The sequence below is a fragment of the Nuphar pumila genome, chromosome 1 (genome assembly GCF_984573655.1).
Source record: "Nuphar pumila chromosome 1, dmNupPumi1.hap1.1, whole genome shotgun sequence".
In the NCBI taxonomy this organism is placed as follows: Eukaryota; Viridiplantae; Streptophyta; class Magnoliopsida; order Nymphaeales; family Nymphaeaceae; genus Nuphar; species Nuphar pumila.
This window is the reverse complement of record NC_143249.1, coordinates 4,104,806-4,337,481: the sequence shown is the minus strand read 5'-3', so window position 1 is coordinate 4,337,481 and position 232,676 is coordinate 4,104,806. Positions and strand designations below refer to the sequence as shown.

At 38.0% G+C, this 232,676-nt stretch overlaps 8 protein-coding genes, 2 non-coding genes and 1 pseudogene across 12 annotated transcripts; 8 read left to right on the top strand and 3 right to left on the bottom strand.

Moving 5' to 3' along the window:
* Positions 1–27,443: 27,443 nt before the first annotated feature.
* On the bottom strand, positions 27,444–66,916 carry LOC149847736 (putative cadmium/zinc-transporting ATPase HMA1, chloroplastic). Of its 2 annotated transcripts, none has more exons than XM_089998337.1 (13): positions 66,316–66,916; positions 65,354–65,504; positions 65,072–65,256; positions 61,610–61,756; positions 60,302–60,497; positions 58,922–59,034; positions 55,303–55,544; positions 54,230–54,335; positions 52,543–52,707; positions 35,062–35,278; positions 33,660–33,847; positions 33,492–33,578; positions 27,444–27,817 (listed from the first exon to the last, which is right to left on the bottom strand). In XM_089998337.1, the coding sequence occupies exons 1-13, from the start codon at positions 66,793–66,795 to the stop codon at positions 27,638–27,640; spliced, it is 2,457 nt and encodes an 818-aa protein (XP_089854463.1). In that variant the 5' UTR covers positions 66,796–66,916; the 3' UTR covers positions 27,444–27,637. The 2 variants fall into 2 exon arrangements, with proteins under 2 accessions (XP_089854463.1, XP_089854391.1); XM_089998265.1 differs by having other exon boundaries at positions 35,062–35,302; positions 66,316–66,883.
* Positions 66,917–71,556: 4,640 nt separating this feature from the next.
* LOC149847735 (uncharacterized) lies at positions 71,557–90,479 on the top strand. Its single transcript, XM_090002084.1, has 5 exons — positions 71,557–71,643; positions 72,083–72,154; positions 89,937–89,997; positions 90,186–90,308; positions 90,406–90,479. Exons 1-5 carry the CDS (start codon positions 71,557–71,559, stop codon positions 90,477–90,479), a joined length of 417 nt encoding a protein of 138 aa, XP_089858210.1.
* Positions 90,480–94,067: 3,588 nt separating this feature from the next.
* On the top strand, positions 94,068–109,340 carry LOC149847734 (phosphatidylinositol 3,4,5-trisphosphate 3-phosphatase and protein-tyrosine-phosphatase PTEN2A-like). 2 transcript variants are annotated; one of them, XM_089997913.1, is made up of 13 exons: positions 94,068–94,177; positions 94,804–95,316; positions 95,657–95,758; positions 95,851–95,907; positions 97,645–97,710; positions 99,499–99,675; positions 99,867–99,953; positions 100,050–100,114; positions 100,235–100,311; positions 106,538–106,584; positions 107,856–107,986; positions 108,166–108,235; positions 108,668–109,340. In XM_089997913.1, the coding sequence occupies exons 2-13, from the start codon at positions 94,897–94,899 to the stop codon at positions 109,202–109,204; spliced, it is 1,836 nt and encodes a 611-aa protein (XP_089854039.1). In that variant the 5' UTR covers positions 94,068–94,177; positions 94,804–94,896; the 3' UTR covers positions 109,205–109,340. The 2 variants fall into 2 exon arrangements, with proteins under 2 accessions (XP_089854039.1, XP_089854109.1); XM_089997983.1 differs by having other exon boundaries at positions 94,080–94,177; positions 94,857–95,316.
* A 1,649-nt stretch (positions 109,341–110,989) lies between these two features.
* Positions 110,990–112,720, top strand: LOC149847733 (uncharacterized). Its single transcript, XM_090009367.1, has 7 exons — positions 110,990–111,130; positions 111,235–111,339; positions 111,472–111,598; positions 111,694–111,765; positions 111,848–111,893; positions 111,992–112,334; positions 112,478–112,720. The coding sequence occupies exons 1-7, from the start codon at positions 111,088–111,090 to the stop codon at positions 112,507–112,509; spliced, it is 768 nt and encodes a 255-aa protein (XP_089865493.1). The 5' UTR covers positions 110,990–111,087; the 3' UTR covers positions 112,510–112,720.
* Positions 112,721–112,809: 89 nt separating this feature from the next.
* On the bottom strand, positions 112,810–119,201 carry LOC149847732 (small RNA degrading nuclease 1-like). Its single transcript, XM_090002074.1, has 12 exons — positions 119,063–119,201; positions 118,794–118,976; positions 118,218–118,307; positions 116,894–116,962; positions 116,087–116,227; positions 115,764–115,880; positions 115,336–115,405; positions 115,084–115,184; positions 114,779–114,913; positions 114,576–114,683; positions 114,295–114,399; positions 112,810–113,164 (listed from the first exon to the last, which is right to left on the bottom strand). Exons 1-12 carry the CDS (start codon positions 119,093–119,095, stop codon positions 112,826–112,828), a joined length of 1,491 nt encoding a protein of 496 aa, XP_089858200.1. The 5' UTR covers positions 119,096–119,201; the 3' UTR covers positions 112,810–112,825.
* Positions 119,202–136,382: 17,181 nt separating this feature from the next.
* LOC149847731 (protein RER1A-like) lies at positions 136,383–166,058 on the top strand. The gene is made up of 3 exons (XM_089997811.1): positions 136,383–136,797; positions 165,372–165,552; positions 165,641–166,058. The coding sequence occupies exons 1-3, from the start codon at positions 136,406–136,408 to the stop codon at positions 165,695–165,697; spliced, it is 630 nt and encodes a 209-aa protein (XP_089853937.1). The 5' UTR covers positions 136,383–136,405; the 3' UTR covers positions 165,698–166,058.
* A 2,632-nt stretch (positions 166,059–168,690) lies between these two features.
* Positions 168,691–169,872, bottom strand: LOC149847730 (protein IRREGULAR XYLEM 15 pseudogene; annotated as a pseudogene).
* Positions 169,873–190,255: 20,383 nt separating this feature from the next.
* On the top strand, positions 190,256–191,540 carry LOC149847729 (uncharacterized). Its single transcript, XM_090002063.1, has 3 exons — positions 190,256–190,720; positions 191,259–191,327; positions 191,429–191,540. Exons 1-3 carry the CDS (start codon positions 190,256–190,258, stop codon positions 191,477–191,479), a joined length of 585 nt encoding a protein of 194 aa, XP_089858189.1. The 3' UTR covers positions 191,480–191,540.
* Positions 191,541–206,531: 14,991 nt separating this feature from the next.
* LOC149847728 (small nucleolar RNA R38) lies at positions 206,532–206,617 on the top strand. The gene has a single exon (XR_016426587.1). It is a non-coding gene; the product is annotated as a small nucleolar RNA R38 (small nucleolar RNA).
* Positions 206,618–207,320: 703 nt separating this feature from the next.
* Positions 207,321–207,405, top strand: LOC149847727 (small nucleolar RNA snoR20a). The gene has a single exon (XR_016426479.1). It is a non-coding gene; the product is annotated as a small nucleolar RNA snoR20a (small nucleolar RNA).
* Positions 207,406–213,839: 6,434 nt separating this feature from the next.
* Positions 213,840–214,448, top strand: LOC149847726 (uncharacterized). Its single transcript, XM_090002052.1, has one exon. It carries the CDS (start codon positions 213,840–213,842, stop codon positions 214,446–214,448), a length of 609 nt encoding a protein of 202 aa, XP_089858178.1.
* The last annotated feature ends 18,228 nt before the right edge of the window (positions 214,449–232,676 follow it).

The following is a 232,676-nucleotide window of genomic DNA, read 5'->3' as shown; positions in this document are numbered from 1 at the left end:
TCCACAAAATATTTTTAATATTACTTTAATAATTATAACATGTGTCAATTTACGATTGATACATAATAAATTATTAATTTTGAGCCGATACCAAAGGATTCAGTTAAGTATCGGTATCGGCCGATATAGCTGAATCGGTAGCCCAACAATTCAGGGCCGATACCGATACTGACAACATCCAACCGTTGGCTTTGGTGGGTTTCCACCACGTCATCCGCACTTGCCAGCCTGCCCCCAACTTTCCTCCGCTTGAGGACAAAAGAGCATCTCTCTCCTGGACTTCCGTAGCGCAGCTGGCAGCATATGCTTTCCCAACACCTCCCCCCCCTTTGAATTTACCGTTCCACCCCTCTCGTTGGACTCTCAGCTCTAAAATGACCTTATTTGTCTACCATTTGGTAAACGAGTTGAACGAGACTAGCTTCAAGGTGTTCAAAGCTCACCTCATTCTTTGAAATGGTTTTTTTATACCAATTTTTTTTTATTATTTTAAAGTTAAAAGAAATAAGATTACAAAAAAATACATGTAAAATATGTCAAAAATATATTTCTTACTAAATACTGTCCTTCATCCTCGGTCCAAACGGGGTGAGGTGAGGTGGGGCGGGGCTCCGTTTACCCTCGTCCACTGCCGTCCCTAAAGAAGGATTAGAGACGGAGCGGAGCGGGGCAAGGCGGGGATCGAAACAGGGCGGAAGAAAACGTAAGCTCATCCATGCCTTCATCCTTGCACGGGTTTTGATTTTAACCTCCATCCCTATTTCATGTCCTTCATCCCCGGTCCAAACCGAACAAGGCGGGCTGGGGCCCCGTTCCCTCCAATCCACTGTCATCCCTATGTGGAAGCTACAAAACTCTCAATTAACTGTCATTTGACCTTTACTTGATCAACGTATACCTGGAGTTGTTTATTATGTAATCAAGTCTTTGTTTGGTGTTGATTACATTGATCTATGGAGACAATGACTTGTTTTCCAGAGGAAAATGATCCGGATGACCTCTCCTCCAGTAGGGCCTTCCTAGGATGTGATCCAATGCAATATCCCAACTTGTCCTTCTTTGTTTGTCTATTAGAGAATTTTTTAGAGACTGAGGATCATGATTCAAACAATATTTAATTAGAGATGCATTTACCAAGGATGATGAATTTCGATCTCCTTCCATTAATGAAAATGGGGCTGAAGAAAGCTTGATCCCAACCCTTAAGAATGATAGATATAAGCATAGTTATGCATTTGTGTATTGATAAGACTTTCACTATTTCTCGAAACTCGATCTCACGCCCTATATTCATTTTGTTTGAAGAGAAGAAGAAGGCTCCCAAAAAATCAATCATTTTTGTTTTAGTTGTCCACCTCCTTAAGATGGAATCATTTGAATACAATTTGATTTGGTGTCAAACCCACTCAAACAAAAGATCTCATGTGTCCTTGAACATGAAGTCTCAAAAACAACCAAAATCATGAATTTCTTTGATCTCGGAGGGCAGGTCGGTTGTGAATATATGATCCATGTTTTACACTTTCTCACTCTACCTGCCATCATCTAAACACAAGATTGGAGATCTCTTAATGGACCTCAAATCCAATGTTATCAGTATCGGTGTGTATCGGCCGATACTCATAGAAAAACCAGAAAATCGATACAACAATTCGCCGATGAGACTATGAATGATAATATAAAAAAATGGAAAGCCGCGTCCATGACCCCACAACTAAGGCTAGTACCAAACAAGAAAAACCAACCTGGGTCTTTGCTGAAAAAGCAATGCTGATACTGCCCTTCCAAACCCACTCTCATTTATGTCATTTTCTCAATATAAAATTTAATTCTCACTCATTTATGTCATTTTCTCAATATAAAATTTAATTCCATAAACCTCTTTCCGTTTTCATCTTTCTTTTCATTAAAATAATACTAATATTTAATCCGTGGACGCAATGAATTGCATAATCATCTTTGCGCTCTCAGCCCCGCAGCGACCGGCATCTCTCTCTCTCTCTCTCTCTCTCTCTATATATATATATATATATATATATATATATATATATATATATATATAATTTAGCACGAACCTATTATATATATTTGCTATTATCGATTGTACTTACAATCAAGTTTGAATCTTACCATTCAAGTTGTTTTGAAGCATGCTCGGTTTAGTAGGAATCAACTTCTTAAAATCATGTCTTTTGACAAAAAAGTATGTTTTTATTTGTTGTAAAAAATGGATGCATTCGTAGGCATTGATTTTAGGAACGCCAAAAAAAACTGTATAAAGTTGGGATTCTAGTGATCCAAAATCCCGTTCCAGATGAATAAAACAGGTATATCACATCTATGGTGTCAGATGTGAGAATAAAAAATAAAGAACTTCTTCTGCGGTCTGCCCATTTTCTTGTTTTGAATGTTATTTTAATATCATGGCCGGAATTGTAAGGTTATGAGAGAAAAATGTGAAGCAGTTTTTCAAAGTGGACCATAGTAACTTTTGACTCGACTTCTAGAAGACCAAGTTTTTTTTTTTAATTTATAACAAAAAGAAACTACACACAACACAAAGACCTGGTTGTGCTGGCTCAGCCTGTCATACCTACAATCGTCGCGCCGGCAGCGTAAAATTCCGAGGTTAAGACCCCTACCTCAGATGCCTATGCTAAGCATTGTCTTAGCAGCCAAGGCCCCACCCCACTAAGCCAACCCCCCCTTGGTAACCAGGGAGTTGTAAACCTAAACCCTATATGATGTCTTTTAATAGCAATTTCATTGCAAATTATAATTACATTGATACTCGTACGGGGTATAGCATATCAAGAGTAACTAATTCAAATACTGATACCATAAATATAAGCATCAAATGTTTGATAAACTTACTCAATTATGTAAAAAACTCATTTCTTATTACATTTTAAATTAGTACCAAGCCCCTTTGTATCAATACCTACACAAATTGATAATAAAGGAACTATTTCCATTAAGACTTGGTAATTCAAAAAACTTGTATAAATTCTTTTAAAACCATATCGATCTTTATTAAAAACTCACATTTTATATATATATATATATATATATATATATATATATATATATATATATATATATATATATACTTGAAACTATTTGAACTCTCACATATCAATACTGCCACTTTGACATAATTACCATTGACATTCCATTGAGGGTTACTGCTTGGTGCAACGATGAGGTATTCGGGCTGCCAATGAAGAGACACGAGTTCGAATCCTAAGGGCAGCCACTTGTTGCGTATAAAGTAGAAGGTCCGGACCAACCCAGCCCCATCCCAACTTCAACCCACTAAAATCTGGACTGTACTACCGATGGCCCTCTTTCGACCAGTTTGTGTCATTCATGTTGAGCATGTCTTCTTTTGTAGCTCCTTTTGAGACGTCACAGTGACACGGCGTGTTTTAGAGTGCAGGTCATGAAAGGCACTAGCTAGACACACTGGCATGATTCGGACACGTACAGACTTTAACTGAATATATTTTTAAATAAGTTTTGTTTTTTAATAATATTTCAATAAAATTGTAATTTTATACATTAAAATATAAAAAACAAATTTTTATTAACTAAATTTTAAAAAATATGTTCTTGCATCCTATTTCTCGAAAAATTTTTGAAACTATGTGTCGTGTCTGGTCATATTTGCATCTCTGTGACATAGGAAGGGGCTTTAAAAAAAAGCAAGATTGAGACTTGGCTATGACACAATTTGAGGTGTCAACAGGTCGGGTTTGGTTCGGACCCAGGTAAAACCAGACTTGGACCAGATTTTCGGGTATCGTATCGGGTCTAGACTTGGGTCTAATCAGGTTTACTATAAGAAAAACCATACCCGGAACCAATAAGAATTACACGAACCAAACCCGGTAAAACCATATTTTTTAGCATTATTTCATTGAAAATTTGTAGGTCTTGATTGAAACTCAGATCAGGTCCAAGTCTGGTATAAAACTTCACAAACTATACCCGGGTCTAGGTATTAATTGGACCTTTGGGTCCAGACTCCCGTCTTAATTGGGTCTTCTTATTTATCACCATACCGAGACCCTATAGTGTAATACTTGATAATTTTTTTAGCATTTTGCTCAAACATAAATATCAAATGAAATGGATATTTTTTATGACCTATTTTGTAATTTTAGATTGTAGGGTTGAGACCTTATCAAAATTTTGAAAAGAACACAAGTGATTTCATAAAAAATGAAACTTGTACGCTGGCAACACATGTTTGATAACTCCAAGGGAAAAATCAAAATTTTTAAGATCTATTTTATAAGTTTCGAACACATTGTTGAATCCGTATTGAAATTCTAAAAAATACAATATTGAATTCATCGAAATCAGAGCTTGATGATCTCGAAACTCACCTGGCAAGTTTGAGGGTAAAATAGTTATTTTATAAATATCGCAAACATATTCATGACTAAAAGGTCATGTCCATCCATCTGCCTATTGACTAAGCCTAGTCAACCATTTTAAATTTACATATTACACACACACATATATATATATATATATATATTTGAGCTTAGTTACATTAACTAAGTAGACTTAGTTAATGTAACTAAGTGGCAACAAATCCAGTTTAGCCAACTGAACTGACTAGGCTTTGAATCTAAGTTGGATCACAGTAGGTTCAACCCAAAACCCATCTATTTACTATCATGAGGCGTACAACGTTTTTATGCCTACTGAATGGAGTCCACCTTCTAAAGTGTTAGGTATTACCCAACACTTGTGAAGATTAACCCCTTACGTGACCTTTTGGGTTTACCATTTGGCAACACCCAAGGGTCCTTCATCCTTTATAAATACCCATGAACGGGCATCCCTTCCTCACTCAAGAATTTCATTGTCATTCTTCTTCTTTGCATGAAAACCTTCTTAATACCTTCTACCACCGAGTGCTTTTGCTCTTGGGTGGTGTTTTAAACCACCACCACCATTTTTTGTAGTGTTGTTAACCCCAACTCACTTGCAATCACCTTTTTACTACTCACCACATACCAAGCTCAGTTCTTCAATGCTTCTTGACCACAATCCATGCCCAGCTGACTCTCTTCCACGTTGCAGCACCAAGCTCACTTGGTTCAGTCACCAACCTTGCACCAGCCAGGCCCGCACCCAGCTACACCTTCTTCTGGTTCAGCACTTTAGCCGCACAACACCTCTGACCCAATTACCTCCATACAAGCCCCCGCTCGCACCAACCTCCCTACTGAGTGAGCCCAAACCGAGTCACCATGTGCTCGATCTCTTGGCTAGACTGCACCCAAGACTGCCAAGCTCGCCTAGTTTATGCACCTAGCCTACCCGAGTTGACTTTTGTCCTAACCAAACCCATTTTGTTCATATTTTGTTGAAACACCCTACACCCAATCCCAACCAAGTTCATCGAGCTCAACTCAGTCCCATCCCCACCCATGCAAATTTGTGACGGATTAGCGATGAAAAAAATCCATCTCACACTCACGACGCAAATTGGCAATGGCGTTTGCAATGAAATTTTGTCATCGCTAATCTGTCGCTAAATTTCTCGTAAAACCCTAATGTGAGCCTTCTTTCTTTTCCCTTTCTGTTTCATTCATCGGACACCCCCGCCCTTTCTCTCACCCCGTTGCTCGCCCTCCCTTCTCCCCATTTCGGCGACCGCCTCCCTCTCCGGCAGCTTCGCCGGCACCACCTCGTTGATCATCCGACCTTTCTCTAGCCCCCTCTTGCTCGTCTCCTCTCTCCTTTCCTCTTACTCGTCTGCCGACGCCGGCGACCTCCTCCCCCAAGTACGTCTCCTCCCTTCCCTTCCCTTCCCTTCCCTTCTTCTTTTCTCTCATCTCTCTCTCTCTCTGCCCTCTGTCACCCAGCGGGCCTAACACCCCCCACCCCCTTTTTTTCTTCTTGTTATTTTTGGCAGGGGTCGATGGCCCTTGCCCCTCTTTTATTTTTGGCAGGGGTCGATGGCCCTTGCCCCTCTTTTATTTTTGGCAGCGATCGATGCCCCTGCCCCTCTTTTATTTCTAGCAGGGGCCGATGCCCCTGCCCCTCTTTTATTTTCAGCAGGAGCCATATGCCCCTGCCCCTCTCTCGCCCCCGCTCTTTCTCACTTTGCTCGCTCGATGTAACCCCAGCCTCTGTCTCGCTCTGCAGCCGACCCGCGATCGGATCCCCTTCGCTGGTGAGTCTGCAGGTATACCGCCACTCTCTCTTTGCCAGGCGGTGGTAGAGCCCCTGCCGCCTCTTGATGAGTTGCTACCCCTGTCGCATATAAATGTGCTTTGCAGGTGCGTAGCTGAGCTAATTGTGTGATGCTTAATGCTAAGCATCGCATGCAACTAAAAATGCAATGCAAAAAGAAATAAGAAAAAAATGCAAAGGCAATAGCATGCAAATCGGGTAAATACCTGTGGTGAGTAAGTGATGCAAGTGCATCACAGGTTATTTAATTTCTTGGATGCAACAATTTTCTGTTCACACACTCACTTAGTTGTGGGTATCTAGGACAACTTTGATAGAGTTCGGAGATCATGCTGAGCATGATTTTAATGTAAGAAAATAGAAGTGCTCTTATTTTTGGAGTTCGAATTTCATGCTAGTCATGGTAGTAGTTAGAGAGATATTGGAGTGTGTTTGCTGCAGGTAAATGTTTGTTATTGTTTTGATATGAATGATTTGAATATATTGTAATGTTTGATGTGACAGTATCTATGCTTGCATGAAGTTATTTTCAATTTGATTATGCCTTCCATGTGAAATTGTATCATGAAAACATGCTTCAAATGAATGTATCGTGTTATGAATGGATTTGCACATAAAAATGAATGATAAGTTATCAATGCTCCAAACATGCTTCAAATGAATGGTTTTGCACATGAAAATATTAATTTATCAATATATGCATCATAGTTCTTGTGATTGAATGACATCATATATATATATATATGTGTGTGTGTGTGTGTGTGTGTGTGTGTGTGTGATATATATCAAATCATTACATCCACCATGAATGCATGATAAATTAGATATTGTCGTCATCATAGCATTCTTATGATTCTCTTTTAATTGGTTAGGATAATATTTGTAACAACATAAGACAAAATGACTGTAAACCATGAATAGATGTACCGTAGGATAGTTGACATTGAGGTATCGCTTGAATATATGAATGGTGTTGATAGTTTTATTAAATTTACAATGGCAAGTGTCAGTACAGTGGATCCCACAGGTCGGATCAGGTGTCCCTGCACGATGTGTAAGAACAATCGATTTGTAAAACCTTATGACGTTAGACATCACCTATACAAGAAGGGTTTTGTGAGTGATTATCAAAATTGGATGCTTCATGGTGAAAAATTTTGGAACAATTTTGACGCACGGGTAGATGTGGTGCACAATAATTCATATATGGATTTGATATTTGATGTCGCAGGACCGAAACTAGGTTCTGCTATGGGTCCTAGTGATGTACCACCTGGGGTAGAAGAAGAAGCATGAAACGATGCAGCTAGTAGATTTTATGATTTACTTAGAAATGCTGATGAGTCACTTTGGAATGATTGCGAGAGTCACACTATATTGTTTGCAGTTCTTCAACTAATGAATTTGAAGTCTGAGTATAATTTGAGCCAATCATATTTTGACCATTTGTGCTCTATTATGAAGAGTATATTGCCCAAAGATGAGAAATTGCCACAAAATTTCTATCGTGCAAAGGTTATGGTCAATGCTTTAGATATGGGGTATCAAAAAATAGATGCTTGTCCAGATCACTGCATGTTGTATTTCAAATATCAAGAAAAAAAGCTAATCATGTTCGTCATGTAGGCATCCTCGGTTCAAGCCAAATATAAGAGGCAATGGTAGCACAAGGTCAAAAGAAGTGTCATACAAGTCACTCTACTACTTTTCACTCACCTCTAGATTGCAATAATTGTATATGTTTTTTAGGACAGCTAAACATATGAGATGACATGCAAATAAAATTCGACATGATGAAGACAAGATCACGCATCATGTTGACGCAGAAGCTTGAAAGCACTTTGATCGTACTCATCAGACCTTCGCAATGGAAGTGAGAAATGTTAGGCTAGGTTTATATACAGATGAATTTAATTTATTTTGGGGTAGATCAACTCCATACTCACGTTGGTCAATATTTGTCACCCCATACAACCTTCCTTCAAGCTTGTGTAAGAAGCATAAATTTTTTTTTGTCTCTATTAATCCCTGGTCTGACCTCTCTGGGTCAAAATCTTGATGTATATTTAAGGTCATTGATTGATGAACTAAAAATATTGTGGGATGACGGTGTTCTCACGTACGATGCCCAAAAAAAACAAAACTTCAATATGAAGGTTATTGTTCTATGGACAATCAGTGGCTTTCCTGCATATGGTATGTTATCCGGTTGGAGCACACATGGGAGGTTGGCATGTCTGTAATGCATGGAGGATACAAAATCTTTTAGATTAACTCATGGAAGGAAGTCGTGCTGGTTTGATTATCACCATCGATTTCTACCCAGCGATCATCCGTTCTGACAACAAAAGAATGTGTTTCGAGCAGGCACAACTGAAATGGAAGGCCCGCCTACAAGGTTGTCTGGTATAGAGATTTTAAGACGATTGTGATACTTTTCATATGAACTGACAGATGCTCGTAGTCCGACGCCCTTCCTTGGATTTGAAAAGGATCATAATTAGACAAAGAAATCTATATTTTGGGAACTACCATATTGGCCGACCTTATTGATACGACATAATTTGGATGTGATGCATGTGGAGAAAAATATGTTTGATAATGTGTTTAATACGGTAATGAATGTCAAAAAGAAAATAAAGGATAATCCGAAGGCCCGTATGGATTTAAAAGTAATATGTAAAAGACCAAAATTGAAACTCAAAGAGTACAATAGCAAAGTACTGAAACCAAAGGCAAGGTACGTGCTTGGACCAGATCAAGTAAAGTATGTATGTCAATGGTTGAGACAGTTGAGATTTTCAGATGGATACGTCTCTAACATTGCTTGAGCTGTGAAGATAGACGAGGGACACTTATATGGGTTGAAGAGCCATGATTGTCATGTCATTATGAAACAGTTGATTCCCCTAGCATTCCATGATATGTTAGACAAACATATATGGGGGGTATTATCCGAGTTGAGTAGATTTTTAAGAACATTGTGCGCATCGGAAATTATAGTAACTGAGGTAAAGAATATTGAGGATTCTGTCGTCGCTACTATTTGTCAGCTAGAGAAGATATTTCTGCCTGTAGTTTTTGATGTTATGGAACATGTGATTATACATTTGCCATATGAACTTAGAGTTGATGGTCCTATGCAATATCGATGAATGTACCCATTTGAAAGGTATATATATTTTTATATTTTTTTCTTCAATGCTATTGAGAATTTATTGTATTACGAGATGTATATTGTTGACATATGCATGTTTGACCTCAAAAAAAAGGTTCAGAATAAAGCAAGAGTAGAAGGTTCTATTTGTGAGGCGTACACTTTAAAAGAGATTTCAAATTTCTCATCTATGTACTTTGAACCTCACATTCCAACATGTTACACTTGTCCACCTCGTAATGATGATGGTGAATAATTTACTGTAGCTAACAAATGTTGATATTTCAACCACTTGAGCATGCCTTTAGTAGTTGTCGGTCAAGACTCTTGGAAGATCGAGAGCAAGACGTAATACAAATCTATATCTTTTTTATTTACTCAGCGATCGACCCCTACATCGAGTAAGTATACTTAATATGTAACACTAAGTTTTATGCATGCATATATGGTTCGGTAATATAAATATTTATTAAGTACATACGATTTGAACTGGAGTTGTGAAGAAAACTTTCACATCTCACTGATTCAGAAGTACAGAAAGAACGTGAAAATAAGTTTGTGGCATGGTTAAAAGAGTTGGTAAGGATGATGGCATACATTTTTTTCGTGTAAACAACAATAAGTTACTTAATTGGTCGTGATCACAGTTATTGTTTATGCTTGTAGGCCCGCCATGGTGATGATAATGACCAATGAATATGTGATTTAAAAAATGGTCCGACCAAAGCTATGCAATGTTACAATGGGTACATCGTAAATGGTTATCGATTCCATACAAAAGACTACGGTGTAAACAAGTCAACAATGAATAGTGGCATGTGTGTCAAGGGTAGCAGTTACAGTAAAAATGAGCATGACTACTATGGTGTTATAGAAGAAATAATGGAATTGACTAATTTAGGCATAAATAATAGGGTAACTTTATTCAAGTGTCATTTGTTTGATCTTATAGCAACAAGAGTCGACAAAGCCTCAGGCATTGTAGAGGTGAATCATAAATCAAGGTTTAAAACATATGAACCATTCATATTAGCCTCGCAAGCTCAACAAGTTTACTATACTTCATATCTGAATACAAGGAAGTGAGATAAAAATAAATGGTGGGCAGTTTGCAAGGTGAAGTCTAAACTATACCCCGAGTATGATCAGTTAAAGGAAGACAAGATTACTGAAGAGGATGATTACTATCAATCAGATGATATGTATGACTTCTCTTATGGTCACGATGTCGCGCATGGTATGCATGTCATATCTCTATTGTCCGATAGCACACGTATAGAAGAATGTGATCCAAATGATATACCAAGTGGATGGGTGCTCAATAAAGAAGAAGACGAAGATGAGGAGGAGGAAGACGAAGAATATGAAAGTCAAACAAGTAATGAGAAAGCATACTCGAGCTAGTAAAATACATCTAGTAATGCATACCTTATGTTTGAATGTATTGCAATGTTTGATGTGAATGATATGAATGTATTGCAATGATTTGAATGTATTGCAATGTTTGAATGTATTGCATAAAGTTATTTTCGATTTGATTATATATCCATGAAGATATAGAGTTGTGTAACTGATCCAAATAAAAATTTTATTTGTTAGAATATGGTTTGTGGAGGTCACAGTGGTCGAGCACCCAGTGGTAGCCAGTCTCAGCCTTCATCTTCACGGGCTGCTTCGATAGGTATATCATTTAACTAATTGTATACTTGATTAGTTTAAATGTGCATTGTGTGAATTTCTAACTAGTTTTTCTATAGATGATGTTTTGCCTGCACATGACCCACCTACACCAGCTATTCATACACGTCACAAGACAACGTCGGATGCAGGGTCTTCTCAGTCTAACACACGATGACTCATTCTAATAGTATATATCGATAATCGGTCATAAGTATTTCATTTTCACTTATGCAATACTTATCTTATAAATAGTGTATATCGACAGTTAATGTGTACTAATTCATGTGCAATGTGAGGTTCGAGCCACAAGAAGTAATATGAGAAATTAGGCAGCCACTAGTTCAGTATCTTTCAGGACCGATCGCTCAATGAAAAGAGTACCTAAAGGAGGTGTTGGACAGATTGTGGTCCTTATTCATGGTATACAATCGTTTATCATAACTGATGTATTTCATATTTAATTTTTTGTTAATCATGTCTACTAACTTTCTAAAACTATTTGTAGGCTTTGAATTGCTTTGCGACTGCGATGGAGGAGCAAGGCGCGAGGCGAGTGTGGCAGAAGGTGGCTGCTAGTCGATTTGCAGACATGTTGCACAATATGAAGACTGCAGCAATAAAAGCATCTGGTGGGATAGATGATCCACTGTAGTGGAAGGGCCATGGCCCTCCTACAATCAGGTCAGATTTTTGGGATGCAATGTGCGACAAGTAGGCGGGGCATGAATTTTGAAATCGCTCAGCAAAGGCTGCACAAAACCGAGCAAAGATGTTCGATGCCTATCTACACATAGGTGGATCTAGAACTTTTGGGAGCCACTTGAAGAAAATGGTAACTCATCAATATATATACTGTCAAATTTATAAGCATTGTTGCATACTTTTTAAATAATTTTTTTATCATTTAACCTCAAATGAAGCAAAAAAAGGAGGCTTTGTGCCTAAAAGGATGTGTTTGTTGAAACACATAACGTAAGAGCACAGAAGTGTTCGTATTAGAGAAGGCGAGAGCGACAATGGTATGTATTTATTGTATTAATAAATATTGTAATATACAAGTGATCATGAACATTGTAATTCTTAATTATTAATCCATACTGTAATCATTACTTTGTAGGAGTCATACGAGCAGCAGATGGTAGAGCGATATGGCGATGACTCCACTCAACATCCGCCTTTTGATTCTACAGCATGGGTGACTGCAACCGGTGAACCAAAAAAGGGTCGTGTGTTCGAGTTTGGGAGTAATATGAATACCATACCAGTTGTTGCCTCCTCCATCCAGAGCTCTCAGAGTTCTCCCGCCAGCATCAACTCCAAGCGTCTGATTGACCCGGCTAATTCTTGGGATGGTATCCGTCAGCTTGTTAAGGACACAGTGCGTAACTATTTACATGAAGCAATTTCTGATGTTGTCCGTAATGAGTTGTGCAGCTTTTTTCAGGACAAGAGAACTTCGTCTGCAGGTGCCTGTCAGGTATGAAAGTTTCATGTCATTTGTTTCATATCGTTAGATTTTAAGCTACTATATGCATGATTTCATCACTATAAAAATTTTTGACTGCCTTGTAACACATATATGCATGATTGAATCACTATGAAAGTTTTTTTACAACATTAGAACACATATAAGCTTGATTCCATCACTATGAAAGTTTTTGACAACCTTAGAACACATATATGCATGCTTGAATCACTATGGGAGTTTTTTGACAACCTTAGAACACATATATGCTTGATTGAAGCACTATGAGAGTTTTTTGACAACATTAGAACACATATAAGCATGATTTCATCACTATGAAAGTTTTTGACAACCATAGAACACATATATGCATGTTTGAATCACTATGAGAGTTTTTTGACAACTTTAAAACACACATATGCTTGATTGAAGCACTATGAGAGTTTTTTGACAACATTAGAACACATATAAGCATTATTTCATCACTATGAAAGTTTTGACAACCTTAGAACACATATATGCATGCTTGAATCACTATGAGAGTTTTTTGACAACCTTAGAACACATATATGCTTGATTGAAGCACTATGAGAGTTTTTTTATAACAATAGAACACATATAAGCATGATTTCATCACTATAAAAGTTTTTGACTATTTTATAACGCATATATGCATGATTGAATCACTATGAAAGTTTTTTGACAATATAAGAACACATATAAGCATGATTTCATCACTATGAAAGTTTTTTGACTGCCTTATAACACATATATGCATGATTGAATCACTATAAAAGTTTTTTGACAACCTTTGAGCACATATATGCATGATTGAATCACTATGAAAGTTTTTTGACAACCTTAAAACACAAATATGCGTGCTTGAAGCACTATGAGAGTTTTTTGACAACTTCAGAACACATATAAGCATGATTTCATCACTATGAAAGTTTTTTACTGCCTTATAACGCATATATGCATAATTGAATCACTATGAAAGGTTTTTGACTGCCTTATAACACATATATGCATGATTGAATCACTATAAAAGTTTTTTGATAACCTTTGAACACATATATGCATGATTGAATCACTATGAAAGTTTTTTGACAACATTAGAACACATATAAGCATGATTTCATCACTATGAAAGTTTTTGACTGCCTTATAACACATATATGCATGATTGAATCACTATGAAAGTTTTTTGACAACATTAGAACACATATAAGCATGATTCCATCACTATAAAAGTTTTTTTACTACCTTATAACACATATATGCATGATTGAATCACTATGAAAGTTTTTTGACAACCTTAGAACACATATATATGCATGATTGAATCACTATAAAAGTTTTTTGACAACCTTAGAACACATATATAAGCATGATTTCATCACTGTGAAATTGTTTGACTGCCTTAGAACACATATATGCATGCTTGAATCACTATGAAAGTTTTTTGGCAACCTTAGAACACATATATGCATAATTAAATCACTATGAGAGTTTTTTGACAACATTAGGACACATATAAGCATGATTGTGATACAAAAGACTTTTATTTGACAGTCTTATAACACATATATGCATGCTTGAATCACTATGATATTTTTTTGACAACCTTAGAACACATATCTGTACGATTGAATCACTATGAATTTTTTTCTGTCAACCTTAGAACATATATCTGAATTCTGTTAATGTCCTTCACTTTATTTCTAGCTAGTCTATGTGTAATTCATTCATGTTACTTTGATTGCCTTAGATTAGGTGCATTGCATATAATTTATTTCATTATATTTTGTTTATCAATACTAACCTTCATTTTCTCTTGTAGGATGCTGGAGATAATCAGCGTAGAGGAGCTGATGGAGGCATAGATGAAGGTACAAACCGAGACAATGAAGAAGATGATGCTGAGAATCTTGGTGATGATTAGATTCATGTGTTGAATTTGTTGCACCTTCTTGTTGTTTCAAAAGAAACTCTTTGTAAATGTTCACTTGTAAATAATTAAAACTTGGCGAGGATTATAGTGGATTGATAAAAAAAATTCACCTTGTATCTTGTGTTAATTTGTTTCAGCTGCTTTGTATATGTATTTTTTATGTATACTTTATTTTTTATACACATGATATATAAATTGTATAACGAAAAAAAATCTCGATATTTATATTTCAAACAAAATTTTTTTATTTTTTATGATGGATTAGCGATGGATAATATCCGTCGCTAATTAGTACTGGTCACCAATTTAGCGATGAATTAGCGACGAATATTTATCTATCGCAAAACTGAATCGGTCGATATTTTGTGACGGATTGTATCTGTCGCTACAATAGCGACATATGTGTATCTATCACAAAACAAAATCTCTGCGGATTAACGACGACCTTGCTACGAATCATGGCATTCGCTAATTCATCGTAAATTAGCAACGAAAGTAGCGACAGATATTTTTTGTCACTAATTAGCGACTAAGAAATTGCGATGAAAATTATCCGTCGCTAAACTATTCAGCGATGGATTACGACCGTCGCTAATCCACAGATTTCTTGTAGTGAAGGTGTTTTATCTCATCATCACACATCAAAATTTTGTCTGGAGAAAAATTCTCTCAAGATTTTTGGAAATCTTCTGCTTCTTATTGTTGTGCTCTACGAGGTAAGTTTTATCGACAAATGCGTGTAAATTTTGAATAGTTAAATATATCTTTGAAACATGCATGCTCGCTTAAGTTTGAATTATTACAATATATGTGTGTGTGTGTGTGTGTGTGATATTCCAAATAAAGTAATATATATACATATTAGATTTTGAATTTTGGTACGTCTCCTATTTTGGAATAAAATAATTTTATGTCTTTTTTGAATAAAATAACATGTGTATCAGATTTTGAATAAAATAATACTTTGGATAAAATAAATTTATTTTTTTGCATATTTGGCTCTTTGAAGATAAAATATTTGAAGAATGTATAGAACAACATGCATCTCTACTTAGAGCAAAAATAGAGTTATGGATTCAAAGAACCCTACTGATAATAAAATAAGCTGCACAAAAAATAGTTACTGTCCAAAAGAGGCCAAGGTTCTAAGAGGCCTTTCTGGTGTCATAAGTACACGGTAGTGAGAAAGGCATACTTGTATGAGCTCTAAATAACTAAACTCTCAAAGTGTAAACCATGGCACTATCTGATAAATAAAACTTGCCTACACACAAAACTTAAGATATTGACTAACACTTTCTGTAGGATCTAGGGCCTAGCTTAGGACTTTTGTTCCTAACATTTTGTTTTCTCAAGTTTTGAACCTTCTATATATTTTATCAAGAATGATGTAAATAATATAAAAGCTTTATACTACTTCACCCTTGTGGCTTACTCAAATTTTTTAAATCCGAACTCAACATTAAATTGTTTTTGCTGTTAATATTTAGAAAGAAAAAAAACAAATTTTTTTGATACAAAATTTTAGTTTTAAATTTCAGAACATCACATATAGGGTTTGGTCCGAGTTATGTATGGTAAACCATGCTCGTTGACACCCCTAGAGACAATGGCATTTCTTGGTTGGTACTAGCTAGATCCTGGAATTTATCATTCAGATACTTTGTTATGGGACGGTAGATCATGTGCAACCACATTGCATACTTTAGTGTGCCACTACACTGATATGCCCTCTATTTTTGTTGAGCCAGAGATGGAGGCAGTCAGGCGCAACGGCACACTAGAGTGTGCAATATGATTGCACCTGAATCACACTCGGTTTCTGATGGTTGTCTTGGGCTTAGCCCACCATAGAACTGGGGAGAGGGAGACTACTGCCATATGAAAACTGCATTAAAATCATAAAAGGCAAAATGTTCTTGATAACCAAAATGGTATAATTTGTCCATCATCCTACTCCACTACATTTTGGCTGATACCATATGAATCGACCCATTCAGGCAGACTCCAAACGATACTGGAATCAACCTATTTTCTATTCAATGAAGGGTCCAATTCACGGGCCAGGATCCGTACATGGCACACTTTGAGTGTGCCTCTGGCTGCCCTCACTGTCAGCTAAAGATAGAGGGCACAAGGTGCAGCGGCACACTCAAAAGTGTGCCATGTGATGGCACCTGATCCTGGCTCTCAATTCACACCCTCATATTCAGGCAGGATTCAGTTGGCTGAGGGCCTGAGGCTGTATTGCCCTTAATCGGTCTATAATTTTAAATTTTTGAGTTTTTTAATTTGAAAATTTTATAAACACACACTTTGCTTTTGATATAATTACAAAGACACACCTATCTTTTGGATTTTACAAATAACAATCTAGATTAAGAAAATAATTCAGTAATTTTAACCCTTCAACTGTGGTCACACCCCAGTTGAAATAAGGGGGAGGTTGTTTTGACCAAATTTGACCTTATGGATATGTTCAGTGCAGTCAAAATAATAGGAATTGGCCTTGGATCGTAGTTTTTTTTATGCCTTGGATCGTAGTTTTTTTTACGTAAAAATATATTTTTTGAGATATAAAAATTTGATATATCATAAGCAATTGATTTTCCAAACCTAGTAAGTAGAAAAACATGATTCAAAAGTCAAATTCTACTAAACTTAATATGTAATATAAAAAAAGATTTAAGAAAAATAAACATATTATATTTTTCACTAAGGCTGACGGGGTTCTTTATGGGGCAAGATGGTAGCAAACATTAACCCCAAAATAAAATAAAATAAAATAAAAAGGAATTATGGAATGATCAATAATATTTTTAGACCATTTCATATTCACAAATCACTTCTTGGGATATTCTTGGCAAGGAAATATCTTTGGAGATTTTCAAAATATGAGTTTCTTAGAGAAAATCAGGAAAAGCTTGATAAATAAAATATAATTATATAGATGGTAACTAAAATATGTTTACCAACAAAATATGTTTGCTGGTATGAACCAAAATTTTCATAAGTTTTTTTACTTTTATTTGAAAATTTCACCTTTAAGGAAGGATATGATCTAGACACTTGGTTTTATAGAAATAGACTCTTGGATCATCCAATTACTATGTATGGTAAGGGTCTTTTAAGGGTTGAAAATCATTGACTTAGAATTTTCATAAATATTTAAGCATAAAAATTACATTTCTTGATCCGATTACTATGATCTAACAGTCCATTATTAACAAAAGGATAATGCTGAATGCATCTGCAGGCTTAGATTTGCAAAAAAAAATATATAAAAATCTTGATTCATACTACCAAACATATTTATATTTGGTTGGTATTATTATTCCAGTTTCCGTATATGTATAATAAGAGAGAGAGAGAGAGAGTCAGCCAAAAAAAGTTTAATGAACTATTAAAGTAAGGAGTTGAAATAGTCCCATATCGAAGGGAGTGGGAAGAGAAGGCCTCCCACGTCTTATAAAATAGGAGGTGAAGCCCCATTATCTTTTCACTCCGCTAAATGGGTCCTTTGTCAGGCTGCATATTCCCAGCCTGTCATCTGTCGTTATGCATTCATGGCTTACATGCCATGCCAAATGCTCTTATATAACAAGAAAAAGATTACGTCACCATTAATTGGCTGTTTGGTATGAGCTGTTAGTTCACGTCGCCATGTGTTGGCACATTGCAAGTTCCAAACCCAATGGCATGCTAACCGGTGTGGGGTCTGCCTAACCCAACATCATGCTTTTAAAAAACGAAAAATAAAGGAGGAATTACGCCATCGAAATCACGACCAGATTTCTCATATTGTCTTATAATATTTTGTGAAAAAAAATAGCAAGATATTCAGTTTTAGCGAGAAATTGAATATCTCGCAAAAAAAAGTAAATATTTCGTTTGATGTTTATAACGCAAATTTTTCGGGAGATATTCAAAATATCTGTGATATTTGTTAGGACCATTCTCAGAAAACAAAAACAAGAAGCTGAGTTGACCGCCTTAAAGGTCATTTCAAAAAGTCAAAGGCCTGAAGAGTCCCTTACAGACAAAGGAATTTTTAGCGACCCTTTTTTTCTTTTAAAAAAAAAATAGCCGTTGTTGACCGTCCCTGTCGTCGGCCTCGGCGTAACCTTTACAGCTTGATGTTTTTATTTTATTTTATTTATTTTTCTTTTTTTTTCTCGTTCAGAATTCCCCACCACCCCTCGTGTGCAGAAGCAGGAATCCAATGCCGATACTGTTCGACTATGGTCACGTGGCACACCGAATCGGTCTGCCAGAGACTCGGTAGCTGTGGTTTCCATCTTCACTCAACTTCCACAGTGACAAATGTCTGACTAGAAAATTTCATTGATTTTTATTTGTAACATATTTTGAAAACAATAAAATCTCCAAATAATTGACAGACTTCCAAAATATTCTGTTTTTTAACGAATCTTTCCTTTATGGCAATATCGACTTTTTTTTTCTCGTTTCTTTTGATTTTTTGTGATTTCTTTGTGTTTTTTGTATAATTTTTCTATTTTTTTATGTTATATATGCCAACGTTTTCTTTTGATTTTCCTTAAAGAACAAAGTTTTTTATTTATCGTATGATTTTTCTCGGGAGATTTTTCTCTTGCCGAGAAAATGCCAAAAGTGGGTCTGGGTTTAGTACTATAGGCTCTTACAATAAAAGACAAGGACCAGTAGGAGGCAACGGTTTGGATTCGGATGGGATGTGGCCAATACCACATTCAACTAATCGGATACTGGCCAAACTGATTCGAATTTCATGGTGACAAGCTTATATCGGATCAGCATTTTTACATGTAAACGGATTCGGATATCCATCAAATTCGGATACTTCTGGAATTGGGCAACAAAAAATCAAAACCATATCTGCATCTGCTTATAATCCGATATTGTTGTAGAAGTCGCTTCATAATCTGATCAAGTTGCTGAAGGTTATTTGATAATTTAACTAGATCAGAGGTTTCCAAATAAAGATTCAAAATCCTTCTCTAACCATAGAGTATTTCATCAATCAGACTTTACATATTGGATTTTTAATATTCATTTAAAGAGCGACATGTTTTAGTTTATGATTTTTTTATGTTTAGATGTATTTTTAAAGCAGCAAAATCAAGGGTCCACAAAACTTTGTATTATGAAGTTTTTAATGCATTGTGAGCTATTGATTTTTCATGTTGCCTATATGTCGTAAAGTCTTCTTGTAAAGTATATCTCTTACTAAATAAATTATAAAGAACAAATATATGAGGTTCAAATCGATGAATGTTCAAGCATTAAGAAGTGAGTCATCTGATCATCCATGGTTGTAGATTTTGATTTTTTTTTTCATTTTTTCCCTTAAATCTAACTACATAAATGTGATCTATATGCTTGACTTTAGAGGAATTGACTCCTCAATTTTCTGATTCCAACACACGGATAGGTTTTTATAAAGTTCAAAAATCAATGGTTTAAAATTTTCATAAATATTTAAGTCTAAAAATCATTTTTTAATTGAAAAAACACAATTCAAGTGTCGAACCATGGCAAGTATGAATGCAAAATCATATTTGTGACAAATAAACTCCAAAACCCTCATTCACTTGCCGTAAACAACTAATTTTGTTAGCACCTACTTTCAATCTTTATATATATAGGGTTAATATAACATTAAACTAGTGTTTTTTTTACACAGCGACCACCCCCAGGATCAAAGACCTAGCTGCATGTGTGTGTGTGGCAATGATAAGGTGCTCCCATATATAGTACCTACTCTCACTAAATAGAAACTTTAGATTTTTAAATTTCTTAAACTTTTTTGTTGAGCAGACCCTATAGATATGATTTATAAGCATTATTTAATAGAAAACAAGCTTTGAATCATGTGATTATAGCATACATGTATGTTTTTTAAGATATTTAAAAATCAATGGCTCATAATGTATCAAAAATTCATGACTTAAAAAATCCTACTTTTATATCAAAAAACTTTATCCAAAGCATGATTCCTATCAATTAAACTGTGTTGAGTATATCGATAAGGTTTGATTGAGAAGATACAACCTACGACCATGATTTCTAGTACGTGAGAGTAGGTACCCCGAGCACACCTTAGAATTACTCATATATGAAACTATTAAGCTGAAAATCATAGGTTTTAGATATTTTAATAAATTAAATTTTTATAAATGTGATCTACAATGTTTGTTTAGTGAGAAATGAGTTATGAATCATATGATTGTGACGCATAAGCATATTTTTTAAGGGCTTCAAAAATTAACAGTCCACAATGCATTAAAATTTTGAGTCAAAAAATCATATTTTTGGATCCAAATAACACTATTCAAGGTTTGATCCTTAGGAAACAAACCTTCCTGAACACATCTATGCGGTCAGATTGAATTGATAAAGATTGGACCTATGATTTTCAGCTCAATAGTTTCATATGATTTGGTGCCTTCAACGGGAGCTCTGATTGTATAGGAAAAGATAGTGCACATCACCATGTCTTGGGACGATCCAGGTTCAAAACCCAATGATATAGTTGTATAACTGGTAGAGGTCAGCCTAACCCGAGCTTGCTTTTCAAAAAAAAAATACACCAAATATTAACCCTATATATATCATCTCCCAACTACCCAAGACCAATATCTGTACAATGCTGACCATCTCTGATATGGTGGTGCAACTATTAATTGCTTGATATTCAGCAAAATCCCCAAAATTCTCATCCTCCTAGATTGGTTTTACATGAATAAATAGCTTTATCTGGTACTGAAGCAGGTTTCAGTCAATTATTGAGTTTTCTTTTGAGGTAACCCATCCAGGTATCTACTACCTGGTTCCAAGTCTTGCTTAGTGGGCAAGGCTTCTCTTTTTTTACCATGATTTTTATTATAAAAATGACAAAAATGGGTAAGGGGCAGTTGGAACTAGAGTTATTGAAACTGTGGCATAGGTTACTTCTCGGTGTAACTTTAAATCATTTTTGCTTTTTAATTAATTTTATTGGATCTTCCTTCCCTTCATTAAATCTTTGATTTGCACCCGGTCTCATGTGTTGGCTGATCTTGCAGGAAAATGTAAATACAGAGCTTAGACTCAAGCGTCGTAGGATTCAGCTAGCCAGCCGATGCACACTATGCTTCTGCGAGGAAGAATCTCTCACACACTTATTTTGGAATTGTTGCTTCACACTTAGTGAATCCGAATCTGGACTGGGACACCATTGTGATGAATGTTTCTGACAGTAATGTTGAGACCTTGTTTTATATAAAAAAAAGGAAAAAATAAATTGTGGGCTTGGTTTTTTTTAGTTGTTTTGGTAATATATGAGAATTAACGTTCACGAACCCAGGCTCGATCAGAGGCCTTCGTTTTGGTTCGTCACAAACATCTCCTTCCTGAGGGGTGTGCTTGTTGGACTCAGAAGACAATCGTTGGAAATTCTTTTAGCGTGTTTTGATTCTCTCAGCCTGGAGGTTGCTATGGCTGGAGAGAAATCAAGGCATTATCAGGAGACAACGCAGGGATATGGAAGGAATTTTGGACCAGCTGAGATGGGAAGTTACGGAGAAGGCTCGTCGGAAGTGGCCTGACCGACCGGCCGGTTGATTGGATTGAGAAAAAAAGGACCATATTCTAAAGTATCAGTCTGCAATCTCGCTGCTGCTTTATGCTCTCTTTTTCTGATGCATTGTTGACGGTGTGATATCTCATCACACCTTGTTCTCTTTGCTTCTTTTTCTGTTTTTCTGGTTGTTCTTTCCAGATTATGTTTCTGATTTTTTACTGCTAATGGAATTCTCTCTCTCAAAAAGAAAGTGCCTTTGATTAACACAGATATCAAGTGGGGCCCATGAAGATCTTAAAATCTCTCAAAACCAGGGGCTCATGTTGGTTGGATTAGATTGTGACGCGTAGGATTGACTTGACCCAACAAAACTTGAATTGTAATCCTCAGTGGACCATACTTCTGCATCAGTAGCAGGTCAAACAGCAGAAATGGGTTGATGGTCCTATCATTAGGCTCACCAACTTTCATGTTCATGTGCAATGGGGACCGTGTGAGCATCACTCCCCATTTTTTTCTTTTCTTTTTTTACCTTGGATGACAAACAATGATTTCTAGAGCATGTAGTATTGTGAGAACAATGATGAAAAGGCATGTGTGTGTGGATACTAGTCAGGCCTCAGATAGCCACATTGGGTCATGTCTGATTATATGCTCATGCAAGGCTTTAGGCTTGAATGACCTGATCAACCTTGCACTCTGTTAGACCCATGACAAACATTTATGTTTCATTCCCACACTATCCTGTTGATGCCATGAACAGAGTCACATTTGGTTTTTTTTTTTTCATTTTTGCTTGTTTTTTAATGAAACTAACCTACAGATGTGATATACATGTTTTACCTGGTGGGAATCGGCTTTTGAATAATCTGATTATAACACTAGATAGGTTTTCATTAGGCTTCAAAAATTGACTATCTCCAATGTGCGATACTTCTTCGGTCATAAAAATCATTTTGTTATGGTCCAAAAGCCAGTTCCCACTATTTTGAATAGCCGAATCCGTCTATGAGATGAGAGTGGATTAAAACTTGGGACATGGTTCCTTGTTAGTGAGGGCTACTAGGCATCCATAATTAGAACAGGAAGAGATTGTATGCATAATTAGGGATGGCAGTGGAATAGGAAAAAATGAGGATCTTTCGAATTGGGGATGGAGGACACAAAATGGGGAATGGAAAGAGGATGAAGGTGAAAATCAAAACCCATACCAGTTGCCTCTGCCCTGACCGTCCCTGATCCTCATTAATAAAATTATTAATATATCCTTGTATATTATAAAATATTTATATATACAGAGTAACATGTATCTTCAAACACTTAAAAAGTTTTTGAAGATTTATTTCCACGAAGCGTCTGTCTTTCTAAAACTCTGGGAAAAAATGCACATTTAGCGGCGGTTCAAAAACTGCCAGTAAATCTTTTTTTAAAAGATGTTCAGTGTTACACCGCACGTCCGAACGAGTTTGAAGGAAAACCCGCCCGAAGCTACGGGTTTTTCTATATATATACATATATTCCTAGTCCTAAACCCTTCCTCTTCTTATTTCTTGTTTATTACTCTTAAAATAGAAAGTTATTTTGAGACGGGGATGGAAGCGGGGATGAGAATGGGGACAGCTATTTTGAGACGGGGATGGAGGGGAAAATTTTGAGACGGGGCGAGGGTGGAGACCTTGTCCCCCCGCACCTGCCATGTCCACTACCATCCCTATGCATAATAAAGTATTTGAATGTTTATATGATTACTTTGTGTTCCAAGCCATACGAATATGATTTATAAAATTTGTCTAGTAAGAAACATGTTTTGGATGGGAACCATACGATATGTAGGCAGGTTTTTTTTTTTTTATCGTGTCAAAACCCAGTCTGCAGCACACCAAAGCTAAATCGGGTTTTACAGTAAACAGCTTAATAAAAAGTATGTTTTGTGATAAACAAGACTTGTTGAATCGGGTTTTACACTAAGCGCACACACATGTTGAACTGAGTCAAATACTGGTTAACAAAACCCTGTTTAAAGCGCATCTTTCTCAATAAAATTTTAAAAACCCAAAGGACAAATGAAGCTCCATCTATTTCAATATATCTGCGAAAAAAAACTCTTCTTTTGAATAAAAGTGATACTAATAAAAAAATCAAACATAGATCCATGGCTCTGGGTTTCCCATCTCAATGAGCCTTGCATATAACTCCTACAGATTCTGTACTCTTGACTTGATTTTCAACGAAATTTTTCATATATATATATATATATATACACACAAAGTGGTAGCTGCCTAATGTGTTTTATGTCCGACACAAATACACGCGCAATGAACGATGATCCAGCGTGTACCCTGTGTAAAAAGGTGAAATGATCAGGTGCAATATGATTGCACAAATATTTGTGCATTAAGCACCCGATCACCCTCCATCTTAGAGTCAGGCCTGTCAGTTATGGGGCCACAGGCCTGATGGAGGGCAAGCAGGTGCTCAATTCACAAATATTTATGCAATCATATTGCACCCTATTCGGACTCTGTAAGCGCCGGCGCTTCAAAAGCGCCGTTAAAGGTCTCATGGAAAATTTGACATCGCTAAAAGGCCCTTTTACACAAGGCACATGCAATGGATGCTCAGCTCACATGCATTCGCATTAGACACAAAAGGCATTAGGCAGCTACCTCTCTCTCTCTCTCTCTCTCTCTCTCTCTCTCTCTCTATATATATATATATATATATATATATATATATAGTCCTATTTTTTTTACCTCCTTTAACAAAATCTCATGGGTCTTTTTAAATGTGCACCCCCCTTTTTTCTGATTTAGCAAGCTGAAGTTAGGCGGACCCCTATCTTAATGCAAAATTATATACCAGGAGGAGAAGGAAACCATTATTTAACAAAATGTTTTGTAATTTTGTGTATTGCTAGCTATGCGACTTGTCACGCCTCGTTGAGCAGATGAATTTGCACGTATGATTTTCTCCTAGACAGTATGGCACCATTGATCATTGTCCATTTATCTGTTCCACCATGCTCAAGCCAAGAACATAATTTTTTTTGTCTATTATCTTTTGATTAACACCCCCATCGTATGTGATGTACCGTCCTATCGGAAACTATGGTTCCTGGCACTAGATATGATGATTTCATGCTTGCAAACCTCCAGCTGCCATCCATGGACGGTTGATGCTAGTGGATCAGAAAAGGCAGCCGTATAAGGTACCTCACAAAAGAACAGCCTAATTGTTCAGGTACATAACATAATTCCAAAGCATGTGTGATGAAATCAGCTGCCTACCCATCTTGGACAAAACATGATCTGGCACCCTATCTATATTTATCTCCTAGAATCAATGGTTAACATACAAGCAAGATCCACTACTCTTAGATGCTCAGGTTTGGTTGGTCCTAACAGATTCTGTTTCAATCTCCACCATTCATTTGGACTTTTGGAAATTGGTCTGCACACCGTATTCAACAAGGTACGGACTGGACCATGGGTGACCACCTGTGAGGCAGTTTCATCACATGGGGCCAACAAAATTACAAACTTGTCCCGCTTCCTTGTTTCAGACAGGGGGGACCAGATGAGACGTCCCAACCTCAGACTCGGATTCGGTACTCACTTGTGAGAATACCACATCCAAATCCGACTCATGTATGGTTTTGCTTACAGAATCCTACTAAACGGATTCAGATTTGGTCATATATCTGACCCGAACCCGAACCATTTACATCCCTAGCAGAGATGCGTGACTGCCTTGTGCATCCCTTGCTATATTCAATTTGCCCTAAGCTTTCGTTCAATGCAGAGAAAATTTCAGCTCAATAGTATCTGCTTTCATCCAATTTCTGATTGCAAAGGCTTACAATTGTAATATGCATGATAAAAGATTGCAATTCCGCTTTTCTTTTATAAACAAATGAACTTGATACAACCATGAATTGTTATAAAAAAAATGTAACCTAAGACATCAGATATGTTTAACATCTTATAATGTAAGATACACCAAAGATAGTCAAGGATCGAATCCCACTTGCACATGGAAGCTGCTGTTGCTTTAACACGGTTGGAGGACGTAAGGCTGGGTGGTTGTGTCCTCAATTTGGAGTTTTATCTCGCAGGGAGGCGGGCCCATTAAGCGACCTGGTTCTCCTGGAGGGTTCATCCTCACCAAGAAAAAAAAGAAGAGCAAGAGAATTTCAGCTCCTAGCTTTCAATTCTGGGACCCTTTATCTATCACTCGCTGGCTAAAAAAGAACCCTGATTGGGATCCAGCATATGCTTCATGGTTCAAGGCTAGGGGTGTCAACGGGTTGGATCTGGTTCAGAACCAGATCTGACTTTGAGGTGCAGGTACCAGGTTTGGACCCAGGTCCGATTGAGTCCCCCATAAGAAAAACCATACTCTGGTCCTATAAGGATTACATGAAACAAACCCAATCCATACCCCGTAAACTAATATTTTTTTACCATTTTTATACTGAAAAATCATAAGCATGTGTCTTAATCAGAACTTGGGTCAGACCCAGGTCTGGTATGAAATTTCACAAACCATACCTGGATCCATATACTAACTGGACCCTTTGTAATTGTGTCCGACCCGGTTTTTAATCAGACCTCCTCCTTTATCACCAAACAATGACCCTATAGGGTTTGGTCCAGGTCAAACCCGAAGCATTGACACCGCTACTGAAGGCCACGCACCCAACACAAATTCTAAAATAATGGCGCTACTGATGATAAAGTTGGGTTACAAAAACCCAGTTAATTTTTATAAATTCAGATTTATATCCAAAAAAATGGTAAATGCATACCTGTGGCAGCTATTCATCTCCTAACTGTGGTTTAAGAATCAATAAGTTGCAAACAGTACCAAATAAATTTGAAGTAAAAATATGAACTGTTACTTGAGGAACTAACTCCAGGTATTATTTTGGTTAACCATAAAATAAATGAAGTATGAATTTGAAATCTCGATTTCTTCTCAAAAAATCAGAATATGTTTCTGTAAAAAAATCTTTACAGTTGGACATGTACTACAGGAATCTCGAAATGGGCCAAGGATTGCTTGAATTGGACCAGATTCTGACTGGTAGGAACAACATTTAACATGATCCTGCATATGACCAAGGGAAAAAGGTTGGAGAAGCAGTTTGGGCAAAACTGGTTCACAAGAGAGAGAGAGAGAGAGAGAGATGCACGAATCTGCCCTCCAATGAATGAAGTAAAATAGTTTTCAAAGAATGACCAACTGAAGATACAAGCGACTTTTTTTATATCAATCTGCGAAAGAAAAACTGAAAAACCAAAACAGAACGAATTTACAAGAGGCCACTTTTCTTTTGCAAACATAAAAAACAAAACAGGCAGCTTTAAGAACACGATCTGGAAAATTTTAGTCTTAATGAATGGCTCAATTGGAATATTGGAATATCAAGCAATCTTGAAATTATAAACTGAAACAAGATAAAATTGATAAGTTGTAGTTAATAAGCTTACATTCTCCTAGATTTTCAAGAGAAGATAAAAATAACACCTTGGAGCAACAGTTTGCACTAAGAGTGCATCCATACAACAAATTGCCCTATAATTAAAATTTGTGGAAGAAAATTTACAACTGGGCTGCACGGACACTGGCTGATGCAGGTGGTCCCTTCAAGAAACCAGCAACAAATTCTTTGAGGCCATCCAACATCTGTTGCAAATCTTGTCTCCATGACCAAGTGGGGTCATTCAAAGCACGAACAGAATTCAGACAAACAAGAAGCGTACCACCTTCATGCAAAAGAACCTGCAGGGTAAAGAGTCATCAAATGCACCCATTAGGTTGGAATTAAGCACCAAATGTGTTGCATATATTTTGTATGCATTCATTCGTTTTACAGCCAATTTTACAAGGAAATTACAAATTTTGCTATACATTTCGCTTTACCATGTGAAAAATCTCCAACCCTACCAAAACCTGCAAACATTTGCAAAAGTACCCAGGGGACCACTAAGCTGCAAGTCAATCCATCATTGGCACCAGGCAGAAAAACAGAAACTTTTTACTTGATATGCCAGGTTTCTACTACAAATTTTCAAAAGTTCAGCAATGCTAGCTTTCTTCAAGACTATTACTAGCTACTTACCAGTCGCTAGTAACAGCTTGAAGCACGCATGGGTATATATGTGTGTGAATACATGTGCATGTAGTATAGCAAGTGACCACCTAGTAGCTGCATAGCCTTTCACTAAGGTTCCAGTTCTGAAGGATAGGATAAGGCCTGATATATATATATATATATATATATATATAGAGAGAGAGAGAGAGAGAGAGGTGGGGGGTGGGGGGGGCGACCATCCAACCAGAGGAAGGCCCAAAATATACAACCAATAATGATTGGACCAGTGTTGTCAGTATCGTACGATACAGTATGATGTTACTTTGGGACTAATCGATATGATACACACCCGTATCGGGTGTATCGTACGATAACCTCTGTATCATACGATATACCCCGATAGAGGGTGTATCTTACAATACACAATTAGTGCATTTTATGTTGCACTCAATTCATTTTTTTCTTTCTTTGAAATATATAAGAAGACTCCTTAAGGTGGGTTTGTTTTCACTCCTAAAGAACATGAGAGTGATTTAGGGTTTGATTTCTTGCGTGAAGAAGTCTTCATTTTTGTTTGACCTTAAAACAATTTGGTTATGCAAAAGTTTTAAATATTGAGAAACACTTGAAGATTTTGTTTTTGTTTAAGTAAACATGTGGATATTATGACTTGTTAGCTTAGTGTTGTTTATTATTTCACAATTTACATTTTCTTATGGGATATGCATGCCATTTATAGTAACTCATGGAGACATAAATGTTTCATATGTGATTTTATTGTTGTATTTTAAGCAATTCATCATTTTTTCATGTGATATGATTTTTTTAGAATTTTTGTCAATTTTTTCTCAATTTATTGAATTTTTTGGATTTTTTGAAAAAAAAATGAAAATTTTTTATTAAAAATTTACGATAAGATACGGTCTACGTCACATGGGTGCGGGTGTGGGTGTGGGTGCGGGTAAGGGTAAGGGTGTGAGTACAGGTAAGGGTGCGACACGGGTGCAGAGCAATTTCAAAAAATTTGGACACGGGGACACGACTATATATATATATAATAAAATTGTAATTTTAAAGCAAAAATAAAAAAGTAATTATATTGAAGTAACAACACAAACTTACCAAAATAAATGGACAAAAATAGACTCGATCAAAGTTGACCGATTCCAAAATGTGGACAGACTCGCCCCAGTGCGTTGACCAAGTCTGACACTTAATTGACCGTGTCCGAAGCCGCACCTGTGTCTGCACCCGTGTCGGGGCGTGTCGACGCAAGTACGTCGACCTTTTAGCTGAGTCCGTGTGACTTAGGATCAGAGTTACCAGTCGAGCAAGCGGGAGCGGGAAGCGAGGCACTTTCAAAAATTTAGGAAGCGGGGAAGCGTGGGACCACTTAGAAGAAAATTACGAACCGTCTTGGAAGCGAACCGGAAGCGAGGGGGAAGCGAAAAAAATGGAAAAAATGGGGAAGTCAGGGGGAAACGAGGGGAAAGTGTGGGGGAAGCGTGCTTCCCATAAATGGGAAGTGTGTTTCCCATAAAAGGGAAGCGCGCTTCCCATAAAAGGGAAGCGCGCTTCCCATCACGCTTCGGAAGCACGGCCTTTCGCGCTTCCGAAGCGCGCTTCGGGGAAGCGCGCTTCCCCTTTTACTTAGGCGCTTCCGGTAACTTTGCTTAGGATACAGTGTTACTTTGGGCCTGACCGATACAGGTAACAATACGATACTTACAACCTTGGATTGAACGACTCTCCTTCTCCAATGTTAGTGTTTCATCGATTGGTTCTTATATATTTATTCTTTATAATTTATTTTGTAAGAAATATTCTTTACATGAAGATTTTAAGAGATCTAGACATGTTTTTCAAAACGTGAAAAATCAATGGGTCACAATGCATTTAAAATTGTAAACTACAAAGTATTGTTGGCTGCTAATTTTTAGCACTTTAAAAAACATGTCTAAATATTGAAAAAACATAATCTAAAACATGTTGCTTACTAAATAAATGATAAAATTCAAATATGTAGAGACCAGTCAATGAAAAGATCAGTCATTAGAAAAGCAACACCATCTAATCGTAGATTTCAGGCTTTCCTTCGGTTGCACAGACCTCTCTCTCTCTCTCTCTCTCTCTCTCTCTCTCTCTCTCTCTCTCTCTCTCTATATATATATATATATATATATATATATATATATATATATATATATATATATATATATATATATATATATATATATATATATATATATATATGATCCATGCTAAATATGGCACAGTGCTAAATGAAACATTTTATCAGATTTCCTGTGTTTTTTTCAAAATTCTGACTCTACAAATGTAATCTATATGCTTGTTTTATAAGAATTAATTCTTGGAGGATTTGATCATAAAACCACGAGGGATGACGCTTTTATCATTCGAGGCCTATCAGGACACGCCAGCTATTCCTTTATGGAGAACCCAGTATGCAGAAAACACTGCTTATACCCTTCTTGTCCGGCGTACTCCATATATACTTCCCCAGCTCTAGAAGAAACGACTTCGCCAGGAGCCCACAACTACTATGATCTGTGGGTCTTCGATGAGTTCCATGAGCCAAGGGAGGAAAGTCATGTTGTATCCGCAGCAGAGAGAGGGACAACCTATGTCAATACCTTACTAAGAATCCTTGATGGGCAGGTATGCAAACTGGATTCAAAGTATTCTAGAATCACCACGAAGAGGACCAATGTGCCCATCATCATGATAGAGAATGAAATACCATCCAATTCTATCGGCTTTCTCCGATCAAATGCTTTTATTCGATGGAAGAGGAATCAAATCTGTTTTTTGGGAACAAAGGGTTGTAAGGCAATGGCTCAAAGATTTTGATGCCTTCTATGGAGGTCAATGAACCGATATTGGGAGGGAGAAGCTAACCAATCTCATTTCTCGGATAAGTCCATCGGTTTAGGGGTGTTCGCGGGAAGGAAAAAAAATCACTTCACCAACAACTTCCATTAGTGGGTCAGCTTGCAGCAAGGAACTCGACTTCCCTTCTTCTGTCTATGTCTGGCAGACAATCCCCACCACTTGAGGAAAAGAAGAAGGTTCGTTCGAAAGGTTTTTTTTATCCACTTTTGAAGGAAGAGAATCTGAAATCGAGTCGGCAGTCTGTCCGCTACTGCTCGTATTCTTCGCTAGGACAGAGAGATAAAAAATAAATAATAACGTTCGGCATCGAATCCCATGAAAAAGATCTAGGGATAGGAGATCGCATGGAAGGCAGAAACTGGTATGGAAAGGTCGATCATGGAGGTGTAAGAAATATGTGTATTACATGTACCTGTACCTGTGCCTGGTGAGTGGGCAAGTGGTCTACACTTGACTCCACAAGGTCTATAACAAACCGTCAATGACTGATTGAACCCAATATCACAGCGGAACCCTAGAGGCATTGGTTCTCCCATTGTTTAGTCCTCTGACCTGCCCCACTCTTCGGAGTGTTGTCTCGCATTTGAGCTCCTGGGTGAAAGAGGTAATTCAGCATCATCCCGTCTGCATGATGGGAAGATACATGGAAACTCGACCGACTAAAAAAATAAACCACTGTCAGCGCAATCTTTTTGTCCTCATTGGAGGGGCTTTCCCGAGGAGGATTAGAGCAATGGGTATAGTACACAAGCCCAAGACGGAAATCCAAATCCCAGTGTTGTAGGATCAGGCGAGTCCAAGCTAACAAACAGAAATGCCAATAGCACCCCCTAGGCCTTTTCCTTGTCAAGTGACATTCCTGACAAAAAAGAGAGTTCAACTTTTTTCAGAGAGAGCTAGGGCATTTGATCCCACTCGTTTTTCTTCCTCATCTCTGTGGTAATGGGAGGACCCAGTCCCCCACACAGCCTAACACAAGAGTACTGGCTCACCGACTTGTGATCTCAAGGGGCAAATAGTTTACCTGATTCTTCTGGTGGGATTGCTATGGAATGAACACAGTGACGGTCGGTCCCAGCACACCGACTTGTGATCTCAAGGGGCAGATAGTTTCCCTGATTTTCCTGGTGGGATTGCTATGCAATGAAATCCATGAGATCCACAAGCCCATTCCCTATTGGCTATTGCTTATACCATTGGCATGCGCCAGTTGAATCACACATGCATCTAATATCCCATGCCAAGCCCACGTTCAAGTAAGTTTTCAACATTCTTTCTCAATACCCAACCAAAACGGGCATCCGCGTATATTGGAAGGGGGTGTGTTAGATGAAACCACGATTCCTAAGTCATACTCGGGTTTAGTGGAAGATAGTGTCTGCCCACCCCCCAATGAATGGGCGTACCCAACTTTCATGTACGGAAAGTTCTGGGTATAGTATGATATTCATGGTAAAACTAAGACACTAATTGGGCACTAACGTCTGCCCCAGAGTATGTGAATAGACACTTTTATGGATTACAATATGATATTCTGGGTATAGTATGTTTTTATAAGGTTTCAAAAATCAAAGGTCTACAATTTTCATGAATTTCTGAGGCTTCAAATACCATTTTTTTAATCCAAAATGCATGATCCAAGTGTCAATTTCTAGTTAATCAATCAATCGTGCTGAACACATCTGTATGGTTAAAATTTTGAAAAAAATACCAGAAATCCAATAAAATGTTTCATTTAGGACCGTGCCATATTTAGCAGATATATATAGGAAGAGAGAGAGAGAGAGGCACTAATCTGATGTATTTCTTGAAAGGTCACGCAAACATGATGCTACTTTTCCGGTGACATTGATAGGTAAGATGATGATGATAATAACATATGCTACAACGCAACTTTATAAACAAACCATAAGCAAAAGGTACAATTATTGCATGTTCCACTTGCAGCTATAACTTTTCTAAACAATACTATAGACAAACGCTGGAAAATAGTAGAACACTAAAAGGTCCAAAAGTAAACTGTGGTAGCAAGCAAGCAACTTAGCAAAATAAGCAATTCAATCACTTATTTGATTCAAACACTTCAACAAAGCAAAAGCAGCACCTTAAGAGAATTCGCAAGCATTCAACAACATTCCTTCAATTATCATTAAGATTAGAAGTATATCAATTTAAAAAATGAAGCAAGATAAATTTGAATGGCTAATCTGAGTGGACTTAGTCAATCTGAAAATCAGTCTAGGAATTTAGGGAACGGCCAAGTGACAATTATATGCCAGTGAAGTTGCATGGACATACCCAAAAATGCTTGTCCAATTTTAGGTTTTCTGAGTCCAGAATCTATGCATGCATAATATGAAGATGCAGTTCTTGGCATAATTCATTGGAACCATATGGCCAAACACTCAAGAGGCCCATGTGTATCTAATGAGAAAAATTCACACATACCGTCAACCACAATGGCAGAAACCCCAGAACAGAAGGAAGAGAAGCTAAAATAATGCATGATAGTGCAAGTACAACACTTTGCTTCACCTGCAGTATTCATCATTTGTAGACATTAATGGAGATCAACAGAGAAACAAAAGATAACCAAAAAGCAAAGAAAAATGATACCAATAGTGTGGTTTGGCGGGCTTTGGCAATGACAAAAGGCACACCAGATATATTGTCCTGTAATAGGAGCACATCTGCAACAGCTACAGCAGTAGCACTTGCACGCTGTGCAAGCACAATTCCCACTGTCGCAGCAGCCAGGGCAGGTGCATCATTAATGCCATCACCTACCATTATCAGACCTCCATCTGTTTCATGCATTTTAGATTGCTTAGAAATTCTGATTTTTTATGATAAATAAGATGGGTGACAAAGTATAAAAAAATCAAGCATTCATTTGCTATAACATTCAGTTTAGTAATTTTTTTGGTTTAACCATCCATAACAAAAATGCTTATTTACTCATTGGAAAGCTCCTATCCCTACAAAACAACTTCAAACATATATCCTCTGCAGAAACTATATATATATAGTTACTAGAATACGAGAACTACCGTGTGAACTGCAATTTTCATGGATTTTTTGTTCTTTTCTCTTAAATCTAACCATAAGGATGTGATCTACATGCTTGGTTTTATAAAGACCAGCTCTTGAATCATCCGATTATGATGCATAAATGAGAATTTTTTGAGGCTTTAAAATCAACGACTCATAATCTTCATAAATATTCAAGCATTCAAAAATCGCATTTTTTATCGAAAATACAAGATCCAAGAGTTGATTCCTTGCCAATTCACCATGACGAGCACATCTACATGGTTGGATTTGCAAAAAAGGCGTTGGAAATGCCCATATTTCTAGTTCTCATATTCTAGTGACTCTCTCTCTCTCTCTCTCTCTCTCTCTCTCTCTCTCTCTCTCTCTCTCTCTCTATATATATATATATATATATATATATATATATATATAGTGTGTCCTCCATTTTGGTCATGATAATGGATATCATTAGTTTTGATCAATAAGAACCATACCCATTTCCTTGCAACTCTTCTCATGATCAAATTAACCCCAAGCCTGCCAAGTAGCATTCAGTTCATATTCAAATGAAGAGAAAAGGATGAGATTTGATCTATAACTATATTGTCCATGTTAAATTTTTTGAATAATAGGCAGATGTTATGTAAACATGCAGATTAGAATTTTCTCTCACAGTTTTCTACTACCTTAACTATGTGTTTTGGAAGTATGGCATATGAAAATAATCAGATCCCCAAAAGATGGAAAGTTAACAATGCTCAAATAAGAATGCACACACGTAAACAACATGCTGATGTGAATATAATCAGCACACACACTGTGTGTGCACGCATGTGAATATACAGAGAAGATAAAGATGCCAGACTTCCTCATAATTTGGTAGAATCACCATTTTAGGCAATTCTTGCCTTAAGCAGAATAGGAAAATTGTGAGAGAACTGCTGTGAAGAATCATAATAATAGCTCCAAGGGAGAGGTTTCTCACCACTATCCCTTGAGATGGCTTTAACTTGATTGAGCTTATCTTCTGGCTGCAAACTGCTGTAGACCTCATCGATACCTACAGACTTTGCAACTCTCCATGCACTTGAAGCATGGTCACCTGTTAGGATCATCAAGCGAAGCCTTGCTTGATCTCTAAGCGAGGCTATAACTCTTTCTACACCAAGTCGAGGCTTATCCTCAAAATGGAATAGTGTTACCTGCATTGCATTGCACAGGAAAACCTAAAGGATATTAATATTTTCTATCGACCTAGGAATGCTAACAATTTCCAACATGAGAATAGTAACATAACAGAAAAGCTGTATATAAAATGAACACAAACAATCTAAAAAAAGTTGACTTCTAACATGTCAGAATCAGAAGTAACTATAAAGTTGTCATTATATATTATGATTCCTATATAACATCTTTGCTTCAAAATGCCCAGAATACCCATATAGATGCCAATACTTGTGTGCTAGTGTGGAAGAATCCTGATGCTCCCACATTAAACAAATATTACATGCTACATAGTATGTAAGTATAATCGAGTTCTTCTCTTTTGAATCAAATAGATTTATATCTATGTCACATAGGTGCGGGTGTGGCACTTTAAGAAAACTTGGGTGCGGGGGTGAGGGGGTGCAGGAGGGTATATATATTATATTATATATATATATATATAATTTTTAACTAATAACTAATAAAAATATGAGCATTCAACCAAATTTTAAGTAACAAAATCAGTAATAACAATCAAATTACTCAATATCAAGTCATCAACAAATAATACACATTAGTCATTAGCATAAGCAACCACATGTCATAGGGAAAACTAAGTTCGGCTTTGCTGGGCTTGTGAAAACTCAATTCGGCTCATTAATTAGGTTCGGTGAGCTGAGCCAGCCAGCATGTTTAGGTAAGGGCCGTAAGGCCAAGTATGAACTAGGAAAGCTCGGCTCGGCTATATATATTACACATAAATATATTATATTTTAAATGTATATTATGTATAATGTTTATATTACATAGGTTTTACATGTAAAAACTCTTAAAAGATAGTTTTTTGAGAAAACGAGTCAGCTCGTGATCAACTCTTAACAAACTGAACTGAGTTTTCCCTAAAATGGGTAAATATTTTTCCAAAAATGGGCAACCACGGTGTTTAGCCGAGATTGAGAGAGAGAGAGAGAGAGGTACACAGTAACACAGGAGAAAGAGAAAAGAGATTGAGTTGAGAGAGAAAACGCAGTAACAAAGGGAAAAGGGGAAAGAGATTGAGAGAGAAAGAGAGGTAGCCGAGAAGAGAGATTGAGAGAGAGAGAGAGATTGAAGGAGAGAATGAGAGAGAGAGAGAGAGAGAATGCGTACCTGGGTTGCAGACCGAGAGGAGACAACGTCGGACGGTGATAGCTCGTAGTCGTCGCTGCGTCAAGGTCAAGAGATGGGTCGCAACGTCAGGGTTGGGAGGAGTGGGCAAATTTTTTTTGCCATAATCCTCCTCTCAACCCATTTCATCAAGCTTTTTTTTAAGTCCAAAATTTGGAAATTTATGACCCTGGGTGCATTGACCGCACCCAAGGTCAGTTTGACCCAGGGTTACCGGAAGCGCCTAGCTAAAAGGGGAAGCGCGCTTCCCCAAAGCGCGCTTCGGAAGCGCAAAACGTCGCGCTTCCGAAGCGTGGGGGGAAGCGTCCCCCTTTTTGGGGATACGCGCTTCCCTTTAATGGGGGACGAGTTTCCCTTTAATGGGGGACGAGTTTCCCTTTAATGGGGGACGCGCTTCCCTTTAATGGGAAGCGCGCTTCCCATCACGCTTCCCCCACGCTTCTCCTGTTTTTTCAATTTTTTGTATTTTTTATTTTTAATTTTTTATTTTTATTTTTTTTGCTTCCCCCTCGCTTCCGAGACGCTTCCTAGGTCGCTTCTGAGACGCTTCCTAGGTCGCTTCCGAGACACTTCCCGAATCGCTCCTAAGTGGTCCCACGCTTCCCCGCTTCCTAAAATTTTGAAAGTGCCTCGCTTCCCGCTCCCGCTTCCCGTATCGCTTCCCGTTCCCGCTTCCTCAACTGGCAACCATGGTTTGACCGCACTGGGTGCTGCACCGAAACGCGCACCCGCATCGCGTCGATGTGGGTGCGGCACCTGGTTGGCCGAATCCCTGTGGCATATATTTATATCTAAAAGAAGCTGACAATAAGTTGAAAGAGGTTGATATTTGTACAAGTTATATGTTTTGTCACCACTTTATGGAAAACTGTTAGGCTATGTCACAGGGACTCGGCAAAACAGATGCCGCACCCGCGTCGACGCGACGCGGGTGCGCGTGCGGCACCGGGTGCGATCAACACGACCCTGGGTGCGGTCAACGCACTCAGGGTCATTTTTGTCCACGATTTGGGCGTTAAAAAAAAAATCCCCGATGAAAAGGAGGATTAGGGCAAAAAAAATTTTTGCCCTAATCTCTCCTCTCTCTCCCCCTGAGCTCGAGCTCTCTCCCATCGCTGCCCCAGCTCCTCCTCTCGGCTCCTCCTCTCCTTTCGCAGGTATGTACCCTCTCTCACTCTCTTCTTGGGTCGGCAGGGGAGGGGCCGAGCACCCCCCCCCCCTCTCTCGGTCTCTTGTTGGGTCAGCAGGGGAGGGGCTGAGCCCCCCCTGCTCCCTCGTTTTTCAGCACAGGAGGGTTTTTTTTTTGGTTGACAGGGGAGGGGCCGAGCCCCTCCCCCATCTGTTTTTTTTTTTTTTTTTGGGGGGGGGGGGGGGTCGACAGGGGAGGGGTTGAGCCCCTCCCCCATCTGTTTTTTTTTTTTTGGGTCGACAGGGCAGGGGCCGAGCCCCTCCCCCATCTGTTTTTTTTTTTGGGTCGACCGGGGAGGGGCCGAGCCCCTCCCCCATCTATTTTTTTTTGGGTCGACAGGGGAGGGGTCGAGCCCCTCCCCCATCTGTTTTTTTTTTTTTTGGGTCGACAGGGGAGGGGTCGAGCCCCTCCCCCATCTGTTTTTTTTTTGGGGTCGACAGGGGAGGGGTCGAGCCCCTCCCTCATCTGTTTTTTTTTTTTTTTTTTTTTGGGGGGGGGGGGGGTCAACAGGGGAGGGGTCGAGCCCCTCCCCCATCTGTTTTTTTTTTTTGGGGGTCGGCAGGGTAGGGGCTGAGCCCCCCCCCCCCTGCTCCCTCTGTTTTCAGCAGGGGAGGGACCGAGCCCCCCACGCTCTCGCTCTCTTGTTGGGTTGACAGGGGAGGGGCTGAGCCCCCCCTTCTCCCTGTGTTTTCGAATTGATTTGAAAATTGTAATGTATTTTTTTTGTGTTTTCAGGATAAAAATGACGAATAAAGGGAAAGGACTTGTGTCATCCTCATCCCATCATGTGAGTTCTGCTGCTAGTTTTGCTGATAGTTGCAGTGGGATTGATGATGTGGGGCTACTATGGGTACATGTAGATAAACTTGCAAAAACTAGAGAAGGAGGTGGTGGAAACAAGAGATTTCGATGCAAGATCTGCGAAAGAGATTTTGTTGGGTCTTACACAAGAGTGAAGGCTCATTTGTTGAAGATACCAGGACATGGCATTTCAGTTTGCAGAAAAGTTGATGAGGCAATGCGAAGACAATACAAGAAGAATATGAGAAGAGAAAGGCAATGGCCGATTCTTCTGCAGTCAGTGTGCCATTTGCAAGCCACCAAGAAGATGCTGAAAAAAAAAAGTCAATGTAGGAGGTAGAGGAACGATACAAGCAGCATTCAATACATATGGAAGAGAAGAATTGGATAGAAAAGTTGGGAGGTATTTTTATTCTGGTTCACTCCCATTTAATGCGGCTAGAAATCCTTATTAGAAGGATTTAGTAACATCCTTGGCAAATTGTAATTTAAGTGGTTATGTGCCTCCAAGTTCAGAAAAAATAAGAACCACACTTCTTGCAGAAGAGAGGGCAAATGTGGAGAGGTTGCTAGAAATTAAAAAATATTCATGGGAGCAAAATGGAGTTTCCATTGTGTCTGATGGATGAACAGATATTCAAAGGCGTCCATTAATCAATTTCATTACTTATTTGCTTAGTGGCCCAATATTCTTGAAAGCAGTTGATGCATCTGGGGAATATAAAATGCAGAGCATTTAAAGGGATTGTTTATAGAAGTGATAAAAGAAGTGGGTGATCAGAAAGTGGTACAAATCATTACAGACAACGCTCCAATTTGTAAAAGTGCAGCGTTGAGTTTGGAGAGTGAGTACCCTCATATTTTTTGGACTCCCTATGTAGCACAGGGCTTAAATCTAGCCCTAAAGAGCATATGCAACCCCAAAGAAGAAGAAAATTCACAAACATATGTTTTATTTTCATGGATTGAAGATTTAGAAAGAAATGTCAAAAGCATTAGGAATTTTGTTGTTAACCACCATCGTGCTAATGCTATATTTAATAGGCATTCTGATTTGAAATTGTTGAAGGTCGCTGAAACACGTTTTGCGTCCATCATTGTGATGATGAAGAGGATTAAAAGAGTGAAGAATGCTTTGATTAACATGATGACTGATGAAAATTGGACATTCTATCGTGCTGTTAATGATATGAAGGCTCAAGAAATTCATTCTTGATGATGAGTTTGGGGACAGATTGATATACTTCCTTCAATTTACGCAACCTATTTGGGAAATGTTAAGAGAAGTTGATAAGGATGAGCCATGCTTCACAGAGTTTATGAAATGTGGGATAATATGATTGAAAAAATACAAGCTATAGTTTTCATGCATGAAGAAAAAAATCCTGCATTGGATGATTCAGATTTTTTTAATCATATTCATTCAATTTTAGTCATAAGATGGGATAAGAGCAACACTCATTTGCATTGCATGGCACATTCTCTTAATCCAAAATATTATGCAAATAAGTGGCGGGCTGGTGGTATTGGTTGTGTCCCTCCAAATTTAGACCCAGAGCTATCAAGACATAGAAATATGTGTATGACAAGACTTTTTCCAGAAGCATATCATCTACATCAAGTCACACAAGAGTTTGAAAAAAATTCATCTTCGAGATTATATGCACCGGCATTATTCGCGAGAGAAGAAGATAATATAGATCCTATCACATGGTAGTCAACATTTGGATCAGAAACACCTCTTCTGCAACGTCTTGCATTAATATTGCTATCGCAGCCTGCTAGTTCATCTTGTTGTGAAAGAAATTGGAGCACATATTCTCAAATCCACAACATGAAGAGAAACAAACTCACCAGCATGCGTGCAGAGGATTTAGTATATGTTCATTCAAATCTTCGATTACTTTCGCGAAGCAATGATGAATACAGGTACTAATTTGCTCTCTTAGTTATTTGATTATTTCTTAGTTTTCATTTAAATATACTTGTATTGTATTTATCATTTTCAAATTGGGTTTATAATGCAGACAAGGAACATCCAAATTTTGGGATGTAAACCCAAAAAAGTGTGACTTCGAGGGAGAACATGAATTCAACGTAACAAACATGGATTTAGCTGAGCCCAGTATTCTTTCTAATGATGCATTTGATGATGAAGAAGAAAATTATTAGCATTCATTGTTAGAAAGTGACTTGGAATACATTGGGTTCAATAATGAACCCATACTTATGCACGTGGAGTGCAAATATACCCATTAAAGGGAAACAACATAAGCACATAATGTGCTAACACATAAAACCCATAAAAAGGGAAAAATATGACATAAAGTCATAAGTTGCATATCATTGAAGAATAATGGAGAAGAGGTAAAAACCCCATTACAATGGAGCATAAGCTCCCTCAAGAATACAAAATACAAAGGGGAAAACCCCTATTTATAAGCATGAAAAGGGACCACCTTGGGGGCTCCCAAAGGGGACGTTGGAGAGCCCCCAACGGTCACATTTGTGACCGTTGGGGGATCCCAACGTCACTTTTGGGAGGCCCCCAATGTGGTACGAAATCCAAAAATATAAAAAACAAAAATAAAAATAAAACAAAAATTCCAATGCATATTCCAATTGGAATGTGCGTAAAATGCTAATTTACAAGAATACCCTTGAGGGTATTTTAGGAAGATAAAATATATATTTATATATATATATATAAATAGAGATATGTATACATATATATATATATATGTATACGTATCTTTATATATATATATATATATAAATATATATATGTACATTTAAGGATCAACATATTTTAACACCCCCCCTCAATCTTTGCGGGGAAACGAAAAGATTGAACAAAGGGCAAGACTCCAAGAGGCTCCGGCAAGAATGCAATGGAACTTGAAAAGGCCTTCCTCCTATTGTCTTCAAATTTCCCGAACTATCCAGGGTACTTCTCTTTGTCCTATCTCCAAGATCCTGTGAAATAACAACAAAGAAACAAGTAAAACAAATCTTTGTACTTTTATTCAAATGGAACATTTCTGACTAGCACAGGTTAGAAGAGATGCAAATTATGCAAAAATGACACCAAAGTTTCAAAATCATATATCATGTTTAAAACAAAATGAGCGGAAGCAAATTATGCAGAAATAAATTGCAAGAATGCATGATGCATTCATAAGGTCCAACGTTGGACAAATATAACCCCATAATGGGGAATAACAAAATGGTCCACTAAGGGACACCACAATAAGCCTACGAAGATGCATGATATACATAAACATTATTGAATGAGGGCTCAAAAAGGCTATAAAGAGCATATGCATATACTTATCATGAAATGAATTAATACTCAAAGAACTCATTAATGAACATGCTTCAAACATGTAATGAAGTGCCAAACAAGAGAAACAAAGTCTCCAAGCATACTTTAGGCAAAATAAACCCAAGAGTTCACAAGGTTTTAAAATCATTTATGAAAGACATACTTAATACACATTTTGCATATAAGGGTGGCAAAAAACCATAAGCACTTAATATATAGATTAAATGCTACGAAATCAACTTGATATGCATATCAAAAATATGATTTGCTTGAAAAACACAAGTCATGAATGAAATTTTGCAAATTTCAACAATAGTTTATCCATTACAAACATCTTCCTCATTAGTCCTCCAAAACCCATAAATCAAGTGTATAAGCTACTAGATCAAGAATATAAAGCCATTAAAGGCCAAAGACACACACAAAGGTGTGTAAAAGAACCTTTTGTCTACATATAATAATACTTGAAATAAGTGCATCTACGACAAGAACAAGAGAATACATGCCAACATGGACTAAAAAGTATCTTTTGTCTACGTAAAAAAAATACACTTAAAACCAAGTATGTTCAGCTACTAGAACAAGAGTAATAAGCCAACCATGGGCTAAAACATAATACATCTCTTGTCTACATATGATAGCACTTGAAATGAGTGAAATAAGCCAACCATGGGCATACATCTTAAGCGACTAGAACAAGGATACAAACGCCAACATAGGCTAAAAATCACACACCATGGTGTGAATCAACGTGCCTTGTCTACATATAAAAACACTCAAGACAAGTGTGTTCAGCTACTAGACCAAGAGAGCAAAAGCCAACAAAGGGCTAAAAACACACGAAGGTGTAATTCTTGTCTACATATGATGACACTTAGATAATGGGCATAAAAGGAAAAGACTTTTAAGGCAATAAACTTGTAATGAAAATAAACCTCGAATAAAACAATACTCCTTTTAAAATGAATTCTCATAACAATAACATGCATGTAAAAAATATCTTCAACAAGATACTATAATCGATAAAATAAAATTCTTGAGAACAAATGTGTGAACATACACACACCAAGAACACTTAGAATACTTGTGCAAAATCACAACACAAAATCATAAATGTGCAAATGCACTCATAAGATTCATAAACAAGAAAAGGTTGGGCAATAATCCCAAAACCCTTGATTTTTAATATACCTTAAAACATTTAAGGTTTTAAAACACCATATGTCCATCACATTTACATAGAAGCATCCATAATATCAATGGCCACAAGAGAAAAAATGAGTGACACACTCATAATTAGAGATCATACAACAAACCATTTTAGAGTCCCAAGGTGGTCATAACTCACCTCAACAACCATCTATAATATGGAAGGTGGACAAACTAAAATGATATAACACGAGGTGCCCATAACTCACCTCAACAAACATCTCTAATATAACAATAATAAGGCCAAATAAAAGATGCATTAAATGACATGTGATGGACAAATATAAATGCCACAAAAAGGCAATAAACACTTAAGGAATCATTTTTCAAAGAAAAGAGGACCGATTAAAAAATTGAATCAAAAGGTCCAATAATCAATAATGTGCTTTATAACAACAATTTTGCATAAACACAAATTATGCTTAATCTTCAAACAAGTCATTTATACCAAAAAGGACTTATTAAGCAATAAACACAACAACATAAAGAATTCATCAAGACAATCAAGCTTTTAATCAAAGAAATCATAAGAACCGTAATGGTTCACAAAGAAGGCTTTAACACAATACTCAAGGAATGAATATTTAAAACACTTGAAAATTTATAAATTTGGGATTAAATCCCATACAACAATTTTTAAAAAACCTTTGATTGTGATGAGATATGCGGAAACATTCAAAGTGCTAAAAGCACTTACAATGATTTAAAAAGGACTCAATATCTAAATTCATTATATTTTTCACAAAAATAAATGTGCATAAAGGCTCCATAATGCAAAAATGTCTACGAAGAAACAATACACATGTGAGCACAAAAGGCTTTATAAAAGATGTGCACGAAGGCACTCATACAATACTTGAACAAATACACACCAAGGTGTAAACAAACATGCACTAAGGCATGTATTTCATAAAAAAGAGGGAATGCATACAAGCGCAAATATTTGAGAAACAAATGTGCACAAAACACAAAAAATACACAAAAGTGAGCAAGTATGCACTTTATAAAAAGAGCAATGCTTGAAATTCTCAAACTTTAACAATTGCAATTGAGGACAAACCAACAAGTTTCGAAACCAACAAACTTTAACAATTGCAATTGAGGTGTCAATGTAGGCATTTTTAAAAGATATTATTAAGAGGTTTCGAAACCTTATGAAAAATACAAACCAACAAGTTTATAAAGATGAAAAATGAAATCATTTATACCAAAAGGATGCAAAAGATGAACTATGCACTCTATGTAGTGTGAGAAATTCCTTTTAAAAAATCTTTCCTAATGGTTTATCATAAACAATTTTTTCAAAAAAGAAACATTGAAAAACTTTTAGGAGTTCTTATAAGTTATCATTAACAAGAACTACTTTAGGATTTAACAAAGATTTTTAGATGTGAGAGATTTTCATATAAGGATTATATCAAATTTTTCAAAAAATGCACTAAAATTCATAATCAAAAGAGGAACTCAAATCAAATTAGGGTTCATATGAGAGTTAAGAAATTTTAAGCAAAGATCATTACTTTAGCAAGAAATCATATATATAATTTTAAAAATTAACTTATAGGTCAATCATGAGATAGTTATGTAAGAATTATAAATCTCACATAATTGAAGGTAATTTTAAAAAACATAAATTGCTATTATATGCGATGAGTAGTTCGATAAACACAAATTATATATTTGAACAACAAACGAGTTCACCAAATTTGAGGGAGATAATTTTAAAATATACGAGCACACGAAATGTGAAAAGACATAATTCAACTATCATAACCATTAAACGAACAAACTATATGCAAGAAACATATTTTCAAATGCATAATATTTTAAGAAAAGGGATACATACCGAATAACTTCAAAGAAAAAAGGAAGAGCAATGAATACTTCACCATTTCTTGAGCGACACGCTTTCTGTTGCACCAAAGGACAACCCCATCGTGACCTCGCTCTGATACCATGTTAGAAAGTGACTTGGAATACATTGGGTTCAATAATGAACCCATACTTATGCACGTGGAGTGCAAATATACCCATTAAAGGGAAACAACATAAGCACATAATGTGCTAACACATAAAACCCATAAAAAGGGAAAAATATGACATAAAGTCATAAGTTGCATATCATTGAAGAATAATGGAGAAGGGGTAAAAACCCCATTACAATGGAGCATAAGCTCCCTCAAGAATACAAAATACAAAGGGGAAATCCCCTATTTATAAGCATGAAAAGGGACCACCTTGGGGGCTCCCAAAGGGGACGTTGGAGAGCCCCCAACGGTCACATTTGTGACCGTTGGGGGCTCCCAACGTCACTTTTGGGAGGCCCCCAATGTGGTACGAAATCCAAAAATATAAAAAACAAAAATAAAAATAAAACAAAAATTCCAATGCATATTCCAATTGGAATGTGCGTAAAATGCTAATTTACAAGAATACCCTTGAGGGTATTTTAGGAAGATAAAATATATATATTTATATATATATATATATAAATAGAGATATGTATACATATATATATATGTATATTTAAGGATCAACATATTTTAACATTCATTACTTCATCAGGATATACTTTGGTATGTAATTTAGTTCTTTTATGCAATACTTATTTGATTGATATTTAGGTCGATTTATGTAATTGCTTTACTTATTTGATTGATAATTTGATATTTAGGTTGATATACTGCATGCATGATGAATCATATTATGAGTTTATGACAATGTTTACTATTAAATGTTAAACTATTAAAACTTCAAAATTATATATATATATATATATAATTATTTTTTTTTACATTTTTGCCCCTGCCGCACCCCCGCACCCGGGTTTTTTGGAAGTGTCGCACCCGCACCCATGTGACATAGCTGTTAGGTATGAATATGTCAAATGCATGTGACTCGATTGGTGAAATAGTATATCTCTCCAAAAAGAAAAAAAGGTTGGATTTTTAGGGTTATACCAGGGATGCCTCCTCAGTTCGAACCAGCCTCCTTAAACCCTAGAGAGATAGAGAGAGATAAAACCCTAAAATCGTGATCTTTTAAGTTCGTGGTCTGCCCTTGAGAAAGGTAAACACATCAACCCGTAAATTCCAGATCTTTTAAAATCATGATGTGTCTTCCATTTTCCCGCGAAGAAAGGGACTAACGGGCCTGTTTGTTTTGTACCCATTTTCACGTTAAAATGGGGTTCATTTTCCCATCATATGTGAGACAAACACACATAAAGCCCATGTTGTGGCGTTGGCCCCACTTTGGTGCGAAAGAGTAGGGAAAGTGAAATACTTAGAAATGCGCTTCATGAGAAACAGAGGGTTGCCCGAAATAGTTCTATAAACGCAAGCAAGTTATTAAAAAAAGACCTATAACGATGGTCGCAACTGCTCTTAAAGGTCATTTTTCTGTCATGATCATTAGCAGGGTCAAAGACCGCAGCTAAAGGCGCTTTTTAATATAGTTAGTGCATGTTTGCACATCTAACTTGCACCCAATTTTTTGAGAGTCGGACATTACTCTCTCTCTCTCTCTCTCTCTCTCTCTCTCTCTCTCTCTCTCTCTCTCTCTCTCTCTCTCTCGTGTGTGTGTGTGTGTGTATTGTATGTGTGTGAAGCAAATGTGCAAATGTCGACAATATGGATAAAAAATATTATAAATTGACATAAACTTTACTTTTTTACTAATATTATGATAAACAATATCGATTAATAAAATTTTGCAGATCAAACCTTATAGATATGATCTAAATAGTTTTTTTAATAAACGCCATGTTCTATATTATGTGATGTACAACAGGCTTTTAAAGAACTTCAAAAATCAATGACACACAATGCACCAAAACTTTACAACTGAAAAACAAACAATTAGAAAAAACAGTTTTTAATGACAAACAACTCAATTGAAAACATGTTTTCTTAACAAATGAACCATGATAAACACCTATGGGATCAGATTGAGTGGACAAAACTTGCACCTACAAATTTCTGCTAAATAGTATAGTAATGCAATTAAAAGCAGATATTTACCCTTCATATTTCACCTTCACCTTCTCATATTTCAATGCAGTTCTCTTTTTTTGCATGTGATTTAATCTACTATGGCATCAATACAGAATATCATATGTGCATCTGCCTTTTGATCAAACCTTGAAGGCCCTAAACCTATGTCACATGGGTGCGGATGCGGGTGCGGGGATGCGACACTTCCAAAAAACCCGGGTGCGGGGGGTGCATATATATATATATATATATATATATATATATATATATATATATATATATATATATATATATATATATATATATATATATATATATATATATATATATATAAGTCCAAAAGTTGGACATAAATGACCCTGGGTGCATTGACTGCACCCAGGGTCAGGTTGACCGCATCGGGTGCGGGTGCGGCACCTAGTTGGAGAATCCCTGTGACATATAGGGCAAAAAAAAATTTAAGTCTGAAAAATTGGACCAAAATGACCCTGGGTGCATTGACCGCACCCGCGTCACGTCGCGTCGACGCGAGTGCGGCACCCTGCTAGCCGAATCCCTGTGACATAGACCTAAACATAAACTTTTAGGATGTATTGTAAGATTGGATCATGTAGATTTCTAGGGCCCATTTATAGGAACACAGCATATTAGTGCAATTTAGATTATTCATTATTGTATCCTTTAAAATTATCATATGGATCAAACCTACCCGAAGTCAAAGTGCGAACATGCATGCAAGTACACTGACACCTATGTCACATGGGTGTGGGTGCGGGTGCAGGGATGCAGCACTTTAAAAAACCTTGGGTGCAAGGGTGCGGCGGGGCAAAATGTAAAAAATATATATATATATATATATATATATATATATATATATATATATATATATTTTGAAGTTTTAACAGTTAACATTGTCATAATATCATTCATCATGCATGCAATATATCAAATTAACAATTCTACAATTTTATTCTACGTCACAAAAACTAACATCGTAATTAAATCAACCTAAATATCAATCAAATAAGCAAAACAGAAAAGAACTAAATTACATACCAAAAGTATATCATACAATGTCTATGACGATGAAGTAATGGATCTTAATAATTTTCTGCTTCATCATCAAATGCATCATAAGAAGGAAGATTGGGCTCAGATAAATCCATGTTTATCATGTTGAAGTCATGCTCTCCCTCAAAGTCACACTCTTCTGGGTTTACATGCTCCTTGTCTGCGTTACAAACCCAATTTGAAAATGTTAAATACAATACAAATATATTTAAATGAAAAACTAAGAAATAATCAAATAACTAAGAGAGCAAATGAGTACATGTATTCATCATTGGTTCGCGAAAGTAGTCAAAGATTTGAATGAACATATATTAAATCCTCTGCACGCTTGCGGGTGAGTTTGTTCCTCTTCATGTTGTGAATTTGAGAATATGTGCTCCAATTTCTTTCACAACAAAATGAATTATCAGGCTGCGATAGCAATCTTAATGCAAGACATTGGAGAAGAAGTGTTTCTGATCCAAATGTTGACCACCATGTGACAGGATTTATATTATCCTCCTCTCTCGTGAGCAATGCATATCCATATAATCTCGAAGATAAAAAATTTCTAAACTCTTGTGTGACTTGATTTAGAAGATATGCCTCTGAAAAAAGTCTTATCATACACATATTTCTATGTCTTGGAAGCTCTGGGTCTAAATTTGGAGGGACGCGACCAATACCACCTGCCTGCCACTTTTTTGCATAATATTTTGGATTAAGAAAATGTGTCAGGCAATGCAAAGGAGTGTTGCTCTTATCCCATCTTCTGACTAAAATTGAATGAATATGGTTAAAAAAATTTGAATCATTCAATGCAGGATTTTTTTCTTCATGCTTTAAAACTACAACTTGTATTTTTTCAATCATATTATCCCACATTTCATAAACTCTGTGAAACATGGGTTCATCCTTATCAATTTCTCTCAACATTTCCCAAATAGGTTGCGTAAATTGAAGGAAGTATACCACTTTGTCCCAAAACTCATCATCAACAATGAATTTTTTAATTTCTTGAGCCTTGACATCATCATCAGCACAATAGAATGTCAAATTTTCATCAGTCACCATGCTAACCAAAGCATTCTTCACTTTTTTAATCTTCTTCACTATCACAATGATGGACGCAAAACGTGTTTCAGCGACCAACAATTTCAGGTCAGAATGCCTATTAAATATAGCATTAGCACGATGGTGGTTAACAACAAAATTCCTAATGCTTTTGACATTTCTTTTTAAATCTCCAATCCATTAACATAAATCATATGCTTGTGAATTTTCTTCTTCTTTGGGGTTGCAGATGCTCTTTAGGGCCAGATTTAAGTTGTCTGCTACATAGGGAGTCCAAAAAATATGAGGGTACTCACTCTCCAAACTTAACGTTGCACTTTTATAAACTAGAGTGTTGTCTGTAATGATTTGTACTACTTTCTGATCACCCACTTCTTTTATGACTTCTATAAACAACCCCTTTAAATACTCCATATTTTTATATTTTCTAGATGCATCAACTGCTTTCAAGAATATTAGGCCACTAAGCGAAGAAGCAATGAAATTGATTAGTGGACGTCATTGAATATTTGTCCATCCATCAGAAACTCCATTTTGCTCCCATGAATATTTTTTAATCTATAGCAACCTCTCCATATTTGCCCTCTCTTCTGCAAGAAGTGTGATTCATAGTTTTTCTGAGTTTAAAAGCACATAGCCACTCAAATTATAATTTGCCAAAGATGTTACTAAATTCTTCCAATAAGGATTTCTAGCTGCATTAAATGGGAGTGAACTAGAATAAAAATACCTCCCTACTTTTTTATCCATATCCTCCCTTCTATATCTATTGAATGTTGCTTGTATCGCTCATCTACTTCCTACATTGACTTTTCTTTTCTTTTCAGCATCTTCTCGGTGGCTTCCAAATGACGCACTAATTGCACAAGAATCACTCATTCTCTTTCTCTTCTCATATTCTTCTTGTATTGTCTTCGCATTGTATCATCAACTTTTTTACATCCTGAAATGTCATATCCTGGTATCTTCAACAAATGAGCATTCACTCTTGTGTAAGGCCCAACAAAATCTCTTTCACAGAACTTGCATTGAAATCACTTGTTTCAACCACCTCCTTCTCTAGTTTTTGCAAGCTTATCTATATGTACCCATAGTGGCCCGACATTATCATTTCCACCACAACTATCAGCAACACTAGCAGCAGAACTCACATGTGGGGATAAGGATGACGCAAGTCCTTTCCCCTTATCCATCATTTTTGTCCTGAAAACAAAAAAAAATATATTAAAACCAATTATGCACACAATCAAGATTGGCAGGGGAAGGGCCGAGCCCCCTCCCTGCGCCATCTTTGTGCATTGCGCTCCCTATTGGCAGGGGAGGGGCCGAGACCCCTCCTTGCGCCCTCTTTGTGCAAGAGAGGCGCCGAGCCCCCTCTCTGCACTCTCTGTTGGCAGGGGAGGGGTCGAGCCCCCTCCCTGCGCCCTCTTTGTGCAGGGGAGGAGTCGAGCCCCCTCCCTGTGCTCCCTATTGGCAGATGAGGGGTTGAGCCCCTCCCTGCGCTCTCTGTGTGCAGGGGAGGGGGCGAGCCCCCTCCCTACACTCTCTGTTGGCAGGGGAGGGGTCGAGCCCCTTCCCTGTGCCCTCTTTGTGCAGGGGAGGGGTCGAGCCCCATCCCTACGCCCTCTTTGTGCAGGGGAGGGGTCAAAGAGGAAAGGAGAGAGCAGAGGGAGTCGGAGAGGAGAGAGCGTACTTGAGGAGAGGTCCGGCGAAGCGGTCGGCGACGGGGTCGGGGACCGGCGGAGGCTTCAGGAGGAGAGGAACCTCCGCAGTATATTTCATCGGGCGTAAAAGAAAATTTAAAGTCTAAAAATTAGACAAAAATGCAGGGTCGGGTTGACCACACCGGGTGCCGCACCCGCATGCACACCTGCGTCACGTCGCGTTGACGCAGGTGCGGCACTCGGTTTGCCGAGTCCCTGTGACATAGACCACACATGCATGCACACACATAAAACATACAACACATTCACAGGAATGCACACACACATACACACACCCTCATGACCTCTTTTGGAAAACACCAATTTTGCACAACATATATTACACGTATCCACAATATAGTTGATAACTTTGACCCTAACTGTTCAAACCTATGGTACCTGGACACTCCTTTTTGCCCTCCAACATGGCTGTCGACACGCTTCAACACCTGGACATGCCATTTACCCTCCATACATACAAGTTTTAATCAATTTATAATTTATAATTAATAATTATATTTTCAGTTTATAACTTTATATTTTCAGTATATAATATATATTTTAGATATATCATATATATTTAGATTATATTCAGTTTATTTTGAATTATTTTTTATTTATGTGATATGTAATATATATACATATATATATAGTTGTGTCCCCTGTACCCACATTTTTTGGAATTGCTGCCGTACCCTCTGTACCCTACCCACACCCGTAGCCAGGTGACATAGGTTCAAACTAAGTCCGCTTCAGGATCACCTTAGCAGAACATTTTATATAGTAATCATGAGTTTTTTTTTTCAATTATCAAAAATCACAAGTTTGAACTGTTGAACCAGTCTAGTGAGTGCCATATTTTTTAAGCTTATAAATATTGAATATAATTGATCCAATATTTATCAGAGAAAAGGGCACTACATGCTTAAACGTGATAAGAACAGTACAGGTATAAACTCTTGGTGACATGAAAAGATCAAGTTTGTAGTTCCCAGATGGACATACATTATATTATGTAACAGTGATTTCCCGCATCATTCTATGCATGCTGAGAAACCATTTCCAATGTTATTTGACTATACAACAGTAATTTACACACAACCCTGACAACAAACAGAAGGTGCATAAGAGTTTCATCAATATACCCTTGGTACTGTTATATATATATATAGGCTGATAGGGGCATTTTTGTCTTTTTTACATATATTAAATAGTTGTTTATTAGAAACAACTATTTTTGTCTTTTCTTATTTTTTTTCCTTTTTGTACATTGCCCCCCCCCCCCTCCCCCTTCATGGAGTCGTTGGGAGCTCTATATGAAAGGGGGAGCTCCCAATGGCTCCTCTCTCTTTGTGTATATAAATAGGGGTGCAACCCCTACATGTAACTTATTCCTTTTCTCTCACTATTCAATAATACTTAATTTTTGTTAGCCTTTTGGCATTGTACCTTAGTGGATTTGTGTGTGCACTTGAGTGCTTGTCTATTCTCTTTGTAATTGTCTATTATTGGACTTGTAAGTGTTTTACACTTTGTTATTTGTAATTCCGCTTACTTCATTACAGGTACATTACTTTATAAAATAGTCAAGATCAATAGATATTGTATAAAGCAATAGCTTTTGCATTTTATTTTATAGCACTACGCTAACAGTAACATGAGGTTCAAGATATTGGAAACAGACGATCAAGAAATCTGCCTAAGGGTAAAAAGTTTATTAAATGAAGCTGGGCTGGAGGAAAAATACCTTTTTATTTACAGATAATGCTGCATGTACGAAGTCTCCACCATAAACAGAGGTGCTAACAGCATCCTTTATTTTTCTCGACTCAGATTCAGAATTGTATAATGATGCAATATATTCTACAGAACCAAGTGATGCCTTCAGCAGGTTTCTTCCCTTATCATCTGACTAAACACAAAAAATTGAAGGTATAACATTCTATGTAGTCAGAACTGATTTCACCGCAAGAATAATAGTTATATCTGCCTGTTTTTTCTTTTTCAACAAACATAAATGCAAGTTTACTTTTATAACACATAATCGGAAGCAAAACCAAAGTAGAAGCTGAATAATCATTTGACTCATCAAAGTTTTTTCTTGTTATATTGAAACACAAGAAAAAAATAACTAAGAAACAATTTATACAAATGTTTATCAACTATACAGGATTGTGAATACAAAAAGAAATGTTCAATGGTGTATATCACATGCCTTTGGATCTATGTTACTATATTTTGTAAACTAGTGCATACTATGTAATTTACATTTTGTAGACTGACTTTATAATATGTAGAATGCATTCTATAGATGATAGTCCTGCAATTTTCACAGACAATACAAAGTGTAGTTTTAAATTCTTTGCTTCCATTCATGTGAAAATAAATAATCAAAGTTATCAAGCCATGAAGCCAATTACAAGCTCATCAACCAAATCAATTTTAGAAAGGATACATGGAAATAGCATTAATTTATAGAGTTAAGAAATTAAACACATACCCGTTCATCAGTCAAATGGGTTAAGACAATATGGAAACACAAAGCAGCTATAAACAAAACAAGTTCTTGGCAAGTTCCAACTTTAGACCCGATGCACCCAATCAACAGTCTCAACTATCAACTCTCATATTCATTTGTAAAAAGTTTAAATATCCTTGAGTATGTAAAAAGGTGATAAAAGGACATGAGATTATGAATAAACCAGTGCAGAATGATGAAGAAAAGCTAATCAAGGTTTGTCCAATGCTATTTTCATGTGAAGACTCTTTCATCGTGATGTCTTTATATGTTGATGTGTTAATCTTCAATTTCTTATGTGTTAATCTTCAATTTCTTCATTTTTATTCAAATAAAATTCACTGGTATATGTCAAGACAAACTTGTAGGGCTCAGCATCTTTATCCAAACAGATATCAGTTGTTCTTTTACTTTAGTCTCTGCTTGGGAGATGACTATGGAAGAGGAGATGAGTTAATAAATGCTACCTACCCCATTTACCCTCATTGATGTTTGGAAGCCAGGTTTTGGGAAATGGGAAGGGTAATGGGAGTGGAAAAGAGAGTGAAGATGGGTCTTTTTCAACAACATCCTCAAGGATGTAGTTGACAACTCCACTCTCATCACCCATTTTCTTCTCCACTCCCATCACCCCTCTCATCTCCACTTCAACACCGGCTCCCAAACAGAGACTTAAAGTTGCCGAAAGACAAATGGCAGAAAAAGAAACAGGAAAGATATTCAAAGCAACCTTTTTCATAAACTATAATCTCAGATCTCTAAAATAAAATAAGGTATGTTCTTATATTAGCCTTTCACAGGGCACATTTCCAGCGAATGCACGAATGCAACAAGATTCATTAAATCTTCACATAATATAAACTTCAAGTTGGCAGAAGAAGTGCCTAGAGTACAATGATCACAAAAAGTGCACTACCTCGAGACCTGTCAATGTTGCAAAAACGCCTCGGCCAGGAAGAGACTCAAAACTTTCAACCGAAATATGAGGAAGATCTTTCCCTACACTGTGATCAACTACAGCTCTGCATAACTTGCACAAGAAATAAATTAGTATGCCTTCGGGTAAAAAAGAAAAGAAAATGAAAACACATACTAATGACCATATTTATTGATCCACCAAAAAAGCCACAGTAAATCCCACCAGTTAATAATAACAGAAAGAGAGCAATATTGCAACTGTTACCAAGAAAAAAGTATGAAGAAAATAGATGAAATGATGAAACTCTCAGACAACAACAGATCCTATCTGCAAAAAAGACAGGCGACTATTTATATCATCGCCAGGAGTGCAATGCACTTTGAAGCTCTTGGAAATGGAATAAAACATAAATAGATAAAAACTAGCATAAGGAAGAAGTACCAACTCATGCAAGATGGTGAACAAAAGGGATTGTGCGTAAGACCATTTACCATAGTTGCCAAGGTCATCTAGCATCTTTTGACTTTAGAAACACTCAAATAGTAAATGCAAGAGGAAAATGAAAATAATGAACAAAACAAATATAAAGAGTAAATGCACACACTCATGGTTTGTATGTGCGGAGGAATGACTAATATAAGAAAGTTGTTTTAAGGCATCTGTTCAAAATATCAACATTGTGAACCACTATAGTTGTTTAAATGTTGGATGTTTACTTTTCCTCTAAGATTTCTCAGGAGTAAAAGTGTCAAATGCTTTACAAGAACATACATCTGATATATAATTACAAGCACAAGGAAAACATAAACCTTTAAGAGAAAAACCTAAGAAGACAACTTACTGAAAACTGCATTCTTTCAAGAGTAGAAAGAAGCAACCAGAGCCTATAATTAGATGGAGGAAGAAAGCCTACAAGCTGGGAATACATATCAATGGGGAAAAGAAAAGTGTACTCCGTCATCATTGAGAAGCAAATTTTGTAATATATATGAATAAAAAAAAACCACATTACTTATGATGGTTATCTTTATTCATGTTAATATATGATACGCCCATTCTAGTTACAATACCTCCCAATGGGATGCGTTGTTCCTTTTTCCATAACGGCTGCTACAGCTAGAGCTTCCTTTTCACAGTTAGGAACACAACAGGAAGGCCCAGATGCTTTATCCACCCCCAATCTGTGGCCATGGATAGGCTCAATTGCTTTACAAGTAAGCTCCCCTGTCGTCAAAGTCCCAGTTTTATCAAATGCAACAGTGTGACAGGACGCAAGAGCATCCAATACATGTCCACCCTTCAGCAAGATGCCCTTGAAAATTACAAGCAAGATGTGAAAAGCAGTACTGTCTGTTAAACCAAGAATGAGAACAATGCACATGTTTCACTAACCAAAGAAAGAGATTTACAGAAGGATCAAATAATGCTTGATTTACAAGAATGGAAAAAATAAACAGAATTTACAGTTTTACACTTGGCATGGTCAGAATTTGAGGCCAGCAGTGACTAAATCAGCCCAGTCTGACTCAGGAACATTGGTCAAAATAATCACAAGCCCCTGATGTATCCAGAAATCCAGAGACCATGCCAGGCCTAGTGTTGGACATTGGATCAGGTAGCTGATCAGGTATCAGGTACCAGCCCCAGGATGTGGGAGTTTATGCTGACTTTTGGACTTGAAACCATAAATACCATGCTCAAAATCCACATGATAGATAATGAGTCCTGATTCAATACTCCAAAGCCTGACAGGCTGGACATATTCCTAGTTTAACAGAAACACTTCTAAAAACATAGTTGCAGGAGTTTTTTTTGCTTAATCCAAATCTATAGATTTGTTTATCTTTGCTTTTTTACTAAAAAACATGATTTGAATCAGATAAATTTAACAAGAAAAATTCAATACTTCATCAGGTTCCAGTGCAATATAAAACAATGATCCTTTTATCACTCTACAAACACATTTAAACATGAAAAGTGCTTAATCTAACATATGTTCTCATATATGTATGTAAGCTATCCATAACCACATACCCATCTTTGTAAAAAAAATTGTGATGTACCAATGTCATATCCTGCACCTGCGCCTGTACTTATGTGACAGTTTTAAACTAATTTATTTGTTCCCCTTACATAAAAAAAGTCAATAACATAGCTTCACCTCATATCTATAATGCACTGAATGACAACTCAGAGTATAAATCTATTGAAAAAATTGAAAGAAAACGTTCATTTTCAATGTGTCTTTGCCTTAACTCAATGACGGTTCCTTTCCATTGAGGTTCAAGCAGAGCAAGTCCTTCCCACAAAAGGGATAAAGCGCTATAATAGTCACGCACATTCATGTTTCCTTGCTTTATAGATCTTACTTTTTCTTGCAAAAAATATTGTCTAGGAAGATCGTTTTTAGTGAACATGCCCTTTATGAATATCCATGACTCATTAGTTTTCTTGAACTTAGCAAGGTTGGGGTAAATTTTTAACTCCACATTGTTCATAAACCATGCCAAAATCTTGGTATGTTTGTTCTTCCTAATCCTCCATCTTTACTTGATAATCTTGAATGGCATTTTCTCTTTCCTCTCTGATAAGAGCCTTTTCATGATCTCCCTCTTTCTTTGTGAGCTTGAGTTGTGGCTCGGAAACCGTGCCACACATAACTCTAAAGTTTTTTTCCTTTGAGGTGATTCTCCAGCCCACATCAGGCAGTTCGATCCATTTAATTTGAATGAGAGCACAATTTTAGTCTTTTTATCAGCCATGATGAAAAGAAAGAGCAAGAAGAGAGGGAATGGAAGAATGGGAACAAGCACGAGCACCCGATCCCACAAGCACCACGATCAACAAAGCCCAAGGGCAAGGTTGCTACACTAAAAAGCGGAAGAGAGAAATGATACAGGAAGCGGAAGCGAGAAGCGATGTATTTTAAAATGTATAGGAAGCGGAAAGCAAGGATAAAAAAAGAAATATAAGAATTGAATGAGAATCAAAATGAAACACAAATAAAAACTAAAATAAAAGTGACATTAAATTTCATGATTTTTTAGTGTAAGAATTAAATTTTTAACAAAATCTAAAAATGATGAGGGATAATTTAGGGAAAGCACATGGAAGTGAGAAGCGTGAGAGGAAACATATAAAAAACAAAAGTAGAGTGAGCGAACATATAATAAGAATAAATGAAGCGTGTGGAAAGCATAGGAGAAATATGGGAGAATCGAGATTTTCATCAAGTTTCAGAAGCGAGTATCACGCTTCCGAAAAGAGTTTTTGGGAAGCGGGTTTCCCACCTATCTAAGAAGCCTCCGGTAAAGGGTCTAGATTCCAAGGGCTCTGATACCATGAAATGAAATCCCAAATACGAGCACAATCACAACGGTCATAAGAACATACAACATAGAGCACAAACACAAGCCACAAGGGCAATACACAAGCCACTAATGGGCAAAAACAAGGCCTCAAGGGCACACTCCACAAAGGCACATAAGAGAGCACTCAATATAAAAATAATAATTTATTCACTTGGTAAATGCTTAAGAAAAGCATACTATCACTATGGGAGAGATCCCATATATATACATCAAATGAGAACCTAAAGGGCTAGTCAAACTAGCCCAACAGCTAGTTGGGCTAGTCCCAATGGCTATAAAGAGAGAAATAAGAAGGAAAAAACAATAAGTAAAAATACAAAACTGCCCTTAATGGGCAGGACATATTACACTCAGCAAAAAGACAAAAAATGTCCCTAGAGGGCATGACCTATTCCTTACATAGAACAACAAACAAAAAATACATATGTGTTATATATATATATATAAACTGTGCGATATATTATATATATATATATAACATCTATGACCTCAATTATTCCCAACTTGATAAAGAAGATGACATTAAAATTTGACATGATACTTTATATCATCCTTAAAATAGAAACCTATCAAACAGATCTCACAAATTTGAAACTTTTGAGTTCTCAATATCAAGATCCCACAAATTTGAAATTCTTGGTGTGAATTCTTATTTCATGTCCTCTAGAAAAAAATCCTTTGTTGCCATTTTATCTTCATGTTGTTTCAAACTTTTCCGCCATCTCAAACTTCTCCAATTCTTTCAAAATTCTCCACTAGCCCAAGATCCATATGAAAATAAACCAAATGGGTATCTAGACTAAAAACCCAAACGATTTTGCGAGATGAAGCACCAAACAAATGCCACCGAGCATGCACTAAGAATCAACTATACTGCATAATTTTTAGCATGCAAAATATAGAATCTGGGAAGATGGTGACACGTTGAATCACTTTGTGATTCATAAGTCCATTAATTAAAAGAAATGTGAGGTTCATGGTTTATTCTTTCTAATTAAATAGAACATCGTAGGGAAGAAAAGAACAGCATTATTGAAAAGCACATTCACCACCAGAACTGAAATCATCATGGCTTGAAAACTATGGCAGCAGTAAGATGGGCAATATGTCAAGATCAATTCTGTTTATTCAGCCCTCTATAATAGAAAAAGAAGAAAACCAAGGCATCCATCATATATTTCTTAATTATATAAAAATATTAAAAACAGCAATGTGATTGAAAAATATTATTACAGAGCTAAAACTACAAATTTTACTTAAGATCAAAGTCTGAAGTGAAAACATGAGAAAATATACAGTCAGATCAACAAATCACTACCTTACTTGCGCAGGCACTAATTGCAGTCGCATATGCTAATGGTGCTACAGCCAATGCGCATGGAGATGCTGCAACCATGAGGCCCAATGCCCTGTAAACTGATCCTCTGCAAACTATAAGAATAGCCAACATAATGAAAGCATCCTTTTAGAAGAGAATACAACATTATATATGTGCAAACAATGACAAAATACAATTGTAACCTGAAAAGAGGAAACAAAAAGGATTTGAAAGGACCCATAAGACCAGAACTTAGAGGTTAAAACTCTTAAGTAATGATTGTCACAGAATAAAGCAGGTGTAGAGAACATTCAAACACATATATAGAACAATAACTTATGGACAAAGTTAAAGATATCACTCAGAAGTGAAACAAAGACAGAACAACAAAAGAGAAAAAACCAGCAAAGCCTCTTTTAAATGAAAAGATTTCTAAATTATTACTGCAGATGCAACAGTTTGACTCTGTAAATGATGTGTTAGTAGAAAAATAATCAAAAAGCTGATGGTCAACAAACTATTGTTCAAACAGCAAAAGGATTATAAGAGGAAAAAAAACTCATGCATCAAAGACTAGCTAACAGCCCTCCACCCACAGTTACGATGACAGAGAAATGAACGCCAGTCCCTGTTGAACCCTTTGTTAGTATATCAGCATTTGGAGTGTAAACTACAAGTATGTTGCTATGTTTTACTTAAGTTTGAGTTACATAATCCCATAGTATGTTGTTTGCAGATTGCACAATAATCATTAGCTAAAAAAAGGATGCAGGCAAGAAACTAGAACTTTGAAAGAATACCTTGGAGAAACAAGGTGTAAGGTTTGATAAAACAGAACACAAGATATGCGGAATGCAATTGTAATTGCTCAAAATTCAGAAAGAGACATGCAACTGAAAATTCCGAAGTTTTCTGAAAAGGCCAATATGAACGGAAACCACATAGTGCATGCCTCAGATGTGAGGTTCAACCAGTCTAAGTTAAAGCATCAAATGCTAACTCAGCAAAATTTGGAAAGGAGAGAAATAAACTTCACAAGTTTCTTCAGCTCCCTACGCTATCCCATCCCAGTCCCATGTAAGAAGCAAGATTAACAGCAAGATTATTTTCTAAGCTTACTTTCTAGAAGTGAAATAGATTTGAGCCGATTGTAAGCATGCATTTGAGGAAAGAACAAGGATGCAACTATACATGAAGAACAGCAAATGGAAATTAGACAAGATGGTGATGATGAAATGATAGAATGTCTTAAGAACAACATTATTTCTCAAAATGGTACAAGATTGCACCCATTCAAATAAGAGTAAATTTTCAATCAACATAAAAAAAAAAAATCCTCTTGGTGATATAGCTGCATAAATTAAAGCATCTCCAAAGTACCTGATGTACCGAAGAAGGGCCACCTAAAAAGAAATGGTCCTATCAAGGCGATAACAAGTGATAAAGCCACAACAACCTGGCTATATCGTTCTCCAAATTCATCTAACCACCTCTGTAGCTTTGGTTTATTTAGATGTGCCTCTTCAGTCAGCTGTACTATCCTCGCCAGAGTTGAATCTCTCCATGTCTTGGTTGCCTTTGTAAATCATCAAAGGAAAAAGAGTTTAAGCATCGCATCATAATCTATTACAACCTGTTCACAAGCATACCATCTATTTTTTATATGGGACAAGATCAGACATAACACATTATCATACAGCTATATTCCACTACAATGTGTGTGTGTGTGTGTGTGTGTGTATATATATATATATATAGAGAGAGAGAGAGAAAGAGATGAAAATATATATCAGGAATATCAGCCAGGTACATATATATCAGTGTCACCTATATCGGCGATATTTTGAAAATCGCTTTAATATCGGCTATTTCAAGGTAGCCAATAATATTAGGAATATCTCACAATATTTTAAAAATATCATGATATTATTGCGATAATATCATGATATTTTGGGAAAATCTTTTTGATATTTTAAGTTTGCATTTCCTGTTTTTTTGTTTCCTTTATATTTTCAAAACCTTTTAAAACTTGTTTCTTTATATTCTTGGAAGAAAAATAATGCGAAACTTATTAATTTCTTATCTTTTTGGTTATTATTTGTATTTTTTCAATTCTTTAAACTCCTGAGGTCTTCATGAGAAATACAAACTTTCGAAAATCTCTATGAGAAATTACCTTGAACGATATAGGTGACTATGATATATATATATATATATATATGATTCATATCGCAATCCAATCTCCCAGCACAATACCATCGCAAACCATCAGTCAACTAAGCGTTCTTCAGCATGCTGAATTCTTAATCTCCATGGAACCTCATTAAGGACAATCAGCCAGCACATTGGAATTAAAGACAAGCCAAGTGGGAGTAACAGGTGAAGAAAAAAAAAACTCTACCAAACAAGCTAGGTTTGAAGGACTTACTTCCAGGCATTGACAAAATAGCAAAATTAAAAGTAAAGATCAAGGACAGGACCACTAGAGAGATAAACTGACAAGACACTTAAGATAATTCATTGGAGCTTTATCTTCAAGCATCCATAATGAGGTCAAAAATCCTATAAAGCATGTAACATAAATCATTTGACTCTACAATAAGAATATCAAGTGCCTCCTCAATAAACCAACTCTAATGAAAAGACACAAAATATAGTTAAGGTCGTGATCTTGAACATGAAGAATACCTTGACTATCAGCATTCCATCCAAGTTCCTTGCACCACCAGGAATGCTATCTCCCATTTTCTTCTCAAGTGGCTTGGCTTCTCCAGTCAAGTGCTCGACAGTAATTGTTGATCTGCCTTGAAAAACTTCTCCATCTACTGGTACAGTCTGACCACAATACAGAGTTTATGATAGAAGAAACCATGCAAATCATATGATAATGAAATAAAAATATAACCTCACAGACCAAAATTAAGGGAACAAAGTGTGAGGTAAAATGGCAAAAAAAAGAGCCAACATTACATATGACAAGTTTGTTATTATTTGAAAATGTGTTTCTAAAAAGCATGCTTCACACCCACCTGACAGCTTAGTAGAAAAAAAAGCAATAAGAGTGAGAATTGTATCATCATCATCAAGCCTTAACCCAACTACAGGGTCGGCTTTGCGAGTCCTATTTCTCCATTCTTGTTTATCTGTAGCTACCACTTTGGTCACTTTACAATCCTTTATGTCACCTTTAACTGCCTCCTTCCAAGTCTTTAATGGTCGTTCTCTTTTCCTAGTTCCTTCTACTTATACCATGTTCGCCTTTCTCACAAGAGCCATAAGAGGTCTTTGTGCAACATATCCAAAGTCCAAACCATCTTAAACGGCATTCACTTATCTTCCTCCTATTGGTCTTGAGTCTTGACTCTTAGATGCATTCTAATATATTCATTTCTAACTTTATCCTTTCTTGTAACCCCAGAATTGTATCTATCAAATTAAATATTAAAAAAAAAACTTATTATATTTGTGTATTACTATTTATGAATAACCTTAAGAAATGAGGCATATGCAACAATTCTAGCATGTTATTATGTCTGGAATTTTATTTAAGCCTTCATTGGCACAAAAAAAAACAGTTTGCCTTATTGCCAAAGAGCTCATCTGATATAGCTGGAATCACAAGTTCAATTACATATTATGTGTTTGGGGTTCAATAAGGGTGGATAACAGGTCGGGCAGCCCATCCCTGATGAGTTGCATTTGGGCCAATTTAGGCCAGGTTTTTAAGGAGGAAACAAGAACAACGTTAGTTACGGGTAACAGTGTAACCCACTCTACACGCTGCAATAAAACTAATATCTGATCCACCATTTATCTCTTGTGAAAAGGTGAATATGTGATTGAATTCTGCTTCAAATAACCCTGATCCTGTCTCACCCCTAAAAACTTGACTATTTCTCTCACACCAGACATGCCAACATGCTAAAAATTAACCATCACCTCCAGGTTTTCTCCGCCTTTTGCTTTTTTACTTAGTGAAGTGTGTGTACAAAATCTGCCTGAAGGAGTTCACTTCCCATTCATGTAATCTCCATTCAGGCCATGAGATAAAAATTAGTTGGCTAAAGGAACTGCACATCCAAAATAAATTCCATGAACGTTTTTCCCCTGACACCATAGATGAAGCACAAGCTGGCCAGGTGGAAACCTCGATTTTCCAAATTATCCTGGGTTGGAACTCTGCCTAGAGACACCAATCAAACAAAGGCGACCAATCTAGGGTCAGGTGGGCATACCAAAAGGTTTTCTTTGAGAACGCTTTTAATCGGTTCCTGCAGTGAAAAATCACATGATTTTACTGTGAATCTATGTCCTTAGTACAGCTCCAGCTCCAAATTGCAGTGTTGTCAATGGAGTTGGGGTTCCAATCCATCAGCCCTTGGTTTAGCCAAATCCAAGCCTCAATTTCCAAAAAAGAGAGATTTCTCTAAAATTTAATGCCCCCCCCCTCCTTCCCCCTAAATGCTCATAATGGTGCAGTCTGTCATTTGTCAGGTGGAAAGGAAAGGCAAATCTATCCTTTAAAGCAATGATCTTAGACCACGGATCTCCCAAAATCTGTTTTGGTTCCATTATGCAGTCTAATCAAAATTCTCTCCTTAAATTCAAGCAATAATTTACACCATCCCTTCAGATAACCAAGTTGTTACTGGTTAAATTCCACTCCTAGTATGTTAGAAGGTCCTCTGTTTCATATTTATGCCTTAGTAATCATGAAAATTACAGAAAAATAAAGGAACTCCTAAAACATGTATCAAAATTACAACCCTTCTGGCTATCAGCATTCCAAGAAAAAAACATTGCCTAGTGAGAGTGAGATCCAGAGAATCTATCTTATTGAGTTTTGGAAGCAACAAGGAGCATGTACAGGTAAAAATACAAAATGAGTTGCAGTAATCATGTAGAGGCACAAACAGAAACAGCAAACAAAGATGAAGGCTTTTATGGAGAAGTTAAAGAAATGAAAAGTAGACCAGACTAAAACCATGTTAACATGTGCCTCCCTTAATAGGATGATCCCCCTATCAACATGCATCCATCTCCAACTGCCTTATGCATTCTGTAGGTACTTCTTTACAAAAAGGTGCTCCTATATAAATGTGACATCACGAATCGGGCCACCATGATGCTACCAATGCCACGTTTATGTACACAGCCAGCAGGAGGAAGTGACAGAAAGAGATATATATCTGTAAAGATTCCCACAGAGTGATGATTCCAGCTGATATGGTTTTTGATAATGCCATTCAGTCGATATGTTTTTTTATGAGAAGTCCAACAGTCAAAGAGCAAAATGAATAAGACGCATGTCCCCACCTTAAGCCATTCATGTTTTTATTAGACGTACAGAAAGATGGAACAAAAATATGGCCAAGACTGCAAGATACTTTCACTTTCCATGGTTATCATCACACTCTAATTTTAAATTTTGAAAGTTGGTAAAAGAAACTCCATATCCACAACATGAATATATATATATATATATATATATATATATATATTAAAACTCGTTGCGGTTGAACTTTGAATCGGGTTAAGATCCAATACATGGTGTATATATATATATATATATATATATAGAGAGAGAGAGAGATATAAGAAGATGATATTTTAGGGAGATTTTGGGCGGTTGAGGAATCTTTTTTAAAAAGGAGTTGTTTGATATTTTTACTTAGTACTTTTATAAAGCAAAAGGGGGAGGATTTGTGACGTTTGTCCTCACTCTCTCTCTCTCATGTTCAGACCAAGGAGGTGCAGGTACCTCTCTCTCTCTCTCTCTCTCTCTCTCTCTCTCTCTCTCTCTCTCTCTCTCTCTCTCTCTCTCTCTCTGTGGGTGGGGGGAGGTCCAACTAATAAAAAAAACCAAAAAACTGGGCTTTGAATCGGGTTTTGGTTGAACTCGACCCAAACTGACACACAATGTGCCCATGCCGCACCAGGTACCGCACCCAGGCATGTCGACATGGGTATGGTGGGTCATCTGTCGTGTTTGTGTTACATAGTATATATGCATATATCTAAAATAGAATCAGTGCAAACAAGCATGACCATGAGAAACCTCGGAAGAGGGATGTCATGAAGTTAGCTACATTTGGTGCAAATAAAAATACTCAAAATTAGGAAAAAGATGAGGAACGCTCATATCCAGACCTCACCAGCTCTGACCAAGATGTAACAGCCCACTTCCAACTCCTGCACAGGAACTTGTTTGTATGTCAGTGATGAGAAATGAGGTGGATTTTCATCCCTTACATCCAGCACAAGGGCAAAATCTAGATTGCTTTCTTTCAATTCCTTCACATCAACCATAGCTCGGCTGGTAAAATAGTCTTCAGCTGCAAAATTGTACTTGCATGAAATAATGAGTCCAGGTGGGAAGAAAAGAGGGGGGAAATGGTAGCAGACTGAGATTGCTTGCCTCAAGAACTTTACCAATATGTGCAAGATTAAACATCGCAAGAAGCAATCCACCCTCCAAAGTGTTCCCCATGAATACTGATGCAAATGCTGCAAGTGCCATTAGGACATGGATATTCACCTTCCCACCAGCAATATCATTAGCAGCATCAAGTACAGCTGAAACCTGAACACAAAAGAAACCAAATATGAAACTACAAAAGAATATAAGCGGTGCTGCTTTTTCCACTTATTTAACCAAAAGAGAAGCAACCTTCTTCACTATTACAAGCACAGTTGAACCCAAAAACCAGAAACATGCACGAATAGCAAAAGACTTTATGCAGTCAAAAGATATGCATGATCTACATCATTGCATGCATTCACTTACAGAAATGATGCATGCATACCTACATACATAATGTATAGCAAGCACGCACCCACACACACATATACGTTCACATGTTAGGCAACACATACATTTTTAGTTCTGCATTAGACAGTCAATGCAAGGAACTTGCTAATGTAGAATACGAGTAGAAGCAGCCAAACCATTTTAACAAGCCTAAGAATCACTGTCAATTCCACATTTTATTACGTAATTTGGATACACAGAAAGCAATGCTGATTAAAGTATAAAGCAGCATGTTTATATTACAAAGTGATATAAGCAGCATACAAATCCATAAAATATCATCAATTTGTGCAGATTCTTGATCTCTGAAGTGTCAAACGTATCTAGGGATATCCTAACGTAGATTAAAAATGCAATACATTTCCTCTTTTTAGGCAAATAAAGAAACATTTTGAGTGTAAATTGCATAAATTCTACTTGATCATAATACATCTACTCATGCCAATGAACAATCTACTGCAATTCAAATTCATAGAAGCATCACTTTCAATCGAGCTAACGTTGAAGAGAGTTCATCCCAAACCATAGAGACGTAACCAACTGAATCCAAGGCAAAATAAAATTAGGGCATAAATTTGCATACCCCGACGAGAGGGAAGGCTACTGCGAGGAGAACGTTCTGCAACCGCTTCGTCGAGGAATTCGGGAGGACGTGCGGGCAAGCCGCGGAGAGAAGGAGCAGGGCCATGGAAGAACAGCACATCCAGATGTTATCCCGCAGAAAATCCGCCAGCTTCGCCCATCCAGTAGCCCTCGCGATTCGGCCGATCGCTTCCTGAAGAGCGTTGGGCTTCCCGTCCCCGCGATGATGATGATGGTGATCGTGATGGTGATGATGATCGTGATGGTGATGATGATCGTGATGGAGATGGAGATGAGGATTGTGGCCCTTCTCGATCGATCCGGCGATCTTTCGGTAACGGAAGCGAGAGGAGGAAGGGTAGCGGGAGAGCGGGAAGCGAGGGAGGGGGAAGTAATGGATGGGCCTGAGTAAGGGTTTGCTTCGGACGCAACCTATCATCCGGAGGCCGCGGCTGCCGGCGGTGAACGGAATTGCTTCCATCGCCACCGGCTCTCGCTCGTGGCGATGGGGGCAGACGACGCTCTGTACTCAAAGGGATGAGTCGCTCCCGCCGACTGCTGGCGGTGTCCACATTGTGTGCTCATAATGAGCTCCTTCATCCCCGGATGAAATTCTAGCCCCTCTCTTTGTCCAAAACTACGTGTGTATCCCGGATTAATCATTTATGAACCCAACGGTCAAGCTGCAGTTATCCATTGCCACAGTTGGGGATATTTTTGCATTTAAAAAGAATGATGGGGATATATCGTGGTAGAGATGTCCAACTTTTGAAACTTGGCGCTAAATGACCAGGGGCTTGTGTTTCAAAGCGGTTTAGACATGGTTTTATGTTGCTAACATTTTCGGCTTTCCTCTCCCAAAAATCTTGGGGGAGTTATTGATGATTTCTCCCGATAGGAAATGGAATACTGTTGTTTTAAAACGTGCTGGGCCAATCATGCTGATCCGGTGCATGGTGTTGGGTTCAATGTTGCCAGTATCGGTATCGGCCCTGCATCGTTTGGCCAACTATTCAGGTGAATAGGCCGATACCGAATCAGAACGTGACACGTGTTAAAACTATTAAAATAAAATTAAAATTTAATTTCAAGCATTTTTTTATATTTATTATAAAATAACCGATTCAGATTAGTTTCGTATCAATTTTCTGCAGATACGGTACGTATCGACCCATACTGACAACATTGGTTGGGCTTTGAGAGAGAGGAGAGGAAACGAAACCTTATACATTCTCCATGCAGCAAACCGTAACTTCCTCTTCGGTCTTCACCTACCCACTTCCACTGTTTGGGAACAGGCAGTCAGAAGAGTTTATGCATTTTGGAAAAGTAGTAGTTAATTCTTGGGTTTCGTAGCTGCCAAATCCACTCTTTAAGTAATGAGTGCATTAGGTAAGCGGGCGCTTTGCCTCAAGGGGGTTGGCGTAGCGGGTGGGGGCCTTGACTGCTAAACGGGCAGTCATGGTTCTATTCTCATAGGCGTCACCCTTCTGTGTAAGCCAATGGGTAGCATAGGTCACAGTGGGCGGGGTCCTACCCTCAGAATTTTATACTGCCGATACGACCATCGTAGGTATGGCAGGCTGAGTAGGGGTGTCAACGAGTCAGTTTGGTTCAGACGCAGGTAGAACCAGACTTGGACCAGATTTTAGGGTATGGTTTCAGGCCTGGACCTGAGTCTAATCAGGTCCACTATAAGAAAACCATACCCGGACCCGATAAGAACTACGTGGACGGAACCCGGAACATACATGGTAAAACCATATTTTTTATTACTTTTACATTGAAAAATCGTGGGTCTTGATTGGCACTCAAGTCGGGTCCATCTGGTATAAAATTTCACAAACTATGACCGGATCCATGTATTAATCAGATCTTCGGGTCCGGACATGAGTCTTGATTTGATCTTCTTATTTATCACCATACTTGGACTCTATAGGGTTTGGTTAGGATCCTGTTTGGGTAAATTAGGCTCGTTGACACCTCTAAGGCTGAGCCAGCGCAACCAGGTCTTCATTTCAGGTGCAGTTTCTTTGGAGCAGCTACCCTTACATCCAATTGATGAACGGCAGCCAAAACACTATAAATTTTTTGGGAGCCTTCCAAGTTTTAGATGAACTGCATGTACAGTACAAACAAATGAATGGCTGAAACAAACTAACTGCTGTTTTTTTTCTTTCGAAAGGCAAGCTGGGGTTAGTCTGACCCCACCAGTTATTATTCAATTATATCATTTGGGTTTTGAACCTGTAACGTTCCACCACAGGGAGACTTGATGTGCTTCCTTTATATTGCAAATTCCAAAAAAAAGAGCTGTCTCACCCTTTTATTTTCAAATGCATAAACTCCCAAACAGTCACCACTGAGGTAGTTTGACCAAGTTGTTTCATTAAATGAGTACTCTTATCCCAGCCACTCGCTTGACCAAAGGCTAAACAGTGGTCGTGCTTCGTTTGCTTTGCTTTTCTTTATAAGTTTGATGTTGGGCTTGTTTTGGAATTCATTTGTTGCTTGGCGTGAAGTATTGGACATTGTCGGGCTACTTGAAGTTTTGTATTTTATGCCATTGTTTAAACATTTTCGGGTCAACTTAGTGACTCGGACCCAGTCCTTGGATATAAAACGAGTACAAACTTGTTTTGTACAAAATCGGCCATGCATATATATAAATATATATATATATATAGGTACATGTTTGTTACCTCCAATGGCATCGACTCATTTATTTCAAATTTCAACTTCTTCATAAATCAGACTCTACAAATGCATTCCACGTACCAACAGTCTAGTAGGAGCAGCTAGTGGACGTGATGTTGCGGGTTCAAAACCCAACTGTATAGTTGTATAACTGGTAGGGGCCTGCTTAACCCAGCTTGCCTTTCAAAAACAAATGTGTTCAACATGGTTTGGGTAGTGTAAATGTCAAGTGGTTGTTTAGCATTGCATTTTATTGGATTGGTTTGGCATCGGAGCATTTGTTTTAAGGCTTTTGACGTTTCCTTTTTTATGGGTTTTAAAAGTTTACAGTTTTTTTAAACAATCCAAGAAAAAAAAACATCAACGTATTGGCTGGCTTCCTATTGGTAAAACCCTTGAGGTCCCATAGTCCACAAGAGAGTACACACATCTTCTACCTTACGGCTAGAGACTACTCCTGGGCTTCAAACTTGTGGCTTCCCATCAACTTGGTGACATTCACAAAGTAGCTGCTACCATGTGAGTGGAGCCTTTTGGGCCAAAGAATTAAAGCTCTTTTTGGAAGAGGGAGTTAGAAGGAATTTATGGAATCATGAAAGTGGATATCATCAGCTACTATAATTGGCAGCTACCTATTGACCCCAAACTATAGGACTTAGGGTTGGGAAATGAACCAGCATCTCATGACTTGGCCCAGTTTTGCTTGCCATGAACCCATTCATGTTTGGTTCGTGTAGTTTGTGAGCCGAGTAGCTAGCAGCATGTTAAGCATGAACAACTAGAACACAAATAATGGGTGTTCATTTAGCATAAACCTTAGCTTTATGAGGTGGGTCACGAAAGGCAAGGTGGCCGTGGGGCTCCAACCAGGGTTTTTGCTCGACAAGGGTTTCTTATCATAAAAATAAATAAAAATAAAAACAATATATATATAAAGTAGTATAGTATTGAAGTATAACATTTAACATAAAAATTGTTTTGTACAACCGACTGTAGTACATGATACGTAAGAGAGGTGTATTGGTTCAAATCCCATCGTTTACTAATCCATTATGGATGAGGAAGTCTTGATGGGCTGAGTTTAATACCAACATAGGTTTGGTTTAAAAATTTTCATACCAAACCCGGGTTCGACCTGAGTTTTTGCTCACTTCGACAAGGGTTTCTTATCGTAAATATATATATATAAAGTAGTATAGTATCAAAGTATAACATTTAACATAAAAATAGTTTTGTACAACCGACTGTAGTACATGATACGTAAGAGAGGTGTATTGGTTCAAATCCCATCGTTTACTAATCCATTATGGATGAGGAAGTCTTGGTGGGCTGAGTTTAATACCAACATAGGTTTGGTTTAAAAAATTTCATACCAAACCCCGGTTCGACCTGAGTTTTTGCTCACTTCGACAAGGGTTTCTTATCGTAAATATATATATATATAAAGTAGTATAGTATCAAAGTATAACATTTAACATAAAAATAGTTTTGTACAACCGACTGTAGTACATGATACGTAAGAGAGGTGTATTGGTTCAAATCCCATCGTTTACTAATCCATTATGGATGAGGAAGTCTTGGTGGGCTGAGTTTAATACCAACATAGGTTTGGTTTAAAAAATTTCATACCAAACCCGGGTTCGACCTGAGTTTTTGCTCGCTTCTACAAGGGTTTCTTATCGTAAAAATATATATATATATATATATATATATATATAAAGTAGTATAGTATCGAAGTATAACATTTAACATAAAAATAGTTTTGTACAACCGACTGTAGTACATGATACGTAAGAGAGGTGTATTGGTTCAAATCCCATCGTTTACTAATCCATTATGGATGAGGAAGTCTTGGTGGGCTGAGTTTAATACCAACATAGGTTTGGTTTAAAAAATTTCATACCAAACCCGGGTTCGACCTGAGTGACAAGTAGAATCAGTTGGCTGCCAACGCAAAACATAAAAAAACATATGATTTGTCCAGATCCAGTTTGTGCTATCCGTATTTAGGTCCGGGTGTGCCTAAACCAGGTCTGGTTCGTGCTATATTCGTAGTCAGACCCGGACACCATAACCTCGGGTCTATGGACCTCCATGGTCGGATTCAAACCCGACCCGTTGACAGCCACAGGAACTCGCGCACACCCGCGCTACTTGAAAGCAGAGCATGCGCAGAACTGCTTGGGCAGTTGTGGTCATATTGCATATAACCAATCGTCAGTTATATTCAATCCTCACCTCACATCTCAATCAAGAATTGTGCATTTAAATACACGTATGACGAAAACTGGCATCTGACGGACCCCGCCTGGCTGCCCCCGATCAGCAAAAGGAGAAAAAAGAAAGAGCGCGGCAAAATAGTGAAATACCGAAAACCGTCCGGCGCTGCTTCCACTCTCTCCGCCCGTTACTGCACTGTGACGATCACCCGTAACGGCGAGTCGGACGCCGGAAATCGCAGCCACGATCCAATTTCCGGTAATCTGTCCCCGCCGAATCCGCCTGAGGGAGATCGCTTTCTTCCCCCTCGGGGCGTCCGGGGAATATGCTGCCGACCATCTCCAGAGGGCGCCAGCCGTCCACGTCGCGCCCCCATTCCGCGCCCTCTCAGTATTTCCGCAAAATCGTCAAGGTCGGTTCGTTCTCGCTATCTCTCGTTCTCCATTTCTTGCATCGTTTTGTTTCAGATCCGCTTGATTCTTCCGTCGTCGATAACGCGATTTACTTGAATTTGCATGTTTCGTGGAATATTTATATCACGATTTTGAAATACGCGCGTTTTCGTTCAAAACGTGTTCAATTTAAATGGGAATTATGAATACGAACCGGTCTAAGTGAACTTGAAGTGAGACCGTTGTTTTAGTATTTGATCGGGTTCGAATAACTGGGAATTATGAATACGAACTGATCTAAGTGAACTTGAAGTGAGAACGATGAATTGGGATTTTTGAAACATAGTCTGGTACCATTTCCATAATAAGAAATTGCCCTGGTCGCTTACTTTGCACCTGGAAGTTAAGTTTTTTTTTTGTTGGTTGTGATTCTCTTTTCCATTCCTTTCTTTTTTGCAGTGGCAACAAATGAACATTGAGTATTCTTTCTGGCAATTGCTTCATCTCTGCACCTCACCAAAAGTTGTGAATGTATCTTCTCTAAATTCCTTGTGTTCCAATTCATGTTTTTTTCTTCTTCTGCTATACGTGAGACTAGATCCGAAACAGTAGGCTGAATGAATGGAAAGGTTGCATATTTCGGGCGTATTTGCAATGCCCTGTGATTGTTGGATTTTCTCAAGATCCTGTGATTGTAAATCACAATCACAACACTTTCTCAAGGTTAGTGGAACATGAGAAAAGTATAAGTTGTGATTGTGATTGCCAGCTGTGATTGTTTTGCCTTGAATATTGTGAAAGCTGGTCACAAGATTGAAGATTGACCTTGTGACCAACAATCACAGCTTCTACTGTCTCAGCTGTGAATGTTCATCCCCACCTTTGACCAAAGCAAACATGCCCTTCATGTAAATATTTTTGTTCCTTAGCTGTTTGTATCTTTCCGTGGAATACAATGAACACTATGGGAAGAGATGATGTGTTTCTATGAATATTTTGTTATGTTCTTGTCAAAACATGTTTTTATGACTGGGCGTGGTGGGTAATGTCTAAACCAAATAGATATTGTAAAGCCAGATATTATTTTAGTTCATCATAAAATGAAGCACTTGGTTTCTGCCAAATTCAGGGATTCAAGGGCATATCCTTGCATGAGAAGGCTTGGTGTAGTGTGAACTAGTGGTGGCTGGTCTGGCTTGAAGAAATTGAAGAACTTTTGAGGTCATGAATTCTAGTTCTTAAGTCTCTGACGTCACTTTGAAGTGCATCATAGATGAATGCATAAGTTTGGCTTGGCACAAATTACTCTGCTATATCACAAAGATTCCTGGACATGAGGGCACGTGACTCTACTTCGATTTGCAAGTTTGAAAAATTTTCAGATGAGGACACATAATTTTAAAAAAATTTAATCAATAAAAAACTAATTTTGATAATGTAATGATAAAAACACATTTTTTATTTAAAATTATCAAAAGGTATAAAAATATTATGAAAAAACTTTGTTTAACGTGTCAGTGTCCGTGCCTGCGTGTCCAAGCGTGTCAGCTCGCATCACCAGGGACACACACAAAATGGCATGTCCCTGTGACATAGTTACTCTGACTTGGTTACCTCCATGGAAGTGGAGCCTTTCTCTTCTTGATTCATGATTTGTTTTTCACATGTTACAACTCTCGTAGTATGATCATGTATTTTCATAAGGCCTCTTAAAAAATTGTTTTTAATTAAACTTTATCATCCATGCTTTTACAAATGCATCTTACAAATCATGAATGAGTGGTATATGTAAGACAATTGATTTTAAATTTTGACCCTTGTCATGCAATATTCTGGTGAGATTTTCGTATGTATGTTTTGCTATATTAATGATATTTGTGACAAGAAAGAAAGGGGACATTTGTTTCATGCCCTTTCCTATGAAAGAGACCCTCTTTCACATGAAACAGGGCCTCTTTCCTACAAAGGGTGAAACAAACATGTCTATGAGAAATATGTGGTAGGACCCACATAATAAATGCAAAAAAACAGCTTTACTGCCAAAATGGGTTCATACCTCCCCCCTGGGGTGGTACCTTCCCTCCAAAATGGCTCTTCTAAGGAAAGAGGCTTCCCTTGAGTGGGAGTGTAACAAACGCCCCCTAGTGGAGCTGCTTCCCCCCCATGGGATTAAAAAATGGAAAGGTTAACACCAGTCATTTGAAAGGAAGAACACCTTAGTGTTCTTAGTGTCTGAAATGTGAAGGATGTTACAGATCTAAGTTGCAAGTAGGGCTGATGAAGTTCTCTGCTGCCTGTTGAATCAAATAGTGTTCAATGGACCTGAGATTAGAAAACCATCACTTGTCATGTCCGAGCAAACATATTTTCCTAGCCTCTCCACTCTGGATGAAGTGGTGAAGATTTGGTCTAGAACCTTTAATGCTTTGTAAGTGTCATGTTCAAGGTTGTAAGTAGTGTATTATTACCCGTATTAGTCGGGCCCAAAGTTAGATACGTAGCGTAGCATAGCCTTGATATGCCCCCTTTTGTTACAAAGGAAGCAAGTGGGAATATATCTTTGTCCCTGAGCATGAGTCAACATATTTGGGGTGGGAAGCAATCCACGTCCTCCGTGTCCATTTCGCCCCTGTCCCCTTTGCCCTCGTCCTCGATCATAAGTCACCCCTGTGGCAAAAACTTCTTGGGAATTTGTATGAGCATGAGTTTCTTCAGAAAATCCCTTCAGAGTCATTTCATACTGAATTAATTTAGTTCGCAACTCATCAAAAGTAGGAAGGGCAGGTAGACACAGTAGTGAAGTGACGATCATATTATAGTCGGATCCCATTCCACTCAGAGTTTGTTGCACCATATCACTGTCACTTACCGCACATCCTATAACTGCAAGTTGGTCTGTGATAGTCTTCACCTTGTTTAGATATTCCATGATGGTCATGGAATCTTTTCTCAGCAGCTGAAATTCCCTCTTGAGAAAAACCATCCTCGCTTGTGAAACTTGTGAATACGTTTGAACCAATCTCTCCCAAAGTTGCAGGGTTGTACAATTGTCGGGGATTGCAACAAGAACCTCTTGAGACAAGGTAGAAGTGATGTATGCAACTACTGATTGATCTTTCCTTTCCTTGTTGAGGTATTCTGCATTTTTGACATACAAAATTGAACTTGCCCCTTTATCATCTTTTTCTTCTATCGTAACAAATTCTAACGGGACTGGAGTGGTTCCATCCAGGTGACCTAAAAGACCTTGGCTCCTTATAAAAGAAATGATTTGTCTCTTCCAAATCAAGAAGTTTGAGGTGGTTAACTTTTCGGAAACAAGTTGATTGAGAAAACTCAAAGAAAAACTCGATTAAGAAGAATGAGAATCCATGAACAAAGGAAATTTAACAAGGGTATTCACCAAGTGCTCAGTCTACTGCCAGAGAAGTTTGCTGATCGCCTCTCTCTTTTTCTTTTCTTTTTGAAACTTTCAAAAATTGGCGATCAGAGACTGTGAGATTTAAAAGGAGACCAGATCTCCAGATCTAAGTTTTCCCTTCCACCTTTTTTTTTATATAAGATTTGAGATTGTTGCAATGGAACTCCTCACATGTTGAACAAAATTTGAAACTAACTGAATTTTCAGACAAAAACGCAATGTGAATACCAGTTGTGACAGCGAGAAGAAATAGACTGCAAGGGGAGACACTTGAAGAAATAAGAATCAGATTGAAAAATTGTTGTCACACAACAAATCTGGACAACAAAAAAAATTTAATATTTCAGATCTGACATAACTTCACAGTCAGATCTGAATATTCTAGTCCAAGTGAGAAAGAAGAAGGGATGCGCAAAGGGGAATGCGCAGAGGGTATAGGATCTGGTGCACCAGATCTAAATATACCAGACGAAGAAGAAGGTGGGTCGACTTTAGCGATTCACGTGAAACAAAAGATTCACGTGAAACGAGTTTTCCCCCTTTTTTTTGACACACGGGATTTACGTGAACAAAGGATTCACGTGAACTCCTCACAGGTGAATTTAGGGATTCACGTGAGACGTGAATCCACCAGAAAAGAACTAGAGAAGAAATGAAGAAACGAGAGATGAAGAAGGAACAAAACTGAAGAAGACAAGAGATCAAGGAATCCTCAAACCTCTAGTCGAACACACCTTTTGGAAGCCTCGTCAACCCCTAGATGGATCTCGGCTTTGATACCATGTTAGAATCCTCTGTAGAACCTGTATTGAGAGAAAGAGAGAAGAATAGAAGAAGAAGAGTTGTGGCTGTCACGATTTCAATCAATGAAATCGTGACCTAAAGACATATATTTATATGTTTTGGTATACAGAATGAATCCGAGTCTGGTATAATATCCAGACCCAGAATACAATGTACACTAGAACCCATATGGACCCGGGTCGGGTATATGATACAACTTTTTCATATAATGACATTTCCAATGTGTGAGATGGAGTGATGAGAGTCATCTCCTGTGACTATGCTATTTTTACCAACATAAGGAGTAAGATTCAAGAGCTTACATGCATCACCCGTGACCTAAGTCACAGGGACTCGACAAAGCAGGTGTTGCACACGCGTCGATGCGACGCGGGTGCGGCACCGGGTGCGGTCAACACGACCCTGGGTGCGGTCAACACACACCGCACCCAGGGTCATTTAGGTCCAATTTTTAGACTTTTTTTTTTCGCCCGATGAAAAGCGAGTGAGAGAAGGAGGATTAGGGCAAAATCCTCCTGAAGCCGATGCCGATGCCGATGCCAATGTCGACGATCTCCGACTCCTTCCGGTCGCTCCTCCTCAGTTCTTAGGTATGTCTCCTTCCGACTTGCTCTCTCTCTCACTCTCACGATCTCTCTTCTCTCTGTCTCTCTTCTCTCCGTCACTCTCACTGTCTCTCTCATAGTCTCTCTTCTCTCTGTCACTGTCACTGTCTCTCGCTTGTTAAAATATGTATATATATACATATACTTATATATATATACATACGTATATATATAAGTATATATATACATTTTTCCTTTTCTTGAAATACCCGATAGGGGTATTTCTGTAAAACCACATGTAACCTTTTTCTTTTTTATATTTTTTCTTTTCTCCTTTTTTCTCTTTTCTTTTTTTCTTTTTATTTTCTCCACAAGGGCCCCACTCATGTAGTCGTTGGGGCCCCAACGGTCAGATTTATGACCGTTGGGGCTCCCAACGACTACATGGGAGCCCCTTGTGGTCCCTTCCTTATCACTTCCTCCTCTATAAATAGAGGAGGTTTCTCCTCTTGTAAGCATGGGTTTTTCACCCTTCTCTTTCTTTCTTTAATAATATTCAACTTATGACTTTAAGTCATTTTCTACTTTTGTGAGTTTTGTGTGTACACCTTTAGTGTTTGTGTTCTTGGCTCTTGGTGTCACTCTTAAAAGTGTTTTTGCTCTATTGGTGCTTCTGCTTCTTTTCATTACATGGTATCAGAGCTCGGTTGGTGATTGGGCTTCTCTTTGCTATCTTGGGACATATGCCTCTCAAGCTTTTGAAGAAAGGAAGAATATTTGGTGCCGATGGAACGTGATTCTAAAGTTGAGCTTTCTTTTAAGCTCAATGGGTCCAACTATCCTTTGTGGGCCTCCGCTATGGAAAATCATCTAAGAGGTAAGAAACTTTGGAGTTTTGTTATGGGGACTACTCCCGAACCCTCTCTTGTTCTCACTAAAATCGAAAATGAGGTTGAAAAAGCTTTAGATGGCGATGAGCGCATCAAAGCTATCAATGACCATCAATCCAAAGTTGAGGATTGGGAAAGTAACCATGCCAAAATTTTGGCATGGTTTATGAACAATGTTGACCTTAAAAATTGTGCTAATATTGCCAAATTTAGAAGGGCCAATGAGGCATGGTTTTTCCTTAAGGGTATGTATACCCAAAAGAATCTTGCTCGACAATTTTTTTTGTCAAGAAAAATCCGTTCCACCAAACAAATGGATATGAGTGTCCGGGACTACTTTAGCTCTCTAACCCCTCTTTGGGATGAACTTGCTCTTCTTGAGCCTAAATGGGTGGCCCAGAAGATATTGAGTTAAGAAGGGAACAAATTGAAAAAGAGCACTTTCGAGCATGTCTACTTGCTCTTCACTCCTTTCATGAACCATCTCATTACAATGATGCTAAACAATATGCTCATTGGAATGAAGCCATGGAACTTGAACTTAATGCTCTTAAAAAGGCACAAACTTGAGAAATCATTGATCCTCCCAATGGCAAGAAACTCATTGGATGTAGATGGGTTTTTAAAGTAAAAACTAAATGTGATGGTTCATTGAAAAAATATAAGGCTAGGTTAGTGGCCAAGGGATATGCCCAAGAGTATGGGATAGATTATGATGAAACCTTTGCCCCTTTTGCTCGAATGACTAGTGTTCGAGCCCTTATTGCAATAGCCTCTGCTAAAAAATGGCCAATTTTTCAATTAGATGTCAAAAATGCCTTTTTAAATGAAAATTTAAATGAAGAAGTTTACATGGAACCACCTTCGGGTATGAATTTAAATGGTAGAATTTTGAAATTTAAAAAGGCCTTATATGGACTTAAGCAAGCTCCTAAAGCTTGGTATGATAAGTTTAGTAGTGTATTAATCAATTTAGGATTTACTTCTTGCTATAATGACACTTCTCTTTTTGTTAAGAAAACAGGTAATCTCATCGTTATTCTTCTATTATATGTTGATGATATGATTATCACTGGGGATGACAAAAAGGGGTAAATGATGTGAAGTCTATGTTAAAAGAAACTTTTGATATGTCTGACCTTGGATTCTTGAGATATTTCTTAGGAATTGAAGTGGCATACTCCCCGCGAGGATACATTTTATCTCAGATGAAATTGGCAGCAGACATTTGTACCAAATCTGGAATATCTGATGAAAAGAAAGTTGAGACTCTCGAAGTTATCAATGCAAAACTGAGACTTGAGGATGGTGTTCTTCTTGAGGATCCAACTCCCTATCGTCAATTAATTGGATCTCTCACTTACTTATCCATCACCCGTCCAGACATAGCTCATGCAGTTCATGTTGCAAGCCAGTTTCAGCACGCACCTACTACAGTTCATATGGCGGTTGTAATGAGAATTGTGCGATACATCAAAAATACCATTTCCAAGGGACTCTTCTTATCCTCTTCCTCATCTCTTGAATTAATTGCTTTTACTGATGCTGACTGGGGAGGAAATCTCAATGATCGTATCTCAACTACTGTTTTTTGCATTTTTTTATGTGAAACTCTCATCTCGTGGAGATGTAAGAAGCAGCAAAAGGTCTCACTATCATCCACTGAAGCTGAATATCGGGTTATGGTAATGACAACAATGGAAATCGTGTGGCTCAGAGGACTCCTTGGTGACATGGGTGTCCTCATTTTCTCACCCACCAAGCTCTGCTGTGATAACAAAAGTGCGATCTACATTGCAAGCAATCATACGTTTCACGAACGGACCAAGCATATCGAGATGGATTGCCACTACGTTCGAGATGAATTCCTCAGAGGAACTATCACATTACCATACGTCACTTCAGAATATCAACTGGCTGACTTCTTCACCAAAGCGCTTCCAACTCCACGATTTATGTTTCTTCTTGGCAAACTTTCGGTCTTCTCCCCGTAAAGTTTGAGGGGGCGTGTTAAAATATGTATATATATATATACATATATGCATACGTATATATATAAGTATATATATACATATATGTATATATATACATTTTTCCTTTTCTTGAAATACCCGATAGGGGTATTTCTGTAAAACCACATGTAACCTTTTTCTTTTTTATATTTTTTTTTCTCCTTTTTTCTCTTTTCTTTTTTCCTTTTTATTTTCTCTTTTTTGTAAGACCACAAGGGCCCCACTCATGTAGTCGTTGGGGCCCCAACAGTCAGATTTATGACCGTTGGGGCTCCCAACGACTACATGGGAGCCCCTTGTGGTCCCTTCCTTATCACTTCCTCCTCTATAAATAGAGGAGGTTTCTCCTCTTGTAAGCATGGGTTTTTCACCCTTCTCTTTCTTTCTTTAATAATATTCAACTTATGACTTTAAGTCATTTTCTACTTTTGTGAGTTTTGTGTGTACACTTTTAGTGTTTGTGTTCTTGGCTCTTGGTGTCACTCTTAAAGAGTGCTTTTGCTCTATTGGTGCTTCCACTTCTTTTCATTACATCGCTCTCGCTCTCACTCTCACTCGCTCTTCGTCACTCTCATTGTCTCTCTTCTCTCTGATTGTATTATATGTGGGTCATTAGCATCTAGGGTTTTTAACTTTTTATTTATAGGATTTTTGGACATTTCAAAATTTTTTCAATAATATTATTTGGGGGTTTTGGGCATTCCGAAATTTTTTCAATAATGTTATTTGGGGGGTTTGGGCATTCCGAAATTTTTTGATGAATTGATGATGCTATAGAGGTATATAGTTAATGAAATTTGTATTTATTTTTTGGGGATCTTTGACTATTTGATTTTGGGGCTTTTGATTCTATGCTAAAATGGGTTTTGTGGAGCTTCTTGATTTTTTATTTCGTTTGCAATCTATTTTATTAGTTGCTTATGCTTGATGACTTAAGGTCAAATGTTACTTTCATCTTTTTTGAAAAGTCGTTCTATCAACCATTGCTTAAAATGTGTTGCTATGTTATGGGCATGTAATGGGTTTAATTTATTTTTTTTGGAATTGATTCATTATCTAAGTTCAGTTCATAGGATTATAAGATCTACCAAGTTACAAAAGTTATTGATTTGTCAATATTTTAAGGTGCAATTGCTCACTTTCCTGTTTCAAGAAATACAAGGTATTCTCTTCATTCAAGTTCTTTTGCTGGTTGCTCTTCGTACAGGTGTATGCTGTGAAAATGTCTATGATAAGACAATACGCATACGAACACAAATAATATAGAAAAGATGTGCACGAAGGCACTCTCACAACACCGTTGGGGGGCCCCAACGACTCTATTGGGGGACCCCCAATGTACCTTTTTGAAAAAGGTAAAAAGAATAAAAAATAAAAATAAAAAGGAAAAAAATACAGCATATTCCGAATGAAATATGCGCAAGAGGTGAAATTACAATTATACCCTTATCGGGTAATAAAAAAGAAAAATATATAAATATATATATTTATATATTTATATAAATAGATATACATATACATATAAATATTATATGTATATGTATCTCTATGTATATAAGTATATATATTTATATTTACATCAATGAATTTAGGAGATACATTTTAACACCCCCCTCAAACTTACGGTGTGATAACCACAAGTTTGCCAAGGAGGAAATGAAATCTGGGCGAACATAGAGCTTTGGTGAAGAAGTCGGCAAGCTGATACTCAGACGTTACGTATGGTAGATTAATGACCTTCTTCAAGTATTTTTCTCTGACATAATGGCAATCCATCTCTATATGCTTTGTTCGCTCGTGAAAGGTGTGATTTTTGGCAATATAAATTGCACTTTTGTTGTCACAGCACAGCTTGGTTGGTTCTTTGATAAATACTCCCATATCTTCCAGAAGGCGTCAAATCCATACAATTTCCATGGTGGTAGATGCCATGGCTCTATATTCGGCTTCAGTGGATGACAAAGAGACCTTCTGTTGCTTTTTACATCGCCATGAGATCAAAGACTCACCTAAGAAAACAGAGAAACCAGTGGTGGAGTGACGGTTACTAGGGTCACCTCCCCAATCTGAGTCAGTATAAGCAAGCAATTTTAATTCAGAAGACGAAGATAGGAATACTCCCTTATTCACAGTTCCATTTAAATATCTGATGATGCGAAACACAACACTCATATGAACGGTTGTAGGAGCGTGATGAAACTGATTGGCGATGTGTATAGCATGTGACAAATCGGGTCGAGTGATGCTAAGATACATTAAAGAACCTACCAACTGCCTGTAAGGAGTAGGATCGGTTAGAGGAACACCGTCGTCAATCTTCATTTTTGCTCCCACAACTTCAGGAGTTTCACACACCTTGTTATCAGAAATTCCTGACCTGTCAATAATCTCGCAGGCAAGTTTAGACTGAGATATAAAATATCCACGTTGCGAATAAGCAACCTCAATTCCAAGAAAATATGTCAGAAAACCTAAGTCTGACATCTCAAATTTTGAAGTCAAGACGGACTTAATACCCTTGACTCCTTGAATATCATCACCTGTGATTAACATATCATCAACATAGAGCAACAAAATTACAATCCCTGCATTAGATTTTCTAGTAAACAAAGCAGTGTCAGTATAACATGAGGAAAATCCATTTTCCAGCATTACACTGGTAAACCTATCATACCAGGCTTTGGGTGCCTGCTTTAAACCATAGAGAGTCTTTCGAAGACGAAGAACTTTATCTTTAGGAATTATCATGCCTGGTGGGGCATCCATATAAACTTCTTCGTTGAGATCACCATTTAAGAAGGCATTTTTAACATCCATTTGAAAAATGTTCCAATTTTTAATAGATGCAATAGTAATGAGACACCTAACCGTAACCATCCGAGCTACAGGGGCAAAGGTTTCTTCGTAATCAATTCCCTACTCTTGCCCATACCCTTTAGCAACTAAGCGAGCTTTATACCTTTCTAGGGAACCATCACTCTTAGTTTTAACTTTAAAGACCCATCGACAACCTATAGTTTTCTTTCCTATAGGTAGAGTTTGAAAATCCCAAGTTTCGGTTTTTTCAGAGCATCAAGTTTACTTTGGATGGCCTCTTGCCATTCTATACATTTTTTAGCTTCTTCAAAATTTCTTGGCTCAAAATAAGAGTGAATGACACTTAGACAAGCCCTATATCGGGGTGAAAAAGAATCAGAAGAGACAAAACGAGTTGGAGGTCTTCTATTCCTTTCAGATCTTCTATGGTCAAGAGGGGTGGAAAGCTCACTATATTGATTAATAGCACTTCTAAAGGTGTCTTGGTTTCTACGAGAGTAGGTTATAGGATCACTTGGAACTCTACTTTCTGGTTCATTGGGTGAATTATGTTTACCAATGTCTCCATCATTTTCCTCATCATGGTTTAATGATACATCATCATCACTAGATATGTCATCATTACTAGACAATAAGTCGAATAAGAAGGAGTAATCAAAATTTTCTTGTTGAGAAACATTTTTTTCAAAACCACTTTCATTTTCTAAAAAAGTTATATTTCTAGAGACATAGTTTATCATCTCGAAGGTCATAACACCGAAAACCTTTTTGAGTTTCGGAATAACCAAAAAAGGCACAATGAATAGCCTTGGGAGAGAGTTTGTCATTCTTATCCGTAAGTATGAAACACTTACATCCAAAGACTCTTAATCTATTATAATCAGGTTCGATCTTATGTAATACCTCGAAGGGAGATATTTTACCTAATAACCTAGATGGTAAGCGATTTATCAAATAAACAGAAGCAAGAGTTGCTTCAGCCCAAAAAAATTTAGGAATATTTTGAGATATAAGGAGAGTCCTAGTGGTCTCGATAATGTGCATATGCTTTCTTTCAGCTAACCCATTCTGTTGAGGTGTCTTAGGACATGACCTTTGGTGAACAATACCCTGATCCTCAAGATATACCTTAAATTGATTGGAGAGATATTCTCCTCCAGAGTCACTTCTAAAAATCTTTATGTTACTGTTGAATTGGTTCTTAATCATTGAATGAAAATTTTTAAAACATGAAAACACTTCATGTTTAAACTTAAGAAAATATATCCACGAATATCTGGAAAAATCATTCACAAATATTACGTAATAAGAAAAACCTCCTTTTGAAACAACATGTGCAGGTCCCCAAACATCCGAATGAACAATTTCGAAAGTTTTAGAAGAGAACATAATTCTTTGCTCAAAAGGTAAACTTCGCATTTTTCCAAGAATACAGTCATTACAAGAAAAAGAGCTTTTACATAGGTTTTTTGCAAAATGTAAGTATGATAACTTGGTGATATTAGGATGACCAAGTCTTTTGTGCCACACATTCATATCTTTATGTCGGGCAACATTACACAAAACTTTTGGAACTTGAAGAGATTCCATATAATATAAATCTCCTCTTCTAAAGCCTTCCCCAATCAATTTCCCGGACTGACGATCCTGTATTAAACATTTATCACAAGAGAATTTAATATCACAGCCATGGTCCGTGAGTTGAGAAACATAGAGGAGATTTAAGTTTAGTTTAGGTATAAATTTGATTTTTGGAATAAAGAACTCTTGAGTTTCAAAATTACCTATTCCTTTAATTTCAAGAGAGGTTCCATCCGCAGTGGAGACATAAGATGGGGAACCATTTTTTGAGTAATCGGAGAGTGAAAAAATGTTTGGGGACATATGAAAGGATGCACCGGAGTCCAAAAGCCAAGAGATTTTACCTGGAGAAGAAGAAGTGGACACGGTCGCACCAGAGGTAGATCCCTTTAGGAGAGGTTGAAGAGCTTTCACTATTTGATTTATAGAGAGGGTCCCACTTGAAGATGCCTCCTCTTTCTGTGGTACACCAGTGGTAGCCATGGCTAGGCGCTTCTTCCATTTGGGACAAACGGGTTTGATATGCCCCGGTTCTTTACAAAAATAACAAATAGTTTTGCTATAGTCCCTTTTCTCTCTTTGTCCACCATTTTCTCCTTGATTTTGAAATTTAAAGTGAGGGGGACGATAGGTTCTTACATTGTTTTCGGGTTTTGATACGACATTAATCTCACTATTTTCTTCAATACTACAAGGAACCGCAAGAACATTTGGTCCTTGTTTACATAAATTCATACGAGTCTCTTCACCACTTAATTTGGTGAGAACATCTTCAAGAGAAGGAGGAGAAAATGAGGAAAGAAGAGATTTGACCTTATTTGCTCAAATTCGGGCCTTAGCCTATTCAAAAAGTTGAAGAACCGATCTTCTTCAAGTTGCTTGTGACGAAGCTCAATTGTCTCTCCACTCCATTTTGGTTCAAGCATTGCAAGCTCATCCCAAATAAAGGAAAGATCGACAAAGTATTCCCTAATCGTCATTTCACCTTGGGTAAGGGAAATAGCCTTCTTTTGAATGTAGTATTTATGAGAGAGATCCCTTGATGTGTACATTTTTTCAAGATAATGCCAAGCTTCTGATGCCTTTTTGAATTTAATAATGTTGGCATTGATCTTAGTCTCCACGGATGAGAAAAACCATGAAAGAATCTTAAAATTCTTTATTTCCCATTCATCGTGCTTCTTGGAGTATTCTTCAAGGGCTTTGGTTCTTTCTTCTCCCTCAAGAACCTTGATTTCGCTTTCATTTACCACGGTAATCTTGGGTTCCGGTTCCGGAATTGTACCAAGTACATATCCCCATAGACCCTTCCCTTTTATATGAGCCTCCATATTTCCGCCCCAAACATGATAGTTGGACCCATTCAATTTGAAACCAAGAGCAAAATGGGACTCTTTTTCGCCCATTAGAGAGTAAAGAAGTAGAGGAAAAAGCGTACCAACACAATATTTCCAACACCAACTTTGCACAAGATTCTTCTAAAATATTTGAGAAGAAAGATCCACCACTTCAAACTTCAAAGATCGAAAGGCACGTTTTTCAAGGCACTCGAAAATGGAGAATCCCACGATCTTCAATAATCAACCTGGCTCTGATACCATGTGAAAATGTCTATGATAAGACAATACGCATACGAACACAAATAATATAGAAAAGATGTGCACGAAGGCACTCTCACAACACTTGAACAAAGTACGCAAAAACGTAAAAATAATAAACATGCACTATGGCATGTATTTCATAGAAAGAACTGAATGCTTGAGACTCTCAAGCTTAGGGAAAACAAGAGGGGAACACCCCTATTTATACAAGAAGAAGGAGGTGCAAGGGGGCTCCCAAAGGAGTCGTTGGGGGCCCCCAACGACTCTATTGGGGGACCCCCAATGTACCTTTTTGAAAAAGGTAAAAAGAATAAAAAATAAAAATAAAAAGGTACAAAAAATAAAAAGGAAAAAAAATACAGCATATTCCGAATGGAATATGCGCAAGAGGTGAAATTACAATTATACCCTTATCGGGTAATCAAAAAGAAAAATATATAAATATATATATTTATATAAATAGAGATACATATACATATAAATATTATATGTATATGTATCTCTATGTATATAAGTATATATATTTATATTTACATCAATGAATTTAGGAGATACATTTTAACATATGCTTATATGTGTTTGTACTCGATTTTAGTTTTTGTTGCGTGGTCATAATTTTGTTGCAGTTCATTTCATAACTCATTTAATGACAAATGTTGCGGAAGGTTTAATGTTAGAAATATGAAGTTACATTGAATCACTCAAGCATGTATATATTCATATAACCTGGTTAATGTACCCCTGTTTTGACCAGTCTAAGACATATAGTTGACTAAGAAAATGGTCTATCTGACTATGCCATGACTATGCCAACCTTGAAACTGTCAAGGTTTCTCTTATATATATAATAGTGTTATTGTTGTTAACTGTTAAAACTTCAAAATTATATATATATATATATATATATATATATATATATATATTTTTTTACATTTTTTCCCCTGCCGCACTCCCGCACCCTAGGTTTTTGGAAGTGCCGCACCCCCGCACCCGCACCTGCACCCATGTGACATAGCCCGTGAAGTGGGTCGCTGCTCCAGAGTCGACGTACCAAATGCCTTATCATTTTGCTTCATATTCAACCCTGCTAAGGCCGCTAATAACAACTCTTTTACTTCTCCTCCATCTCTTTTGGCTTCTGTTTGTGAGGGTTTTCTCTTATTATTTTGAGGATTATACCAATAATTTGCTTTAATATCCCCTCTCTTATTGCATAGAAAACAAGTAGGAATGGGCTTTTGGTCCTGTATATTGGGCGTTGGAAGAAGCCCGCGACCCCCAAAAATATTTCTCCCTTGTCCTCCTCTTCCTCGAAAAGAATTTCCTCCTCTTCCTCTACCATAATTTAGTCCCGTGCTCAGCACATAGGTGTCCTCAGTAAACCCTTTCAGGGTCATCTCATACTGCAGTAGCTTTGCATGAAGATCTTCGAATTTTGGAAGTTCTGGGAGACACAATAAAGAGGTTACCAGAATATGATAATCTGGCCCCAATCCACTCAAGGTTTGTTGTACTTTGTTTTTATCACTGACAAGGCATCCCACAATAGCCAGCTGATCTGTTATGCCTTTTATCTTATTCAAGTACTCCATAATGGACATCGAATCTTTCTTCAACATTTGAAATTCTCGCTTGAGAAACACGATCATCGCCTTAGAGATCTGTGAATATGTCTGAACTAGCTTGTCCCACAGTTCTTTGGGTGAACAATCATCGGGAATAGCTACAAGAACTTCTTGTGAGAGTGTAGAGGTGATGTATGTCACTAATGCTTGATCTCTTTTCACCCAAACAACATAGAGTCTGGATTTCTGACAAGAACTGTAGATGACACCCCTTTATCATCCTTATTTTCTTGCGAAATGAACTCTGGAGGGGTTGAGATCGATTCATTCAGATGACCAGAGAGATCTTGGCTCCTTATAAAAGGAACGATCTGCATTTTCCTGGTCAAGAAGTTAGAATTATTTAGCTTTTCGGAGACCAATTGACTAAGAAAATTTGAAGAGAGGCCTGAATGTGGAAAAGATGAATCCATTTGAAAGAAGAAATTTTCTTGACCAAAATTTTTGCACACGAAGAAATCAGCCACTCGAATATTCTGTCCTTTTTTTTTTCAGGAAATTATGACAGAAAAATTATATTCGAGTATGATCAGAAAACATTAAGAGAAAATCTGATAAAAAACTGACTCAACACAAAATTCATTCTACATCATTCTAGATTAAGCAAACCGTGAAACAAAGATATAAATATTTTGAGATGGATGATTTTGTAGATTAAGACAACACAGGAATTGATTCTGGAGAACCGATTATTCAAATCAACAGTAGAGAAGAAATCAACATTTGTTCACGTCGAGAAGGTAAAAAATGAGAATCCCTTTCGGTTAGCAAAAAGAAACTTTAGATTAACGACAACCTTTTTAGAATCGATCAACCGATTCTAAACTTTTAGAAAGAAGAAAGGAGATCAGATTTGAGAGAGAAAAAGACAGATGGGTGTTGACGTCCTTACCAGACGGTAAATCAGAAAAGAAGAAAGAAGTTGTCGAAATCCGATCCTAAAAGAAGAATCAGAAAAAGGAATCCGGTCCTAAAGGGAAGGATCGGATTTGAGAAAGAAAGAGACAAGTGGGATATTGGCGTCCTTACCAGACCGAAAATCAGAAGAGAGGAAGAAGATGCAGAGAGCGAGATTTAAAGAGGAATGAGTTTTCTTGACTTGAAGATTCAAATCATCTCCTTAGTCATTCTTTCTGAAAAACAATCTCAGGGCCAGTTTTAACACTGCTCTGATACCATGTTAAAACGTGATGACCCTCACGCTCACCTGCGCAAGAAGAAAGAAGAACAATATGGGAGAAAGGGGCTGCAGTTTCGCGTCTGAACAACTCAACGTGTTTTCCATAGCATTAGGTTATAAGTACATAACTAATACAATTTTAGGGCACGAAAATACCCTCTAATGAATAGGAGAAATACAACATTACAGAAATCGGATCCGGTACACAAACCGGGTTTGGTACTTCGCAAACCCGACTTGGATCCAAGATCCAATAGTGACTTATTTTCAATAGTAACTACCTAACGTGGAGAGAGAGAGAGATGGGATGATTAGCATAAAAAGTGAAGTCACACCCCAAAAAATGTGAAGAGGAAACAATCTTCAAAGGAGTGGGGGCAGAGGGGTGGTTTTGATATAACTACCTAGTTTAGAGAGAGAGAGAGGGTTTGAAGGTGGAAGCTGTTAAATTGTATATATATATATTCTTTTGATGTATATATTTTTATTTCTTTATTTATTTTTTTTTATTTTCTTTTATCTAGTTCTCTTTGAACTAAACTTTGTTCTAGTTCACTTTTTGAACTAGAGTTTGACTAGTCAACACTAGGTTGACTAGTGACCGTTGGAGCTTGCTCCAACAGCTCTTTTGCGCTCTCTTTCTCCCCCTTCTTTTGTATATAAATAGGGGTGATCCCCTCCCATTGTATTTCAAGAATGCTTCTTGCATTTTTGTGAGGTTTCAATAAATTATTATTTTTACATATTGTGTTTGCCCTTTGTGGCATTTGTGAGTGTGCCCATTAGTGGATTTTGTGATTGTGCACCTTGTAGCCCTTTAGTGGCATTGTATTTGTGCACACTTTGTTTCATTACAGAAGCCACATTGGAAAGAGAGGGGTTCCTATACTTTAGAGGGCTTGTCTGAAGCGGTTACTTATGGTGCTTTCTATATAATAATATATTACTGGAAGCTTCTTCCTATGTTAGGAAGCTCACTTCCCAAGAAACTGCTTTTGAAGCACTTTATCCAAGAATGGAACCTTCTACGGATGCTATTTTTGTAGTTTCTGCTCATATTGTCCACTGGAATAACCCGAAGACAACGGCATTCCAAGGTATTCTATAGGCGAAGAACCAACATGGCTATCAAAGATGTTAATATCCAGTTCTCTTCCCAGAAGCTTTTATAGCAGGCCCAGTGTGCCATACTCAATGTGGAGTGTTCATCAGAAATCAGAACTTCCTCCAGATGTAACAAACTTGCTGTGATGAATGCAATATGATTTTAGTAGCAAATTTTTTAATGCCAGTAAGAATGCAATTTACTTGTGAAAAAAATTTCTCATTGAAAGTTGTTTGTCTTCATCCTTCATAAGACCAGTTGAAATCCAAGAGGATTCCCCATGTTGCCTTCAATAGCAAGTAAAAGAAAGAGTCTTAACTTTTGTTTCTATTTATTTCAAGTTTCCAACCAACGCACATGGATCCCCTCAATTTTACTGTTTTTTGCAAAGCCAGTAGTGGCTCCTTGAACAAATATGTAAAAAGGGTAATTCTTTTTTGTCGTGGCTCTCAAAAGTGCCTTTCAATATCTGAAAAGCATAACTGGTACATGCCTGTGGTGGGTGCTATATCTTATCTACCTTTAATTATGACTGATTTTGCTTCTGATCAAGGTTAACTATTTTATTTATTCTTGTATGCAAATTTATTAGGTCTCTGTTGATCTATTGCTACAACTTAGTAACCAGCTGATTAGTTTTTATTATTTTTTTAATCCTTTACCCAATAGCATGCTACGTGCTGCTCATTTGTTTCATTGACCTTTGCTGATTTGTGGTTTCTTTCTTCATGATGGCTTTATGCATTTGATGTCCACTGCAACTCATTCTTTCCAATGTTCGTTGTGCTCTATGGTAACTCCTTTTTCAACTTACACTGTGATTGCCATTTGTACAATAATTTCGTTCATTGTTCAGGTGTTTGTGCTTATTAGGCAAGCATACTGTGGCATCACCATGTAACTTTATTGCCCTTTGTTTCTTGGACTTCATTGCTGTTTTTTGTTTAGTCTATTGACATCTGCATTTTCTTTAACATGCAGTGATTCAATATTTTGTATCACCTCTCTTAGTTGTACATGGTTTTATACCTGTGCTGCTCTCAAATTTGCTTTTTATGGTGGCTTTCTCCTATCATCACTATCTCAATTTCCTAGGTTATGATGGTGAAGCAAACAACCTTGAAAATTTCCTTTAGATTTTTTCTTGCATTCTTTAATGAGTCGAATGGTTTAATCATATTGGTCTGACCTACATATGCAGTACTTCCATTCTTGGACAAGACTACTTTCTTCTTGTATCCAATTGGTGTTGTCATCATCCTTTTTCCCCCATAAGTTGAACCATTAGCATCCTTTTTCCGATCATATAATGTTTTTGTGCTGATTTTGGAATTTCTATTTTTTCAATCACGGTACATCATGAGTTTCTACTTCAGTTAATCACAGCACCAGATATGCATTCTTGAAACGTGAGAAATGGTCGAACAGAACTTGATTAAATGATGTTTCACTTCAGATGTGGGAAGCCAGAATGTTTTAGCTACTTACCGGCATTTCTCAACCTGCCTATGCCCAAGTAACATTGTACTTCAAGCTGATGGCATCGAAGTCTCCTACTAGTTAGGGGACCACTTCACACTTTTGGCTTTTCATTGATTCATTTTGGATTCTCTCTTTGTACTTCAGATAAAGCTGGAAATGGAAGTCTTGTTTGCCATAAATTTTATGAAAAAAAATCATATGAAAATTATTCCTTCCTGCCTGTAAAATTATGAAAAAATTCTCCCCAGAATCTCCTCTGAATTTTTTCTTGTTAATCCAAAAAAAAAATTTAATTTTCTATTCAGGCAGCATGACATGATCGACCTCGGTCTGTCTCTATTTAATGTAAGATCAGGGTATGGATACTCGCAAGTTTATTCCCCTGGCCATCATGGTCTTCTAAACGCAAGCCAAATAGCCAATGAATCACCTTCATAATTTGAACCAAAGATATTTTCCTATTTTCCTTTTTAATGATCAGGAACCCACCAGGATCAAACCCTAATCGGCCTTGCCCTTTACTGGTAAACCCTGGGAGAGTGGACCGGCCTCGCAGTGTTGCTCCATGCCTGGAGCGGGTTTGACCATGGGTAGTGTTTCCAAATAGTTATTTTATGCCATCTAAGTGGCAAAAATTTCTCTTCCAGATTCGTCATTTTCGGTAGACACCTAGGTTCCTACTACAGCCGGCAGCATGATGGAACTTAACATTTGCTTTCTATATTGATTCAGCACATCACTACCATTTGAAGAAGACATCAAACCCAGGTCTCTCTCTCTCTCTCTCTCTCTCTCTCTCTCTCTCTCCTTGTAAATGGCCATGAACCAAGGGAATTGAGCCCTTAATTTGCCCCACCTTACGGTGATATTTCCCACAAGAGCGAGCATATTTTTGCAACGGTTAAATCCTTAAGGAAAATATACTAAATGAGTGCACAAATGTCGTTGTAGTTCATCTTCTGCAAGCAATGGCTTCATATATTTGTAGATGCAGCAGAGTCAACAGTAGAGTTGCAGACAATCGAAGAAACCTTTCCAGATGGTCACAAACTAGCAAAGTTGTGAATCTGTTGAAGATGGCAATACAGACATTAATATTGTGAAAGAAGCAAGTCTTCGAACAGCCAAGGCCCTAAGCACATTTTTCCAAGCGGTTGACCTTCCAGAAGACTCAGCAAGTTAGTTTTAGCAAAAAAAAAAATCAAAGTATTCAATTTTCTTTTTACGCTCTAATTTCTTTAAATCTCTCTTAGATGTCCTGTACCAAGCTCATGGATTTGAAAGTTCAGTCTAACAGAACTTTGTTGTTCTACATGCACAACCATTGTTTTTTTCCTGCAGCATTTGTTAGAAGAAAAACTACTTGCTATTTACTACCTCATTCATCAAACACTTCCGACTCCCTATTACTTCAGTCAGAGTAACAGGCTCCGAACCCTCACAAACTGCTGCTAGCTTTACATGCACATGAGCCTTGGTTCTGGCGGTTGTATACATGCAGAGCACGGTATGAGCACTATTATTATGTCATCTACTGCAACTATAATGTACAACATTGTTTGAGATGCTCCCCATGCCATATAGAATACATATTTAGACATGCACTTTATCAACTTTTGTTAAGCAGTTGTGTACGAGGTGGTGTACATGGCCGATGAAATGATTCAGCACATGTAAAAATGTTAGTGCGCAACCTTTGACAGTTAGGCTGGTTACACTGGTCTGTCTAGCACATCGCGGGTTTGAAAAAAAAATGTGCTTGTGATACTGGGAACCCTCTAAGTTGAATGGTAACGACATTGACGGGTACGTGCTTGACTTATTTAAATGGTTCTGGAGCTCCACCAAAGAAGATTCGACTACATTGTTCAAAGAGTTTTGTCGACTCCTGCATGCCTTGAATCAATCCCTCACCGTTCTCATTCCTAAGTAGAGATGGCCGTGGACAGGGAGAAAACGGGGCCCCGCCCCGCCTCGCCTCGTTTGTACCGAGGATGGAGAACATGAAACGGAGATGAAGGCGGGCTTAAAATCAAATCAACGATAGCAAATGCCAGGTATTCACATTTAACTCAAACTTTTGTTGTTCTTTGGCAACTGAAATCATTTTTTGCTGCACTTCAAAGTCTACCACTAAGTATCTCAGATTGCCAAGTGACACAAATCGGGTTAATGTGCCCTGTTGGCATCCCTTAGATCGCATTCGAGTTCTCGGTTACAGGGCTTGTTTTGTTCTTTCTTAACATGAGGAGGAAGCAAGCCATGACTCAACCTGATGGTACAACACTCTGATATGCATCCCTGATCAACCGCTGAAGATATGCTACCAATGACCATGCAAGTTGAACCGGTGCATAATCCAAAATCGAAAAGGAGGCAGAACCTTGGTGCTTAAGATTACTTGGACAACATTATAAAGCTTATTAAAGAGCAAAAGTGTCAAGTAAACAGTAAACTTTTAGACTATCAAACTTGCAGTGTCCTTCAACTTGAATGTCTTAAGCTGAACCACCTGCCCAAGTTGGAGAAGTCCTTTTTGAGCCATGTTTGATTGGTTAAGTGCAAACTTTTGAACTGAAGATCCTTCACACACAGCTTGGACCAAGAGCTGGGTACATCTACAGATATAATTCCGATTAGCTGTGACTAAAAGCTTAGTCAGATTTGTACTGAATAGGGTCACTTGTCAAAGATCACCATTAAAAATATGAGAAAGAGGTAGAAAGGAAATACAAAAGGATTTGTTTTTCTTCTTTTTTGCATGTCATGGAATCGTGTTGTTATAAAAGGCAACTTCAAATAAAAGAGAAATTACCATGAATCTTGGGCATTATGGGTACGGCCCTAAGGCCCATTTGGAAGCGTCGGTAATTTGTCGCGATATATAAAAGATGCTCCCATATTTATTACTTATGTAAATAATTGAGGTTTGGTCATATAGAAAATTCCATTTATGTGCCAAACTTTTGGCTGTAATTCAAAAAACGTGTTAGACTTTTCTAAAATTCTAGATATCGGCCAAACATTCCCTCAAAACAGTCTAGAAACCTCAGGTCAAATTTATCATTGGAAAACGTAATTCTTTTTTAGTTCCCTGCATTGTCCTTTGAAAATTGAAAAATACTCATTCATTCTAAAAAAAAAAGTGTAAACAGTTCGAACTCTTAATGATGAAGGTTACTATTGTAATTTGTCTTGTTATTTAACTTGAGTTAAAGGTTAATAATAATAAACCCAGGCTCTTGTTTGGCAGTTTTCAGATAAACACAGAGCCATATTTAAAATTTCAAAAACGTAGGCTAATATTTGGAATTGAGTCTAAAAGGTAGGGCTCCAACTGAAATTTTCCCTAAATACCACACCGTCTTCTTCTACGAGTTAAACGAGAAGCGAAGAGCAAAGAAAACTATATACGCTGCTCCTCTCATTCAAGCAGTACGGAAAGATAGTTGGGACGAGATTCCAACGCCACGGCCATCGAAAAATCTCGGGTACGGATTCCTCCGCCGTCTTCATCGTATTCCTTTGCCATATCGGAATCGGATCTGGTTTCATGCGTTGAAATTGCTCTGGGGATCATCCTTTGGATCCCTTTTTTGTGCGGAACTCATTGCGAGATCACCATCTCCGCAATTTCCGCACTCTGGAGCGTTACCCATTTCATTTCGGCATTCCGCGACGCGATTCTTGAACAAATCGCCTTGTTGGTTGCTAAAATATGCTCGTTTCCAACGATATTTTGCTACCCATAGTGAAATTTGGGTCGCCAAAGGTTTCGTTTAACGGGGCGTTTATCGTTGGATCCTTTTTTATGATTTAGTTGTGAACAGTGGAAGTTTCTCGATCCTTTTGAGCCTCTTTGTTAACTGATGGGGCAAATGGTCGATTTTCTTAACCATGTTGAATTCACCAAATTGGTTTTCCAAACAGTTGTGATATCGCTAACTGTTACTCGTATAAGATGAGCAGAACTCCAAAGCTACTGAAAGATTCGTATTTTCAGCGTGTGTTCATTATTCTCCAAACCCATGTTAGTTATTGCATTAGATGAGAAGATAATTCTTGCTCGATTCCTTTTCCTTTTCCCGCTGAAATGTTCGATTTCTTTTTCGTTTAGTGTATAGCACTATCATCCTGCTGGTTCGTCATTAGTGCATGGATTTGTGGCAGATACACTAGTGTATGAGGAGAAACTGAGCTGGATAGGCTAATGGATTCTGGATTATCTAGCACTGCATCTTCTCTTTCTGAAGCGGCTAAAGTTGAACATAGCCCTAGTGTGCCCAGCCAAGATAGGCCTGCTCAAGAAGGATCTCCGAAACTGTCTGCCTCTACTATATCGTCGTGGGCCAAAAACCTCAAGATTCCTCACTTCTCGATTCAAGAAGATTCGGAGTCTGGCACTTCTGCAAAATCAACAATTTCTCGTTTTGCATCTGGATTTGCGTTGCGGACGTCACCAAGAAGTCCTAATGCTGACGAGACTACTGCCGAGGGCAACCCAACAGCTGCGCAATCCAGTGTTCTGGGAACGTTCACAAAAGGCTTAGTTGATTCCTCTAAAAACGCTGTGAAAGCCGTCCAGACCAAGGCACGACATATGGTCTCTCAGAATAAGCGAAGATATCAGGTGGGTTTTCTTTGAGTACGTGCTTCGGTTGAGGCTTTTCTGTTGAAGCCATATCTACATGCCTATCTAAGCTGCTATTCTATACGTTAGAAACATATCATTTATTCTTTCCTTCACCTCTTTATGTCATGTTCTTCCTCTTTTTTCCTTTTTAGTAGCATACTTCTTCTTCTAAAGTAGGCAACTAACTCATTATCATATACATATCCCCAGGTTTTCTTTAACTTTTTCCTTTGCCTGTGTCATAGGATGCTACTTTTTCGATGGGCATGATAGGCTGTTACTGGTTTATTATTTTATGCATGTTTTGTAACAATTGCTTTCCAATGTGTTTTTATAGGAAGGTGGGTTTGATTTGGATATGACATATATTACTGAGAATATCATTGCCATGGGATTTCCTGCTGGTGATATAAGCTCTGGCATTTTTAGTTATGTTGAGGTGGGTAACTTGGTAAAGCTGATAGGTCAATTTTTAGTTATTGAGCTATTTGCAGAAATTCTTACTGGAAATTAGTTTGGCACTTACTGTAGGGCTTCTACCGGAACCATATGGAAGAAGTGATCAAATTTTTTGAGACTCATCACAAGGTAAAGGATTGTATTTCGTTGAGCATGTGTTCAGTTGTATCATCTAAAAAAACTTGTTAGTAGTTGGAGGAGGTATACCTATATATGTCTTTGTTTATCATTTTTCTGCCAATCCTTTGTTGTTAGGCAACAAGTATTTTCAACCTTACATGTGCATGATACTCCAAAGAGATGAATGATGTTTGATGATATAGTGGGTGAAGTTTACCAGTAACACACCCTAAGGTTGTATTGATGTAATAAACAAAAGCCCGTTTGCATGACACTGATTGGTGAAAACAATGGTGGGGCATAAAACCAAGTTCAGGCATTCGTTTGGATGCCATAGAGCATGGTTTTCATAAAACCAGGATTTAATCAAAACCTGATTTATGAAGAAAAAAAAAACAAACCACCCAGGGTTTTCATTTTGAAATAGTTGGTTTATCGGAACTGGGCTTTCACCTCCTCATGCTCCCCCTCATGTTCAACCATCCCGCCTCCTTTCCATCATGCATCAGGTTGTCCAGCCATTTCGGCTTATGGCTGGCTCAAAACCTTTGTCCCCCCACCCCCTCTCCTGGAAAATAGCCTTTTTGGGAAAACTCTTTTTGTCCTGCTATTTTTTTGGTTGGTGGCTGGCTGGAAAGGTGTCAGGATGGTACCAGCCAGCTATTTTCCGGCCAGCGGCTGACCGAAAATGTTTTTTTTTTCTCTTAAAACCCTGTTTTCTCCAGCCATCTTCCAGCAGGTTTTTCCCCTTGTCATCCAAACAAGGCCTAAAGCATTATCCCTTCCATTCAACACGCTGATCCCAGCTCTATTGATTGGTCTTAGCAAGATATGACTTATTTGAAATTATTTGATAAAGCAGATCAGTAAATGATGCATCTGCCGAGGTCAATATTAAGTATTAGAATCTCTCGCTGTGAATAAAAAATAACACCAAACAGCATTATTTATATTTTCAAACTTCAATCCAGTATTGCCTTTCAGTTGGATCTGATATTTCAAATTCAGTTGATCCCATGGATAATAGATATTTGGTATTCTCCTAGACTGCTCTTTGCTTGACATCCTTTGCATGTAAATGCACTTGCCTCCTCATTGCAACTTTTATGTTAGTCACTGCTTTTCCCTCCACACCATTCAGCCACTGACAATACATAAGTTGGAATTTTAACTTCATCACTAGAAGCATCTATTCTGCAGGAATATTTTGCAAGTAATCTTATTGTTGAGCTTATTGCACTCTTTATCAAAAAGAGTCACAGAAACAGACTCTGATAGATAAAGTTCGAAAAACATGGGCCTTCAGCCCTTATCCATAACTGGAACTCTTCCTTTTATTGCTAAAACCTCATGTTTTGCGTTCTAAAATTCTTGAATTTTATGATAACCACAAGAGTAAGTTTATCATAAATAAAAACTCTAAAAAACATGTCATTTTTTATATGGAACATATCATGATGTTGCTAATCAAATGAAGCTGGATACATAAATTTTTAGTAGATATGTGTTTTGAGGCATTCAAATACATTCATTTAAATTTTGGTAAGAAATCATTTTTTTTCACAAACCTTTATTTATGCTGTGTTATCAAACAATTTAAGTTGTCAAAGAAGCCTGCAATCATATTAATACTGGTAGTTGAATTTCTCATTCTATGGTTCTCTATTGTTTTTTTGTAATATAATGACACTTTTGCTGGAGTTCTAGTGCTTTGCATCGGTTACTCAGTTAACATTCAATTGGCAGGGGAAGTATAAAGTATATAATCTTTGTTCAGAAAGGTTGTATGATGCATCACTGTTTGAGGGAAAGGTACACACTTTTTAAATGTTTTAATTTGTATATCCATAATTTGCATGTAATCAATGTTTCTTGCGACTATTTCTAATGTATTACTTGTTTCATTGTTTGCTATTAATGTTGAGACCATTATCACTTGATGTGCTTAAGGATATGCCACATTGCATTATATCACTGACAAATGGTGTTTGTAATGTGAACCTATGTGGTTAAATCCACCATAAATGAAATATAAAAGAATTTTTACATGACTAAAGCAGCAAAGCTTGACAACATACTATTTTCTAGTACTTTGTGTGCAATGCTGTTGGATTTTTGTGTTCCAACTCTCTGTATTGAACTCCTTAAAATTCTGACTAAGTTGTCAAGTCTCTTTATGCATGCCTTAAGTTTTCACTTATGATGGGGATTTTGATGGTTCCAGTAACTGAACAGGAGCTAGTTAATCAGTTTTCAGGTAAATGTCTTAGATACGATGTTGGTTGGAGTGACTTCTCACCACAGTGTTTTACCTCTAAATTTACATGAATATGTAGCTATATTAGAGCAATATTAATGGTGCAAATTGCTTGATGAGTAGCATTCCATACTTGTGTCATGAACTGGTGATAGTAGTAGGCCTGAGATTTTGGCCTAAACAATTAGGTTTAGTCCATCTTCTCATAAAGTGCTATAACTTGGTCCATCAGCAAAGATAGGCCTATAACCTAGTTGAAAACAACCCACTGATCAGATTCGGTGTTATTTCTTCCAATATTTTTTGCTTTTCTGTTATACAATGTGTATATGCACATACATACATATATGTACCTATATATGTATATCTGTGTATTCATGTGTGTGTGTGTGGATGTATGGTTGTCGCTAAGTTTGAACTCATTGTATAATGTTAGGATTGAGTGTGTATGTGTGTGCAGGTGCATATCACATTGTTACTTTATGGGTATACTAGGACTCTTTTTTTCTGAGGGAAAAGTAGAAGTGAATAAAAAAAGTAACAAAGGATAGTTTAAGAATCTTAGTTTGATAAAAGTAACTTTTTGACTCTACGTGTAGCTTGGAATTTTATGTTACATGAACATTCCTAACATTAATACAAAGGGTTTAATCTGAAATAACCCCCTCTGCCCCACGCACTCCCCCAAAGTCATAGGGCCAATCTTCAGGAAGGATGATGGTTAGTTGCATTACATGATGGACTGCTTTTCCTAGTTACTCACCTACTCGGTTCATGTCTGGCTGGAGTGAAATGACCTAGCATGATACAACTGGCTCAGACAAGCAGTACGGATTGGCAATTAGTCATGGTCTGGTCTGGATGTAGGTGTAGCATAATCTGATCTTATTGGATTTGGCCTTCTAAGTGGACTTGAGTGGAGAACTCCTGAAAGAAGTCACATCTTGTTAGCTTTCTAACCTTATCAGATATAAACTGGTCAGATTCATATCCTAGCTGTCGATCCTTAATTAGTTCGTGTTTGAGAACCCATTTAAGCTAACTGGATCTCTTGCGGGTCTATCAAACCTGACTTAGTAGACTTGGATCTGCTAGATGTCTGATTGTTGTTTAAATCAGCAGAAAGTACCATGACTGTGCTGGTTCTAAGTTCCTTGTGTTGGTTCAAGTCAGGTGCCCAGCCTGTATATTTTAGTTGTTTTCCATTTCTTACCACCGTTGGAGCTTCTGTCATATTTAATGGGGAGGCCAGTCTATATGCTGAGCTGCTATCTTATTTGCTTCTTCATTTGATAATGACATAAAGTACCTTGACATGTAATGCTTGCTTTGTTGATCACCAGGTGGCTTGTTTTCCCTTTGATGATCACAATTGTCCACCAATTCAACTTATAATCTCATTTTGCCAAAGTGCTTATGCATGGTTAAAAGAAGATATTGAAAATGTGGTTGTTGTCCACTGTAAGGCTGGTATGGCAAGGACTGGACTAATGATATCAAGCCTTCTTCTGTACCTTAAGGTCAGATTTTTTCTTAAACATGCAGGGAGATTTAATGTTTATAGCATGACAATTTTCTTTTTCATGTTTCTATGTTTTGTTTCACTTTCATCTAGAAGTGAAGTGGGAGTTTTATACATGATGATATAAAGTGGCATGGTTTCCCTGTCCATGCTTTTGACTGGTTGGTGCTGTGATAAACTGTAATGCAGTTCTTTCCGACAGCTGAGGAGTCAATTTCCTACTATAATCAGAAACGATGTGTGGACGGGAAGGGGCTTGTTCTTCCTAGTCAGATAGTGAGTTTATCCCATCATTTAAATGGATCCTTTTTAATTTTCTCACAAGTGAAAAAAGAGCATAATTTTTGTGCTTTTTGCTTTCTATTGATACAGAGATATGTGAAATATTTTGAGCGAATCCTGACATATTTTAATGGTGAAAATCAGCCTGGGAGGAGGTAATCTATCACTAACTTTTTGTCTCCATGAAGCAGGAGTTTGTTATATTCCTTTGTATTTCAGGCTGTAAAGATGCCTGTCATCATTGCTTTGGCTAATGCATTTTCTGATGTATGTAGGTGCATCCTTAGGGGATTTCGTCTTCACAGGTGCCCTTACTGGATTAGGCCCTCCATAACAATCTCTGATCATAATGGTATTCTTCATCCTTTTTTTTCCTTCACAAATATTGTTCCATCTCATGTTTTTTATTAATATAGATGCTGCCATACATGGGAAAGTGTTTTTTTTTAACTGAAGAGTGGGTGAAACTTATTGACCCCGGCTATCTCATTCACTTTAAATGAGTTACCATTTTTGTGTTGTGAGACATCAAATATAATGGTTGATTTCTCCTTAAATTTTCTGACAAACAATTTTTGTCACGGTCATTTACTAGCCATCTGACATGGACTCATAAGATAGGAGAGGAATACTCAACTGTTTTGCTGCTTTTCTGTTTCCAAAATAGTAATTTCTTTGGTGCTTTTAGTACAACCACTAGTCTGCTATCTCCAGGGACCTTTTATAGCTTGAACTTACAACTTCTGAGGTTGTAGACCAAAAAAATCTAACCTTTAGTCTGCTGACAATCTGAGATCTACTCTTGCTGGTTTTGTTTTATTCTAATGCATAATATATTGCTCTACATTGAGTACACAAATATTTTCATCGGCAACTTTTATTTGCCTCTTTGAGATCTCATATAGTATTGATCCTTGATGGCCAATCTCACTCATAACATTAGTTTCGGAAGCACATATTCGAACAATTTAGTTTCAATAATCATAACAGAAAGTGCTTAGTCATACAAGCAACATGTAGTAAAAAGGTTCATACCACCCTCATTGTAAACATTGAAAAAGAATCCCAATATTATATTGAAGAGGATTTTCCAATTCGTAAAAAATAATGAAAAGAGATGAAATACAGAAGAGAAAATGAAGATTGTTTGAAATATTGGTGTTACAATTTGGTTGGAATCTGGAACAGTAGGTCATCTGCAATATCTCACATCCTCCTGTGCTTTTGGTCTCATGTAGCTATAACTCAACGTCTTTTCTCAGATTAGATGTGGAAGCATCCTTCCCAAATCTGAACCCACTATGGTTTTACCAAGACAGCATTGAGTTGGAGGTTCATCTTTAGGGTGTGTTTGACACAGAGGCAGCATCCCGCCCGAGGACAAAGCAGACCCTGCAGCGGGGACATCCTGCCTTTGATATGCAGGACAAAGCGGTCCATGCACGGGGCATTTTGGCAGGATGTGCCAGTCCCCATGGGGTGTGACTGGTGAGTTCTGTACAAACGCCGCCCGGCTTGTCCGGCAATCAAATGCTCCTTTAGAATTCTACTATGATCTGTGTAATGAAGAATGCGAAAATACGAATTATAAGAGAACTCTTAAAAGAGTTTAACAAAGAGCCAAGTAGCACAAGCACATAATATGCATAATACACAAACCCACTAAGGGGCAAATGCCAAAAGGCAAAGAAAAATATTATTGATGAGTGAAAAAAAGAGAGAACCAAAAGCTACAATACATGAGGGAGAGCCCCTCAATTTATAGAAGAAAAGGAGCACTTGAGAGGGAGCCATTGGGGGGGGCACCCTTATAATCGTTGGGGTGCCCCAATGGTCATATTAATGACCGTTGGGGACCCCAACGATTATAAGGGTGGGCTCCCCCAATGGTCCCAATACAATGAAAATAAAAAAGAAAAGAGAAAAAAGAATACAAAAAAAATAAGAAAAGAAAATCCTAAGAAAAATAAAAATGTACAGCAAAATTACCAAAATACCCCTATCGGGTATTTTGATATAAATACAACAACAACAACTATGCCTTCATCCACAAAAAAATGGGGTTGGCGATATGAACCAAAAAAGAAAATCATTTTGGGTCTTCCACATGAATCCTTCTCCTCCAATCATTTCTATCTAATGCCATGTCCTCGGTGAGGTTCAAAGCATTCATATCCTTTCTTATCATCTCCATCCAAGCCTTCTTAGGCCTACCCCGACCTCTTTTAACTAATATATTATCCCATTTCTCCATCCTTCTAACTGGAGCATCATTAGGCCTTCGCCGAATATGTCCAAACCACCGTAAACGATTCTCTCTCATCTTATTTTCAATGGATGCAACGCCTACCTTATTACGTATCACCCCGTTTCGAATCTTATCTTTTATTGTATTTCCACACATCCATCTAAGCATACGCATCTCAGCTACACTCATTTTTTGAATATGATGTCTCTTGGCAGCCCAACATTCCGTACCATATAGTAAAGCGGGCCTAATTGTCGTCCTATAAAACTTTTCCTTCAACCGCAATGGCATTCTACTATTGCACAACACTCCAGTTGCACTTTTCCATTTCATCCACCCAACCTTTATCCTATGATTTACATTTCCATCAATTTCTCCATTCTTTTGAATGATAGATCCCAAATATTTGAAACAATCATCCACCGGTATTTCCTGCTCACCAAGCTTCACTACACTCCCATCACTACTTAGTTGCTTACTAAATCAACATTCCATATATTCTGTCTTTCTCTTACTCAACTTAAAACCTCTGCCTTCCAATGTCTGTCTCCATAATTCTAACTTAGCATTAACCCCAGCTCTAGTCTCATCAATCAAAACAATATCATCAACAAACAACATACACAATGGCACATTTTCTTGAATTGATCTCGTAAGCTCATCCATCACTATAGCAAATAGGAAAGGGCTTAATGCAGATCCTTGATGTAACCTAACCGTTATAGGAAAATTGGTTGTCACCCCTCCACAAGTGCGGACATTGGTTACTACTCCATCGTACATATCTTTAATTATACTAATGTACTTGAGAGAAACGTCTTTCTTCATCATTGACCACCAGAGAACATCCCTAGGTACTCTATCGTATGCCTTCTCCAAATCAATAAAAACCATATGCAACTCTTTGTTCCTCTCTCTATATCTCTCAATAAGTTGTCTAAGAAGATGTATAGCTTCCATAGTTGATCTTTCAGGCATAAAGCCAAATTGATTCTCCGATATCATGACAACATTCCTCAACCTATACTCAATCACCCTCTCCTTAAGTTTCATAGTATGACTCATGAGTTTTATACCACGATAGTTTGTGCAATCTTGTATATCACCCTTATTCTTATATAGGGGCACCAACGTACTCTTCCTCCACTCATTAGGCATCTTATTTGTCCGTCAAATCTTATTAAAAAGATTTGTCAACCATTCTAAGCCTTCCTCACCCAAGCATTTTCAAGCCTCGATAGGTATACCATCAGGGCCAACTGCTTTTCTTGGTTTCATTTTCTTCAAAGCCTCTGCAATTTCTTTCTTTTGAATCTTGCGCATGAAGTCACGATTCATCTCATGAAAAGGAATGTAGAAGTCTCCAAGATCCTGAGCATGACTTCCATTAAAAAGCTTATCAAAATAATATTTTCATCTCTCCTTAATCTCCTCATCTTTAACTAAAACCCTTTGCGTTTCATCTTTGATACATCTAATCATACCCAAATCCCTCGATTTTCTGTCTCTCCTCTTTGCAAGCCTGTAAATATCCTTCTCGCCCTCTTTGGTATCCAACTTGTCATAAACCTCTTTATAGACCTTATCCCTCGCGTTTCACACTACTTTTTTTAGCTTCCTTCTTTGCTAACATATACTTCTCCAAATTCTCATTACCACAACTCTTACTTAGATTCCTATAACACTCTCTTTTAACCTTAATAGCTAATTTGACATCCTCGTTCCACCATGATGTGTCCTTACCTAGCGGTGCACCACCTTTATACTCACCCAATACCTCCTTAACCACCTTTCTCATGCAACCCGCTATCTTATTTCACATTGATTTTAAATCCTCCTCGGTACACCAATCAGATTCCTTAACTACCTGCTCTACAAACATTCCTTGTTTAGCTCCTTTTAGTGTCCACCACTTAATTCTAGGATCTATCCTATGTCTATCCCTTTTGCGGCATTTTCTAATTTTAAGATCTAAAATTAAGACTCTATGTTGTGTAGCTATACTTTCTCCTTGTATAACCTTACAATCGATGCAAAACCCCCTATCTTTCTTTCTAAGTAGGAAAAAATCTATTTGACTTGTATTAACCCCACTTTTAAATGTTACTAGGTGAGACTCCCTCTTCCTAAACCAAGTGTTTGCTAAGATCATATTATAGGACAAACCAAAATCTAAAATCCTTTCTCTACTTTCGTCTCTTTCTCCTATACCATAGCCTCCATGGATACTCTCAAATCCATCCTGATTAATGCCTACATGTCCATTTAGGTCACCGCCGATGAAAAGCTTTTCTCCATACGATATTCCTTGTACTACTCCATCTAAATCTTCCCAGAATTGACACTTAATGGAATCATCTAAACCTACTTGAGGTGCATAAACACTAATAATATTAATAATATCCGTACCTAATACTAATTTAATAAGCAAAATCCTATCACCCTTCCTACGGACCTCAACTACGTTATCTATAAGCTCACGACTAATAACAATCCCTACTCCATTCCTATTCCTATTTATTCTTGTATACCAAATCTTATATCCCCAAGGTTTTATCACTTTTGCTTTCTCACCTACCCATTTGGTCTCTTGTAGACATAAAATATCAATTTTTCTCCTACCCATAACATCTACTAACTCTACCAGCTTACCCGTTAAAGACTCTATGTTCCAAGTGGCTAACCTAAGTTTATGTTCTTGAACTATCTTTTTTACCCTCACCCGTCCAACAAAGTGCGGGAACCCTTGCCTATTTGACCCCATCCCCGGGCGCCGGTTTGATGCATCGCTTCTGGGCAATGTCCTGGCTACCCTTGCTCACTTATCACTGCCTCCGGGCCTATAGAGTACAGAGCGTCGCTTAGTAGGGAACGCCCCAACGAAATTCGCATATTGGTTCATATGCATAAGTTGTGACTAAGTTTTTTTTATGCTGGCTATCACTGGCCTACCGCAACCCTCCTCCTTTATCCGGGCTTGGGACCGGTAGTGTACACTAAACAATTATACACAACCTAAAAAAGTTAAACAATTAAGCATAAAAGTAAATTCAGCAAACAGGAAAACTTCAAACACATCACACCTGGGTCGAAAATCCTATTTGAGGAATTTTAACAAACACTTAGTCTGCAGTTCCAATTTTTTTTTGCAGATTTTAGTTCCTTAAACGCAGGCCTGGAGGACAAATCAAGCATACAGATTTTTCAAGGTAGAATCAGGAAGAGGGTAGAGAGACTCAAACCGTAATAGACTCTGGCACGGAAGGGATCCAGCTGAGGGGGGATGAAGTCTACAGCACCGGCGTCACACGCTGGCCAACCGAATCCACTTCACACCCCATGAACTCAGCACGCGGGTCTCACCTACGTAGAATCAGGAAGAGGCTCTTCCGGCGAGGGCACGGGGGGGTCATCACCGTGGAAGAGGGCGGTCGCTGGCGCAGGATTGCCAGGGAAGGTGAGTCTCTGGCAAGCGAGGTGCGCACTAGGGGGGGACTGGATGGCGTGCGACACTCGCTGGGTGGCCGGTGCTGAGAGAAAGCGAGGGCTCGTGGTTGTCGGAGGTCAATGGGGGCACAAGAGGAACGAGAGGGCTCGTGGTCGTCGATGGTGGCCGGTGTTGGATGGCGTGCGACAGTGGTGGCCGACGATGGGGTGGGATGAGGGTTTCCGGCGAGTGCACAAGGTGCCCGGTGTTGGATGGCGTGCGACAGTGGTGACCGACGATGGGGTGGGATGAAGGTTTCCGGCGAGGGCACAAGAGGGCCGGTGCTGGAACAAAAACCTAAGATACATAAAGAATATATATATATATATATATATATATATATATATATATATATGGACCTATATCTGTTTGACCAAAAGCCTGATGTGAATGGGATTAGCCATGATTTGACCTATATCAGGTCCTTCTTCCATCCTTAGTTGTTTGGCAGGCATGATAACTCATTTGAGCACAAAAAACATTTTATTTTCTTCAGTGTTAAATTCTCTAGTTGATGTTTTCACTTTAATTCTTCTGCAATTGTCGGAATTTTAATAGCATCCCTAGTAAGCTTGCTTTTCACTATTGTAATTGGAAAAATGTTGGAGAAGAAAGCATCATAATTGCATAATTGCTCTTAACCATGCACCAATGTGACAAATTTGATATATTGAAAGTCTCAAAGTCGTGTACATTCTGATTTTTTCAAACACTAGGGTGTTATATTAGTGTGCATAGTATTTCTCATAAGATGTCCTTCAACCTTTGACAGTTTCAAGTTAATTTGCTTTCTCGATTTTTCATTAGGATTTATTAATTTGATAATTGTAATTACGATTGCAGGTCTTCTTTTTTCCACCAAAAAGCATCCGAGGACTAAGGATATAGCGGTAAAATATTTTGACATGGATTTCTTCTCCAATCTTAAATAATTGAGATAAGTAGAGTAACATGATTTACTTCTCATATAGTGTTGTTTGTGCCAGCAAAGATCTGTGGTCAGATCAGCTTATCTCTTTTCTATATATTCATGATATGCTGGAGAAGTTTAACCTTTCTTACTGCCTATGGGTGATTGTACTTCCTGTAGCTGTAGGACTGTGCCTGGGCCATTTGCTGGACTTTTGAGTGCTCAATTAGCAGTCAAAATTTTTGCAACACTTGATTCTATTGAAGGTGCGTCCTTCAACAAAGGAAGCAGAAAAAAAAATATCCAACAGAAATGTAAACAATTGCAAAACATTCCTTCTGATTATTAAAACAAGAGAGTAAAAATCAACAGGAATTCGGTAAGTCAGGGTCTTCAGTAAAATCCATTTTAGCTCAGAAATTGAAAACTGATGGCTATTACCTAAACTTTTATGTTTGTTTAGGCTTTCAGTACAGTAAGCATTTAAAAAACATGGTTCAGGTTGACAGATGCTTGTGAGCAGCCTTTTTCTATTCTTTACCTTTACAGTGTGCATCTTTTTTTCTTGTTCTTCTCTGTGTGCTTGGTTGCATAATTATTTCCAAAAAGAATTGTCTTAGATTATCCTATACAAATATAGAGAATGGAGTTTTAGAATTGACCTGATCCTTGGCCTTCCCACTGTGAGCCTGCAATCCAAGTTTTGGCTCCTGAAACTGTGATCAAGTGAAATTTTGTGTTACAGATTTTATTCAACCATAGTCACCTATGTTGTTCAAGGTAATTTCTCGGCAAGGGTTTTTCTTGGTGATGTTTTCAAAAAGTGATTTTTCTCATGAAAATCTCGGAAGCTATGAAAAATAAAAAAGATAAGAAATAATAGGTTTTATTTATAGTATTTTTCTTGCAAAAATACAAAGAAAAAATTAGAAAAGGTTTTAAAATATAAAAGAAACAAAAAGATGCTTCAAATATATATAAAAAATATGGTTTTTGAAAATCTCGGGAAAATATTGCTAGATTTTAGGTTTTGGCAATATTTTAAAAATCTCAGTAAAATATCAACTGACCTTGAAATACCAATAATATTGTGATATTATCAAAATATTGGCGATATCAGTGACTATGTATTCAACATATGTTTACATATCGCCAATATTGTGTGGTCTGTAGCATTAGCTTCAATATGACTTGTGCATCTGTGGCCATTTATGATGGGATGTCCGATTTCACACTTGTATGTTATTTCAGCCTGAAGATTTTTGGTTTAATGCTCCACGGAAAGGGATCATGGTCTTTGCTTTGCCTGGCGAGAGAGGATTAACAGAGTTGGCTGGTGACTTCAAGATCCATTTTCATGATCGTCAAGGAGATTTCTACTGGTTTGAAACTTTTCCATCATGATTCTTGTCAAGGATTTTCAATTTATTGCAGTCTTCTATTTTACTTGATATCTCTGTTCCGTTAAGTAACTTGTTCCTTCACTCTCGTTTGTAGTGGTGACTATCTTATTCTTGTCAACTATTGTGTTACTAAATAACTATTGTGCTTTTCTTTTCAGCTGGTTGAATACAACGATGATGGAAAACAGGAAAACCTTGAACACTTCTGAACTTGATGGTTTTGACAAGGTAATGTCTGTAGGAAAAAAAAGGAAAAACATGATATCTCTGGTTTTCCGTTGTATAGTACAGCGTGTCTAAAGAAGCATCTTTAAGGTCTTCAAATGTGATCTCCTATGATTTTCTTTATTTTTCTGCTGTCTTGGATTAGTTACCCTCATTTGTTTTGTCTCATCTATGACATGAATGATTTACGAGTTTGTGATGTTATTTCAATGAAGATGATAGATCTAGGGCAATCTCATAAGAGTGAAACAATGTCTTATTGAATCAAAATGCATAAATAGTCTGTAAAGCTATTGCTTTTGACACGACCAACTTTTTACCCAAGCATGTCCTGGGACAGTTAGTTTCACAGCTTCAACATTTTGATTTTCAAGGTGTGCTTTATTATATCAAGTCCATCTATGTATCCTTCTAACAATTTACACTGTTTTGCAGAGAAAACTGCCTTCTCCAGGATTTCTGGTTGAAGTTGTACTGATGGACCCTGATGCTCTTCTTCCCACACGTGCCAAAAATGAAACCAGTAACGAGGCACAAGAAGGAAAATCTGAGGTTAGTTCCACACAAGGTCCTGGAACTGGGTCGCCTCCAGTCCCAAGCCAAGGAACAGGAAGCCAAGAGAAGGATGATGTGTTCTCAGACAGTGAATCTGAAGAAGGCGGGCCACCGAAGGAAAGGCAGTCTCGATCAGTTACTGACAGTGTGGGCTCTGCTGTTACTGGGGCTTCTGGAGCTGTGGCAGCTCAGAAGGAGATGGAGAGTGTTACACATGGAATTGGACATGTTTCTGTGAGCAATGAAGTCTTAACTCCCATTTCTGCAGGTGATTCCAAGGTGGGGGATAAAGCTGGTGATGCCTCGGAGTTTGAGGCCCCAAAGATGGACTCGACGAGCATAAGTGAATTTAAGGCTATGGCTGCTGATGCTTCTGTGTTTACTTTCGGTGATGATGAAGATTATGAAAGCGAGTGACAGGTTGTCGTTGAACTTAAATTCTTCTTTTGCTTCTGTACATAGAGATTTATTTGTATTAAATTTGATTTTTGAACGATCTTGTAAACTGGGGAGGAAGAAATTGGCTTCCAGCGTTGTTGTTTAGATCTCTCAATATTTTCTCAGTCTTTGGGCTTCAGGTTTGTTTTCAGTACTCATTCGAGGAAAACCTGCTGATTCAAAGAACAGAGAGTGAATATGTTAACACGAACCGCAGGTCCCATCAGTTGTGAACTATTTTGGATTAGTGAGGCTTTAGGAGTGAAAGATGACGTTGCAGCAATGTGCTCAGAAATTTTACTTGGATCTACCTAATCCCAACGTGGCCTTAAAGTAATCAAAGCCCAATTCACTAGATTAAATCCTAATCCATGGTGGATTAAGAAGTAGACTTAAGAACCGTATCCATGATGGGTCCAGCAAATATCATCATGCATCGTCTTTATCTATGAACGTCATACACCAAACAATGACTTAGCAATTTCATGCCCTACAGGGGGCACCTAAGTGGTCAGGAAGTTAGGTGTCAGAGGCGATTATATCTTGTGTCTCATGTTTGAATCCCACAGGGGGCACACACACTAAAGCAGGCCTCCTTGACGGCGAGGGGGTGACCTCCAGGTTTTAGGTAGGGCTGGGAAACAAGCCGATCCACTCGTGGCTCGAATCATATTTGCCATGTAAAGAGCTTGTTCAAATTCGTGAAATAGGCTCGACAAGTTGAATATGAACAATAGGTATTCATCTCGGCTTGACTTGTACAAGCTCGTTGGGTAATAATAAATATATTTTACATGTAACTTTTTTGTAATCCTAAGTCTTGTGCTTTAAAAAATGTATTTTTCCGAGCTTGAACACTTCAAGCTCATCTCATTCAGCTCAATTATCAGCCCTAGTTTTTAATTGTTGGACAGGCAATCTTAGCTTGGCAGGACTTCCAGCACGTCTGGCCTTCTGACCCGGCACCGGTTTTCCCATGTAATTAAAAAAATAATAATTAGTTGAGTCAGTGCTCTCTCTCTCTCAATTTGGAGTTTAGAGAATTGAAAAATCTAATTTGCATCTTGCCGTGACAAAGTCAAACACAGGTTCAAAACCCAATGGTATAGTTGTATAACTGGTAGAGGTCAGACTAACCCCAGCTTGCCTTTCAAAAAATATCCCAAGGTTTAAACCTGATTAGATCACAAGAAACCCCAAGGTGGTGAAGGACAGGGTCAAATGATTATATTGAGAAGAATTTAACAAAATTTCAAGGGTAGGATCAGAGGAAGAAGGACGGAAACTTCATCCAGCCCCCACAGAAATAATCATGTTACGTATTCTAACTCAATTTCTCTGAGACCAAGCCTTTTAATATCCCCCCCCCCCCCCCCTTCTTCTCCTCGGAATTCAGTGGTGAGAAGCCACAAAATCATTGACAATCTTTTTAGGCGTAAACGGGTTAGAGAGAGAGAGAGGCCCATGTGCATAGAAAGTATCAAGAGAATAAGACAACTACTTAAAGGTAGTATATATATTGCTGGGCTACGTACGGCAGGGTGGTCGGGAAGCAGATCAGGTCATGCTGAACATGAGCGTTTTTGCTCATGCCGATATCGTGGCCGTCTGTTTGCATTTTGGATGAATGCAAAGTAGTTTTGTTGACTTTTGAGCTTTTTTTAAAATGCAAATCGGATGGCCACGATGTCAGCATGAGCAAAAAACGCTCATGTTCAGCATGACCTGATCTGCTTTCCCTTGGGGCGCAAATAAAAAAATTTATTGATACACTTTCACGCGAAGAACCCATATACAAATCTCTCTCTCTCTCTCTTCTCCTGATCTCCATACCCTCTTTGCTCTTACCAGGTCTCTCACCCATGTCGATTACTGGAATCCAAGGCCAACTACTTGAAGTAACAGGTGAATACACCACCGCCTCCTTCACCACATCAAAATCACACATTATTTTGTGTATTTGATGTTTTTGGTTATCGGTTGACCTTGTTTGCCTTGGGATTTGGCAGTTGTTGGATGCACTAAATTGAAGGACACAGAATGGATATCCAGGCAAGACCCCTATGTCTGCCTTGAATATGGAAGCACCAAGTTCAGAACCAGAACTTGCACAGGTGAAAGAGCACCCTCTCTCATGAACATCTTCTGTTTCTACCACAAAACTGTGAATTCTTCTATACCCATCTTTTAAACCTTCTTTCCACTTACCATGATCGTTAAATTCGTTGGTTCATTCATTGCTACAGATGGGGGCAAAAACCCCACCTTCCAGGAGAAGTTCGTCTTCACCCTCATTGAGGGACTCCGGGAAATCAACGTGATCGTCTGGAACAGCAACACTCTAACCATGGACGATGTCATCGGCAGCGGAAAGCAAGTCCCTTCTTCGAACAACCGCCACCATACCACCCTCTGTTTTTTCTTCTTCCTGTTCTGAACTCAAGTGTTTGATTTTATGGTGTTATCAGGGTTCAGATGCAGAAGGTCCTCTACGAAGGATTTGATGATTCATCATGGACGCTTCAAGGCAAAGGTGGAAGGTACCCACTTTCGTTTCTCACAATTTGCTTGTATTACCAGTTTCACCATCCAATCCTTTTAACGCTTTGTTCTCTGTAACAGGTACTCAGGAGAAGTAAGGCTGATAATGCACTATCAGAACCTCAATGTGATATCACTTGTTCACCTTCCAATTCGTATGCCCCTTCATTTGAGATTCATCGTCAAATCGATCTAACCATGTTTTCGTTTTGCGGGCTATTGCAGAAACCACCGAAGAACCAGGCACCATCAGCCCCCCCATATGCACCCCAGTCCAATTACTCGGTTCCTTACGCTCAGCCACCTTACTCAGTTCCTTACGCTCAGCCACCACCCAGCGCCTACGCTCCAAGTGCTAGCTATCCACCACCACCTTCTGCATATCCGCCTGTTGCTACCTACCCGCCACAACCACCGGCGGCCGCGCCCACAACGTATCCGCCAGCTCCATACCCCCCTCAGCCTTCTGTATACCCTCCGGCAGCATATCCGCCAACACAGTACCCTCCACCACCATATCCGCCAACACAGTACCCTCCACCACCATACCCACCGGCTCCATATCCAGGTAATCACTTTCACGTGTGTTCTGCAAACAGAACTAATAGATGCTAGCAAGTTAAGAATTTTGCAGTCTATATTTGTTTATATGCATATCCAGGTAGTCTCTTTCAAATTGGTTGTTTATATGCATTCTTCTTGTTTATACAGGGCAATACCCAGGAACATATCCACCATACTGATGATTGCACGGGTCTAAAGGTGTAACATGGGAATTCAATACTGTGCAAGATACTAGCAAGTTGAGAATTTTAGTGTACTTTTGTGGAAGAACATCTTGTTTGATTGTTTTTCAGGTATTATGGTTTGTAAGTATTTGGTTGACAAATGTATCTTTTGGGTGCCTGTAAGATTGGTTGTTTTGTTCTTCAATACAAGTGTGATTTCCATAAACGTGTTTCTTTCAAGAGATAAATCTCAAAGTAGAGTGTCATAAATAAGAATCTGGGATGAAAGAATGTTTAACTGGCAGAATAAAAATTACACATAAATATGCTCTCAGAGCCCATGTTTCCTAGTAAGGGATGACAAGATCTTCTGTAAATTTTTTATTTCTTCATCTCTTTGGCGTAGTTCCTGCTTCAGTCTTTCAATCTCTTCTATATGCTCGCACTTTTCTGAATCTACGTTGTGCCTTTCCAAAATCTTGGTGCCGCATTCGGTCGAATCTGCCTTGCATCTTTTAGAAACTTCGGACTCGCCTTGGATGGGTCTCTTCCTAGAGAGATCAGATGCATCAGATGGCTCCTCACCTTTCATTTTACGGACGTAGAAACTGATAGATGTGCCAGAGCTTAATTGGAGCTGGATCCGCTTTTGGGGACGCCCAGATGAGTCCTAAACAGAGAACAATTCCAATGCCAGACTTTCAGTAACTAGTCAGTTTGACAGAAAAATCCGTAATGCTTAAAAACTCGTTGTCAAATTACTCAATTCAGTTGGACCAAACACTACACTCAAAATGTGGAAGCTTTTAAAGGCATTAATAACTTTAGAAGAAACTCAAAAGGAAGAAAGAACCTTATCTATCCACAATCACATGCTGATAATTGAATTCAATGCAGTTTTATATCGCTAGGTCTAACAGTGGTGCATAAGAAAGTTTTAAAATCTAGTGTGACATCTGAATTAAGTTTTTTTTTACTTCGCACAATATCAACCACAATTTTAGGACATTGCACTATTATCATAACCGAGAATTTTTTAGTACTGCAAGAATTTTCCTGATTTTACAGAGAAAATTCAGTTTATTAATTTTAAAAACAGTGCATTCCCAAAAGAGAATCACAAGCATAACAAAAATGAAGCGCTTATGCACTAAATGCCTCAAGAAAATGTGACAAAATATGGGATGTTTCCATTTGCTAGAAACCAAGTCCGCACCCACAAGGGAGCCTTCATCTGTTAGGGACAACTCATGAATGTCGCTAAGCTTAAGGGACATTCACAGGGGAGTGTCTCATGCCGCGAGGCCGAATGTGAGTGCATTCTTTGGTGGGCAAGGGGGACCTGGGGTTTTCACAACAATCAGCTTGCGAGCTAGTGAGGTGTACTCCGTGGTTATCTGGAAAAGAAAAGAAAAAAACACATCCGCATGTAATGCACAATAAGATGTACATGAATGCTTTACAACCACAACAATAAATTAATGATGCACGTCTCTCTTATACAGCATGGAGAATGCCAAAATTTATTCTTTGGGTAAACTAGATGCCACCTAATAGACACGTTTCCATCATACAGGCATTGTATGTCAATTTTAACCACCTACCAATGTAGTGGATATATGTATGAAATGTGAGACTTTATCAGCACCAAGAACGTGGGGTAAATTTTCAGGACAAACTGAGAATAGGGTAGCTTGCTAATCACCTTTCAATGGTTCAAGTGAAAAGAGCAGGTATTGATAATATAAAGCACAAAGGCTATGTAAAAAAATCTTAAGAACCAAGTGAAAATAGAAATACCTTCTCCAGCTCGCCTTCCAATTTTTCAAATGCTTCATTCGCCTCTGTAGACGACTTAAAAATGGCAAAAGTGGAACTCTTTGAACCTTTAGAACGCAAATTAGGCTGTCAAAAAGAACCAATCAGGACAAAAAAATAGCAGAAATATGTGGATTGCAGAGAACTTCAGCTCAAATGTTATCCAATATGGCGCAAAAGTTGAAAGTTTTCATAAAAAGGTCACCCTTTGGATCAAAAGAATAATGCACAGAATGTGTTTCTAAGTGGAAAACAGATCAAACCTGAATTTCAACAGCATATTCATCAGGAAATATTTTCTGCAGTTCTTGGAAAGATACAGTTGTAGGTATATTGTGAAGAAGCAGCTTCACCATTTCTGTTTTTGGTACCTGACATTTAAATAAGGACATGAGGAATCAGAAAATAATATGCAAAAACCTATTATAACAGAAAGCATAAATTCTACTCGTCAGTTGTCACTAACATCTTTGCTAGCAATGACAATGGGGTCATCAAATCCTTGCTGTAGTTTGGCCTTTACAAGTTTCATTGTACCACGTGCATCATCAAGACAAACATGTGGAGCACCTTCTTCACGTATATGATAGCCTAAAACAGACTGAGAGAGGAAATACATGATGTATGACCATAGACCGAATTTTAATCAGCGAGAAACAAAGATGATTATAGTAAAAAAGCAACAAATAGAAAGAGCAGCAGTTTAGTAAAATGTAACAATGTAATCATGCTGCAAAAAATATACTCAATGGAAATGGTCTCGCAGCTTACCTTACACAAATTATTCAAACTGGGAACGTAATAGCTAGATTTGTCCAGATAATTGAATATAAAGGAAGTGTCAATCACTCTTTTATGATCAATCTTTAGTGCTGCAACAAAAAGAAAAAAAATTGGGCAATTCTGGTTTGCTTCTAAAACGATGAGCATCCAAAAGGTTGACTCAAATCACCAAAATAAAAACAAATCTTCTGTTGGTATAAATGAAATTAGCAAGGTAGAAGCAGATCTAAGGAATCGTACCTTCTAAATCATGATATAGGCTATGCCCCACTAATATCATTCCTGAAGCTAACAGCTTCTTCACGGTTTTCTACGTAACAGTGAAAGCAATTCAGAACAGAAAATGACCGACTTAACAAAAAGCAACAACCCAATTATAACCAAAAATTTAATGCCAAAACTCCATTCATTCCTTGCTCATGTATCTAAAAGAAATTAAGAAAAATTAAAAGAAAAAAAATATAGCAAACATAAAGATGACTAGTAAAATCATGAAACAAAAAACACGAGAAAATTAACTTCTCATTTTTCAACATGTTCTTCAATTTGCTTAAAATCATGCTGCTAATGGAGCAGATAATTTTGATGAAAAAAAAAACATCCAAAATGCCTTGTAAGTTCATGTTATTTAGACCATGATTGTTAATTCCACAAAATAAGCATGAAACCTGCACATCACTCAGGCAACAAGACACTCCTTCCAAATCACGAGCTCTAATTCCAGTGATCTCAGTTCGATAGTCAGAGACAGCTTTCCTGGGATTTACAAGGACATCCAGTTTAACCTGAAAATAATTCATGGTTGGTCCATGTCAACACTGTCTTTTCATGCAAAAGATAAACTTCCAAGTGAATAAACATTAGAGGAACAATTTCCTTTGAATTAAGCTGTTAGTAAAGCTTAACATATTTGCTGAAGCAGTTTGATAGAAACATTTTTTTCTGTAAAGAATGTAAATATCTCATAGTATACTGCCTGCAAAAACTATACCTCCATATCCTCATCCACTGCACACACTTTCACCACTGCCTCTGTACCATCTTGACAAAGCACCATCTCACAATCGATAGCAATCATTGCATTTGATTTTAGTACCTTGGAACATCTTCCCATCTTTGTGACAACCCACTCCTGTTATGTTATTCAAGTTGGGGTTAATCTAGTGCAATCACATTGAAGCCACATTTACTAAAAGATGAATCCAACTGCTTGAGTTGTAACACAATGCAGGAAAAACATTTTATTCCTAAAATTGACAACCAAAATTTACATGGAAATGAATATCAAGGTTATTCAGGCAAAGTAGCATGTGTAACTCTCTCCTGTGAGACACTCTATTATGACTACCTCAAGTGTTATCGCTATACAAAAGGCCTCCAATTTCTGCAATTACAATTTTTACCACACGAATTGAAGGGTCAGAAGAAAATATCCATGACCTTCTTTTCCAATTAGAAACATGTTTGGTTGCAATATTTCTGTTAGAAATGTAAACAAAAATACAGAATTCCAGTTACCTAATGCTCATAAGATGTTGACCAGAAAGTGGATCTTGTAAAATTAGCCTGTGAGTGTGTCCAATCATTGGCCTGACAACGGGTTTTAGATCAAGTAATGTCGATGTTGAGATAGATTTAAGAGAATAAAAAGACTGACTCAAACTATTTGAAAAGAATACTACATAGTTCCATTGTTGGAAAATGAAAGCAAAAGTTTGCACCATAAAAGTTAATCTTCAAAACACAAAAATTTAGAATAACAACAAAATCAGCATCTAATTGGGCAATTCAACAAAACCTCATTATGAGATGGGAATGAGTAGTATTTTGGATACAGTGGATGATCATGTGTCAAACGAACCAGCTTCTGCTCTGTCACAATAACAAATCAAACGGGGCTATAATTAGATGGCAAAAGAGAAAAAAACTGCTATAAATAATGAAGGTGGAGACCAAGACAATATGCTTATACAGTTAATGCAACATATTATACATTCATACTTAACCCCCACTAAAACTATCCCTTGTCCCTATTCCCATTATAAAGGCTTTAGAAATTACATTATCTATCTCTAAAATATTTTCTAATATACCATTATTTCTAAGTTATTCTCTAATATCTTTTAGATACTATACACAATCTGCTGCAAACATCCTCATTTGGTGGATTCATATAAGGACAACACCTTATTCACTACGCTCTTCCAAAGACCATTATTGGGTCCACTGCATACACGGAAGAACTGATTCTCTGTAGAATACACCTCTCCCTCACAGTTGCGAGAGCAAAGTCAGAGATTCATGAGTCTCTTAGCCCTCACCATGAACTTAAAGAAGACCCCATCCAAAGCGTATGTCACATGTTCCTTCTGTCGACATTGCTCAATATGTCCCATGTAAAACAACCGCACATCTCTACCACAGTCAAGGATGAACAACCATCACTTTCGGCCAATTTTCCCACCTCACATGTTCCATGAATGATGACATACCCATTAGAACTCGTTCTTTTGAAACAAAGGTAACCCACTGACAATCTTTACAGACATTCAGACAGCCTACGTTAGAACAAGTCCTAAAAAAGGTTCCACTAATTGCAAAAACCATGAGTAATGGTGTGCTTGTTTTCTGACAGATCCAATATAAACTGCCTATGCTGAACAAAATCTATCTCGACCATAATACAGCAGCAAAGGAAAATATACTCTAAAGTGTAAAACACGAAATCTTCTGAATCCAATGTGTACCGTTGATTGTGAGCATATCATGGTTGCATATATCAACATGTACAAGCTAACACCATCCGTAATATTGAAGGAAAATATGCTATGAAGTGTAAAACATGAACTCTTCTGGACCCAACGTGTACCATTGATTATGGAATATTCATGGACGCATGTATCAGCATGTACAAGCTAACAGCATACGCAATAATAAAGCAAAAATTATATAGGCAAAGAACATAACATGTAGAATTCTATCAGAAATTCATCACGATTACAGCATAATTTTTTAGCAGGAATAATAATTTAACAAAAAATAGGATGAAAAATGGCAGCCTTGGGAGGGTCCATTTGAGTAGTAATTCTGGTAAGAACAGTGACTGCATGGTGCAACTGTACCTGCTGAGGAGATTCAAGGTGTCCAGAATTCTTCGTAAGCTCTTCCATTGCCTTGTGGTTCTCATTCATCTTTATTATGTTGGTGAAAAACTGAAAACAAAAGGAAATTCAACATCACCACTACAATATAACAGGGTATACTAACAAAGCATAACAGGGACCTGCCATGCACCACTTATCCAGAAAAGTAAGATAGGTTGGGAAATTGCACTGTGAAGCACAACACAACTTCCAAATTTATCTACAATTGGAGGCTCATCTAATGCATCCACTTGTTCTAAAAACCAACACATTGGGATATTAGAATAACGAGTAGAATGCAACATCCCAACTTATCTCGTTTCCCTGGATAAGTTGGGGCAACGAAACACTCCTTTAGAGAATATATGGATGCACACACTTATCCAATTTCCAACACCACCCAAAGTTGGGAGATATTGTATCATACTCCCTAAACCAATATCCCAACCTATCCAAGTATTATGGATAAGTGGGTGCTTACAAATACTCCCTCTAGAGGTGTATACAGAAAGCAATTATCGATACAATGACCACCAACGATGAATGAGAGCGTACCTTCATATCTTCTTCTCTAGTAAACGTCTTCAGGAATGCGACCAAGATGTCAAGGGACCTCTTCATGGGATCACTAAGGTTCGAGCCGAATTTGGCGTCTCGAACTCGTAGGAATTCCTTCCAATCTCCTTCTGATCCCTTCATGTTCCGCGTTTGGCACAGTTTCACGATCTTGGCAAGGACCTGTACCGCAGGGAGAATAAAGGCGTGTTTGGATTTCTTCCCATTTCGTGATTTTTCTGAAAGATGAAGAGTGGAGGTGAGCTTACCTCCTTGTCGCCCTTAACGATTGCTTTCTCCATTGATCTTCGCGATTGCAGAATGAAGAACTCCGTTCGCGTTTGGAGTTGAAGCAGAGAGCCAAACAGGTTTTCGTCTTTTTAGACGTTTCGCGGCAACGGGCGTCTTGGGCATTCAAGGTTTAGGGTTTTAGGGAGCCAAAATAAACTCGTTTGTATTAAGACCTGCCCCTAGTTGTTTTTCTCGGGAAAATATCGGTCTGTTAAAATTGTAAAATTATGTGATAAACTATAAAAAATGAAATCAAAAGCGTTAAACCATATTGAAGTATATGACAAATGTTAACATCGCGACAAATTCGCGATATGTTCAAAATTTGTGATGGTTTGAAAATATGGCGACTCTTTTAGGATATTATATCATATTTTGAAATATTTTCACGATATTGCCGATATTTTGTAACTATGTTTTGGAGTAACTCAAAACATTATTTTAACATACGGATCTCGGGTTCTAATTCGGTTTGGGCCTCGCTATAACCTATGTCACATTGTTCAGGCCCAAGCTCGGACGGACTCAATTATATTCGGGCTCGGGTTGGGCTGGGGCTTTGGACCCGACCTAGATAACGACCTGAGCTTGTACAGCCCTATGCATTTTGCACATGGGCCTGGCCTGATTAGGGCTCTATGATCTAATCAACCCGGCTTGGCCTGACTTGGTTTGGGCCCCAACACAATACGGGCCAGATGCCCAACAGCCCGTCGAGCACCCAACCCGATGTGAACCCCTAAAAGAAATTGTGTAACATGTTGTATAATTTAAATTAGGGGCTTAACTTTATTACATTCAAGGCTGCAGCAATACTTTCCAGCAGCCCTATTGACTGTAGAAGTTCAATTTGACTATAGGCATAGTCTATGAAGATTGCATAGTAACAAACATCAATGGTATTTTGAATATGAAAAATGATTGTACCTTGTGGCAAAATGATATATTTCTCAAAAAACTCAACAATTTGCCAAAATTCATTTGATGTTCAAAACAGCAAATGTTGATCATTAAAATAACTATTTTAACTTTTGCATATGTGGACCTCTTGAGAATGTGCCAATTTCCTTTATGATGATCTTTACTATTGATTTTCAACCCAAAAATCGAAGGATTCTGAAAAAAAATATATAAAAAAAAGAACAAAGAAACTATATAGAAATACCTTTTTAAAAAACATGACACCTAAATCGCTAGAAAATGATAAATGGACACTGATATACAACCCCCAATAGTATTTCAAAAAATGAGATGAACAAGTGTGATTGTGCCTAGCCCGGTTATTCTATGTTGTTTTATGGTCACCTGTGCCAAAATTTTAGAAAAATAATAGAAAAGATAGAGACAAATCAACATGTTAGCTTTCCAATGCCACCAAGATCGTCTTGATCTAATGAGCGGTTGGAAAAAAGTGCTCTTTAGAAGATAGACATTTTGGTTGTATCGTACCCTCACACTAAAATATAGATTTGGATACTTTTTTTATGGACCTCAAGAAATTTGCATAACTATATTTGTGAACTTCATGTATTAAAGTCTGTCAAAACTTCCAAAGTAACTTTGCATACATAGTGAGAAGTTTGCACAACCAAATATATGAAGTTAATGAAATTGAAACATCATGGAATTCGTGAGATCTGCCTGAAAATAACATGTTCATACAACTTTATTCCATTCGTTCAAAAATGAAGTTGCTCATACATATATGAGAGATTAATACAATGTGAATTTCCTTTATTTTTGTGGGTTTATGTATGAATATTGTATAAAAAGATGATTGTCGCACCATAAGGTGATTTTTGCATAAAGTAAGGTTTTTATGGCCCCCAACATGTTGGCACCCGGCAACACTTTTCAACAACTATTTTTTAAAAATTAATCTGCGATGAATCATTGACATAAAATCATCAACGACGAGTTTTTCTTGTAATCACAACTTTAACGAATGAACCGCTTTTTTTTTTTAGCAGTTGCTTGAATCTGTTTTTTTTTTTAACATTAGCATTAGTAATTTTAATGTTTACTATGTTCAGGGTTTTTTTACAATAACTTAGCCAGTTCGCAATGAATACTTATAAAGCGAAAGAAAAATATAGTAGCATAAATGGATCCAAACCCCCATCCCAATTCCTAAACAAGTACGGTGTCTGAGATGTAATCAATGTCCCAAGTCACGTGTGTATAAAAGTAGTAGTACAATTTTATGTAATATTCATTTTCATTTGGTAATGAGAACATGATATTGACATAAAAATCAAATGACGAAATCCATCAGAACCGAAAGAGCATGATTTTTATGAAGAGACTTTGTCAGCAAGTGACATAAGGGTCAGATTTGCATATTTGTTTGTTACATTTATATTCCTTTCCATTTGAATATAACAAGAAGATATCACATTGTTTTTACGTAGCATGTATCAAAAGTCATAGAAAGATTCAATAAAAAACACAAGTGCATGACAAATGGAGAGACAATGCCTAAGATCATTTCCTTACACTCTATTTCTTTGTGAGTCTCGAAGTAGAGGTTTTTGATGTTTTTTTATTGACTAATAGTTTCTAACTAATAACATTAATTGTTCACAATAAATAGTCCAAACTAAAGGGATGCAAGATTGAGTTTGTCCATGTTTGGAGACCCACCAATTGTCATATCCTTTTGATGAAGTTGACAATGTATTCGCTCTACAAGTTTGCATACTTAAAAAACATAATTTTGCACGTGCACAATGACTTTAAACTCATTTTATGTTGCATATCTTAATTTATGTCAATTAGGGTAACCAACACTGGGTTATTTAAAAAATGGATATGAATGTAAAAAAAGTTGAAGTTATACAATTCCTTGATTTGTGGCATAACTAATGTTGATAAAAATATTTGAGACATAGTACGATAACATTACTTATTCAATAATTTGCTTATTGTTCTCTTGTACTCAATAGGTTTAATATTAGTGTTTCATGTTTATTTTTTTGGTTTGACAACGATTGTTACATTAATTTGATGTCTTGCCCCATATACAGTATTCTTCAACAAGAAAGCGGATAATTACTTGGCATATGTTTGTTAACTCAATTTGTGCAGTATATGTTCATGATTTGGTATATAGTTGCTACATGTATGATTGTGGTATATTTATCTTAATGTACATGGAGTACTTGGATAGGAACTCATAATTGAACTTCACACATGTATGTTTTATATGTGATATTTTATTAAGTTTTTGAATCTAATTTATAGTTAATTACTTGCTAATAACATTTTTTTCAAGAATGATTAAAGATTTGGAATCGTATGATTTAATTCTATAAACTCATGAAGAAGAAGATGGTTGAGGAGGAGGCCAAAAAGAAGTTTGAGGATAAGGCCAAAAATAAAAAAGAATCGCATCAGAACAACAAAAATGTTTAAAAGGCAAACAAAAGGCAGGGGAGAGAAAAATGAAGTCTGAGGAGAAGGCAAAAAAACAAAAAAGACTGTAACAAGACACAAAATGTCCAAAAGGCAAACAAAAGGCATAGGAGGAGTTCTCTAAAGGTGAGTTGTAGACAATTATGGAGAATATACATTGATTTTTTAATGTAGTAAAATTGGCATTGTATGCAAATTTGACAAATTATTGAATGTAATATATCTGATATATTTTTTAATGTAAAAATGACAAAATTAATTATAAAAATGGTAGATTTTTTTGTTACTTAATCTTGCACTGCAAGTTGAACTTAAAAAATTAATAGACATAATATAAAAAATCAAAATCAACCCAAGTTTACAAACTGAACTTAAGAACTTGACACAAAATCTAAAAAAGAAAAATTGCAATAAAAACAAGGAAGTCCACAAAAAAATTATCCACATAATAACCAATATTTATGACAATGAAGAAGTTTGCAAAAGCATTTTTGCACATAATGACCAAGTTTTGTGATGATGAAGAAGTCCATAAGAACATTTATGTGCACAATGACCAAGATTTGCACATATGTAAGTTTGAAAAAACTTGTGAGGATGCAAAGTCCACAAAAATACTTATGCAAACAATGAAAGATTTGTGATGAATGTAAAATTAATAATTTTTTTACGAGGATGAAGAAGTCTGTAAAACATGTTATGTGCACAATGGCTAATTTTTGCAATAATGAGAAAGCGTGCAAAAAATAATTGCACATAATGGTCAGGATTTGTGAGGATGAGTACATCCATAGAAATACTTATGCGGACAATGAAAGTTTTGTAATCAAGATGAAGTCCTAAAGATTAGTTATGTGCATAATATCCAATTATATTAAGAACTTCCTCACCCTCGCAAAAAAGATGTTGTCTAATGCTTTTGAAAAGTCTTGACATATGTTGTTCTCTTTACATTATTTGTTTTTTCCTTTTTTTTCAGAAGTCTTAACATAAGTTTGCGGACTTAGGTTCAGTTTGTGAAGTTCTTAAGTTCAGTTTATTATAACTCATATGTTTTATACTTCAACAGACATTGTAATTCACTTGTCCAAATATTACAAAATACTACTTAACATTTGCAATGATTTACAACTTTATAAATGATTGTTACAAAACCCTTGTTTGCAACATTTACAATGATTTATAACTTCACAAAATATTGTTTACATTATTTGCTAATATTTACAAATACAATAAACTTGATAGCATAAGTCACTGTTGTAGATGTTGAAGGCATGCACACAACTCCTCGTTGACCTTATCCAGGTTAGCGATAAGGTCAATTTGATCATGTATAATGACTTCCTTTGATTGAAGCATTTTATTCAATACGCAAATTTTGGCATGTTCAAGAGCCAATGCATCATCTGCTCCACTTACAAACCTTTTGTGCTTAAAACTTTCTCCTCAAGTTGTTCATCCTCCTCCACCTAGGATTCAACATCAACATACTCGTCATATTGGATACGTACCATGGATGACAAGTTGTTCTCTTCGAAGAGGAAGATCATAGGGTAATTTTTTTTTTTGGTCCTTTATTGCCCACAAGATTGTTATGTTAGTTTTACTTGGACAACTAGGTGATTGCTGAACAAAACTAAATTGTCGGACCACTCGGCTGCCCATTTGACACATAGTTTTATTCATGTTGTGCAACCAAATATCTCTCATTCTTTTGTTTGCACAACCATAACATTCTCCTCTTGATCTACATCTTCGTAAGGGCACCATGTTAGATACAAAAAAAACATTCATGATTAATTCTATATAGCAATATTGATAACATGTGCACAACCACACTATTCTACTTATACGTGCCATGCTCAATGCATGCAACGATATAGCACAATGGTCCCTTTTGAAGAAAGTACTCTTTGATTCATTGTGTGACCCGACTCCACATTGCAAGATATGGAAATGCAAGAAGATGGTCATGTCTCAAGGGTCTTCAAATGGACAGGTGTTCTCACATAAAAAATGCAAAGATTAATACAAATGAATACACAATATAGTACATCAACAATAATAATTAGTGTTTGAGTACAATAAAGGAATAAATACCTTCAACAACACCAACATGTTGACCGTGTTAATTCTTTCACATCTCATGCTATTCAAATTTGTATCTAAATTTTTTTCCTATGTGTATTTGTCGGCATGATCCAAGTCTTGCAACAATTGAATATATGAGTTGTGGATAGTCGTCTCACTAGTGTTGATGAATACACATGTGCCAAAAAAGCAGAAAAAAAATGTTCTTACCTCATGCTACTCAAATTTGTATCCAAAAATTTGTCCTATGTGTATTTGTCGACATGATCCAAGTCTTGCAACAATTGAATATATGAGTTCTGGATAGTCGTCTCATTAGTGTTGATGAATACACATGTGCCAAAAAAGCATAAAAAAAAATGTTCTTACCTCCATGTCTATCCTACCACTAGCATTCCCTTCAATACACGATAGCTTCTCTTCATTCTTCTTGCCCTACTAAGGTCATAGTGGTTTCTCAGCCATGATGGCTTTATCATTTCGCTATCAAACACACTCTCATTCGTCTGTATATATATATACTACACGTGTTTGAAATCTTTACATTGATGTCCAGTCACTAACTCCCAATGACACTTAAATTCAGTGATTTGTGTCATGTCTTTCAACGTGATGGTCATCTTAATGTCTCTTAAATTAAATGTATTGGTTGCCAATTTTCAGAACTGCATAATGGCATTTAAGGGATCGTAACTGTTATTTCATTGTGTGATCTTTAAGAATTTCTGGAAATACATTCCTTTCAACTAGGGCTTCACTTCCTTCGTTAGTGTGTTGAACCACTTGTGTGCTTAGAACCAGTAGAATCAGTGTATACAACTTATTGGATCCTCTAAATCTTGGTCCTATAATCACAATTAATTTTGTTTAGATCAATCAAATTAATCATTTAATTGCACACACAATTATAACATTTACACATGTCAATTTAATTATTGATTGATTGTAAAACTGACAATGATTACAAACATCTTATAACAAATAAATAAAGTATCTGTCCACGAGCACCAAAACTTTTTTCTCATTGTGACCCCTTCCTCGGAGCACCAGAGGTTGTACATTTGATTCACCCAAAGGACCCTCACTCACTGTTTCCTCTGGACCCTTACTCACCTCCATATTATAAACAACAATTTCATTAACCTCGTCCTTAGGGTTCACATCCTCCCCTTTTTTCAGAGACGTCTCTATTATGCTTCTGCCACTTCAAGTGTCCCCATCTCCAACTTTTTCTATCTGAACATTGAGGTTAGCAACAACATTAGACTCGTCCAATGAGTGAAACTTTTTCACCTATAAGCCTCCCTCTCCTTCTTTATATGCTTTCAGAATGTAAGATATGACTTTGGTCACAAACTCTTCAACATCTTGTTTATATTTCTCCTTAGATTTAAGCCACACTCTCATCATTTGCGGTGTTAGCAACTACGAGTTGGATTGCAAAAGTCTAGATGTTTGGTTATCGATGCTTCATTTTTAATGAAAAATGTTTGACACCCAGGCATCTGGTCACAGAACAAGCTCCCTCTTTACCCAATTATCAAGCCTACTCTATTCATAATACGAAGTATTATCCAAATTGTGTTTTTTTTTTTCTGTTGTGTTAGAACACTAGTAGATGTTGTGCCCATGCCCCCCTTTGAGCCTGTATTTTCAGTCACCATATTAAAATTTAGAATTTTCTATCAAAAACACTCACCAATGATGCAGTGCCATCGATGAATCACCAACCTTAAATCACAATCGATGAATTGCCAAAAGTAGTCACCAAAATTTATTATCGAGGGAAAGCACATTAGGGACAAAAAAACTCTAGTTTATGCTAAAATGGTCTTGGGTGCGATGATGAATTTCTTAATACTCATGTGGAGCTCCACGAATAAGGAGGAGATTCACAACATATTCATCTATAATATTTGTGATGTATTGAAAAATGGACAAATTCATGGAAATCAACATATCAAAAGCATATTCATAATGACACGATTTGTGAAGTTAGTATAATTAGCAAAGTTATTTTTGCGAACTTCAAGGAAATTCACAACATATTCATCTATAATATTTGTGATGTATTGAAAATTTGACAAATTCATGAAAATCAACATATCAAAAGCATATTCATAATGACATGATTTGTGAAGTTAGTATAATTAGCACAATTATTTTTGCAAACTTCAAGGAAATTCACAACATATTTGCGCAAATCCTCAATATTTGCTGATCTTTTTGAGTTACAAACTGTGCAAAAAATATTCTATAAATTTCATATATACAAAACAAAGTTCGCAAAACTAAATTTGCAGACTTCCTATGAATGAAATCACCACCATGTTCATAAATGTTGCATATGAGATTCACACATTTTCAGAATACTTAAATGAAAAGTTTCTCATATTTTTGCCATTGTCCCAACTATCATCAAATGTAACACTTCGATAGTAAAAAAATAATGTTGAAAAGCTTATATTTTAGAGAATGTTTCTCTCTAACCGCTCATTAGATCAAGGCGATTTCGATGGCATTGAAAAGCTAACACTCTAATATGTTTTCATTATTTCTATTTTTTTTTTAGATTTTTGATGCAAATAACCAGAAAATAATATAGAATAATTGGGCTAGGCAGAACTATACATATTCATCTTTTTTTGTTCGGAATTCTGTGTGGGGTGTATCTCAATGCCCGTTCATCATTTTTTAATGATTCAGGTATCATTCAAAAAGTATTTTTTTTCTAGCTTCTTTATTTTTTATGTTTTTTTGGATTTCTTCAAAATTTGGGTAAAAATGCAGTAGTAATATCTCTCACAAAGGAATCACATGTGTGAAGGTTAAAATGATCATTTTAATGCCCAATGTTTGAGGTTTTGGACATTGAGCAGATTTTGACAATTTATAGTTTTTTTATGAAAAACACATCATTTTTGCCTATGATTATTTTTCAATTTTGAATATATTGCATTTTGTTTGTGGTAATCAACATCATAAATTGTAAAACCCATGAAAATTATGGAATTCTAAATGAATAGAAGTGAAGCATTTATCTGAAATAGTAAGATTTTACGATATGCAATATAATTTTGATGATTTGGGGTTCTAGAATGAAACTGGTAACAAACCTTCGAAAGTAGTACTTGGATCTGAACCATAATGAGATCTGATGATCCGATCCAGTTCATGGGGCCAAACGGAAAAATCCTATGGTTCTAAGATGATAGCGTGGGATCCGAAGCACAGTTAAAAAGAGAGAGTGCAAGGTTGGAACAACCAGAAGCAAATATCCACGTATGTAACGGGTAAGATCCACCAACAGGGGATAATGTCTTAATAAGACATAAAAAAAATTATTTGTAAAAGTAAACACCTAGTGATGGTGTGGTGTTGTGGTTGGACGCACAGTAGTGTGGAGCTGCAACCCAAGTTCAAAACCCACTATGTGCTCACGTGGAAATGAACAACCTCACCTTTTTGCATTCAATCCGAAACAAAATTGAAAAAGTTAAATATAATTTAATACACACACTTTGCAATGAAAAGCAATGTAGCACAAGTGGTAAAGTTCGTTGGCCCTTTGGTGGAAAACCCTCGTTGAAACCCCCCTATGCACGAAGTCCTTTTTGCACTAGTTAACTAAATCTTTTTGCTTGTTTTTTTTAAAAAAAAAAAACATGAAAGAGGTTGTGGATATCCCTTACTTCACCTTTTTCCACATTTGTAGTAGAATCCCACCAAATCGGATGATGGGTACCCATAAAGCAACCTTGGAAAGGATTTTTCTAAAGAGAGAAAGGGGGTAGTTTTGAAAATTTCATGCAGCCCACTAAAAATGTGGGCTGGAGGTTAGGTTTTTGAAAATCAAAATTTCCCTAAGTAAGGAAGTAAATTAAATTGGGTAAAAAGGGGGAAAATGGCTGGACTTCTTTCTCTCTCTCTCTCTCTCTCTCTCTCTCTCTCTCTCTCTCTCTCTCTCTCTCTCTCTCTCTCTCTCTATATATATATATATATATATATATATATATATATATATATATATAAGTGTGTGTGTGTGTGTGTGTGTGTGTGTGTGTGTGTGTGTTCTTCCTCTTTCTCCTCCTCTCCCACCGTGGTGGTCGACCTCCATAGCTGAACGAGACGGTCTTCTCCCTTGTGACGAAGTGGGCTCCAACATGAAGGAAAGAGAACCACCATTATTGTCGGCAAGAAGCTCCAACGAGGTAAGGAGTATTATTTTTTTTTATGTGCAAGGGTTTGATGTCCTTTAGCACAACCATGTTGTAGCACCATCAAGGTTGTTTGTGACAACACCATTGACTTATGCAGACAATAGGGTTATGAGGCCGCTCGTGTTTGGGCTGAGCCACCTATTCGCCTATATGACGACACGTAGTGGCCCAGCCAATGACTTTCACCATGATGGACATTGAGGAAGTCGTGTGCTACTGCTACACGCTTGCACCCGACCATGTGCTAAGCTGCATAAAAAAAAACGTAACCACGAGCCAACACTTTGGGTGGGTTTTGATTGGTTACTTTATATGTATAGGCGTGCACCTGCATGCCCGATCACTTTGATGGAGTTAAGTATCCAACAATATGTGTATGCCGGTCTGAATATTATGTAATGAACACGGATCCAGATGATCCTGAAACACGTTATGTAAAATCTTACCTAAGCACAACCTTATGCATGTTGAACGTTAGTTGTTAATCTCATATACAAAAAAACAAACAAATAATAACAGGCTAAAAGGAGCCGTTACATGCCATCGTGTAACCATATTAAAGCTTGTGTAAATCTGGTATGCATACAATATATATGTATACAAGGGTACTAGGACATAAACACATAAATCTTTATATTTGTAAGTTCAGAAATTTATACATTTTAAAATAGCACAAATAGCTGGTTTCATCCATGTTTTATCATGTTAATGCATAGGACAGTTACGCTGATTTTTGTTTAGTTAAATCTGCAATTTACGACAGTATTAGAGGAAATTATATATGTATGTCATAGCATTAACCGAATGCTCTTTCCTTTACCTATGGCTGAATGATGGTTTGTCATAAAGATACTTTGTTTCCAATCAAAGAAAAATATGTGTATAGATCTAATTGTGTGAAAATGTGCATATCATATCCTTGTTGTAAAAGTGTATTATTGTGATTACTTTACCATCATTTGACATAAGATGTTTAGATGCTTTATGTTGTGTATGACAACCAACATATATAGTTATGTTGGAATGTCATCAGCCATGCAACTATCCACCTTGAAGTGGTGTGATCGATGACATTTTGAAGAAAAAAAATAGACAGTTATCTACCTTTACCATTATTTTTAAAGTCGGTTCTGCACATAGGTGCAGGGAGATCGGGCTGGCTCGCTCGTTCCTTGTTGGGGTGAACCCAACCCACGGTTGGGTTCAATCTAGTGGGGGTTCTTACCATCGAGTGGGGATAGGCTAAACTAGTAGTGTTTCAACATTAGTGATGACATTGGCAATGCCAACGTAGGACTGGAACATCAGTCTGTTGTGACGTGTTGGCTGAATACCGATGCTTGATTTTCAACCGGTATGGGTGTGTCGTAGTTAGCAAAGCCCATACCAGGTTTTGGGTTGGGGTCGGCTTGACTCCAGCCTGATCCGGCTCATACCATGGCCGCAAACTGTATTGTCCCTGTGGTCAGTGGGCATCCGAAATGTGGTTAGGTATATTGCAGCCCACAACGTCTCACTCTTCTCAAACTGGTAGTTGTAGCCTCGTACCAGTGAGGGTGATAAACCAGACCAAGTGGCCCAACTCCTCTTGAGCCAGTGGTGACAAAGCGGTTGCATGTTTCGGGTCGCATACCTCATGGTGGTAATTACAAGGCCACCTCGAGTCAATGGTTCATGGTGCTGGGGCGTGCCTATGGTTTCACCAAACCATGCAGGAGCCTTTCAAATATATAAATATAAAAATAAATAAGGGGTCAAACTGACATGCCACATGGATGACAAAATTTGTGGGTATGAACACGTACGCCATAAGTCAGAAACAAATGTTTGAAAATGTGGGCTCCGAGTCGATCCATGTTCTGAGAAATGCTACCTTGATGGTGCTTATGTCACCCTGACTGAAAAATGAATACTATGTGTGTGAACCCCAAGTCGGGTTTGGGATTTTGAGAATCCTCTACGGTGCAATGACTCGCACAGGAAAATAATTGAGAAATCAAAATGCATTTATAAACATGAGATTCATGTGGCTCTAGGTATACCTGAAAGAGTGTATATGTTATCGGACCCCTCATGGTGCGATAGCTCGCACATGATTATAAAGATGTTAAATAAAAATATGAAAATAAAACCTTCGAGATTTTGGGTACACCTGCAAGATGGTGTATGTTACCAGATTCTCCGGGCTCTGGGTATACCTGAAAGACGATATATGTTACTGGACCCATGGTCAACCTTGGAGAGGGTAGGTGATACAAGCTTCGTGGACGTTCTTGTATTTTCGTGATAGCTAGGCATCTCACTGGGTCCCCAGTCCACGAAGTTAGGGTTCCAGGACTATCAATGTATCCTAGGTGATAGATCCAAGTATTCTGCAAAAGTGTCAAGGGTGCATCCTAATACTTGTTTTAGCCACTGGAGAGTTTTCTCTCGGTCACGAACCGTCCCTTTTGGATATCCATACAGCTAGTGATACAGGTTATTAAATAATAGACCCCTGTATGGTCTCTGTCCGCTACGAGGTCTATGCCTGTGCGTACTCACATGGAAAGAGTAAGATAAACATTAAATAATTTAAGTTGACTGAAAACTTATTCCTGAAGAACTGTGAACAATTGATATGACATTTATACAACTTGTAAAACTACAATTTATGCTAGTATGAATAAATGTATTTTTAGTCCAATTATCTCTCGTACTGTATTATGAAGTAGAAAGCATGTTTATTTTTTTAGAATAATGCAAATTACCTGCTAGCTATAACTTTAGATGGTTGTACATATTTGTACACAGAACACTGAGCACCACATATAAATATAATGCTTCTTACGCAGACAGGAGAGTCTGACCCTCCTCTTTAAATGTTTTTCAGGTAGCAACTAATCGAAACATCGGGGTGTCGTTATGGATATAGTCAAGCTATCTCATTTATTTCAGTATTTTATGTTTGAACTCTGATTAGTGAATATATATTTTCGTTATGAGATGTAATTAATAGCATTAATGCTTTAATTAATGAATGGTGTGCTTTTAATACTTCTCTGTTTTACCTTGTAATTCACTCAACTCTTGTTTTCATAATTTCGCTATTTAAAAAAAAAAGTTTTACCCAAAATTTTGACTATAAAAAGTTGAGGCATTACATAAATAACAATGGACACCAATGGTGTGAGTGTTGTTGCGAACCAGCCTACCAAAAATAAATATGAAACCAAGTTGATTGGGCTTGTTTTGAAATATTTTCAAACATGATTTTAAATATGTTTTAATATTTTGATGTTTTTAGCATTACTTTAAATTTTTTTGTGGCACTTGGCTGATTCAATTTGATTCAGTTAGAATTGATTTGGGCCTATTCCTTGAATCGTTTTGAAAATTGATTTATGCTGGATACTAATTTAGACAAATATTGATAAATACAATAAAAAATTTGTTACCTTTGCTTAGACCCTGTTTGAGAGTCGAAGTTGCGGGGGGACATGTTATTAATAAGGGTTTAATTAATACCACCAACTTTTCATCGGTGTTTGGGAACCTAAAATTGAGAGATGAGAACGGTGTTGAGTGTGGAGATGGGCTGTTTTCAACTAGGGCTATATTAATTGGGAGCCCTAACGTAGAGAGTGCGGTGAAGTAAAACAAGTGGATTTGGCAATATCCTCGTGAGAACATTTTTGAAATCCACTCATTTATAACACCATCTCCTCTCCCATATCTGTCTCTCCTCCAAAACGGTAACTCCAATTAATAATTATACTTGGGATTTGGCGAATCCTCTGTCATTGTTTCCAACTAGGTCTCCCAAACAATAACTATGGGCCTGTTTAGAATATGTAGCTGGGATGGGCCGACGTTTGTGAAGTTTATGCATTTGATGCTAAATCTGCCAAATCCTAGATTTGGCAGCTACCTCCTCGAGGAGGTGGTAACTGTCAAATCCATGATTTAGTGTAAATACAAATTTCTATTCCAACTCCGCCTGTGTATAACTGTTTAGTTATACACTGCCGGTCCCAAGCCCGGATAAAGGAGGAGGGTTGCGGTAGGCCTGTGACAGCCAGCATAAAAACTTTGTCATACCCTATGAAAATGAACCAATATGAGAATTTCGTTGGGGCGTTCCCTACTGAGCGACGCGCTGTACTCTCTAGGCCCGGAGGCAGTGATAAATGGGCAAGGGTTGCTAGGTCGTCGCCCAGAAGCGACGCGTCACACCGGCGCCTGGGTGTGGTGTCAAATAGGCAAGGGTTCCCTCACTTTGTTGGACGGGTGGGGGTAAAGAAGTTAGTCCAAGACCATAAAATTAGGTTAGCCACTTGGAACATAGGGTCTTTAACTGGTAAGTTGGTAGAGTTAGTAGATGTTATGTGTAGGAGAAAGATTGATATTTTATGTCTTCAAGAGACCAAATGGGTAGGTGAGAAAGCAAAAGTGATAGAACCTTGGGGATATAAGATTTGGTATACAGGAATAAACAGGAATAGGAATGGAGTAGAGATTGTTATGAGTCGTCAGTTTATAGATAATGTAGTTGAGGTCCGTAGGAAGGGTGATAGAATTTTACTTATTAAATTAGTATTAGGTACGGATATTATTAATATTATTAGTGTTTATGCACCTCAAGTAGGTTTAGATGATTCCATTAAGCATCAATTTTGGGAAGATTTAGATGGAGTAGTACAAGGGATATCTTATGGAGAAAAGCTTTTCATCGGCGGTGACCTTAATGGACATGTAGGCATTAGTAGGGATGGATTTGAGAGTATCCATGGAGGCTATGGTATAGGAGAAAGAAATGAAAGTGGAGAAAGGATTTTAGATTTTTGTTTGTCCTATGATATGATCTTAGCAAACACTTGGTTTAGGAAGAGGGAGTCTCACCTAGTAACATTTAAAAGTGGGGTTAATACGAGACAGATAGATTTTTTCCTACTTAGAAAGAGGGATAGGGGTTGTTGCATCGATTGTAAGGTTATACCGGGAGAAAGTGTAGCTACACAACATAGAGTTTTAATTTTAGATCTTAGAATTAGACAATGCCGCAAAAGGGATAGACATAGGATAAATCCTAGAATTAAGTGGTGGGCACTGAAAGGAGCTAAACAAGGAATGTTTGTAGAGCAGGTAGTTAAGGAAGCTGATTGGTGTCTCGAGGAGGATTCAGAATCAATGTGGAATAAGATAGCGGGTGGCATGAGAAAAGTGGCTAAGGAGGTATTGGGTGAGTCTAAAGGCGATGCACCACTAGGTAAGGATACATCATGGTGGAACGAGGATGTCAAATTAGCTATTAAGGTTAAAAGAGAGTGTTATAGAAATCTAAGTAAGAGTCGTGATAATGAGAATTTGGAGAAGTATATGTTAGCAAAGAAGGAAGCTAAAAAAGTTGTTCGAAACGCGAGAGCTAAGGTATATAAGGAGGTTTATGACAAGTTGGATACCAAAGAAGGCAAGAAGGATATTTATAGGCTTGCAAAGATGAGAGATAGGAAATCGAAGGATTTGGGTATGGTTAGATGTATCAAAGATGAAACGCAAAGGGTTTTAGTCAAAGATGAGGAGATTAAGGAGAGATGGAAAGATTATTTTGATGAGCTATTTAATGATAGTCATGCTCAAGGTCTTTGAGACTTCTCCATTCCTTTTCATGAGATAAATCGTGACTTCATGCGCAAGATTCAAAAGAAAGAAATTGCAGAGGCTTTGAAGAAAATGAAATCAAGAAGGGCAGTTGGCCCAGATGGTATACCTATCGAGGTTTGGAAATGTTTGGGAGAGAGGTTTAGAATGATTGACAAATCTTTTTAACTTGATTTGGCGAACAAATAAGATGCCTAATGAGTGGAGGAAGAGTACTTTGGTGCCTTTATATAAGAATAAGGGTGATATACAAGATTGCACAAACTATCGTGGTATAAAACTCATGAGTCATACTATGAAACTTTGAGAGAGGGTGATTGAGTCTAGGTTGAGGAAGGTTGTCATGATATCGGAGAATCAATTTGGTTTTATGCCTGAAAGATCAACTATGGAAGCTATACATCTTCTTAGACAACTTATTGAAAGATATAGAGAGAGGAACAAAGATTTGCATATGGTTTTTATTGATTTGGAGAAGGCTTACGATAAAGTACCTAGGGACGTTCTCTGGTGGACAATGATGAAGAAAGGTGTTTCTCTCAAGTACATTAGTATAATTAAAGATATGTATGAAGGAGTAGTAACCAATGTCCACACTTGTGGAGGAGTGACAACCAATTTTCCGATAACGGTTGGGTTACATCAATGATATGCTTTAAGCCCTTTCCTATTTGCGATAGTGATGGATGAGCTTACGAGATCAATTCAAGAAAATGTACCGTGGTGTATGTTGTTTGCTGATGATATTGTTTTGATTGATGAGTCTAGAGCTGGGGTTAATGCTAAGTTAGAATTATGGAGACAGACATTGGAAGCTAGATGTTTTAAGTTGAGTAAGAGTAAGACTGAATATATGGAATGTCGGTTTAGTAAGCAACGAAGTAGTGATGGGAGTGTAGTGAAGCTTGGTGAGCAAGAAATACCGGTGAATGATTATTTCAAATATTTGGGATCCATCATTCAAAAGTATGGAGAAATTGATGGAGATGTATATCATAGGATAAAGGTTGGGTGGATGAAATGAAAAAGTGCAACTGGAGTGCTGTGCGATCGTAGAATGCCATTGCGGTTGAAGGGAAAGTTTTATAGGACGACTATTAGACCCGCTTTACTATATGGTACAGAATGTTGGGCTGCCAAGAGACATCATATTCAAAAAATGAGTGTAGCTGAGATGCGGATGCTTAGATGGATGTGTGGAAATACAATAAAAGATAAGATTCAGAACGAGGAGATACTTAAGAAGGTAGGTGTTGCACCCATTGAAAATAAGATGCGAGAGAATCGTTTACGGTGGTTTGGACATATTCGGCGAAGGCCTAATGATGCTCCAGTTAGAAGGTTGGAGAAATGGGAAAATATATTAGTTAAAAGAGGTTGGGGTAGGCCTAGGAAGACTTGAATGGAGATGATAGGAAAGGATATGAATGCTTTGAACGTCACCGAGGACATGGCATTGGATAGAAATGATTGGAGGAAAAGGATTCATGTGAAAGACCCAAAATGAATTTCTTTTTTGGTTCATATCGCTGACCCCAATTGTTTTGGGATGAAGGCGTAGTTATTGTTGTTGTTTACAAATTTCTATTCCAAATGCATAAACACCCTTCTCAGGGCTGAGATTCCGAACAGGACCACCAAGGTAGTTTGACCAAGATTTTTCCTTGGGACTATCAAATGCGTAAACGCCCATCCCAGTGCCGAGATTCCAAACAGGCCCGAGGCTATATGTAGTTGACAACTCGAGCCCCGGGTAGACTCTCGAGCAGGCTCACAGCAAAGAGACCCAAACCCCACCCAGTTTCATACGGGTCGTACCTGCATACCAAATCCCAAACTGGTAAAACCATTACATAACATAAAGCTCAGGGGCAAAAGAGTCTCTCTGAAAATTACAAAGACTCCCTCTGTCCTACACTCCCTCCCTTCCCCCACCAAAACACCGTCGGGGAAGAGATGTCGTCTCCGGCGATGGATTCGCTTCCGGCGGCGGAAGGAGGCGGCGGAGGAGGTGGGTGGATATCCGGCGGATCTGCCGTATCCTGGTGGATGAGCTCCGCCTCCCGGTGGTACCAGCATCTCCTCGACCGCTCCACCCCTCACGTGCTTCGCCGGTGGCTCTGCTTCTTCCTCCTCGCCCTCGCCTACGCGGCTAGGGTTTACGCGATCCAGGGGTTCTACGTCGTCTCCTACGGGCTGGGGATCTACGTCCTCAGCCTCTTCATCGCCTTCCTCTCCCCTCAGGTCGATCCCGAGCTTACCGGCGCCACCGATGGCCCCTCGCTCCCCACTAAAGGCACCGACGAGTTCCGTCCCTTCGTTCGACGGCTCCCCGAGTTCAAATTCTGGTACGCTCCTTCTCGATCTTGCCCTTTTCACCCCGTTTTTTCTCTTTTACTGGGTCCTTGGATGGATTGATCCGCTTTCTCGTTTGATTTTTTCGGAGTTTGAATTGTTTTTCGGCATTGGTTTCGTCGATTGAGTTACTGAGATTTTCTGGTTCTGCTTCCGTTTTTTCCCTCTCGGGTTGGGGAATTCGACTGGGACTTGGAATTAAGATTTGTTTGTGATGTAGAAGGTTCGTACTTTTTTTCTTTTCTTGTTTCCCCTCTTCCTTGTAGATCGTTATACTTTCTACTTCTAATTTTGTAATGGCAGAAGTGATCTAGGGCTTCTAAGGATTTTATTTTTATTGTTTGTTTAATGGGAAAAAGCAAATGTTGTTTGTTGAATGGATGTATTCACTTATAAATTTATGATGCTAATGACGATAGGCCCTTCCTTCCGGTGAATTACAATCGTGGTAAATTTTGATCCGTAGCTATGACACATTATGTGGATATGAACTCACCTTCATTGTTAAAGATTTTTCGCTATCTTCTTTTTTGGTGATATCATTAGGAGGTTTGTTGGTCCAATAAGGGGACTAGATTTGCTTCATTAGAAAAAAAAGCGGTTTAGATTTACATTGATAGCTGGATGAAAAGAGGGATCTTTTTTTTCTGATTTTGTGTTGAAGATGTTTAGAAAAACGGAAATGCATTGTTTTTCATGGCTGTGGTAGTGTGTTGGGTTGGTGGAAGGATGATGTATACTTTTGGCCATTTCGTTGAAGATCACTGGCCTGCAGAACTCTGCTTTGTGTTCTCACCACCCTTTTCTTTTATTCTGATGCAAAGTCTTGATAATAATCTGATTTATAAACCAGATTTCACAATTCTCGACGTTGGATTTGCACAAGCGAACACAGGTGCAGAACCCAGTTGAGTTTCTATAGAACATCAATGAAGGAATGACAATGCTTTTATTCAATTAAGGTTGGAGATTTCGAAGAAATGAGTGCAAATAAGTCAATTTGCAGTTGTTTAGTATGGTAGCACAGGCAGTTGTTGGGGGAGAAGTGATATCCCATTCATTTGGAAAGATTTGGGAATCCTCAAAGTGAAAACGTGGTTGATGTGTTCTAGAGGTTATCACAGGTAGTGATGTAGAAATACACTAATAGAAACCTGAATTTTTTAGTGAAGGGAAGATCTGGATCTCATCAGTCATTGGATTGGATAAATTTGGATGTGGAAGATATTAATGTTATTCAGTTTGAAAAGTTAAACAAGATGGCAGACTGGGTACTCATGGATACAGTTATTATTTTAAGATTAAAGGATTGCTTGTGTTATTGTGGCTATACGGTGACATGCATTGTATACATCCAAGATACTATCCAACTACTGCCAGTTGAGGCCTAATGTAGGATAATATTAACAATAAATTTTTCATTTTATAAATGAATGGTGCAATTTCCTTTGTTCACACTCACTTGAAAGAGGCATGCTATTTTTCTCTATAGTTGAGGAAGGCAACATCAGTTTATGATTAGGGTTGATAGGGCAAGAACATGGGATGCCCTTCGAACTCTTTCTTTAATGCCACATGAAATGCATTTAGCAAAGAAGATTTTGTGTTATTCTTAACTCGAGATGATCGTGTTTATATACAAAATTTATCTTCTGCATGCATCTCCCCCATCATGTTTAAAGCTAAAAATTGCATACAAAAACTATCAAGCATTCAATTTATCTATAACAGGTAATCTTTTTCCTTTCCTTCTGAAGTAGATGTCCTTGCACCATGACCAGAATTTGTATGACCAAACCCTCTTCTCCTTCGGGCATTACTATTTCTCCATCATGTCTAACATCCAAAAATACATACAAAAAATATTAATAACTGAATGAAGATCACTAATCATATATGATCTTTTCTTTTCTCTTTGAAGTGGATGTGCTTGCACCATGACCAAAACTTGTACAACCACCTCCTCTACTATGAGCATTTCCTATAATTCAAATAAAAATTTAAACAAATATCAAATTAAATCATTTACAAAAAAGTCACTAAATAATGATTTTTATATATAATTATTTTATTTATGCAAGTATACCTCTCTCTCCACTATTTATGAAACCAGACATAGAAGATTGGATCCTAGGAGGTTGAGATCCACATCAACGAAGTGAGGAAGTAGTAGCTTGAGAGTGGACACGAGTAGGTGCACCCTTAAAAATTGTCCTTGGAGTTGTAGTGCCTCTCTTAGTAGTGACATTCAGATCTTTATCTTGGACCTCCTCATGAATGGAAGTTGAACATCTTTTCTTGGAACAAGTGGTGTCATCTCTATCAACATTATCATCATCAAAATCCTCCTATCGACGATCCTCTAATGTGACTGGGTTACCCTCAATAATAGGAATCTTTGGATTGCTATCCCATTTTCAATGCAGTCCATCATAGTAGTTAGATTTGTTTTTTAACCTAAAAAGTGAAAAAGAAAATCTTATAAAATGAGTATAATATGTTAACCATAGTTACCATACTAAAAAAAAAACAAGTTCAAATTTTAATGCTTAAAATTTGAACTTTATGTTATAGGAAGAATTAAGAAATAAAAGTTTGCAAATAAATAAATGCTACTTACCTACTCAATAATAGAAGATTCGAGTGAATGTATACAAGTGTATCATCACAATGTCCATTAAGCCTATTGTGTTTCACATTATGTATATAACTATATGTGCTCCACACTCCTGCTGCTGAAGATGTGTTAATAGCTTGTGAGAGGACCTTGATAGCTATTGATTTTAACCTTGTATTTCCACTATGAAGACACCAATCCAATACCAAAAAATTTGGCTTCAAAATCTGTCTCATTGCCTCTTTGGTACCAAAACTTCCCCTCGTCTACAAAAGCTAAAAGTTCCAACATAACATTATCCGTTGCTTCTTCATCATTCATTATTGTAGAGATGTCATCTTTGGCTTTCTGCATAATAAATACATTTTGTAATGAAACACAAAAAAGTATACAAGAGGTGCCTCTTATGGGCAAGAACAATATATGAGAACAATGACCTCTTATGGGTCAATCACTAAGAACACTCACAAGTAGCCACTCAAGGGCCAAAAAGATAAAAAATAATAATCTTTCTTATGCAAAATGCTTAGTGAAAGGATTAACTTTTCAAGGGGAGAAGGTGGCTTTAAATAGGCACAATACAATGCACATGGGCTGGTCCAAGCTCCAACAGCTATAAATATAGCTGTTGGGACTAGCCCATCAGCTATATTACCCAACAGCTATATTTATAGCTGTTGGGACTAGCCTAACAACCCTTTAGCTAAAGGACATGTATTAAATAAATAAAAAAACAGAAATATAAAAAAGACTTTTGTGCCCCTAATGGACACAGCCTATTACATTGAGGTAATTTACATAAATACCCCTAATGGGTAATCCCTGCTACAATATATATATATATATATATATATATATATATATATATATATATATATATATATATATATATATATATATATCTTGACACCCCCTCAAACTTACAGAGTGACAACTGAGAGTTTGCCAAGAAGGAAATGAAACCTAGGATATGAAAGTGCCTTAGTGAAGAAGTCCGCCAGTTGGTATTCAAAAGGCATATATGGTAAAGTGATGGTCTTCTTCAGGAACTCCTCTCGAACGTAGTGGCAATCCATTTAAACGTGCTTTGTATGCTCATGAAATGTATGATTGCTTGCAATATAGACAACACTCTTTTGTTGTCACAACACAATCTTGAAGGTTTAGAGATATGAAATCCCAAGTTTTTAAGTAACTGTCTCAACAAGACTAACTCAGAAGTCATTGCGGCGATGGAAGATAGTGACACATTTTGTTGCTTAGTGCATTTTTAGGATATCAAGGAGTCACTTACAAAAACACAAAAATCAATGGTTAAGCAACGATCATTTACATCTTATCCTCAATCAGAGGCAAAATATGCAATATCTAATGAGGAAAAAGATGACAAAAATAGACCATGATTAATTATATTTTTAATATATCTAACTATTCTCATTACAACACTCATATGTACTGTAGTGGGGGAATGTTGAAATTAACGGTATGAATAACATGAGCAATATCAGGACGGGTAATGAAAAGATAAGTCAAAGCGCCAATCATTTGGTGGTACGAAGTTGGATCTTCCAGGGGTTCTTTATCTTAGCATTGATGACCTATGGTGTATCCTTAGTTGTCAATGGCGCCGCCTAGGCGAAGCCCCACCGCCTGGGCGATCGGGTTTGGGCAGTGGGGCCCTATATTATCCCCTAGGCAGCCTAGGCTGTGACTACTTTGGCTTTTTTTAGATCTTAGTTTTTTTTTGAAGACATAATTTGTTTTCTTCTTCGAGGAGGAGAAGAAAAAGGAGAAAACACGTTATTTGTTTCTTGCTTGTATTATGTCTATTGTTGAAAAGAAGAAGGAGACAATATGTTATTTATCTATTGCTTGTATTATGTTTATTGTTGAGAAGAAGAAGACATTATTTGTCTATTGCTTGTATTAGTCTATTGTTGTTAATTTTTTTGTATACATGATTTTATTTTTTGTGTATTGTTCGTTCACATTGTTAGTTGTATAGTTTGTTTATCCAATTGTTAATTTATTCTTAATTTATTTGAGCAGGTTAAGATTATGTAATATAATTACTTTAGAATGTTCAATGATATATGATTTGTCTATTGCTTATTGTTGATTGATTTTATATTTTATACATGTTTCTTATTATGTTTTTTATGTTTTTTTTATTTGGGGCACCGCCTAGGCCTTTTTATGGGCTCACTACCTAGGCTCTGCCTAACGCCTATGACAACTAAGGGTCTATCAATTCGCTTTTCATCAGTAAGGCTAGATCTTTTTATTATCTCTGCTGCATACTTAGTCTGAGACAAAAAGATACCCACATGGGGAATATGTAACTTCAATTCCATGGAAATATCTAAAGAAACCAAGATCTGTCATATCAAATTTGTTTTTTAGAACATTCTTGATATCACTAACTCCTTGTTGATCACTTATAGTAATGATCATATCATCTACGTAGATAAGTAAAATTACAATTCCTACATAGAAGACCTAACAAACAACACAATATCAATAAAACACGACTTAAAACCCAATTGAGTAATCACACTACTAAACCGATCATACTAAGCCTTAGGGTCTTGCTTTAGACCAAACATGGCTTTTCACAAATGAAAGACTTCTTCATGTGCCTGACTTAGACTAGGGGTGGATCCATATAGACTTCTTCATTAAGGTTTTAATTCAAAAATGTGTTTTTGTCATCCATTTGAAAAATAAGTCATTTTCTAATAGAGGCTTTGGTGATTAATGTTCTAACTGTGGTCATACGAGCTGCTGGGGCAAAATTTTCATCATAATCTATTCTGTATTCTTGATTATACCCTTTTGCTACCAGTCTAGCTTTATACCTTTGTAATGTCAGATAACTCTTGGTCTTAACCTTATAAACCCATCTACATCTTATGGTTTTCTTTTCTTTGGGTAAAATTTGAATTTCTCAAGTTTTATCATTTTCTAGAGCTTCTAATTCATCATTCATAGCTCTAATCCATTCTTGATGATTTTTAACTTCTTTGTAAGATGAGGGTTCTACATAAGAATGTATGACCATAAGACAAGTCCTATAATTAGGTTCAAAAGAATCATAGGAAACAAATCTACCCGGTGCTTTGGAAATCCTCATGGATTTTCTAACATTAGAAGAATCTATGTCTTGGTCTTGGGTATATCTTTCTAAGACTCATGGTGGATGATCTTCGGTTCGATGAATATAAGTTTGAATATCACTATGAGATTGATCTATATCATTAAATCTCTCACTCATATTCTCATGTACATCATGAGTGTCCTCATTATCATTCTCATGCACATCATGAATATCAACATCATTGTTCTTATGAACACTATCATTTATCATATTTTTATCATGTTCATTAACAAGATAAAAAAGAAAAGAATCTGTCACAATATTCTTTAACTTTATCTTTATCAAAACCACTATCGTTTTCAAGGAAAACAACATTTCTTGAAACATATAACTTGTTATTTTCTATATTTTAAACATCTATATCCTTTTTTATTTTCTCCATGACCCAAAAAAATACAAGGAAGTCTTTTAGTGGAAAGTCTATCAACTTTATTAGTAAGAATGAAACATTTGCAACCAAAAACTCATAGTCTCATATAATCGGGAGGAGTTTTGAATAAATTTTCAACAGGAGACACATTTTCAATAGTTTTTGATGACATTCTATTAATTAGGTAAACCGTCGTAAGAGCGACTTCGGCCCAAAAAACTTTTGAAATATTTCTAGACAAAAGAAGAGTCCTAGTGGTCTCAATAATATGTCTATGTTTTCTTTTGGCTAAACCATTGTGTTGATGTTTATAGGGACAAAATTTTCGATGAATAATCCCATGAAGATCAAGATAGTTTTTGAATTCCTTTGATAAAAACTCTCCTTCGGATTCAGATCTAAAATTTTGATATTAGCCTTAAATTGAGTTTTGGCATAGTGATGCAGTGCTCTTCGAGGAGGAAAGAACTCAGATGCCCACCGGGAATCGGTGGCTTAAACTTCTTCTCTTATTTCAATAAGTTTTCAGTAACAATGGGAAAACAACGAACAATAGGGAATAAAATGAAACATGGAGTAATTTGAAAAGGGGAAAAAGAATACGCAAAATAAAAAAAACAATAAAGAAAGGCTGCTGAGTCTTCAATCTTCTGTCCTCCTGCACGCAACCCTAGATGAGGCTTTTAAAAGCCTCATCTGGATCTGGATCCGGGTCACGGATCATGCGGTATGGGCCTGGGTCCATCCTGCTCTGCATCATTCTCCCCTGGTGGGAAAGAAGTCGGCTCTGATGACTTGTTGTTTCCACAGTAAGCATATGGATCAAACACATTAAATGTAGGAAAAATGTGCCAAGTTTTGGGTAACCCAAGGAGGGAAGATCAGTCAGATAGGCCCGCTAGCCGGGGCAACCCGGTCTCCTTGATGGGAAGGAGAACTATCCTATGACCCTTAAAGACAAATGTGTATGTATTCCTACGGCCATCATGGATGGTTTTACGGTCAAACTGCTAGGGATGTCCCAATAGGATGTGACACGCACTCATGGGCGCCACGTCACACCACACTTCATCGTGGTAATGCTCCCCCATAGAGAACCGAACTGGACAACGCAGGGTGATGGGCACCTCGTTGCCTTTCTTGAATCATGCCATTTTATAAGGTTGGGACAATTTTTCCGTTTTTAGGTTCAAGGTGGACACGACACTATCAGACACCATATTCTCGCACGCTCCGGTATCAATGATAACATCACACGCACGCCCCTCACAGTTGCACCGGGTTCTAAAAATATTATTTCGCAACCATTTTGTGGGGACAGACTCCCGAGACGTGGTCAACACATGACGAATGGTTAACAAATTTTCGATGTTGTCATCGAACTCTACGACTTTCACCTCGTCATTCCCCTCAACAAGAAACTCACCCTCGCTCTCACTATCAGACACAGACTCAACAATGCCCTCTGCTAGATGGGTGTTCTTACCAGGGTTACCGGAAGCGCCTAGCTAAAAGGGGAAGCGCGAAACGTCACGCTTCCGAAGCGTGGGGGGAAGCGTCCCCCTTTTTTGGGAAGCGCGCTTCCCTTTAATAGGGGACACGTTTCCCTTTAATGGGGGACACACTTCCCTTTAATGGGAAGCACACTTCCCCCTCACTTCCCCCGCGCTTCCGAGACGCTTCCTAGGTCGCTTCCGAGACACTTCCCGAATCGCTCCTAAGTGGTCCCACGCTTCCCCGCTTCCTAAAATTTTGAAAGTGCCTCGCTTCTCGCTCCCGCTTCCGCTTCCCGTATCGCTTCCTCAACTGGCAACCATGGTTCTTACTCATGGTGGGATACTTGGACACAATATGACCTAACTCTTGACACCTAAAACAACGAACGATGGACTCACTGGGCTTACCTTTGGATCGAGTGTGGTACGCGGGTCCAGACTGATCGGGTTTGTTAGGGTCGACTCTAGGGGTGGACTTTGAGTCTTCTTTCCTAGGGGAGCTCGCTCCCCTGGTTGGGAAACTCGACTTGGGCTGATTGGACTGGTCACTACAGGATGTCCTATGTTCTTGCATCCTTTTCAGTTTCTCCTCCACATTCATGGCATAACTACTGGCCTAATCCAATGACTCGACTGTGATACAATTGAAGTCGTCCGAAATGACAGGACATAGATCAGAAATATACCTCGTGACCTGCTGGCGGGCGGTCTCCTCGATCTGCACGCGTAGGGAAAGACGATAAAACTCAGCAGTGTAATCCGCCACAGTATTGGTGCCTTGACGCAGGGTCAGGTACTCCTTGTGGGCTCTCTCAGCATGATCGGACGACACGAACTTAGACTGCATCAACCACTGCATCTCTTCCCAAGTATGTACACGCTCTAATCCTTGCCGCTCTCTCGACCTCTGCGACTCAACCCACCATGTCTGTGCTAGGCTCTTCAACCAAGTAGAGGCTAGGGAGACACGACAGTGCTCGGCGACATCGTGGTAGTCGAAGAAGAATTGGACGGTATATGACCAATCGAAGAACTGCTCTGCATTGAACCGACCTGCGAACTCTGGAAGCTCCAACTTCACCCCATACGTGGAGGGGTGCTCTTTGTTGTCGGGCCTCCACCATTCCTGCAGGATGCTCGTTTCAGGTGTCATCATCTCATACTGCTTCATTGTCGTGGTACTGTTCGCTTGGCTGCTGGGGTTGACGAATTCTGACGACCTGTTGTTGGCGCTCTGGTTGCGCCGGTCTCTGCTGAATCTGCCTCGGTCTGGCGGGTCCGTGGGCGGGAGGCATCTGTGGTCGACGTTATGGCACAAGTATGACAGGAGGTCCAAGGTAAGGGGGATGGGGCTGCCGGGTCTTGGGCTCTAGGTGGGTAGGAACGAGAGGGTACAGGTCTGGGTTATGGGTTGGGTTAGGGTAGGGGTAGTGGATTGGGTTTGGTATGTGATTCTGGATTTGGGTTGGGTTAATGGGTTGATTCACGTTTGGGTTTAGGTAAGGGTATTGGGTCGGGTTTGGGTAGTATTGGGAGGGTTCACCCGATTGGATCTGGATCGGGTCAAGTCCTAAACTACTTGTCAGACCCAGATTTGGGTAGGTTGGATCGGGGATCGAGTTGTGGGAATAAAAGGTTTGGTTTGAACTCGATCCACGACCCGAATGATTAAGGGTCTGGTTCTGACCCGACTCAAAATCAAACTGGAGCTCCGTTCGAGTCCGATATGGATCTGGGTCGGCATTGGATCCATTTTGGGGTTTAAAAATAACAGGTTGAATCTGGTTCGGGGCAGCTCGCGAACCGGACCCAACTGGGTAGGTCGGGTGAAGGGGTTCGAGACCCAGACCCGCTCCCTGAGACCCAATGGATGGTCCTTGCGAGCCAGGCCTATGTCCTGCCAAGGAGAAAACTGGTCTGGACCTTCTTGGGTTTGACCCAATCCAAAGGGGCCCTCCTGCTCCCGCTCGCGGGTATACTGCCACGGGGCTTCCACGCGCAGGGTCAGGAGGAAACAAAGGGTCCTTCCCGAGTCAGGTCGACAAAACGAGGCCCCGAAGTGGGACCCAGCGTGACGCTGGGACCCTGTCGACCCGACCCGACCTGAGGTGCCGCCCCCGTGACCCGCTGCCATGAGCCCTGGTTTGCAGGTGGAACCAACATAACGCTGGGTCCTGTTGGCTCGGGCCGACCTGCGACACGATTGTAGGAGCACGCTGTCACGAACCCAAACCTGCAAGTGGACCCAGCGTGACGCTGGGGTCCTGCAGGTTCGGTCCGACCTGCGATGCGGTCGCAGGGACTTGCGGTCTGGGATGTAGTACCCCCACATGGGGAGGGTTGCCTGTCAGGATTCCCTGGTGCAGCTGGAGAGTACCTGGATTGGATGGGGGTATTGGGGCCGACGGTAATGCAGTGACACGGCCAGGCTGGGGGTGCGTCGACTGACGGATTTCTTAGAAGATGGGATTCAAGTTTGCTGTCGCACTGTCGACTAGATCTGCGCCTGGCAGGGATGTGCCAACTGCGTGCTGCCCCATGGGTGATTCAAGAGCGGCAAGTCGATTTTCAAATCCATCCATACGCCTCGACATTGCGGCCACGTCCCGGTTGACGCGCAATAGGTTTTCATCCATTCAGGCCATCGTCTCCATCATTCGTGAAATTTGACCCTCGTTGTCGGTGTCCTCCCGCTCCTGTCCCTTCGCCGGATCGATCCTCGCATTTGATGGCACACTGCCGGCGACAGAGGATGTCGGCTCTGATACCATTTTGATGCAGCGCTCTTCGAGGAGGAAAGAACTCAGATGCCCACCGAGAATCAGTGGCTTAAACTTCTTCTTTTATTTCAATAAGTTTTCAGTAACAATGGGAAAACAACGAACAATAGGGAATAAAATGAAACATGGAGTAATTTGAAAAGGGGAAAAGGAATACGCAAAATAAAAAAAAACAATAAAGTAAGGCTGCTGAGTCTTCAATCTTTTGTCCTCCTGCACACAACCCTAGATGAGGCTTTTAAAAACCTCATCTTGATCTGGATCCGGGTTACGGATCATGCAGTATGGGCCTGGGTCCATCCTGCCCTGCATCACATAGTGATAAATTTTTTGAAAACAATCAACCACTTCATGTTTGTGTTTAAGAAAACATATCCATGTATGTCTACTATAATCATCCACAAAGATTATATAATATGATACTCCTCTTTTGGATACAAGCGGAGCCTGTCCCCATACATCCGAATGTATTAACTAAAATGATTCTTTGGACACAAAATTGTGAGGGCCAAAAGGAAATGATTTTATTTTACCACGATTACAGTCTTCACAAAATAAATCCTTTTCATTATAGTTTGCCAAGAACGGAAATAAACACATTTTTGACATGCTATGATGCCCTAGTCTTCTATGCCAATTTTCTACATCCCTTTTCTCCGTAAAATTACAAAAATTGGGTTTGGATAGCTCAAGATTGTCCATAACGTAAATATCTCTATTTCTATGGCCTCACCCAATCAGTTTCCCGGTATGGAGATCCTGGAGAAGACAATCATTAGATGAAAATAATATTTTGCAACCATGGTCCGTAATTGAGAGATGGATACAAGGTTTAAATTTAGTTTTGGTACTATTCTAACTTTTGGTACATAAAAGGTTTGATTTTTGCAAAGTTTCAAAACTTATAATTTTTAAAGATGTTCCATCTGCTGTAGACACATAAGAATCGTTTGGATAAATATGACATTCAGATAGAATTGACTCATTTAGAGTAATTTGAAAAGAAGCACTGAAATTAAGAATCCAAGAGTTCTTACCGGGACCAATGCATGATGATACAACCACACCAGAGAGGTAAGAGCTTTGGTTCTTGAACATAGGTTGTAGAGCGTCCATTAGTTGAGCTAGTGACATCGTTTCAATGCTTTTGGAGCTTTCATTTACACCATTTCTTTCATAAGATAGTCCTACGGAAGCTACCTTCTTTTCATCTCTTTGCTCTTCTCTTCTTTAGACAAAATGGTTTGATGTGACTCGGTTAATTGCAGTAATGGCAAATGATCTTTTTCTTGGGCTCATACTTGTACTCATTTGTGCTTATTCCAAAATAAGGAGGTTTGTATGTCCTTGTGTGATTTCTGGGTCTTGACATAGCAAACACAAATTCTTCGTCATTGGTGGAAGAATGTTTTTTAAACTTATTTTCCTCCATAGTTGAGTCTTCAAGAGTTTCTACTATGGAGGGAACTCCTCTATGAAGAAAGTCCATTTTGGTCTCTTCAAATTCGGGCCTAAGCCTATTTACAGAATGATAAAAGTGCTCCGATTTATCGTTTTTATTTTTTAAAAGAACTAGTTTTGGTTCTTTCACGGATCCATCCACCAAGCCCCATAGACCTTTTTCCCAAATTTTGTGCTTGACTATGGATGCCTACATCACATAGTTGGTGTCAACTAGTCTCACGACCACTTCCCGTTCATCCTCCATGAATACACAAAGAGAGGAGAGGAGAATATATAGATAGAAAGAAGAAAGTTGATGTGTTATGCTTCCCAAGGCAACAAACCAATTCTCCTTAGATCCTCACTATCCACCAAGAAGCCTTCCAATGCAGCTTATAACATTAGAGCACCAAAGCTTTGATACCATGCAGTGTTGTTAAAAGCGTTGAGGCGTAGCGAGGCGCTCCACCAAAATCTGAGGCGAGGCGTAAGCCTCGAGGCGCAAAGCGTAAGCCTCGATTTTTTTTTAAACTTAAAAAAAACTATAAAATTTATCTAAAATTATAAATAAATAAGAAATGCTTTATTGATGAAGCGCCAACCAACACGAAATAAAAAATCTCAAATAAATACGAAAAAAATATGAGATTAACATGTAAAAGTAACATTAATGCAACAACTTGATCTATATAAGTATCTAATTGCATATATATGAGCATTCATTCAATAAAAAACTAACATTAACAACAAAATGCATATTAACAACATTAACAACCAAATGTTAGTGTATTTGTCCAGAATTCTTCAAAATGAGAGTGTTAACATTCACAATTACAACTGAAAGTCCCAAAAAACATATAAATGGCCAATAACTCTATGATATGAATTAGGGCCTAGGCTCTTGTTGTGTCTTGTCATCATCAATATTTAAGTCTTCAATATCATCATCTGAAGAATCCATATAAATAGGTTCTTCTTCATCTTCATTCTCTGACTCTTCATCATCTACACTTTCTTTATCCACGTCCTCAATTACTTCTTTTGCTTTTCTTTTTCCTTCAATAAAAAATCATGTATTAAATATTTATGTTATGTAATTAAAAAAATACATTTATATTCATAGCTAGGTAAAAAGAATATAACTTTACCTCGATCTCTTGAAGACATGTCTTGCCTAGAACCACTTTGTGAAACATGAGGTGAAGTGACTTTTTCAATAGGCACATGCTCAATAGCATTTATGTCGAAGTTCGGATCCAACCATGAATCCTCCAACCAATTGGGATCACTTGGCAACACTGGATCTTCCTTCTCCACAATCCGCTCATCGTCTGAGTCTATATGATCTAGACATATAGGGTCTTTGGTAGCCCTCCTCTTCATATTTCTCTCTTTTAATTTCATATTGTACATTACAAAAACCAATGCATTCATCTTCTCTTGTTCAAGTCTATTCCTTCGTTTTGTATGCACCTATAATTTCAAATCATTGATAATCAAATATAAGATAACTAAACATATAAAAATGTATTTCAAAAATAAAATACAAAGTCACAAACAAATGAGAAAGTACTCAAATTCCTCTCACAGCCCGATGCACTGCATGCCAAACTTAAATTTCGAATTGCAAAATTCATCAACTCAGGATTTTCGTGCCCAAATGAACTCCACCAATCAGCTGCATTCAAATAAAATAATAAAAAAATGATAAAAACATTAAGAATGTCATAATTAAAAAAAACATAAAAAAATATTGACAAATAACAACATAATTGCAAACTTACTAGGACTTTTTAATTTTCTTGTTGTAACAGCTGCCTCTTTGCCAAACAAGCCCTTTGCCTTTTTAAATGCATCAATTTGTGTTGTAATTTTCAACCGAATATTTGCATCAGAAACTAATTTTTCAACACAATCATAAAAGCCACCCATAACTTCTCCATCAGGGTTGAAGTTGTCAGCATAATGAAAATGTGGATTTAATTAATAGGCAGTTGCATGCAAAGGCTTATGAAGTTGCAAGTCCCATCGTCTATCAATGATATCCCAAATAGGTTTATATTTTCTTTCGACATTGTCAAGGTTTGAAGCAATTTCCTCCTTTGCTCTATCCATTGCCTCATACAAAAATCCCATAACAGGTTCGTCTTCATCAACGAGTCACAACACTTTCACGAGAGGTAGTGTAGCTTTAATTGCATATGATATGGCAACCCAAAACTTATGATCATTAAGAACAATATACAAAATGTTCTTAGCATCAGATTTTTTATAGTAATTAGATGTTCTAAAATTTGAAGATAAGAACATCGACTTTAACTCTTTCTTATAACATCCAATACTATGAAGTGTAAGATATGTTGTGGCAAAACGAGTGACGGCTGGACGCAGAAGTTCTTTCTTCTTTGTGAATTTTCTCATTAAATTTAATACCCATGCATGACTATAAATGTATCTTGTAATTTTTTTTGCCTTTTCCACTGTATCTTTAAAAATTGATATCTTTCCAATATCTTCTAACATAAGATCCAAGCAGTGTGCTGCACATGGTTTCCAAAAACATGTTTTTCCTGCTGTTAACATATTTCCAGCTGCCACATAATTTGGTGCATTATCTGTAATGAATTGCACCATATTACTTTCACCAACTTCTTTAACAACTTCTTCAAACAACTTACACAAATTTGCACCGGTTTTTTCCATGTCGCTGATGTCAACGAATTTAAAAAATACTGTTCCAGATGAGCTGTTCACAAGAAAATTAATTAAGTTTCTTCATTTTCCATCTGTCCAACCATCTTCCATAATACTGCAACCAACCTTTGGCCACTCTTTTTTGAACTCTTTCAAAATTTCATGAGTACAATCTACCTCATCCTTCAAAATCCACGTTCTGGTTTCATGATAAGAAGGCCGTTTGAACCCTCGCCATAATTTGCAATAGCTTCTATCATTGCACCAAAATATGGACTGTTGCAAAGATTAAATGATAAGACATTTGCATAAAAAAATCTACCAATGGCACGACATACATTTTTTCTTTCATCCTTTTTGAAAGCAGTGTTTATTGTGGTTTGTCGTGCTTCTTTGTTCACAAAAAGGTCCATCGGACCAGCTGTACTTGTTTTCGCATCACTACCTGATCCACTAGTTTCTTTATTCACATTATCGCTGGTTGATGATCCAAAATAAACACTTCTCCCGATATCCAACTTGTTTTGTTCTAACTCTTCTTTCTTTAGCCTCTGATCCTTTAGATGATGCTGAAAAAATCTTTTCACGTCAGGTGGAACCGCTTCGCACATGCTTACACCATGCTTTGTGCCAGCTAAGTGATGTTTTAGCCTATAGATGCCTCCTGTAGTCTCTTTATGACAATAATTGCAAATTAGATGTCTTACGAGTTTGAGATCTTTAGTAGGATTTGAAACTTTAACTCCATGATCCCATCCTACATCTTTTGCCATTGTTCAACTGCAAAAATACATAACACAAAATATATATTAACATCATGCATTCTGCTGACCACATTACTTGAAAACAAATGCAAAATAGACAATCCTGGTGTATAAGCTATATAGGAATCCTAGAAAAAAACATAATTGAGCAACATGAGTTATGTTGCTCATGTGTGCCATAGTAATAGAAACAAAACAATGACAGCATACATAACTCTTCTGTAATGTAACTGACTAATATACAACATGCTAACTGAAGGCATAGTAGTCAGGAAGTTGCAAATCTATCAAAATATAATGTGAGTTGAAAGGTTCTTTAAGTATTTTGTCCATCTTAACTAGGTTTGGTCCGTTGCAGGTTTTGTAAACCAAACCCATGATTGTGATCTCTTTAGTTCTTTTAGTTGAAAACACATACCACATTCAAAACTTATCATGTTTAGTAAGATTTTTTAAAGAAATCTAAAAATCAACATTTTGTCACTATAAGTAAAAAACGATGAAAGCAAAAAGATGGCTACTTGTGCATGTTCAGAGACTAGAGTATTTCTATATTTGAAGAGGCAAGGAATAACATCCAAAATATTTTGAATCCGTAGTCACTAAACTAATACATAAATACAAACAAGGCTAAAAGGTGACAAGAAAAACACGAGTGACAGCATGGCAAAAAAGTCATTAATAAGACAACAGGAACAGAAGCCAACAGTAAAATATTCATATAATGAACCTACTTTTTAGTTTAAATTAGGTCGAGTGCATCTAGTGGTCTAAATAGTTGACATGATAACCTTTCATAGTGGAGAACCAAAGAGTGATGGGAAGAGTAAAACAATCTCTCAAGAAAAAAAAGAAAGAAGAAGAAGATGGGAACAGTAAAACAAAGCAAAAAGCTAAGCAGATGAAAAATCGACTTAACTTCAAATCCCCTAAGGCCCTAATATTATCTGTCACCTGGAAGTTCAGAGACATCCAATTCATAACAAGTATGCTAGAAGTATATTGCTTGTCATACAATAATCAAAGAAACAAACTTCTAAATTTTTAGCTACAAACTGAAAATTCATATCATGAAGAGAGAATTCAGACTTATACTAATTCACAGACAAAAACATACACAAATTTTTTGTTTCTTTAACATCCAAAAAGCCTCGAACAGATTTACTCCATTACCCCAAGAAAAAGATAAGGAACCATGAACAACCATGAAACTGAATCCTCAATTCAATGTTCTCTTAAACCAACAAAAAACAAATGCTAAATCTTAACTCCACATCACCACAAGGGAGAAACTCAGAAACACAACCTATTAGCTAATTCAATTCCCAAAAGACAAAAAGATTGAAACCATAAACAAAGGAACATAATACCTCCGTTCAACCAAATAGTTAAGGGCTTATGATGAGGATGGCGCTCTGCCTCCACGAAGTAGTAAAAGAGACCCCCTGCCCACCAAAGGCAACGACAGGGGCGCCCCCCCCTGTCGGTCGACCACAAAAGAAAGGCAGGGGGTAACCCCCTGCCGAAGAGAGGCAACGATAGGGGGCTCTGCCCCATGTCGGTCGACCCATCACAGAGAAGAAGAAGCAAAGAAGTTTACCTGTCACCGGAAAACGCAGAGGTCGCCGGAATGGACAGCGGTGGCGGTGAGTCGCTGGCGCCCTCGTAACAAAGAAAAGAAGACGGTGAGTCGCTGGCCCACCAACAACGTCTGTGTGACCACCCAAGGCACCTTTTGTAGGTTCACACTCTTTCGGTTTCTCCTCTTTCAGATGGTCTCTCTAAGTCTCTCCTCTTTCAGATCGAAGAATGGAAGAAGAGGGAATGAAAAAGAGACGAGAGCCCTCCAAATGCCTTTTTTGGTCTTTTAAGGAAGTTCCTTAATTACCCCTAGGAATCACAAGAACCCCTAAAAAATAAACATAATGTTATTTAAAACTTTGAAAAGGTAAACAAAAAGGCAGCAACAAGAGGAAGCATGAATCCCTTTGTTAGAAGCGTGCTTCAAATTTCTGAAGCATGTTTAACTATATAACGAAACACTCTTCTTAATAATGGGGAAACGAGTTTCCCATTTTAAAGAAGTGTGCTTCCCCTTCTCTGGGAAGCGAGGGGGAACTCGCTTCTGGGAAGCGAAACGTTTCACATTTTTGAAGCGCGGTGCTTCCCCAAGTCACTAGGCACTTTTGGTAACTCTGGTGCTCACGCATGCATGTGGTCACACCTCCACAAATATGCTTGCTTTTGTTAGCATCAGTGTTGTTAAAAGCGTTGAGGCGTAGCGAGGCGCTCCACCAAAATCTGAGGCGAGGCGTAAGCCTCGAGGCGCAAAGCGTAAGCCTCAAAAAAATTTTTTTTAAACTTAAAAAAAAACTATAAAAATGATCTAAAATTATAAATAAATAAGAAATGCTTTATTGATGAAGCGCCAACCAACACGAAATAAAAAATCTCAAATAAATACGAAAAAAATATGAGATTAACATGTAAAAGTAGCATTAATGCAACAACTTGATCACCATTATGTTTGAATATGCTAAACAGAGGTCACCATTATGTTTGAATATTTCAATTGTGTGTTCTATCTCAGTTTACACAGTAGTGAAAAGAAACCTACAACCCCACAATCTGTTTTAGTTTGCTTCATTATCCTATTGTAAAAGCACTCAAAACTGAGACTGTTTTCATACTCAAAGATGTGAGCCAATAAAAATCACAAATTAATTCAAATAAAATGGGTTATAGTGTAAAATATCCTATGGATCAACATCTAGATAGACCTAATAGCATCTTGAGAGATCCTTAAATAGTCAGTTTGAAGAAAAAGTTGCTTTTTATTGTTTCATTCAACAAATTTATTTCCAAAATGTAGGTCGGGTGGGCTCCTATACATCAAAAACTGATTGAAATAACCATACAACTGCTCCTTTATGTCCAACTTTTATCTTCAATAGAAGTTGCGATGAAGTGACCACCAACATGACAAGGGATACAAGTTCCATAAGAGCCTTTTCAGTTCCTTTCTTTTCAAAGCAGATTGATATTCGCCACCATGAAAAGCAAATGATGCTTTCCAAAAGAATAATAAAATATGCAAATTTAGCAACAAGGAATTAATTTCTGGACTGTATTCTGCACAAGATGTCCAGGCTCTCTCTCTCTCTCTCATATGCCTCAAGTAAGCAAGCATTATTGACGAAAAACCAAATCAATGCATGCTTAAACAATTCAGGACATCGCATATTTGATTGCACACAAAGAAATCATCATCGCTACAGTTATATGGACAAAAAAGGAAAACAAGGGACCGCAGTCATATGGACAAAAAATGGCTACAATTATTAATAAAAATCTATTTCATATGGACAAATCAAACTATTTGCTGCAGTCAGGGCTGGGCTAGGACTGGGCTGAGCTACAAAAATGGATAAAAATCTATTTCATATGGAATCAGGGTTGGGGTAAGACTGGGCTTTTAAAAAAAAAAAAATTTAACTGTTTCGGGAGGCAGGACTGGGCTACAGCCCAGTCCTGCCCCCCCCCTAGCTACGCCCCTGGTTAATACAAAAAAAAAACGAAAAAGCCATACCTGAAGGAAAACGATGATCGGCGACGGGTGGTGGCCGGCGACAGCAGTGGCGGCGGCGAGTGGTCGCACAACGAGTGATCCCTTCTCAGCAGAGGCGGTGATCGGCGAGTGGTGGCCGACGGCGAGCAGTGGCCGGCGGCGAGCAGTGGCGGTGGACGAAAGGGGACGGAGTGGAGAGAGAAGGGGCGAGGGCTTTCCCTCGCCCCGAAGCACTTGTGTCTTTTTTAAAGACACAGGTTCTCGATCTTTCGAGAATACGGGCCCGGATCCGGGTCGAACTCGGGTCCGGGCCATCCGATGTTTAATGCGCGCCTCACTTTGAGGCGCGCCTCGCCTCAAGGCGTACGCCTCAAGGCGCATGAGGCGTACGCCTTGAGGCTGTTGCGCTTTTTACGTGCGCCTCAAGGCGAAAAGGGCCTCGCCTCGAGGCGAGGCGCGCTTTTTGCGCCTTGAGGCGCGCTTTTAACAACACTGGTTAGCATTAAGATTCTTGTTGTACGAGGCATGGCCCAATCACCATCAACTTGAGTAGAAACAATCCCAATCTCATACAAATGCTAGGTGCGTAGTATTGTACGCCAAAGCCAAACACGAGGATTCGAAGTTCCTTATGACGTCGATCCCTGCTCAGTAGTGGAGGAAATTCGCTCAACTTGTATGCAGAAATCCCATAATCCTTCAAAATTTGAATCTAGTTCAAATAAAAGTCAAACACCAAATTTCAAATCCACATTTTTAAATGACAATCGTGATGTGACCCTTTTTTCAAGTACAATGTCTGAAGCTTTGGATTTAGCATGCAAGGTTATTAGGATTTTTTATTTTTTATTTTTGTAAGGTTTGTATTTTTGGATTCACCTAGGACTAGGATCCAAAATCCGTTTTTGTCTTGAGATAGACTGTGCACATTTTGCACAACCATATCTTTGTGTTTAGGTGTCCTTTTTTCGGGTTTTAAGGCTCTTTGGAAAGAACATATTTTGAACTTTTTCTGTCCTTTTTTGTGCAAAGTCGGATTCCACCTCTAAGGTCTCCGAAGCACAAAAAGCCGAAAAACACACAAAAACTGTGTTGTTTTTCTGCTATAGTTTCTGTTGTGGGATCCATATCTCAACCTCCGTTCGCTGAAAATCAGTGTTTTATATCTTGTTAGAAAGCAAAGATTCAAATCTTTTTGTCATTTTGAGTGCAGACCCAATTTATTTTTAAAACCCCCTCTTCAGCACTTAAAAATAGGACATAACCTATCACCTGGTTCCACTGTCTCAGAATAGTCTGTCTTTCTGGCTGTGTATCTCAGCGGCCACAGATCGAAATCTGGTTTTTTCGGTTCCCTTAGAAAGTTTAGGCAGAGATTCTTTCTACGATCTTTTTTCTGTTTTTTGAGTTTTTGCCTCTATCGTCTTCAAAAAGTGTTTGTTTGTTGCGGACAAGTACTCTGTTGCTTGAGATTTTTCTGACATAGTTGCATTCCCAGGGCATATCTTTGTATATCTTCAAGCCTGGTACCATTGGAAAGATAAGAAAATTATCTTTCTCTGTTTTTTTAGTGATTGACCTGATTTTGCTTATGTTCTCATCGAAATTGTTGCAAACTCTTTGCTGTCAGTTTTTGGATTGCAGATTTTTTTTGCAACATAGTCCACTTTTGCGGACTTGAACTTGACGTCCGTGCACTAGAATCCAGAATTTTGGTGATGTTTGAAAGCTCTTTCAGTGATTTTAATTTCATATTTTTATTGCTTGTTGTGATTCCTTCTATTCCTTAATCTTGGGAAACAAGTTTCCGATCTAAGGGTATGTTTGGTTGCATCTCATGTGATTGGGAATCACATGAGATGGGATCAAATATGATGTGATTGGGAATCACATCAGATGAAATTAAATATGATTTGAAGTCATGATTTCAAATTACATATTCTACCATGTGATTTAGAATCACATGAGATTCACTTTAAATGTAATTTCAAATCACATTGCGTTTCTCATTTTCATGAGATTCCAAATCACATGTTTGGTTAGCTGTGCAAATCGAGATACATTCTCTTGCTTGCATGAGATTCCAAATCACATATTTTGAAAATCTAAAAGAGATTTTTCCACATGCACTTTCCTACGCGACTGATGAAAATCATGGGTTCAGAAAAGATCTTAGATAAAGATCGCACCACGGATTTTTTTTTTGTTTGAAACTTGTTTCCCAAGCTTGAGGACAGGTTTGCGCAATACAGAGAAAAATACAAGCAATAAAAATACGAAATTAAGATAACTGAGAGAGCTTTCGAACGTTATCAGAGTCACCAGATTCTGCTGCACGGACATCGAGTTTCGGTCCGGAAAAGTTGACTGTCACAGAAAATTTTTGCAGATCAGAATCCGGCAGCAAAGAATTTGTAGCAATTTCGAGGAGAACAAAAGCAAAATCTGGTCAAGCACTAAAAAGAACATAGAAAAATAATTTTTATATTTCCAATGGTGCCAGCCTTGCTAGATATCGACCAACAACAGAGATATGCCAGAAAAATATTAGGCAATAGCGTGTCTGTCCGCGGCAAACAAACACAATTTTAATTCTGATAGAGACAAAAAATAAAAAAAAGTAAAATGATTGGACAAAGATCTCTGTCTCAGTTTTCCAATGACATAGAAACCACCAGATTTCGATTTGTGGTTGCTGATATACACAGCCAGAAAGACAAACTGTTTTGAGACAACAGAACCAAGCCTCAGTTTTCTGTCCTGTCTTCAATTGTTGAAAAGGGAGTTTTAAAGAATGAATTGGGTCTGGCACTCAGAAACACAGAAAATGAGTCAAATCTCTGATTTCCATCAAGATATAAAACACTGATTTTCAAGTTTTCAACTAACATAGGCTGAGATGTCCCGCAAAAGAAGTTGTCACAGAAAAACAACACGAATTTTTATGTATTTTTCGGCTTTTTGTGCAATTTCGCAGGCAGAATCCAACTTTGCACAAAAAGGATAGAAAAAGTTCAGAACATCTTTCTAACGAGCCCTAGAATGTGAAAAATGGAGATCTAGATGCAGAGATATAGTTGTGCAAAGTGTGCACAGTCTATCTCAAAACAAAAACAAACTTCAGATCCTAGTTGTATTCAAAACAGAAAAACTACGGAAAAACAAAACGAAATTCCTACTGACCTTGCACACTAAATCCAAATCTTCAGATGTTGAAGTGAAGGAACGAGATCCCATCATGGTCGCCATTTAAAACTGTGGATCCGATTTTTTATATAAAGTTGAATTTTGAACTGGTCCGGATTTGGAAGGATTATGGGATTCCTTTCTTCAAGCCGAGCATCTTTCCTCCTATGCTGAGCAAGGATTGACCTCGTTAGGAACTCTGACTCAATTTTGGCTTTGGCGTGCAATACTACGTACCTCAAATGCAATCCTATAAAAAAAATTGAGCTCGATGGTGTAGAGACACCACTAAAGCTCTAAAAAGATCTAGATCTACTTTGGGTCCAAGCTCCAGCAGGGTTTTTGTATGGGTGCACTGTGTTAAATTTTATATATATATATATATATATGTGTGTGTGTGTGTGTGTTTCTGTTTATGTAAACTGAAATACCCATTAGAGTTATTTATTTCACCTATGTAATAGGTGTCAGCCTAGTAAAGGCTGATTATTCTTTTTTTATTTTTATTTTTTATTTTTTATTTTTTATTGTTTTTTCATTATAGCTGTTGGGGCAGCAACCCAACTAGTTGTTGGGCTGCCCCCAACTGTCCCAACAACTAGTTGGGAAGCCCCCACTTCCACTTATTTGTATTATGAATAGGGGCTCTCCCCCTTGTATCTCTCTGTGCTTTCTTAAGCATTTGTTGATCCAATTCTATATTTGTTACTTGTTGTGTTGGCCCTTTGTGGTTTTTATGTGCATGTGTTGTGCTATTGAGTTTATTCTTATTTTGTGATTGTATTATCCCTTGGTGGATTTGCACTTCTTTTGTATTCTTGTTGAACCTTATTAGGTTCTTTATTGCATTTCCGCTTGTTTCATTACACACTGGACTAGGCTCGCACTAGCAGAGTATTGGTGCTAAGCCTTTTAAATCATGGATGTTGGAATACGGGGGAGGGGGGTGTAGGGACCCCTATTTATTTGTTTTCTAATGGGTCCAGTTGGCATGCAACTCCTTGGATCTGATTGGCCAATAATCTGAGGTGGCATGTACTGATTGACCAACCAATTTTCTTAGGAGTTAAGAAAAAGAGTTTAGGCAAGTTGCTATGACTAGATTTAAGGCTGGTTCATGTAATCCTAGGAATTTATAAGGTTGGTTTGGATCAAAGCCTCTTTCCATGGGCGAAACAAGTCCAAAACAGTAGGTTTTGGACATGTTTGCTTGTTTTTAACATAACTTTGAATTATAAGTCTTTTTAACATGAAATTCGTTCTGTTTAAAAGATAACAAATTTATCTTCATTTTCTCTTTTGTGGTCAAGACCTAAAAACATCATTTGCTAGGTCAAAACGCGTTTCAAGTGGGCTCCAGTTGAAAACCAAGTTCTATGATTCTATCTCAGGCAGACTTGACTATTTTAGTCATAAATTCTTTCTTGGGTGTCCAATTCAACTGAAATTTGTTTCTTTTGGAATCTAAGACATTCCAGAACATTTGACCTTTTGGGAGAAAATTCATAAAAAGATGTTTTTAGGGTCAAATCCATGTTTGAAGTCAAAACTGCCCTATTTTGGACCTGAAACAACCTGTTTAAGAAATTTGATCCAAACACTCAGGATCCAAATGAGTCAAAATTGGGGTCTCTATAGTTTTAGCAACATTGCATGGAGATGATCCAAAAAAAGATCTTGAGACCATGGTAAGGACATTTAGGCAACAGGTAGAAGAAATATTCTTGTAAATTGTCTGTGCAGCATGTCCAATACAGTATCTCTGTCAATTGTGCAATGACAGTTCTTACTGAAAATCCGGTTTGACGTTTGTTATCAGAATTTTAGGGACTTAATTTGAACTTTCACAATATGGAACTTTGATCCAGAGATAAGCAGCCAAATGACTAGTCAGAGGGGTCCAATCTTCAAGTACTTACTTGAATTGAACAACATGTCTCCTTTAAAGACTCATCAGCAAGTATAGTATTGATAATTTTGTCTTGCTTTCAGATTGTTTTTTGTGTTGTAATCTTGGGTTGGATTTCCCGTCCCACTTCTACATGTGATGCTTATATCAAACCTTGAGGATGCAGTCTAGTTAGTTTGAGGCTTTGAGCATAGTTAAGGTAACTGTGTCTCAGGTTGTTGATACTTAATTTCTTGTTGTTTGTTTTGGTGGCTTTTACATGTCAGATATATTCTGTCATTTATGGACCAACATTTTCAAATCAAAGAATTTAAAGGAAAAAAGATAGTCTAAGCGATCTTTCTCTTTGATGGAAAGGAGAAATAATGGTGCCAAAAAGCCAAAAAGGGTTGTCTAGTTGATCATATATTTAATATGCCATTGAATAATCTAGGAAAGATTGGGTACAACAGATTGCAAAAGATATGCTTAATAGAAGTTATATGGCAAAGTATTCATATTGTGAAACAAATATTGTTGGAATGTTTTTATTCTAGAACTCTTGGTGATGCAACCTTGACTCGATTGCAAAGATTTATGCTACAATTACACTAATTACACTACTTTAAGCTATCAAGGAGATTCTAATGGAAAATAAATTGCATAAATTCAAGCAAATTAACTCAATATTCATCAACCAAGCATATTCTACAAATCCCTACAATCAATATTTATAGACAAAAAGCCAAAAAATCCTAATTTAGTATTTATTCGAAATGGATCTAAATCTTAACGAAGATCCAAACCTAAAAATTTCAAAAAATAAAATGGATCCACAAATGAATATTGGACCCAGATACATCTTACTTTTGGTCCGCGTCATTCTTCTCGGGTTGGAAAAGAGTCACCCTCGAGTTACTTCCAGTTTTTTTCAACTTGAGCAAACCATTGAATGGATTCTACCTCTTGCGCATGGAGATGTGACACAGTTATTAGGAGGATCTGACAATGGAGGGATCTATTCCATAGAAGATCCATGCATGTGGAACATACAGATCTGATCCATTGGTTGTCGATATAGAATAGTGGTAAATGGATCTACATACTTAATCAAGCCACATCTAATTGGGTCCAAAGTAAAAGGGTCTTGGTCCAGTTACGTTTGGTATAATATGAATCTGAATCCATCTTAATTTTAACATTGGGTCATTTTAGGGTAAGGTCAAAGTGAAATATGGGCTGGGCTTATGGTTAGTTTTGGGGTTAAATGGGTATATACTGGTCTAAGAGGATTTAATAAAGTGTTCAGGTTTTAATTGGATTAATTTAGGTGAGTTACAAGGTGAAGTTGGGTCTAAATGTGGGTTAAAAGGGTCCAAAACATGCTAGAACCAGTTCTGAGGAGTTAAAATTGATTCCTGCAGTCAGTTCAGTGGGGTGGAAATGTGCTGGGGTAATAAAGGTAGCCAAACTGGTTCGGATATAAACCAAACAAAAGCAAGTTGTATCTGGGTTCAGGATCAATTTGCAGATCCATATTTTTTTTGGATTCATAGTGGATCAATATTAAATTAGGGTTTTCTGGTTTTTTACTATAAATATTTATTGTAGGGATTTGTAGAGGATGGTTGATAAATATTGAGTTAATTTATTATTTTTTATACAAATTATTTTTTATTGGATTCTCCTCGGTATCTTAGAGTAATGTAGTTAGCATATTCTTAGTGTAGATCTTTGCAATCTGGAGTTTTGCATTGTCAAACAGTAAGTATTATGATTTTACACATTGAAAACATATGTTTTGGATGAAAGTAATTGTTTAGGTGAAAAAACTAGCTACTTGATACAACAAACAACAACAACAACTACGCCTTCATCCCAAAACAATTGGGGTCAGCGATATGAACCAAAAAAGAAATTCATTTTGGGTCTTCCACATGAATCCTTTTCCTCCAATCATTTCTATCCAATGCCATGTCCTCGGTGAGGTTCAAAGCATTCATATTCTTTCCTATCATCTCCATCCAAGTCTTCCTAGGCCTACCCCGACCTCTTTTAACTAATATATTTTCCCATTTCTCCAACCTTCTAACTGGAGCATCATTAGGCCTTCGCCGAATATGTCCAAACCACCGTAAACGATTCTCTCGCATCTTATTTTCAATGGGTGCAACACCTACCTTCTTACGTATCTCCTCGTTCCGAATCTTATCTTTTATTGTATTTCCACACATCCATCTAAGCATCCGCATCTCAACTACACTCATTTTTTGAATATGATGTCTCTTGGCAGCCCAACATTCCGTACCATATAGTAAAGCGGGCCTAATAGTCGTCCTATAAAACTTTCCCTTCAACCGCAATGGCATTCTACGATCGCACAACACTCCAGTTGCACTTTTCCATTTCATCCACCCAACCTTTATCCTATGATTTACATCTCCATCAATTTCTCCATACTTTTGAATGATGGATCCCAAATATTTGAAATAATCATTCACCGGTATTTCTTGCTCACCAAGCTTCACTACACTCCCATCACTACTTCGTTGCTTACTAAACCGACATTCCATATATTCAGTCTTACTCTTACTTAACTTAAAACCTCTAGCTTCCAATGTCTGTCTCCATAATACTAACTTAGCATTAACCCCAGGTCTAGACTCATCAATCAAAAAATATCATCAGCAAACAACATACACCAAGGTACATTTTCTTGAATTGATCTCGTAAGCTCATCCATCACTATCGCAAATAAAAAAGGGCTTAAAGCAGATCCTTGATGTAACCCAACCGTTATCGGAAAATTGGTTGTCACCCCTCCACAAGTGCGGACATTGGTTACTACTCCTTCATACATATCTTTAATTATACTAATGTACTTGAGAGAAACACCTTTCTTCATCATTGTCCACCAGAGAACGTCCCTAGGTACTCTATCGTATGCTTTCTCTAAATCAATAAAAACCATATGCAAATCTTTGTTCCTCTCTATATCTTTCAATAAGTTGTCTAAGAAGATGTATAGCTTCCATAGTTGATCTTCCAGGCATAAAACCAAATTGATTCTCCGATATCATGACAACCTTCCTCAACCTAGACTCAATCACCCTCTCCCAAAGTTTCATAGTATGACTCATGAGTTTTATACCACGATAGTTTGTGCAATCTTGTATATCACCCTTATTCTTATATAAAGGCACCAAAGTACTCTTCCTCCACTCATTAGGCATCTTATTTGTTCGCCAAATCAAGTTAAAAAGATTTGTCAACCATTCTAAACCTTTCTCTCCCAAGCATTTCCAAGCCTCGATAGGTATACCATCTGGGCCAACTGCCCTTCTTGATTTCATTTTCTTCAAAGCCTCTGCAATTTGGTTACCAAAAAACTAGCTACTTGATGATTACCAAAAATCAAATTGAAAACTTCATTTCTTCATGTTCAACTTTCTCATGCATGAAATTTTAATTCTACGTAGATTCATCACAATGGCAAATATAAAACTGTTTTCTCTGTGACCAGAAAACAAGACATGCCCCAAGAAACGTACAATGTCTCATGGTAGATTGCTAAGTTGGTCTACCTATAGCTGTCACCTACGCCACGTGTAGTCATCTTTAGTTTGTGTTTGCATATAGGACAAATAAAATTCTTCATTAATGAGGATTCTAGAAAATCAATAGAATGAGAATGTATGACATCTGAAAGCTCCACACTTATCCACCTCAAATGATAACCGGGATTCTCATTGAAGAGGCTCTTTCCATCCATATTTTAGGAAATTGATGAAATTTTATCTAACAATTGTTTCTTTTTCCCATCACACAAACATATGAAATGTGGGCTCAGTATGAATTGTTAACAAGAATTCTCATAGTTGATATCGAGGTACACACAATTCATTGTAGAATTTTCTTGGTAGTCCCACTTGAATATGTTTGATGTTTTCATGAGATTTGTTGTATGCAAGTCAGATAAGACCATCAACAAGTGAAGTATGATGTTGAACATTTGCAAAGTTATAACTTTCTGGATGCAATAATGGTGGCCATTACGGAGATCATTTGGAAGTTGACTATCTGATGAAATGCGCACAAGATCTTTAACTGAAGATTTAGCATCACATCTTTCAGAGTTCAATAATCTATTCTGCGAGGCTTCCTGTTATTATCCACAAAATCAATATGATATCGAGGCTGCCAAAATCCTAACAGATGAAACAGAGAATAGTCTAGATTGCTGCTACTAAGGCCAGAACATCTAACAACCTGGCAGAAGCTACTGAACCTGTGCCCATGAGTCCATGCATATACTTTCTTGAGATGGATAACACTATCTGCCAGAGTCCTCTTCGTATCAAGAAGGCTTCTTGATGGATACACGTCTCCCCATTACACACTTCCATGCAAGAGCGCATTTTACTCATTTTTTCATGACATGTATGCCGTGGAAAACATGTAAATATCATCATATATTGACATAAGAATAAATATGATATGTTCACAATTCAATACTTCTGACAAAAATGACATTTTTCCTGAGAAGATATTAGATTGTCATTTCAAGTGTAAGTTTAATTTTACAATCGGTTTAATTTGTGCAGGTATTCTCTTACAAAGGCATTTTGTGTTGCTTTTGTGATGACATTCTTTTCGGTGTTTGATGTTCCCGTGTTTTGGCCTATACTACTTATGTACTGGCTGGTACTCTTTGTAGCCACCATGAAGAGGCAGATACACCACATGATCAAATACAGATACGTCCCTTTCTCTTTTGGAAAGCGGGTAATCTCTCCTCTTGTTCCATGCCTCGTGCTTTTTTTTTTTTTTCAATAATGGATTCCTCTCAAGTGATTATATTTTCTGATTTCAGCGTTACACTGGAAAAAAATCTGCACTTGATGAAGATGTGAGCCTTATGAAAAAATGATCTCTTTCATGACTGTTTAGAGATGCTAGCGCACACATCCTTGTGTGCATGTATGCATTACTGGAAACTACGGTCTGCTGTTTGCAGGCAACCGATTTAGGAAATTGATTCATGCTACTCATGAAGTATGATTATTCATGCTCGAGGGGAAAATCTAGTGACTGGAGAAAATGGCATGGTAAGGTGGTTTCATTTGCTGGATGGTCACCTTTGGATTTTTTTTTGTGAGAAAATTAACACAAAATGGGAAAAAATATACTGCAGAGGAAGACACCTGGTCTTGGATGCCAACCTCTCATATTTATTGCTGAGTAGTAAATGTATAATTATTCTGCAATTTCATTGAATCAATTTTGTGGAACCATGTCGCTTGCTTGCTTGAATTGAGAATGTTCTGCGTGCATTGATGCCAAGATCGTCAACCATCAGAGAGCACAAACATGTGCACATCATCACGCATTAGTGCTGCTACGATGAGAACTAAAATAGGGTCCCAACTGTTAATCATTTGGGAAATCAACCATCCAGATTAAGCCCTGCTTCCATGTCCCCTTGCAGATGTGTGATTGCTAGTGTAGCATTCTGTAATTTGGGTTTGAGTAGGACTGCATCTTCAATTGAATGGTGGAAAGGTGAAAGTGTACAAGCAGTATCGGTATCAAAGTCACTTCCCCTGCCCCCCGTCCTACGAGTAGGGGAGATTGGAGCAACAAGGAACGCCTAGACAATGCCTGTCTTGGGCTGCAGTAACTAGATCGAGAGGAGAGGTCGTTTTACCCCTCGTCTGTGGAAAACTACCCAAGTTATCGATTTCTGAGATGGTTGAAGAGTTGAGAAAAAAAAATCCATTGTGATTGCACATTGGCAAGCTCCTTGTTAATAAAACCTTTGAGGTCTCACCATCTGGGAGCTCCGCTTGTCACCTTGTGTTGGGATGTTGCAAGTTTGATATTGTATGGATAATTTGACACTATTTTCTAAAAACTCAATAATTTTTTATATTCTCCTGATGTCCAAACTCCCAAATATCCAACATCTTTAGGATTTTTGCACTTTTTACAACAGCAAATTGTGGCATATTGAGATAAAATTGTACCGCCTGTTGGCTAGTGAAAACTTCCACTTAAATCTAAAATTGCATGTATTTTTAATGAGGACTTTATAAACTTGCAAATTATATCATTTCAATTCTAATGGTATTCAGTCTGCGTAACTAAATCTGAGGCCTCCCCTGCCCACTGGAAACTTCACCTAAGCCTCGACCTTGCTACAAGGGACACACCGTAGGTTTTGAATCACGGTCATCACATGTTTGGTGGGTTTTGAATCATGGTTATCTCATGCCAGGTGATAAACCAAGTGAAAGGGTGAAAGTTTGTGGACGACAAATCTTTGGTGATCACAATTTTTAAAGATTATGTTGGGCAGCTATTTCCTGCCACCTGTGAAGTTTACAGAACTTCAATTTTTCTGTTCAATTGTCAGCAAATCATAAATGAAATTTAAAGTTTTGGTTGGATCCGTGTCATCACTGCCCTCCATTGGCCCATTAGTCTGAACCACTGAGAGGAATTGTTCAAACACAGATTGGTAGGGGGGGCCTACATCATCTTTATTGTCCAACTTTGGAGACGGTGGTGTTGTTTTCCTCCACATGAAGAGCTTGATGCAGTGATTCCTCTTGCACAATGACTTTTTTTTTTTTTTGAAAGGCAAGCTGGGGTTAGGCGGACCCCTACCAGAACAACAGCCCCTTCATGTGGCAGAGGGATTCGATCCTGGGCCTTCAGCTTGACACAGGACCCTGCTTACCACATGGGCTCGGTGGTACAGGAAGGACTTGAATACAGAGTTAAAAGTTGGTGATTCTTTGGGTAAGTCTTTTATTGCTGTATCCGGGCCCACCTGACAAGGGATTGCCAGTGGAGCAGTTTGTGTCCCACGGCTAAAGGGTGTAATTCTTGGACTTGGAATTTTAGCCCCAAGGGGTTTGGCATAGTGGGAGGGAGCCTTGGCGGGTATACGATCAGGATTTCGTTCTTATGCATCATGCATCAGCTCCATATAAGAAGTGACAATGCTCGTTCCGAAGCAATGCGACTCTCTGAGGGCAAAGAGAAAGGCCCAAGTTTGCGCCATCCAGAAAGTATGGCAGTTTCTCAATTCCTCATGCAAGAAAAAAGAAAAGGGATTTAGAATTTTACGTTAACGAACTTAGTGAATGACTAAGCGAGGCAATTTTTTCTGTTTACGAGAAAAAAAGAAAAAAAAGTGCTAACCTATGTTACAAGGACACGGTGCAGAGGACACTGGATACGCCATTTTTGGAAAACTGTTCAGTATGAATAAGACGTCACGAGAATAAATTGAAGTATCAAGTATCGCTTTTGTTTACGTGCATGAACCAACAACCAAGGTTAGTTCACGTGTGACCTTTTCACCGACTGCTCATTTCTGACATGTCGGGGAGAAGGACAATTTGGTCATTTCATTTGAACGGGGGATCGCACTAGATCATGCAGACCTAGGTCCTGACAGAAGCCACCATGTCCATGCCCCGACATGAACATGATGACATTCCCACCGACACCATCACAATCAAATTAAATCCCATTCAGATCCCTCACCCACAGGAAAAATATTTTAGTTACTGCAACTGTTTCTTCTTGCAAACGACTTAGTAAGTACCTTTTTTTTTTCTAATTTTTTGTTTTTTAAAATAAATTCCATTTAAGGGTCAATCTTGTTCCTCTAATTTCAAATACGGGCCTCAACTTTCTGAAATTCTTGATATAGACCACACTTTTGTTAAAAACTGTCAAATAGTGATTTTCTTGATTGTCTCTGTATTGTTCTTTGAAAAAAAAAAATCACAGTTTGGACTGTTGCTTCTGAGTTTCGAAGGTTGTTACTGTGATTTAACTTATGATTTAAACTGGGTTGGTACTGTTTGACAGTTTTCAGAAAAAACACAGGCCTCTTGTTAAGAAATTCAGAGACGTGAGGCTTGTATTTAAAATTAGGGGAAAACGTTCGGCCCTAAATGATTTTTTTTTTAATCTAAAAAATATGGTTTCCATGTTCAAAGAGAATTCAGACCCTTATTTCTCAACTCTTCCCATGCATGATGTATGAACCATACCACACTATACATAACATACGTATTATCCATCTACCCGTACATGACCATCATCAGTAATTAAATCTCCCACCAAACTTACTTTCTATATTTTTCGAAACACCAATCAAAGAAGAGGAAGAAGAAAGGCTGTTAATTGCTCTTAATTATCTGACCTGAGGTCTGCGTATCGTTACCACCACCGCAGAACCGAAACGAATCGGTTCCCGTCGATTCGATTCGAAAGTGTCCCAATGACTCGGAGGAGAGCTCCGCCACCATGTTCTCCCCGCACAGGAACTCCTCGCTGTAGACCCTCTCGACCTCCCTTTCGAAGTCGTGGACGAAGACGTCGGTGGCGCCTCCCCCTCTCTTGCTCCTCGCGAGCACCGCCGCCGTGAAGATGGCGGACATCCGGCCGGGAGACGCCGGAGAGTAGCCGCGGGGGCCGTCGACGAGCACGACGTCCCAGCCGATGGCGTAGAGCTCGTTAGGAAGGTCGTTGATCGCGAGAGGGCAGTCGGAGAAGAGGAGGTTCTGCACCGGCCGGCAGTCGGAGCCCGATCGGCGGAGCGCAGCCCGACGGAGCTCCGACATCTCGGCCACCCGCGTCGTGTACCCGACCTCGTAGGCCTCGATCCCCCGGTGGCGCTCTTCCATCCTCCGGACCCAGAACTCGCTCTCGTCCAGAAAGACGGTCCTGCCCCCGAGGTTTAGGGTTTTCCAGAGGAGGCTCTCGTGGTTGAGGCCGAATACCAGGAGGTTGCAGGGGCACTTTCGGGAGAGAGCGGCCGCGAGGAAGCGAGCGTCGGCCGGAGACATGCCGCCGGTGGCGTTCGTGGTGGCGTAGTGGAGGAGGGAGGAGATGACGTCGGCAGGGAGGGCGGAAGGGCGGTGGCGGAGGTCGTCGTGGTGGCGGAGGACGGTGGCGAGGGAGCCGAGGGCCAGGAGGGTGACGACGCTCAGGAGTAAAAGACGGAAATACCCCTGCTTCTGTAGCCTATGAAAATGGGATTGCGGAAGGGCGAGCTTCGTGGGCGAGGGCTTCATGGTCATTTCGTCCTTCCGTTGGGAGGGAGGGGAAGACAGAAGGGATGTTGGTTGGAGGAGACGCAGAGGGTTGGTTACATAAGAATGGTGGATGGCATGGTTGTAAAATATTAAATAAATAAGAGTAAAGGATGAAGGGTTTCTCTTCAGTAAAATTACTGTTATGGCCTTGGTTTGAACGTGGAAGACGGAAAAAAGCGTTCGTATCAAATTCAACGATTCTGATGCTTTGACTTGAAAAGCACCAAGTTTTCATGGTTTGATTAATAATTCTTGTTTGACCAACATTTTGTCCTCTTCCGTCAGTCGAAATCCTGGAAATATTTTCAGAAGCTGATATAATAGAAAAAGGGGGATACGACACGTTCTTGTCATGATATTGGCATTTTAACATGATAAAAAATGCTTTCTTATTTTTTTTATTGCTTAACTATGTTATGCTTTCTTTTAAGTTTTTCATGTATGCCAACATTTTGGGGATTTTTTTTTTAAATATTTGCAGGGATTTTTGTCGAGACCAGGATTTGTGAAGTTGGTTTTGGCAAACGAGTGATATGGGATACCGAGGGTGCGTTTGAATGTTCAAATCTCAAATGCTGTACCTGAGTTCTTGCATTTGAGATTCATGAATTTCTAGCCTGAACCCTCCTCATTAGGCTACAAATGAATTCAAATATGACACATTATTTCATGATTTGGATTCATATAATAAGATCTAAATGTGGATTGGAATCAAATTTAGATCTGCCAAGTTGGACTTCTTTCCTATTCGGGTCATTCTTTTAAGTCAGATTTGATCAGGATCTGAATCAAAATCCGACCTGGTTTTATTTTTTACATCTAAAGATATTAGTTTTTACTGTTTTTTTTATTGCATCCAGTATTACCATATATACCCAGATCCAGTCACAACCTTCAATATCTGATTCAAATTTGGATCTACATTCAACATTTTATGTACGCATCTAACATGATTCGGTCCCTATCCAATCCATTTGTAGGCCTACTCCCCATCACGTCAGAAATTCATGAATCGCTATCGGAGAATGAATTTCAATTCTTCATTTTAGAGTGGTTCAAAGATTTAGCATGAAATATTACCGTGAACCCTTGGTGAGGTTTAATAAATACATCAGAGACCAGATGCATTCAAACACACCAAAGAGTACTAGACTCATGAATCTCCAGTCCAAAATGGAAAATGTTGGTATATATAAGGTAAATATTGGTTAATAATGAAGGTACGTAACTAATGAGTTGGAAATCATAGGTGAAAGTTGTATCAACTCAATCTAACCACGTAAATGTGTTCAACATGATTTGTTTGCTAAGGATCAAACCTTGTATCAGGCTTTTCTTATGTAAAAATGTGATCTTTTGAGTTATGAAATTTTTGTACATTGTGGCCCGTTTACTTTTTGACTCCTTTAAAAACCTAATTACTTGTCATAATCACATGATTCAAAACAAGTTTCTTACTAAACAATCTATATAGATCAAATGTTAATTCCAAAATTTTGAAGAAAAAAGTGATTTCTACTTATTAGTTTTGTAGTTTCATTAGTAGCCTATATATATATATATGTGAAAAAGGAGATGGTTCACTCCTTGTCCTCCCCTTCAAAATGTGCATGTTAGATATATTTTTTGGCAAATCTAATGGTATAGACGTGATCTCCATGGTAGAAAACATGGGAATAGAATCTTGGTTCAAGCTTTTTTGATGTACAGATAGGATTTTACAAGTATCCAAAAATCAACGATTCTAAAATTTATGTTATAAAATTCCTCCTACATATAAAAAAAACTTTGATCAAGAGCCCAATCATTTGTTTTCAACCATAGAGATCACATATATATGGTAAAATTTACCAAATGACATATATACTTAACTTACAGATTTTGAAAGAGGCAACAATGGGTGGACCATCCTCTCTCTCTCTCTCTCTTTTCTCTTGTGCTTTCTTTATTTGTTTTGGCTTTTGTTCTTGTTCAGTTCATGGGTTCAACATTTTGTTGATCTTCATGAGTGGTAATGTTGAATTACTTTCGTCTCTCTCTCTCATTTAACGATGGATTTTAGATCAAATGTAGTCTCATGGATTTTGAAATCCTAATAATAGTTATGAATGCATTTATTACTTTGGATCTCAATCTTAAATTTAAGATCTAAGTATTTGAATGGCAAAGTGGCAGTAGGCCTTGGTCACTTGGCAGGGTAGTCAGGGTTTCATCTCATGAGTGTTAACCGACTCAGCCCCTTTCATTAATGAGGAGGGGGCAAAGGATAAGCTCTGCTCAACCAAAGCTTGGCGACTCCTTGGGGGCAAGGTTGTGCCACTGGTTTACACTGTAACGACCATAAATACAATATGCTTAACTAGCACGATTAGATTATCCGGAACTGCATTCCACAAAAAGTGTGGCCGGACTGTTTGAGGCAGATAGAATGGAGATGGAAAAATACCCAACTCCTAATCTGCAAAGAATAGACAGCAACTTCCCTAGTGTCTTCTCGACTTTAAATTTAAGATCTAAATGGCCGTTCTAGTGGAAGTAATTAATCCCCAGTTGAACTCTGTAAGCTCCTAACCAAAGTACCAAAGCCATAAAATATGAAGACTTCATGTTTGCATTAGTTTCTAAACAAAATCTGAATGTGAGGTTCTGTTTGATAGCCATAATCCAAGGCATGTTGTGGTTTTCCTCATGCTCTATGTTGGAGAAGTGTCGAGCCTGTTTTATACATTTATATAAAACTCATGATTTTCGCAGATCCAACTTAGTGGTAAGTTGCAGGGAGTCTGATCTCTGCTCATAAGGTGGCCGTTTATAGATTTTAAATAGACCTTCTCGGAGGTTAAAATACTTGGATAGGGCCTTCTCTCCTTGGGCCCAATGCTGGGCTTTGGCTTATGCAAAGGGCTAGAGCCATGGACTTTTGAGGGGATATCGATGTCATTGACCAGAGAGAACATGAGGAGTTTTGGTAAATTGCCTAGTTGGGAATTGGGAGACTGAGCATGCCGTCAGCGGTTTTAACCAAATCATGAACTTAAGCGGTTAGTGAAAACGAGCCATTACGACTTAAAAGGCTGAATTTGACCTTCGTCGTCTCCACGCGGCTAGGAGATCGTAGGTCACACCGTGGTCCCCAAATTTAGTTCTTGGAAACTTATCTTTTTGACTCACATGTCCCCCATAAATTAAATCATAGACGACGATGTCTTTGTTGTAACAAAAGGTGCCTGCTTAGGGATGACAGTGGACTGGGGCGGGGCTGGGGACAAGGTCTCCACCCCTGCCCCGTCTCTAAAATGTAACCTTCATCCCCGGTCCAGCCCTATGGCTGGGGAGACTTTGGACCTCAACTCCCGCCCCGTCTCAAAATACTAATCCCCGTCTCATCCCCGCCCCCATCCCCGTCCTCGTCCCAAATAAAAAAAACCAATTATCCAAAAAAAAAAAATATGCCTATAATTGTTAACTGCTAGCATAGATTACTCATAACTATCCCTATAAAGAAACCAAATACAAATACTAGCCATCATGTTGTTAGGGCTGCCACAGGGTTGGAAAGGCGCTTCATGACCCAAATAAAAAAGCATGTACAACAAACACAAAATTACTCTGTTACCACCATTAAACAGCTAATAGCTATAAAGAAAATATTAGCAAGTTTCATTACAACTAAGGATGCATTTTGATTTAGCAGAGAGATTAACTAGCTAATTGTGAATTCTCGAAGCTTCAAAAAATACAATCGCCACCTTTACATATGGTAAATTAAATTATAATGGTGAAGGTATACTTCTGTTCTTGATTTGGGGAATTCATGAGATAATGGTGGAATTGGGATTCTCGTGAGTTTCCAAACAAAATAAAATTGTGGGGGCCAGTGAGAATTCTCATTTACAAGAATGCTCATCTCAAAATCCAAATGCACCCTGCGAAAAATCCATATGAGGATTTCTTTCCCCAACAATTCATCAAGCAAAGCTCTGTTATCACAACTTTTCAACATTAATTGGCAATCTGACCAGTGTTATTCATCATGTTCTTTGAATTTACTCATCATTTACCATTCAAGTGCTCCAAAGTCTATGGCAACCTGCACTTCTTAACAAGAATAGTAAGTGTAAAGCCAATTATCACTTCTTGTTCAAACTCACAGGTTGCTGACATAGTTGCCACATACAGGCATGAATAGGATTTCATTTAGTTAGAGCTAAGCCAAATATCATTCTACAACGAAAAGGTTTGGTCTGATAATATCCGTGTCCAAACACATTACAAAAGTTACACAAAGCAAGTTGACATTCAGACACACACATTTTGTTGAGCTCTAAGCTTTCAACACAAATCACAGGCCTAACCTGCCAGTAAGGCCCAACCTGCCAAGAGTACTGGGCTATCAATGCAAGTTTGACACCTCATGCAATGCAGAACAACAAAGACAATAATTATAGTAAGTGATTACACGTATTAGAATGATCAGTTCCATGACAACAAAGACAACCTACAGTCAGTCATCAGCTATCACCATAGAGGCCTTGGATAGAGGAGAGGGCTAAATCATAACAAACCTCATCGAGCATCCTACCAAAGACCCGAGCTATGAATGACTCCTTGTTAATTAGTAAAAGAATCTCTATTTTCATACAATGGCATGTCTGAAACTTTCTGGCAAAGATATAGACAGATTATCCCGACATTCAGAGCTAGGATCCAAACCACTTTATACTATCATTATAATACCCGTCCACATGCATATCCACAAGGTTTTCATCTTCCCCACTTATAGATAAATCATGCCTAACATCCAAATTTGGAACTTTACAAATCTTAACATCATCCCCAAGAAGAATAGCTTTGTCATCATTGAACTGTTCACCAAGCTCTTTTACAGGTAAATTTCAATCCCTCAACTTCAGCCTACTGGTGCAACCGGCACCATTCACCCCCTCAACAATGGTTCTCGAGGGGCTACTCACCCCCTCAACAATGATTTAATGCACATATCACAATATAGAAGTAAAAAATGATGAATTTAACAATTTGCTAAATGAACTTGCAAATAAAGAATTATCATTAGCTCATTAAACTCTAAATATCATCAACATTGATAACATTTGTATCTTCTACTTCACTTTCCTATGAACCAAACAAAATAGATTTTGTCAACAAGTAATAGTAGCTGATAAAAGAGTGAGTAAAAGAACAAAATTTACCACATTCATATCTTCTAAGAATGTGTAACATTGTGGATCCTTCGATGATGAACCTATACAACAACAAACAACAACAACAACTACGCCTTCATCCCAAAACAATTGGGGTAAGCGATATGAACCAAAAAAGAAATTCATTTTGGGTCTTCCACATGAATCCTTTTCCTCCAATCATTTCTATCCAACGCCATGTCCTCGGTGAGGTTCAAAGCATTCATATCCTTTCCTATCATCTCCATCCAAGTCTTCCTAGGCCTACCCCGACCTCTTTTAACTAATATATTTTCCCATTTCTCCAACCTTCTAACTGGAGCATCATTAGGTCTTCGCCGAATATGTCCAAACCATCGTAAACGATTCTCTCGCATCTTATTTTCAATGGGTGCAACACCTACCTTCTTACGTATCTCTTCGTTCCGAATCTTATCTTTTATTGTATTTCCACACATCCATCTAAGCATCCGCATCTCAGCTACACTCATTTTTTGAATATGATGTCTCTTGGCAGCCCAACATTCTATACCATATAGTAAAGCGGGTCTAATAGTCGTTCTATAAAACTTTCCCTTCAACCGCAATGGCATTCTACGATCGCACAACACTCCAGTAGCACTTTTCCATTTCATCCACCCAACCTTTATCCTATGATTTACATCTCCATCAATTTCTCCATACTTTTGAATGATGGATCCCAAATATTTGAAATAATCATTCACCGGTATATCTTGCTCACCAAGCTTCACTACACTCCCATCACTACTTCGTTGCTTACTAAACCGACATTCCATATATTCAGTCTTACTCTTACTCAACTTAAAACCTCTAGCTTCCAATGTCTGTCTCCATAATTCTAACTTAGCATTAACCCCAGCTCTAGACTCATCAATCAAAACAATATCATCAGCAAACAACATACACCACGGTACATTTTCTTGAATTGATCTCGTAAGCTCATCCATCACAATCGCAAATAGGAAAGGGCTTAAAGCAGATCCTTGATGTAACCCAACCGTTATCGGAAAATTGGTTGTCACCCCTCCACAAGTGCGGACATTGGTTACTACTCCTTCATACATATCTTTAATTATACTAATGTACTTGAGAGAAACACCTTTCTTCATCATTGTCCACCAGAGAACGTCCCTAGGTACTCTATCGTATGCCTTCTCTAAATCAATAAAAACCATATGCAAATCTTTGTTCCTCTCTCTATATCTTTCAATAAGTTGTCTAAGAAGATGTATAGCTTCCATAGTTGATCTTCCAGGCATAAAACCAAATTGATTCTCCGATATCATGACAACCTTCCTCAACCTAGACTCAATCACCCTCTCCCAAAGTTTCATAGTATGACTCATGAGTTATACATTATAAATAAAAAAATGACCTATAAATAAAAAACTGATTCATTAGTTATACATTATAACATAAGCATTCACTAATCATAAAAAATGAACTTTCATTACCTCGTGCTTCAACCCACAACCAATTTTGAGAGTACATCAAAGCTTCTACTGTAGTTGGAAGAAGTCTGCTACGATGTGGACTGACCACCCTTCCGCCTGTACTAAAAGCATACTCTGAAGCAACTGAGGAGACATGAATAACAAATATATCCTTTGCAATCATTTGTAGAAGAGGATACTTGGGACCACTTGACTTCCAAAAAGATAGTATATCAAAATCTGGAGTTCTTGGCATCATCCCATCTTCTAAGTAATGTTCCAATTCCGATCTCCCACATGCTTTTTCAATATCTTTAGATTGTATAAACTTATCAAAGTTAGAAAGATCATCAATTAGTGGACATTTGGATCCAATACTTGATGGAGGAGAAGGAGGAGGAGGAGGAGGAGGAGGAGGAGGAAAAAGTTTAGGTTCATTGGAGTTGTTTTCTTGTTTTTCATATTCACTAATCAACTCCAAACAAAGATTATTAATCCTCATAATTTCATTTAAAGCCTCATTGTCTCCATAAATCTTCTTGTAATAATATTCCAACATGCTCAACTTGTATCTTGGATCTAAAACAATGGTCACTCCCATAATACCACGGATCACACTCCGATACTTAATAAATTTTTCTAGTATTGTAAGTGCCATGTTTTTCACCACATCTTTTGGATCACTTAGTCATCTCAACTCTAATCCCCAAAATAGTTGGAAAGTAGGCATTTGTTGTAGGATACTTTATACCTAAAAATAATTCTGTTGCGCGATGAAATAACTCTAATTTCTCACAATTATCTCGTGCCACCTCCCAATCCTCTTCTGTCGAACAACGCTTGTAGTGGGGATTTCGATATGTCAAACAAGTAAAAACATATTTATAAAGCAAAGCAGTTTGAAGCATGAGAAAAGTTGAGTTTCATCGAGTTTTAACATCAAGAGCAAATTTTTTGGTAATTGAAATATGCATTTGATGAGCAGACTCTTCAAATCTTTGTATTCTCGTGGGATATGATGTCTAATAAGCAACACTATCACAAATTCTTTCAATTCTTTCTCCAATCACAGTCAAACCATCTTGGACAATCAAGTTGAGAATATGGGCACAACAACGCATATGAAACAACCGTCAATGTAATATTAATGAACCAAATAGAAGTTTATTTAATAAAATATCTACAACTGCATCATTAGTGGTGCAATTATCCATCGTCAAACTTATCAACTTTCTATCAAGGTTCTACTCGAACAAACAATCCATTAAACACTCAACAAAAACTTCTTTGGTATGTCGATAAGGTACGTATAAAAACCTGAACATAATTTAATGAAGGTGATTAAATATTGATATTGAAAAAACATGTTAGTAAGAATTGAAAAAAAAATGATTGACATTTGACAAATACCTTATGATTTGACTTTGCAAGCTCCAAGAATTATCAATGGAGTGTGCAGTGATAGCCATGTATCTCTCCTTTTGATTGGAAGATGTCCACATGTCTGTAGTGATGGCAACTCTACTCTTAGTTTTTTCCAATAACTTTACTATCTTGTCTCGTTCCATATTATAAAATTTTTGAATATCTTTGTTTATAATGTTTTGAGTAATAATTTTGAACAAGAGTTTAAGAGTATTAAAATATTTTCTAAACCCATAATGATGAACCATACTAAGAGGATATTCATGTAGAATAATCATCATAGCAAGATCCTTTCTTCCAGCATCTTGAACAAATTGTCAATTCTCTATTGTTTTTTCGGCATTCACTGTAGCTTTGTTTGTAGCCAAAATATATTGCTTAATATTATTATGCTTAAGCCTAGGACAAATCTTAATATAATCATGCAAATGAGTAGTTCCAGCCTTGGCACCACCATCAAGACATTTATGATAATGATTGCACTCTGACTTATCCTTTTCACCAATCTTTTTCCTAGTGAAATGTTTCCATACAACTGATTTATGCCTACTTGTCTATTCAAGTGCAAATCTACCTGAATTAGTTGTTTGATCTTTATTATCTTTCATTGAAACATGTTTGCTATCAACTGGTGTTACCGGAGCTTAAGACATACTATGTAAACTTGAAGGTTGAGAAATTAATTTATTAGTTATTGGTTCTCTCTTCCATATCAAATTATTGCCCACCAACTTATAGATCTACAAAACATTCACAAAAAAGGGACTATCAACAAATTTTCAGACTGCTTATCAGATGTGAACTTTAATTAATTTCTCCACAATTAAAATTTCATACAGAAACAGAAACAACTTGAACCAACCGAAACCAACTAAAATTGAAATGCAAGAAACAAACAGAAACAATAACAACTTGAACCAATATGACCAATATGGAAAAGAAAATACTAATTTGATAAACCAATATAGCACTGTTAGACATCACATATCAAGTTATTTCCTCTTAAAGGTTTGACTTCAGGGACCAACAAAACAAACAAGAGCAACCATGATTTCCCTTAAGGATTCACAAGAATTGACCTACATATTGGATATATGTTTAAACAATTAGTAGTTACCAACATCCTTTGAAGTTGAGTTTGTGATCAGAATGATGTACACACACAAAGTGGAATTAGTTGGTAAGGGAATCTAATCCGAACAGCCCCAACCTGAGTTGCTAACAAAAGTTGAAACCATCTATAGGAGTATGCAAAATAATTCATTCACTGAAGTTCAGCAATTACAAAGCCAAGAAACCAAGTAGACCAACTTGTGCATCATGTAACTTGAGATCTGCCTATCCATGTTCAACTTAGGAATTGCTGGAAATTAAACCATTTGATGTTGCTGAACCAAATTAGCCACCAATGTGCCAAAATACCACCGGATGTTGTTGAAGCTGGCATCCGAATACAAAACAGTTAACCTAATAATAAGGAGTGGAAGATGACTGTTGTGATAAAACAATGCCATCATGGATTCAACCAACATGATATCATCATGGATGTAACCAACACAACAACAACCAGAGCTAAGTTGTGAAGCACCTCAAGCAACCATGTAGCAATTGCAACATGGCACCAACATATGCAACTCTGGAGATTACTATATCAATGTGCATTCGCGACAGTTATAATAAATTTAAGGATCAATTCCATGTTGCTGCTGACTTCCAACTTATTATCATTCATTTTCAAGGCAATACTAGAATAATACATCATAAAGTGCAATCCAATTACAAAAGTTCACTTGGATATGTGCTGCCCTCCGAAGAAAGGCAACTAGTGAGCCACATAGGCTTGCAAAGAAAACTACCACAACACCATGAATCGTCATTTTCTTTTTTGACAGTGAAGCTGAGATTGATGCCCTTCATTATATTAGACTAAGCAAAAATGTACCCTTAAATGCTTGTCACCCAAGTCCAGGGGCTTATATTTCCAAACCCTATGCTCCTCTGGCTGCTTGGTAAAATACAAAAGTGAACAAACAGATATACAATGAAGCCAATAACATGAATTATCATTTAAATGTAATAATTGAAAACAAACCTGTGAGACAGTGCTGCATGAATCATTATTTTAAAAGAAAATGAAAACAAACCTATATGATAGTTCCTTCATAATCATTAAATGAAGGCAGTGTCAACAACATATTCCCTCAAAGTTGAAATGTATAATGTTGGAAATGAATTGAATCTTCCTTGGCTGTAGTTCTTAGGTTCAAGAAAAAGAAGGTGAAGAAGAAATGGACGGTGGCCGACGTTTGGACGAAAGGGAAAGAGAAGAAGGTGAGGAGAGGGGTCAGCTGGGGGTGTCAGCGACGACGCTGCTCCGGCGACACGAGGCCACATACAGAGAAAGTAAAAAGAGAAGAGGGAGGAGGTGGTACCGCAAACGAGGCTCACGACAGCGGCACATGGTGGTGACAGAGATGGAGTGAGAAAAGAAGAAAGAAAGGAGAATGAGATGGCGTCGGCCAACGCTGGTCGGTGATGGCCCAGCTTCAGCGATAATGTAGATGGGGAAGGGAAAGAGGTGACGGCTCCAGGGTTAGAAACTTAGGGTTAGTAAGAGAAAATATAAAGGGGAGGGGGGGGGGGGGGGATGGGGCGGGGCCGAGTGGGGCTGGGAAAGTGTCAGTCCATCCCCGCACAGGGATGAATTTTAACCTTCATCCCCGTTTCATGCCCTCCATCCCCAGTCCAAACGGGGCGAGGCGGGGCCCGCTTTCCTCCGGTCCACTGCCATCCCTATTTATCAGGGTTACTATTGTCTTTTCATTTTTTTGTTTATTTCCTTGACTAAGACAAAAAAGAGCTTCAGAATCTTGCCTTTGACTTTTATGCACTAGACTCTTCACGTGCCTGACTGGGGTTGCAGTACGGACAATTTGGAGGTATAAAACTGTTCTCAGGATCAGACACGACAAGACTGGACCTGGATCAATGTCACAACGACACGATATTTAAGGGCGTGTCATGGGTAGCATGAGTCAAACATGATTATGACACGTATAAACATTAATTTAATATTTTTAAATATTTTTATTACTTTTTAAAAACATATTTTTGTATATTAAAACATCAAAAAATAGTTTTTATTGATTAAAATATTATAAAAATCCATATCGCCTTATCTGATTTTTGAAAAGAAAATTCCAACATGAAGGTCGAACTCGAGTCACATATCAGGCCGTACATGTATCTTTGTTATGTACACTAGGATGGACTGTTTCCCTAAAAACGACGGTTTGGACTAGTAGATCTGCATTATCTAACAGCTTTCCCATAAAGATGTAGGCTTGGAACCGTAGATTTGCTTTATCAACAAAGTCTGGATCTGAATCCGTACCTGATAAAAGACCTCACTGTCCCATGAACATTGGGGTCCACATGGATCCAGAGTCCAGGCTATTTACAGCTGCAGGTCCTCTTTTAGTTTGTTAGTTCCAGCTAGGGATCCAGATGGGTTGGATCCAAGATGAAGGTTTTGCAATTTTTGGCTGTTCGGATGAGATTAGGTCCCAAATCCCTTGTATTTAGCTGTTCCCATTCTGAACTGTTTGTATCCCTAATTCCAATCGGGTATTGGATCTGATACAACTCTGTCCTTATTGCACAAAACTGCTTCCAAGAGCGTGCCTGAATCAGAAGGCTTGTTTGGGTTAAGTTGGTCTTCAAGGTCATGTTGCAAATAGTTGGTAGGCATATTGGCAATAGCTTAATCTGGTGAGTAGGCTCATAGCCGAGCCTTAATTCATGATCTTCATACCAACCAAGGCTGACTCGCCTCAGACCAGACTGGTAAATGGACTAAGCCACTCATAACTCGGCTTGGTTAGCTCCATAAGTAGCTTGTTTAAACTCTAAAAAAAAGAAATTGTTTTTGTTTCATTACGAGCTCACTATGTTAAATGACCAAGATGCATTTAAGCTCAGCTTGCATGAGCGCTCTCGATCACACACATACATACTTACACCAAAGAAAATCGGTTAGCTAAGTCAGGTCAGGCAAGATATGGAAACTAATCACATATGAAAGCCAACCTGATCTTGCTTAGGGAAGAGCAAAACAGGTGCTGTCAAATAACTTTAAGAAAGTGATTTGACATCTTCACCGTTCATTGTTTCATGGTTCTTGTGTACATTGTGGACGGTGAGGATGCCAATTGAAGATCACTTGATCCGCTCTTGCCTAAGAATGAGCATGTACAAAATTTTGGGCATTATTGCTCAAAACATAAATATTGAATGTAATAGATGTTTCGGTGAACTAGTTTGTAATTTTTGAAAGCACGATTGTGATCGCATTGAAATGGCGGGAAGAATGCAAGTGATTTTGTCAAAAATAGAGTTCGTGCCCTCATAAAACTTGTCCGATAATCTCAAAGGCAAAATCATAACTTTTAAGATCTATTTTATAAATTTTGAACACATAAATATATTCCTATCAAAATTTTAAGAAAGACTATCTTGATTTCGTTGAAATCAAAACTCACCCTGCAAGTTTAAGGGTAAAATCATTATTTTTGTCAATATCCAGGGATCTTTTTGACCCTTAAGGCCATACCCATCCAGCCATGATTTAATATACAAGGAAAATCAAATATATATATATATATATATATATATATATATATATATATATATATATATATATATATATATATATATATATATATATAAAATGTAATTAAGGTTAGTTACATTAATGACACCTTAGGTTGAATCATAATAAATCCAATGATCCAACCTAAGGCCCATTTAAACAAGTGCAAAGGGTGCCAACCGTTTTTTGCCCATTCAAAGTCGAAAACTCGAACACATATTTCACTCCCTCACCACTTGTCTTCTCATTTTTCCCAAGTGGCATTCCCCTCCTTACCACCAGTCAATACCCCATACCCCTTTTCATCGCTATAAATACCTTACTCCCTTTACAATTCACTTCATTCTTCTCACCCTCACGTATTTACTCTCCCTCTCCTTTTCACCTCCACTCCTTTGGTGGTGGGCTGCACCACTAACAGCTACCAACCAACACCCAATCTTTCCTTTTTCTCAGCCTCCTTGCTTAGCCACCACCACCACCAATGGTGGTGACCTAGCTACCTAACCCCAATTCACCTTCTCAACCCACCTAGTTCTGCCGCCATACACCACCACCATCTGGGTCAACCCAGCCCCTTCTTGTGCCTAGCCGAATCGAGTTATCTTAACCAAAGCCTGACTCACTCATTTGTTACATCCAAACCGACCACTATCACACTCCTTGCTGAAAATTAGTTCATCCAGCTGTGCCCAATTCAGTCACAACCATTCCCTTACTAACTCAATTCTGTCCACCGATGGGCATGACCTAACAAAACCTAGTTCAGTTTGATCAAGTCGCCTACTCGGGTTTCTCATGCTATCTGATTTGGTCGCTACCATCGCCACCTCAACTCTAGTCGAAACAACCGCAACTCACAACATGGTCTGAATCATCTTCACCTCATCATCATACATAGGGGTTTCATTTGGAGGAAATTTCTCTTGGTTTTTTTAGAAAATTTTTGTTTTTTATTGTCACGCTCTACAAAGTAAGTTCTATCCTCAAATGTGTGTAAATTTTGAATAATTATATATATCTTTGAGATGTATATGCTCACTTATGTTTGAATGATTATAATATCCATGGTACTTACAATAATATATATATATATATATATATATATATATATATATATATATATATATATATATATATATATATATATTGGATTTCAAAATTTGGTATCTCTTATTTTGAAATAAAATAATAAATTTTGCATACAACCTTTTTGAATAAAATAATAGTTTGGTATGCATCATACTTAGAATAACATATTTTAAATATGCACACATTATACTTCAGATAAAATAATACTTTTTGCATACTCGTCTCTTTAAAGATAAAATATTTGAAGCATACATAGAACAACGTGCATATCTACTTAGCTCAAGAATATAGCTCTAAGTTTAGAAAACTCTACTAAAAATAAAATAGTGTGCTTTGAATAAAAAGAAAATTGTTGCGGCTCAATAAAGTCTAAGGTTCTGAAAGACCTTTCTCGTGTTACAAGTACACAATAGTATGTAGGGCATACTTCCATTATGGAATTTGGCTCTTATGCGAGCTCAAAATAACTAAACTCTCAAAGTGCGTAACAAAACACTATACGATAAATATTATATACTTACATATAAAACTTAAGATATTGATTTGCCACATTGGCGAAATGTGCGAGTATACAGAGAAAGTATTGATTGGGTAGGGTACACATACACGACTCTGGTTATTACCCTAAAAATATGTACTTGAGTTACAACCCCATTCTAGTCTATAGAGTGTAAGACACATAAAATAATCTCTCTAATAAAGATAACCCTTTTGACCCATTCTATTATGATATGTACCTTGAAAAAGGTAGATGATATAACCTCGAATGATTCTATTGTGATTTTTGTGAGTAAGGCGCTTCAGTGGTCTCCACTCACTCATAGGTCTTCGGAGGATGGGGCTATCCACATGTCATAGGTGATAAATCCTCAATTACTGCAGTAGTCTAAGATACATCATATTTTCTATTTCACCTTAGCGATGATTCTCTCAGTCATGGATCACCCGCTTTAAGTTTGATACAGTCAAGTACTCGGGTTTAAAACATCTGAGAATAACATACCACCAAAATGCTTCGACTGTCAACAATCGTCTTCCCCTATGTACTAGGGTTGATGGTTAATTATCGAAACAAAAACCTTTTGAATAACAATTTTAAATGAAAATATGTCTTAATTCTGCAAACATGTACGTTTTGTATTATGTCTTACTTTTTGATGAAAATGCTCTATTTGAATTGTTGAAATATGTTTAATATTCTGAATTACTGGAATTGATATAGACTTATCGGATTGATAGAAGTCTTAGCCTTTAATGAGTTTTGTTTAGGTATAGGTCAGTGAATGCAGCGAGGCAAGAGCGACATTGAGGACTAGCACTCTTTGGGCTTATTTTAGGACTTTTTGGTTCATAATATTTTGTGTTCCTAAGTTTTGAACTTTTTGTATATTTTGTCAAGAATGATGTAAATAATATTTTGATTGTACTCTAATAAAATCTTTGTGTTACTTCACTACCGTGGCTTGCTCAAATTTGATTAAAACTAGACTCAACATTAAATCATTTTTCACTATGAATTTTACTTTTTTTTAAAAATTTTTGATAAAATTTTTAAGTTTTAAATTTCAGAGCATCGAGAGGGAGTATCATGTGTGATTGCATGCTTTTAAGTTTGTTGATGCACCTTATCACCAACCATCTTTGGGATATAGTCTTTCAGTTGTGGGCTCGACATCAGAGGATGGGTAACCAAGTACAACGGCACAAAAAAAGTAAGCAATCACATTGCACCTTACCTCGGTTCCCTAAGAAAAAGGGTCTCACATTACTAAATATTAGACACTATATCACACTATAGGTTGGTAGCTTAGTGACAAAAGTTTTTATCGGCAATTTCTCATTTTTCGAAAACTTGCAAGAAATTGAAAAAAATCCACAAATCTTGCATTTTTGGCAAAATCTCGGCAATAAAAAATAAATTAAAAAATATAAAATTGATTTTTTATAAGAAAATATTAATAACATTTATTAATATCACATTTAAATTGCAATAAATAGCCATTTAAAACATAAATATCATGTTTAAATCACAGTATTTATGTTTTTATAATAAATCTCACGAGAAATTGCCGTTTTAAACTTTCAGACAATTTCTCGCGATATTATCGCGAGATTTTCATAAATCTCACCATATTTTTCACTATGGTTGGTAGGGCCCTTTACAACATCTTTGATTGGTGGGAAAGGGGTCACACCACCATTCTCTTAAACAGTGGAGATATGGCATTTTGTGATTTGTAGGTTCTGTTGGAGAGCCAGTATTGGTGGGGAGAAGAAAATGGGTGATGAGAGTGGAGTTGTCAACTATACCCTGTTGCACATATATACTTGAAATTGTGAGATGGAGAGTTATTTTCTCTCCCATCTTCCAAATCAGCACCTCCAAACAACAGCGGGGATAGGGATTCAGTAAATCCCCATCTCCCTCTCAAATACAGGTCCTAAACATAGGGTTTTGGTCACCTGTATCAATACCCTACAAATGTAGAGTACCCCACTTGGTTCTTCATGAAGCAAGTACAAAGATGCTCCTGATGTCCAATTCGTAACTCTATGAGCAAACCACCGGTGGTTCCTCAATCAAATCATTTCTCACTCTCTTATTTCGTGAACATGAACCATGCTATCTTTTTAAACTTTATGAATTTTATGAACGACTACCACACTCTTAAGTGCTAGACATGACTGACAAACTACCACCTCTTCCTATTTAATGCTACCAATTTCCTACAAATCCTGTTTGGCAGAAGTTTTGTTCATATTTTTTCTCAGTTCCTATTTGGTTTGACAAGATCATGGACTTCTATGTCATTTAGCATGCGTTTGAATCACTGGAATCTCAAAAAATACTGAAGTTTTCTAAGTTTTTTTTACATACAAACTATTGTAGCAAACATTTATCTGTGTGTGTTATATATATTGGATAGTATTGACTACACTCATGGGTAAGGAACATCATAGTAAAAAAAAGGCAATATTTTTTTATTGTTTGAAGTTTTTTGCACATCTAACCCCCATATGTGATCTACATATTTGGGTTAGTAGAAATCAGTGCTTGGATCATGTTATTTCACTTTGTATGTAAGATTTTGCAGGCATGGAAAAAAATCAATGGCCTACAATGTACCAAATTTTCAACCCTCATCATTTTGTATTTTTATGTTGACAAAAATATCATTCTAAACTTTGATCATACTGAACACATCCATGGGGTTAGATATACTGTCTAACTAAGGGGTTCCATCCTCATGACTGTAGCTTATATATATATGTCAAAACTTATATATTGTAAGTCTACACGTTTGGTTTTAAAGAGACCAGCTCGAGTCATCCGATTGTGATCCATACACATGATTTTTTTAAGGCTTGAAAATCAACAATTCCAAAATTTCACAAATATTTATGCATGTAAAAGTTGTATTTTTTTTGTCCAAAAAGTTTGGTCTACAATTGATTCCTAGCAAATGGACCATGCTGGACACATCTGCAGGGTCAGAATTAAAAAAAAAATGCATAAAGAAATGCCTAATTCACACACTAATATTCTGGTGGCTATATATATATATATATATATACTTGTGAGAGATACGAAGAAGGGATGATAATACCTTTTATTTAGTTAAGTCCCATTAGAACCTTTCAAAAATAGTACCTTCATGTATTTTTGATCGATCTGTACCGTTATATGTGTTTATCTTTGTTTACCCAATAAAGAGCATGTATTTGATTATGATCTTTTATGATCATATGTGTATTTTAAAGAGGTAAAAAAAAAATCAACAGTTGACATTTTACTAAAATTTGATCATAAAATATTCACATTTTTACAGCAAATCAATTTGAAAGAATGGTAAATAAGCAATGATAAGCACATCTAATGATTCAGATCGAGCAAAAAAACACTTGAAAGTCTGATTTTTAGAATGCCGTAACAGGACCTAACCAAAAAATTGGTAGGACCATCACCCGAACCAAATTAGTACAAACAATTACCTTACCGTCAGATCAATGTGGCTACTTGCTAAATGCTGCAAGAAAAATCTTAAGGCTCTGTTTGGGAGCCCCAACAATGTCTAAGTGGTTCTTATCAAGCACTTTAGTGGTTGAAGGCCATTTTGGGGGGTTTAGCATGGCTGTCCTCACCAACCATGTTATTACGATCCAGTCACTCTATATAATAAGGATCTTTGTATCTTCAAGGTTACAATGCTCTCTAGTAGGAAGGCATGCTTGCAAGTATGTTTTAACCTAATGAGACCTAGCTTGTAGGCATGATTGCAAAGGTCTGTTTAGTGGGAAACAAGTTTTGTATCTAATTTATTTTGATGTAAAATATGATATTGTTATATATAAAGATTTGGTGCAATGAAATTGTGTTTTTTGAATTCTTTTTAACACATTACATATTAAAACCTCTTGATCTATTGCATTATCTCTATTAAAAAGGCTATGAAGATACATCTATATGGTCAAACTCGCAAAAATATTCAATGAGAACTTTAAAAACCTTAATATACTACCTAAATTTTATGGAGTGTGCCTAAAAAAATGGGTAAATTCATATATGTGTAAAGTGAATAGGACCCTCATTTGCCTGAATATAAAAGAAATGAATAACTTCAGTTAAGTTACCACCCATCACAAATCTAACTTTATTAGTAAGTTTGTTTAGGGTGCGTTTGATGCGTTGGCTAAGCAGTTCAGGACAATTCATCCTGACCAGTAGAGTCACACTTTTAATGGTGCAGCTCTTTTGTCCCAAAGAATGGAGATGCAAAGAGGTTGCAGGGGGAGAGAGAGCTGATCAGGTGATCCCAAAATGATTTGACATCTTCACTGTCCATTGCTTCATCCCACAAGAACTCCGGTCTTTACGCAATTTGTGGACGATGAGGATGCCAAATCACTATTCTAAAAGTGATTTGACAAATCACCTGATCTTCTCTTGTAAGGGGGACACCATGGTTCCTATTCTTGTTCTTGTGTTTGCTTTAATGGACCTGAACCTAAACTGATTATGTACCCAAACCTGTTTTGTACTTGAACCGACCTGAAACCAAACCCATTGAGACCCGACCACCATTAGAACTGGTTCACGCCCGTTTTGCGAGTGGGTTTCTTTTTTATGAGTTTTTCTTACAAAAAAAAAAAAGCAACAGGGTATTATTCATTAAAACAGGGATCAGTTGACTTAATTCTGAGTTTGCATTTGGTTAAGGGATATCATTCCTAGGCTGATATGCAATTATCTTTAAGCCTTAGCATCTGTACAAGCATTGTGTTGCAGATATGCTCAAGGATTTCCCTGCATCAGCTTCATACTCTGACCCAAGCCGAAACACCAATTCATTAATGTCTGAATGGATCATACCCAAATCCGTTAAGTCATATAGGTCTTTTTTTTCAACCATGAATAGAAAAATGAGTCAGGTCCAGATCTAATTTTTAAACCTGATTGAAAAACGAGTCTAACTCGTTTATATGCAACCTGGTATATAGTACCCGAACCCGTTAACTTATATGAATCTGCCATTCACAACCTCACTTGGACCTAGATCCGAACAAGAATCAGATCGGATTGGGTTTGAGACTTTGAGTCTAACTTTTAGACTTGAGTGAGAATCATGCATGATAGGACCTGACCCAAAACTGACCACCCATGCATTGAAATATACACCGGTAATCACAAGACAAATGCATAACAAGAGAGGAGAAAGAGAGAGGCTACATGCATATTGCATATGATAAGTGAATTGATGGTTAAGTTCCATCACAACCGCACATCTTAATTGATGGAGGCGTCTGTGGTCACCACACATCCTAAGTGTGAGATGTGCGAGTGGGGATTGAATATAACAGACCATCGGTTATAATGCCAATCTAACCGTAACTGCTCGATTCAAACCTTGGCGAACCCTTGCACGACCCGGACAGGTCTCTGCAGACTTGATCGAGCCCACAACGTGAAACGTGAACTCAAACTCCAACTTTACCGTAACGAACCTCTGGCATTTTTCGCGTATAAACATAGGGAAGGGAGAAAAATAGAACAATAGAACAGTCGAAAAAGAAAATAAGATAAAAAAAAGGCTTGTACGGGGATTCGAACTCAGCCTTAGCGTATAAACATAGGGCAAGGGAAAAAAATAGAACAATAGAGCAGTCGAAAAAGGAAATAAGATAAAAAAAGGCTTGTACGGGAATTCGAACTCGGCCTTAGAGAATGCAAACCGTATACAATACCATTTAAGCTACAGCAAGAATTTGGGTTCAAAATCCTAAACTTTTTTTGATTACCTTGTCTCTTTTTAAAGAGAGAGAGAGAGGAAAAGCAATCAACGTTACTTAAAAGTGAAACTCAACAAAACGTTGAGACCCACAAGCACACACACAACAGCATACAAACATCTATATGAAGATCGGTTTGTGGCAGGTCTTTGAGATATATGTGTAAGATAGCATACACATCAGCCAAGACCCCTATGGGTCAAACGGTTAAGGTTGAACTGGACATCCCGAAAAGTAGCATCATTTCTGACCATTCATATGAACATCCCGAGAGAAAAAGAGAGAGAATTGTACTTGTGGCGATGGAGGGAGAAGGGAGAAGGGAGAAGGGAGAAGGGAGAAGGGAGAGGGAAGGCAGTGAAGAAGAAGGAAGCCCCTTCCTCCTCCTCCTCTTCTCTTGCTCCTGACGATGGTTTCTTCGACCTCCTCAGCGGCGGCGATGCCGCCCCCTCCCGCCCTCCCAAGTTCCAACCCAAGTTCAAGCCCAAGCTCGGCTCCTTGCCCTCCGCCTCCGTCAAGCGGGATCCCCTCCCCATCAAGCCCGAGCCCGATTCCAATCCGAAGCCGGCCGAGCTCACTGCTTTCGATGCCGCCTCCCAGATGGACGTGGATACGTCGCCGGCGACCGAAGCCGGTCCCGAGCTTGCCGGCGTGCGCGATAACAGAGTCGTTCGGGAGATTGAGGTCTTCTTCAACCCTTCCCCGGTTGATCTTGACTCCCAGGTGCGGTTCCTTTTCTTTCTCACTGGAAATCGCACTCGTTTCTCCGCGAATTGTTCGGTTTTTTCGTCTCGCGGAGTTTTTCGCTCATTCCGACGAGATTTTGGTTGTTTTTGCCCTTTACTTTGATCGAACTGATTAGGTTTTCGGTGATTTTAGTTTGGGTAAATGAGGGAGTGATGGTTTCTGAGTTTTTTTTTTTATGCTATCCATTACACATCTATTTACAGTTTCATACATCTCCAAACCTAGCATGACAAGATAGTGTGGGTGTCTTGTATTGTTATATTTACTGCAGCATACAGAAACTAAAGCAATCATTGTACTGGTGCAAGAGACTTGGTAAGCCTGTATTTTTGTTTCCGACGAGATATTATTTAAGAGTATGATAATGGGTTTTACAGTGGATAAGGAGAAGGGATATGCTTATGATAGAAGTAGTTGATCACATGGTCACCTAATTCATGGGTCAAAAGGTCACTAGAAGCTGTGAAGCTTCCTTTTTAGCTGAGTTTTTACAGGTGCTCTTTGTTCATTGCAGCTTTACATAGCGCAGTATCCTCTCAGACCTTGTTGGCGTCCGTATGAACTTGATGAAAGTTGTCAAGAGGTGTGTTCTCTTAATGTTTTATTTTTTGGTTTTCCTTCTCTATGTTACCCTCCTGAGATTTCTTATTGGGTTGTCTCTAAAGTGTGTTTTTAGTCATCCAGGTGAGGGTGAAACCTACACAGTCGAAGCCTTTTCTTTTAGTTTTAGCTTAGGATTTTTAGTTCTTTTATTTTATTGGGTCTGTAATAAAATTATTTATTTATTTTGTTTAAGCTCTCTGCGTAGGACCGTAGCACCGTACATTCTTAGTTAGTTAATTATTTAATTAACTCTTTTTATTTTGGCAATAAAGAGTAGTTTAGCTTGTGTGTTTGAATACAAGTATTTTCCATTCCCTGAGTTCGACCCGGTCTCTACCACTAGTGAGAACTAGTTTTTATTATTTGATGTCTGGTTTTCACATGCTTTTCATATAAAAATCTTTTCAAAACTACAACGATCTTCAAAAAAGGACATCAATGCCCCAAACTTATTTTCACGTTCTTTCTGTATTTCTGAATCAGTGAGATGTGAAAGTTATCTTTGCAACTCCAGATCAAATTATCTACACTTAACAAATAATTATATTACTGAACCATGTACGTATGTAGAGAACTTAGTGTAACATATTATGTATACTTACTCGATGTAGGGGTCGATCTTTGAGCAATTAAAAAAGATATAGATTTGTATTGTGTCTGACTCTCGATCTTCCAAGTGTCTTGACCGGCAACTGCTAAAGGCATGCCCAAGTGGTTTAAATGTCGATAGTTTGTCAGCCACAGTAACTTAGTCTCCATCATCATTACGAGGTGGGCAAGCGTAACATGTTGGAATGTGAGGTTCAAAGTACATAGATGAAAAATTTGAAATCTCTTCTAAAGTGTACGCCTCACAAATTGAACCCTTCACTCTTGCTTTATTCTGAACCTTTTTTTTAGGTCAAACATGCATCTGTCAACAATATACATTTTGTAATACAATAAATTTCTAATAGCATTAGAGAGAAAAATATAAATAAAAATATACCTTTCAAATGCATCCACCGATATTGCACAGGACCACCAACCCTAAGTTCATATTGCAAGTGTATGATCACATATTTCATAACGTCAAAAAATGTTAGCAGAAATATCTTCTCTAGCTGATAAATAGTAGTGACGACAGAATCCACAAGATTTTTTATCTCAGTTACTACAACTTTCGATGCACACAATATTCTAAAAAATTGACTCAACTTGGATAATACCCCCCATATAGGTTTATGTAATATATCATAAAATGCTACGAGAATCAATCGTTGTATGATGACATGACAATCATGACTCTTCAACCCATATAATTGTTTCTCGTCTATCTTCACAGCCCGAGCAAAGTTAGAGACATATCCATCTGAAAATCTCAACTGTCTCAACCACTGACATACCTGCTTTACTTGATCTGGTCCACGCACATACATTGCCTTTGGTTTCAGTACTTTGTCATTGTAGTCTTGGAGTTCCAATTCTGGTCTTTTATATATTACTTTTAAATCCATACGTGCCTTTGGATCATCCTTCATTTTCTCATTGACATTCATTACCGTATTGAACACATTATTAAACACATTTTTCTCTACATGCACCACATCCAAATTATGTCATATCAATAAGGTCGGCCAATATGGTAGTTTTCAAAATATAGATTTCTTTGTCGAATTGTGATCCTTTTCAAATCCAAAGAAGGGCATCACACTATAGACATCTGTCAGTCTATATGAAAAGTATCGCAATCGTCTTAAAATCTCTATGTCATACAACCCTGTAGGTAGACCTTCTATTTCAGTTGTGCCTACTCGAAACACATTCCTTTGTCGTTGAAATGCATGATCGCTGGGTAGAAATCGACAGTGACAATCAAACCAACACCACTTCCTTCCTTGCGTCAATCTAAAAGATTTGTATCCTCCATGCAGTACAGACATGCCAACCTCCCATGTGTGCTCCAACCAGACAACATACCATATGTAGGAAAATCACTAATTATCCATAGAACAACAACCTTCATATTGAAGTTTTATTTTTTGTGGTCATTGTACGTGAGAACATCGTCATCCCATAGTATTTTCAGTTAATCAATCAATGACCTTAAATATACATCAAGATTTTGACCCAGAGACGTCGGACCAGGGATCAATAGAGACACAAAAAGATTTTGACGCTTCATACACAAGCTTGGAGGAAGGTTGTATGTGGTAACAAATACCGATCAACACGAGTATAGGGTTGATCTACTCCAAAATGGATTAAATCCATCTGTACATAAACCGAGTCTAACATTTCTCACTTTCATTACAAAGGTCTGATGAGTACGATCAAAGTGCTTTCAAGCTTTCGCGTCAACATGATGCATAATCTTGTCTTCATCATGTCAAACTTTATTTGTATGCCATCTCATGTGTTTAGCTATCCTCGAAGACATATATAGTCCTTGCAATCTAGGGGTGAGAGAAAAGTAGCAGAGTGACTTGTATGGCATTTTTTTTGACCTCGTGCTAGCATCGCGCCTTGTCTTTGGCTTGAACTGAGGATGCCCACAAGACGGATATGATCTGCTATAATTTCTTGATCTTTGAAATACAACATGCAGTGATTTGGATAAACATCTATGTTTTGATACCCCATACTTAGAGCGTTGACCATGACCTTTGCACGGTAGAAATTTTGTGGCAATTTCTCATCTTTGGGCAACATACTCTTCAAAATAGAGCACATACGATACTCTAACTTCAAATTCAGTAGTTGAAGAACTGCAGACAAGATAGTATAACTCTCGCAACCATTTCATAGTGGCTCATCAGCATCTCCAAGTAAGTCATAAAATCTACTAGTTGCATCGTTTGTTGGTTCTTCCTCTACCCCAGTTGGTACATCACTAGGACCCATAGCATAACCCAGTTCTGGTCCTGTGACATCAAATATCAAATCTATATATAGATTATCGTGCACCACATCCACTCGTGCGTCAAAATTGTTTCAAAATTCTCTACCATGAAGCGTCCAATTTTGATAACCACTCACAAAACCCTTCTTGTATAGGTGATGTCTAACGCCATGAGGTTCTACAAATCGATTGTTCTTACACATCGTGTATGGACACCTGATCTGACCGGTGGGATCCACTGTACTGACACTTGTCGTTGCAAATTTAATAAAACTGTCAACACCATCCATATATTCAAGCGACACCTCATTATCAACTATCCTACGATACATCCATTCACGGTTTGCAACCATTTTGTTCTATGATGTTACAGATATTATCTTAACCAGTTAAAAGAGAATCATAATAATGCTATGATAAAGAAAATATTTAATTTATTATGCATTGATAGTGGATGTAATGATTTGATATATATATATATATATAATGTCATTCACCTACAAGAAAACTATGTCAAGCAAAATTCAGATGAAATTACAAAGTAGGTTCTATTTTTTCAAGTTAATGAGAATGAAATGACCGATTTCTCCTTGTTAGTTTGCTATAATTTGCATATTGTAGGTCATAAAGTCTTAATTTTGCTTGTTGCTTGTGTTGAGTTGGTTAACACTTTGTTGTGGTTTACAAATCTGTTAAAAATTCTTGTTTGGTGATTGTTGGTGAGTAATTTTTTTATTTCAGTTAATGCGTAAATTTTCATCCTCTCTTTACCACAAACATGCTTAACATAAAATACAATTTCATGAACTATTATGCATGCATTGATAATTCAATATTTTTATGTGTAACACCATCACATCATATTTACACACATAACAATGATATTTAGAAAAATGAAATCATATTCACAAACATGATACATTCATTTTAAGCATGTTTTCATGATACAATTTCACATTAAATACATAATCAAATCAAAAATAACTTCATGAAAGCATGGATAGTCATGTCAAACATTGCAATACATTCAATCATTCATATCACAACAATGTCAAACATGTACCTATAGCAAACACACTTCAATATCCCGCTAACTATAATCATGACTAGCATGAAATCCGAACTACAAAAATAAGAGCACTTCTATTCCCATATATTCAAATCATGCACAGCATGATCTTCAAACTCTAGCAAAACAATCCTAGATATCCACAACTACGTGAGTGTGTGAGCAAGAAAATGTTGTATCCAAGAAAGTAAATAACATGTGATGCACTTGCATCACTTACTCACCACGGGTATTTACCCGATTTGCATGCTTTTGCATTTGCATTTTTCTTGTTTCTTTTTGCATGACATTTTAAGCCGCAGGAGATGCTTAGCATTAAGCATCACACATTTTGCTCTGCTATGCACCTGCAATGACAAAGATTGCCGGCCAAAGACAAAGACACAAGCAGGGGGCTTCGCCCTGCCCTGCCTGACGAAAGGGGAACACGGCAGGGGGTAGAGCCCCCTCCCCCTGTCAGTAGAAGAACCACTCAGGTAGGGGCTTCACCCTCCCTGCCCAATGAGAAAAGACAACAGCAAGGAGGCAAAACCCCTACCAGCCGGAGAAACAAAGTGGATAGGGGGCGGAGGGGCTCTGCCTTCTGCCGACTGAAAGAACCAAGGACAAGGGGCTCCGCTCCTGTCGACCGAATGAAAACAAAGACGGACTCAACCCCCCGCCGAGAAGCAACAACGACAGGGGGCGGAGTCCCTCTGCTAGCCAAAATAGAACAAAGGCAGGGGGTTGAACCCCCTGCCAGTCGAACGAAAACAAAGGCAATCGAGCAAACACAAAGGCAGGGGGCGGATCCCCCTGTCGACCTAGCGCAAAAAAGGGCAGGGGGCAAAGCCCTTTGCTAAAAAGGACCAGCGGCAGGGGGGCAGGGCCCCTGCCGATAGATTGAAAAGAGGGACAGGGGGGAGGCACATGTTGAAATTGAGATAGAGAGGAAGCTTATGAGAGGAGGAGGTTGGCATCACCGATAAAACACAAAAAGAGAAGAAGAGGGCAACGGACGGAACGTTGGGGCATTACTGGAGAACCCAGAAAGGGTGCGAGGGTACGAGAGGCAGTGAACAGGTGAGCTCACCGGCGTGGTCGTTGGTGGACTTAGACCGAGTTGCCAGAGCGGGAGGAACAGGCGGTGGGTCGCTGAGGGAACAAGGGGAGATGGCGATGATCAAAGAGGGGGTGGCCTACGGTCAGTGGTCGTCGGTGGCAGCAGGGAAGAAGGAGATGGTGGTGATGTTTGGAGGGGTGGCCGACAGCTTCGATCGTCGGCGTCTGCTCGAAGGATGAGAGGCGACAGAGGGGGAACAAGCGACGAAGGAGAAAGGGAGGTGGATCGGCGAAAGAGGGGAGAGAGAGGGAGCAGTGGGGGAAGAAAATTTCATGCCTTAGATGGGCCGTTTTACATCGAAAATTAGCAACGAAAAAATTCTGTCTCAAAATCCATCGCTAATTAGCGACAAAAAAATTCTGTCGCTCATTCGTCGCGAAGTTGCGACAGAGTTTGAGATGAAATGTTTTCATCGCTAATCTGTCGATAATTAACGACGGATTTTGAGACAGAATTTTTTCGTCGCTAATTCTGCAACTAATTCTAATTTTAGAGACGACTAGTTTTCTCTAGCTAATCCGTTGCAAATTTGCGATGAATTATTTCCGTCGCAAATATCCATCACTAATTAATGTTTTTCTTGTAGTGGATCCAATCCCAGTACTTCAAATCCAGATCGGGTTTGAATTTATTCGGGTCCGAACTAGGTCCGACCCGTTGACACCCCTACAGACTCTGATACATGACAAAGTAGGACGATCTGATAGGTATGGATCTGGTATCAGCTAAGAGAGCTGTCACCATGCCTAGGTCTGATCCAATTTTTATTCTAATTTGTTTAAGACTAAACCGACTGGATCTTGGTTTGAGTCGCATTTTAATGAAATTTAAACCAGTGTTACAGATCATGTCACAAGGTAAACCCGATGCGAGAGGGGCCATTTTTGTATATTAATACTTCAAATATATATATATATATATATATATATATATATATATAAGAGGACACGACACCAGAGTGAACTGGAGTATCTCTGTGACACAAGTTACAGATAATGGTATTGCTAATTTTCTCTGCAAGGGAAAAGCACAAGGAATTGAAATGCTTTGTTTTTCTACGAGAATTCAGCTAATGCAATGCACTAAAAATATAAAAAATAATGGGAAAAAGAAAAAAAAAATTAAAGTGTTTCTAATGCGTTAATATCATCATGTTTTCAAATTAGGTGATATTGTATCATGATATTTTCTGGATTATATCCGCTTCTCAAACTATATGGGATCCTTGTTACATGGACTCCAACTAAAGCTGGGAAATGAGCCAACTGGATCAGAGAGAGGTTTGCAGAATCGAATTAGTCAATATTTGGTTGGATATGGCCGTATAGGACCCAGACATGTAGGGATGCAAATGGGTCTGATCCAGGATAAAGGTTTTGCAATTTTTTGGCTATTTCAGATCTGACTCCCCCATGGATTTAGCTGTTTTGGATCTGACCGGGAATGGTCCCTTGTTATTGTTAGGTGTAAGAAAGAAGGGAGAGAAATTCAAAAGAAGGAATGGGGTGTTTAAAGATAGAGGTCTTGATGAGGTGGAATAGTCCCATATTGCTTTTGCTTGAGTTTTCTGAGAGCTTTATAAGCAATTAGTGGACTCATACACTTGTTCCTGAGAACAAGGGAGTGGGATGACCACCACACACACACGCGCGCGCGCGCGCCCGCCCGCCGTGCCGTGTCGTGTCGTGCCGGTTCGGGTTCGGGTTCGGGTAATTGGCCCTTTAGGGCCATATCCAATCAAGACAAGTATCTTTTTACCCAAAGTTTCTTTGGATTCGGTAATGGGTTATGGGAATGGATAACGGGTCACGACTCCTCGTATTCTATGCCCGTTATGACGCTTCGGATTCCGTAACGGGTCTCGATCTTTCGAAGACCGTTAACGGATCACGTCTCCTCAGAATCCGTAACGGGTCCTTCCACGTTTCATAACCGTTCGTGGGTTATAAAAGCGTGGTGAGGGCAGGGGTTACATAGAGGTTGAGACAGGCGATTTCTGGCCGAAGCTCTGCGATTTCCCATCTCTCTGTTACTCTCTCTCCTTTTCCTGAGATATCCCGAAGAGGGTTGTTCTGCAACTTTTGTTCGAAGAGGCTGTTTTTGAAGGACGACCCGCCGGAGTGCACCGTTCGGTTCGTCGTGGCTATTGTATCCTGGGGGAAGGACGCCTGACCCTGATTTGCACAGTATGTGGGGGCGAATCTTCTCTAAGGGGAGTACCTTCGTACGCCTTAGCCTATTACATAAACTAAACATGTTCCTGTTGTTTTCTTTATGTTCTATGCATCTGTTTAATCTTATGCTGTCATCTGGATTTTGGTCTTATGCAAATGCCATGCTTGCTCCCTGTTATTGTTTCGGTCGTCTGTTAATCATGTTATTTACACTGTTGTATTTCTTGATTTATTTTGTGTTTTATATCATGATGACGATTGTGAAACTGTGTGATCTGAAAAATGAACCAACAGTCTTAGAGAAGATTCTAAGCATGTCGTCTTCTTCTGCGTTTGTACCAAAAGTGGACATGTCCGGTATGCCGGAAAAGTTTGCCGGACAGAACTTCAAGCGTTGGCAGCAACGCATGAAGATCTGGTTCACTATGATAGGGCTGTTGAATGTTCTGGAAGTCGACTGCCCTTCGGTGTCTGATACTAACCCTGACCCTGCTGCAGTTACTGCGGCTGTAGAGTGGAAAGAAAAGGACAGTATATGCCGTGGTTGCATACTGTTGGCTCTGTCCAACACATTGTTCGATGTGTACTGTTCTTCGTCTACCACTGCTAAGGGTTTATGGGATCAACTTGACAAGAAGTACAATACTGAAGACCAAGGTCTTGAAAAGTACTCTGTTGCCAAGTTTCTGAAATATCAGATGGTAGAAGGCAAGTCGGTCACTGAGTAGGCACACGAGTTTCTGCTACTGCTCCATAGTTTGGCTGAGGCTGAAATGAAACTTTCTGAGAAGTTTCAGGTTATGACCATCGTAGAGAAATTTCCTAAGTCTTGGGTAGACTTCGGTATGTCTCTCAAGCATCATAGAGGAAAAATTTCCCTAGATGATCTTATGGTAGCTATTGCCATTGAAGAAGAGCATAGGAGCCAGAAACAGGTCGTAATGCCAACTGAACCGCCTAAGGTGAACATGATGACCGGAGCTTTTAAGGGCAAAGGACAAAAATCGAAATCTGCAATGAAAAACCAGTTTAAACCTAAGGCCAAAATCCAGAAAAAGGCAAAGAACAAACCGTGCTGGAACTGTGGGCAGGTTGGGCACTGGGCTAAGGAATGTCCTTCCAAGAAAGCCAAAGCTCATGGGACCACAAAAGGAACGCCTCAAGTCAACATGGTGACTGAGGTCGTTGGGATCAGTACTGGGTATGTTTCTGTTAACCCACAAATCTATCACGTTTATGAGCCAACTGAGTGGCTGGTTGACACTAGGGCTAATGTGCACGTCTGTGCTGATAAGTCTGTCTTTGTCTCATACCAGGCTGCTGCAGGCAGATCCGTGACTATGGGCAATTCAACGGGTGCAAAGGTGTTAGGAATTGGACGCGTGGATCTGAAGTTTCCTTTAGGACGAGTTCTATCTTTACACAGAGTGCACCATGTGCCTGTAGTTAGAAGGAACATTCTTAGTGGTTCATGTCTTGTTAGAGAGGGTTATGAATTTAACTTTAAATGTAATAAAGTTGTTATTTTACATTCTGGAACTTTTATTGGCAAGGGGTATTTAGATGATGGTTTATTTAAAATTCGTGTTGAACATGTTTGCAGTGATAAATTAGAAAATGATGTATCTTTTGACTCATTGTCTAATGTTGCTTATAACATAGAATCATCTGACTTATGACATAATAGATTAGGTCATGTGAATTTCAACTCTGTGAAACGCATGATGAACTTGAAAATGATTCCTGAACATTCCATTGATAAAACTAAAAAATGTGAAATTTGTGTGCAAGCAAAACAATGTAGGAAACCATTCCATACGATTGTTAGAGATTCTGAAATATTGGATCTGGTGCATACAGATATCTGTGAGTTTAATGAAGTGTTAACTAGAAATCATAAAAAGTATTTTATCACTTTTATAGATGATGGCACTAAATACTGTTATGTGTATCTGCTAAAATCAAAAGATGAAGCTTTTGATAAGTTTCTTAACTTTAAGAATGAAGCAGAAACACAAACTGGTAGAAAACTTAAAAGATTGAGGTCTGATAGAGGGGGATAATATACTTCTAATAAACTCGATGAATATTGCAAATCTGTTGGAATAGTTCATGAGTTTACAGCTCCATATTCTCCTCAATCCAATGGGATTGCAGAAAGAAAGAATAGAACCCTATCTGACATGATAAGTACTCTACTTGGGAGTTCTGGATTACCTACCTATATGTGGGGGGATGCTCTGAATACGGCTTGCCATATTCTGAATAGAGTACCTCAAAAGCATAAGGATAGTAGCCCTTTTGAACTCTGGAGAAATAGGAAAGCTAGCTTAAAATACCTTAAAGTGTGGGGGTGCCTTGCTAAGGTACTTATCCCAGAACACAATAGGAAGAAGCTGGGTCCTAAAACAGTAGATGCTGTCTTTTTGGGTTATGTAGAGAACAACTATGCCTACAAGTTCTTAGTAATTAAGTCTGAGATATCTGGCATAGATGTTAACTCTATTGTAGAGCTTCGAGAAGCTACATTCTTTGAGGATGTATTTCCCATGAAAGTTGGTGTACCTCAGAATCTGTCTTCTTTAGATATACCTTCAACTTCTGGTTCCATTCCCGAACATGTGGAAATGATGACAGATGTGGGGGTAGAACCATCTTGTTTCCATCATAGACCCAATGAGTCTGAGGAAGTGGTTGAACCTAGAAGGAGCAAGAGACCAAGGATTACCAAGGATTTGGGAAGTGACTTTATCACTTACCTTATCGAAGATGATCCTCCCACTTTCTGAGATGCAATGGCTTCACCTGAAGCAAAGCATTGGAAAGACGCCATCAAGAGTGAAATGGACTCCATTATCTCTAATGGTACTTGGGAACTGGTTGACCTCCCTCGTGGTAGTTCCACAATTGGGTGCAAGTGAATCTTTAAGAAGAAGTTGAAACCAGATGGATCTATTGACAAGTACAAGGCGAGACTGGTTGCCAAGGGGTTCAAACAAAAGGAGGGAATAGATTACTTTGATACCTATTCTCCGGTTACCCGGATGACCACTATTAGGGTGCTTATTGCACTGGCTTCCATTTATGATCTCTCGGTCCATCAAATGGACGTGAAGACCGCTTTCTTGAATGGCGATCTTGAAGAAGAGATCTATATGGATTAACCTGAGGGTTATGTGGCTCCTGGTAATGAAGATAAAGTTTGTAGACTTGTTAAGTCATTATATGGACTGAAACAAGCCCCTAAACAATGGCATGAGAAGTTTGATAATATTATATTATCATTTGGCTTTGTTGTCAATGAATCTGATAAGTGTATTTATTGTAAAGTTAAAAGTGATGGTTGTATTATTTTATGCCTGTATGTAGATGATATTCTACTGTTTGGTTCCAATATGGGAATTGTTAATGAGACAAAGTCGTTTCTTAGTAGTAAGTTTGATATGAAGGATATGGGTGTTGCAAGCGTGATCTTAGGCTTAAAGCTGACTCGTTCAGCTGAAGGGTTAACCATTTCTCAATCTCACTTTGTCGAGAAAGTACTTGTGAAATTTGGTTATAACCAAGGGAGATCTGTAGCAACTCCATATGACCCTTCTATCCCTCTTCATAAGAATACGACTGGTGTTCCTGTGTCTCAATTGAGGTATTCCCAGATTATTGGAAGTTTGATGTATCTTGCAAATTGTACGAGACCGGATATTTCGTTCTCCGTGACAAAATTAAGTAGATACACAAGTTGTCCAAATCGCACTCATTGGAAGGCATTGGACAGGGTACTTAGATACCTGAAATGAACCATTTCTTTGAGTTTGCATTACAAGAGATTCCCTGCAGTTCTTGAGGGATATAGTGATGCGAGCTGAATAGCCATGAACTCTGGCAGTTATGGAGTGACAGGGTATGTATTTACCTTGGGTGGCGGCGCAGTCGCCTGGAGATCAGTAAAGCAGACCATCTTGTCTCGGTCTACTTTTGAGGTTGAACTCTGTGCTTTAGATGTCACTGGATTGGAAGCTGAATGGTTAAAGGGACTTCTTGAGGAACTTCCTTTAATGTGCAAGCCAATTCCTGCGATATCTGTGCATTGTGACAATATGGCCACTATTGCAAAGATTAAAAGCACAAAATATAACCAAAAGCAGAGGAGACACATCCAAGTCAGAATAAAATCTGTAAGGGAACTGATGTCTCAGTTAGTGGTTGTTGTGGACTATGTTGGATCCAAAGAAAACACAGCTGACCCATTAACGAAAGGACTAGATAAGTCTTTAGTCCTAAAATCCAGAGAGGGTATGGGACTGAAACCCATCAGTAGTTCATCTACAGTAGCAACCCAACCTATCTGAGTGGAGATCCCACAAAGTAGGTTCAATGTGGTAATAAAAGCTGTAGGGTGAACTGGATAGCACCTTATTAAAGATGATACTTTGTATCTGTGTCTGTTCCCCTGTTTACTCTGGAAAGGTGTTGTAGCTGCAAGTTAAGGAAGAGTTAAAACTCTGAATGGGTTCAAAGTCTTCAAGGCGAGATGTTAGCAGTGCATCTTTGGAGAAGCCCACCTATGTGAGTGTGACTGTGTGGCCGCAGTTCAAGGAATTGGGTTATTCCTGAAGTCACTCATGAAACAGGATTCGGGCGCATGGCCATTAACGCGCCGCCCCTAAAGATTACAACCAGAACCTTTATCATGTTGTTGCTGATGGACACTCCTACACCAAAGGTTCAAGTTCAAGACTTCAGTTCACTTTGTTCCTGTGGGGGTAAAGTTAGTCAACTAAGGTAGTGGTTCAAACCGGAAGGTACCATTGCTGAAAGCATGATATGTCTTGTTGCAGAATGTCTCTTTTAGCACTTTGGTTTCCTCCCGCTTCATTCTTTGAATTTGTGGGGGAATGTTAGGTGTAAGAAAGAAGGGAGAGAAATTCAAAAGAAGGAATGGGGTGTTTAAAGATAGAGGTCTTGATGAGGTGGAATAGTCCCATATTGCTTTTGCTTGAGTTTTCTGAGAGCTTTATAAGCAATTAGTGGACTCATACACTTGTTCCTGAGAACAAGGGAGTGGGATGACCACCACACACACGCGCGCGCGCGCCCGCCCGCCCACCGTGCCGTGTCGTGTGGTGTCGTGCCGTGCCGAGCCGGGCTCGGGTTCGGGTAATTGGCCCTTTAGGGCCATATCCAATCAAGACAAGTATCTTTTTACCCAAAGTTTCTTTGGATTCGGTAACGGGTTATGGGAATGGATAACGGGTCACGACTCCTCGTATTCTGTGCCCGTTATGACGCTTCGGATTCTGTAACGGGTCTCGATCTTTCGAAGACCGTTAACGGATCACGTCTCCTCAGAATCCGTAACGGGTCCTTCCACGTTTCATAACCGTTCGTGGGTTATAAAAGCGTGGTGAGGGCAGGGGTTACATAGAGGTTGAGACAGGCGATTTCTGGCCGAAGCTCTGCGATTTCCCATCTCTCTGTTACTCTCTCTCTCTCTCCTTTTCCTGAGATATCCTGAAGAGGGTTGTTCTGCAACTTTGGTTCGAAGAGGCTGTTTTCGAAGGACGACCCGCCGGAGTGCACCGTTCGGTTCGTCGTGGCTATTGTATCCTGAGGGAAGGACGCCGGACCCTGATTTGCACAGTATGTGGGGGCGAATCTTCTCTAAGGGGAGTACCTTCGTACGCCTTAGCCTATTACATAAACTAAACATGTTCCTGTTGTTTTCTTTATGTTCTATGCATCTGTTTAATCTTATGCTGTCATCTGGATTTTGGTCTGATGCAAATGCCATGCTTGCTCCCTGTTATTGTTTCGGTCGTCTGTTAATCATGTTATTTACACTGTTGTATTTCTTGATTTATTTTGTGTTTTATATCATGATGACGATTGTGAAACTGTGTGATCTGAAAAATGAACCAACAGTTATCTCTCTCCAAGATTCAAAGATCTGCTAAAAGGTATATTTCAACCACCTTGAGGTATACACACCTTGATTTGAGATCTAATGATGGTATCCCATGTGGTAAGCAAGCGGGGTCCTGTGATACTCAAATCAAGGTGTGTATCTGACTCCCCCTGCCTGAGATATAAAAGGATATAATATTTGCTACAAACGTTTGTACAGGGATGGCAGTGGACTCCACCTCCGCCCTATTTCAAAATCGGGACCTCCATCCTTGCCTGCATTTTTGTACGAGTTTGGATTTTAACCTTCATCCCCACCTCCATTCCGTGTTCAAACGGGGCGGAGCCCCATTTTCCCTCGGTCCATTACCATCCTTAAAAAAAGATTGGAGATGAGGCAGGGCGGGACCAGGCCGGGATGGGGACTGGGTTGGGTGGGAAAAAGGGTAAGTCCATCCCCGCCCCATCCTCGCAAGGATTTTGATTTTCACCAAGGTTGTTAAATGCGATGAGGCAAAGCGAGGCGTTGAGCCTGCGCTTCGGTACTGAGGCGTACGCCTCTCACAACTGGTATGGAAGTGAAGAGGTGGGAGGGGAGGCAGGGAGCGGCGGAGGAGCAGTTGGCCGGCACGTGACGGTGGATCCACCGGCACTTGGGGTTAGCACAACCAACGAATCGGGCGGAGGAGGAAGACTTGGGGATGAAGGAGGGGGTTCTGGAGGTTGATGAGGGGCAATTTGCGCATCACAGCACGCCTCAGTACCTTGAGCGTGCGCCTCGCCTCTGCCTCTCACAACACTGATTTTCACCTTCATCCCTGCTTCCATCCCCATTTCATATCCTCGGGTCTAAACAAGGCAAGGTGGGGTGGAGCCCATTTCTCTTCTGTCCACTGCCATCCTTAAGTTTGTGTGTATAATCTAGTTGGATCTGATGATTAAAGTTGTTTTTGTTATGTCATAGATGTTTTCAGCATAATGATAATTGACTTTTCGATCATGCCTTTTCAATTAAAAAAAAAGCCATTTTATGAGAAAAAAAGTTCAATATATTATTTTTCAATCACCTGAAAAACCTATTTTAGTGGTTGGAATCCTGCGATCTAAATGCCAATACCAACTAAGTAACACAAGCAAATCACTGAAAAGCAAAATATAAAATCATAGGAGATTTGCCAAGTTGTTTGTATATATACAAACTATTGTAGCAAATATATATAAAGTATACGATTATTATTTTTTTCTTTTTTCTAACAAGTCGCTTTGTGTCATTTAATGGTCATTTGTTGTACAAATTCACAACGAAGGCATTTTATTCCACTGTTTGGAGTTGGACCAAACAAATGTCAACTGAGTTTAGGGCCAGTCATGTCTTTGAAGCATAACTTACAAAAGTAGGCAGTCAACTGTAAAAAGAAAACGTTAAACAGCTTTTCTCAATAATTGATAGCTTAGGCGGCCTTTTGTAAATTGCCCTTTTGAAAAAGCTTATGCCTTGGCCTATATAAAAAAAAAATCCCAAGAAGGACATCTTCGGATACGTTGGGGGCAAAACCCTAACCCTAGCTTACTTAAGCCCCCTTCGGCAACACACTGCGCACCATAGCCCCCTCCCCCCCTCTCTCTCTCTCTCAACCGCTTCATCTTCATCTCTCTCTCTCTAAACTGCTTCATCTTCATTCGTTTGGTTATGTAACTGGCTTTCTCAAAAGCCCTTTTTTTTTCTCTTTTTCTTTGTTGTTTTTTTCCGAGACAGATGATGATCCATTGAGGTATATAGAATGTATCTGATTAATTTTAGGTATCATGTGTTGTTCTATCGAATAGGAAGATCTGATGTCTCTTCTCTTTCCTTTTTTTTTTTCTTTTGCTGAAATCTCGTTGCTTTTATATTTTTCTATACGATGTTTGTTATTCCTTTTTTTTTTTTTTGGTTTTTGACGAACAAGTATGGTTTGAACTGTTCTCCTAACGCCTATCTATGAAACGGTTTTATGGGTTTTTTTAGAAGTCATATTGTTCAATTTTGCTTTTATCTGTTGGTGAGATTAGAGCAATGTGAATGATGAGAAGATAAAGAGAAACAGTTATCCCTGGCTGAGCAATATACTTGCTGATCTTTTTTCTCTCTGACACTCTTCTGCTTTATGGGTATTTAACAGTACAGCCTTTCGGGATCTTATGTTTGGTTTTGAGAGAACTGAAAAATCTAGGCCAATCAAATTGAGTTTTAACATACCCAATTGTTTCCTGGTTCTCCATGACTCGTGACGAAGCTGAGTTTCTTTCTAAAAGAACAGATTTTCTTTTTTTTTGTTGGTGGCCTTCTTTATTCTCAGTTTTGGTGGTTTCGGGTGCAATGGTTTCGGGAATGAAGATTCTGTGAAATTGAAGTTTTGTTGTGAACCATAATAATTGCATTGCACATAAAGGATGGGGCATGGGAGAATGAAATAACGATCCCAATTTCTCAACTTTTATGAGTTATGTATTGGGCCTTTCTTGTAATTGCATTACTGAAATTCTGGAGTCCTTGAAATGGGCTTTCTTTGTGTTGCATCCCAATGTTGCAAAGGCCCAGAGCATTAGATGCACATATTTTTTCTGTTTTTTGAATAAAAGTTTGGCATATGAAGTCTTGCTTGAGGTGATCATAGTTTCTGCATGAGCTATGTCTTTTTCTGTGCTTGATTTGAGAAATGTATATTTCAATTTAGTATTTTAAGTTTATCTAACCCCGATCCTTCCTCTATCTAATTCCCCTGGTCATAGATATATTTGTCCTCCAATTGTGTTTTGATTTTTCTTTGTTAACTTTATTTTGTATTTTTTTTCTTCTATTGGCCAATGATGACACTTGAATGTCTGAATACATGATCACGTACTTGTGACATGTTGAATCTTGTTTTTACTAGGACGGTCTGAGGCCTTCTCTTTTCTCTTAAGAATTGGGATAGAACTTTGTGATACTACTGACAATTTTAATTTCAATGGTTCAATTGGAGGACAAATATTATACAAGCACCTTTAAAACCCAATGCATAAAAAAAAGAAGGCTCATTAGATGGTTGATGTCTGTCTCTAAACATAATTGCCTCGATATTGCAGTTGGCTTCTGTTGTTTTACATAATTCAAGTTGAGTTTTAACTTTGATTTTACCTTTTAAAATTATTATAAAGTAATTTATCGCTAAGGAAAACTTCTTATGATTTCTAGCTTTTCCCATGAAACATTCTGCGCCCATTGCCTGGAAAAGATTCAGGGTGACAAAAAGGCCTAGATTAATCCAGATGATTCCTTCCAATTCTGGGCTTGCCTAACCAAGAGTGGTCATCATCATTCGGCCAGACTACTTTTGCCGAGAAGAAAACATCCCAACAAATTGCTTGGTGTAACACCTGAAAACTGTAAAAACTGGGGTTGGTATCAGGTGATATTGAAAATCACACTGTGGAAGGAATGGTTGAATTCCAAATCCTACACCATGCTTCTTATATCCACCATCTATCTCAATTAGGGAATAGCAGTGGACTGGGATGGACATATGATTTCCCCCGCCCTGTCCTGATCTCCTCCTTGCCCTGCCCCACTCCAATTCTTCTTTAGAAATGGCAATGGATCGATGCCCTGCCTCGCCCCGTTTGGACCTGGGATGGAGTACATGAAACGGGGATGAAGGTCTGGATTTTGAGATGGGGGTGGGGGTGGAGACCTTGTCCCCTACCCCCACTCCCACTCTCCACTGCCATCCCTAATCTGAAAGAGCTCTTGAACCAGCAACAATGCCACGAGATTCACTACAGTTTCCTCATCTTGCTGTTAGATTATACTTATATTTGACATGGAGATAGTCTAGGGCAGTTGTGGACAATGGGTCTGGCAGCCTAACGAATTCAGCCGATCTGGCCCACCATTGGCCGTGGTTTTAGGCCCTATCCCATTAGTTACTATACTAAAACCTGGTTCATTATATAAATGGGTCCGTTGGCCCACAGGCTACCAGGACGACCTGATGAGCCTGACCTATCTAATTAAGAAACTCAATGATATGAAAACTAAAGATAATTAAGTAGCGATAGCGGTTGCGTGGTAACTTAATAACTATTGAGTTACCATTTACCTAATTAGTTTGTATGAATTGTATAGAAACTAGAAAGATAATTAGTTGGTGTTATGAACTTTTTAATTTGAATTTTATAACATTTTATTTAATTCAATGTGTTTTTATCTTATATAAGAATTAACGTAATAACTTAATTCATAAATGGATTTGGGTCAGGCTTAACAGACCCATTGAACATTGGCCATTAGGCCACTGGGCAGGGCCATGGGTTTCTTTTTAAACTCCGGGCTGTTAATAACCGGGCCCAAACCTCGGTTTAGTAACATAGTCACAGATATCAGCTGTTTTAGTCGCTTGATTTTATCACGAGAATTTCAAAAACTGATACAATCTCGGAAAAAACATGATATTTTCAGGGTATCACAGATTTTGGGAATATCGTGTTTTATTATGATTTTATAGTGTTATTAATGTGATATTTATATATTTTTAATGTTTTCTCTTTCGTTTTTACATATTTCTTATATATTTTGAAATTTTAAACAATGCCAATATTTTACGGAGAAAACGTAATTTGTTTAATTTATCACAAGATTTTCCTTTGCATAACGAGATTTGTGAGTAATGACTGGTTTGGCCATTCGGTCATGGCAACTTAGCTTTAAAGGGTGGCCTTCTTTTTCTTTTTTTTAATTTTAAATATAGACCTTAAAATAAGACCCTAATGTTTATTGGCGGGATTCTACCTTTGAATCTGAATAAAATTATATACGTTTACATTTCTACATGCAAAGTTGTAGCTTCTGACCATTTCTTCTTCCCCAGATCCATTATAACCCTATAAACCTCAAATTTCGATTCACCTCTACTTTATCAGATTGTGTTTTGATCTGGATTCAGCTTGGGAGTTGCCGGTTATAATCTGAATTTGAATTCGGGTTTGGATCAACCATAACCTAGTCCACATTTGATTATTGATCTGTTTGTGCTCGTAGCTTGCAGCTAAGAGTGGACCCAATCTATGAAAGGGTCCTCTCATCAGGGTTTGATGTTGAAGATGAAGGCGTTCGAGGGCCTCCATTCTCCAATCTAAGAAAGATCCTCGGATTTAAGAACCAAGGTTCAGGCCAGAGAATTTTGAAAGGTTGTTTTTGTATATCTCAGGTAGGGAAGCACACGGGTCGGACCCGAAACAGCTAAATACATGGAGGAGTCGGATCCCGAACAACTAAAAATTGCAAAACTTCCATCCTGGATCCGACCCATTTGCATACTGCATCCCTAATCCTAGGTCCTCAAAAGGCAAGGATTTGAGATATAGGATTGAAGAATAGAGAACCTTGGATGTGGGTAAAGAGAGCAGATCAGGTAAAAAGTTGTCCAAGGTACCTTGGATGCCGTCTATCATCAAAATGAGTGGCCACCAAACACCATCAAAAGCTTTTTGTTTTTGGACGAATTTCAGCCTTTTAAAGGCAAGTGAATCTGTTAATTTCTTTTTTTTTTTTGAAAGGCAGTTTATTTATTTATTTTTAAAGGCAGGTGAATCTGTTAATCTTGCCCAAGAGGGGCTTCACTCATTTGGTAGAGACACTTCATGAATGTCAGAACTAAGTTGTCACGATTTAGAAATTATAGGTTTTTGTTAATAACTTCAGTGAGCAAGGCAGTTTTTTTTATGATGAGGAACCCTCACTCAAGTGAAGAAAACCTCGGTGGGGCAGCACGAGCTCTCTGGTTTAGGATACACCAGTGCATCAGCGGGGTTTGATCTGGTGCCTTCATCTCAGCACCCTCACAACCACCCATCTGACCATATGGGCGAACCCATGTATAAAAAAAATCAACAAATGAGAGCGTTTTAATCATTTTGTTTAACTACACGAAGGTCAACTTAATGGTTTTAAAACCCAACATGCCTTCAAAAATAAATTTTGATTTCTTTACCAAAGACCACAAGGGGACAGAAAATAAGCTGTTCTACAAAGAATATATGAAAATATTAGTTTATACTTCAAGCATGTATATGGAATGGATTAATCTGCGGTTTAATATAATAACCCCCATGTTAGGTGATTTTTTATAAATTAATCAAAACTTTATCTTTTGAAAATGTGTTTGGACGCACTCAAAATAGTAATAACATTATAATTTCATATTGTCCTATTGTTAATCCGGCCTTGACTAAATAAGGCTTAGGACCTGCCTAGTCTACCTTTTGGAAAAAAAAATGAGGAACCATGACCCAATCCACTCTCCAACTTTATCATTCAACCATCATAATTAATTAGAAGGGTCAATTAATAAAGTTTATAGGTAGAGAAGTGGAATCGAGTACAAATGTGACCCCTCATGAAATTAACCGAAAATAATTGTACTGTACAACAAAAATGATGCGTTTCTCGTGATGCCTCACAATTTTCAAAATCTCCCCCATGTCCAAATTTGCAAATTTGTGGCTTTTAAAAGATCTTTTTACCTTTTACAAAAGAGAAATTTGTCTAAAAATGTAAATTTTATATCAAATATGTGAATATGCTAATTTTTAGATTTAAAAGGATATATTACTTTATTTAATTGGCTTGAGAACGTAAAACCAAGGTAAGATTAACTTTACATGAGGTTTACGAAAAATGGCCGTAATGTATGACTAATTTGACATATTTTTTGAAATGCTCTACAATTTTCATTATTATCTTTATGTTCAAAATCACAAATATTTGGTTTTAAAAAGTCTTTTTTACCCTTTGCACATGTGGACTTCTTAAATATATATGAATTTTTTCTTAAATATGTGTTTATTTTCTGTAGAACAAATTTTTTCTTAAATTAGTATCTCTCTGATCAAATGTTGAAAACTTGCATTTTTATAGTCGTTGGAAAGCTGAGACTCAGGTCTTTAACTTTTTTATTTTAATTCAGAACTGAAAATCCATTTAGGGTTTTCGTTTCTGAGTTTCAAAACTAGAATAGAAACATGCTCTGTCTGCAGATTAGAATAGGTGTGCCTGTGCCTTTTCTGTCTGTTCTATGATATTTTTTGGCCACCTGCACTGCAAATCTAATAAAACATAAAAAAAATTGAGACGTTAGATTTTCAACGCCATTAAGATCACCTTGATTTGTTAATCGGTTGGAGAGAAACATTCTCTCAAAGATAGACTATTCGACTGTTCCAATCGTAAAGTATGCTTCTATTCTTATTTTGGAACTAAAAAAACAGGAACTCTAGAAGGATTTTTTACTCTGACTCAAAACACAAAAATTATATGTTTCTATCTTAGCTTTCTAATGACTATAAAAATGCGTGTTTTCGACGTCGGATTAGAGAGATACAAATATAAGAAAATACACTATTTTACGAAAAATATATATGCAATTTTCTCCTAAATATGTCATTTTCTCCTATATATATGCAATTTTCTTCCTAAATATATGTGATTTTTCTCCTATATTTGTATTTTTTTCTATATATATGCGATGTTCCTCTTATGCTTATGATTTTTGTCCTATATGTGCGAAGTTCCTCCTAAATATTGATTTCTTCCTAAATATATATAATTTCCTCTTAAATATATACGGAGTTCCTCTTATATATGTGATTATCTCCTAAATATATGCAGGGTTCTTCCTAGATATGCGACTTTCCTCTTAAACAAGCGTTTTTCACATAAATACATGTAATTTTCTAAGTTTTATAAGATGTTACACCTATTTTTGTGCGAACTTCTGAGGTATATGCAAACTTAATCAGATATTTGTAAAGTTTCAATGTTTGAGTTTAACAGTATGTTCATACTTATTTTTATGCAAATTTCTTCATTTTATGTGTATTTTTTATGAACTTTCTCATCCTTGCGTATATTTTATGCAAATTGCCTCATCTTCACATTTAATTTATGTGGACTTCCTCATCCTTGCGTATATTTTATGCAAACTGCCTCATCTTCACATTTAATTTATGTGGACTTCCTCATCCTTGCCTAGATTGAACAATCTATCTTTAAGAGAACATTTTTTCCAAACTGCTTATCGGATCAAAGTGAACTTGGTGGCCTTTGAAAGCTTACATCCTAATCTTTCTTTTTTATTTTTTGCTGTTTTTCAGATTTCTGACGCAGATAGCCAAAAACTATCACAGAATAAACGGAAAAGACACAACTGCATCTGTTTATCTCTTGTTTTAGGAACGTTGTCAAGACTGTATCTCAACATTCATTCATCATTTTCTTGCAAATCAGGTGCCTTTGGATAGATATTTGTGTCTAGTTTCTTTTTTCTTTTATTTTTTTAGAATCTTTCATTTTATAAGTCAAAACATCTTTTGAAAATAGATTATTCGGTTGTTCTAATCTTCAGAGTATGTATTTATTTCAGTTTTGGAACTTAACAAAAACCATAGAGGGGTTTTTTATTCTAACTTAAAACATAAAAGTTATAGTCCTGTGTATTAGTTTTCCAATGACTATAAAAAGACAAGTCTTAGACATCGGATCAATGCGATACAAATCTGAAAAGAAAGACTGTTCTACAAAAAACAATAACATATTTGAGGGAAAGTTTGCATATATAGAAAGTTCCCATGTGTAAAGGGTAAAATGATTTTTTTAAATTCAAATATTTATTATTTTGGACATGAAAAGAATATCCTAAATTATAGGGCATTTCAAAAAACTTGTCAAATTAGCCGTACAGTACTGTCATTTTTCCTATGGTTTAGCTGCTCACTATCTTAAAGATCTAGGGGGTTTGTGGGGAATTGGAATCCGGTTCAATATGGTTGGTCGATCCAACCCATGTGGGCCATATTGAGATATGGTTCTAGATCTGACTATTAGGTGTAGGCTCATTGATGTCCAAAATAACAGGACACAATCCCTTTAGATTCCTCCCATACTGACTCAAGTAAAATTGGCTGTAGTTGTCAGGAATACCTCAAATAAGTCTTCGTCCAATTTGGTTCAGTATCCAACCCAAGCTAACAACAAATGCCTATTGCGCTTTCTTGGTGGGCCCGCATGAGTTCTTTTCAATTTGGTTGTTGATTACTTTCAGGATCCGAATCTTCATGGGTCATGTTGCCATCCAAGCTAGGGGTGGCAATCGGGTCGGGTTGGCGAGTCAGCATACCTCAACACGAACACAACCCGTTTATTAAACGGGTCGGATGTGGCAAACACGAACACAACCCATTTATTAAACGACTAACCCGATACAACACGATTAACCCGTTTAATAAACGGGTCTCGGCCAGAGATTCCGCCGCTGAGCTTTGCATGAGCCTCGCAACCGCCTTCAATGTCGGTCCCTCCGTCCGCCGTCCGCCTCGTCGTCAAGAACAGCATCGGCCCCTTTGGCTCTCTTGTTGCCTCCTCGCTCTCCATGAGCGCCGAGTTCGACCTCCTCCGCGGCGGCTGCGACCCCAAGTTCTTCGTCCAGTTCAACCCTCGAGCCGACGATTTCTCCATCAAGAAGATGGTCAGATTGTCGCCGATCGGATTCTCTGATGATCCCGACGCCTTCTTTTACCATCAGACGGGCGGGGGTTTGGAGGTAAACGACCTCTTGGACGAGAACAACGGCGGAGGATCGGCCGATTGTCTCCGGCTAGGGTTATGTGAGAACGGAGGAGTGGTCGCGACCGAGCTGCGCGACGGATTGGCGGTGGCATCAGGATCGTTTGCCGGCATAATCAATGACATATTCTTTGGTGTCGAGATCCGCATGAGGAGCACCTTTCCGGTGAGGAAGCACGTCGTTGTCAGCTTCGGGTGGGGGATTAGGGTTCTGACGGGGCTGTCATCAAACGAAATCTCGCTCAAGAACCTGCCAGTCTTGGTGATGGGACCCGATTACCATAATAGGATTCATGTTCGTGTATTTGGCGAGACTCGGGTTGTGGGTTGACGGGTTTGTGTAAACGGGTTGACCCACCCGCCAAACCCGTTTATTAAATGGGTCAAACGGGTTGGCATACCCTTAACACGAACACAACCTGTTTAATAAATGGGTTAGGCGGGTCGACCCGTTTATGATACGAACCCGTTTAAGCCAAACCCTAACCCAGCTAAGAAGCGGGTTGGCGGATCGGGTCAGATTTTGCCACCCCTAATCCAAGCCATCATACTTCTAGTTCATTGTCATCAAATTGACCGAGGCAGACCTGGACCCAGGAATCAAAGCGATGTGGAACTTCGACATGGTTCAATTATAGATCTTTGTTCTAGTGATTGTGGATAGGCCGGAACCGAAAACGATCAAAACGGCTGGTTGCTCGGTTTTGTTAGGCTCTGCAAGCCAAACACAAGTTGTATAGACTACCAAACCGAACACGAACAAGGGGTATTTGGCTCGTATAGGCTCATTACATAGAGCAAGGGTGGATCCAGGGAGGGCGAGGAGGGGCTCGATCCCCAATAAAGTTTTGAAAATTTTTATTATAAAAATTTATATTACCCACTTTATATTTTATTTTGTTACAAAATTATTTTGCCCCTCATTAAGCAAAATCCTGGATCCGCCACTGACAAAGAGAGTATGCCATTCATGTCATCGGCTATTGGTAATAAGTGTTGGTCGAGATCAATGCGACAAATATTGTTACCGGAGTTTTTCGAAGAGAATCTCATAATAAACATTTAGAAAATATAGTCTATTTAAAAATTAAAGAAGTTAACATCACCATAATATATAGGCACTTTTTTTTAGCATTCTATGGCATGAGTTTTTTTTTTCAATATTGGTGATATTGGTTGAGATCCCCAACTTGCAAAGAGAAGACTTCAGTTTCGATTTCTGTTGTTGCCTAAGAAAAATACATCTTTCTTTTAAGACGAGCTAGCTTGAGTTCGGCTTTGCAAGCTCAAGCTCACCATGACCTTGGACTCGGTTTAGCTTGCCCAAATCCACACTGGTTTTAGCTTAACTGAGCCGAGCTTGAACAAACAAACCTGGGGTTACCCTACTGTCACGGGCTTATTTTGGAAGCCACGTGCGACACCTGGCAACCCAACCAGGTCAGCCTTCCGAGTTCAGAAAGCACGCAAACACCCCTCACAAGGGTGTCCAATCACATCCGAGCATACACAATCTCAAAGAGGGCAGCAAAGAGAGAGAGAGAGAGAGATAGCAGCATAGACAACGAAAGCAACTTCCATTCATAAGTTGGCAATTACAAAGGGGGGGGGGAGAGCAAGAGAGAGAGAGAGGGGGGAGGGACCCGTTACTTTTCTTGGTTAACGGGGGAGCTTAGGCCAAAGGCCATTTATAGAGCACTCGCAGGGGTCCTAAGAGGTATTTACATCAGGTAAGGAGGAATCAACATGGCAGGGTGGAACACACTCCCCCACCCAAACTGGCACCGTCCTCGGCGCCATCTTTTTTCTGATAGTCTTCGATTGCTTGCTGAAACTGACGAATATTTCGTGGAGTCTCCCAACTGGCATCACTCACTGGTAGACCTTTCCATTTCACTAGATACTTCTTCACTTCTCCAAGATAGTTATGGACATGATCAATGATAAAATCAACTTCTCGTGAGACTGACACTGTTGTAGAGGGGGCTCGTTGAGGAATAGGAGCTCGTTGAGGCAGACTGCGACTCAGATCTTCTTCATCTTCGTGGAATGGCTTCAGATTGCATACATGAAAGACAGGATGTACCTGAAAGCTGGGAGGGAGGTCTAGTCTATAAGCTAGCTTGCCGATTCTCTGGACGATGGGGAAGGGTCCATCATACTTTCGAATGAGTCCCCGATGGTGCCCCCGAAATATAGCTGTCCTCTCAGGGTATAATTTGACCAACACTTTCTCCCCAACTTGGAATTCAACGGCTCGTCGTCCCTGATCTGCCCACTTCTTCATTCGCTTAGCTGCTTTGTGTAGGAATGTGTTTGCTAGTTCTGTCTGATCATGCCAGTTCTTAACAAAATTATAGGCAAAGGGCGCCTTTCCTTGACCTCGAGCAGCTAAGGAGTGCGGTGTCTGAGGCTGCTGTCCTATCACAATCTCGAAGGGACTATGCCCTGATGATTCACTCTTTTGAAGATTATAGCAGAACTGAGCTATATCAAGTAGATCCTTCCAATTCTTTTGATTAGCATTCACAAAGTGTCTCAAGTAGTCCTCCAACATCCCGTTAATGCGTTCGGTCTGGCCATCAGTTTGGGGATGAAAACTGGTAGAGAAGTGCAATTCGGATCCCAACAACCGAAAGACTTCTCTCCAAAACTTACCTGTGAACCGAGCATCTCGATCACTAATAATGCTCTCTGAAATTCCCCAATACTTCACAACGTGCTTCACAAAGAGTTGAGCCGTGTCCTCTGCCGAACAATGATTTGGGTCTGGCACGAATGTTGCATATTTTGAAAATCTATCAACCACGACAAAGATGATACTGCATCCCTCAACTGTTGGTAAGCTGACAATAAAATCCATCGAGATACTTTCCCAAGGTCGACTCGGCACAGGTAGTGGCTCCAACAATCCTACTGTCTTCTGATTCATGGCCTTGTCCTGCTGACAGACCAAGCAGGTACGCACGTACCCATCTATGTCATCGCGCATCTGCGGCCAGTAGTAAACTCGCTCTATCAAGGCAAAGGTTCTTTCTTGGCCTGGGTGACCAGCCCATAGGGAGTCATGGCACTCCTTCAATATTTCTCGTCGCAGTGCCCCCCACCGGGGAACATAAACTCGACCCCCAACTGTCATCAGCAATCTATCTTGTTCCCAAAATCGCCTGGTTTTCCCCTCTTTCACCAGAGAAAGCAACTGTCGCGCCATGGGATCCTTCCGTAAGCCCTCCCGAATTCTATCAAGGAGGTCACTTCGAGGTCTAGTACTTCTATTAGCATCTTCCAACAAGGCCGCCAGTCCAGCCTTCCTACTCAAGGCATCCGCCACTACATTAGTCCTTCCAGGTTTATACTCTAAAACCATGTCAAATTCTGCTAGAAACTCCTGCCACCGAGCTTGTTTTGGACTAAGCTTTTTCTGAGTTTGGAAGTAGCTCGTGGCTACGTTGTCGGTGTAGGTAATGAATGTTGACCCCAATAAGTAGTGCCTCCAGGCACGTAAGCAATGGACTACAGCGGTCATTTTCCGTTCATGCACTCTATATCGCTGCTCAACACTGTTCAACTTTCGACTCTCGAAAGCTATTGGGTGACCATTTTGCATTAGTACACCTCCAATTGCAAAATCCGACGCATCTGTATAGACTTCGAATGGTTTTCCTTGGTCCGGTAATTGCAACACTGGTTCCTTGTCCATGACGTCTTTTAGACCTTCGAAGGCTTGCTGACACTCTTCTGTCCACTCCCACTTTTTGTCTTTCTTCAATAATTCAGTTAGCGGTGCCGCGATAGCTGAATATCCTTCAATAAAGCACCGATAGTAGTTTGCCAGACCTAAGAAGGATCGAAGCTCCGGAACCTTGGTTGGACTTCCCCAATCCTGAATAGCTCTTATCTTCTGGCTATCCATCCTTAAGCAACCTTTCCCGATCACGTGACCCAAGAAACTTATCTCATCCTGGCCGAACATACACTTCTCCCTTTTTACACATAACTCATTGTCTTTTAAAATCTTGAACACTATGCGCAGGTGTCGCATGTGTTCTTCCATATCCTGGCTATACACCACAATGTCATCGAGGTATACAACCACAAAACGATCCAAGTGAGGATAAAATATCTGATTCATCAATGTAGAGAATGTTGCAGGAGCATTCGTCAAGCCAAACGGCATCACCAAAAACTCGAAAGCACCATACCTCGTCACACAAGTGGTTTTGGCTTCGTCTCCTTCGGCAATTCTGACTTGCCAATACCCTGAACGCAAATCCAATTTCGAGAACACCCGGGCTTCCCCTAATTGGTCAAACAAATCAGCGATCAGTGGCAGGGGATATTTGTTCTTGACAGTCAGTTTGTTCAGTGCCCGATAGTCCACACAGAGCCTTTTGGACCCATCATGCTTGGTCTGGAATAAGACTAGGGCTCCAAAAGGGGCTTTTGAAGGGCGAATGATTCCGACAGCCAACATTTCGTCTAACTGTCTTCTGATTTCAACCAGCTCGGGTGGGGCCATTCTGTAAGGCACCATGGCAGGGGGTCGTGCACCTGACACCAACTCAATCTGATGATCTACTTCTCTTCGCGGTGGCAACTGTCTCGGCAACTCCTCGGGCATTACTTCTTGAAATTCTTCCAATATTGCGGCTATAGGTGGTGGCACTTCCGTAGGAAGTTTCTCACTGGTTTCCTCTCGCATTGTCACTAGAAATGTTTGATCACCTCGTTGGAGGCCCCTCTTAATTTGCAGGGCGGAAACCAAACGAACATTTGGTGCCCCCAACGTCGAGGCAGGAATCATACATGGCGATTCTTCACTCATAAAGCTGACAACATCCAAGTGAGGCATAGGCACAGCCTTGCTTGCTCGTAAAAATTCCATCCCCAAAATGACTTTGAAGTCGTCCAACGGAACAATAGAGAAGTCTGTTCTGCCAACCCACTGACCAGCCCCAACTGTCACATTTCGAGAGACTCCCAGAATAGGTTGTGTTGCGGAGTTCACAGCCTTTATGCGACTAACTTTTTGTTCCCATTGTATGCCCAACCTTTGGGCCTCATCTTCGGCCATGAAATTGTGAGTAGCCCCCGTATCGACCATTGCCTTCGTAGCTCTTCCGTTGATGGACATCGCTAGGTACATTAGTTCCTTCTTAATCGTGGGGGCTGCAGAAGAAGATTCTCCTAGCGCATTCACCCTTTGTACCGCCCCCATCCTGACGTCCTCCTCTACAGGGGCTTCCTCCATCTCAATGGCATTAGCCGCCCTTCTTCCTGCATTCCCCGCATTTTGATTAGGGCAATTTCGAGCAAAGTGATTTCCGCTGCAATACGAACACCGAAGATTTGGGTGAATCGGCCTGTTCCCTAGAATCCCCTCTTGACGTGCTTGTTGCTGATTTCTCTGATCTCTAGGGGGAGGTCGATACTGGTTCTTGGCTTGACCTCCGGCAACATTGCCTTGATTTGGCCGTCCCTGAGCAGCCCCGCGATTTGGGTTCTCAACTATCTGTTCCGCTATAGTCATTGCACTTATCAGGTCTGTCGGTCTCATACGAGTTAATTCCTGTTGAGCCCAGAACTGTAGGCCCTTTTTGAAGCAATACATGCGATCCATTTCTGACATATCTTCTATGTCAAGCATCATTGTGGAGAATGCCGCTACATATTCCGAAATACTTCCTGTATGCCTTAAGGCCATCAATTTGTCGCGAGCAAGCTCCTCAGCGTTATGTGGAAGGAAATACCCCCTGAGTTCCCTTTTAAAGTCATCTCATGATTCAATAGGGACCCTTCCACGTTCCATGCCACGATATTGCGTCCTCCACCATACAGCGGCGTTCTCAATCAAGTACCTGGTTGCCGTGCGTATTCGATCATCATCGATGTCAATCTCTGCTTGATCGAAGAATTGTTTTACGTCCCATAGCCAGTTCTCCACGATTCTGGCATCCCTTTCACCTTTGAATTTTGCCGGTTCCACCGGTTTCAATTTCGGTCGTTCATGATGAACCACCACTGCATTACCCCCGCGATTCCCGGCATTGGCCACACCACCAATTCCATTTCCCAATAGTCTTTCTAAGACTCCATATCGTTCCCGAAGTTCCCGCATGTTAGTTTCCTGAGCCACCAACCGATCAGATAGTTCCTGGACTGTGACCCTTAGCTCTTCGGCCTCAGTCCTCACATCTTCATTCAACTTTTCAAAATCTTCATGTGCACCTTCTAGCGCAGCTGAGCAACCACGAACATCACTTGTCAAATCTGTCATCTTTTTCTCCATCTTGGTCACTCTTTTATCTAGAGGACCAACTGTTTCTTCAAGGCGAGACATCTCTGTCGACTCTACAACAGATTTTTCCTTGTCTGCCTTTTTCGCTTTGTGAACTTTTCCGACGAGTTCACCAAACTCCGCATCCATTCTTGAACGTCACGAGGGTTTCAACAAGTACCCCTCCTTTCTACTTCCCAAATTCTCAACTAGGCTCTGGTACCAGTTGTCACAGGCTTATTTTGGAAGCCACGTGCGGCACCTGGCAACCCAACCAGGTCAGCCTTCCGAGTTCAGAAAGCACGCAAACACCCCTCACAAGGGTGTCCAATCACATCCGAGCATACACAATCTCAAAGAGGGCAGCAAAGAGAGAGAGAGAGAGAGATAGCAGCATAGACAACGAAAGCAACTTCCATTCATAAGTTGGCAATTACAAAGGGGGGGGGGGGGGGGGGAGAGCAAGAGAGAGAGAGGGGGGAGGGACCCGTTACTTTTCTTGGTTAACGGGGGAGCTTAGGCCAAAGGCCATTTATAGAGCACTCGCAGGGGTCCTAAGAGGTATTTACATCAGGTAAGGAGGAATCAACATGGCAGGGTGGAACACCTACACTGGTTTTTGCTAAAAACGAGACGAGCTTGAACAAAACCAACCTCTTCTGGTTCGGCTCGTCCAACAACAGTTTTCCTGTGTGGGGCTACCCTACAAATTGTGGTCCTGAGTTTTTTTGTTGGCATCTATTTGGAAAAGGATAATAAACGTTCGCAAAAGTGTTCATGTATATGAAGGGATATTAAATTAATCAGATATCTAATAGAATTCGAATCTGAATCTGAATCTGATTAGCTGGGTAAAGTAAATCGAATTTGATTAATAATTGGATTTGAGTTTGGTACGAGTAATTTCCTCTGGATTCAAATGCAATTCCGACTCCAATGGATTTTCTGACTCAATTACTTGTAAACCTTATCTTATTGGCTAATCGGATCTGGATTCAGTATTTGTTTTCTCCATCCCCACTCAGATTAGGCTATGATCCGATGAGGTGGGATTCAGCAATGCCTAGTTCTAAACCCAATTAAATTAGGGATGCAAATGGGTCGGAATGGGTTGGATCCAGGATGGAGGTTTTGCAATTATTGGCTGTTCCAAATCTGATCCGGATCTGACTTCCCATGTACTTAGTTGTTCTGGATCTGACCCGTTTGCTTCCCTAAATCTGATCCATTTACATCCCTGTCCAAGGATGATATCAATCATTTTCCAATTCCAATGTGGAAATCCAAGAGTCCCACTAGGGTCAAAGGGGCACAGCAGATGAACGGATAAAGATTGAAGTTGAATATCGGACGGTCCACATCACAGTCCCATTGAAGGTACATGAGTAGGAGCTACATGTAGACATAATTAATGAAGGAAAGGGGAGCTGCACAAGTTCATAGACAACCGACACCCTATGGAACAGGTCATCCATTTTATGATGTTGATTGGTAAAAATACAAAGAGATCTGCAATGTCCAAATTACCTTTTGACGTTTCTCAGATTATGATGTGATGTTGAAACGTGACCAAGTTCTTAAACTCCATTCTTTGAATTTGCAGAGGAACTGGAGTTCATGAACTTGGTCACACCTTAGGCACAGCCCACAAGATGCACCCTTAAGTTATATAAAAGCAACACTGATCCCCAGCAATCGACTTGCTACAGTGGTGAGATCCTAGCCTATCTCACAAATCTTGCTGAATATTGTAAATATTGTTAAAAAAATCGTGATATTTTGAAAGTATCATTTATTTTAAAAATATCACATTTTACAGTGAAATTAAGTTATATCTGTATTTTAGTATTTTATATTATAAGTATTTATATTTTATATCTGTATGATTGTATTCACCAAAAGACATTAAAATTTTTAAGATATCACGAGATTTTTCCTTGATTAAATTTTCTCTGAGAATGAGATTTGTGACATTAATTGGTCCTTGTTTGTCTTGTTTGTAAGCAAATATTGCATGGTCTCATTGTTAAGTTTATGTCTGTCCATTTGACAGTACAAGGGAAGGGGAAGCAAGCAAAAAAGAAAAAGAAAGCAGAAGCTCGAATGATGCTCAAATTTGGAAACACTAAAAAAAGAGACAAATTGTAACAAAGTATCTAATCGAGTGACCGCCATTTTTTTTTTGTCTTTTTTCTTTTCTGAAAGCAGGGGGTAACCTGCCCACAAGAGCTTGGAATGGAACACTTGGCCGAATGGGTCAGTTTAAAGCATTTCAAGTTCAGGGACATCATTAGTTCAATATCTGGAGTGGGCATCCTCTGTTTCAAGGCTGAAGCAGGGGGATAGTCTTACGTGTGGAGAAACCGAAGGTTTTACATCTACGAGAGGTTGTTGGTGAACAGATGGGCGTGTCCACGAATCCAATTCCAAGAGCCTTTCACGGGTGTTTTACTTTGTTATGGTGGTGTCTTTTGCTGCAATGTTGACCTCAAGGGTTTTACTAACTAGAGGCCGGCCTTTGCGTGGTTGGTGATAAGGTTTTTCTCTTGGATTATATATATATATATATATATATATATATATATATATATATATATATATATATATATATATATATATATATATATATATATAGAGAGAGAGAGAGAGAGAGTAACCTATTAAACCGATGAGTCATTTTGAAATATATATATGATTGTGTGTGTGATATATATATCAAATCATTACATCCACCATCAATGCATGATAAATTAGATATTTTCTTTATTATAACATTCTTATGATTATCTTTTAACTGGTTAGGATAATATCCGTAACATCATAAGACAAAATGTCTGCAAACCGTGAATGGATGTATCGTAGGATAGTTGACAATGACGTATCACTTGAATATATGAATGATGTTGACAGTTTTATTGAATTTGCAATGACAAGTGTCAGTACAGTGGATCCCACTGGTCGGATCAGGTGCTCATGCATGATGTGTAAGAACAATCGATTTGTAGAACCTCATGGTGTTAAACATCACCTATACAAGAAGGGTTTTGTGAGTGATTATCAGAATTAGATGCTTTATATTTAAGAATTTTGAAACAATTTTGACACGAGTAAATATGGTGCACGATAATCCATATATGGATTTGATATGTGATGTCGCAGGACCAGAACTAGGTTCTGCTATGGGTCCTAGTAATGTACTAACTTGGGTAGAGGAAGAAGCTGCAAACGATGCAGCTAGTAGATTTTATGACTTACTTAAAGATACTGATGAGCCACTTTGGAATGGTTGCGAGAGTCACGCTATCTTGTCTGCAGCTCTTCAACTACTGAATTTAAAGTCTGAGTATAATTTGAGTCATTCATGTTTTGACCGTTTGTACTCTATTGTGAAGAGTATGTTGCCCAAAGATGAGAAATTACCATAAAATTTCTATCATGCGAAGGTTATAGTCAACGCTCTAGGTATGAGGTATCAAAAGATAGATGCTTGTCCAAATCATTGCATGTTGTATTTCAAAGATCAAGAAAATAGCAGATCATGTTCGTCATGTGGGCATCCTCGGTTCAAGCCAAAGACAAGATGCAATGGTTGCACGAGATCAAAAGAAGTGTCATACAAGTTGCTCCACTACTTTCCTCTAACCTCTAGATTGCAATGAGTGTATATGTCTTCGAGGACAACTAAACACATGAAATGACATGCAAATAAAGTTTGACATGCTGAAGATAAGATCACACATCTTGTTGACGTGGAAGCTTGGAAGTACTTTGATCGTACTCATCAGACCTTCGCAATGGAAGTAAGAAATGTTAGGCTAGGTTTATATACAGATGAATTTAATCCATTTGGGGGTACATCAACAACATACTAGTGTTGACCAGTATTTGTTACACCATACAACCTTCCTCCAAGCTTGTGTATGAAGCATCAAATTTTTTTCTTATCTCTATTGATCCCTGGTCCGACCTCTCCAGGCTAAAATCTTGATGTATATTTAAGGTCATTGATTGATGAACTGAAAATACTGTGGGATGACGGTGTTCTCACGTACGATGCACAAAAAAAACAAAACTTCAATATGAAGGCTGCTGTTCTATGGATAAGCAATGACTTCCCTGCATATGGTATGTTATCTGGTTGGAGCACACATGGGAGGTTGGCATGTTCGTACTGCGTGAAGGATACAAAATCTTTTAGATTGACGCATGGAAGGAAGCCGTTCTGGTTTGATTGTCATCGTCGATTTCTATCCAGCGATCATCCATTCTGACGACAAATGAATATGTTCCGAGCAGGAACAACTGAAATGAAAGGTTCACCTACACGGTTGTCTGGCATAGAGATTTTAGGATGACTGCAATACTTGCCATATGGATTGACAAATGCTCGTAGTTCGACGCCCTTCCTTGGATTTGAGAAGGATCACAATTGGATAAAGAAATCTATATTTTGGAAACTACCATATGTTATCATTGCAAAATTTTACTTTTGCAAGTCAAACTGACATTTGAAAAAGATTTTGAAAATAACTCGCATTGGTTTTAAAATGCAAGATAATTCCGAAGAATGGGACTCGCATGTCGGTACGAGGTTCAACCATTCTTGGCACCATAGCCATGTATAATTGATCCAAGGATCAATCATGTGCTTTGCTTTGTTCAACTTATCTAAATCGATATTCTATTTCTAAATGCACAAAGAATCAGGCATGTGTTATGAATTTTAGAAAATGCAGATTTGAAGACATGATGTTTGCTTGGGATAATTGGAAATACTTAGAAAAGAGAATGATTGGAAAATCGTGAATCACATTGGAAAATGCTTTTTGAAGAAAAAGAAAATCGATTTCTGAAGAAAAGTCAGATGTTTTAAAAAAAATGGCTTTTAGAAAATTCAGATAACTTTGAGAAAATTAAATTTTCTGAGATGAAATTGGAAAATATATAAAAAAGGATGAGCTTGTGGCCCTATGAAAGTCCTTTCATGATGCAGTCTAACTTAGATGAATGAATGCAATTTTGAAGAAAATGTTTTCTCAAGAACTTTTAAGAAAATCATTTGAAAAAGGAAGTTTATGTGCCGTATAGAATTTTAATAAGATAGATCCTCCTCATATCCCTGACTATGGCCACAGATATGGATTTGATCTAATCTATTTAATTCTAAAATAAAAAAATATTTATAAAACTTTGAAATACACAATGGTCTTTGAAAATAGCCTAAGAGTGTAGGTCGATTGTGGCTTAGAAAAAGATAATAAATTTGGGTTTTATTCATATTCTGACTATGGCCATAAATACGAAACCTATCGAGTTTATCAACTCCTTAGAAGCTAGTACACGTGCCATTCGTGTAGACCATGGTGAGTTTGAATATGCATGAATCATCATCCATCACACATTAACAATATTGAAAAATAAAACTATATGCAATGCAATCCTATTCTAAGCAGGAAAAGTAAATTCTTATTCCAATGTTTACAATTATAATTTACATAAAAAATAAAAAATAAAATAAAATAAAATACATTCTTAAATGCCCCTGCAAAACTAAAAAACTTGTTAGTGAAAATATGTCGACTTTTCTGGATTTATCCAATAATATCTGGAAATTACTGGATTTATCCAGATATAAGCCTTTTTCCATGTTTTCTGAGATAAATATAGTAAAATATGATATAAAATTAAATAAATAATAAAGATAAACAATTTTGAAATTCAAAATTTGGAGAAAATTAACAAAAATACCCCTGAAAACAAGACTATGGTCTTGAAATCAGGGTTTTCAGAAAAGATTTTGGTAAAACTTTGGATTTAAGACTCAAATGGATTCAAATCAAAGCCAAATCGGGTATGAAGCACCATAGCATGAATATAAACATGATCAAACATTAAAAGCATGAAACATTTTATAAAAAAACCAAATTATCATAAAAATAATGATTTTTGGTAATGTTTTACTCGAATCGAAACTCCGCGGGCACCCTGTTTTCATGATTTAATCAAGTAATATATAAAATGAACTCAAAAATCTATAAAAATCGATATGGATGGTTCTGATAACCCAAAACTTAAATTGCAATTGAAAAAATATGTTTTTGCTATTATTTTAATATAAAAATTACATAAAACCCTAAAAATACACGATTTTGCCCGCGAGCACATACCTATCACAGTGTCAGACCTGAATCGGGTATCAAACCACCATATAAATTCATAAAAATTTACATAGAGGTACTGGACAAAAAACAGAGATTTTCCTTTTTATAAATTGAAAAAATCATCTCCGGTTAGGGAGATATCATTCCAACAATATATGCTTAATTCTGACGAATATATAACGAGTTGAAATAAGTACATCCCGTTTCAGGTACAGAGAAGTATAACAAATCATATTAAAAAATTATAAAATTTTAGTAGTGAATAGCAGATACACAGAGAAAGATTTTTCATTTCACAGATCATCGATCAGATCTTTAATTAGGGAGATACGATTGACACAAGTTGATCTAGGGTTTAAACATGGTATAACAAGCTCTGAAAATTTGATTCTACTTTGTGACAGAGGAAAAATAGCAAACAGATGCATAAAAAAATTAAAAATGTACAATAAATACTATACATCAAGGAAAAACCACTGCAACTTATGGATTGTCGATCGAATCTCTGACGAGGGAGATATCGCCTCAGAAAGTTGTTCCCGAATCCACATAGCGATTTTACGTTTTAAAAAATAAGGTTTAGTTTTCTATTTTTTTGACAAGGTTCTAGAATCCAAAATAATCCGATTTTTTATGGGAAGTTACTGACAAACCCGTGGACTAACCCTAAAAAAACCATATTTTTTTGACAGAAACTTAAACATGAAATAACATAATTTCGCATGTCCGGGATTAAAAATCGCGTATTATCGATAAAGCTTGCAAAACCCTAATCTAAACATGAAAATAATAAGAAAAACATGCAAATAACATCATGAATTTGGATTTGATGCGTGGATGAGTAAAATAAACATTAATATGATAAAAAAATCAGGGAATACACAGTTATAATTTGATTTAGCCTTCAAAAAGAGAGATTCAACCCATTTAACGAGCGAATCTCATCTTTTAATAGGCTTAAATAAAAAAAACAAGTATTTCCAATAATTTGAACGGATTGAAATAATGGAAAATGCCCTTAAACAACGTTAGATCATTTTTTGAATCGATTTTATGGTTCTTGGATGAATGCCAAGCTTGAAATCCATATGCAAGGGGCGGCAATGGTGAAAATCATGGAAAACTTGTAATAATTTTAATAAAATAATGAAAATAAGTAAAGAAAACTCACCTTGAGTTGCTGAAACTTCAATGGAGGAAGGAGAGAATGCTGGGAGGAGAGAGAAGCAACAAGAAAGGGAGAGAGAAAGCATAGGGGTTGACCTCCCCTTTTGGCCCTTTTTATAGTTTTTTCTTGAAATCCTTAATTAGGGCTAATTAATGCTAAGGTTGACTTTTCAAAATTCTATCTAAAACTAACCAACAAGGGGTGCTATTTTTTATGAACTTCTAACTTAGGTGAGACTCTAGCTAGCCTAACCCTAATTAGGATTTTAGAGGATTTGAGAAATTTCCAAATACGGCGCCACTTTTTATTTTTAAAACCCTAATTTTAAAACTTTAAAAACCAAGGTTAAAACCAAAGTGAAAATGAATTTTTAAAACCAATTTTGACTCTTTTAAACTCCTATCCTAACTTGAACACTGACTAACCATAATCTAACCCTGACTCTTTCAAATGTGGTGCCACCCAGAGTGGGCCCCACTTGATTTTCAAAAGTGATTTTTAAAACTTGAAAATGAAAGTTTTCAAAAGAGGTTTAGAGTTTAGAATTGAAATAGAAAGTTTTTGAACCAAATAAAGTTCTGACTGGATCAGAACTCTTTCAGATGTGACGTCAACTGAGTGGGCCCCATTTTAGGGTTTTGAAAAAGTTAAAATAAAGGCTGAAAATGGTTTCAAAATAGAGTAAAAATCACCGAATGAAAATCAGAAGTTTTAAAAATAGAGTCCTAAGTGAACTGAAACTCTAGACCAGAGTCCTAAACCGACTAAAACTCAAAAAATTTTGTTTTTGAAAGCCAAATGAAGAGGTTTTTGAAATATTTTCTCAAAATAAGTGAAAATAAGTCAGAAAAAGCAGTCAGGGTTAGAGTCCTAACTTAACCGAAACTTTGAAATAGAGTCCTGAATCAACTAAAACTCTGTAAAATAGACTAATTTTTTAAAACAAATGAAGAGAATGAACAATGAAAGTAGAAACAAAAATTAGAATGGAGTCTTAACCGGATTAGGACTCTGGGACAAAGTCCTGATCGGACTGAAACTCTAGATTTTTTGGTTTTTCTGACAATAATTGAGAGTTTTTAGAAAATAGGTAAAACATGATGAAATTTGAAATCAGGATTAAAGTCCTAATCCAACTGAAACTCTAATTAAGACAGAGTCCTAGTTAGACTAAAACTCTAAAATTTTGGGTTTATTTTAAAAAATAAGTAAAATAAAGGTAACAGATGAAATCATGGTAAAGTTCTGAATCGATTGGGACTCTAGGACAAAGTCCTAATTCGACTGAAACTCTAGAATTTTGTTTCTTTTAAAAAACAGATGAAAGGATTTTCGAAAATAAGTGAAAACAACAACGAGCAATGAAATCAGAATAGAGTTCTGACCCGATCGAAACTCTGAGGATAGAGTCCTAATTCGACTAAAACTCTAGAATTTTAGCATTTTTGAAAGATAAATAAAGGAGTTTTAAAAGGGTTTTCTCAGAATTTGATAAAATGAGCTGAAAAATGAAGTTAGGGTCAGAGTCCTTATCAAACTGGGACTCTGGGATAGAGTCCTAATTTGAGTAAAACTCTCAGTATTTTGAACAAACAAGGAGGTTTTAGAAGCTTTTTCTCAAAAATAGATGAAAACAAGGTGAAAACTGAAATCAGAATTAGAGTCCTGATCCAACTGGGACTCTGGGACAAAGTTCTGATTCGACTAAAACTCTTAAAAGTTAGGGTTTTCTAGAAAATAAATAAGAGGGTTTTAGAAAATAGGTGAAATAGAAATTGAAGTCAGGTTCAGAGTCCTGATCCGATTAGAACTCTGAGAAAAAGTCCTAATTCGACTAGAACTCTGAGATTTTTTTGGTTTTCTGAGAAGCAAATGACGAGATTTTAAAAGAACTTTTGAAAATAAATGAAAATGAAAATGAAATAAAAAATGATATCAGAATAGAGTTCTGATTCGATTAGGACTCTAGGGCAGAGTCCTAGTCCAGTTGAAACTCTATAATTTTGGCCAAAATGAAGGGTTTTAAAAGGTTTTCTCGAAAAGAGATAAAAATAGAAGTGAAAAGTAGAGTCCTGATCTGATTGAAACTCTGGAAAAGAGTCCTAATCCAACTGAAACTCTGAGATTTTGGCCAAAATAATAGGAATGGACAAGGGATAAGACTATCTCTGATTTAAAACTAAAATAGAATTTTGAAAAAGGTTTAAAAGGTAAAAAGATAGAGTTCTGATCCAACTAGGACTTTAAAAATTTGAAAAATTTGAGAAATAAAGGAATCCAAAAGTGACATCACCTAGATGGGTCTCATCTGAGAACTGAGATCAGATAAAAAATTTGATTTTAAAATAAATCTAGATCATTTTGTAAAGAAAATATTTTAAAATAAAAGAATATAAGATCCTGGGGGTTAACAAATGGCAAAATATCGATTTAAAACCCAGGTATTTGAAATTGATTTTGAAAGAAAAGTTTTAAAATTGAATTTGGATTGAAAGATTTTGAAAAATAGGAGTGTTGGATCTCGAAAATGAGATACAATGCCATGAAATGATATGATATGGTATGAGATAAAAAAGGCAAACCCTGGATGAGGGATTTGAAGTCCCGCACCCCAGTCAAAAACAAAGAGTTAAACATTTCTGTTCGGAAGTAAAGATTGATGATTGAAATTATGCCATAATGGAGATTGTCTTTTAGAATATTTGAATTTGGGGCAAAATTCAGGCTCTGAATGTCCCTGACTCAGATATTGACCAACTGATTCACTGAAGGATTTAGAGAGTGGGTCTCAGTGGCAGAAGGTAGGTGTTTGTGGATGAGGGTAAAAATTTAGGGTGTTTACACCATATTGGCCGACCTTATTGATACAACATAATTTGGATGTGATGCATATATGTTTGATAATGTGTTCAATACGATAATAAATGTCAAAGGGAAAATGAAGGATAATCTGAAGGCCCGTATGGATTTAAAAGTAATATGTAAAACACCAGAATTGGAACTCAAAGAGTACAATGAGAAAGTACTGAAACTAAAGGCAGGGTACGTGCTTGAACCAGATCAAGTAAAGCAGGTATGTCAATGGTTGAGACAATTGAGATTTCCAGATAGATACGCCTCTAACATTGCTCGGGCTGTGAAGATAGATGATGAATAATTATATGGGTTGAAGAGCCATGATTGTCATGTCATTATGCAACAGTTAATTCTTTTAGCATTCCATGATATGTTAGACAAACCTATATGTGGGGTATTATCCGAGTTGAGTAGATTTTTTAGAACTTTATGCGCATCGAAATTTGTACTAACTCAGATAAAGAATCTTGAGGATTCTGTTGTCACTACTATTTATCAGCTAGAGAAGATATTTTTGCCAGTATTTTTCGATGTTATAGAGCATGTGATCATACATTTGCCATATGAACTTAGAGTTGGTGGTCCTGTGCAATATCGGTGGATGTACCCATTTGAAAAGTATATATATCTTTTATAGTTTTCTCTTCAATGCTATTGAAAATTTATTGTATTACGAGATATATATTGTTGACAGATGCATGTTTGACAAAAAAAAGGTTTGAAATAAAGCAAGAGTGAAGGGTTCTATTTGTGAGGCGTACACTTTAAAAGAGATTTCAAATTTCTCATCGATGTACTTTGAGCCTCACATTCCAACATGTTACACTTGCCCACCTCGTAATGATGATGGAGAATAATTTATTGTAGCTGACAAACTGTCAATATTTTAATCACTTGGGCATGCCTTTGGTAGTTGTTAGTCAAGACTCTTGGAAGATTGAAAGCAAGACGCAACACAAATCTATATCATTTTTAATTGCTCAGCGATCGACCCCTACATCAAGTAAGTATTCTTAATATGTAACACTAAGTTCTATACATGCATACATGGTTCAGTTAAGTGCAAACAATTTAATCTGGAGTTGCGAAGAGAACTTTCACATCTCACTAATTCATAATTACACCGGATATATTTTTCACCTTGTATCTTGTGTTAAATTTGTTTCAGTTGCTTTGTATTTGTATTTTGTATGTGTACTTTGTTTTTTATACACAGGATATATAAATTGTATAACGAGAAATTTTTTCTCGATATTTATATTTCAAACATTTTTTTTTGCGACGGATTAGTGATGGATAATATTCATCGCTAATTAGTATCGGCCTTCAATTTAGTGATAGATTATGGACGGATATTTATCCGTCACAAAACTGAATCGGCCAATGTTTTGCGTTGGATTGTAATTCATCGCTACAATAATGATGGAATTACCGATGGATGTGTATATGTTGCAAAACCAAATTTCTGCAGATTAGCGACGACCTCGCAACGAATTATGACATTCGCTAATCCATCATAAATTAACGACGAAAGTAGCGACAGATATGTTTCGTCGCTAATTAGCGATTAAAAAATTATGATAAAAGTTATCCATCGTTAAACTGTTCAACGACGAATTAAGACCGTCTCTAATCCACAAATTTCTTGTAGTGTATCAAAATAACAAGTATGTTCTCTCTTGCAGTGGACTTAAGATTCTCATGTCCCAACCACGTTTTGTTCTTTTATTCTCTTTCTTTTCTATTTTCTCTTTTCTCTTTATGGCTCACAAAACATCAACTTTATTCTTTAACACGCATGAGTGTACCGCTATCCTTCTTGTTTGATGCAATTTTCTTCTCTCAAACTTTCCTTCTATTTTCCTTTGGTTATTTTTGGTTTACCTTAGAGGAGATCAGTGCTTGAGACCAAGTACCTGTCCAATCATTGGACGCCATGTCTCCTGTCATTGAAAGGGGTTACCGCTCTCTTAATGTACTCCATCAAATAAAAAAAACTGTGTTTGTTATCGAGCACAAACGTAGGAGATCCATCTTACATTCATTTCATTTCTAGCTGTCCAACCAATGTATAGGAATGATTCACACATTGACCTT

What these genes read in the sequence shown, in the direction of transcription:
- LOC149847733 (XM_090009367.1), top strand. Translation starts at nt 111,088, where the DNA reads ATGTCGATTACTGGAATCCAAGGCCAACTACTTGAAGTAACAG. An exon ending in CAGAACCAGAACTTGCACAG is followed by an intron (nt 111,340 to 111,471) that starts GTGAAAGAGCAC and finishes TCATTGCTACAG; the next exon opens with ATGGGGGCAAAAACCCCACC. An exon ending in CCCACCGGCTCCATATCCAG is followed by an intron (nt 112,335 to 112,477) that starts GTAATCACTTTC and finishes TTGTTTATACAG; the next exon opens with GGCAATACCCAGGAACATAT.
- LOC149847734 (XM_089997913.1), top strand. Translation starts at nt 94,897, where the DNA reads ATGGATTCTGGATTATCTAGCACTGCATCTTCTCTTTCTGAAGCGGCT. An exon ending in AGAATAAGCGAAGATATCAG is followed by an intron (nt 95,317 to 95,656) that starts GTGGGTTTTCTT and finishes GTGTTTTTATAG; the next exon opens with GAAGGTGGGTTTGATTTGGA. An exon ending in GCCTTCTTCTGTACCTTAAG is followed by an intron (nt 99,676 to 99,866) that starts GTCAGATTTTTT and finishes ACTGTAATGCAG; the next exon opens with TTCTTTCCGACAGCTGAGGA.
- LOC149847731 (XM_089997811.1), top strand. Translation starts at nt 136,406, where the DNA reads ATGTCGTCTCCGGCGATGGATTCGCTTCCGGCGGCGGAAGGAGGCGGC. An exon ending in CTCCCCGAGTTCAAATTCTG is followed by an intron (nt 136,798 to 165,371) that starts GTACGCTCCTTC and finishes TAATTTGTGCAG; the next exon opens with GTATTCTCTTACAAAGGCAT. An exon ending in CTTTCTCTTTTGGAAAGCGG is followed by an intron (nt 165,553 to 165,640) that starts GTAATCTCTCCT and finishes TTCTGATTTCAG; the next exon opens with CGTTACACTGGAAAAAAATC.
- LOC149847735 (XM_090002084.1), top strand. Translation starts at nt 71,557, where the DNA reads ATGCTGCCGACCATCTCCAGAGGGCGCCAGCCGTCCACGTCGCGCCCC. An exon ending in AATGTTCGTTGTGCTCTATG is followed by an intron (nt 89,998 to 90,185) that starts GTAACTCCTTTT and finishes TTTAACATGCAG; the next exon opens with TGATTCAATATTTTGTATCA. An exon ending in CAATTTCCTAGGTTATGATG is followed by an intron (nt 90,309 to 90,405) that starts GTGAAGCAAACA and finishes CTACATATGCAG; the next exon opens with TACTTCCATTCTTGGACAAG.
- LOC149847732 (XM_090002074.1), bottom strand. Translation starts at nt 119,095, where the DNA reads ATGGAGAAAGCAATCGTTAAGGGCGACAAGGAG. An exon ending in AATATGCTGTTGAAATTCAG is followed by an intron (nt 114,400 to 114,575) that starts GTTTGATCTGTT and finishes TCTTTTTGACAG; the next exon opens with CCTAATTTGCGTTCTAAAGG. An exon ending in TGGAAGGCGAGCTGGAGAAG is followed by an intron (nt 113,165 to 114,294) that starts GTATTTCTATTT and finishes TTCTCTGTTTAG; the next exon opens with GACTCATCTGGGCGTCCCCA.
- LOC149847736 (XM_089998265.1), bottom strand. Translation starts at nt 66,795, where the DNA reads ATGGAAGCAATTCCGTTCACCGCCGGCAGCCGCGGCCTCCGGATGATA. An exon ending in ATGGAATGCTGATAGTCAAG is followed by an intron (nt 60,498 to 61,609) that starts GTATTCTTCATG and finishes TGATTTACAAAG; the next exon opens with GCAACCAAGACATGGAGAGA. An exon ending in CATTATCTGTAAATAAAAAG is followed by an intron (nt 35,303 to 52,542) that starts GTATTTTTCCTC and finishes AATATCCTTTAG; the next exon opens with GTTTTCCTGTGCAATGCAAT.
- LOC149847729 (XM_090002063.1), top strand. Translation starts at nt 190,256, where the DNA reads ATGAACATCCCGAGAGAAAAAGAGAGAGAATTGTACTTGTGGCGATGG. An exon ending in CGGTTGATCTTGACTCCCAG is followed by an intron (nt 190,721 to 191,258) that starts GTGCGGTTCCTT and finishes TGTTCATTGCAG; the next exon opens with CTTTACATAGCGCAGTATCC. An exon ending in TTGATGAAAGTTGTCAAGAG is followed by an intron (nt 191,328 to 191,428) that starts GTGTGTTCTCTT and finishes TTAGTCATCCAG; the next exon opens with GTGAGGGTGAAACCTACACA.
- LOC149847726 (XM_090002052.1), top strand. Translation starts at nt 213,840, where the DNA reads ATGTCGGTCCCTCCGTCCGCCGTCCGCCTCGTCGTCAAGAACAGCATC.